At 35.7% G+C, this 288,358-nt stretch overlaps 6 protein-coding genes across 14 annotated transcripts; 2 read left to right on the top strand and 4 right to left on the bottom strand.

Annotated features, from left to right (window-relative positions):
• Window positions 1-14,320: 14,320 nt before the first annotated feature.
• Window positions 14,321-30,789, top strand: PGRMC2 (progesterone receptor membrane component 2). Its single transcript, XM_081075773.1, has 3 exons — window positions 14,321-15,163; window positions 26,944-27,099; window positions 28,472-30,789. Exons 1-3 carry the CDS (start codon window positions 14,746-14,748, stop codon window positions 28,567-28,569), a joined length of 672 nt encoding a protein of 223 aa, XP_080931899.1. The 5' UTR covers window positions 14,321-14,745; the 3' UTR covers window positions 28,570-30,789.
• Window positions 30,790-47,878: 17,089 nt separating this feature from the next.
• LARP1B (La ribonucleoprotein 1B) lies at window positions 47,879-141,405 on the bottom strand. Of its 6 annotated transcripts, XM_081077178.1 has the most exons (19): window positions 140,084-140,795; window positions 131,297-131,355; window positions 130,851-130,910; window positions 128,883-129,057; window positions 125,892-126,032; window positions 123,266-123,412; window positions 122,869-123,034; window positions 114,792-114,936; window positions 108,003-108,177; window positions 103,070-103,242; window positions 100,449-100,811; window positions 77,126-77,249; window positions 63,404-63,573; window positions 62,842-62,948; window positions 57,681-57,841; window positions 57,152-57,296; window positions 52,212-52,321; window positions 51,000-51,127; window positions 47,879-49,435 (listed from the first exon to the last, which is right to left on the bottom strand). In XM_081077178.1, the coding sequence occupies exons 1-19, from the start codon at window positions 140,538-140,540 to the stop codon at window positions 49,190-49,192; spliced, it is 3,252 nt and encodes a 1,083-aa protein (XP_080933304.1). In that variant the 5' UTR covers window positions 140,541-140,795; the 3' UTR covers window positions 47,879-49,189. The 6 variants fall into 6 exon arrangements, 5 of the variants coding, with proteins under 5 accessions (XP_080933304.1, XP_080933305.1, XP_080933306.1 ...); XR_013995175.1 differs by lacking the exons at window positions 47,879-49,435; window positions 51,000-51,127; window positions 52,212-52,321; window positions 77,126-77,249 and having other exon boundaries at window positions 57,214-57,296; window positions 140,084-140,666; XM_081077179.1 differs by lacking the exons at window positions 47,879-49,435; window positions 51,000-51,127; window positions 52,212-52,321; ... (4 more) ...; window positions 77,126-77,249; window positions 140,084-140,795 and adding an exon at window positions 141,311-141,405 and having other exon boundaries at window positions 98,485-100,811.
• Window positions 141,406-148,207: 6,802 nt separating this feature from the next.
• On the bottom strand, window positions 148,208-188,724 carry ABHD18 (abhydrolase domain containing 18). 2 transcript variants are annotated; one of them, XM_081076398.1, is made up of 13 exons: window positions 188,434-188,724; window positions 173,479-173,587; window positions 172,756-172,840; window positions 169,204-169,304; window positions 164,629-164,707; window positions 164,433-164,527; window positions 162,843-162,860; window positions 159,633-159,771; window positions 157,680-157,769; window positions 156,930-157,031; window positions 154,190-154,568; window positions 153,576-153,738; window positions 148,208-150,536 (listed from the first exon to the last, which is right to left on the bottom strand). In XM_081076398.1, exons 2-13 carry the CDS (start codon window positions 173,568-173,570, stop codon window positions 150,485-150,487), a joined length of 1,395 nt encoding a protein of 464 aa, XP_080932524.1. In that variant the 5' UTR covers window positions 173,571-173,587; window positions 188,434-188,724; the 3' UTR covers window positions 148,208-150,484. The 2 variants fall into 2 exon arrangements, with proteins under 2 accessions (XP_080932524.1, XP_080932523.1); XM_081076397.1 differs by lacking the exons at window positions 164,433-164,527; window positions 164,629-164,707; window positions 169,204-169,304; ... (1 more) ...; window positions 173,479-173,587; window positions 188,434-188,724 and adding an exon at window positions 164,020-164,060.
• A 110-nt stretch (window positions 188,725-188,834) lies between these two features.
• MFSD8 (major facilitator superfamily domain containing 8) lies at window positions 188,835-215,500 on the top strand. The gene is made up of 12 exons (XM_081076922.1): window positions 188,835-188,973; window positions 191,696-191,787; window positions 195,888-195,931; window positions 199,118-199,358; window positions 200,190-200,303; window positions 202,122-202,266; window positions 202,965-203,020; window positions 204,246-204,354; window positions 206,449-206,583; window positions 208,913-209,016; window positions 209,104-209,351; window positions 210,523-215,500. The coding sequence occupies exons 1-12, from the start codon at window positions 188,909-188,911 to the stop codon at window positions 210,727-210,729; spliced, it is 1,560 nt and encodes a 519-aa protein (XP_080933048.1). The 5' UTR covers window positions 188,835-188,908; the 3' UTR covers window positions 210,730-215,500.
• A 1,388-nt stretch (window positions 215,501-216,888) lies between these two features.
• Window positions 216,889-233,199, bottom strand: PLK4 (polo like kinase 4). Its single transcript, XM_081076921.1, has 16 exons — window positions 232,928-233,199; window positions 232,199-232,294; window positions 231,608-231,703; window positions 231,412-231,526; window positions 227,889-228,915; window positions 227,087-227,187; window positions 224,846-225,210; window positions 223,909-224,013; window positions 223,414-223,516; window positions 222,285-222,434; window positions 221,585-221,718; window positions 221,403-221,494; window positions 221,108-221,255; window positions 220,139-220,279; window positions 218,807-218,913; window positions 216,889-217,573 (listed from the first exon to the last, which is right to left on the bottom strand). The coding sequence occupies exons 1-16, from the start codon at window positions 232,955-232,957 to the stop codon at window positions 217,471-217,473; spliced, it is 2,913 nt and encodes a 970-aa protein (XP_080933047.1). The 5' UTR covers window positions 232,958-233,199; the 3' UTR covers window positions 216,889-217,470.
• A 10,668-nt stretch (window positions 233,200-243,867) lies between these two features.
• On the bottom strand, window positions 243,868-287,953 carry HSPA4L (heat shock protein family A (Hsp70) member 4 like). Of its 3 annotated transcripts, none has more exons than XM_081076909.1 (20): window positions 287,856-287,953; window positions 286,584-286,781; window positions 280,077-280,134; window positions 278,388-278,528; window positions 275,827-275,949; window positions 272,531-272,630; window positions 272,128-272,261; window positions 269,938-270,182; window positions 269,736-269,812; window positions 268,689-268,840; window positions 268,125-268,231; window positions 265,590-265,723; window positions 263,786-263,985; window positions 260,854-260,952; window positions 259,038-259,175; window positions 256,392-256,517; window positions 255,997-256,104; window positions 254,035-254,154; window positions 247,728-247,889; window positions 243,868-245,189 (listed from the first exon to the last, which is right to left on the bottom strand). In XM_081076909.1, exons 2-20 carry the CDS (start codon window positions 286,688-286,690, stop codon window positions 245,001-245,003), a joined length of 2,520 nt encoding a protein of 839 aa, XP_080933035.1. In that variant the 5' UTR covers window positions 286,691-286,781; window positions 287,856-287,953; the 3' UTR covers window positions 243,868-245,000. The 3 variants fall into 3 exon arrangements, with proteins under 3 accessions (XP_080933035.1, XP_080933034.1, XP_080933036.1); XM_081076908.1 differs by having other exon boundaries at window positions 287,706-287,924; XM_081076910.1 differs by lacking the exon at window positions 287,856-287,953 and adding an exon at window positions 287,620-287,666.
• Between the last annotated feature and the right edge of the window lie 405 nt (window positions 287,954-288,358).

The following is a 288,358-nucleotide window of genomic DNA, read 5'->3' as shown; positions in this document are numbered from 1 at the left end:
TACTCGCAGAATCCTAAATTCTAGCTCCCCTGATAAGTAAGGTACACTGTCTATCACCCAAATGTGTCATATGTCAGAAAGGCACTGCTCTGGCAGCTATCGAGCAGCCTATACAAAATGAGTCGGTGCTCATTCTATTATAGTTCCAGACAACCAATGTCCAGGTTACATATCACCTGTACTGGAGACAGCTCGTGACTCAGAGTGGCCCCATGGGGCTTTGTGGGTGGCAAGACAAGCCAGAACAGGGAAACCTAGAACCCTGCAAACAGACAGAGCCTAGGAACAGACCTGGTGATGGAAAAAAGTCCCAAAATGGGTGACAGGTTTACAGGATTCACAGGAGGCAAAAGGAAGAAGATCTGGGGTCCCAGGCTGCACAGCAAGCCAGGGAGGGGACCAGCTGGGGTTTGGTCAGAGAACATGGCAAAAACCAGTCACCAGTTCCAGTGAAGTGAGCCACCACAGATCCTCTCAAGAATTGGTGATGGGATGGATAACCAAATACACATAAATACACAAAATTACATGTGAGAGAAAAACTAGTTTAGAAATTGTAGGATTAGGTATCTAGCCACATGTTTACCCCTTACAAGCTTTGTGACCTTAGGCAAATCATTTAACCTATTTCAGCAGCTCTAAATGGGGACAATACCTGTCATACCTGTTGCACAAGGTTGTAACAACTTGAAAGGACAGGTGTGAAAACAGTTTATGAACAACTTGACTGAGTGCTACAGCCCTGTGACAGGGCTTCTCTTCTCCTTTGTTGCACCCCCAACGGAAGCTCTGTGACTTTCACCACGGTGGGAAGCAGGGAAGCGCTGGGCCTGGGAGTCTCAGCATATGTGCAGCTTTTAAAAGCCCCCTCCTGCTGGATTCTAAAGCCTCGCCCGCTCTCACCCTGCCCCGCCCCACACACACACAGTGGGAGTCATTCCCCTAGACCCACAGTACTTTCAATTATTCGACTGTCAACAAAGTATTTGATGACTCTATTGTAAGATGAAACTGGGTGCCTGGAGACCCCCGGCCCACAGACGTCCTCCCTGGCCTACACTTTGGCTTACACAGGGTACCTCCAACCACCACCGCCAAAAAGAGTTACATATATTGTCTTCAGTTTTTTATACTTAAAAATCAGTTGATTTCCATACAAATTTAGTTTTCTAGCTTCTCTTGAAAAATCAAAAGATCTAGCAACACTGGGTCCAAATTCCCATAAGGCAACACTCCCTTTAGGGAGCACCAGAATCACAGGGACAGATTGAAACACAGGCTGCAGAACCCCACCCCAGGGTTTCTGATGCAGGAGGTCTGGAATGGGGCTGGAAATCGCATTCTACCCAGTGTCCAGGCCATCTGGGGGCCGCTGGCCCGGGGACCACACTTTGAGAACCACCGGCTAGATCACTGCCTGGGCTGCTCCTGTTCAAAGGGACGACACTCCCATTGGCCACAGCCATACCTCCCATCTCAGTGATAGTCTCCGTGTCACTTGTCACACTCCCTGGATTGTTTCTCCTACACGTGTGAAGCCCCCTGACTAAATGTGCCTGTTCTCCGAGGCATTTCTGAGTTAGCAGCCTCTGCTACTTCAGGGCAAGAACCCTGCCTGACTTTCTCACCCCCTTCTCCACTCTCCCCCACTTCCCTCCCTCCCTCCCTCCCTCCCTCTCTCTCTCTCTCTCTCTCTCTCTCTCTCTCATACATACACACACACCAGCCCATCCAGTATCTTATACATAGCATCCAAATACGTAGCTGAGTTGAATTCCCGCACAAAGTCTGAATCCATGAAGGCCTGAGCTTGACAGACAGCGGCCTTCTGAGCAAGGAGCTGGTGTGATCCTCTTCCCCTCGTTGACTGGGTACAGGTTAGGAGCAGGTCTGTGCTGCCTCATATGTGGAGGTGGGAGGCAGAGGAACGCATATCCTGACCCAGGGTCAGGTGTAAGTTCCCTGAGATCCACTCTCCTGTTTAGTTTCTCAGCCCCACAACTCAGCCCCCGGCCCCCCAGCACTAGTTACCACTTAGGAACACTAACAAATGCCGTCACTAATTGTTACTGTGATCACCAGCATGAAGGCCGGGGACAGGCCTGGTTGGTGACCCTAGGTCCCTTCCAGCTTTCTTTCTTATGAGCCCATTAATGAAGACTTGGACCAAATTCTGTACACATTTTGAAACCCACCAAAATGCAGGCCATACTCTTCTCCCTTGTGTCCACCCCTGCCCACGCAGGCTCTATCTCGGATCCTTGGTCCTAAGCCATGGTTTGAGTAAAATGAACTCAAATTTAATTTCCACTAAGAGTTTAAATGTTTCTCTTTTAAATAATGAAATATGGGCGCTTCATTCCAGAGATTCTAGTCTTTAAAGCCAAAACAAGTTTATCCCTCTTTTATGGGCTGACAGCAAATGATGAGAGTTTGTGTCCCCAAAAGGAGCACCAAAGTAATTCGGGGAGACCTGACCTCATTACAATATTTCTGAAAGGTGACCAAAATGGAAGAAATATCTAAATGAACTGTGAGAGGTCTCTCTGGCACTGTCAAAAAGTGGCCTCAGCGCTGTATTCCTATCACTTCCATCTTATGGAAAAGGGCCCTGAGGCTTGTAACAACCTCTTCAGGATGAGACACCATCAAAGACAGAGTCAAACTCACTTTCAAGCCCACGGCATCCCCAGTGCCAATTTACTTCACTAGCCACAGTTTTCGCATGCAGGGTATATTGTCCCTGTAAACTGCCTCTAAAAAGCTTCAGAACTCAAAGGCTAAAGAGGACCCAAAACTCAAAATATAAAATAGAAGACACCATGGTGAATGTTTCTTAAAACCAGGAGAGAAAAATAGAAAACTAACACATAGCAAATCAGAACAAAGCCATGCAGACAAACTTATAAGTGACAAATGACTCCCAAGCCAGAAGGGCTTTGCTTGCATGTAATAATACACAGAAAGAACAGATCCCTCAGAAGGAGCCTGGGAAGTAGCAGCAAAGGAAAAAGTCTGAGAACAAATTATCAGGTCCCCTTGATTGAGAGCCGTGGTCTGCTGGCCAATCTTTAATGAAGAGAGATGTCTAGAACCTGTCAATTTCAGGAAGCCCAAAAGCCATGAAGGGAAAGAGCAAGAGATTCACCACATAAAAATTAAACATTTCTATAAGGTAAAGGATCCCTTAAAAAAAAACAAAAAGTGAATGAATATTTGAATAGATGTCATAAAAGGGATTAATACTACTACTACTATAAACACCCTCCCCACCCTAAAAAAAAAATGGTCAATGACAACAACCCAACAGAAAAAATGGACAGGAGAGGAAATGCATAGACAAATCATGGAACCGGAAATGCAAATATCTCAAAAACATACAGAAAAATTCTCAATCTCACCTATAGCCAGGAAACATGCAAATTAAATCAAAGGTACACTGTTTTTACCAACCACAGTGCCAAAAGAAAAAAAAATACAACTAAAAATATCAGTTTCATAAGACTGGTGAAGGTATAGGGAAAGAGATACTGTCCCATGTTTCTTGGGGGTGTAAGACTATTACATAATCCTTGGAATATAATTTGGATATATATAATAAAGTGTGCCCTCTGATCTCTAATCCTGTTATGGAGGACTACCTATTGAGGTATTTTAAGAAGTGGCAAACAAAAAACTAACAAACAAAAAAACCCTCAACATTCATCAACAGGAGACTGACTGAATACAGTGTGTATATCCATACAGGTATTGTGCAGTCATTAAAAAGAAAAGAAACAGCATTATTTGGCAGATAGTAAAAGACAGTGGCTAGCACTGTGGACTTGAGAGCCACGTTGCCCAAGTTCAAGCTGCTGCTCCCACAATCACCAGCTGTGTGACCTTGGTCAAATTTTTCACATCTCAATTCGTCATCCACCCACTGGGGCTAACAGACCTACCTTACATGGTAGTTGTGGGATAAATGAGCTAAGCATAGTGCCTGGCATCCAGCAGATACTGAAGTGATGTGCATGATACTGTTGGGGGGTGGGGGAAAAAAGGGGAGAACTGTCCACATTGTATAGCATAGATCTATTTTAGTTAAAAGCATATATATTTTAAAGCACACTGCTGTGTGTATGTGTGGGTGGTGGTGAGAGGAAAAGAGAAAGTTTTAACTTTTTCTTTGTGCCTCTCTGTGCTGTTTGGCTTCTTGCAAAGAACATGGGATTACTTTTGTAGTTTGGAAACACAATGCAATAAATTTTTTTTTCAGCAGTCGGATGGGTGAGGCTGATAGCAAGAGTGGGGGACACACAGGATAATTAAAAACTGGGGAGTGAATCTGGGAACTGAGAACTGTGCTTGGCCTGGAGCACAGAGCACACAATGGAGAGAGGCAGATATGAGGCTGGAGGTGGTAAAGGAAGGGTTGTGTGTTCAAGGGAAAGGAGTGTGGACTTTATCCACATGTCTGTGGAAAATTCTGTGCAGGAAAGGAATGCACAGTCTCGGCTGTACTCTGGCAATCTTAAAGGTGAACTCTGCCTCTCCATCAAAACAAAAGCTTTCATTGGCTCCCTGTTCCACTTTACAGGGATAAAGTCCAAACTTGAGTCCATGAGTCTTATCCGCAGCCTTCTCACCACACCCCACGCTAAACTCAAACCCTTCACTGCAGCCACACTGAACTGCTGGGGGTTCTTGGAAAGCTCTGCTCTGTCCAGCTTCTGGGCTTTGCTCAGGCTGCAGCCTCTGCCAGCAATACCCTGCTCCCATGCCTCTCCTTTTTCTTCCTGCCTAACTCCTCAGAGCTCAGCTAACCTCTCCCCTTCTGCCCCCACCTCCTGGAAAGCTCACTGCAAACCCCCAATGCTCAGTTTCCCTCCTGAGTCTCTCCATATCACCCTGGCATCAACCTAAAAAGAGTACTTTTGACATGGAATTGTAATTGTCAATTTGTGGTCTGCCTCCCCAACTAGACTACCTAAGTACTGGTGCTTAATATCATTCCTTGTTGATTCTTCAGTACCTAACACAGAACACAAAACACAGAGATCTATAAGTATCTGTTAAATGAATGAATCTCCTTAACTACACAAGCCATCTAACTAATTTCCCTTTCTTATATTCCATGTTTTCCCGAAAAGTTTCTGATGTAATTCCCTGCCCTATGTATGTCAGCCCATAGGCAGAAAACCTACAGCAGTGATCATATCAGTAGAAGTGGGGTCCATGTGACAGTTACATTGCTCACTGGAAACTAATAAATTGGCATAGGGATTTTATATGTCAATCTTGTATCTTGGTTAATGTAAGTTCTGCCCTGGAGAAAGAAAACTTCCGTGTGCTGGCAAAAGCACATGTCTGAGCACATGTCTGAAAACTCACAATGAAGGGACACAGCTCTGAACCACGGCAAATGACTACAGGAGACCTTTCCTGGCAACATCTGAACCTTGATTCATTCAGCAAATACTTAATAGCCGCCCACTGAAAGGCAACCTTCCTTCTAACCTTTGAGGATGTAGCGGGGAATAAGACAGATGAGCCCTACCATCATGGAATCACATTCCACTGAGGGTTAGCAGGAGGACAGATAATACACATGTAAAAATAAGGTAATTTCAGGTAGTGCTAAATGCTGAGGAGAAAATTAGGGAGGACAGGGAAAGATTAAAGTTAGGGAAGAGTTTCTGAGAACTCTTTAGACAATGGTCAGGATAAGGCTTCTCTGAGGGGTGGACATTTGAGCTGAGACTTAAATAATGAGAATGAGTCAGCCATGATAAAATCTGGGGGCAGAGAATTCCAGGCCTAGAAAAGACCAAATGGAACATCTCTTAGGTAGAAAGAGCTTGGAGTACTCAAACAAAGATAAAAAATCAATATGGCTGAAGCATGATGAGCGAGGGAGGTGATTTGAGAGTGATCAGAGGTCAGCATAGAATAGATTATACAGGCCATGAGGAGGAGTTTGGATTTCACTCTTGTTGCAAAGGAAAGACATTAGTGAGGTATAGATAGGGAAGTGATAGAGTCTCACTTATATTGTTAAATGGCTAATGACAGAATGAACTCTAGGAAAGCAGCACTGGAAACCGACAGGCCATACAAGAGGCTACTGTCGTAGTCCAAAGCAGAGCCACTGATGGTTTGCACAAGGATGGCAGCCATAGACATTGTGAAAGTGATGGGTCAGACCTGTTATCATATTTTGGAGGTAGGGTCAATAGTAGTTGATGTTAGATTGGATATTGGAGGCAAGAGAAAAAAAAAAATCAAAGTTGTGACCTTTCAGTTCTCACAGGAAATATCCGCACCTGCTTGCTGCTAAATATCAGTGTTTTGTTGGAGAACTCCTTTTCAGTAACCATGACAAAGTCAAAGCCAGTCAAACTTTCTCCTAGTGTGTTACAATACTTGAATTATCCATGCCAACTTCTTGTAGAGGATTCAAGAATAGTTTATTCTGTGTGAAACTAAAGCTTTAAGCTTCAGGGTTTTTTTTTTTGTTGTTGTTGTTGTTGTTTTGGCTATCTAAAAAGCAGTTCATTTTCTAAAGACCCAAGTGCTTACAAAACATAGGTTTGTGTCCCATTAAAAAGTACCATTTCCTTGAACTCTTAGAAATGTATAGGCCTAGAGCTTCTATTACAACTGTCACTTCTTTATTTTGCTTTATATTGTTGACTTATTTTTACATATGATGGCCATATTTTATATTATTGTTTTATGAATGTTAAAACCAAGGCTTAGCAGGCCAGGTAACTTATAGCATAGGAAGAAACAGAATGGCAAGCCTGATTTCCGTAGTCAACCCCTTCTTGTATTCATTCACATTCTGTAAAACTCTGGAGATAGTGTGTCTTGAAGAACTGTTTAAGGATATAGAGCAATTACTTTCTACTCAACTCAACTCTTGCGGTATTTTTTATATATATATTGTCCAGTGATAGTCCCTCAGAAAATAACATTTTGAAAACAAACTGTACTTATTACTATGCATTAATCTACAAAATATATACAAAATATTATTAGGACAAAGCAAGTAGAGTTGAATATAATTTCATGACTTAAAAGAACTTAAGAATATTCACAGTATTTGCTGTGCTAATATGCACAGCACTTGTTAAGGATTAAGAGACTCAATAAACTACACCCCTCTTCCTACCAAGTTGTGAACCAACTGAAAAATAGGCAGAAGAGTAGAGAGCTGAGAGCTCCCACTCTTCCTGATAAAGCTGATGCTGAGACAAGGTGGCACCAAGGGGCATCCCAGCACTGAACTCTGGCATAGGCAGACACACTGAGTGGCTGACTGGCAGAGCAGGACAACCAAGACTCCCTCCACCCACTTCAAACACCTTCCCCTGTCACATCTGCAACATAAAGGAGCAGACCAGAAGGCATGATTCCTTACCAGCAGTCTGGCACCAAGAGCAGGACTGCCCAACGGTGAGTTGTCTTACCCAGTTTCTCACCATCCAGCACTTTACCTGATGGGGAAAAGAAAGGGATGACCCAAGATGCAGGAATGTCAATAGAACCCCTGCAGCTATATCACATTCTCCATCTAATTTTATTCTTTTAACCTTGGAGTCCTCAAACTGGAACAAATCTATTGAGGGAGTCTACAAGTCCTTTCCGAGAAGAACACAGGCACAGATAATTTTAAGGAAATAAATTCCATCTATTCAATTTTCAACTACTCTTTCCTAAAATTGAGCTGCTGAAATATGACTGAGATGTCACAACAATTTCATTTTTCCAACTGCCTTTAAAAATCATTCTTTTCCCATTTAGAAAAGACAGACATCCTCTCAGCCATCCCAGATCTTACTACGGCAGATTGTTCCCATGTGCAACAATCTTCTAAGACACTATACAAAGGAATATTGATATCGATGTTTAATTTAATCAAGGCATGGTAAGCATACAGGATTTCCTGGCTTTCCTTAACATATTTCTGTTAAAAGAAAATCATGGTGCTAGAAAGTAGGTATTTTGGTCTGTGTCGGGGTTCAGAGTGGGGTAGCAGAAGTTATGATCATGTTTATCCAACACCACTTCTTCTTCCATTCCCTGATGATGTCAAAGAATACTGCTGAGATAATGGGAAATGCTGAAGGAGGTTGAACCCTACTTCATCCGGGTAACAAACCCCACAGCAAGGTTTCATCCTCCTTGTATCTATCTCATAATTCAAATATGGAATATTTATAGAAAACATTCTGGGGAATACGAGTCAGCTAGAAGGCACACTAGCTCAGTAATAAAAAAGAATTGTAAAACCTCATTCTCCTGTGTCTCAGTTGCAAATTTCAGAAGATCTCAAGGAAAAGGGAATTTAAAAATTCCAAATTTCCTTCTGACAGATAAATGTTACAAGTAAAAGGAACATACATCAGAGTTTGGTTAGTGTTTTATATTTTCTTGAATAATTATTCAGACTCATGGGAGAAAATATTTTCCTTAATTTTTGCCTAAACATTACTAAATACAGTAAATCTGTATTCATTTTACCCAAACACTTCTGCTCCTTGTCACCTGTTAACCACTTTTTTACCTCATTATTCATCCCTATCTTTTATGTGAAAAACTTAGATTTAGATATATAGTCTTCTACTGTAAATAAAGCATTTAATAATAATCATGTATTCATCTTTTGTAAGCTAGGCACCTAATAGTCCTCCAACTGTTTTACTATTCTGTCGCCTATCAAAAAATTACATTCACCTATAGATTCATGAACTAATTGGGGCGGGGGGAGCTCAATCCATTTAATTCAGAGGCATATTTCCAATAAAATTTTAGTTCTCTTTAAGAATTAATTATAAAAATTTGTAGTGAAGTTATGAGCCACTATGTACTAATAATTGCAATAACTCAATCCAAAAATTTTTGACATTTAGAACCTTTAGCTCATAGGAAATTTTTAAAATTATAAATACATTTTTTTGCAGAAAAGAATGATAAGGTAAGCAGTAAAATACATTTGAGCATAAAACATATTTTTAAAATTTATATGGGAAAGTAGATGAAAATACAAATTCAAAGGGAAAAAAGAATAATGTACAATTTCCATAACAAACAATGATGATGAGTATTCAGTTTCTATGGGATTTAATTTCATTAAATGCATTTTAAGTGACATAGCCCTTTTTATTTGAAAATATTCATATTATACCAGAAATCATATCATTTGCAACTAAGGAAAAGAATTTTACACGTCAACTTACAAATTATTTTAGGGAGGGATGTTAGCAAAATGTATGCAGACCATTACCTTAACCCTTTTGGCTTACTCACTGAGATCAACTTGGGATATGCTTATCCCTCTTGGGTAAGAAATCAACAGTCAGTTAGGGGAGTCCTGCTCCCATCTTCGTAAGGCCATTTCTCCAGTATTGATTTCACTGCTTTTGTGGGATTTCCTGGGGCCACTGGTAAGGTAGATTTTCTTCCCAGAATGCCCTGAATAGGTCAGAACAATACATCAATTAAATCAGCTCCAATGTTATTCTGAACCCAAGGCTATAATTTACAACTTGTCTGACAGCCATCTCAAATTATGTCCCACTACCTTATTCAATATAATCAGAAGTTCTAAAAGAAGATCAAATGAAAACATACTCTAGAAATTAAGATCCAAAAAGATGGCCTCAATTTGATTATGACCCTTCCCAATATAAATTTTCCAGAGAGAAAGAAAAAGTTCAGACAGTAAATTATCATGTTCCTAATTATAGCCCCAAGTAATCAATGCCAACGTCGTGTTAAAGTCCAAAATTGTAATGGCCAACATTGAACTCTCTTGCTCTTGTGAATTAAAGTTCAAACAACAGGTTTTGTCACTCCCTGGCAGTGAACTTAGCTCCTAAAACTGAAACCTTCCCCCAGAGGCCCTGTCTTGTTATGTGTTAAGCTCATCGCAGGCCTCCCGTGGCAGCGGCAGCGGCAGAAAGGGCACTTTCTGTGAGTGGCCTGACTCCCATTAGAAAGGGGAGAGGAAGAAGGTGGGCCGTACACGCCAAGCTAGTTGCTCTGGAATAGAGTATCCAGTATTATGTTACAGGCACACCCTCCATACTTCAAGAAACGTCTGATATGGCAAAGAAGTGTTTTTTTCTAAAATAAAGAAACAAAACAGAATTATAAGAAACGGTCTCTCTTATTGGAGAAATATTTATTACTCTTACATTCCTGAGCAAGATTTGCTGGAAGATTAATAAATGAATCAGAGCCGGTTGCTGCCTAACAACCACTAACATTTTAACATACCCACATATATCAATGCAATGTATTTTATGTTTTTGTTACAGCAGTGCCTTGCATCTGGTACTAATTTTTGTGTGAGTATACATTAGGCTTTATTTACGACCAAACAACCCTAAATATCTCAGTGACTTAGATTGCATAAAAGTATTTCTCATTCATACCATCACATGTGCTAGCCAAAGTCTCTTTCCCACTTTGCTCTGACTCTAAGACCCTAGCTAATGGAAGCAGCCACCACATGAAACACTCTTGGTATGGTAAAGAGGGCCACAAATTCTTCGTCACTCTTCTCCCCAGTTCTCATCAAGAGCTAGAGGTCCCCTCCCCTTGAAAGTGAGCTGGCCCTGTGACTGCTGTAACCAACAGAATGTGTCATTTCCATGCCCAAGACCTGGAAGCTTTTGCTTTTGCACTTTTGAGAGTCCTGAGCCACCGTGTAAGAAGCAGGCTACTGTACAGGAGAATCCATGTGAAGTGAGGCCCTGGGATAACACTAGGAAGAAGGCTCAGCCATTCTAGCATCCTAGTGAAGCCTCCAAGTTACTCCAGCCCCAGGCAATACTGGGCTAGAACCGCACGAGAGACCCCAAAGATGAGGCAACTGCCCAAGAGACCATTCAATGCACAAAAACATTGGAGATAATAAAATGGTTTTAAGTCACTGAGATTTGGAGTGGTTTACTGTACTGCAATAGATAACTAAAACATGCCATCACTGCGCTAAAAGGAAAGTGACCGTGAGAAATTGTGCATGGATTCTTAAAGCTTTTGCTTGGAAGTGACACAGATCACTTCCATTTCATTGACCATGATGAGTTCAGTCAAAGGAGTAGGGAAATATAAGTCTACTGTGTGAGTGGGAAAAGTGATGAAAATATTTGGTGACTAGTACTAGTATCTCCCAGAGAGTGGTCAGGGCTAGAGACATCTACCTTCCATAGACATGACAAGTAAGTCATTCCTAGATAAAATCTAAGGAAAAAAAGAGTAACAAGAGGAGAAAAGAATGTAGATGATGACAGATGTTTGTCCATGACCTCCAGGCAAGGGAGGGATGAATCTGAGGAGGAAAGAGAGTGGAAAAGAGACAGAAATGGAACATCTACAGAGGTAGAAGGAGAAATCTTAGGATCCAACAGAGAGCTTCAAGAACAGAATAGTCAAGAAGAGCATAAAAGGCCAAAATTGGTGGTATACACAAGGAATGCATACACATTCAAAGAAGAAACAGATCAGTTGGGCTGATGTAGTCACAGGTGTGGGACAAAGCTAGAATTAGAGAAGGTAACAGAATTCGGATGGTTGGAAAAGAGAGAGAAAGGTTCTCTTGGTGAGGAAATAGTCTGAGCAAATTCTTAGAGTGGGGAATGAATTCAGCGATTGAGGAGAATAGGACTAGGCATTGTAAAGAGAAATGTGTCACTGTAACGGAGGGTGTGTCAATAAGACAGAAAAAGTGGATTAGGTTTGCTGTGGAAGGAGAGGGCAGGGAAGCCGTTTGTGGATTTATGAGGGCTTTGAGAGCCAACTGAGATTTCTGAGTTCTTTCCTTTAAATAGCTGATCACCACTGGAGATAGGTGTCTGAGTAAAGGAAATCAATATACAGGACTAGTCCCTTCATATAGGAATGAAGGAAGGAAAGACAGAGTAGGCCATCAGTTGGAAAGTTATTGCAACATTGAAAGCAGGACTATCCTATGGGAAAAGATTGCTACTTAGGGGGGAAACAAAGAAAGAAGCACACCCCCTGGCCCCAGACCAGTTCTGGGGGCTGAGAATAAGCTTTTCAGAGGACAAAAAAAAAAAAAAAAAAAAAATTTAAAGGAGAAGGGCTTCAAGTGTGGAAAAGTTGAGATATTTTATCAAGAGTGGAAAAAATTTTTACTTCACAGGGCAACGTTGGTTACCTACCCAACATTCCCCACCCTACTCGCTACCTTGACAACAGAACTTCAATACAATTCAATTCCTCTCTTCCCTCCAAACCAATAAGGGAAAAACCTACACGTACATTATCCAGCTCCAAGGTAAATCCTGATTGGTCTAAACCAGTGGTTCTCAAGCAGTATCATCTCTCCAGGGAGTATGTGTGGGGTGGAGGGGAAGAGGATTGTTTTTTTGGTGTCACAATGCCTGGGGCACACCACTGACATTTAGTGGGAAGGGACCAATGATGGTAAAGGTCGGGCAATGCACAGTCCTACATGAATACCGCCAAGAGCCAGGTCAACACTAACCAATCCTGCTCTTTGTCAGTTACTGCTTTAGGGAACTAGTGACCTAGTTCTAGTCAATAAGGTACAGAGTGGCCTGCTATGAAGCCTCCGGGGTGGTTTCCCTCTGTCAGCTGATGTTGTCCCAACTGTATGGCACCTGGGACTGCTACACCCATCTTCTCCCCCAAACCAGTTTGTTCCCAATCGCCCATCATTGGCACCTCCGTTTCCTGTTACCAAGTCCTAATGCAGTTTTGACTTCTAACCCTTAACCTTCGGATGACCATTCATTCAGATTTGCCTGGGATAACAATGTGATTTTATTCCTGTTCTCCCAGTGTGATTAACACTGCCCCCTTTCATTTCCAAAGTATTCAACATCGGAAGAGGACAGACTATATGGTCACTTACTTATTCTCAATTAAATCCTGTGCACTCTGCCTCCAGAAAGTACCTCTAAAGCAGGGGTCAGCAAACTATGGCCCATGGGCTGTTTTTGTACCTCCAGAGAACAAATAAATTGTTTTTACATGTCAAATCATTGGAAAACAAATCAAAAGAATATTTTGTGATACCTAACATTACGTTAAAATTTCAGTGTCCATAAAGTTTTATTGGAACACACCCATGCTCATTCCTTTATGTGTATAGTTTATGGCTGTTTTCTCATTAGGCAGAAGTAAGCAATTGTGACATGCAACACCTACAATATTCATGTTTGGCCCTTTACAGGAAAGCCTGCAGACCTCTGCTCTCATGACACCATTAGCTCCGATTTTCCCCACTTGCACAACTATGGTACCCTAACTGGTCCCCCATTCTTTCCCCGACTCCATTCCTTCCTACACCGGGTAGATACTCTCTCCAGAAAAGAGTTTTGATCGGTCATCTGCTCCTCCTAACAGGGCAATCAAGACAAGGCCCAAGCCCATCCCTGATGTGCAAGACTGCAACCTAGTTTTCCGGACGTCGCTCCTCTTCACTATTTAAGCCCAAATGAACCACTTGCTGTTTCCCTTATAAGCAAGAACTCTTGAGCTCCTACCATACGCCCCCCATTGCTGGCCCAGGTCTCTTCTCCATCCCGTCTGTTTCTCAGATTACACGAAAACTGTTCCCCCTTTGATATCCTTTCCTTTATTCGTCACACCGGTAGGTAGTTCACAGCAGGTCGTTCTGGGGTGGGGGGTGGGGATGACTCGGCGACACACAGAACACAGACTAGGGCGGGAGACGGTAAGTGAAACGCGTTGATTGCCTGAGGTGAAAGGCCCATCCAGAATGAGGCGTCAAAGGTGACATGAAAGGACTTTTGAAGACGAGAGAGGGACTTCATCCTACCCACTTTCCTATCACCGGAGATATATGATTTAAGAAATAAGGACATCTTTAAAACCTGAAAGAAAATGCTACGAGAGCAGCCTTGGTTAAACCACCAAGGACCGGCTGCTCCGTGCCAGCGCAGACAGCACCAATATTCCTGCTGCCAAACTACCCTGGTGCGGAATCCGTGCACTTTCTCCGCGCCGGGAAGACTCCAGCTCGTCGCCCAAACTTCTGGGGTGTAGCTTTGTCTGCGGGCCCACTTTCCCAGCTTCCGGACAGGCGCAACGGCGCCCAGCGGAGACAGACGCCCCTCACCAGTTAGTGCCAGCAGTTACAACTCTGTCGCGGCCTCCCACAGGCCACCAGCCCGCGCCCTCAGAAGGGCGTTCCGGTCGGGCCCCGCCTCCGCGGCCGCTTTGGCGCACGTGAAGCTCTCGGGCGGGGCGACAGCGAAGAGGCGGGAGTTCGCGGACCGCGAAGCTGGGAAGGGAAGCGATTCCGGGGCGCACGCGCACAGCGAGGGGGACTGGGCGGAGCGTGTCTCCCGGAGGGGTTGCGAAGGAAAGGAGAGCGCGTGGCATTCCCAACCCCGCGCACGCGCTGTAGACTCGCCCCGCCCCTACGCGCGCGCGGCCGGCGCCGTATCTTTTCCTCAGGCCCGCCCCCCTATTCTACTTCGGCGAGTGGAGGCGATGATCGGAGAAGGGAAGTGTGGGGCGAGGTGGGCGGGACGTCGCACGCGAGCGCGGCCAGCCAAAGAAGGGAGGGGGAGGGAGAGATCCTAGACAACGTTACCCCGTCAACACCCAATCGGGAGCCAGCCTGACTCCGCCCCCTATCCTCACGTTATTGGTTGGTGGCCCCAAGGTGGGCGGAGCTGGACGTGGGTTGGGGAGGGCAGGGGGCGGGGAGGAGGAGGAAGGCGCTGGCGGGCAGTGATGGCGGCGGGTGATGGGAACGTGAAGCTAGGCACCTTGGGGAGTGGCAGTGAGAGCAGCAGCGACGGCAGCAGCGAGACTCCGGGCGGCGCGGAAGCGACAGCAGAAGGGGGTGGCTGGGCAGCAGCGGCGTTGACGCTTTTGACGGGGGGCGGGGAGATGCTGCTGAACGTGGCGCTAGTGGCGCTGGTGCTGCTGGGGGCCTACCGGCTGTGGGTTCGCTGGGGGCGACGGGGTCTGGGCGCCGGGGCCGGGGAAGGCGAGGAGAACCCCGCCGGCTCTCTGCCTCGCATGAAGAAGCGGGACTTCAGCCTGGAGCAGCTGCGTCAGTACGACGGGTCCCGCACCCCGCGCATCCTGCTCGCAGTCAATGGGAAAGTATTCGACGTGACCAAAGGCAGCAAGTTCTACGGCCCTGGTGAGGAAGAGCTGGAAGGGGAGGGGGGGAGCAGGACCCCCTGCAGCTCCACGCGACCCCCGTTTTGATGGGGAGGTCCTTGGGCACTGTGCTGGTTGGCTCAGCCCTATTCCAGTCTGGACCCCAGCGCCTTGACCGCCGCACCGGGGATGGCCCGCCCCCCGCACACCCCCAGCGGCGGGCGCCTCCAGCTTTTCCCTTTAAGTCGGGGTCCCAGGTCGCCCCAGGAAGCGTCGCTCAGCTTTCATCTTAATCCCATCCCATTTCTTCTTGTGCGGAATTTTTCAAAATCTGTTGGTTGTAACCAGTCGTGACTGACCCTCAAGCTTTGCTGAGCTTTCTGATTCCTGGGATTGGTGGGGGCAAGCGGGAGGCTTCTAAAGGAGGGACCTCGAGTTTTATGCCCCGTAATTCACAGCTTTTCTTTCTTTACTCCTTTTGCCATTGATCTCGCTTTCCCCACTACTGCTCCCCAATGAGGCCACGTTTAGGTGCACGTAGTCCGAGTCCGAACCCACTAGCCTGTGAAGTCGCGGCGTATAAGCAACACCTCGTACTTTAAAAAAAAAAAAACAGTTTTAGTATAAAGATGCTTCCCAAAATTAACAATGTATGTGGGATGAGGACAGACAAGAATGCAGATCTCAGGAAAGACTGGCACGGGTATTCGCCTTGAGTTTTGGGGGTGGAGCTCATATCCCCAGCTGGCGTGCCTGTCTGTTTGTGCCTGTCTGCTTCTTTTTTTCCTTTTTTTCTTTTTTTCTTTCTCTCTGTTTCTCTCTTTTTCTCTCCTTTCTTTCCTTCCTTCTTTCATCCTTTCTTCTCTCTCTCTCTTCTTTTCTGTCTTTCTTTTGTAGGCAAGTATTCAAATACACATTGGTAAATAATAGTGTTTTCACTGAGAAAAAAACTTTAAAAAGGTATAAATTCATATCCGCATGCACTAGTTCTGCAAGATTTTTAGAACTGCTCTCACAAAACCCTTCTTTTATAATGTAGTTATGGCATACATTTCAGATTATGGTAACACACTTTATAGTTCAGACTCATGGATACTGTTGGTCTACCATAAAATTGAGCAACATTGTACATCCTGGTTGTGTAGTAATGCTAAGTTTTAAAAAAAACTGACTACAATTAGAAATAAGTAATAAAATTAGGGACCTACCATGACTTTTTCAAAGAGTACATCCAAGTCTTCAAGGTAAGGGGTTGGGCAAGTCTTTAAAACAAGTTGGTTTCCTCTTTGATTTAATCTGTTAGTGCATGAGATTTATTGACACTTGCAAACAAATACTTCTGATTTCAGTGCTTGGTAGCTGGAAGATGGTTTAGAAGAGCTTTGTTGTATTTGTTAATTGGAATAGAGATAAGAAATTGGAAATTTTACTTATTGAAGTATTTATTTTAATTGCTTATATTTTTGAATGTCTACATTCAACATAAGTTGTAGGTACCTTATAAAATATTTACTTTGTTATATGAATATGAGAAATAGACGGCTGCCTATTTATATCACCTGAAATGGTTAATACATTTTTTGTGTACTTAAGAGTATGTGAGATGAGAATAGGGCCAAAGTACAGTATTTAAATGTGCAGATGAAATTAAATACAGTAATTTATTTTATTTTTTTTTTTTAGTCAGGATTTGCACAGTATTTTGTACCTAAATTTTTTTCCCCATCGATATTAAAAATGTGTGTTCAGTAATTAGAAATTGTGTGCGGGTTTAAATTTTTCATATAGAGCTACCCAACTAAAAGATCTGTCTTTGTCACCCCTATCAAAACTGACAGTGAAGCAAAGTTTTAGTGTGAAGAGGCATATTTGTCCTCACACATTATGCCTTGCCACTATCTGAAAATAGCTAGGAGAGAGAGTCATAGACACAGTTTGGCAGCCTCCATTGGCAAATGTTCTGCAACAGAAATTAAAAATTAAGATAAGAGTCATAGGTGTAATGTAGATAGCCTTTGTGTGCCTGAGCAGTGAGGGGGCTCCTCAGATAATGAAGAGAAGTCAGTTTTAGGTTAGCTTCCACCAGTTCCCAGGTCCTGATAACAGCCGAAGAGTGACAGTCAGTTATTTTATTCTAGGTAATTATCGATCAACAACCTAATAGAAATATTTGGAATGTTTTATTATTGAAAGGTACCTTAAAGGTAGATGGATCATCTTATGGGCTTGGAATATGTAAAAGATGTAGCTCTTTCCAAAAGTCTTGAATTCAAATTTCTAGCTATGAAACATACATAAATTCATTTTTGGTTTTAATTTTTATTTTCATCCTCAAATCAATTAAGCAGAATAATTCAGAAGCAGTAATCCTTATCTGAGTATCTTAGTAGCTTTGAAGAATAAGCTAAGGGAACCAGAAAACCTAGTTTCTATGCCTAGTCAATATCTAGTCCCATTTTTCAATAATGGTTTTAGAGTTAAAGATTGTTTTCTGAGGTTTCTTCCTATGTTGAAGATACTTTTTTGGTCATTTTTAAAGTTCAGGTTTTTAAAAAAATATTGACAATTTAGTGGATAAACACATGTTGGCAAGCAGTTGGCATTAACTACATTTGTCAATATTAAATTTAGTAACGGTTCAGGCACTTGGCCAGCATGTGAGGAAAGTGGTTCATCTTAAGAAACAATGAATGTGGGAGGAGAAAAGAGACCAGATTTGTTCAGCACCTGCTACATCAGACCCATTAATTGGTCGTCTCCACAGTGCTTCAGTGAGCTAAGTAGGCGGTCCTGTCCTTCAGATAGCGAGTCTAGGTTTTCAGTATTTGGGGGGAAATTGGCTTGGGTCACTCAGAAAGAACACGCAGACCCAGATATATTTGACCACAAAGGCCATCTACACTAGTTCAGTTAACTGCTTTTTGGGTTAAACATGTAGAGAATGTTACTGTTGTTTTTTATACCTTCTGGTTCCTGTAAGGATTTAAAGCCTCAAAGAAACACACTTTCATGGCTTCATGTTGTGCTGTCCAGTGTGGTAGCCACAAGTCACATGTAGCTTTTTAAATTTAATTAAACATAATGATAAATTGAGCTCCTCAGTCACACTAGCCACATACCAGGTGCTCAGTAGCCACGTGGCTACCATATTAGTGCACTCTATAGTGTATTTCCACCTATGAAAGTGTTCCCATTTTACAAATATGGAAATAAACTCAGAGAGGTTTTGCCCAAAGTCACATATCTCATAAGTAGCAAAGCTAGAAATCAAACCCAATGTAACTGGCTTCATAAGCCATCCCTTCCCATTGTATCACAACATAATTTCACATGTTTTCAGAAGTAATAGATTAGGAAGACTCAGAAAGATAGTATCATTTTAAATAATTTGATTTAATACTATTGCAATGGAATTCTACCCAAAACAGTGTTTTTATGTATTTTTTAGGATGGCAAGAAAGTATAGAATTTACTTTTCTAATAGTTTATCCCACGTTTCTGAAATTTAGATAAATTGCTTCCCCCTTATTCCAGGTAGAGTATTTTGATACATACCAAAGCTGTTTTCTCCATCTTACCTTTTAAGTTACACTGGAAAGAAAATAAGTACCCCATGAGATGTCTAATATTTGGGAGGTTGAAGAACACATGTGCCTTTCAAGTGTTTTTTGTTTTTTTTTTTTAACTTTGTCTTCAGTATGTTCACTTTTAGTTTGCAAAATTGCAGTTGAAGCAAGGGTTGCATCATACAGACCAGGTATAACCTGTTCCTTCATGGATGTCTTATTGAAACTACCCAGCTCTCATCCTGGCGTCTTGCTTTGAAGCCAACTGGGTCTGTTGTGAGGTTTAATGCCCATTCACATCCATTACCTACCAGTAAGATACAAGGATCAACTTAGTTTTCTGATGAATTTTGACAGTCTGCTCAAATGTATACTAGTTTTTTCTACAATACCAACTTGGTTGGCTCCTCTGAGTTCAACATCATTCCATTGTTCTTAAAATTTGAGGGATTGTATTTGTGTTACATACTGTCACAAAGTATAAAAGTATATATACGCTTAAAGCATATGAGAATGAGACCAAAAGATGTAATTCAAGCTGGAAGAAAAGAGTAGACTTGGTAACATCTGGAGTTAGCAGCTCACATTCTTTGCATAGTTCCTTCAGCAATCTGTGACAGAGCCCGCCCTCCCCCCACAGCCTGATAGGCATCACTAAATAACTGCTATACTTTTAGAACCTGCGTCCTGTCTCAAGATCTTTAATATAGGATTTCAGCTTCATTTTTAAATACTAAGGAGTTTCTTGGATTTCATTACAGTGTTACTTCAGTAATATGCTGTAAGCAATGAGTTAACAATTTTAAAAAATATGAGTCCCTACCCTCAGAGTTGATGGTTTATTGAGGAAGACAGATAATAAACAAAACATTCAATAATAATCTGTAATTATTCTATGAAAGAAATGACTAGGATACATAATAGAGGGTAACAAAAGACTTAATGTAGAATAGGTGGTTAAGAAACATCTTACTTACATTAGTTTGTCAAGAAAAGGGGGTTGATATTTAAGCAAAAACTGGATCTAGAACTGATCATGTTATTTAGCAGAGAAACATCCTTACCATCTTCATTGATTTTCAGCTTGACTTCAGCCTTTGATTTGTATTACCTCAGTGTTTCTTTTTCCATCCTTTTACTTTCAATCTGTTGTTTTTTCCCTTGTAAATAATCTATAGTTGAATTTGTTTCATGAAATCTATTAATAAACAATCTCTCTTAACATTTTAGTTTAATCAGTTTGTATGTTTTGTCATTACTAGTATATTTAGATTTATTTTCTACCATCTTATTTAGTAATTTCTCTTTGTCATACTTTTCTTTGCCTCTTTTCCCCATCTTTTTTTCCTTCTCAGATTGATTTTTTAAAATCCCTTTCACTTTTCTCCCCTACTGATTTGGATGCATTCTATTTCTATTTTGGTGATTTCCTTAAGTTTTTGCTACGGACACTACCCTGCTGAATAATATAAGAATTTTAGCCAAGCATTTTTGTGTGAATTAGGAAAAACTGTATTTAAGACACTTTAGTGCCATTTGATAGAATATTTCTTAATAAATATACAAAACTACCATGTATGCAAATGGATGGTGTCCTTTGGAGTTAATGTAATACACACAGCCATGGTTAGAAAGCTTTAACTCTTATCCCTCCCCCATCCTATTTTTCTACGTATGTTATTGCTATTAGACTTTTAGTTTCACTGTATTTTTACAAACTCCACCTCCAAATTAGTTAAATTACTATTTCCTTTTTTCAGTAGTTAGTCCTCACTAAAATTTGCCAAAATAGTTACCATTTTTTCTTTATTCACTGCCGTTCCTTACATTCCTTTGTTCAGGGTTTAGTTTTCATTGAGTGAGGTACATCCTACAGTTTTTCCTTTGGTAGAAAGAATTCTGAGACTATCTTCCCTTAGGAATAATAGTATAGTATTAGGATATAAAATTATAGGTTGTTATTGTACCTAAAATGTTCTGTGGTATTATGCTACTATTTCTCTTTAAGTCTACTTTTGGTTTATTTGTCATTCCTTTGATTAATGTGTTTTTTCCTTTTGGTTGTATAGTAGGTCCTTGAATAACTTTTTCATTTAATGTCATTTCATTATAAAGTTGATAAAAAATTTGATTCCTGGCTGAGGCCACTGTCGGTGTGGAGTTCGCACTCTCTCGCGGTGTCCACATGGGTTTTCTCAGGATACTCCGGTTTCCCCCCACATCCCAAAGACTGGCACATTGGTGAACTGGCCTGTCGACATCGTCCCAATCTGAGTGAGTGTGGGCGTGAGTGGCCCTTCAATGGAAGGGTGTTCTGTCCAGGGTGGGTCCCCACCTGGCACCCTGAGCTCTCATGTAGGCTCTGGCCACCCTCGACCCTGAACTGGAGTAAGTGGGTTGAAAAGCAATTCTCTGACTTGTTTGTATTCATCTTTCCTATATGTATGTATAGCTCACATTTATTTCAGTGTTTCACATTGTAAGTGCTTTGGGTCTTTAGAAGTTTGGTGATGTTTTTAGGACCAGAAATATGCCATAAGATGGCCATTTTGTTTCTACTAATTAACATGGTAAAACTGGTTTTGTTATACATCATTTCACTTAAAGTTGCAGTTTCCAAGAACTGTCAAGGACATTAAGTGAGGACTTGCTGTAGTTGAGACTTTTTTCCCTTTGTCTTTGGAGTTCTGCTCTTTTACTGGGATTTGTCCAGGTTGGGATTTGATTTTTTTTTTTTTTTTAAACATAGCCATACTCTACTGGAAATCTACACTTGATCTTAGCCAAAAGACTGAGAAGCGATTCTACTAAAATCTGAGGGTGTGTGTCATTCATTCGTTTATTTTAGAAAATTTGGACCCATTATGTCTTTAATTATTGCCTCCTCCATTCTTCTTATTCCTTCCTTTGGAACTCTTAATAGATAAACATTAGCTTTTCATTCTGCCCTTCATGTCTCTTAATCTTACTTTATATCCCATCTCTTAACTTCTTAATAATTTTAAGCAAACAGTTCTTTAATCTGCTTTTATTATCTTATTCTTGGGGTGCCAGTTCTCATATCTGTTATATGTGCTCACTCTTCCACGATGGTTTGTTTCTTCATATAGTTTATAATTTTCATTGCAAACTTACCTTCAGCAATTACTGACTTTTTGTTTCTTGGGGTATTTTTTGTGATGTTCCAGGAGCTGAGCCCTGTGTTGTGGAAGTCTTCCTGTAGAGTAATTTGGGGTACATTTCAACATAGGGCCTAGTGGAAGATAAAACACTATTTTTTGTTGGGTAATACATGCTCAAGATAGAACATTTAAAAGGACAGGTAGTAAAAAATAAGTCTCCTTCCCACAACCCAGCCATCATATTCCCCTTCCTAGAGGTGAGGAACCAATGTGAGTGTTGTCGTAGAGCTTTCTCTGCAAGTGGAAGCATGTGGATATGTACTTTTCTTCCCCACACTAATTGTAGCATATTAACAATATTTTCATATCTTGAAGGCCTTTCACATCAATATAAAGCTATCTCATTCTTTTCAATATATACATAATCTATTATACGAATGTATCATAACTTAGTAGTCTATTATTCATGATCATTTAAATTCTTCTCAATCTAGTCTTACTGCATGGTGCTACTGTATTCATGTGTATGTCATTTTATGCATGTGAGTAAAGTTACAATTATCTATAAATTCCTACAAGTAAAATTACTGAGTTTTAGGGTATGGCCGTTTTTTATTTGGGTACTTATTTCTAAATTGCCCTCCAGAGAAGTTGGACCATTTACACATACATGAAAATACCTATTTTTCACCTCCTTGCTAAAAATATGATATTAAACTTCTTGGTCTTTGTAAGTCTGAGAAGATCAAATGGTATCTCAATATTTTTTTAATTCAAATTTGTCTTTCTTAGAGAGGTTGGACATCTTGAAAAATTTCAGTCTTTTTTATGTTTTCTTTCCTGCAGATTATCTATTCATATATTCTTTGCCACAGTTTTTCTTTCACAATACTGGTCTTACAGACTTTAGGTGTTCTTTAAAAAGTAAATCAGCCTTTGCTACAAATATTTTTCCTGGTTTGTTTGCCTTTTTACTTATTTTATGGTGTTTTATAAACCACATAAAAATTTTGGGTGTTATTTATTCAAATTTATCTTCTTTTTGTGGCTGCTGAGTTTTGTTTCAGACTTAAGACTTTTTGCACTTAAAGGTAATTTTTTATAATCTATAGTCTCTAATACTTTTATGGTTTCAGCTTTTTAGTTCCATTTGTAATTTATTTTAAGGAATCCAGCTTTTGTGAAATAAGGATCCACCTTTTGTTTTTGTCTTTTTTATAGAAGGTTATCTAGTTATCCCAATACCTTTTATACTTTTTTCCTCGAACACTTGCAGTATTATTACCTTTACTGTTACTAAGTTCCAATAGATAATATTTAAGTCCATGCTATTTTTTTCACCTTAGAATTCTCATTCTACAGGGACTATGTGTAAACTGTTTAGTTACCAAACTGTTGGGATCAGAAACATATAGGTTTGTTACGTAAGGGGGGAGTGGAATGGAGAAATGTACTTTAGATCTCAAACCTTGCTTTCTCTGAGCAACCTATCCAATTCCAGCTCTAGTTCTTAATCTTATGTTTTTTATGGTCTTAAGGACAAAGTAAAGAAAACTTACCAAAACACCTTTTCAAAAGTTAAATGTTTCCTGTGGGAAATAAAACGTGGAGAAGACTTACTAAAGTTTAGACAGTGAGGAAATATGTTAGTCACTGAATCATTATTTTATTTTTAAGAGTTAACAAAACATTTTGTCTAGAATTAGGCTTGGATTATTATTAATAATAATAATCCTACTGACCTTTCACTCTTACTAAGTCAGCCATATAAAACCAAAAAAAGAACGGTTTATGAAGTTTTGTTATTACGTTCATTCAATGTTAAGGCCTCTTTAGGGAAGCTGGCAGAGAATTTTACTAAAGAATGCACTGGTATAGATTAATATATTCAAAGGGGGAGGGTTTTCTAATTGCTATTTTTATAATGCTCATCTTTTCTTCTCTCCTTTTAACCATTTAGATATATTTTATGGTTTATAACCTGAAGTACCCTGAAGTAGATTGATTTGCAGGCCAGAGAGGGAAATATTGTAACAAAATACTATGAAAAGCTGTTGACAGCTTTTTTGTTAATTCTCTTCTATTTTGGTTTAACAACTATTCTTAAATACCCATTGCCATGAAATTTTGTAATTAGTGAAATGCTCCAGTTTTAAGGGTTGTCATTTCATCTTTGGGTTTATGAGTCCTCTCTGTTTTCTCAAGGTGTACTACTGGATTTGGGGTAATTAGAAAAGTGGAAGCAGTACTCCCCAGTTCTGTCATTAATTTTTAGGCAAGCCACTGCCTTTGTTCCTGTTCATCTGCCAGTTGGGAGCGGGGAGGCACTGCAGAACTTGCCCCTTCCACTTTGCAAGATTGTGAGAAAGAAAAATAAGACTGCTAGAAAATTCTTTAAAAAGTTGAAACTATCGTTTTACATTTGTAGGTTTTTATAGCCCTGATCAGTTTCCTTTTCCTTTTGTGTGTTTGACTTGTCACTATTTTAAGTTTTTCAGCATGGATCCCATCACTATTGAGACGCTGTAAAATGTTTATAGACTTTTTGGCTATTGTTTTTTCTCAAGGAAAACGAAACAACAAAAGCTAGCTCAGTATATATATGGCCTCCATGTCCTGAAAACAGCCATTGCTACAAAGCATGTGCAGTTATGCCAAAAACAAAAAGACACAACTACTTTCAGGTGGGCTACTCCTGTTTTGCCCAGAGACTGTTCTTGCTTAGTTTGAAACATCAACATTTCTCTAAAATAATTAACTCCAACTTAATGAATTTGAGATTTTACTCTAAAAATAGAAACAATATTGAATTTCTTCTTCTTAAATGCCTAATATCCTTTTGAATGTCAGTTAAGATAATGGGCAAAGTTTGAAAGTTACAAATATCGGCCAATTGTAAAGTGTTCCATTTTCTTATATAGAAGGTAAATTTAAAAGTATAAAACGGTAGCCTGAGTTTATATTAATAGACTGATTAAATATAGTTCTATCCATTCAATGGGAAAATATATAACCATTAAGTAATTGTGATAATCACCTAATATAAGTAGCAATATGGAAAATATTTAAGAATGGGAAAAGCAGGATAAAAAATACAGTACTTTACTGGAAGTATATTTTCATATTAAAGTATCAATAACTAATAATGCTACTTTTAAAAAATTATTGCTAATGCTACTTATGGTTGCATACAGGAACCTTTTCAGAAAATGAATTTCTTATATTCGATAAACTTGATGGTGCAATGCTTTCTGTAATTCAAGTTAATATTCATAAATGTTTAGATTTTTGTCTAAGTAAAATTTTGAATTCTACTCTTAAAGGTACAGATACTTTACTGACACATAACCTTTAATCTCCTAAATGCTTTAAGTATGAACATGGATATAATCATTCTGCTAACTTAAAAGTCAAGGAAGTTCCAGTTTTTTCTACTTCTTTACTTCTCATTAGAAAGTACTTTATTCTGTTAACTGGACAATAGCTCTCTTACCACTCTATTGCTCAGTTAAGGCAGTAATTCTGGTTTTAAAATTATTTTCTCTAAATTACCTTTATCATGTATGGATAACTTTAAGACTCTGGAAAGAAATGTTTTTTTTTGTAAAATTATATATTTTGGAAATATTATTGGCACATAATTGTTAAAACAACATTTTAAACAGAAAAACCTATGTGCTCTGCAGCCTAAGATGAAGACAGAATTAACTCTTAATTTTTATTATAAAAATCACTTTTTCAATAGCCATACTTTACCAAATATGTGAAGTAAAAATTTCCCCTCCATTTCCCAGAAATACTGCCACTGTTAAGTGTTTGATCTGTTTTCTTCCTGGTGTTTTTCATGCATATTCAGAGTGTAAAATGTACATTTGTATATTCCTTAATTCAGAGTAAATCACACTCTGTGTATATGTGTGTGTACATATATACTCTTGTGAATTGCCTTTTTCAGTTACTGTATCATAGATTCTTTCCATGTCTCTACATAGTTACCTTCTTTAATAGCTGTATATTATCCCATTAATGCACTATAATCAATTTCTTGATATAAAAATAAGGCTGTTTCAGTTTTGTTTATTAGTACATGTTTTAAACAACTGAAGTATCTTTTTAATCTATATTTAGATGGATATTTTGATTACCATAAGTGAAATGTGTTTAAAGTAATGGGTCAAAATCTAGAATTTCTCTTTATTTGGAATTGCAGCTAATTCTTTTGGAAGAAATTCATCATGTTCCTACTTCATGCCAGGCATTGTTAGGCATTGAGGATACAGGGATGAGTAAGACAGTTACTGCTCTCAAGGGCAAGCTTTGGGAATGGCTCATTTCTGTCAGTGTATAAACCATGCCATTCCTCCCTAGAGGGTGGTTTCTAATTCCTTGGACAAAATGCTAATAATTGTGTGTCAGCCAGAAGAACTGAGTAGTTTATACCACTTCTCCTGTTTCCCACATGAAAACCATTATTTTCTTTAATGACTTTTCATAGTTTAATTCTGAGTATGTCATGGTAATCACGTGATACTTATTTTAAAAATGGGTCATATTTCTGATCAGACCATGTATTCAGCAGATTTGCTGCACATTTACATGTGCTGGGCACTGAAGCAATCATGGGGGGACACAGCGAGTCAGTCTCTGCTCTCGGAAACGTGTAGCCTACATTGAGTAGGAGAAAGAAAAATGTTTTAGGTCCATAATTCACTTGTATGTATCTTTGCATCCAGTGGATGTCCTGTTGATTGTTTTTAGGTGCCACAACTGATTAACAGCAATCAGGAAAGCATTCTTTTCCCTCAAGCACACTGGCTTCCAACCCTACCTACTTTAAAATTTCCTATTCTCCCTAATATCTCACAGTCTTCATCTTTGAATATAAGTTTAGGGGTATCTGAAATAATTGAAATTTAAGGTTTAAATTTTCATTGAAAAGGTTTACTTTTGGTCAAAAGGCAGATTTCCAAGAAATTTCTTCTCATTATCCCATCTAGTATCTGTGCATAATTTGAAAATAAGGCTGTGTACCAAATATGAGTCAGTGTGAAGTTACTGTTATTTGACTTTTGCATTTGAGACAATCTAAAATAGTCTTAGATAATCTAAATAATTTCCTTTTTTCCCCCCAGCGGGTCCATACGGAATATTTGCTGGTAGGGATGCCTCCAGAGGACTGGCGACATTTTGCCTAGATAAAGAGGCACTTCGAGATGAATATGATGATCTCTCAGATTTGAATGCTGTACAGATGGAGAGTGTTCGAGAATGGGAAATGCAGTTTAAAGGTACCTTCTTGTTGCTGGGTTCTTTGGAAGTATTAAATTTATGGCCAAAAAGTGTATACAATTTCACATTCTTTAAGAGTCTAAGGATGTTGTATGTTTTCATTGTCATCATTTCATGATAAACATAGCTAAATAGAAATTTGATTATTCCATGTGACTTATACAATCCATATTTAAAAATTGACTTGTTCCAAATATAAGTCTAACAAAAATTTTGACACCTTCAGTCATATAAGGCTTGTTTATTAAGATACAGGGTTTTTTTAATATAGGCTTTTATTTAAAACTGAACTAATTACTGATACTACTGATAATAATAGTATAATGGTAATTCTAAATGATTTTATTGATCTCACCCTTGAACCATAAAGAAAAAATATCATTCCCCTTTATGACACCCTCGTGACATCAGTTATTACCACCTATGTGCCACTCTGGACCTGTGTGACCTATGGACCCCTTAGGACAGTTCTTCTGGCACTTGTACTGGTTCTGCTGTATAAAGCTCTTCCTATCTTATCCCCTTGTCTCGTCAGTTAATTCAGTTAACCTAGGTTCAAATTCCTGACCAAGAAATGACTATAAACAGGTAGTGAACATAGCAGTGTTCTAAATTAAATATCTGGAATATAAAAACAAGCAATGCAACAGAGATGTAAGAAAAGGAATGATAGAAGAAAGAATAATAGGACACAAACTGAGACCTCAAAGAACACAAGATGCTAGGTAACAAATGAATTTTCATCTCATTTGGTTTATTTTCTTGGGGACTACTAGCATATGTCACATTTTCTCCCCAAGAGTATTTCCTGGTTGGATCTACTTACCATGTAGTTTTCCAACTCATGTGCTTTTCTCCCCCTTCCTTAGCCCCAAGAAGGTCACCATTTCCGTTTTTATTCTATTCTCTAGTCCAAACTATTAATGCTACATTTTATTTCATCTTAGTTCTGTATGTCAAAAAAACAACAACAAAACTATTGAGACTCACAGTGCACATCATTTAGACAGTGTCAGACTCTGTGTCCCCAGACCTAACCCAAGAGCCTGGGATTGGCAGCTCTGAGATGGGTCCTGGACATGCACAGTTTTTTTAAAAGATCTCTGATTCTGGTGCAGAGTCCTTGATTAAGAACTGGTAGTATGGAAAACTGTCCTGCAAAGCACAATTCCCAAGCTTTCTAAATTCCCTAACCCTGTTTTCTTTTGTTCAAGCTTTACATGAGTACAAAGACCAGCCAAGATGAGCAGTAGGAAAAATTTAGCTTATTCTATATGATTCTAGAAGAAGAAGCAAGCGCCTTCCCTGCTGTATAACAGAATAGTGAAACAAATTTGAATGCTACTGATTTTCTTTTGATGTATCTTTCAGAAAAATATGATTATGTAGGCAGACTGCTAAAACCAGGCGAAGAACCATCAGAATATACAGATGAAGAAGATACCAAGGACCACAATAAACAGGATTGAACTTTGTAAACAACCAAAGTCAGGGGCCTTCAGAACTGCAATTCTTACTCCCTTTCACAGAATGTCTAGAGTCTTTGGGTTTGGTTCACCTGCTGCAAAAAAATCATTCAACAGATTGTGTACAAGCTAAATGAGTCTGACTATGAAGATTTGAATACTAGACATTCTTTATGCTGCCAAACTCATTTGTTGCAGTTGTTTGTAATGTCTGGTGGGGCTTCATCATCCTGAAAAGAAAGAGACAGGGATTTTTTTTTAAAGAGTAAGAAAGTTACGAGGTTACTTTTTCCTTTTTTCTTTTATTTTTCTTTAAATCAAAGACAACCAGATATGTATTTGCTGCTTGAGTGCACACATCTCAGAAACAGCAAGGGATTCCTATTTCATGTGCTCTGCCTTTGTTTTAGCATTGAGGGAGGGAGGAGACCTGGACAGAAAGGTGGGGTTGCACGTTAATTGGAGTAGTTTAGGCTACTGAAACATTAAAATGTGAATTCCCCAACTTTTCTTTTTGGGTTTTGTCAGGAATTAGGGGAAAAAACCTTTATTTCTAACAAATCTTTGGAAATTAGATGGGATTTCAAGTGGATTTAAGTCAAAGCTAAATCCCCAACAGTAAGATCATTTGAAACTAGTTTGCATTCCTTCCCTTCCCCTAGGTCAAATCAATATTACTTGTGCCTTATTTCACTTACATAGACTTGAATTATTTTTAGGGAAAGCCCATATGTGAATTCAGAAGTCACTACAAGCAGCATTAAGACGGAAGTTGGAATATTCTGTTGACCGCAAAACCTTGATGTCATTCTGTGTATATAGAATGTAAAAGGAATATTCAGTGTTACTGCCATATATGTTAATATACACAAACTTAATTAGCATTGTAATGGCCAAATGCATTCCCCCATGCTTTTCTCTTCAAAAAAATTGAAAAACAAATCAACAACTCTGTCCCCCAACAGCTGCCTAATTTTAGGAGTCAGACCCTCACAGCTCACTGGTGTGGGTGCATGGGGTTGTAGTATGGATGTCGTATGGGTGTGTTTGAATGTGTGAGAGCGCCTTGGAAGGGACTCTGCAGATACTGTAAATACCAGTACCATTTTAATAAAGCATGTACAATAAACCAAAAGAAGCTTGAGTTGGACTTTATATACAAACTGTAAGCCAGTGCATTATGATGTGGTAGTCAAGATTGTGCATTTGATTCAAGATAAGGGAAAATCTTGGAAATGAAAAAGCGGACACTGGTTAACCAAGTTGTACACATTGTACCACATTCACTATAACTTTAGGAAGAAATTCCACTTTGTGGAACATCCTCAAGAGATCTGAGATTATTCAGGTAAGAATTGATATATAAAAATGTACATATTTTATGTTATATTTTGATGCCAACTGATTATACTAGAAGTAATAACACTCCAGGTTGTAGTTATTGGGCACAAAACAATAAAGGATAATATACCATTAGGTATTAAATTCTTATATTGTTAGTTTGAAAAAAGCCCTTATATGTCAAATATTTGATTTCATCATTACTATTTGGTTGGGGACAAGTTACACCAGAAACAACAAATTGTATTTAACAAGTCATCAATTTCAAGAAAAAGTTCTGCTTTATAATACATGCAGAAGCTATCAAAGAAAGGGGAACTTTTAACTGCAATAATAAGCTAAAGTATGTAAAATACAGCAGGTCCTCAAATAACATCCTTTTGTTTGATGTCATTTCATTAGAAAGTTGAGGAGGTGCTGTAGGAACTTAACTCTTGTTTGTATCAATCAGCCCCTGGTATGATGGTTTCGGTTATATGTTGTTTCACTTATAGTTGCAGAATCTGTTGACGATGTTAAGTGAGGACTTACTGTACTACATTCTGTTATATTCAGTCTTGGAATGTTTTGCAGAAAATGATGAACTTCAACCAAATCTTAGCTGAAGACTGGTTGTAAAGAGTGTTAGTAAATGCTTTGTGTTTTTATGTAAAATATTTTAACAAATTTGTTAAAGTACATGTCCTCTGTGTTAAACTGATATATATGTATATATGTAATATATACATATATATGAATCATTTGAGCCTAAAGTTCAGAAATAAATCTACACTTGTGAATAAAGAAACCCTACATATTCATTCAGTAAAAATTATACAATATGTTAAGAAAAATGAGTAATTTTGTGTTTTGGACTTCAAATAAACTGTGTTCTATAGACAATGCCTCAATTTCAGTTGAGTGTTTCTCATTCTCAGGTAGTTTGTTGAGCAAAGCTTGAATAAGGAGACAAGAGCTGTGGTATTACTGTTGTTTTCACCCTTAGGCATTATTTCCTTAACTTGCCTGATTATTAGAACCACTTAAGGTACTAAAAATACAAATTCTTTGTCCCCAGTCCAAACCTACCACCCACTGAGCTAAAATTGAAAGAGAATGGATCTCAGACTCTAAGAAATGCCTTGGGTAATTCTTATGATCAGGCACACGCTAATCTTTTTAAGTTATATTGTCCATCTGTGTCATCCACTTGAAAGAGAAATGGAACTTACTCTTGGATAATTTGGGTTTGATTCCATGTAATGAAAACAGTACAGCAGCACTTGCCTGGGAAGAAATGCTTTACTAGTCCTGGAGACCTTTGTCCTTACAACTGTGCTAAAAGAGAAAAGCAAGATAAAAAGAATCACCTTTCTTACGTGAGAAATGCAACAGCAAACATTTTAATTCCTTCTGTGTTTCAGGTGTATCTGTAGTGGAAAGAGTTTAAGCCTTCAATGGAGTCTGCCGCTTTCTGGTGAACTTGAGCAAGTTTCTGAAATTTGCTGAGCCTATTTTTCCTCATTTGTTGAAGGGAACTAACAATATCTACCTCATTGATATTATAATATAAAGGTCACCAACTACATGACATCACAACACTATTCCTTCCTCTATTTTGCAATGGTAGAAAGACATTTTAATAAGGATCTTTTTAGATGGTGTGTAATTTTCTTCTTATTTAAAATAACAATCTGAATAACCTTTTGTTAATTAAACCGATAGTCCTAAATCTGAAAAATGTTTACTAGCGTTCCTAGTTTATCAGTGACAGTAATGATATATTTACGAACAGCATCAATGCAGTATTAAAGTTCAGCTATAATGCCAGGAGTCGTAGATCACATTTATTAACATTCTCACAGGCGCAACTAATAATTTATTTAGAATACAGACTAGTGGGATGGAGGCCGTCCTGAAATCATTTGTATAATCTGTAAATGAGATGAAGAGATGGATGTGTGATTATATTGCATTGAAAACACTTCATTACTGACCACCTTTGCAAGTTAACTAGCTAGGAGGAAAACTGAAAATGCTATATTGCGGCAATGAGTTACCATGTTTGCCATTTAGTGTCACAGATCTGTGTGCATTGTTTTAAGGAATCTTATTTCAACTGCCATGAATCATCTCACAACCCAACTTGTATTAAGCAAAACTAATGACTAGAATGGCTAACTATATTGTAAATGTACTACTGTTCAAATGTTTTCCTTACATGATTAAGTCTCTTACAGCAAATTAAAACTTCAGTCATCCTAAATGAAAAAATCACTAGACTCATCTCTCTCTCACATATGGTTGACCAGTCAGAATTTAGTTCAAACCGGAATTCACTTAGGACGGTTAACTATATGTTAACTTGGCTAGTCCATGGCGCCCAGTTGTTTGGTCAAATGCTAGTCCAGATGTTGCTGAAGGTATTTGTATATGTGATTAATTTATAATCAGTTGACTTTCAGTAAAGCAGATTACTCTCCATCTGTGGGTGGGTCTCATCCAATCAGTTGAAGACCTGAAGAGCAAAGACTGAGGCTTTCCAAAAAAGCAGCAATTCTGCCTCAAGACTGCAACACAGAAATGCTGCCTAAGTTTTCAGCCTGCTGACATGCCCTGTAGATTTTGGATTTGAGACTGCCACATCAAATCTTACCTGAATTTTCAGCTGGCTAGTCCTACGGACTTGTCAGCCCCACAATTGTGTGATCCAATTCCTTAAAATATTGCCTCATCATCTAACTTACCTATCTATACAAAGATTTAGATCTATCTTCAAAGATTTAAATATATCTGTATATATCTATAGATATAGATACTCAAAGATTTAGGTTATCTATTTATCTATCTAATCTCCTATTGGTCTGTGTCTCTGGAGAACCCTAATACACTACTATTTCCTAATTATTAGTGCATATGAGATGTTTAAAGTTTTGCTTCATTTTTATAATTAAATGACAAATTCCTTCATTTATTCAGTATAATACTTGATCTGAAGCCCAGGGCCACCTGGGCTTCAGTTTCTGAACTCTGAAAGACATTTCTGCAATGAAATGTAATACTTTTAGCAATATGCCTCTCATTGTTTCAGATACAATCTGAGATAACTTTTCATCTAATCTCTGAAATAAGATTTCATCAGAGGTCATGAGACTGCTCAAGAGGAAAGATGAACACAATCCTGCTCTCAATGATACCAAAGTCAGTATGAAATTTAGGAGAACATAATCTAGTAACTGTATTCAAAATCACAAAAATTGACCCCAAGATTTATTTTTTCAACTACTTTTTAAATTATAAATTTAACAGAACTCATTCTCTCTGGGGGGGAAAAACCCTCAAACATTGCAATTAATGCAATATTGAACTGACCCTGCTCCACCTTCAATTCCTGGTTTCTCTCCGACAACCATGATTTTCAGTTTAGTGTGCATCTTTCTGACCTTTTTTCTAAGCATTTATATTTCTATAGCTGTACCTATGGAAATATTGCAAAGTTTAAGTTCCAGAATCTGCAGACAAACTGCCTGGATTTTAAATCCTAGCTGTGACTTCAGGCAAGAGACTCAACTTCTCTATGCCCCAGTTCTGAAACCTTTAAACTAAGAGATAATAATAGTACCCAATGCTTTGGGTTGTTTTGAAGGTCAAATGGGCTCATCTGTGCAAAGTACTCAGAACAGCGCCTGGTACATAGTGAATACTATGAAAGTAAACTATTATCATCCCCTCCCCCTTTAAAACATAAATGCATGTTATTTTCTAAACTTGCTTAACACATTCATGTATTTTGGAAATATTTACATAATATTACAGATAAACTCTACCGTCTTTTAAACTACTTCAAGTCTCATTTTCCATATGATTTCAAAGAGCTCCTTAGTCCTTAGAATATCTACATTTACCCAAATAGTTCATTCCTTTTTCTACACGATTCATTGAACTAAAGGATTGGAGGAAAAAGTGCTTGGTAAGCTAAAAGGCAGGGAAATATGTGTACAGATGTCTTCACTGGACATCAGATGGGGAAGGAGATAAGACCCTTCTTCCAGTAACTGCAGTTGCTGCCTAACTGCCACATTTAAAGAAAAAGGGAGGCAAATGACAAATGACTGGCCTGGCTGAAGGTGATGTTTACATTGAAGATCTGCTGTCTTTGAAGTGCCCTTTCCAGTGCATGTTCTCCTTAGGACATTAAAGGGATTAGGACTGCTGCCCCCTCCTCTCCTGTTATTGGTATCCAACCCCAGGGGTGAAGGGGCAATCGGAGAGGGGCAGAGGGAGAATGAGGGCGGGTGCTTCTCTGACCTCCTGGCATTTCCCCCAGGCTGCTGCTAAAGTGTAGGCCTTGTAGACACAGCACCTGGAAGCGGGCCTGGCAAGAAGCAGGCATGCAGCAAATGTTTGCTGACTAAATACATGAATGGATTAAACCTTTACTTGCCAAACCTATTTCACATTTTAAAAAGGTAGAAGGTGTTCTGTATTTTCAGCATCTATTTATATGTCTCTGTTCCCTCCCTCGCTTACTTAGATCCTCATCCTGTTGCATGACCTCTTGGGAGTAGAAATTAAATCTTATCTTTGTGTCTCTTGCCCTAGGACATTATCTGCTCATAAATATGAATGGATGGATGGATGGATGAATGAATGAATGAATTCAGCTAAACCAGGAGTGTCCTAAGCAACACTTACCCCTTAGGTTAGCTCCAGAAACACAGGCCCTGAGGCTGCCCTGAAAGGCACTCCAGAGGATCTAAGGAGAGGATCACTCCAGCTTCCTCCAGGGCAAACCCACCTTTACAAGGCTGGCTTACAACTGGTCAGCTTGTGAATCCTTTAGGAACTGGAGTCCAAGGCAGATATGCCTGGGGCATTTGGGCATTCTGCCATCCAGCAAGCTGGGAAGTACGCATTCTTAATCAAATGGTCTTTGAGCTGATGCAATTGTGTTCCAGAGGTTAGAAGAGAAAAGTTGCTGGCAATCGTATCTGAAAGAGCCAATGCCGTGTTCCTGTTTATATGGGAAACGTTTTCACAACAAGCCGCCTTCTCCAGAAGTGTACACACAGCTTGCCTGAGCAGGCCCCAGGGGAGACAGCATGAGCTGTGGTCAGGCGGAACACAGTCTGCACTCTGAGAAAAGAACACCAGTCAGCACACTCGCCAGGGTGCTCAGCAGATGACACACACACACTGCACCTTACAAGAGAGAGCAGAAACCTAAGTCCTGGTGAGAGTGGATCCCAAGGCTAAATGAAAGGTGTGTCTCTTCATCCAACTGTAGCTAGCAAAGGAACAGGCCCAGCAAAGACACTGAACTTTTCATTTTTACAAATAGCACTGTAAATGTGTCCGTTACGAGTCAGGACAACAAAAATCATATGAGTATATCAACTGATGCAGAAAAAAGCATTTGATAAGATGCAACATCCATTTATGATTAAAACATTTAATAAAATAGGTATAGAAGGAAAATACCTTAACATAATAAAGGCCATCTATGACAAACCCTCAGCGCATCTCATAATGGTGAAAAACTGAAGCCCTTTGTTCTACGTTCAGGAACATGGCAGGGCTGTCCCCTATCACCTCTGCTTTTCAACATAGTGTTGGAAGTCCTCGCCAGAGCAATCAGGCAAGAGAAAGAAATAAAAGGCATCCAAATTGGGAATGAAGAAGTTAAATTGTCACTCTTTGCAGATGACATGGTGCTATATATAGAAAACCCTAAAGCACCAAAAAGCTGTTAGAAACAATCAACAAATACAATAAAGTTGCCGGCTACAAAATCAACGTACAAAAGTCCACTGCATTCCTATATACTAACAATGAAATCTCAGAAAAAGAAATACGAAAAACAATTCCTTTTGCAATTGCAGCAAAAATAATAAAGTACCTAGGAATAAACTTAACCAAGGATGTGAAAGACCTATATGCTGAAAACTATAAGACATTTTTAAAAGAAACTGAAGAAGACAAAAAGAAATGGAAAGACATTCCATGCTCATGGATTGGAAGAATCAACATAGGTAAAATGGCCATATTACCCAAAGCAATATACAGATTTAATGTGATCCCCATCAAAATCCCAATGGCATTTTTTAAAGAAATACAACAAAAAATCATCAGATTTGTTTAGAACCGCAAAAGACCTGAATAGCCAAAGCTATCTTAAGAAAAAAGAACAACGCTGGAGGTATCACACTCCCTGACTTTAGCTTGTACTACAGGGCTACAATAATCAAAACAGCATGGTAATGGCAGAAAAACAGACACATAGACCAATGGAATAGAATTGAGAACCCAGAAATAAAACCACATAAATATGGACAGATAATTTTTGACAAAGAAGCAAAAAACATACAATGGAGGAAAGACAGCCTCTTTAATAAATGGTGCTGGCAGAATTGGAAAGCCACGTGCAAAAAAATGAAACTGGACTGCTATCTGTCACCATGTACCAAAATTAATTCAAAATGGATCAAAGACTTAAGCATAAGACTTGACACAATAAACTGCATAGAAGAAAACGTAGGTACTAAACTTATGGACCTTGGGTTCAAAGAGCATTTTATGAATTTGACTCCAAAAGCAATGGAAGTAAAAGCTAAAATAAACGAATGGGACTATATGAAACTTAAAAGCTTCTGCACAACAAAAAAAACCATTGACAAAATAAAGAGGCAACCAACTGAATGGGAGAAGATTTTTGAAAACAGTGCCTCCCATAAAAGGCTAATATCCAAAATATACAAGGAAGTCATACACTCAACAACAAAAAAACAAACAACCCAGTTGAAAAATGGGCAGAGAACCTGAAGAGACATTTCTCCAAAGAGGATATACAAATAGCCAACAGACATATGAAAAAATGCTCAACATCACTAATCATCAGAGAAATGCAAATGAAAACCACAATGAGATTATCACCTCACCCCAGTCAGAATGGCCATCATCAACAAGACAAATTAGTAACAAGTGTTGGAGAGGCTGTGGAGAAAAAGGAACCCTCATACATTGTTGGTGGGAATGCAGACTAGTGCAGCCGTTATGGAAGGCAGTGTGGAGGTTCCTCAAAAAATTACGAATAGAATTACCACATGACCCAGCAATCCCTCTCCTGGGTATCTACCCAAAAAATCTGAAAACATTTTTACATAAAGACACATGTGTTCCAATGTTCATTGGCGCTTTGTTTACGGTGGCCAAGACATGGAAACCAAAATGTCCTTCGATAGACGAATGGATAAAGAAGTTGTGGTATGTATACATAATGGAATACTATTCGGCAGTAAGAAAAGATGAAATAGGACCATGTGTGACAACATGGATGGAGATTATAATGCCAAGCAAAATAAGTCAGACAGAAAAAGCAGAGAACCATATGATTTCACTGATATGTGGTATATAAACCAAAAACAACAAAAGAACAAGACGATTAAATGAGAAACAAAAACTCATAGACATAGACAATAGTTTAGTGGATACCAGAGGGTAAGGGGGGGTGGGAGGTGATACATGAGGGTAAAGGGGATCAAATACATGGTGATGGAAGGAGAAATGATTCGGGGTGAACACAATATGGGATTTATAGATGATGTAATACAGAACTGTTCACCCAAAATCTATGTAACTTGACTAACAATTGTCACCCCAATAAACTTTAATTAAAAAAAGTCAGGACAAAAGTTAAAAAAGGTGACTTACTATCAAACAATTGCTTCCTCCGCTTAGATACCTTGCAGTGCTCACATTTGTTAAACTCAGTTGGCAGAGAGGAAGTCAGCTGCAGATTAGGGGACCCGGGTCCATCCCATCCATCAGATCAGAGTCCCTAGGGAATCATGGGCACCACAGGGCTTATCTGTTACGACAGCGGGTGGGGCAACTCCAAGAGAGAAAAATGGGGCCAGAAGAGCATTTTTCAAATGAAGAAGTCTTCTCGGGCCTGCATTCCTAGGAGCAGAGACTCTTACTTTCCCGGTGGGATCACAAAAACTAAGTGTGTGAACTCCAAACTCTCAGGCACTGATGCTTCAGAGGTTACAAACTCCATCCAACTCTCTCCTGCCCCATTTCATTCTGCATGAGGCATTTAGAACAAGGGCATTCAAAATATTCCTCCAAACTGGCTTCGTTTCTGAACCTAACTCTGCAGTCAGCAGGACTTCCCTCACAGTTAAGTTCAGCCGAGGCTTTATCTTGCTGAAACAAATCATGTACCCTGCGCTTCACATAAAGAACGGATGATGTCACAAAAGTCTTACCCATTTAGGACTTAAATTACAGCCCTAAACTATTCAAAAGTCATACTTTTTCTATGTCTCCTTGTACAAAGAAGGGGCTAAGTTTATGGGGCTCTGAAACTGGTTTCTTACCTTCACCAGGAATTTGAAGCAGCTAAGAAATAACTCACTGGAAAGAGTCAGGCAAACACCCTCTCCAGAAGCTCTCAGTCCTTTTGTAACAAGGACATGAAAACTTTGTTCAACACAGCAGTCCCTTTGCCAACACATGGAGCAGGCACATATTCAGACGACAGACTCAAGAATACAATATATGGAACTTCTTCCGGTGCCTTATAAGCCAACTTAATCTCTACTTGGAACCCACATTTCCTTTTGTGATGGATGTTGCTCCTCACATCAAGACATGAAATCCACTTCCCCACCTCTTTGCATCTGGACTGGACCTGTGACTTGCTTTGACCAACAGAATGTACCACAAGTGCCATGTGACTTCTGAATCCAGCCTCAATAGGCCTCACAGCTTTGGTTCTTCTCCTCTTGGAAAGCTTCCACTATCTTGTGAAGAAGACTGGGATGAAAGGCTTGTGGGGAGAGAGGCCCAGCCATACCCTCTGAGGCACCTGACATGAGTGAGGCCATCTTAGATGGTGCAGCCCCAGCAATCCCCAGATAACTGCAGCTGTCGGAGCAACCCCAGACAAGAACCCCAAAGAGCCACTCCAGCTAAGCCCTGGCCACTGCCAACCCAGAGAGACTGTGAGCAAATGGAAGCTAGGCATGGCATATGCCACTATAATTATGGGGCATATGGAAACCCCGTTAGGGTACGGTACTGGAAATAACACTTCCTGAGAAAACCCAAAGCGGGGTTCTCATTCCGGCTGTGCACTTGAAGCAGTGATCCTGAACAAGTATCTTACCTCTCTAGGGCTCCGTTCACTTATTTTCATTGATCTAGAAAATGAAGATTATACCCCTGCCCTGTGTGGATATACTGGGCGCAAGGGACATAAAGTGTGCGGCGGTCCTTGGTCTACACTCCGACATGGAAGCTATTTCATCCGCATGACTACTGGTCAGCCATTTCGCCAGAGCGATGAAACTGAGCATTTGGTCAGGTCCTTGATAACTATTAAGGAAAATTTTCTGGTCATAAAAGTTCACAGGTACTCCAAAAGTTCACAGTAAGCGTTTGTCTAGTTTTGGTTGACAGCTTTTTAACCCATCACATTTCATGTCAAAAACGAGGAGGAAGCTGTTCTCTGTGATACCCTGCTTTAGTCCGTCTATTTCATACAGGCAATGTGAGGACCCTGGTGAAACGTGTAAGCCTGCGGGAAACGAAACTCACAAGCATCTGGGAAAAAGCTCTCATTCTGTCTCCTGACCTGAAAGGAAACATACTATTGCTTATTCATTTATGAGATTGCCTTTGGCTGGTGAAATAGCCAGGGCTAGTCACAACAGGAGGCCTTTAAAAAATGACAAAACAAGCAAAAACAACAAAAGCCCTGCCCATCAGCTGTTGGTTTCACTTAGAAGCAATTGCCAGGACTCTGGAAGCAAGTTGTTTGGGGGCCTTTTTGACAAGATTCACACGCGATCCACAGAAGGTAGAGAGAAATCTCCTCATCTCTGCATGTTAATTAAGGAGGACAGATGGCCCTGTGATTATTCAACCATATGTAGGTCAAGACTAAATGAATTAATAAGCAACTTAATTCTGAGCTGCCTCCCAGAGCTTATGGGGCACCTATGAACAAACAATTGCCATAGTAGCCTGGGAAACAGGAGATGGGAGCGGGGAGGTAGGTCCCATTTCCCTCACTGCGCACGACATTGCACAGCCTGGGGGGGGCGTGTCAGTCCCTCCAGCACACATTGTCTTCTATATTGTGTCAGGGAAATTAAAATGAGTCAAAAGTTGTACATCGTAGTTTCCTACATACCAACTGTATAACTGTAACCTAAAGGGTCTCTCCCGCTTTCTCTTTTGCAGTTAAGCTTTCTTAGTTGATCATGTTAGGACTGAAAAGCAAAGGTAGAAGACCCACAGCCATAAAGAAAAATGTAACAAGACAGGCTGCACATGCTGGGGGTCCAAAGGAGGGGCTGGAGAACAAGGTCTGAAAGGGCTCCCAGGAGCAAGGGCTGCCTGAAGCAGAGCTAGATACGGACCTGAGAAGGCGAGTAGCAGCTGGAGGGAGCGGGAAAACCATGTGCAAAAGGCAGGAAGCTGTGCAAGGCATGCAAGGGAAGGCAATCAAGCCAGTAGGACCAGGTGACACCTGGGAATCAGGAGAGATCCGTGGGGCCCTTACAGGAGAAACCAGTCTTTCTTCTTCCTGCATTCCTGCCAGAGTCCACAAAATAGAAACTGAAAACCCTCCAGGAGTTTACACTCTGCTGGGAAAGCAGTTTGCTCCCTCCTCTCTGCTCTCTACTCTTCCCCGCATGTGACTGGTGAGATCCGCAAAAGAACTGAGCTGCCCTCCCCAGCTCCCCTCTCCTTCCTTCCCAGGCTGAACTCCCTGCAGACCTGACCAGTGTTCCCTCTTCATCTCCTCTTCCTGTGCTACGCAGGAGCTGCTCATCTCTGAGGAGAGCCCTGCATTTGTCCAGGGGTCTCCGGAGGGGCAAGCTTAATTTTCTGAGCAAAGGGGTGAGTATTAAACCCAGTTATCAAACCCAGCATTATTGGTGGTAATGAGCCTTCTGCTCCACTTCTGACTCTGGGGGAATATGTAAGTTGGTTTGGAGCACTGAAGGGGAAGAAAGAAGCATAATTTTTTATCTCCTGCTTAAAATCCCAACACTGAGCTGCTGTATTATTTGTCTTTATAGCAAAACCAAAGGGATGTTAAGATGAGTCACTGGTAATATATCTTGTCAGCCTTATGAAGCTTAGGAACTTTTTTTAAGTCTTTTAAAAAATATACATTAGTACAAAATTCAAAAGGAATAGGGTAGAAAGTCTTCCCACCCAACCCTCCAGTTACCCAGTTCTCCTCCTTATGGAGAACATTATCACTTTCTTAGTTTTCCTTCCAGCGCTATTTTATTCATATACAAGCAGACATGGATATTTTTTAACCCAAAGGTGGAATTCTAGACACAACGCTGTGTGCCTTGCTTTTTCCATTTGACGTATCTTGGAGATTATTCCTTGTTTTATATTCCTTAAAGAATATCCCATTATTCCGTATCAACGGTTAAGTTGCCATTCTTCATGGAATCCCATTTTATGGCCATACTGTAACAGTCAGTCCCTTATGGATGGATATTAAAGTTGTTTCCAATCTTATGCTATTAAAGTGCTTTCCTGATTATACCGGTATGTACATCTCTGCACACTTGTACAAAGATTATATGCGTAGGGTAAATTCCTGGAAGTGGAATTGCTAGGTCGAATGGTAAATTTACTTAAAATTTTCAAAGCTATTACTAAATTTTCAATCATAGAGCTTTTGCACCAGTTTATACTCCTAACAACATGGGCTGTTTTTCAAAATACTGCTCTCTTGTGACTTTCTCCCATCCCTCTAAATGCAAGGACTCTAGTGGTAAATCTGAATTGTAAGGTAAGTAATGAAGTAATAAAAAGGTCAGGTGACCCCAGGGGTACTGTTTAAACTGCATTTGCCCTGTTTACCAGCAACTCCCCAGCCTTCCCCAGCGTCTCTTCCCGGTGTGGTCACTAGCATTCATCTGCTGGTCCACACTGTCATCAGAGGTGTTAGGTAAGGAAGTTGCCACAATTAATGTCCTGAATTCTCTTAGAGATTGAAAAGAATTATAAAGGAAACAAACACAGGTGGCTGTTGACCTAATTAACTCTCTGGTGTCACTTTGGAGCTACTTAAAATAGAAGTCACATGGACTACAAGGGAGGAGATTCATAAAGTACATGCTATTTATGGCACATATAAAATAATTACACCAACTTTAAAGCAATCTTTTGAGTAACTTTAAAATTTGAGAGCTATTTTAATTGCATGGCCGACTAGAACTACTGTGAGTTAAAAGTAAATTGATGCTCCCTTCTCATCTTTCCTTTGCACACAGCCTTGCAGTGCATCCTAGCGTTCTCCCGAAGAAGGTCCCTACTCACACCATTATGCCACGTAACACAGCTTCGTCCCTTGGTCCATGCCACTTGTTCTAAAATTATCCCTTCTCTCCCAAATAAAGTTCTTCCCTCTCTGTACCTAATTTTTCACTCTCAAAAATAAGGGTCTTAATGAATTTTTACCTAAGTGGCTAATTTTTTCCCCCTCCTAGTAGTACTTAAGATTTTTAATAGCAAGAGCAGGTTAATGCCAGATAGTAAATAATTTACATGTATTTGCATTTCAATATTAGAGTGGAATAAAGGCCCATAGCTTGACCTAACTTGCCTAGTGACAGAGCAGAACCAGAATTTGGATGCAGAGCTACTGAACTCAAGTCTGCACTCTCCCCCCTCCCATCAGTCTTCAAATATTTTTGCTTGTAAAGTCCTAAAATAATTTCAATAAACTTATGTATCCCAACATGTTAAGTTGACATTTTCCATTTTAATAGTTGCAAAGGTCATAATTTCCAGCATGTTATAAACACTGATATATAAAATTATAAATATGAACACCATTTTTAAGTGAATCTAGTAAAACCTAAATACAACATTTAAATCCATTATTTAAAATGTATGTGCACACTCTACATTAATATTTAGAAAACTTATACCTTTTTTTTTTTTTCTCCTTGAACTTGTATTTCCATTCCATTTTTTCCAGGTTTTTATCCTAATACATTTTAATGTTTGAAAGTCTTATTGATCACCAGATATGCATCTGCAACAAAAATAAATATATAATTTAAAATTTTATTTATTTTCCTGACCACCGTAAGTGATTCTAATTGATAATTTTTTTTCTTCTGGATTGAGTTATTACAATTATTAATACATAATTGATCAAAATAACATATGCACATTTTGATACTTATTAAATACAGGTAGTAAATTTTTTATAAAGTAATACCAGCTACTGTAACAAACTTCAAATTCTTGATGGCTTAATACAATAAGACTATTTTTTTATAATGAGTCCCAAAAGGAACTAGGTGGTGATTCAGGGACACAGGTCCCTCCCATATTTGGGCTCTGTCTTCAACATGTGGCTTGCACAGAGCCAGAAAAGGAAAGGATGGAGATGGCACGTGGGCATGTGAAGTGGTGGCCCTTATGTCCTCTGCCTTCTAATGCTCAGACTAGCTACACTGGCAAACCTAAGGCAGTGGGAGGACGTGCGTGCAGCTCGGCAGTGAGCACCAATGACGGGGCGGTGTGAACTGGATATACTGCCTGACAGTGCACCGCCAAGTTCTACTGGAAATATGCGTCTTGAGAAGAATCGTGATTCAACTTTTTAAAGAAATCTAATGAAATGGAATGTTTTAGTCTGCTAAAAACATCTGTCTGGCAGCTATTTAAAAAAATAAGATCTCATGTAAATAGGAAATAGAAAATTTTAAACATTTTATCAGATGAAATGAGATTCAGTTACTGCTATCTTTTGTATGATTTGAGAAAAACATATTCTTTCTCATTGAGTAACACACTAAACACCAACCAAAAATACCCAAAGCCTGACCCTTAATAGAAATATTTATAAACAGAAATTCAGCAAGTCTTATGCATTTATGAGAGCTCAATGAATCGTTCAAGTTCTCACCTTCATGTGGCTTTCATTTCTAGAGTGATATTTGAGATGGATAAGGGCAATGCCTTTATTATATGGGAAAAAAGACCGTTAGGAACTCGAGCATATTATAAGATAGATCAATTTTAGGAAAGAATACTTATGGAAGTTGAGAATCTGGAATTGACTCCTTTAAAATGATCTGTGCCTACATAAACTCCTCTGAGCATATGTATTCCGGGCGACCTCCAATCTGAGGAACACTGCATTATGCCACAGCACCTTGACTACCCAAGCAGTTTCCAAAGTGTGGTTTTTTACACACTCGTAGGATATTTTGATGCCTCCCTTGGTCCTTAGACTATATATTCTGGTTCATGGAAGAAGGAAGTGAGTGGCAGTGGGGAAGTCACTGCAGTGCCACTTGAGCCTGGGAGAGGCATTGGGTCCTGGAAAGGCAAATTCTCGTATCATATTTGGGGACTTGACATTTATGATAAGGCAAAAGTAACAGATCCTAGTGCTGCTGGGGAAACGTAATTGTTAACTGAATAGACAAGAGGAAAGAACTAAAAGTGAGACATTAAGATAGGTCAGATCCATGACCTGGTGACTGTTTCATGGAATTCGTACCAGTCAGTGGGTTGGACTCAGTAGAAACAGCAGGATCTAAGTACCCTACTATTTCTCACGTGGAGGTGAGTGAGTCACCACACGGGCAGAAAAGTGTGATTTTATTATCCTAGTACAACGAAACAATTATAAGGAATCTGAATTTTCTTTACAAATTAAAATGTTTTAAGTAGATTAATTTCGCATGAAGATTTAAAATGATATTCATAGCCTGTTGAAGAAAGTATCTTTATGTACCTAAAGATAACTTGTCCAGTGCTTAGTCCGCATAACAGCTGGTGTTTACTGCTTACTGCATGCCAGACATTGTGTTAACCGCTTTACGTGTAATCTTTAGAAAATGGAGAGGGAAGTGCAATTTCATAGATGAAGGACCGTAACTTATGTGAGGGGAGCCTGGATTCAATTCATGTTTCTCACAAATCAGTTGTCTCTAGAGGAATGGTTCTTATCTTAAACTTATTTGGGATCATAAATCCTGGTAGGTATCTGATAAAAGCTAAGGATTAGCTCCCCAAAAGAACCCACACATATATAAAATTCTCATACTAAATTTTGGGGTCTCACAGGTCCTCCCGCTCAAAGCCCTTCTACTGACTCATTAAAAGTCAGCCTTACCTTAAAATTATTATTAATATACTCAAGGGGATTCAACTGGAAACCAGAAAAGTGGAACGTTAAACATCACAGTACTGTGATTAGGTTCACGTTGTGACGAACGTCTCAGGGTACCTTCAAGTACCCTGAGAAAAGTATTCAATTTTGCAGACTTGGAACATTACCTGGAAAAAAACAAAATCAAAACAACAAACAACAAAAATTCTGTCTTTTTTTAACTGAAGCAAATATGTACATTGATAAAAACCATTCCGTTAACCAAATCATGTCTTAACTGGCCTAGGTAAAAACACACTCATTGCAAAGAATTCAGAAAATTGGTAAAACAGTATAAAGCTAGAGTTTCTTCCTGTTAATTAACTCTGTGGCCTATTTTCTTCAAGCTTTTTTAAGACTAGAATTATCATTATTTCTGAACAGTACTATAGTTATTTTCAGTTGACAATAATAATCCTAAAGTAATGCAACACTTCTAAGCATATTTTGAATACAATGTTTAGTTTTTATTTTACCTTATCTAATTGTGGGAAAACATAAGAGTAACATTTAGTTTTAAGTCTCAGACGAGTCATTCACCACTACTGTGTGATGTGGCGGCAAACCTTACCTTAGCCAGACATCCAAACAGATATATCTTACAATTTTCTTGCCTTGTTTACATTTCGAGAGTTCATCACAAATAATGCTAATGAAGTACTTCAAACTTTTAAGTGAAAGGACAAAATACCAAAGCAATAGTATTTTTTTAATCTTTAACCATAACACAAACCTTAATGTTGTTACTGTATTCATTTACTAATAATAACTAAGCACAAGTTAGCATTGCCCTAACAAGGTAATTGTGAATTGTTAGGAATACAAGAGTAATTGATATAATTACATATTACAAGATGGAGTGAGAGTTCTCCAAAACACTCCCTCCCTCCCTCCCTCCCTCCCTCCCTCCCTCCCTCCCTCTCTCCCTCTCTCTCTCTCTCTCTCTCTCTCTCTCCCCCCCCTCCCACCCCCTTTCAAAAGACTAGAGCTAACTTATTTCACTCTGCCATCTAGTGGTGATATAATTAGGTATTACTCTATTGAATCAGTCTTCTAGGCAAGAATAAAATAATGCAGTTCACAAGAGCTAAGAGCTAAGAAATTAGTTAAAAGCAAGATTAAGTACAGAAAGGAAAGTGGTAATATCGTTTAGTATAATGGCAAGGAGAAGCACGAAGGAATGTCAGAGTGGAGTCCCAAAATGGCAAAACAAATTTAAAAACTAAAAATCTATTTGAAAACTAAAATTATATCTATTTTAAAACATAACTTTCATCCTTAGTTCCTTTTAGTATAAAGAATTCCAAAGACAGCTTCAACTATACCTTTAAAAGGACAAGTGGTTTGGATTTAGACATTTTAACATTGCCTTTTGTTATAATAAAATTAATAAAACTACAAAATCATAAGGAAGGAAGCATCTAAGTTCTCTAGGGACACATCTAAATTTGGGGTAAGGCTGCTTAGATTTATAGTCAATAATGTTTTTATTTTCATTAAATAACACTGTTTTTATTTGCTTGAGTTTTACATTTGGAATTTCTTTAAAAGGCATACTTTTTAAAAATTTTACCAAAAATTGTACATACCATGTCAAATATACATAATAAAATTAAAAAACAAAGGGTTAATATTCTTGATAAATAAAAAATCTCTATAAATCAGTCAGAAAAAGATAATCACTCCAAAAGGAAAACATAAAGGATATGATCAAGCCATCTACAAATAATAAAGTTAATAAACAATAAAATTACTCATTAGTAAACTGATGAAAATGACAGTAATAATGACAGTACTTTTTGCTGCTCAATCTATCAAAGAGAAAGATTTCTAATAAACGGTATTGTTGGTGAGAATGTAGGAAAGCAGATGCTGTTGGTAAAAATATAAACTGTGTGACCATGTTAAGAGTCTTTTAAATGAGAATACATTTTTACTTAGTATTTCAACTTCCAAAAATTTATGCCAGACAATAACTCAAAGTGTGCACAAAAATTTATCTGTAGGAATATTATAGATTAAATTGTTCTTTATAAGAGCCCAAACTTGGCCATAATAGATGATTAGCTAAAAAAAACTATTTAACCACAAATATTCATCTATATATTGGAATACTATGTAATTTGTAAAAATCATAGTATAGAAATATTAATGACACCATAAAATTCTCATCTCTATACTGTGAAAAAGCAGGTTATAATGCTATATGTATAGCATGATACCAATTTTGTATTTATCTTTTTTAAAAGGTACTTTATTTTCTTCTTTGTGCTTTTCTAAATTTCCCAATGTACACATATCACTTTTACAATCAAAATACGATGATAAAATTACTAATTTGTTAAACACCACAAAAATCTTGATTACTGTATTTCATATAAAATATACAATTTTCCAATCAAATTTACACTTGCATATGCACGTGAATAGAAATAATTTTAGAATAAATACAGGTTTCAGATATGTATGTGTTCAACACAAAAAGCATATTGAAAAAAACATTTTGGAGCATTTCAAGAGACAACTTAAAGAAAATAAGCACGGTTTGGAAATTTCTCACTGAAAAGACAGAACTACATATCCACTTAAGAAAACATTTTATAATTTGTCATTCTAATGCATTAGCTGTTTTGCATTATCTTTCCAAGATATCTAAGTAAAATTTATTCTCTACATGTTCAAATTTGACTGTTTAAAATTAAAACATGAAAATGACCTCCCCAAGTATTAAATACTATAAAACTGCAAATTATCACTTATGCATGGGAAATAACGTAATAAAAATTTTTTATTAAACAGCCCATTTATCCAGATAACATTATATGTATTTCAATGTTGTCATTCTATAAGAATAAGACACCAAAAAGAAAATAATAAATTAATTTAGTGTATTAAACCAGCTGCTATTGCCAATACAAGAAAATGTATATGCTATAACAAAAATGGATATAAGTTTAAAATTGAAACTTCATTCATAGAATGGAATGGTTTTCTACCAGCAAAATTTAAATATTACAGCTTTTTAACTATATTCTAAGCAAAAATAATTAAAAATCCATTCAAATAATTTAGAATAAACTTTATTTTTTTAATTCCCAGAAAAACTGAAACTATCATTTACACCAGTTTCAACAGCAATAAAAATTAGAAATCAATTTGCTATAACTCTTGAAAACACTTATGAGCACAAAACAAAACTAAAAGAAACAAAAAGGAAAAATTAAGTACATCTTTAAAACTGAAGATAATCTGTGACATACCCACCTATAATGTACAAACAGCAGATGCATTCAAAGCAGTGCAAGATTTAATTAATTTAGGACAATATTCCCACCAATCCCAACCCAATTTTCATCACTTTCAATTACTTGTGCAGGTTTATATACAGTCACAAAAAGTAAATCACTCCTAACATGAAACCAACTGATGCCAATTCAGAACACTCCACACCAACACAACAATAACTATGGAAATCCTGAGGTATAACTAGCGAGGAAAAAACAAAATTCAGCATCCAAAGTGTATATGCTTCAATATAACTGCAATATATTCCTACTGTTGTAAAAAAAAATTTCCTGTAAACTATACATCTAAAAGAAAAGCAAGTGTATCATTTCATATTCATTTTTTGAGTTAAAAATATACATACATAATCTTCCTTTGTTTTTGAGAAGTTCAAATATGAATTGATAGTTGTTGGGTAATTGAATTCTTTAAGAAAGCTCTATAGAAGAGATGAATACAACATACTATATCTTCTTTAAGAAGTATGAGCTGAAATGTTAGGCATTCCTTGTTGTTTTTGTATTTAAGGAATGCTGTTCTTGTACACAATGGCTTTGAAAAAGAAATACTGAGACCAAAATACATTACTTGAGGAGCTCTATAAAAGGTCCATCACCAAAACTATCCTTGTTTGTGAAATCAAGGAAATCGTTTTTAGAATTTATCTTGCTAGAAAAAAAAATGCTACCAGTTTTCTTCCTTTTTCTTTTTTCTGATTATCACAAACATCAGAAGATTTTTCCCAAATAAATACTGATGTAAATGTTGATTTCAAGGGCAAACAACTTTCATAAGCATCTATTTCTCAGACATTTCACCATTTGTGGAGACTGAGGCAGCAATGTTCTGGTGTGAATTGCCACTGGACTCCTGTGCCGTATTCCTTCTGGGATAATTTATTGGGACCTGAAGCTGATTGGCAGATGCAGGCTTAGCAGCATTTAGTGACTTTGTGGAGGAATTAGATGGACCTCGATGACGATTAATCTCCGAACTAGAAGTAGATGAATGTCTTTTTCTTCCAAATTCCTCACAAATAGGGGGCTGCAAATTATGAAAGACATAAAAGACAACATAGTGATGATTATACTATTTTTCCTCCCTTTAAAATCCAAGGCCAGACTTTTCCAACAAAGAGAGAAACTGTTGGCACTTCAGTCGATTTTATTAGTATAACAAAAACTTAAGAGCAATTTAAGGTATTAAACTTAAATGCTCCCTCCAACTAAATCAGCTTACTAGTATTTTTTTCATTCTTTCAATTCAACAAATGGGTTTGAACCACATAGTAGGGTATAAACGTAATGCTGGGTTCCTAACCTCCAAGAAAATGTTTCAAAAAGGCTATTTTCCTTCTTTATTCAACTTCTGTCACCTGCAAAGCATTTATAACTCTAGTCCCTTCCTCAGCCTGGACTCCTATCCTAAGCTTGCTTAATGGGTAATGTTTAACAGATAAATGAAAGCAGCATGGAGGAAAAAGAGACACCAAGTAAAATAACCTTTAGCAAGTTTAAAGGTTGATCTGGGATAAGGAGACTGAAGGGCATTATTGATGGCACTAAATTTAAACACTTTCAAACTTTAAATATCCATAAAGCTCCCAAATCCCCTCAGGCTGCAAGCAAAGAGAGGGGGCAGGCAGTGGAAAGGCATCCTGTATTCAAAAAAGTCAGCTTTTTACTCGTAGGCCTTCCAGTTAGAGAGAGAGCCCAGAACAATGCACCACCAGACTGGTATTTTTATTTAAGGTAAGACTGTAACCTCCCTCTCCAATATTCCTGAATTCTTAGCTTCCACTCAGATAGGGCAAAAGCCACTGGTACAGAGCAGGGACATCTTTGTGACAAAACTGGCTAGGCCACTCTTGAATCATAGTTCTTAACTGCAGAGACACAGGCACTTGTAGTAACTCCATCCCTGGGCCATCAAATCCATTTACATAAAACTTCAGGACAAATTACAGTACTAAGCAGCAATGGACCTAGCCTTCCTTCTGCTCATCTCTCTTCTGCTCTTTTTGACTCTCCTTCTTTCCTTATTTTTCTTTTCTTCCTCCTTTTTCTGTATCTTCTTGTGTTCATCCCATTCTTTTCTCTTAATGCTTTCCTTTTCCTCTTGAAATCAATTGTTCAAAGCCTACTCTGCTGTCTCTACATATGCATGTAACATATGCACGTAACATTCGTGCTCTAATTTTATTTCCAGGGACCCCTAAACCCACGTTACATCAGCGTATCTTACAAAAACTATAGGATAAAAGTACACAGAAGGTGAATAATTATTAAACCGCTAGTGAGAGGTTGGTAACATATCTACATAAAAGTTACTAAATCCATAATATGCTTAACTATAGGGACATGTCAAAATTAAAGTAAACAGACAATTGCACAGTGGTTATGTAATATGTTAACATTTGGGAATTCTAGGTAAAAGAGTATATGGGAAGTCTCTACTATTTTTGGAAATGCTTTAAAGTTTGACTTCAAAACTGGAAAGTTAAATTTTCAAAATAAAAACTGAAAATTGTAAAATTATAGTTAAGGAAGTCACTGATAGCTCAAAATATAAGGGTAATACAAAGAATACAGAGGAAAGAAAAACTTACATCAACGCGGAAGTCTTCTAACCTCTTAAAGCTACAGAGGTATTCCTGAAGTTCTGAGTCAACAGACTGTGTCTTAGATTTAGAATATTTTAGATAAGCCCAAAACTTCTCTAATCCATACAGCTGACCTAATAAACAAAGAACATATATGATAAATTATAGAATTTAAAAAAAATGATTCATATTGAACATGATCCTACCAGCAATAAACCATTTATCTGCCAGTTTACACATTAGATTTTGACAATAAGATATTGTAACGAATAATGGCAGCTAACATTTATTGAGCATTTGTTATGTGACAGGTATTATTTAAGTGGTTTATTATGTATGAAACGAATTTGAAGCATATATACAACCCTGTGCTTTTGTATATATTACTGATGAGTAAACTGAAACTAACAAGGTTAAGTAACCTCCCCAGGGTCACACAGCTACTAAAGGGTAGAAATGGGATTCAACAGTGGCCAAGACATGGAAACAACCAAAATGTCCTTCGATAGATGAATGGATAAAGAAGTTGGGGTATGTATACACAATGGAATACTATTCGGTGCTAAGAAATAGGGCCATTTGTGACAACATGGATGGATCTTGAGAGTATAATGCTAAGCAAAACAAGTCACACAGAAAAAGCAGAGAACCATATGATTTCACTGATATGTGGTATATAAACCAAAAACAACAGAAGAACAAGACAAACAAATGAGAAACAAAAACTCCTAGACACAGACAATAGTTTAGTGGTTACCAGAGGGTAAGGGGGGTTGGGGGGTGGTAGACAAGGGTCAACGGGATCAAATATATGGTGATGGAAGGAGAACTGACTCTGGGTGGTGAACACACAATGGGATTTATTGATGATGTAATACAGAATTGTACACCTGAAATCTATGTAACTTTACTAACAATTATCACCTCAATAAACTTTAATTGAAAAAATAACCAAGAAATGGGATTCAGACCTTGGGAGCTAGTCCAGAGTCTGCACTGTTGTTACCCACAGTGCTACTCCACCATTGCAAGCATACAGACTGATGCTACATAAAATTTTCATGTAAGGGAACATCAAGGGAATAATGACAAAATACAACTCCATAAAGAAGTTTTCTTCAATGGTCTGCCCTGAAGAAAAAAGTTATGAATTCCCTATTTACTGACAGATTCAGATTTACAATTTCCAAATTAAGTTACTGTTTTGTTTTGTTTTACCAGATTCATAATCTTTTTTGGTTTCTTCTTGGAAATCCTTAAAAATTTCTCGTCTGAATTTTTTTTCCAGTCCATAACTGTAAAACCTGAACAGACATTCTAATCCATACCTGTGGAAAATAAAATGTTTATAATAAAATTTTTGCTATGACAATGCCAACATCTCATATTTAGCAGCATCGATACAAGCAAACACGGCATACATAATCCCAAACAAAAACTAAATGTTTAAATGTATGTCATTTTTCATATGCGGAGGTTTAGCTGAGGTGGTGATTAGTAACTCATACTTGGCTTCACTATTTTTGGTGGCTCAGCCATAGCACCTCCTGGAGGCATACTGGGAACCCACAGAACGAGAGGGGGACCTTCGACATACTTCGAGTATGGTTCTTTGGACAGACAGCGGATCTCTTCCTGGTATTTTGACCAGTTGGTCAAAAGATTTAATGACAAATTGGGAATATTTTAGATTTTTCCAAACCAAGGCTTATAATGGTGTATTTGTGCATGGTATTAAATACTCTTAAACATAATCTTTATTCTAGAGAGATGAAGACCAGTCTTGTGCCTTAGACCCTAGGTGTGGTTGACACATTCAACTATAAAGGGTCAAACCGAATTAAATGGTTCCTAAGAGATCCTCCCTGCTTTAGTTATAAAGTACATTTAATAAAACACATTTTGCTAAAAGAATTGTAATCACTACATAAAAAAATTTCCTTGTTTCCTCCTATAACTACTTAGGGAACCTGAGAAAAGTTGGGGACAGTGGATCAGCAAACTACATGGGCTCAGCCTTCAACTAATGGTGGTGAGCAGAAGCCGTGAAAGCGGACAAGGCCAACAGGACAGCAGTAAAAGGACCATGTCCAGCTTCCTCAATTACAACGTGTCACAAGATTCCTCAGAATCCTTAAGGCATTCTGTATGCCTCAGTGGGATAGAGGTTACATGTCTTCATACCATATTGTTGCCTAGCTGTCATTCACAGGAAGGTGTGTGTGTGTGTGCGTGTGTGTGAGTACACCAGCTTATTTAGATGAAGAGTGACAGTCCAGAAAAAGAGCAAGCTGACGAGGGAAATGTAGGACTACCGACTACATATACCCATACACCAGCCAGAGCTCTTTGCTCTGGGAGCTGTAAGCGCTACTGTCCTTTGAGCTTGTATGACTAAGGACTAAAAGAACACCAGCTCAGAATAACAAATCTGCCTTGACACTCCTTTTATGGGACCATATCACATGGGTATCAGTGGTTCTCAACCTTGGCTACATATAAGACTCACCTGGGGAGCTTTTAAAAAATACTGATGCCTAGGCCCCACTGCAAAGCAATGAAATCAGAATCTTTTGAGGGTGAAGCCTAGGCCCCTTTCTTTCTGGAAAGCCTAATTGATAACTTTTGGTTTTATCAAGTTAATGACACGTTAGAGGAATGTTAAAATTCTTAGATTGGTAAAGGCCAACAGACTACTACAACTTTGGGATTTTTACTCTTACTTTTTAGCAAACCAAAGACCAAAAGTATGACATTAACAGGAGCATTTGAGACCTTGCTCCCAAGCATATGTCATCAGTCTGGCTCAAACAAACTCATAAAAATTCTTTACATTTCTACAAAAATTATGACATTAATAACACAACTCAAATATGCAGCATAACTGCTGGAGTGAAGAGAGGAGACAAATGACCAGCCTCTTAGTTGTCATTTACTCACTTCACTGTGAGAAAGATTCAAGGCTGAGAACCAGGAAGAACTATATTTGAATTGTAGGCTTGTAAGTATATCCCTATAAATGGGGATAATAATACCGTTTTCAAGAACAGATGAAATAATACTTGTAAAGCATTTAGACTATAATTGGCACATTGAAGATATGTAATAAATGTTATTTCTTTCCTTCCTTTTGAAACCATCTTACTGCTACTTTCAATCAATGGATATATTTAGTAATGATCTTCTTCCTAATAACAATAACCATTCATTGACGACTTCCTATATATTAGGTAACATGCTACCCCCTTTACATGTTTTGTTTTGTTTAATCTTTACAGTAACCTTATGAGGGTATCTACCATAATTTGTCCCACTCTGTGAAGAACCTAAAATTTACAGAGATTATAATTTGCCAAGATTACAGTAAATTAATGGGCTACAACTCAAATCTAGGTCTGACTTCAAAGCTTTCAGGTGCTTAACCACTGTGCTACATACACTTCCTAGGGGATAGCTAATCCGGTCTAGTCATGAACATTGAAGAAACAGCCCCCAAATTATAAAATGGTATTAAAAAGCTATTAGAAACATACATACAGGAACACAAAAGAGGAACTCCCAACCTAGACTTGGGTAGGAATGGGATCAGAAAAGTTTTTAGAAAGTCCAGAACAACAAACAAATTTTTTGCTTAAATAGCAAAATATGCTGAAATTAATTATAACAACGGCTTTCAAACTTCTCTAAGTTCAATAGTAAGGAAAATATTTTGTGACCAAGTCAACACATTACTCATATATATTATGTGTGTACATAAGAGCATATATAAGCTTTTCAAACTATTCTTAAATTTTTATGTATGTATGAATTGTAAAACAATTTGACCTTACTCTATTCAGTACAGTCTTACTATATTTCCTACTGTATTTTTTAAAGCAAGTCAGAGCCACTAAATTGATTTCACAACTCACCAATGGGTAGCAAACCACAACATGGATGAAAACAAGATCAGAAATGGCAAAGTCTGCCTTTTGTGCCAACTCTGGTAACCTGGCAGTAGTTATTCAAGCTGTGATAAGAAAGACTATAAATCTGAATTTAAGAACAATATTAAACAATGCTGGGATTAGAAATGTCAGTAAGAGACAGAGGAGAGCAAAATAGGGGCACACATGCCATGTGTCTGTCGTTCCTCATCAAGGTAAAGATTCTAGATGAAAATAAAATGGGCTTTATTTTTACACAAATCAGGGCAAATGTATTTTTTCAGAAAAATTTACTTGCAGCATCTTTTTACCTCTTGAAGGTCCCAATATCTGATTAACAATATATTCTTATTTGAGACTTACAAGAGTCAGTCTTGTAAGAACTTGAAGAAGGGATAAAGTTAGGAAATACTGAGAGGGAAATGATTTTTCTTCTTTCTACTGCCTCTCCTTTCTTTCTCCCTTTACCCAGGAATAAACAGCCTGCATAGGTTCACTCTAGGTTCCTCTCACTCTCTTGTTTGGATCTCAGCCTACTGGCACTCTCAAAAATCCCTCTAAACACTCTTCAAGGAGGCAAGGTCTAACCTGGACAAAAAGAATGAGCTAGAGGGAGGAATGGAGAACAAGCAGAGGTAAGAACACGTACAGACGTCTGGAGAGCTCAGTTCACTCAGAGAACACGTAGTCCAGTACCAGCTGCCTAGGGGACTAAGAGTAGGGAACAATGAGATTGGAGAGGTAGGTCAGGGCATAGCATGAGAGGCCTACATTTCCTTGGTTCAAGGAGTCTCAACAACTGGTTTGGCTCCAATCACGTATCAATTTGGGGATGTACATGCACATGCAGGGGAGTCTATGTAATGGAGGGGGCAAGAAAGAGAAAAACCTCTCTTGTAGATTTCATTTGGCCTTTGTGCCAGCCCCTAACACGATCCCAAATGATCCCACTTCCCAGTATTCACCACCTTGTACAGTCCCCTCCTACACTGTACCAGGGTGGGTCTATGAACAATGCAATATGGCAGAAGTCATAGTACATCACTTTCAAATATAGATTATACAAGACACTAAGGCTTCCATCGTAGAAGTTCCCTCTTTCTGAGAATATTAGCTCTGGGTGAAGTCATGCTGTGAGATGCCCTATGTGGTGAGGAATTGCGGACTCCTGTCAATAACTATGTAAATGAGCGTAAAGCGGGTCTTCCAGCCTGAGTCAGGTCTTCCGATACTGCAGCCCTGCCCAACACCTTGACTGAAGTTTCATGAGAGACTGAGCAAGACCCACCCAGCTAAGCTGCTCCTGGAGCCTTGACCCTTTGACACTGTGGACTAATAAATGTCTGTTTTTCTCAAGCTTCTGAGTTTTGGGGTGACTTGGTATGCAGCAACAGAAAACTAGTACAACCTTCCCTCCGGTTATGTTGTCCTACTTTCAAAGTTCAAAATTGGGCTATTTTTCAATACTAGTTTTTAAATTATTTTTTAAAAACTCCCTCCAAGTGAAACAGTTTGGAGGTTCCTTAAAATATTAAAAATAGAACTACCTTATGACCCTGCAATTCCACTTCTGAGTATTTATCCAAAGAAATCCAAAACACTAACTTGAAAAGGTATCTGCACCGCTATGTTCACTGCATTATTTACAACAGCCAAGATATGGAAGCAACCTAAGTGCCCAACAGACGATTAGATAAAAAAAGAGGTGGTACATATATAACGGAATGTCGCTCACCCATAAAAAAGAATGAAATCTTACCATATGTGACATGAATGGACTTAGAGGATATTATCCTAAGTGAAATAAGTCAAACAGAGAAGGATAAATATACCATATGATCTCACTTATATGTGGAATCTAAAGAATAAAAAAAAAAAACCCTAAAACAACAGAAACAGACTCATAGAACAAACTGATGGTTGCCAGATGGATGGGAGGAGGTTGGAGGGCAGAATAAAAAAGATGAAGGGCTCCAGAAGTACAAATTAGTTGTTACAAAATAGTCACAGGGATGTAAATACAGCATAGGGAATACAGTCTGTAATATTGTATTAACTACGTATGGTGCCTGGTGGGTACCAGTCAGAGGGATCACTTCATAAATTATATAAATGTCTAACCAATGTGCTGTATACTTGAAACTAACGTAAAATAGTACTGAATGTCAACTGTAATTAAAAAATAAAAATAAAAAACTCCCTTTAGTGTAAAAATATGAGAAAATATTTGACCTGTAATTTTCTTTTGCATCTTCCCAAGCAAGTTGTTTAAATTCCTCATACATTTTTTTATTGAAGTGATCTCTGAGGAAAAAGGACCAGAAACGAAAGAGGGTATTCATTTCTTGGGACTGGCCAATTCCCAAGCGTTTTCTCTCTGGAAAAAGTTAAAATAATACAACATGCTTTACTAAAGGTATTTATTAAAGTCAAAACAACAGATGTTTTACATAACTTAAAGAAATCTGAAACATATTAATCCTCAAAATGTATTTGGGTCTCTTCTAAACAAAGGACACATATTAATCCATTTTCTGACTCACTGTTTAAATTTAAGCATTTGTCAGTAGTGACAAGTAAACTTTGTTTCCCAATGTGTCGAAGCTACAAAACACACGAGTAAAATAATATATATAAACACATTTACCTGAGGTAATTATAACAAATAAAAGTATTTCTTAACCTGGTTAATGTCACAAATTGAATTTTTGGAATTATATTTTAATATTACATATAGTTACATGAAAGAGAAGCATCTTACCACTGAGGCATCTTCGACGATACTTGTGATACACTTGTTGGGTGAAGCCATTTTCCTTCAAAAGTTCATGAGAAGGGTGCTGGAACTTTGGGAAGGAATGAGGAATACATCCAGAACTTCCTGCTAGTTGTGCACCTTCTGAAGGTGAAGCATTTGAACTGCTGTTTGAGGATGGGGGAAAAAAGGCTTCAGACTGAAATATCAAGAACCAAGTGTTCAAACCAGTTTGCACTATTTGTTCATTATTGAGAGGCTGAGCAGTGGAAAAGACATTAGTCCCCAAAACTCTCCACAACTAATGACATACGGATGTACACATGAATTGCCATTTATGTTCAACACACAGGCAAATTCAAAAGTTAACGAAGAATATGGTCACAAATTATCAAACTAAAACAATAAGTAGAAGCAGATAACCGAATAGCTAGCTTATTCTTCTTCCAGCTCCATTATTAATTTAGTTTAGATCAGTTCATTTTTTTCTTATGGTACTGGAGAAATTTTCAATTTTCATGAGTAACTGGCTAATGATGTAAATTGAATATGTGGAAATAAGGAATAAAATCTGGCACAAAAGCAATAATTTCATTATCCCAAAGAGATAACTGCAATTCTGTAAATCAATTCCACTTCTGAACTATTTCCTAAACCTGTCTCTTCCTTTTCATTTTCATTCCATTATTCAAATTTAGGCTTTCCTCTTCTCTCACTTGAACTAACTGATCTCCTTGTTTTTCCATTTCCCTCCTCTATCTTGCAACCAAAGTTATCTTCCTAAGACACTGATCTAAACTGGTGGTACTCAATGTGTGTTCCATGGATGCTTGAAGGGGTCCTCAAGACCCTTTCAGAAAGTCTGCAAGGTCAAAACTATTTTGAAAATAATACTAAGATACTGCTTATCCTTCCACTAAGTTAACGTTTGTCCTGAAAGTACTAAAGCAATGGTATATAAAATTGCTGATGCAAATTGAGACAGTGGCACCAAACTTTACTCACTAGTGCACCTGTAGTTTTTTTTAAATGCCAGTTTCAACTTAAGATGTCCTTGATGAAGCAAAAAAAATAAACTTAATGAAATCTCAACCCCTGTTCACACGTCTTACTGTGTGTGACAAAATGGGACAAAAGCTTTAGTTTTACAAAAATGAACAAGTTCTAAAGATTTCACAACAATGTGAATACACTTAACACTACTGAACTGTACACTTAAAAGTGGTCAAGGCAGTAAATTTTGTTATGTTTTTTATCACAGAAAAAAAATGGAAGGGAAGCATAAAGCACTTTTGTGGCATATCAAAGTCAATGGCTGTTGTTATGGACTGAATGTTGACTTCGGACTTCCAATGTGATGGTATTAGGAAGTCAGTCATGAGGATAGAGCTCTCATGAGCGTGCCTGCGGGGACAGGGCCAGGAGAGCAGTTTCCAGGCTCTCGGCCTCATGTGGAAAGGTGCTGGCTCAGGTAGTAAATGGCCATCAACTGTGATTGGATGGCCATCAGCTGTGGCTAGTTGGCCGTCAGCTGTAACCAGTGAGCCACTGGCCACTAATACAACTGCGGTGGCTACGCTAGCAAAAAAATGGGGGCTAGCAAGAAGATGGTGGCTGAGCTAGCAAGCACGGATTGCAGTTAGCAAGTCGGTCGGTTGCCAGAGAGAAGTGGACGGCAGGTCGCACGTCCTGTGAATCCAGCCTCCAGTGAGACTATAGTGGTATGACTCCCCTACCTATGGCTCCGTGAGTGTTCCTTTTGGCCTAGCCACATCCTGCGTTCTTATGTGGGGAGCAGGAGCTGAGACCCTGCAGGCCGCCCCGCGTGACAAATGGCGCAGCGGGCAGGATCTCCTGCATGACAATACCCTTCATAAAAGGAGAGACATGAGAAAGCTTGCATTCTCTCTATACTTTCCACCATGTAAAGATATAAGAAGATAGTCATCTGCAAACTTGGAGGTGGGCCTTCACCATACAATGGACCTGTTGGCACCTTGATATTGAAACTGTGAGCAATAAATGTGGTTTAAACAACCCAGGCTATGGCATATTTGTTGTAACAGCTTGAACTAAGACAGCTATCTTCAGCAAAGGATTTCTACGATACACTTGTGAATTGAACTGATTTTTTCAAGGAATACCATTTTTAATTAGAAGAACCATCAATAAATTATGGTTATTCAGATACCATTTTGTGTCAGACGATTCCTTGAAAAGGAGTAAAATGGGTCTGCAATGTCAAGGAAAAATTTGAGTATTCAGGTGAAAATTAGAATTTTTGAAACCTTGTATTTCCCACTAATACCTAGTCTTATTTAATGAAATCAGTGATTTTTTTTTTTTTTAGGAGTTTGTGTGTCCAAGTCTGTATGTGTGGTAAAACATATTAATGTAGTAACTCTGGAAATCAGGTTCTCCCTTTTCCCAGGGTTTGGTGTTTTGGGATTTTTTGTTTTGTTTTCTTGTTGTAGGGTGTTTCTATGCTGGGGATGAGCTAAGGGTAAAAGCTTATAGTCTCCTTAGGTCTTTTCTGAGCTTGAATCTTTCCTTGGAAAGATTCCTTAGAAAACAATAGTTTTCTAAGTTTCCCTTTATAAGTGGTTGTTTCTGTTTTTTTTAAGATAGAATTCTTTTATTTATTTTTTATTGATCAATAATCACTTTTTTAAATGAATTTTTTATTAGTTTCAGGTGTACAAAGCAATGTAATAATTAGACATTTAAACCCCTCTTTAAGTGATAACCCAACCCTCAAGCTACTAATCCTCTGACAACTTATATAGCTGTTACAATACCATCAACTATCTTCCCTATGCTGTTCTCCACATCCTGTGACTATATACATATACCTACTGTGTTTCACTGAAAAATATAAAGATCTAGCCAGACAATCAGCTATAATGTGTCTTTTGGAGCAAAAATTAATATAAGACCCGGTCTTATACTATATAAGACCGGGTCTTATAGTAAAATAAGTCTTATATAATCTTATATTATATAAGACCTGGTCTTATATTAATTTTTGCTCCAGAAGACACATTAGAGCTGATTGTCCGGCTAGGTCTTATTTTCGGGGAAACACAGTATATATATTTCGTTATAGTTGACCTTCAGTATTATTCTACTTCACCTCTTCAGGTATGTAGCGCCGTGGTCAGGCATCTACACAGTCTATGACATGATCCCCCTGATAAGTCCAGTGCCCATCTGGCACCTTACATGATCTTAACATTGTTTATTATATTCCCCATACTGTATTAACTAACAATTATATTACTTAATGCCTTCACCTTTTTCACCCTGACCCCAACCCCATTCCCATCTATCACCCTGATAGATCTAGTACCTATCAGGCACCATACCTAGTTATTACAATATTGTTGACTATATTCTTATGCTATAAGCTACATCCCCATTACTACTGTATAACACCCAATTTTAAAATTTTTATTTTATTGGGGAAGATTGGGGAACAGTGTGTTTCTCCAGGGCACATCACCTCCAAGTCATTGTCCTTCAATTGAGTTGTACAGGGCGCAGCTAAGCTCCAAGTCCAGTCGCCGTTTTCAACCTTTAGTTGCAGGGGGCACAGCCCATCATCCCATGAGGGAATTGCACCATATTGTTCAGAGCTCACGCTCTAACCAACTGGCCATCCGGCTGCCCCTCCGGAATCTCAGTGGCTGCTCGTTGTCTTTAATCTAGTTGTGGAGGGTGCAGCTCCATGTACATATAACTTATTTGCCTTGTGCTACACCATCATATATTTTTTATATTTCTGGTAACTTTGCTATTTCCTCCATCATAAACCCTCTATCTTCCTATTTTCCACTTTGGCCTATTGATATGTTACTCATCCATCAAGGTCAATATTACTTGTCCAAGCCCAGTGAAGTTTCTCATGACACCCCCAGTTCGGATGAATCTTCTTGCCTTTCTCATAATAACTGTTTTGAACATATGTACACTATAATTATATCTCAATCAGAAATATCTCTTGCACTAGACTGTAATCTCACGCAAGGCATAAAGTACATCTCTTACATCTTAATTAACCATTCCACCAAACACAGAGCTTTTCATATAGTAGGTATTCAAAAAATGTTCTGTAGAAACATGAATTAAAGTTTAACCTGCCTAAGAGTTAGCAGTGGTGTACTTAATCACCAAACTGCAGGAAAAACCCCTTTTTCCTATGTGATTAATTATTTTACGTGTATTTTCCTAGGCTAATATCACTTTGCTAACCAAGCAAAGCCAACTGAAATTTATTTGCCAGGAATCTCCTGGTAAAGGATAAGTCTGCTTTGAAATGTTTCCATAAGATTAGAACCATTTAAACCAAATAATCAGTGCATATTCATGCCTCCAACATAAACCAGGGAAAAATTAGAAACATTAAGTTATACAGAGTAGTTCTATACTCAATACCATCTGTTCACACAAGGTTTCATAACAGCGTCCACATGGGGAAGCAGTTTCAGTCATGTGGCCATTTACTGAGTACCAACTATGCCAAGCACTAAAGTTCTGTCATCCGTAAATTTACTTTCTGAAGAAGACATGCACAAAAATTTAAATAATGCATGTAAAACATTTAGCAGAGAGCCTAGAGCATTACTGAAAGAATGTGTTATTAGCTAGCATTAAATAATCTCACCCCGATAACTATACCATCACTGACACACTTACCACAAAGAACCACAAAAATAAAGAACTTTCAATAGAAGGGGCAGTGAGAGGTAAAGAATTCCCTGCAGTGCGATAGAAGCCAAAGTCATCTGCTGAGAAATACGGGGTACAGATAGGGCTCGGGAGCATCCCTCCTGTGAGGAAGTCAATTAGAGATTAGAGAAAAAATCAGGGATGACAAAATATCAAAAATAAAGAACTCCTTGAATGGGCTTATCAGCAGACTGAATGCAGCTGAGGAAAGAATCAGTAAACTTTACTATAGGTCAATCAAAATTATCAGAAAAAGAGGAGAAAAAAAGATCAGATTATCCAAGAGCACTTATTTCCTTTCCTTTGGTTCCTTTTTATTATTTTCATTGTTCTATAATTTGCTTACATATTAATTTTAAATATTTCCAAATATCTAATTAATAACTGTTTTCAACAAACTTAAAATCAAGAACAAAGCAGTGTTTTACAAGTATGGTACCTGCCAGAGGATGTTCTTGGCCTGTGATCTCTGGAATCCATTACCCAGCCTACATGACACTCTACAGGGGGATTTGTACTATGTCTTGTTTTTCTCTTTCTTGGACTCTAAAAGGAGAGAAGTTAAACATTGCAATCACTTCCAGTAGTGTGAACCTCACAAGTAAAGTAAAACCCTCTGACTGTAAACCAACTCAAGTATTTTCTTACTGTGGATGACACATTATGAAATCATATGAAGTCATAAAACTCAAGCATATCACATACAAGCTACAAAACTTACAAACAAGGCCCGTGGCTAGGTTTCAACACAAAGATGAAAGGAACTACAACTTACTGAAATTCTTCATTACACTTCCTAATCATCTTTAATTACACTACTCAATTGTAAAGAAGTTATTCCTTAACCTGAGAAAACATCACGAATGGTAAAACACCATTTTTAAATGAATTCTTACAATTTAAAACATACATTTTTTAAAGTGGCAGAAACTAAAAAATCTCATTTTGTAATGTTAAAGGGTATAAAACGAAGGCTTTATGTTCCTGGTTGTTCTGTGTACCTTAACATCAATGGCTTTTGGTTCTTTGACAACAGGATAAAATCTTGGTGTTTTGTTTGGATCTTGTAATCTGGGCGTTCGAGGTGTTTTGGGTATCCTTGGAGGATAAATTCTAGGAGATTCTGGAACTGCTGTGGGCAATGAACAGGCCATTGTTGCCGAAGATGTTTCTGAAAAACAAACAATTTCTGAATTAATTCATCAGTAAAATCTGAAAAATAAAAAGTTATTAAAAGTGTCTAGATGCCAGGAAAATATGTTACTTAGAAAAGATAATTCTGAAACTCTAGTTTCAAAGGATTTTTTCATTAGAAACATTTCAAATATATAAGAACGAATAAAAAAATAACAAACTCTTGTCTACACATCACCTAGACTTACTAAATTTTAATTTTGCTGATATCTGTTTGCCTTTTTAAAAAGAAACATAGGTTTGAAGCCCACTTTGTAACCTTCCCTAATCACATATCGCCTTTCCTCCTCAGAAATAACTAGGCTCTTAAGCTTGGCATTTTTGTTATTTTTATCTATTACATGTGTAATAATGATTTGCATAATTAACCTTATTACATGGATCATTTTGAAAGCTTTTTCAGTCAATTATTTTGTGACTTGAATATTCAAGTTCTATTTGCATACTTTGCTTTATTCCTATCACTGCAGAATATCATGCCGTTATACAAACATCAAAATGTATCCATTCTCCTAAAGATCCACATTTATGTTATTTCCATTTTTTTATATAATCAACAATGCTGCAATGAATATTGTTGAACATGTCTCTTTGCAGAGGTGTGAGCATTTCTCTAGGACTTATATCTGAAATGGAAATGCTGGCTCAATGGCACATGCATCTTGTGACTTACTGAACACTGACTGCGAAGCTGCTTGCTATAGTGGCTTCACTCACTTATAATCCCACCAGCAGCATGTAAAAATCCCAGCAATCTCACATCTTGGTTAATACTGGGTTTTGTTCAGACTTTTAAATATTTCTCCATCTCACGAGATTTAAATGGTATTTGCGATCCCTTGGTTACTAGTTAAGTTGAGCATATTTTCATATGTATAGTCATCGCTCAGATTTCCCCTTTCGTGAGCTCACCATTCGTATCCTTTGACTATTTTTCTACTAGGTTCTCCTACTTATCAATTAGGTAGTGAAAATCCTATGGTAAGCAAGCATATGACTAGTAGCAGTGTCAAAAATGTAGGCTCCATTTCTATATGGTTTTCCTTAAGACTTATCAACTTTTTTGATTCATACAATAACCTTCTGTTCAATCAGTCAACCATTATGAGTGCTCACTATATTCCAAGCACTACTATAGACACAAGTTTGTATCTCACACACTCAATTACCTAGTCTCTCAATTACCTGCCATCTCTCCTCCCAATCTATTTTCTTTACTGTTAATCAGAATAATTATTCTGAAGAGCAAATTAGGTCATTTCATATTTCTGCATAAAATCTCCCAGTGTTTCCCTTTTGCCTCTAGCAGAAGTCTAGGTTCTTTATCATGAAACAAGACTTTCCTGTTTTTGTATCTCTGCATTTTATCTGTTTATATTGTTTGATTTATTTAATTAAAATTTATTTTTTTACATATCATCCCATTAGATGCCAAGACCAAGTCCCAGTGCTGCAGTGAAAGCAAGGGCCACAACCTTGTATTAGTATGCCAGTGCCTACAATAACACCTAGGAAAAGGTATATCCCGACCAAATGACTGATAAACTTAACTGAATTGTGTTAATGTTGTTTTTCCTTGTACTAAAAAAAAATACAATCTCAAGGATAAAAATATGACCCTACAATAAAACTTATGGAAAATCCAGTGCCTTTGTAAAAGATCTAGGAGCAATCACCACACAGAAACAGTAAGTTTCCTAGCAATCAGACTATGGTCTCTAAATTCCATTTTCTGCTGATCCAGTCTCCACTCAAACATAAAGTCTGGAGCACAAACTATAACATAAGCTTGGGAAATCTTGATCCAGAAAGCAATGAAGTTAATAAAGAAAATATTAGCGTAGGCCATGAGGACACAACAGCAAACTTTAGGGGACCCCACCAGTAAAATAAAGTAATCTGACCACTCAAAATAATAACGGAAATTAATTGAACACATCAAGTAAATAAGCTCCATGAGTTCTTAATAGCTTTTTAAACCTTGTTCATATTTTTAAGTTGCTAGAGTGCCAACTCATTATTCTGAAAACTGATAAACTGAATACAAAGAAAGAAACAAGTATTTATCCTTCTTTTTCTATAAAAATTAAATTTTAGGGTAACCAGAGTCAATACAAGAATATTCTTTAAAGAACTGAAGGTAAGAAATACAAAAGGAATGACAAAATGAGAAAATCACTAGAGTAAGTCCTCAACATCATCTACAGGTTTTGTGACTTCAAGCGAAATAACCTCTAAGGAAACCAATGTTACCACAGACTAATAGATACAAACAAGAGTTAAGTCCCTACTGCATCTCCTAAACATTACAGCAAAAAAATGTTGAATGAAATGACATTCTTTGAGGACTTGCTGTATATATTGCAACTCTAATGAAATCAGGGATATAGGGAATATTCCCCTTCCTGTAAGTGACTGCTTTAAACCATTTGGTAAAATGTTGAAGGGAGACTCGACACCAAAGACATGATCCATGAAAGAAATAACTGATAAGCTGGACTTAGTTAAAATGAAAAAGGTTTGCTCTGCAAATGACACTGTCAAGAGGATTTAAAGACACGACACAGCCTGGGAGAATATATTTGCAAAAGACACATCTGATAAAAGTCTGTTATCCAAAATGAACAAAAAAACTCTTAAAAGTGAATAATAAGAAAACAAGCACCTGCAATTAAAAAAATGAGCCAAAGATCTGAACAGATAAAGAAAATAATACAGATGGCAAATGAGCAAATAGAAAGATGCTCCACACATCACACGTCATCAGGGAAATGTAAATCAAAATGAGGTACCACAACACACCTATTAGGATGGCCAAAATCCAGAACACTGACAATACCAAATGCTGGTGAGGATGTGGAGCAATAGGAACTCTCGTTCACTGGTGGGAATGCAGGATGGTACAGCCACGTTGAAAGACACTTTGGCAGTTTCTTTACAAAACTAAACACACTTTTACCATACGGTCTAGTAATTTTCCTCCTTAGTAGTTACTAAACTGAAAACTTGTGTTCACACAAAAACCTAAACATGGATATTTATAATGGCTTAATTCATAACTGCCAAAACTTGAAAGCAACCAAGATGTCCTTCAGTACGTGAGTGGATAAATAAACTGTGGTACTGCATCTAGACAATGGAATATTATGCAGTGCTAAAAAGAAACAAGCTATCAAGCCATGAAAACACACAGAGGAACCTCAAATGCAATTACTAAAGTAAAGAACCCAATCTGAAAAGGTTACATACTGTATGAACCGACTATTAAACATTGTGGAAATGGAAAACTATGGAGACACTAAAAAGATCAGTGATTGCCAGAGGTTGGGGTTGGGAGGGGATGAATAGGCAGAAGAGAGGACTTTCAGGGCAGTGAAACTATGCTGTACGATAGTAACATAGTGGAGACATGTTATTATACGTACACGTATATCCAAACCCATGGGATGCACACCACTAAGAGTGAAACCTATGTAAACTATAGACTTCAGGTGATGCTTAAAGCAGTGAACAAAAAGCTACGTATGATACTATAATGATGGATATATGTCACTGTACACTTGTCCAAACCCATAGAATGTACACCACCAAGAGTTGACCCTAATGTAACAGTTGACCCTATTGGTCAAATGCATTGTTTGGTCCTGATTCAAACAACCAATGTAGAAAAGATATATTTCATACAATCAGGGACAACCAAACATAAACTGGGTAGTAGATAGTATTAAGAAATTAATGCTAATTTTACATAAAATAGTATTATGAAAATTTGTATATAACAGTTTACAATATACAATGAATATTTACAGAAGAAATGATATGTGTTTGAGATTCAATATAAAATATCTTGTTCGAGATGGGGAACAAGGAACAGATGAAAAAAGAACAGCAAACTATTAACAACTGTTGAAATTAGGTGAGACAGGTAAACGGGGGTTCATTAAACAGTTCTTCGTGCTTTTACTTATACCAAACATTTTCCTATTAAAAAGTTAATTTTTATTTCAGTTTTACATTTATTTTATTCCATGTTTAATTCAGTGTGAATTTTACCCATCAGTAAGAGCAGATATATACATTTTATGAAGACTAAGAGATAACAAAAGTACACAATAGGGGGAACAAGCGCTATTGTATACTTTTGTTATCTCAAAAGAAATATTTTAGAAAATTTTTATAGGATACCATACACTGATTTATAACATTTTGACATAAAATTATCAAAAATAGTTGACAATAGTATATAAAGTATTTATATAGGTAAAAATTTTTATTACTAGAAATACAATTATGGAACAAGAATACGGGATTAGTTTTTAATCAACTACAAGCCTGAAATAATATATGAGTATCATCTAGATATTGTAACTTCTTTTTAATCAAAATCATGGGCCATCTCTTGTACATGAATGTTCAAAACTGCATTTTTCATAATAACCAAAACTAGGAAAAAAATCCAAATATTCATCAACTATCCAATAGATAAACAAAATGTGTTATGTCTGTCTATAGAATATTACTTAGCAATAAAAAGGAACAAGGTACTAATATAAGCCACAACATAGATTAACCTCAAAAATTTTACATTAATTGAAAGAAGCCAGACACACGATTCCATTCATATAAAATTTCTAGAAAGTACAAAAACATAGACAGAAAGCAGATTACTAGTTACTTCAGAATGAAGTTGAGTGTTGAGACTGACTGCAAATAATGACAGGGGAACTTTTTAGCATGATGGAACTGTTCTTAAATTGAATTGTGGTGCTGGTGAACAACTATACAAATTTACAGAAATGCATCAAACTATACATTTAACCTAAAATTAACCTGAGTTAATTTTATGGTATGTAAGTTATACCTCAAATAGCTGTAAAACACACAAAAAAACAAAAGACTAGGTCATCTGCTCTTCAAAGAACCTCAATTGTGATTGTTCAGCACACAGTTTCTGCTAAAAGTTTATTAGAGAAGACTGATATTTCAGAGCACTAGGCTAAAGCACTGATTTTCAAAGTTTATTCCCGACCAGCAGCATCAGCATGACCTGGGAACTTGTTAGAAATGCATATTCTTAGGTCCCACCTCAACTTACCAAACCAGAAATACTGGGTACAGAATCCTCTAACTTTTTTTTAACAATCTCTGGGTGAGTCAGATACTTGCTAAACTTTCAGAACCACTGGACTAAGGGGCGTGCTAACTATTATACTACCTAAGATTTTCCAGATTTTACTGCTACCAAAACAAATCATTCCACAGCTGTATACCTGAGCCGAATGAACCTTGTCCATAGTCTTTATTATTTCTATAGACAGGAATTGCCGTTATAAAAACAGAACTTAATATTATTCTGTTGGTGTTCAGTAAAGGCTGATAATAAAAAACGCTACATGAGAACTGGCACTTTATTTCTTTCTTATAAATCAAATGCCACTGAAGTAGACTCCGGCAATCATTTCCTGTAATTGCTAGGTATTAATACTTCTGGCTTTTCAGGTCGCATAGTCTCTGTTGAAACTACTCAACCCTGACACTGTAGCACAGCCATAGACCATATGTAAATAAACGGTGTGGACACGATGATGTGCCTGTTTTGGACCATGGGTCTTAATTTGCCAACGACTGAACCAGAGTGGTTAGACAGTTATGGATCTAAATACTGAATTTACACTTCACTTGCAAAAAGGAAAGAAGGGAGGGAGGGGAGAGAAGGAGGGAGAAAGGGATTTTAATTATATTTCATGTATTTGATAAGGTGGAAGAAAGTATGAACATATCAAAAAGAGATACAGACAATAAATAGAACCCAATAAAACTTCTAGAGAAGAAAAATACAACAGATGAAATGAAAACCACACCAGATGTGTTTAAAAATAAGATTAGACACTGCAGAAAAAAAGATTAATGAACTTGAAAACACAAGAGTAGAAATTACCCAAACCACAGAGAAAAAGAGACCACCCCCCCAAAAAAATGAAGAGAGTGTTAGTGAGCCATGGGACAACTTTACATAGTCTAAGATACATGTAATTGGAGTGTTAAAGACAGAAAGAAAAAAATGTACAGAAAAACAATATGAATTTTTTAAAAATTTAATGTTAATATAACTGCTGAAAATTTTCCAAATTTGATTTAAAATATATAAACACATACATACAAAACTCAAGAAGTCTCAAGCACAAAAACATGAAGAAAATTACACTGAGTCAAACACAATTAAATTGCTTACAATGGAAATAAAGAGGAACTATTAAAAGCAGCAAGAATTTATAGCATTTATTCAATCTGAACAACAAAGAAAACAATTAGAAAAAGATTAACAGCTTCGGGAACCTGTAGGACAACAGCAAAAGGTCTAGGAGAGGAGAAAGAATGCAGAGATAAAAATTTTTTTGAAGAAATAATAGCTAAAAATTTCCCAAGTTTGCCTAAAGGCACAAACCTATAGAGTTAAGAGAACTCCATCAATGATAAACCCAATTAATATCCATACCCAGATGCATCACATTCTCATGCTGAAAACTTAAAATAAATAAAAATTCCTGAAAATAGCTAGAGAAAAAGAACTTATTACATGTAAAGGAGCAATCTGAATAACTACATTTTTATTTTTTTAAGCAGAAACCACGAAGGCCAGAAATAAGTGGCATGAATTTTAAAGTCCTGAAGAAAAAAATGTCACTCCATAATTCCATATCTAGTGAAAACACCCTTTAGAAACAAAGGTGAAATAAAGACCTCCTCAGAGGAAGGAAAAGATAAATCACAGTAGAATTGCTTTAAAAAATTGCTAAGGAATATACTTCAGACTGAAGGAAATAATAGCAGATAGAAACTTGGAATATCACAAATAGAGGACGAACGAGAAAATGGTAAAAATAGTCTTGATATACATACACACACACACACACACACACACACAGGGGGTGCCAAAAAATGTATACACATGACTTGTATTCATCTTTTGTTATTGGTATATATTATTACAATTTTAATACAGTTTTTTCCTTTCTTAAAATGTGTATACATTGTTTTGGCATCTTCTGTGTATGTATGAGTGTGTGTATGTGTATCAATATTAAACTACTTTTAAGTTCTTTAAAACATACAAGGTAGTTAAAAGTAAAATATGAAACACTGTCTGATAGGGTTTTCAATGTATGAAGAACACATGTATGACTATAGCGCACACACACAAAAAAACCTATATAAAACTAAGGTTTCTACATTCCTACTGAAGTAGTAAAATATTGACTTTAAACAAACTGTGAAAAATTAAATATTTTGCAATCCCTAGAGCACCCACTAAAAAAACTATACAAAAAAGGATACATATGGCTAAAAAACTTAAAATACAAAAAACTTACAAATTACCCAAAGGGAACAGAAAAAGGGAAACAGAAACAAAACACAGAGAATAAACAGAAAATGAATAGTAAATGGTGGCTCTAAATCCAAACATATCCATGATTGATTACCTTATGTGTTCACAGTTTAAATATAATAATTAGAAGACAAACTGTCAGACTGAATAAAAAAAAATGACCCAACTATATGTTCTCTATAACAAACTCACTTCAAATAGTATTAAATGGGTAGGTTACCAGTAAAAGGATGGAGAAACACACACTGCATACTATGCAAAGAGTAAATCAAAAGAAAGCTGGAATGGCTATATCAAAATAAGATAAAACTAGATTTCAGAGCAAAGAAAATGACCAGGGATAAAAAAGAACAATACATACTGATAAAGGTAAACTCACTAAAAGGACACAATAAAACTAAGGGTGTAGTACACCTAACAAAAGAGCTTCAAAATAAATGAAGCAAAAACTGACTGAACTTAAAGGAAAATTAGATAAGTCAGCAATAACATTTGGAGACTTCAACAGTTCTCTCTCAGTAATATAATTAGTGGACAAAAAATCGGCAAGGATATAGAACTCATCAACACCACTAATCAACTGTATCTAATAGACATTCATAGAACACCCTACTTCAAAACAGCATAATAAATATTCTTGTTAAGTGTACACGAAACACTCATCAAGAATGTTCTGAGTCATAAAATAAACCTCAACAAATTTAAGTGAATTGAAATCATACACAGCATGTTCTCTAATAGCAATGAAATTAAACTATATATCATTAAGATTGATAACAAAAAAGAAAATTACAATCACTTGAAAATTAAACAAAACATTCTTAAATAATCCATGGATCAAAGAGGAAGTGTCAAGAAAAATGAGAGAATATTTTAAAGGGAAGGAAAATTAAAATACAACATTAAAATTTGTGGAACAGTTGAAATAAAAATAAAATTTGTGAAGCAGTTGAAACAGTGCTTAAGAGGAAAATATTTACGATTAAATGCCTATATTAGAAGAAAAAGTCTCAAATCAGTAATTTAAATTTCCCTCTTAAAAATAAGATATCAGGAAAATATCCAAGCATGAAGAAAATAAACAAAAACTTCTAAATAATTGATGGGTCAAAGACAAACTACAAAAGAAATTAGAAAATATTTGGAATTGAATGAAAATAAAAGCACAACATATTCAAAATTTGAGATGCATATAAAAGATGCATATAAATTTATAGCTGCAAGTGCTTATAATAGAATAAAGTCCTCAAATCAATTATCTAAGCTTCCACCTTATGAAACTAGAGAAGAGATATCCCTAACAGACCCTAGAAACATTAAAGGAACAAAAAGGGAATATTATATTCAACTTACACAAATTGACAAATTCTTTATATACAAACTACAAAAGCTTATTCAAGAAAATGAAGAGTACTTAAATAGCCTTATATCTACTAAGTAAATTAATCTGTTGTTTAAAACATTCCAACAATTCTAGGCCCAGATGGCTTCACTGGCTAATTCTACCAATTCTATAAGGAATCTGGGTGGTAAACACACAATGCAATATATAGATGATGTATTATAGACATGTACACTTGAAACCTGTATGATTTTACTAACCAATATCACCTCAAATTTAATAAAAATAAACAAACAAATAAATAATAATTGTATACAAACTCTTCAAAAATATACTGTGTTTCCCCGAAAATAAGACCTAGCCAGACAATCAGCTCTAATGTGTGTTTTGAAGCAAAAATTTTATTTTACTATAAAGTAAGTAAAATAAGACCAATTCTTATATCAAATAAGTAAAATAAACCAGGTCTTATTACAATATAATGTAAGACTGGGTCTTATATAAGACCGAGTCTTTTATTAATTTTTGCTCCATAAGACGCATTAGAGCGGATGGTCCGGCTAGGTCTTATTTTCAGGGAAACACGTAGAAAAGGAACAAACACCAACTGATTTTATGAGGCCTGCATTCCACTGATACCAAAACTAGACAAAGACAATCCAAAAAAATACAAACCAATATTCCTAATGAATAAGAAGGAGGATCTATCACAACCAAATGAGGTTTATCCCAGAAATCCTACACTAGTTCAACATTTGAAAACAAATCAATGTAATTTACATCATCAGTAAACTAAGACAAACTATGCAATCATTTCAAAAGATTCAGCAGGACCAAAAAAAAAATCAAAATCCATTCATGGTTAAAAACTCTCAGGACAGTAGAAAACAAAGGAAACTTCCTCAACCTAATAAAGGGCATCTGTGGAGAACCTATAATGAATATAATACTGAATGATGAAAAACTGAATGCTTCCCCCCTAAAATCAGGAACAAGGCAAGGATGTCACATCTTATCACTCCCATTCAACATCATGCTGGAAGTCCTAACTAGAGTAGTAAAAAAAAACTTTTAAAAAGAGAGAAAAAAGAAATACAGATAGAAAAGTAAGAGAACTACATCTATTCATAGACAACATAACTGTTTATGTAGAAAATAATCAAAGAATTTATTAAAAAGCAACTAGAACTACTACTACTAAGTTTAACAACGTCACGGGATGTTAGGTTGTATTAGGATTCTCCAAAGTAAAAGAGCTAAGAGGATATAAAAGGAGATTTACTACGAGAAATTGGTCATGAGCTTCTGGAGGATAAGCAGCCGCAAATTCTGCCATCTGTAAACTGAAGACTCAGGAAAGCCAGTGGCCTGAGTCCAAAGGCCTGAAACTAGGGGAGTTGATGATATGAATACCAGTCGGAGGCCAGAGATGTGATGTCCCAGCTCAAACAATGAAGCAGCAAAAAGGGCAAATTCCTCCTTCTTCTACCTTTTTTGTTCTATGAAATACTACTAGTACCTATTAGAATGGCAAAATTAAAAAACAAAACTAAACTAACAATACCAAGTGCTGGTGAGGATACAGAGAAACTGGAACCCTCATACATTGCTGGTAGAACGCAAAATGTCACAGCCACTTCAGAAAACAGTTTCTTAAACATACACTTACATGATCCAGCAATTCCACTACAAAGTATTTACCCATGTGAAATGAAAACTTACATTCACATAGAAACTAGTAAGCAAATATTTATAGTGGCTTTATTCATAATCACCTCAAATTAAAAACAACCTATATGTCCCTCAACTAACAATAAACTAACCACTTACATCCATGTAATGGAATACTACTTACCAGTGAAAGGGACAACACACAAAAATATAGATGAATCTCAAATGCACTATACTAAACGAAAGAAGCCAGACTCAAAGGCTACATTCTATATGATTCCATTTATATAATATTCTGGTAAAGGCAAAACTACAGGGGTCGAAAATAGAAAACAGCTGCCAAAGCTAGCCATGGGATTGACTACAAAGAGGCATGGGGGAATTCTGAGCTTATGAGTAATTTAATTGTGGTATTTACAAGACTGTATGTATCTGTCAAAATTCCCAAACTGTACATACAAAAAGTATGACATTTACTGAATATAAATACTTTACTTAAGAAAAGGAACTAAAAATGATAACTCAATCCTTATAAGGTGGTTAGAATGAAGGGAGGGAAGCAGGTTAGGAGCTATTATAATGAGAAAATGATGGTGGCTTTTGCCAGGTGACAGAAGTAGAGAAGGTGAGAAGTGGGTAGGTTCTCGGTATCTTTTAAAAGGTAATGGATATAATCTGCCAATAAATAAGGTATGGAGGTTGAAAAAGAAAGGGATAAAGGATGAAACTAAGATTTATTTTTTATTTTTATTTTTTTACCACCTGTACAACTAGAAAGCATCTAAAGCTTGGAGAAATGGGGAAGAACTAGCAACTAAGTCTCCAGGAAATAGAAGAACTAAGTAAACAGGAAGACGGAGAGTGACTGATCTAACGAGGTGGTAGGTAAGATAAGGATTGATATGACCCGTCTTTTTTTTTTTTTTTTTGACCCATCTTAAACATAGAAATCTCTGGAGGCACTAGCAAAGCTGGTGTGGGGTGTAAGGGGCAAAGGTCTGTTTGGATCGCATCTAGGATATAAATAGAAAGATAGATATTAAAAACAGTGAAATAAACACCTTCCTTATGCCTTAAATTTTATTCTGTAATAGCAATACCAGTTCTTTTTATTAGTATCATATTTTACAGAATTTCCCAGCCTTTTACCTTTCAATCTTTCTACTTATGACATCCAAACAGTATAGAGCTGAATTTTCTTTAAATCCAATCCGTAATTCTTTCAAACTTAATCTACTCAACATTTCTTATCATAGGAAAAATTGGGTTTTTTTCTTAATGTTTGTTTAATGTTTTTTCTTAATGTTTGCTTAATGTTATTTGTTTCTGTTGGTATTTTTTAAAATTGAACGTTATAATACATAAAGGAAGATTAATAAATGTATACATAAATGGAAAAATTGCATTGATTTAGCAACTAAGTTGAAAATAAGAAATTAGGTCTGGAAAAAAATTCAAACTTTCCAAAAACACAGTATTCAAAAAAACATTTTGGTAAATATCTGAGACTTTTTACTTGAAGAGCTTAGGAAGGCAAAATTTTAGACACACAGAGTTGATAGCCAAATACCCACCAAACAGACCAATACATACATTCCAGAAACAGGCAAACCCATGTACACTGTCCAAATGGGATTACCTCCTTCTGTCAGGAGTAAACCATTATATTACATTTTTGTAGTAACAATTCCTGCTGCTCTTCATGGTTTCTATGTGCTATGCACGTATCCACGAATTGTGTATTTTATACGATGGCATTACATTGAGTAAACTCCTTTGTGTCTGGTTCATTTCATATATCCTTTATTTTTAAGAGTAACCTTTGTCACATGTAGCTTTAGTTCTTTCATTTTCCACTGCTGTATATTTTTCCTTTGTGTGAATATACATCTTACAATATATTCTACTATAAATCAGCATTTTTTAGTTTTAAATTGCTTTTTCTATCTCAAGCAAGAGACAGAAAAACATTTGTGACAGTATCTCTTGAAGTGAAACTTTGGGTTATAATACGGTATGTCATTGTGGTTTTAATTGCAAATCTCAGCAAACTAAAGAGGATAGCATCTTTTTATATTTATTTGGCTTTCCTCTATGTGAAGCTCCACTTCATGTTTTGTTTCCTACTTTTTCTACTGATGTAAACTTTTTTCTTATTGATTTTTCAGGTTTTAGAATTTTATACTAATTCTTTGTTGCTTTTATGCATTGCAAAATTCATCTTTTAATTTGGGGCTTTCATTCTCTATATGATGTGCTGAAGAGCATAAATTATCAAGGTATTCAAATTAAACAAGACAAAAAAATTTGTGATTAGACTGAACATCCTTAGTGGAATATCCTAAGAATTTAAAAAAATGTTTAAAAGCATCAAGTTTGAAAAAGTTTACAGTTTAAAAATATAAAGAACTTTAAAAGTAACTTTTTTAGTGTTCATAGTAATATTATTATTTAATATTATTGTAATTCTATTAATAAAACTATAATATCACAGGATATATACATAATTCTGTTTGTGGTTAGAAACAAAGATTTTTAAAATGGTGATAATCCTGTTTTTATCATTGCTTTTTAATTTAGAATTTAATTTAGTCCTTTAATTGACTATTTGTTTATTTTGAGATAGAGTTCTCACAGGAAAAGGAATGAAAGCTTAATTCTTTCCCTTTAGTAGTTTTCAAAGTTATGAGCTTTCAAAAGAATGAGCTAGTGGTGAATTTTTAAAAATCAGCAAGTCAGTGAAAATGTTTCTTTATTTAGAGAAACATTCCCACAATCTCAAATCCAATGAGACCCATAAAGAACCAACCAACTTTGCCTATTTTTAAGTAAGCATCTAGGTTTGATAGATGACTCCTAGGTCACCTTTGGGAAGATTACCTGCCTATTCACCAAGACTAAGGTGGGATTCAAACTCTGTCCATTTAGTACAAGGCTTGTGTTTTTAAATCTCTAAAATGTTTTAAAGTACACCAAAAGGTAAATAAGAGTTTTAAAATTCTAGTCTTACCAGATATCTAAATGTTTTCCACAAATTAAAAAAAAAAAAACAAGAAATAGCAAACTTTAAAAACAATTTAGAACTGCTTTAATAGTTCTCAGACACTTACACAATAGCTGTTTACGTACCTTGCCTGGACTGCGAAGGTGCTACAGGAACTTCTTGATTTGGCTCAAAAGGAAGTTCAGGTGTTAGGTTTTCAAACTGCTCTTTACTAATGAGATTTAGCTTCTTAAAGTTCTCAACTTCTTGCTGAAGTAGAATGGAGGAATCTAATTACTAAACTGGCTAACAGAGTAACCAACAGACAATAATTGATATCAACCTCAAAAAATGAATTTTTAAAACAGGGATTAATTGCAACAGAAAAAGATATTCTAGTAAAGAATCAAGTATTCTACTTAACAATTAATATTCAGTCTAAAGAGGCATAGAGAACCCTGCCCTATGATTATTTTATAATTAAAATACATTGTAAGAACTTACATTCTAATCATTAATTATTTGCTCAGCATTTACCCACAAGACCACTATGGTATTATAGAGGTTACTAAGTAATCTAATACATGTTCCCTACTCTTAAGGAATTTACAAGTTAGGACAGAAAGAAGGAAATGTACACATAAAATGTACACATAAAAACTAGCATTAGGCAGTGTATGAAAAGTGGTAATATTTGGTAGAAGAACTGAGATCATCACAGAAGAGATGGAACGAAAGCAGCTCTTGAAGAGAATTTAGAGAAAGGGAAAAGCATTCTAAATTAGGTAATGGGAGCAAAGATGAGAAGCTTGAAATGAGCAACCATTTATTAGAAAATAATCCAGTGAATGAGAAAGTCTGTGTAGAACCAGTGGCAAAAAGGCTACTAGACCTTTAATATCACCAAGAGGTTTCACTTTATTTTCTAGTAATGGGAAACGTGATGAAAGATAAATCTAAGTGGCCCTGGAGGTTCAATTCCAAACCCTTTTATAAAGTTAGTAGCAAGGAGGCTCAGTAGGTCTGAGTCATTAGCTCCAAGGAAGAATCTCTGCCCGTGGGGCTCCAGAAGCTTCCCCTTTCTAACGACTGTTACACGGTCATTTAAATGTTCCCTGCCGTACATATGTGTAGAGCATTAGAGAGGTGGAGGCCATTCTCTACTGGAAGGCCATTTGGCCATGGATTGTGAAGACCGTCCATCCCTGGCCTAAGCTGTGGGACAAAAAAAAAGAGTGAGAAGACTGCTTGCACTCACTATTTTTTTGGAAGTTTTTCCCAATGAACCCTACATCCCATCTACACCACTCAGTGCTAATAGGTACACCACTCTTTACAGAGTAACATCCAAAGGCTAAAGGTTTAAGCAGGTAAAAAACTATAACAAACGTTAGCGGAACCAAATTAAGAATCATCATTACAATAGTTGTAGTACTTTACTCTTAATAGCTTCCCAAACAACCATTTCCTTCTGTCAAACATGAAGAGTTATTTTTCAGCTCATACCATTAATTAGATCCTGTTAGCCTTTAAATGAGGAGCTGTCTTCTTTTCATGAAAATGCCTTAAATGATTACTTCAGTTCTTACTCGATTACCAAACTTGCTTTCCCAAAAGCCTTCAGTAAGCTCTTCAAGCTAATTCAGTCATTACTCCTCCCTGTCCCTCATCTTGCTACAGAGCAGAGCTTGCTATCAGCAGCTCCCAATTCAATAACATTTATTATGTTTATCACATGCCAAAGATGAGTAACCTTAATGGGAACACAAATAGTATGTTTGTTTTGTTTTCAACTTTTAAAACTAATTCATTTATATAACACACACAAACACTAGGGAAGTGCATTAAATTGTAAGTATACATCTCAATGAGTAGTCAAAATTGAACAGACCTGTGTAACCACCACTCAGATAAAGATATTACTAGCATCCTAGAAGTACACTTCACGTCCCTTCCCCTCACTGCTGTCCCTCTCTCCCTAAATATAAGCAATATGCTGACTTCAATACTATAGATTCACTTTGCATGTTTCTGAAATTTATAAAAATGGAACCATGATGTATGGCTTCTTTGATGCAAAATTGTCTTTGTGAGATTCATCTATAGTTTGTAGCTCTACAGTAGAGGTCAGCAAACTACAGCTCCCAAAGGTCAAGGTCTGTTTTTGTAAAAAGTACTGAAACATCTTCACACACATCTGTTTACACACTGCACATGGCTATTCATTACCGTAACTGCAGAGTTGAGTAGTTGCCACAATGTACTGGACAAAATCTGAAAATATTTATCATGTAGTTATTTACAGAAAACATCTGCCCATCCCTGCTCTACGATGTTCTATTGAATGATCACAATTTTTAAGACTCCATTCTGTTGCTGATGAGCATTCAGGTCCTTTCCAGATTACAGCTATTACAAATGATGTTGCCATAAATATGTTTTTACAAAACATTTCTTTTGGTGAACAGAGACCCACACTTTTACTGAGTATTTACTAGGATGGATCAGATAGTACATTTCAACTTTAGTAGAAAGTGCCAGTTTTTCACAGTTCTATTTACATTCCCATTAGCAGCACATTGAAGTACCTATTGCTCAACAATGTCAATCAACAACACTTGGTATTGTGTTTTTAAAAATGTAGCCATTCTGAAAATACCAACTTGGATGGACTTCAAGGGCATTTGATTTAAAAATATAGATGTATCAAAATATGACTCCCTTTATATAACATTCTGAAAATGACAAAATTATAAAGAACAGATTAGTGGTTATCAGGGGTTAAAAATAGTGGAGGCGAGGCAGGTGGGTGGGAGTCTAATAGCACAAGGAAGATGTTTGTGGTGATAAAACAGTTAATCTTCTTGACAGTGATGGTAGTTACATGAATCTACACACATGATAAAATGACACAGAACTATACACACACATTTGTGGTAAGAACTGTCAATTTCCTGGTTTTAATATGGTTTTAGTTATGTGAGAGAATAACCTTTGGAGGAACTGGGTGAAAGGTACACTGGGCTTCTCTGGACTATTTTTCCAACTTCCTGTGAACCTATCTCAAAATAAAAATTCAGAAATTTTAAATATGCAGCCACTCTGGTAGGTGTATGTGTTATCTCATTGTGGTTTTAATTTGTATCTCTTTGAGTAATAATAATTGAGTACTCAAAGTGAGTACTAATTAGTACTCAAGTTGAATACTAATAATTGAGTACTACTAATATATTTTACTTGGATAGTTTCTTTTGTGAGGTAGTTCAATTCCATTGCTCATTTTTCTACAGTTTTATTTTTTCTCTTACTGATTTGTAGGTAAGATCTTCCATTCTGTACTTGCCTTTTCAATCTCTTACTGTGTCTTTTGGTGAAAGAAGTTCTTTTTAATGTAGTACATTTTATACATCAGTTCCTTCATTGTGTTATTTCCTGTTTACTTCCTGCTTACTAATCTTTCCCCTCCCAAAGATCATGGAGATAGTACCTTATTTTCTACTTTTATTAGTTTGCCTTTCACATTTAGAACTACATCTAGAATTGATTTTTCGTGTACGGTATGAGATAAGGGTCAATGTGCACTTGAAAAGAACGTGCACTCTGCAGATGTTGGATGCAGTATTTCACTTATGTCAAGTTAAGCCAAGTTCCTGAACTGTGCTGTTCACATTTTCCACATCCTTGCTGATTTTCTTATCTGCTTGCTACATCTTGCAACTTTGATTAGAAAGGTATATTGAAATCTTCCACTATGATTATAAATTTGTCTATTTGCACCTGTCAATTTTTGTCTTATTTAGTTTGAGGCTGTTATTAGATACATACAAATTTAAAACTGTAATATTTTCTGGGGCAACTAATAAGCCTTTTATGATTATAAAATGTCCTTTATCCTGAATAATTTTTTGCCTTTTAAAATCCACTTTATTAATAGAGTTACACCAGCTATGTTGTGTTTAGTGTCAATGTATTTTAAAATCTACATACGTATTTACCTTTTTCATTGCTCTTCATTCCTTTCTGTATATTCAAGCTTCTTTCTGGAATCATTTTTCTTCTGCCTAAAAAACTATTTTCTTTAAAGCAGATCTGCTGAAAACAAATTTCTGTTTTCATATGTCTGATAATTATTTCACCTTCATCTTTAAACAGCTTCACTGAGATATAATTTACATACCATAAAATTCACCTATTTTAAGTTTACAATTCAACAATTCATTTACCTTTATTCTTGAACACTAACTCCTCTTCTATACTGTGATTATATCACCCAATTGTCTCCTAGCTTCCACTGTTTCTGATGAGAGGTTAGCTGTGAATCTTACTGTTGATGCTTGTAAAGTAATCTGTCCTTTGCCTTTGGCTTTTGTTATTTCTTTTCAGCAGTTTTACAATGATGGCCTGTTCTGGTTGTCTTTGCATTTATATTCTTTAGAGTTCATAGGACTTCCTGACTTTATCCCTTGCTATCTATCTTTCATTAGTGTTGGTAAAATAGCCACAATCTCTTCAAATAGTACTTTTGCCTTATTCTTTCACTCCTCTCTCTTCTATTAATCCAATCAAATACACCTTAGACCTTTTGACTGTATTTCCTATATTGCTTACACTCTTTTCCGTATTTTTTATCTTTTTTTGCTCCATGTTTCATGCTGGATTTTTCTTTTGACTCATCTAGTAGTTTAGTAATTCTGTATCGAGCTGTACTTATCTACTCTTAAGCCAATCCATTCCACTCAGTATTATATTTTTCATTTCTGGAATTTCCATTTGATGTCTTTTTTAAGTTTCTAGTTCTCTGCTGAAATTCTCCATCTGTTTTCTTTTCTTTTTTTTAACATATTAACAATAGTTAATTAAAGTCTGTTTGATAACTCTATTATCTGGATCTCTATGGGTCTGTCTCCATCTTCTGTTGTTTCCTTTTTTTTTTCCCTATCACATCTTCTTGTATGCCTAATTATTTTTTGAGGGCCAGACATTACTATTGAAAAATTGAGGCCTAAGATGATATTTCCTCCAGAAAGGACTTGTGTTTGCTTCAGTCACATGGCTACAGGCACGAGCATGCTGATCTATCTAATAAGGGATTAAAATGATTAGAAGATGGCCCTTTTGAAAGCAAATCTTTTCTAGTTCACTCTAATTTCTAGGATGTGAACCTTTTCTAAGGTTTACTGGAAATCCTCCTCTAGTTTCTGAACTTCGATTTTTGTCACCCTAGTCCCATAAGCTTTTAAAGAAATCTCTTTTCAGCTTCTCAGTTGCTTCTTCTGGAACTGGCAGATACCTATAAGGGAAACCCAGACCCTAATGCCAATCATACTTCTTCAGAGTTCCTTCTTCCAGATTTTGACCACATGATTCTTTAATGTCTGTTAGCTCTACAGGTTTTTTTTGAACCTACTTTTCTAATTGTTCTCAGCAGGAGGGCTGATATGAATTACCTAGTCTACCACAAGTGGATGTACAACCAAAGTCTAATTTGTTGCTGTTTTTATAAATTTACACCTTGCCTTGCTCAAAAACGGGACCAAAGAGGTTTAATTATCTAGTGGATAAGAAACACTTATAAACAATTATGTTTCAGCCTAAGAGTTAAAAATAAGTATGTATGTAGTTCAAAGGTAGAACAAAAGAGGGACTTTTCTGGGAACAGGTAAAAGCTATCAAATAAGTATTTCCTGGTAGAGTAATACCCAAACTGGATTTTTCAATCTAAACAATGAAAAGGAGTTTTGTAAGTAAACAATGTGAAAAGATATTGCAGGCAAAGGAAACAACACATGCAACTAGGTATTTAAGAGTATGAACTTTAAAACTGAAAGCCGTAATACAATGAAGACAGATACATACATAAAAGCCAAATGAGGAATTCTTGTTTGCCAAGGAATTCAAACTTTATCTTCAGTGGGGTAAAGAAGTATTGAGTAATATTGAGAAATAGGAAAATGGTCAGATGTATATTTAGCAAGTTGAGAGATCTGCATATTTTCCTCAGGATCACTTACTTTGAAAATAATGTAAGTCCGAAACTGTCGGTAGCCATCATTGCCATCACATGGAGAAAGTCTTGACTGAAAACGAAGCTAACACAGATGAAAGCAGACCAAGTATAGGATAAAGAAATTAAAATTATTCAACACATGCAACTTAGATAAAGATTTGCCTGAAAGCAAGCACTTATACTTGGACTTCTGGTAGTAAATTCCCTTACTTGCTAGGAAGAAGGAAAGAATAAAGGAAGGAGGACTACTACTCTGACAAGAGGAAAGCTAGAATGAGAATGAACTAGAGCCAAGAACCTAGCATCCAAACCCCATGGAGAGATGATGCAAGCCAGAATTAATGCATGGCAGTAAGAATGCACAGGAAAGGATGAATAGGACCTAGTGAGAAAATGCTTAGAAGTCGATGAGGATTCCTAAGGCATCCAACCAAAATAAAAAATACAAGAGGTTTGGGGTAGATTTCCTTGAATTTTTCTTAATGGAGACAGAATATAATGAGATGCCTGTGGAACACGAGACAGACAGCTGGAAAAATCTAATAGGCTACTGGTTACAGAGTTCTAGAGCCCACAAAGGTACTAGCATACAGTTAATGATTAAAGACCTGGGAATAGATTCTCTCATTTGTGGACAAGACAACAAAGTAGTAAGAGAAGCAGCTCAAGGATTGAACCAGGGAATATCATGCTTCAAAGGCAAACAGAAATTATACACTTACAACATGATTAAAATGAAGAATTTTATGTATCTACATTTTACCATAGTAAAAAAAAGACACACACACACGATGGCAAGCAGACCATCTTGTGTCATGAAGTAAAGTGCTGAACATATAAGGACATATCACTTGTACACACAAGATCATTTCTTAACTGTTACATCGTAAAATTAAAAAGTCTGACTATTAAATCTTTGTGAAGAATGGTGCAACAGAAAGTCACATGGCAATGTTAGTGGCAAATTAAATTGTATGTGTACACACACATGTAGAAATGGAACTGATTTCCTACGATACATAAATGACCAAGTTTAATAATATTAAACTGTTTTAAAAGATGACTGTAACAATTTAAGCAGTGGAATCTGTAAAGCATAGCAACTTGAGTCCTTGACTGAATGCTGAGCTACTTACATGGAGGACAAGACTGCCTGAGACATTTCCAAAAGTGGCTGCTATGGGGTTGAGCTGAATATATTAAAAGTCCAACAGTGTTGGGAGATGGTGAGCATACAGACCCAGAATAAAAGAGACATCACTTGTTAACCACTCATTAACACCCAGATATGCTTTAAAAATCAGGCCATGCTATAGAACAAGGCCCTCACCCTACAATTGAGACCTACTTTAGATTCCCTAGGAGAACGTAACACAAAACCTGATAGGATGTTGAGAGGGACAGAGTTTGAAAGTTAAGTTCTGTCAAGTTAGAAAGACTTTCCACAGATCTGACCAAAGAGTAAAATCAAGCCAACACAATTCCAAATTGGCCAACCAATAGAATAAAAAAGTCAACATTCCTCAGAGGAAGGTGACATAATCTATAATCTCTGCAGTATAATTGCTACAATGTCCAGTACAAAAAAAAATTATACAGAGGGTGCCAAAAAATGTATACACATTTTAAAAAAGGGAAAAAACTGCATTAAAATTATACTGATGGTAATCACTTTGAGCACCTCTTGTAATTGCAGAAGTCAAATGTGACTTGTATTCATCTTTTATTATCGGCATATATTATTACAATTTTAATAGTTTTTTCCTTTCTTAAAATGTGTATACATTTTTTGGCACCCTGTGTGTATATATGTGTGTGTGTGTGTGTGTGTGTGTGTGTGTGTGTGTGTGTGTGTGTGTGTACATACACACACACTTAAGATATTTAGATGTGAAAAGAAACAGAAAAATGTAACCCATAGTCAAGAAAAAAGGCAGTAAATAGAAACTGTCTTCTGGATGTCTCAAATGCTGAATTTTAATACAAGACTTTAAAACAACTGTTATATATTTATGTTTGACAAACTAAATATATATATATACACATATATATATGTGTATATATACATATATACATATATATGTGTGTATATATATATATATATATATATATATATATATATATATGGTCTTCATGAGTGAACAGGTAGGGAACCTCAGCAGTAAAAAGTAATCTACAAAAAACCCCAGAATATTGTAGAACTGAAAAGTTTGCAGTTGGATAAGCTTAAAAGTGGAGTGGAAATTGTAGGCAAAAGTCAGTGAAATTGAAGACAGACCTATAGACATAATCCAATTTATAGAACAGAGAGAAAAAAAAGGTGTAAGAAAACAGAAAAAACCTCAGGGGTCTGTGAAACCACCAAATGGTATAACTGAAATCTAAAAATTTTTAAATGAGTAAGAACAGGAAGAAATAAATGAAATTTTCTCAATTTTGAAGGAAAACATCAAATTATTGTTCCAAGAATTTCAGTTAACTCTGAAATGTAACAATTCAAAGAAAACCAGAGACACAGTACAGTTAAATTGCTGAAAATAAATGATAAATTGGAAAACTTGAAAGGAGCCAGCAGGGAGGAAACAATAAAAATGTTTGACTTCTCTCTGGAAACAGTGAAGACCAGAAGACAATGGAACATCATCTATAAAATGCCAAAATGAAAAACTGCCAATCCAAATTCTGTATCTAGCGAAGATATAATTCAAAAATTAGGGTGAAATAAAGACATTATCTGTAGGGTGCCAGATGAGTACTGGACTTATCAGGGGGATCACTTCATAGATTGTGTGATTGCCTGACCACTGTGCTGTATATCTAATGCTGAAGTAGAATATTGAATGTCAACAGATGTGTACAGCTGTCATTGATTTTCACTACTGTATAGTATCACGTTGTTTATTATACAACCTATCAGTCAACTGCTGATGGACATTTTAGTTATTTACAATTTGTGAATGTAATGAACAATTCTCCTATAATGTTATTATTCCTGACGAACACTTCTAAATTCCTCTAGAGAAAGGACAGTCCAATATAAACATAATAAAAAACACAAGTAATTTAAAATTTTCCAGTAGTTACACTACAAAGGTTAAAAAAGTGAAATTTTAAATATTTTATTTAACCAAATATTTCAATTGCAATAATTATAAAATCATTGAGCTATTTTATATATTTTTTTTCTTACTAACTCTTCAAAACCCAATATTGTACAACAGAGGACATCTCATTTTGGACTAGCCACATTTTGAGGGCTCAATGATGGCTACCATATTTGAAAAATGCAACTCAAGAGCATATTCCTGAGAAGAGATGGTGAGCACAATGTATAGTTTTACATTTTTTTTATTCCCACACGGACTAATGAAGTTCTTGTTCCAATACTCCCACTTTTCTGTCCGATGTTTTAACTTTAGTGGGTTTTATGAAATATTCCATTGAAACTTTAGTTTGTATTTTCTTGATTAATAATGTTGAAAATCTTTTCAAGATTTCAATCATTTTTATTTCTGCTTATGTGAAATGCTTGTTCATGACTTATCACCATGTTTTTTAGTGAATCTTTTATTGATTTATACTTTATACATTAGTTTTACAATACCTATCAAATCATGAATGGAAACCATCTTTTTCTCACTTTGTGGAATATGTATGCATTCTTTTTCATGTTTAATGAAAAATTCTTTGTGATCTTGTCCTTTAAGATGCTTATGTCCACTTAAGAAACCTTTCCCCACTCTAAGGTCATAAAAATCCGTATCCTTTAACAGCTTTATGCTTTTGCTCTTCCCTGGAACAGACCTGAATGACACCACCAGGCAGAGGTCTATAATTTCATTTTTTAACCCCTTTTCCAGCACCACATATTAAAAATCAGATCTTCCCTTTGATCAGTAACCACACCTGTCACTTACCAAGTGTGCATATATATGCACACAAGTGTTTCTGGATTTCTTATTCCATTCCTATGGTCTACCTTATACCTGTTATTGGCTAAAAAAACAAAAAAGAAAGTTGCTATGCCTTTATGAGTGTGATGCGTTTCTTTAGAAATCAGCTGATCAAATTCCTAAAAAGAACCCGTTGAAATTGGAATTTAATTGACTTTTGAATCAACTGGTGAAAATTACCTTATTTACCACATCGGATCTTTCAAACATGAATTTTGGTATGTTTCTCCCTATTTGTCTTCATTAACACCTTTCAATTATTATAATACTTTTTAAAAAGTCTGCCGTGTTCATCCTTTTAAAAATCTACCCTAAGGTAGGCAGAAGAGCCCCCCAAAAATGTCCAGATCCCAATCTTTGTAACGTGATTATGTTAAACATGTGGTATAAAGGACTTTGCAGATGTAAGATTTCTATTAAGTGACCTTAAAATAGGGAACTTACTATGGATTATGCAAAGAACTTTCTCCAACCACAGGCAGAAGAGATGCAGCAGAAGAAAAAGATGCAAAGCAGGGCTCCTTCACCAGTTGTTGACTTGTGACTGACTGCAATTTGACCAAGAATGCAGGTGGCCTAAAGGAGCTGACAGGCTCCAGACAGCCAAGCAGGAAATAAGGAACCTCAGCTCAACCCCGGAGCCACAAAGAACTGAATTCTGCAAACAAACTGAATGAATTTGGAAGTGATTCTTAAAACCTACAAATAAGAGCCCAAGCAGGAACACCTGTATTTCAGTCCTGTACACCTGGAATAGAGAAACCAGCTGGGTTTACCAGGCCTTCTGATGTACAAAATAACAAATTTGTGTTGTTTTAAGTTGCCAAATTTGTGATAATTTCTTATGGCAGCCATAGAAACTACAGAGATTCTTAAGATTGTTTTATATTATTAGAGAATGAAATCTTAAATGTTACTATTCCCAACTACCTACTGTTATGTGGAAATTCTCTGGATTAAAAAATTACCTAGAAAATTTACTAAGCACTTACTAATTCTAATCACTCACCCACAAGATACTTTTGGGTTTTCTATTTACATAATGTTTTCACTTCTGCCTTTCTGGCCCTTATCCTTTTTTATGTTTGCCTTATTGGTCTAAGATAGCCAATACAGTTGATAGATTTGACAGTGACCTTCGTTTTCTTATTCTGATTACAAGAGATTAGCTTCAACGTTTCACCATTCAGAGTGAGATGTTTGTTTTGTATGGGACTTTGCAGAAACCCTTTATTAGGCTGCAGATATTCTTTTATTCCTGTGGCTAAAAATATCTCACATAAGCATGCTGACTTTATCAAATGCATTTCCTGTATTTATTGAAGTGATCACAAACTTTCTTCTATTCATGAGAAGTGATTTTTCTAATGCACAACTTGCATTACTGAAATGAAAACTTGGCTACCTCTTTAAAAAAAAATACTGACCTGGTTGTGAAAAGATCGTTTCAGAATATTTGTACCTAGATTACCTGTAATGTTTGATTCTCATTCATATTCTCAAATTCTCATTCATGTGCTCTTCATGTATCAGTATTAAGGGTATGTTGTTCTCATAAAATTAGTGAAGTATTCCCTCTTTTTTCCCAACTAATTCAACAAATTATTGAGTCCTATTAACTCTATTCACTGAAAATATCCAATATTCCAATTTTAGAAGAATTTGCTAATAAAGCCAAGTTATCTTCAAGTTTAAAGATTAAAAAAAAAAATGGTTTCAGGCAACTTTCTTTTCCAGTCAGTTTTTCTAAGTCATATTTTTCGAGAAAAATGTCCTATCTAAATGTCCAAGTTATTGGCCTAAAATACCTTTTAAATTTTCTTCACAATCAGTAATTACATCCCATTTTTATGTAATTACCTTTCATGTCTTTTGAGAATATACATGCCAACAGGCATAGCCATGTGATTTGCTTTATCCAATGGAGCGTGAGCAAATGTACACAAAGAACAGCTAAGCAGCACCTCTAACTACAACTGTAAACACGTTAGCAGTCTCTTGTTTGTCCCCTTTCTGTGAATGAACCATTGCTGTATACCGGGACTACTCTTTCAGCATGATTCCCCAAATGAAAAGACACTTAGAACAGAAACAGAAACAGAAACACACACACACACACACTGCTCAACAGCCAACCCAGGGCCACTGTCAAGCAACGTGAAACATTTTTACTTTAAGCCTTTAAGATTTGGGGGGAACTTTTTATACAGCAAAGGTAATATTAGGGGTTGGCTTATTAATTTCAAACATTTTTCCTAATATATTTGCATTTAAGCCTATCTCTTCAAGTGCACCTCTTAAATTCAATTATCATTCCACTTAGATTTTCTAATTTCCACTATGGCTTCTTGACGAATTATTTAAAATACATCTTTGTTTCAAAACATACAAGGTTTTATTACTTTGCTTTTTAACTTTTATTATTAAACACTAACTTAATTCCACTAATAATTTGTTTTATGTAATATCAGTACAATGAAATTTGCTTTATAAACCACTGTTGGTCAAAGTACCAACAGGCTCAAAAAGAATGTGTACTATGCAGCTGTTAGATGCAAAGTTGATTCTTAAATTATTCTAATTTTTTGTTTCCTTGGGGGTAAACTAAATCACTCATTACATTTGGATTTGTTCTGGATTCTAGTTCCATATTTGAACATTTAATATTAAGTACATTAAATTTTAAGTTAACTTTTCTGATGGATTTCTTCACTTTTATTCATTATAAAAGGTCACTCTTTAGTACTAGTAATGCTTTTTGTCTTAAAGTCGACTGTGTAAGCGTCTGATATTAACATACAAACAACAGCTTCTTTTTGGTTACTTTTTTATTTGGTAAAAATATACATAACAAAATTCACCACAAGTGCACAGTTCTATAACATTAAGTACATTCATTGCTGTGTAACAGATACCCAAATTTTTTTTCATTCAGCAAAACAAACTTTATTAAACACCCATTTCCTCCTCCAACCATCAACCACCACTCTTCTTTGTTTCCATGAATTTAACTACTTTAGTACCTCATGTAAGTGGAATCATACTATATGTCCTTGTGACTTGCTTATTTCATTGAGCATGCTCTCAAATATCACCACTGACGTATATGACAGATTTCCTTCTTTTTAAGGTTGAATAATATTCCATTATATGTATACGTCAACATCATGTTTTGTTTATCCATTCATCTGATGATGGACATTTGGGCTGTTTCCATTTTTTGGCTGTTGTGAATACTGCTGCTATGAACATGGGTGTACAAACAGCTCTAGTTTTCTGAGGAACTCCCATATTGTTTTCCGTAGCAGCTATACCATTTTATGTTCCCTCCAACAATGCACAAGGGTACCAACTTCTCCACATTTTTTCCAACAACTATTATTTTCTGGTTTTGCCTTTTATTTTTAAAATAACCATCCTAATGAGTGTGAATTAATATCTCATTGCAATTGACTTACATTTCTCTAACGAGCAGTGATGTTGAATGTGCTTTCATGTCCTAAATAGTCATTTTTTTTAATTTGAAAAGTATTAAAAATTAAAGTCATCCTTATATGAAACTTATGTCATTCTTTTTTTTTAATTTATTGGGGTGACAATTGTTAGTAAAATTACATAGATTTCAGGTGTACAACTCTGTATGACATCATCTATAAATCCCATTGTGTGTTCACCACCCAGAGTCAGTTCTCCTTCCATCACCAAATATTTGATCCCCCTTACCCCCCTTACCCTCTGGTAACCACTAAACTATTGTCTGTGTCTGAGTTTTTGTTTCTCATTTGTTTGTCTTGTTCTTTTGTTGTTTTTGGTTTATATACCACATATCAATGAAATTATATAGTTGTCTTTTTCTTTCTGACTTATTTCACTTAGCGTTATACTCTCAAGATCCATCCATGTTGTCACAAATGTTCCTATACCATCTTTTCTTACCGTCAAACAGTATTCCATTGTGTACATATACCACAACTTCTTTATCCATTCACCTATCGAAGGACATTTTGGTTGTTTCCATGTCTTGGCCACTGTAAACAAAGTTACAATGAACACTGGAGCACACGTGTCTTTATGTATAAATGTTTTCAGATTTTTTGGGTAGATACCCAGGAGAGGGATTGCTGGGTTATATGGTAATTCTTAAACAGTCATTTGTATATTATCTCTGAAGAAATGTGTGAATTGTTTGCCCATTTTTTTAAAAAACAGAGTTATTTTTGTTGTTGAGGTGTTGGATTTCTTTACACAATTCAAGAATAGTGACCTCTTATCAGATGATACGCAAATATTTTCTTGTGCTTTATAGGCTGCCTTTTCATTCTGTTGATTGTGTCTATTAATACATACATGTTTTTCATTTTCATGTACTCCATTTTCATTATCCATTTTTGTTTTATGGCATGTGCTTTTGGTGTCAGAGCCAAGAAATAGCTGCCAAATCAGATGTCTTGAATCTTCATCTCTATGATTTCCTCTAGGACTTCTACAGTTTCAGGCCTTAGGTTTAATTTTTTTTTTCTTACATATAGTGTTAAGGGTCCAACTTCATTCTTTTGCATGTAGATGCTAGTTTCCCTATCACCATTTGTTGGTAAGATTGTCCTTTCCCCTTTGAGTGGTCTTGGCTCACATTAAAAATCATTCAACCTTAAAAAAAGTCAACTCAAGGGTTTATTTCTGGGCTCTCTATTCCATTCCCTTTGTCTATGTCTGTCTTTATGCCATGATCACATTGTTTTAATTATATAGTTTTATAATATGTTTTAAAATAAGAAGTATGAGATTTCTGACATTGTTCTTTTTAAAGATCATTTTTGGCTTTTTGGGTTCCCATGAGGCTTCTCATGAATTTTAGTATTGGTTTTCCGATTTCTGCACACAGACAAAAATGCCACTGGTATTTTGATAGAGATTGCACTGAATCTGTAGATCCCATTGGGTAGTATTGACTTCCTATTCACGTATACAGGACGTCTTTCTTTTTACTTTTTTTTTTAAACAGCTTCATTAAGATATAATCCACATATACTACAACGCACCTCAATGTACAATTCAGGTGTTTTTAGCATACACAGTTTTGCAATCATCACAATCAACAGTACAACATTTTCATCACTCCAAAAAGAAACACAGTACCAATTACCAATCACTCTTTCCTCCCTCCCAACCACCCACCCTCAAGCACCTCCCAACCACTACTCCCCCACAGGAAATCACCAATCTATTCTGTCTGAGCTGGATATTTCATATAAACAGAATCATACAATATGTGGTATTTTTTGACTGGCTTCCTTAACATATGAGGTCAGACAGTTATTTTCAAGAATTCATCCTAGAAAAAGTGCTACATACTTCACTGCTGAATATCACTATGGTCACCTTCAAGGTACTCCCCTTGGGAAGCTCTATACTCATACAAGTGCCTAGTCCACCTTTCAAAGCAATGTTGGAACTCTTTTTCTGGAATGGCCATCAGAGCTGTCATCATATTACCCTTAATGTCCTGAATGTCATCAAAATGTTTTCCTTTCAATATTTCTTTTATCTTCAGGTAAAGAAAGAAGTCACTGGAGGCCAGATCAGGTGAGTAGGGAGGGTGTTCCAATAGTTATTTGTTTACTGGCTAAAAACTCCCTCACAGACAGTGCCGTGTCAGCTGGTACATTGTTGTGATACAAGAGCCATGAATTGTTGGCAAAAAGTTCAGGTCATCTTTTTCACACAGCCTTTTTAGTACTTCCAAATAGTAAACTTGGTTACTGTTTGTCCAGTTGGTACAAATTCATAATGAATAATCCCTCTGATATCAAAAAAGGTTGGCAACATAGTTGCAACAAGTTCACGATCTTAATTGCCTAATACTCCATTATATGGTTAAACCACCTTTTATCTATTCAAGGATTACTTTTCTTACAATCAGTGAACCTACACTGACACATCATTATCAATAAAAATGCAGTTTACAGAAATTTCACTTTTGTTTTATGTCCCACAGGTTTTCATATATGTATAATAACCTGTATCCACCACGTTACTATCATACACAATAGTTTCACTGCCCTAAAAATCCTCTCTGTTCTGCCAATTCATCCCCTCCCTCCCGCAACCCATCAATCACTGATCTTTTTACTGTCTCCATAGTTTTCCATTTCCACAACGTTGAATAGTTGGAATCATACAGTCTGTACCCTTTTCAGATTGGATTTTCATTTAATAACATGCATTTAAGGCTTCTCCATGTCTTTTCATGGCTTGACAGCTCGTTTCATTTTAGCACTGTAGAATACTCCATTGTCTAGATGTACTACAGTTTATTTATGCACTCACCTACTGAAGGACATCTTAGTTGCTTCTGAGTTTTGGCAAATATGAATGAAGCCACTATAAACATCCATGTGTAGGTTTCTGTGTGGACACAAGTTTTTAGCTCCTTTGGGTAAGTACTAAGGAGGGCAATTACTAGGTCGTATGGTAGGAGTATGTTTAGTTTTGTAAGAACCTGCCTAAGTGTCTTCCAACATGGCTGTACCATTCTGCATTCCCACCAATGAAGGAAGAGTTCCTGTGTCTCCACATCCTCTCCAGTATTTGGTGTTGTCAGTGTTCTAGATTTTGGCCATTCTAATAGGTGTGTTGTGGTATCTCATTTTGATTTACATTTCCCTGATGACGTATGATGTATGGAGCATCTTTCTATTTGCTCATTTGCCATCTGTATTATCTTCTTTAAACTATCTGTTCAGATCTTTGGCTCATTTTTTTTTTAATTGCAGGTGCTTGTTTTCTTATTGCTGAGTTCTAAGGGTTCTTTGTTCATTTTGGATAACAGACCTTGATTTTATGTGTCTTTTGCAAATATATTCTCCCAGGCTGTGTCGTGTCTTCTCATCCTCTCAACATTGTCATTTGCAGAGCAAGTATTTTTCATTTTAATTAAATCCAGTTATCAGTTATCTCTTTCATGGATCATATCCTTGTTGTTGAATCTCCCTTCAACATTTTACCAAATGGTTTTAAGCAGTCACTGATGAGTATTCCTTATATCCCTGATTTCATTTGAGTTGCAATATACAGCAGGTCCTCAAATACTGTCATTTCATTCAACATAGTTGAATATATCTGCCTTCTGTATATTTTTTTTGGTGAGGTGTTTGTTGAGGTCTTTAGCCCATTTTTTAATGTTTTTCTTTTCTTTTTTATTTTAATTTTATTGGGGAATATTGGGGACCAGTGTGCTTCTCCAGGGCCCATCAGCTCCAAGTCCAGTCACTGTTTTTCAGTCTTTAGTTGCAGAGGGCGCAGCCCACCATCCCATAGTGGGAATCAAACCAGCAACCTTGTTGAGAGCTCACGCTCTAACCAACTGAGCCATCTGGCTGCCCCTAATCAGGTTGTTTTGATACTGTTGACTTTTAAGAGTTCTTTGTATATTTTGGATAACAGTCTCATGTGTCTTTCTGACATTCTGTGGCTTGTCTTCTCCGTTTCAAGTGTCATTTGCAGAGCAAAAATTTTTATTTTAATGAAAGCCAACTTACCAATTTTTTCCTTTATGAATTGTACTTTTGGTGTTGTATCCGAAGTCATCAGCCAACCCATATCCATCTAGATTTTCTCCTGTTATTTTGTAGGAGTTTTAAGTTTTGTGTTTTACCTTTAGTTTTGTGATCCATTTTGAGTAAATTTTTGTGAAAAAATGTAAGGTCTGTGTCTAGATATTTATTTATTTTTTTGGCATGTGGATGTCCAGTTGTTACATTACCCTTTGTTGAAAACATGGTATTTTCTCCATTGTATTACCTTTGATCCTTTGTCAAAGGTCAGTTTACTATATATTCGGCAGTCTATTTCTGGGCTGTTTGTTCCATGGATCTATTTGTCTATTTATTTATTTTTTTACCAATACCATACTGTCTTTGATCACTGTGGTTTTATAGTAACTCTCAAAGTTGGGTAGTATTAGTCCTCTTTTCTTCTCCTTCAATATTGTATTGGCTATTCTGGGTTTTTGTCTTTCCATATAAATTTTAGAATCAGTTGGTTGATATCTCAAAACAAATTCCTGGAATCTTGATTGGGATTGCAGTGAATCTACAGATCAAGTTGGGGAAAATTACAACACTGAGCATTCCTAAGTGAAACAGCTCTTTATTTAGTTCTTTGATTTCTTTCATCAGAATTTTAGTATTCTTCACATAGATCTTGTACATATTTTCTTAGGTTTATACCTCAGTATTTCATTTCTGGGAGAGGTAATGTAAACGGTATTGCTTTTATTGTCCTTTGTCTTTGTGGTGTATTTGAAGTACAAAATTTAAAAGTTTTGATTGTATTTATTTTTTCCTTTTGTTGCTTGTGCTATCACTGTCATCTAAGAAACTACTGTCAAATACAAAGTCATAAAGATTTTCTTCCTTGTTTTCTTGCAGAAATTCTATAGTTTTTGCTCCTATATTTAGGTGTCTGAGTCAATTTTTGTACATTGTAAGTCAGAGGGTCTCTGACTTACACTTTAGCATGTGGATATTTACTTGTGCCATGACTATTCTTTCCCTATTAAAAGGTTTAATGCGTTTCTGCCAAAAGTCAGTTGACCACAGACACAGGGTTTTATTTCTGGACTCTCAATTCTCTTCCATTGATCTGTATGTCTATCCTAAATACTAGGGCTAGTATATAAGTAAAGGTCAGTGCATGACTCCTTCCACTTTGTTCTTTTTCAAGATAGTCTGGTTATTCTGGGTTCCTTCTTGAATTTCCATATGAATTTCAGATCAGCTTGTCAATTTCTGCAAAGATGCCAGTTAGGATATTGACAGGGATTACACTGAACACGCAGATTGATTTTGGTTGGTTACTACTTTATGATACGTACTTTTTCTAATCTTTTCCTTTCAACCTTATTGCTTCTTTTTTTTCCTTTTTTTTGATGTGTTATATATAACAGAACTGGTTGTACTTACATACACTTTGATAATACTCATCTTTGCTATTTCAATATTTGAATTTAAATCTACCACCTTATTTTTGTGCTGGAGACCCCTTTCCCCTTTTTCTTGTCTTATTCCACATTTTCCCTTTCTCCTAGTTTAAGTTACTCCCTCTAATTTTATTTTTAAATAGTTATCTTTCAAACTGCAAAATGAAAACTTTAAAAACTTATTAATCTTCTTTCTAGACTAAAAAGTACCTTTAAATACTATTCATTTATTGTTCTCCTTCTGCATCTTTGGCACCTGGAATCACTTTTATTCTATCTTTGTAATTTCCCTTGATGGAGCTCTCTCACTGTATTTTACTCTCTTACTTGAAAGTATTTTTGCAAAGCAAAATACTTTTGCAAAGCAAAAATACTTGGTATAATAACACTATCATTCCATTGCTGCAGTCATCTGTTACTGGTGGGAAGTCAGCAGTGAGTTAGCTATCTACTCTTCCATCTTTGAAAGGAATATGCCTTTTATCCCTGGCTGCTCTACTCTGATACCTCTCCTCAGTTCAGAAAAGGTCCTACTTATTACCTCTTCACTTACTTTGCCCTTTCTTCTTCAACTCCAATTAAATGTCTACCATAGACCATGCTTATCACTCTATATTTCTCATTCCTCGCTTTTTACCTTTCTTTTTCAGAAAAAAACAAAGCTTTACAATAAAATTCATTAGATGTTACATTTTACAACTTGATTTGAAATGTACCAAATAATAGCAAAGACTATCTAGAATATCATTCCATACTCTTTTTCATATATTCTCTCTCTTTGCCTCTGATCTCTGAATAGTTTCTTGTAAACCATCTTCCAATTCACAGATTCTCTAATTATATCTAATTTGCTGTTGATTTTTTCAGTTAATTGACTTAAGTTTAACTGTTTTTACTTCCGTAAGTTATAGGAAGGTTATTCTTCAAAATTTCTTCTTCTCTGCACATATTTTTCACTTCTTTAGTAAGCATTGTTACTCCACATTCAGTTTAACGATTCTATCTAAATTATTTCATGGTGTGGTTTGGCTGTTACTTTTGCTCATTCTCACATGTGGTACCTTATTTTCTTGTTTGATTATTAATTGTGTGAGTTGCTGGCTTCTCTTATAAAATACTTTGAGTAAATTCTTTGAGATCAAGGATAAAGGTGAGTGTCTTCACAAAAAAGCTTCATTTGTTTCTGCTAGGTTTCTGGGAAATTAACGGGCCACAATCACTTCAAATTTATGACTCGCGGTTATTTTAGTCACTCAGAAAGTGTGAATTTGGGTGCATGATTAAAACTTGTAAGACATTTTTTCCCCCTCCTTATTCTACTCAGCACAACTAGGGAAATATTCTTCGTAGTCCCCTAGAACAGATGAGAAAGTAAGATCTCTTTCACTGAGGGTGTATTTCTTTTGGGTACCAATTTAATGGGAATATGACTTCTTTTGGAATCCCCAAATGTGGTTGTGCCCAATGTTTATGTCTTTTACCCCTATATTTTGGGAGGTTTTCGCAAACGTGAACTCCTCAAACTCCCCAAATTCCAAAATGGTCTCCAGGAAAAAATTGGTTTCAATATTTCACTTCTCTAAGGTTTTATTCTGGTAACAACTTACCTTGCAGATCCTTCACAGATTTTAAGTAGATGTTTCCTCATCTATTAAAGGGTCATTTTAGTTGTCTTCAGCAGTAAGGACATGCCAGAAATAGCCTATACTCAAACTCATTCTTTGGTGCAATTCAACATAGCTTCTGGATCTAGCAAAACTCCTTTACAAAGTCAGAAATGATCACCAAACTATCCTATCAATTTGGCATTCTTTTCGTTTATATCTAACTTGATCTGTTCTGTTTCAGACACATCTGAGTATTCTCTCCTCTTGAAGTCAGTTCTTGATTTCCACAACACCACTTTCCTATACAACTCCAAATGATCATTCCTCAAGGCTCAGATCTAGGTCTTCCCATTCCTGTATTTCCTCTGCTACCTTAAATTACCAATGTCCATCTCCTGGACCACTTTTACAGCCTCCTGATTGGTTTTCTTCTGCCACTCTTCTCCCCATCAAATCCATTCACTGCCATACTAACCAAAGTGATTTTAAAAACAAAAATTAGATCATGTCCCATTGCCTGTGTAAAACCCTTCAAGGTACTGAATTTGGACTTTAGATAAATTCCAAACTATTTAACATGGCCCATAAAACCTTATCATCAGACTCCTGCCTATATATCCATATCTTTCCTTTTATATAATACTGTAAGTTCACTCTTTTTTTCAGTTCCTCAAATATACCAAATTCTTTCCCACATGAGATCCTTGACACTTGCTCTTCCCTATTCCTTGAGTATGATTTATCCGCTCTCTGCATGGTTCAGTCTTACTTACACTTCAGATCTCACTGTATTTGTGACTTTTTCACAGGCATTTCCTGACAACACAATCCAAAAACATCTTGTTCTTTTCCTTTAGAACATTTATCATACTTTGTGATTAAATACTTACTGTGGGTTTATTTTAATGTCTGCCTTGCCAATTATTTGTAAGAACCAGGCATGTAGAGACACTATTGTCATCTTCCAATTCCATGCCCAGGACTTTGCACAGTGTCTGGCACATAGTAGGAGTTTAATAAACATATATTAAATGATTGATTTCTCTCCCTTTAAGCAGACGCACAGGAAAAGTAAAATTCTAATCAGATACATGTTGAGTACAGAATTAGAAATAAGAGGAATAAGTTAGATGGTAGGAATGTACGTAGGGATTACGTTAAATAAGACATACGAATACACCCTAATGCTTACAGTCATACAGCCAAGACTACTTTCTCCTAATATTTAATTGATAAAATAGATGCTGGATTTTAATTAACTCAATTCACAGTTAATTATCGTCTATATTTTTAATTATTGTCTATATTTTTTAATTATCGTCTATATTTTTGTTAAAACAAATAAATAATCACTTACAAATAGCATGTTTCTCAAGGTGGTTTGAAAGTTCATTATTTGTAACTCTAGAAACATTTTCCCACAGAACCAATATTGTACACAGTGGTCAAATTACTTCAGTTAGTTCATAATGTTTAATTCGTAATTCATTTATCCATTTTTAGAAATATGAATTGAGTACTACTTCGTGCCAAGAACTGCTTTAACACTGGAGACACAATCGTGTACAAAGAAGACAAAAATTCCTATCTTCATAGACCTTATATCCATGTGATAAAAACAGAAAAGAAGTGCAATATACTTAATGATAGATGGTAAAGAACAAAGCATGGTAGAGGGATAGGGAATGGAGTGAAATTTTAACCTAGTATTAGTTATATTTAGTTCCATCTTTCTTTCTGTTCCAAAAAGGATTTAAGTTAGATACGATTTATGAAACTCAAGTATCACAAATAAAGTGACAATACTATACAAGGAAAGACTTTCAACCAATAAAACTACAAAAACACTTCCTATCTCACAGCAGGACACAGAACTTAGGTAGCTAAGTCATTGCTAAGCTACCATACCCTGAGGCAAGGTCTCCAAAAAATACTACAGAAGGTAAGAAGGTGAAATCATGATGGAAACTCCAGGAAGGAAAAAAAAAAAATGAAGAGCCAAAAAGGAAAGCATACTTCTTTTATTGATGACATGAACCCCAATGGACAGCCAGTCCCCTCTATTCAACCACTAGGTGCCCAGGTTTTCTTTCTACAACTGTACTACTGACCAAGATCTCTTTTATATGTGGCATATTATAGTTATATAACTTCCCCCTCATTATTCTATCCTCAAAAACAAGTATTTTGGGGGTTTTCTAATCAACTGAATAGCAGAAAAGGATCCCTTTTAATCCCTACTTGTACCATTAAAATTTGATCAAAAGAATGCAGACGGCCAGTAGACTACCCTGGCACTCTCATATTTTACCTTAGTAACTTGTAGGTACCAGGATGTGAGGTAAAATGCAAGAGTAAAAAAAAATTAGAACAAGGTTTCAAATAGCACCCTAACACTATAGTAATTACTGCGCAATGCGAAACAATCAGCCAGTTTAATGTTATACTTGTCCACAACCAGTTCCACTACCATAGAGCATGCACAAGCTTAGTTTATACTAAGGTTAGAAGGCTGGAAGGAGGCAACAAAAGTAACTCCACTCTGAAGCCCCACTCCTATAGCTGAAGTGATTGATTATCGCCAGGTAAGGAATGAGCATATAAACTAAGCCTGTCCATAACTTCAATTTTTATTTCTTCTTATGAGAAAGGACCTTATTATTTTCACCTCAAGAAAGCAAGGGTTATAGTCAGTGAGTGCTATTTTTTTTTGTAATTTAAGTATTTATTTCACTACCATTTTAATAAAATAATTTCTCAGTTTTTGACTATCAGATATGCTTCTGGAAATTTTTAAAATTAAGTGTAATTTATTTATATTAAAAATTTCATAAAATAAAACCTCAAGTTTTGGAAAATATAAGCAACAACATATAATCAAAACAAAGTATCAGCAGAAAGACACTGGCCAGAAACAATTACCTTTACAGCTTTGTGTGTGTTTTCATCTTCTTCCATCCACAGATCCTGTTCATAATAATATAAGCCATCATTGATAACCTTAGCAAGATCAGATGTAATTTTTGCCCGAGTCATGTGGTTTCCTGTTGGATCTCCTCCCGGATGTTTTCTCATATAAGGTGGTGTCTGAGTTACAATCAAAATCTTATTTAAATCCTGGTCATCAATCTCATAATCTGAATCGTTATCAGTCCAATCAATAAATGTGTTTTTTTGTCCTATTTGTTCCATCTCTTCATCAAATAAAAAATCAAGTTCTTCTTGTTCTTGTTCATCTGGTGGATACAGCTCATTTGATGCCTCTTCAGGTAGAGAAGCTGATTCCTAAATGAAAAAATTGGTATTTTACATAAATTTTCTTTCACTTTTAATATAAATGTCACATAACGATGTTACAAGTAATATCAAGTTTGTATTCTCAATGGCTAGTTTAGCAGCCAAATTGTAAAAGAATACAAAGTCACTATTATCCTGAAACAAAAAAGTAAAGTAATTGATAAACACTAAGTTTAACACTAAAGAAAAAAAAAGTTGAGTAACAAAAGAAAGACTACTTTAGAGTTAGAATGGTACTTATATTATAAATATGAAGACAAACCATTATTTTAAAATAGATGTTTAAACATGGAGACTTTATGGAGGAAAAATGTAGCTCTTGAAATAAATGAAATATGGTACAAATTTTTGTGAGTCCAGGACATTGTCCTCCCTAGTTGTCCAGGTTTGCCATGACAAATATAAAAATTAATCACGATCTTTAGAAAATCTTGTCTCAGAAAACTGCTTTAGGTTTTTAAAACGACCACAAGGGGGGAAAGAAAAACTCCTGTAACAATTAAGGATGCTACAGTTAACTACCATTGCTCATTAAAGTTACCTTTGATCAGGGTTTCTTTTTTTTTTTTTTTTTAGAAAACCCTTTTTTTTTTTTTTAAAGATTTTTTTGGGGAAGGGGAACAGGACTTTATTGGGGAACAGTGTGTACTTCCAGGCCTTTTTTCCAAGTCGAGTAGTTGTCCTTTCAGTCTTAGTTGTGGAGGCCGCAGCTCAGCTCCAGGTCCAGTTGTGGTTGCTGGTTGCAGGGGGCTTAGCTCGCCACCCATTCCGGGAGTTGAACTGGCAACCTTGTGGTTGAGAGCCCACTGGCCCATGTGGGAATCGAACCGGCAGCCTTCGGAGTTAGGAGCATGGAGCTCTAACCGTCTGAGCCACCGGGCCAGCCCTGATCAGGGTTTCTTAAACTCAGCACTACTGACATGTGGGGCTTGATAACTGGGGTGTGGGTATGTGTGCATGAGCGCGCATGCACGTCACGTGTGGGGGAAAGGGGTGTTCTCTGCACTGCCGGATGTTCCCTGGGCTCCAATCACAAGACGCAGTAGCACTCTCCTAGTTATAACAACCCAAAATGTCTCCAGACACAGCCAAATGCCCACTTGTGAGGCAAAACATCAGTATCCCTTGTACCCTTAGCGGAAAATAACTCTTAAATCCTCCATGCTTTGATCTTAGGGATAAAGAGCCCTGTTCCTCATAATCCTCATTCTCATAGCCTTCTTCATCTTTCCCACATCTAGGCCCAATTATTTTTAGTGACTTTTTCCTTACAGAACTTATTTCAATATTTGAATCATTTGAGGAGCATTGTTTGTAAGTTTATTTTTAGTAAATTTTATACTTTAAGATAACTGTACATTCATACAGTTGTAAGAAATAATAGAAATCTCATGTATTTTTTTACCCAGCTTCCCCCAATCTTATCTTGCAAAACTATAGTACAGCATCACAAACAAGATACTCTGACATAACCCATAGATCTTACTGACACTCAGATTTCCCCAGCTTTCCTTGTACTCACTTGTGTGTGTACTCTGGATCAGTGCAGTTTTAATCACACTGGAAAGTGAGCATACCCAACAACCAAAAATATAGCAGTTCTACCACAAGGGTATCTCCTATTGTTTCCTAACCACACCCATATCACTCCCTCATGTGCTACCAAGAAATCATTTCTCTATCCCTTTCCTACTGTACATTACTCCACCAAAACATATATAAACCTGGTATGTACCCTTCACAAATAGTTACTTGTATTAGAACTTTACATATAATTAAAAGATTACAAATAACATAGCAGGGTTATAAATTCAAAATTTAGAAAGACTGTCAGCTTTTAAAAAACTGAATTATTCAAATTTAGTCAGAAGTAAAAAGCCCAAGTCAAAAGAGTCTTAAATCAGAGTCCAGAAATAAATAATACAAAAAACTGACACTATATAATTTTCAACTACTGAATAACCCAAAAGCTCTTACTGAAGGCCAATGATTACATTTTTAAAAAACTTTTCCAAATTTAAATATGTATCTGACAAACAGAAAAGACACTGATCTTACCGTGTTTCCCCGAAAATAAGACCTAACAGGAAAATAAGCCCTAGCATGATTTTTCAGGATGACATCCCGAACGTAAGCCCTAATGCGTCTTTTGAAGCAAAAATTAACGTAAGACCCGGTCATATTTTTGGGAAACACGGTATTCTTCAACTAGAATTTATCACTTCACTTGGTTTATAACAGTTTACCTTCAATTTCACTGGGGATGGACGATGTCTCTTTTTTACTTCTATCCAAGGTTCTGAGTCCAAGTCAGGCAAACTGGTAGACAAACCTCTACACATTGCTTGAAGATTACTTGTGTCAGTATTTTCCTTTGGGTGCAGTGGACTTCCAAATCTTGGAGAATTTGGGGCAGACTCTAAAATTTTAAATTAGTTCTATAGTTAAAATAATGGTTGTATTACTTACAAAACACTTTTTCCCCCTTGGGCTTGATTATTTTCCACAAAAACCTAATAAATCAATTTCAATTAGAATCTTTCCAATGATTTTCAAACCTGAAGACCTTACCTTTAAGATGTATTCAAGTGAAACCAAAGAATAAAAACAAGCAATGTCACCAACCCTTACCATAGACCATCCATTCAAACTTCTCAAATACCAAAGTGAGTCACTTACTAATTATGACAATACATGTATTTGGGAGTCAATTCTCTATGAAATCTTAGATTTAAATCTATTATAATGAAATTATGGAATCTCAAATGCTATTAAGCTACAGTTAGATTAAATGCCTATTCTATTCAAAGCAAAAACCGTCCTCCATTGTTCTGCTAGGATTCATACTAAGGCAGATATTGCTCTTACTTTTCACATTCCCTTTGCTTACTTAACAAGGTTTACCTAAATGCAGTGTTCCCACTTAACTTATACTGAATAAAGAATAGAATGTCCTATCATTAAAAAGCACTGCCCTGACAATAACATTTAAAACATTTCAAGACTGTTGGAATTAAAAATGCCTTTCTCCACACTATCTTTTAATCAAAGTAATGATATATTCTATGAGTAAACTCCAAATTGATCCCTTTATAAATTTCCAAAACTCAAAGAATATTTAAGTTATAATGCAATACGGACTCGCTTTGGACAAAAAAGTGTCTTGAAAACAAATGTATACTGTAAAATTCTAAACATCATTATTTGCTCCTCAAAGCCAATTGCTTAGGAATTTTGCAAAGTTCACTATTACATAAGAAAAGCTGAAATAAATGACAAGAATCCTTTAATTTACTAAATGAAAATGTAAAGTCACATTCCAGGAGTTTGGATTTAAGAATATTCCAAGATTTTACTTTTACCTACTATATGCTAGAATCAGATGAATATTTTCTCCATGGAGGTATAATTAGATCCAGGATTCAACCACCAGATTACTATGTTACTTTAAAATAATATAGTTTCATAACAGAAAAAGCCCTAACTATGCTGTACAATACAGCAGCCACTACCCATATGGAGCTACTAAGCACTTGAAATGTAGCTAGTCCTGAAATGTGCTCAGGATGAGTGTAAAATACACATCAGATTTCAAAGACACGGTACAAAAAAAGTAAAACAGATTTATAATTTTTACACTAATGTTACAGTAATATTTAGATATATTAAAATTAATTTCATTTGGTTTTTTATTTTTAAAAATGTATTTTTCAATTACCATTGACATAGAATATTAGTTTCAAGTCATTTTGTAGCTTTTAAAGATATTAAAATTACTAGGACTACAAGTGTAGCAAATATATTCCTACTGAATATTGCTGCTCTACCACTTCCTTAATTAATGGTACAATTACTTGATCCAAAAAGAAGCATGAGTAAAATACTAGGTTGGGCTGTATTATTAGTTATAAACAACCCTATTCCTAATACTTTGAATCATTTATGTTCATGCAGTGAATGAAGCTTTAAAAGTAGACTCAGAACCACCACTCAAGGCACTGAGAGAGTTAAATAAGTTACCATTATGCACAGTGCATGTATAAATGATTAGAACAGCTGGCACATGCTAGGGAAATAAGTTGCTACTATTTTTAACACAGAAATTTAATCTTTAAATACCTACTTAAGTTTATTACATAATCATCTCTAAATGCTCTTTAAGCTAGAATGTTTCTACCATGAAGTGTTTCGCTATATTTACAACACGTGCTTATAAATTAGATGACATAAAAATACCAAAGAATTTCGGTAAGACAAGAAAATTTAGAAGCCTTGGAGGTTTTAAAGGGTTTCATCTTATAATTAGGCTATACATACACTTTATATGATTTTCTATCTTGTTTTACAATAAAAAAATTTCAAACTTTACTAAAGCCCTAACCTTCCAAGACCAAATGAGTTTAAATAGGACTTGGATTACTCCACATTAAACTTATAGACAAAAAAAAAACAAAAAAACTAAGACACATACTTTGACACGGTTTCTAGTTTGTAAGCACATAGAAAAAAAACTCTTTTTGCTGTTTCATTAATTGAAAGTTATCAAAATGACTCCCCAGAGATAAATCACCATATATACATTCCACGATATCTACCTAGTATGACTTTTTCATCCACCCTGAATCACGGCTCTGGGTAATTATGTAGATTGCTTTAAAAGGATTATATACTTTAAGTATGGTACATTCAATAATACTTCACAGATCAACTTTTCAAAGGAAATCCCAAAGCTTATTTAACAATCATTAGGGGTCCTATACATTTTTTAAAGCCCAAAACAAACAAAAGCATTAAGATTATCAGAGATCTGACTTCTCAATTTTGGTGAATGAAATCCTTTTATGATTGATAGTGCAATACTATAACCATAGAATTGCAAAACTTAAATTTCAAAACTAACACCTTACCATTACCATAATCAACCTTTTCTGGTGCATTAAGGTCCTCCGTTCAGCAGAAAGGTCAACTCATGTTAGACAATTCAAGCTCCATAGAAGGAAAAATAGAAATTTTAATTTCTTTGATGAAAAGGACCAAATGTTTAAATATTTTACCACACAAATCCCTCAGAAAGTATACATGAAGGGTTATGATTTGAAATTTAAGGTCTTCTAATTTGAATAAAAAGGATATAGATAAAAATTTCACTACTTTTCTCTACACATAGGTACAGATAAATAATCTCCATTTCCTATGCCTTATTTCTGTTAAAAATATTTGGTGACATACTGTTCTCTGAATTTAGGGAACAGGCTTTCTTATCAGATGGGATTATTAAGATCAGAAATTTGGGGATTCATAGGAAAAGACTTAGTTTACATAATTATTCCTATGATGTAATGTGAATCAGCATAACTCTAAGAACATTCCATCTTTCTATATGCCATTCATTATCCATCTAGTTTCTGATGTGTAAAGAAATCTAAATAATGTAAAATTTTTAACATTAAATATACATTGATTTATTTCAGGCAATATGTATGTGCATGTAAATGAGTGTATATTAAAAAACACAAAAATGTACAAAACATCGTGATTTTATTCCTGTAATTTCATTAATAATGCATAAATGGCTAACGGACAGGCATTACCAATCTGACTGACCTATCTTACATACCTTGTGGAAAAAGTAGTTTCTATTTTATCTAATTCACCTAATGCCTGTTCATAAGCAAGTTAAAAATGTTATACTGGACCCTAAGTGTACACAATAAATTAATCTAATAGATACAATCAAACATAATATATATATATTTAAAAACCTAAAAGTCATTTATTTTCAAATTTTAAAACACGTGCTCAAGTTGCTTTCTAGGCGAAGCACAGTGAGCTGACAATCAAAGAAACGCTAAATAAAAATATCTGCGAGACTGTCCATCAGGGCTTTATTGATGGCAGGTGGCTTATACTAGTGTATCAAAAATACATTTTAAAGAGTGAAGAAAAAATACTCTTGTTCATTTTTTAAATTTCTTATCCCTTAGTGTCCACATTAATAAATCTTATACTCTATGTGAATTATGATGACAACATGTGAGTTATACAATGTACACTAATGGAAATCAAATAGCAAAGGGCCTAACAATCTGGGAAATGCCACTCAAGCCGCTCTATTTCTGCTTTACTTATCTTGACACAAGTTCATACATAAGTCTGGAAGGAAAAGACAGAATCTTTTAATATTTCCCAAATGATAATTAACTTTACCACCGTGAATAAAAGTAGCACAAGCAGCCCAGGCTAATTAATCTAATAGATACAATCAAACATGAGCACATGATACACACAAATGGGCAGCTACTACATAAAAACAGCAGTCCTCTGGTCTGTCTCTCATCATCCTCACAAAGGTGTTTATATCCACGATCACAAAGGCGTTTCTCTCCACGGTAGTGTTGGCCCAACCTCCTCCACAAGGAATTGGGAGTAGACATTCTTGCACAGAAGGAAGTCTGGTTGCTTTCATTTCTGCAGCACGATTTGTTCCAATATTTATAATGATATTTCAGTGAGTCACCTATTCCTCTGCATATTCCGATCAAATGACATCCAAGAGCATCAGAAGATCATCACCCTGACTGAAAAAAGTTTAAGCACACATTTTTTCCCAAGAGGGAATATCTTTAAAATGATCCAGGAAAGAAAATCTAACATTAAAGCAGTTTTTGGAAATTCTAAATACCAATTCTTTAATCTGTAATCGTAACTTCATAAGAGAACCCCAATTAAACATTAGAATATAGGTCATCTCATTTTATTTTTCAAGACAAGCTTGAAGCACATAGGTAACAAAATTAAACGATGTTTACCCCACTCTTATGTATAAGACTTTTAGACTATTCCAATCCTACTAGACTATTCCAAGCTTACAAGGGGAAAACTAGCACAATGTATCTATAATCATTTAGTAAAATTATGAGAAAATAGGTAGAAACTCCACACGATAAAATATACAAACAATTTAAGAATAAACACAGCAGAGCTTCATTCGTAAATCTTAAATCCCTATTTGCTTTATAGCTCTGTGTGGGAGGCAATATAAATAGAATTTAGAGCATCAAAAGTCATTTAATTAGCTTTAATTTTCCTATTGATCTTAATAAACTTAAAAAAAAGAATAGGTAAGTTGTACCAAATAACCCACTGTTATGCTGTTTGCTCTAGAAGAAAAGCTGTTACCTGTATGTGAATAAAAGGCTTGGCCTGGTATGAACTCTGGGCAATCAATCAATTGAGAGAAGTCTGTTTGTGGCACCCTACGCGGAGGAGGGCCGGGAATTGGCCATTTTTCTGGTTCTATCTTTTTTCTCATTTTCTCATCCACAATTTCCACTTCTGTGCTATCTTTCAGTGCCTATAAATAGAAATTTTGAGCTATTAAATAACTTTCATTGAAAAAATTTTAATTGCACATCCTATACTTCCAATAACGTAAAAATTGTAAAAATTACCCATTTCATAGCTGAGGACCCTGAAGCTCAAAAAAATAAAGTACAGCAGTCCCCTCTTTATCTGTGGTTTTGCTTTCCACCAGTTTCAGTTACCTACAGTCAACTGTGATCTGAAAATATTAAATGAAAAATTCCAGAAATAAACAATTCATAAATTTTAAATTGTGCACGCTGTTCCATAGTGTGAAATATCACACTAGCCAGTACTGTGCCATCCAGGACGTAAATCTTCCCTTTGTCCAGCGTATGCACCCTGACCATTAGTTACTTGTTAGCCATCTGGGTTATCAGATCTACTGTCACAGTGTCACAGTGCTTGCTGCAGGTAACCTCTATTTTACTTAATAATGGCCCCAAAGCACAAGAGTAGTGAGGCTGCAATTCAGATATGCCATAGAGAAACTGTAAAGTGCTTCCTTTAAGTGTGAAAAATCATAGTACATACAATATATATGTTTCGGTACTATCCGTAGTTTTGGACATCAACTGGGACCTTGGTCGACATCCCCCAAAGGGGGGACTATGGTAAGTTAATAAAAAGCACTGAGTCAGTATGAGTCAATATCAAAACTCAAATAATTTATTATCTGTCCCCTAATAAAAGTGTTAGTCACTGGCCTATTATGCTTCCCCAAAATACCCGTGTTGTAATTTAAGGATAAAATAAAGCAAAACTAGAACAAAATGTCTTCAAAGTAGAAATTAAAGCCTCACTGATCTGAATTTTAACTAAAATTCAAGGGTACTTACCTTTTAGAAATTAAAAATACGAATATAAAAAATTCTACATAACACTACTTTAAAAAAATTAAAGCTTGTTATATTTTTGTTGGAGAACATATATGTATTTTAAGAATATTACATTGTATGTCCTTAGTATTAGTATAGTACTAATTTCTCAAGTTATATATTCCATAATCAGCCATTACTTTATAATTAGTATTAAAAATTATTTAAAAACAGAATCTTTTGATTTGAATCAGGATATTCACTGAAAGAGAAGAGTCTGAAATACGAAAGTAAATGATGAAGAAGCCTACAGTAAGGGGTTTGAATTGGTGACCTATTTTTCTATTAATAACATATTCTAGTTTTGTCCACTGAACATTCTAGAAGCAATGGCACCCCAGTAACAAACCAGTATACCTAGCATCCAGATCTTGCAACAACATGGACGAATTTGAAAAACTACAACTGAAAGAGCCAGGAAACAGAAGAATTCCATTTACACAAATGTCAACAACAGGCAAAAATCAGTCAATGCTAATAGAATCAGAAAAGTGGTTTGGTTTGGGATGGGGTGAGGTGGGGTGGGGAAGATTGACTGGAAAGGGCCACTAAGAAGATCTTAAGAGTAAAAGACTACGTGTTGTTTTGAGCGGGCTTATACAATTTTCAAAACTCAAAACTGAAAACCTAAGATCTCTTCATTTTAAGTCACATTTATACCTGAATTTTAAAACTCCTTGAAACGTCCTATGAGTTTAAATATTTCAAAATGTGTTGGAAAAAGACTGCCAAGTGTGTTGGACAGAATGTGAGGCAAGTCAAACTCTCAGCAGTGGTAATTTTAACTGGTTCAATACTTTGGAAAAACGTCCAGCAGTGACTACAAAAGCTAAGCATATATACAGATATAGATATACATAGATACATCTATAGATATATCTAGATATATAGATATAGTTACCCATCAATTTCACAGAAAAATAAGTACATGTAGCCATCCAAAAAAATATGTACAATGATGTTCGCAACAGTATCAGAGACTCAAAAGAACCCAAATCAGAAGCATGGAAAAATATATCGTGTTATATTTAGACAATGAAATACTACCCCAAAATGGTAATGAACTGCTATACACCAACAATGGATAAACCTAACAGAAATGGTGATCAAATGTCAGATATGAAAGAACACACATAATTCTCATTATGTAAAGTTTAAAAAAAAACAGGTGAGAGAGCTTTGAAAAGCAATTGAATTTTTTTTTTTTTTTGGGAGACCACCTCAGGGATACTGTGGATGCCTGATCATGGCTCTGTACACCAGAAGCTAAACAATAATGAATGCCAACTATAATTTTATATATATAATGTGATGGCTCGGTGCGAGGTCGGAGGGATAGTAGATGGGGGGAGGAGGGTTCACAGTGTGAGGGATATAAATGATGAACGTCTAAGTATTACCTTGTCTTGTACACCTTTAACTAATAAATTATAAAAATAAAATTTTAAAAAAATGAAAAGCAATTGAATTTGAGGAGAGCAGTGGTACTGACTAGAAGGAGCCACAAGAGACCTTCGTGGGAATTTGAAAATGTCCTATATCTTAATCTAGGTGACACCACCCAGGTATATACACAGAGAAAGTAATCTGTAATTATATGATTTCTAATATACAGTGTATAAATTATGCTTCAATTTAAAAGAAAAAACTGGGGGGTAACTCAAAGTTTTATAGATAGATCGATAGATAGATATACTAGCTAGCTATTGAATGCTCTTTCAATATATGCTGGTTTTTAAAAAGGAAGGGGTATAATAGTGTATGTAGTATAATATGAACTACCCCAGGAAGAATACCCAAAAAAGAAATAACACTGATTGCCACCAAGGATGGTTTAAGTAGTTTACTATTGGTGAAAGATGGAAAGGAAATGTTTCACTATGTATCTTTTGAATCACAGGGTATTTATTCCCTATTGTGGGGGGGAACTAATTCAAGAAGAAAATAAAAAGAACAGAAAGTGAAACAGTCATGATTCAGGACTTAAGAGGATTCTTACACAAACTGTGTGATCCACAAATATAAGGAAAGCATTGAGATAAGAGTTAGATATATTTTAATTAAAACAAAACTTTGGTAATTCTAAACTCCTAAACAATGAGTTATAGTGTATAATCAATATTCTGGGTATCTGAGATTTTTACAGACTAGGTATTAATTTTGGTCCTTTTCTTAACAATATTTATTATGCATAACTACTAATGCTAGACTACATAGATGTATTCCCTGGAACTAAGAGAAAGACTTGCACATGCAAAAGACCTAGATGTGAGAAAAGAGTAGCACAAATTCTAAGGAACCACAAGGTGAGCCAATTTGGAAAATAAGGTCCAAATCAGAGTAGCAGGCAGAGTTCTAAACAATTTACAGGAATTATATTCATTATTCCTCTAAGTTCTCATACTCTATGGTAACTTATTATCTACCCAACTTAAATAAGGAGAAAATTAAAGCATGAAGACATTAAATAATTTGAATAGCTACACAACTAATTAGCTACAGAGCCAGGATAAATTGGATCTAACAAAAAAAGGAAGACTCAAAATAGTACTGGAACAAAAGTCAAGAATGCAGTAAGCAGGATCTACCATACTATCCAGCAATTCCACTTCTGGGTATATACTCAAAGGAGATGAAAATAGGATTTTGAAGAAATATATGTTCTCTCATGTTTACAACAGCCAAGATATGGAGACAACTTAAATGCTCATCAACAGACAGATTTTAAACATGTGGCATATATACACAATGGCATATTATTCAGCCATGATATCCTTCCTGCCATTTGGGACAACATGGATGGACCTTGAGCACATTATGCTCAGATAAAACAGAGAAAGATAAATACTGTATGATAATCATTTATACGTGGAAGTCAAAAAAAGTCAAACTCATAAAGAGCAGAATGGTGATTACCAGGGGACTGAATGTGGGAGAAACAAGATTGATGTTTAACGGTACAAACTTGCAGCAAGTACTAAATAAACCATAGAGCTCTAATGAACAGTGTTAACTATATGCAACTATATGGTACTATGTTTAATGGGAGAGATAAATGTCGCTACAACAGTAATCATATGACAAAATATATGTATCAAAGTAAAATAGAAAAAAAAATAAGCTAAATAGAAGGAAATGGATTCAATAAGTTTGGCTGTATAGACAAATTCAACCAGGGCAGGTGTTAGCTAATGTATATTTGGCTTCTTTTGATATTTTTTAAGTAAAGATTTGAGCATATTCAAATGCATACAGGAAAAAGCTGATTGAAATGAAATAAAGATAAAAGAAAGTGATCAATAGAAGTACATCTTCAAAGACTAACAATAATAGCAAATTCTTATTCAGAGCTTCCAGTGTGTGTACCAGATACTGTCATTACACATTTCATCTGCATGATAACCCTATGAAGTATGTTGTCAAAATTCCCACTTTAGAGAATCCTCTCTGAAGTATGACACTGTCCAAGGTCACAGACCTACAAGGATGAAATGCAGGTTTCAAGTCCACGCTCTAAATCAGTGTCTATATTGCAAAGCCTAATGAAGTCTTACATTCTTAACAGTAAAAGGACCCCTTTCCCAATGTAACAAATGGTAGGTGCATGATGAATGTTAAGTGAATAAAGGCCTATGCTCTTCTAAATCACTATGCTTATGTGTTTCTGTATTTCACAACAGTATTATTTCTTACCGTATCATCACTTACTGTATCAAAAATGCAAACCATATTAGTAACACAAAGTCTTTTAATATTCCTTCTCTATTGCTATTACCGTATTTTTCTGTGTATAACGCATCCTTTTTTGCCCAAATTTGTGAGGGAAAAATAACGATGCGCATTATACATGGGTAGTACTAATTCTGTATCTATATAAATGTTTTTAATTCTTTTATTTATGCTTATGAGTTAAAAGTGTAACTCTAGAAATCAATAATGATATCTGAATGCAAAATAATACTGTGGAATATGATAATCAAGTTTTGTTGAACTTACACCAAAGAGTTCCTGGCCTTCTACAATGTGTAAATATCTTAAATTTGTTACCAGTACATAAAATTTCTTATACCTTGTATCTGTTCTTGTGTTCAATTATTTCTTACGTAAAATTTCTTGTGCCATAATATGAAAAAGTAAATGCTAAAATTCCTTTATAATACAAAAAACAAGTACCTAAATGTAAACAAATGAAAATTTGAATTAAAACAGAAGATTTTTTTCCCCTGAAAGTTTGGGCCAAAAATGTGGGTGCACGTTATACACAGGAGCACATTATACTTGGCAAAATACAGTAAGTTTTTGAAGGCAGTAATCAATGATCTAAAAATTGTGCCTGAGGATTTAATAGGAATAAGAACAGACCAAAAACCATACAATAATGAAATCACAACTGGATTCCTACAGAAGTACAGAGAGAGTGGGAGAAATAGGTATCAATTTCAATGAAAATGACAGCTTAGCTGGATCTTTACTATAGCACAGACAATGGCAGTAGTTAATAAACTCATTCTATTATGAACGTAATGATAATATTTTGCTCTAAAAATAAGCACTGCAGGAAAAAAAAAACCTAACTTTTCTTCAAATTACAGTATACAGAAACTTTATTTAAATAGTATTTATAAACATGCAATGACAGCATTGCTTGAAGTAATTTTTTTCATAAAACAAAAATCATTAATTAAATATGTATCAACAAATAACAAATTACTAGTTTACAGTGTTTTGAAAACCTAGACTTCCCTATAGCCAATTTTTAAAAGCATGGAACACGTGTTCAAAACAATTTGCTAAAGCATGTTAAGAAAAGGAAAAGATGAGCCAAAGATTGGGGGGAAAAGTTCTAAAATACACATAAAGAAATGTGTAGCCAGAATAAAGAACTCCTACAATTCTATTATTAAAAAACATCAAACACTGCAATAAAAATACACAAAAGATTTGAACAGACGTTTCAATAAGGAATACCAATGGCAAATAAACACATGAAAAGATGCTCAACATCATTAGTCATTAGGGAATGCAAATGAAAACCACAATGACAAACCACTACATACCTATTATTCAAAAACTCTGACAATACCTAGTGCTGATGAGGCCATGGTTCAAATGGAACCCTCATACAAAATAGTTGAATGCAAAATGGTCAAATCCACTTTGGACAATAGGTTGGCAATTTCTTATAGTTAAAGATACACTTACGATACATTCAAGCAATCACAATCGCCAATATTTACCCAACAAAAGTAAAAACATATGTCCACACAAAGACCTTTATGTTTTGTTCATAATCTCCAAAACCTGAAAACAATCTAATTGTCTACAACAAGAGAATGGATAAACTCCAATACATCTGTACTGTGGAATACTAGTCAACAATAAGAACAAATTACATGAATGAAATCTCAAAAGCACTATGCTAAGTGAAAGAAATCAGAAACAAAAGGCTAAAAACTATAATTTATTAACATGATATTCTGGAAAAGGCAACACATGGAAATATTATTAGTAATTTTTGAGGGTTTTCGAAGGTTACACATTTTTTGAGTTCTATAAAATGGAAAAAAGCCATGAGATGCAGTCTAAGCCTTAGTCAACTACAAATTCTTTTCAAATTTTTTTTCCTTACATTTTAAAATAGACTTTATTTTATGAAGAAGTTTTAAGATTCACAGCATAAACAAAAAGTTCAGACTGCTTTGTAACTGTTTTGTAAATGAATAATTACCTCTAAAATGAGACTAAGGTTTGTAGTGAGAGCCTGAACACGGTGGAAACCAGCAATCAGGGAAATAGGCAAGAAACCTTGTTCATCCATCTTTCTCCTAAGAAAGAAGTCCCGTTCCAAATTTTCTATACTGAAGTAATATTCACTGAAAAAAGAAATAAGGAAATAAATATAAATTTTATCCATTTTTTCAATAGGAAATAAACATAAATTTTATCCATTTTTTCAATAGGAAATAAACATATCTATTGCTTATGATATCAACAGCTAAAAACTATTTAAATCTGTGAATAACACTAGTATACATATTTAATACAACACTGATAGGGCAAATGTAAGAAACAACAGCAAAATACTACTGAGTTAATTTCTCTCATCCCCAAGTAGAAATAAATTTAGAATAGCGATTATCTTCCAAAAACCAACACTAATTTCTATTTAGGTCACCTTTATCTAAGTATAAAGAAGTAACCAGCATTTTATTTTAAGAGTTCAATAACTGAATTTTTTTAAATGAGTTAATTAAGTGAAAGTTTTCATTACAGTTACTTTTACTTGCTTAATTTAAGAACTAAATAACAAAGTAAACATATGTCAACAAAGTGCCTTCCAACATTTTCCCATCACTGAGAAGAATGGTATATTGGAAGTATTCTGTTAAGTTGATAGAGTAGATTTACAGTTTGTTCTGTTTTCTACTGACACAGTACTGACGTTGTTTGGCACTTCTGATCAGCACAATGCTTAGTAAAACTTTAGTGAATACAGGGACACAGGTGCACACATACAATTATGTATTTGAACAATTCAAGATCTTCCCCCTTTCTTTGATAGAACTATTAAAAACATTAAGAGTTAACAGCCAATAATTAAACAAAGAATATTTACGACACCACAAGGTACATGGGGCGAAAAATACAGAAAAAGCTTAGGCACTTTAATCTTTTCTAGGAAAGTACAGAAAGGAAGTAAATGGACAAAATGTATAACCCATAACTGCAAGTTCCAAGATACAAATATGAAGAATAAATTTAATAATGGCATTTGAGAAACACCTGTTTAAATTATAGCCTCCATATAAAAAATGAGAATAGGATTCCAGAAAGACAGAACAAGATAAATGGAGGAAAATGAATACAAAAGACATACATGACATCAGTTATAGTATATATGTCCTACACTTTAGTAATCCTATACTGTTTCCAAATTACAGAGAAATTTTTCAAAGACGGGGCCAAATTATGAGAAAGCACACCAGCTCATATATTTGGGTGTAAGGCTGGTGACTAAAGATACTCTTAAAGTATTTAAGCCAAATTCTAACTTTGAAGAAATAATCACCTATAAATGAAAACTGGCTTTGACCTACTATACTGGGTCAAAAAATATCTTATTTTAGAAAGGTAAGTACCCAAGTTGTTTCTTTATACTCTGATATTTATCCAATTACCAAAATGCAAAGCTCCCTGAAGTCAGTGAAATACTACTGACATTTCAGTAACACTAGTAAATCATTTACTCTTCTTTAACGCAGAAGAAAAAAATCTAAGTCTTGAAAAAATAAAACATTCTAGTTTTTGTTACACTTGAAACACCCTTTTCAATACCTGATGTGGTGGGCACATAATACATATGCTTAAATTCTAAATTTTCAGACATTAATACATTTCATTTAGTCACAAGTTAAAATTGTTCTTAGAAAAAAACTTCTCTGAATCATTAAGAAGACTTTTAACTTAGTACTTTTTGAAAACCATGATATCTAAATAAATTCATAAATCACTTTATTTCCTATAGTATATATATTTTAAAACTTCTAATGGGCTACAAAGACACTCATCTATAAGTACGAATGCCATGAAAGACGGTCTTACCTAGAAACAATCAAGACCTTAAATTTTTAATATTCTGAAATCACAACAAATTAACATACATTTTCAGTTAAAATGATTTTTTAAACTCAACCATCCATAATCAGCTAAGCATTTTAGTTCAAAATACATTTAACAGAATCACAAGTACAAGGCAGTTTTTTGGTTAACTTCTCAAAGAGAAAAATCTAAACCTTAATCAATGAACCTATCTATGTATTAGAAACCTCAAAGACACAAAGTCAAAAGCAGGACTCCTCAAATCCAGATGTCCACTAATCAAAGAATGGTAACAATAAAAATCCATTCTAAATCTGGTGGTCTAACATCTGCCAAAACCTTACTGCTAAAATAACAACAAAAGGAGCCATGCCCAATACAGTGTCTGACATTTTGTACAGTGTCCTAGGGGACACTATCATGTCCTACCTTAGAAGTTCAGGATTCTATACTGCATGATCAGAAATTTTGTCAACACTGAAGTAGCTCTGCTCCTCCCTCACTTGTTTGAGCACATTTGAGGCCGCTTATCCTGACACAGAGTTGCATGTCCACTGCCAGGTCTCAGAAGGGACCCAGTAGCAAGATTTAAAAAAAAAAAAGAGAGACAGGAATAGTGATTTGAAGTTGATGGCCACGTGCCAGGCACTTTCTGCCCTTAAAAAGGCCCTTTTCTTCAGTGTTTACGTCAACTGTAACAAAAGAAGCAAGAACAAAATAAACAAGGTGCTTCATATTGTAAGCCAATCAAAACTACCATGAAAGCATCCCAGGTGGATGCCTGCTGATGCTGATGAAGAAATTATTTTCTATTAATGGAGTAGAATCCATTTGCTTTCTTAAATAAAAATAAATGTTTAACAATGCTATGCCCTTCCAAAAATAGTCTTCTGCCTTCACACTGTAAGAATAAAAAATATCGACTTGCAGAAAATCAGTTATGCAAATCACTTTGGAAACATTTTTCTCACCACTACATAAACACTACATAAATATGCAAAACACCTATATAATACTAATATACAGAGGGGTTATTCTTTCTTAAAGACAACAGAACAAATAAATATTCTCCTAACTTCAACTTCAGTATTCAGAAAATAACTACTGTGAGAACTAGATGACTAAGGAGTCTGAACTAAAAAATGATTAAGTAACCCATTTAATATGTGTCACGAAGAAAGACAACTTAAAAGTTAAAGAAGAGCTTGGATTTCAGTCAAGATGGCTAAGTAAGTAAACACTGTGCCTGCCTCCTCCCATGACCACCTCAAAATTACAATGAAACTACAGAACAACCATCAGTGAAGTCTAGCTGAACAGAAGTCCTGTAACTAAGGAAATATAGAAGAAGCCATGTTGAGACTAGCAGGAGGGGCAGAGATGCAGAACATGCTGGTTCCACACCCATGTGTGGCAGATAAAAATCAGGAGGGATCTTGGCTGCTGAGGTACTCCCTGAGGAGGGGTCCCATCCCCCCAAGCAGGCTCCCCAGCCCAGGGTTCCAGTGCGAGAGAGAAAAGTCCCTGCAACTTCTGGCTGTGAAAACCAGAGGAGATTGTGGCTGAGTGAAAAGGTGGGGTGATGGGAATCTCAGGTTTTCCTCTTAAAGGGCCGGAGCACAGACTCACTTGCTCTGAGCTCTAGCACTGGGGCAGCAGCTCAAAAGGTGCCAGGGACATACAGGGAGGATATTGTCTGGCTTTAGGATGAGGGCTGAGGGGCAGCTTCCTCCCAGAGAGAAGTGCTGGCAGAAGCCACTGTTCTTTTGTCCAGTTCTCTCCCAATCCAGCACACAGCGGATAACAAACCTGTGTCTCCATCAACCTAGCTAACACCATTTTCCATGCCCTAATAATTCCCTGAGACCTTGCCTCTTCCAACTTGCAGGCTGGGCCTACACAAGCCACTTCTGGTGGCACAAGCCATTTCCAGTGGCTTTTCCATACAAATGGCCTGTCTTGGCTCCTGCTGCAGATTTTCCTACAATCTCTCAAAGCTTCACAAACCCCAGACAAGCAGTATCTGGCCTCGGCATGTCCCTATCTCTTGCTAAGCAGCTCCAAGCCTGGCATTAGTGACAGCCAGCCTCAATTCCCAGCTTGTCCTTTTCTAGGCACTTCCAAGCCCAGCACAAGTGGTAACTATCTGCAAATACAACTCATACCAAGCAGCCCTGAACAGGGCATAGGCAGCAGCTGACCTTGGCCTGCACCAAAGTCCCTCCCAAGAGACCCCAGAACCATCACACGCAGTGGCCAGGTTCAGACCACACCAGAATACCACCCAATGACATCCACAAATGACACACCCAAAGAGCATACTCAGCAAGGCACCAGAGCCCCACTAAAGCGAATCCTGCTCTGTATGGTCAGCTCCTGCTCAATAGTTCCTCCACTATAGTCACAGCCAGTCCTCATAACCAATTATCCAGAGGGTCAACCCCTCTGGATAATTGCAAACAGCAATCAAGGCCCAACTACAGCGAGAGCACACACAACCCACACAAGGGACACACCTGAAACACCCGGTTGAGGTGACCAGGGAGACTGTACCACCGGGCCTCAAAGGACACCTAATACATAAGGCCATTCTACTAAGACTGGGAGACATAGCAGCTATACCTAATACATAAAAACATATACAGGGAGGCAGCCAAGATGAGGAAACAAAGAAACATGTTCCAAATGAAAGATCAGAACAAAGCTCCAAAAAAAAGAACTAAACAGGGCTGGCCCGGTGGCTCAGGTGGTTGGAGCACCATGATCCTAATGCCGAGGTCGCTGGTTCGATTCCCACATGGGTCAGTGAGCTGAGCCCTCTATAGCTAAGATTGTGAACTATGGCTCTCCCATGAACAATGGGTCTCCTATGAGCTGGGCTACCGTGAGTGGCCAGTGGCTGGCAAGAGCCGCTGTGAGCTGCTGTTTACAGCCAACCAATGATGGGCAACCAATTGCCTCAGCTGGGGAGAGCACAAAGCTCATAATACCAGCATGGGCCAAGGAACTGTGTCCTACACAACTAGACTGAGAAACAACGGCTTGAACCGGAGTGGGGAGTAGGGGGGAGTCAGAAGAAGGGGAAAAAAATAAAAAGAACTAAACAAGATGGAGACAAGAAGTCTAGAAGAGTTCAAAACACTGGTTATAAGGATGTTCAATGATTTCAGGTAGAACTTCAACAAAGAGATAGGAAACATAAAAATGGAGATAGAGAACATAAAAAAGAACCAGTCAGAAATGAAGACTACAATAACTGAAATAAAGAACACATTAGAGGGAATCAATAGATTAGATGAAGCACAGGATTAAACCTGTGATTTGGAAGACAAGGTAGAAAACACCCAATCAGAACAGCAAAAACAAAAATAAATCTAAAAAATGAGGAGAGTTTAAAGGGCCTCTGGAACAACATCAAGTATACTAACATTTGCATCATAAGGGTACAATAAGAAGAGAGAGAAAGAGAGTAAGGAATTGAAAACCTACTTGAAGAAATAATGATGGAAAACTTCCTTAACCTGGCAAAAGAAATAGACATACAAGCCCAGGAAGCACAAGATGAACCCAAAGAGACCCACACGAAAATATATCATAATTAAAACGCCAAAGGTTAAAGACAAAGAGAGAATCTTAAAAGCAGCAAGAGAAAAGTAGTTACCTTCAAGGGAGCTCCTATAAGACTGTCAGCTGATTTCTCAACAGAAACTTGAAGGCCAGAAAGGGTTGGTGTGAAATGTTAAAGGTGATGAAAAGGACCTACAACCAAGATTACTCAACCCAGCAATCATTGAGAATCGAAGGACAGATAAAGAGCTTCCCAGACAAGAAAAAGCTAAAGGAGTTCATCATTACCAAACTAGCATTACAGGAAATGTTAGGAGAACTTCTTTAAGAAGAAAAAAAAGACTAAAATATGAGTAATAAAATGGCAATAACTACATATGTATCAAGAACTGCAAATGGATTAAATGCTCCAATCAACAGACTGAATGGATAAGAAAACACGACCCTTACATATGCTGCCTACGACAGAATCAAGTCAAATCTAAAGATACACACACTGCAAGTAAAAGGATGGAAAAAGATATTTCATGAAAATAGAAACAAACAAACAAAAATCTGGGGTAGCAATACTTATACCAGACAAAATAGACTTTGAAACAAAGGCTATAACAAGAGACAAAGAAGGACCCAGTAATCCCACTTTGGGGTATTTATCAGAAGAAACCCAAAACACTACTTCAAAGGGACATGTGCATCCACCATATGTTTTACAATATCCAAGATATGGAAGCAACCTGGATGTCGATCGGTGGATGAATCGATAATGAGGTGTACATATATACAATGAACTATTACTCAACCATAAAAAAGAATGAATGAAATCTTGCTATCGGCAACATCATGGATAGACCTAGAAGGTACTGTGCTGAGTGGAGTAAGACAAATGCCATGATTTGACTTATATGTGGTATCTTAAGAACAAAACAAATGAACAAAATAGAAACAAACTCATAGATACAGAGAACATTTTAAATGTTGCCAGATGTGAAGGGATTTGGGGAGATCAGTGAAAAATGGAAAAGGATTATTAGAAGTACAATTTAGTAGTTACAAAATAACCACAGGGAGGTACAGCATAAGGAATAATATTGTAATAACTATATATCGTGTCAGATGGGTACTAGATTTATCAGGTGATCACTCTGTAAGTTATATACGAGGTGTGATCAAACAATACAGTGAATGTTTAAATAAAAGAAATTTATTACAGTAAAAGACACATTGCCATTATTCCCCCTCAAAATACTCCATCTCGCTTCGAACACACTCATCCCATCATTCTTGTCACTTCCTGAAACAGTTCTGGAAATCCTCTTTCATGAATGTCTTTAATTGCACTGTCGTCCATGCCTTGATGTCCTGAATCGATTCAAAACGTTTACGTTTCATGGTCATTTTAACTTTGCGGAAGAGCCAGAAGTCACACGGTGCCAGATCTGGTGAATAAGGTGGATGAAGACACACTGGAATGTTTTTATTTGACAAAAATTGCTGTACACCGGCAGTGATGTGTGACATGGAGTGTACTCATGACTGAGGATGATTTACGGCACTTTAAAACACACCTTCTCTCAATTGCAGCGCAAATCCAACTGAATGCACCAAACAACTTGAACCTTAGTCACACACTGTTACTAAGGTTCGATGTGCCACCTTCTATATTGAAGATCCCTGCCTTTCCATTGGATGGAACTCAGCAGCAGCATTCACCATATTTTTTGATCCCAACAGAAAGGCTCTATGTCACACATCACTTCTGGTATGGCAATTTCTATCAAATAAAAACATTACGGTGTGTCCTCATCCACCATATTCACCAGATCTGGCACCATGTGACTTCTGACTCTTCCCCAAAATCAAAATGACCATGAAAGGTAAACGTTTTGAATTGATTCAGGACATTGAGGCAGCTATGACAGCGCAACTAAAGACACTCACAAAAGAGGATTTCCAGAACTGCTTCAGAAAGTGGCAAGAATGGTGGAATAAGTGTGTTCTAGGCAAGGGGGAGTATTTTGAAGGGGATTAATACCAATGTGTCTTTTACTGTAATAATTATTTTTAATTTAAACATTCACTATATTGTTACACCTCATAAATGTCCAATCACTATGTTGTATATCTGAAACTAATATAGTGTAAGCAACTATAATCAAAAACAATTTTTTTAAATAACAAAGGTATCAAAAAAGTTAAAGAAAACTTAGAATTTTCAAATCAACTGCTAGCAAAGTCAGAAGATACTCCTTTTTTGCCATTTTATATTTATTCGCAAATTTTAATAGACACATTTATTTGCAAATAAGCCGTTTCTTTTCCTCAAGTTCAAATATATATAATGCAGTTCTATATTCTTATATTTAATCACTCATTATGCCATGACATTATAACTAATATTCTTTAAGCAGAGAAATACCTAAACAGTAGAGAAAGCAGTAGTCATATAATAAATTTTTAAATACTTTACACACTTTACTAACATTTCCTAGAAAAAAATGTAATACAAAATACTATTAAGATCCTCCAAGTTTACTAAAAAACTTCAAAAATGTATTAGAACATATTCACTATCAGTGATGTTAAAGTTTGACATTGCAATAGATTTTACTATCCCATCTGCTTATATCTGATCCACTTACATTTGGCGCTTAATATACTCTTTAAGCAATGCTTCTTCCACAGGATACACCTGTACTCCTGTTCCATCATCATAGTAATACATCATACTGGTAGTGAGTTCTGTTTGAAATGGTTGATCAGTCCTTTCACCATGTTCTCGATAACCATATGAATAATCAAAGTTCACTTGATGTAAATAAGAAAAAGAAAAGTGATCACAGATTTAATAAAAAACAGAAAAAATCATTACTATAAAGAAAAATCCAAAGTAAAACATTTCAAGGAATGACAAATATAAAACTATATTATCAAACAAATTAATTGAATCATTTTATGAGACAGTGGGAAAAACTAACAGAGGGCTTGCACACTTTTTTCAAAGTTCATCTAATTTAACAAAATAAAAAAACGTCATACATCGAAGATTTCCTCCTCTGCCTCTTCCTCTGCCCCGTCCTCGGCCTCTTCCTCGGCCTCTAAAGGAACCTCGTATGTTACCACCCTCACTTCTCACACTGGAAACTTCATCTTGATCATCTCTCTTTTCTCTCTCACGCCTCCAACCTATTTAAAATAAAAATATTCGCAGCTATGAATAATATATGAAAAAATGGTAACCACACCTCCCCACTTTGTAACTAGTTGTTAGTACCCAGGCATTCTTCAGATAGATGCAAATTTAACAGAGCTCACAGAAATTTGTCAAAATGTCTCGAGCCCACAAAAGTACTGCATATAGAGACATTCTAATAAGTAAAAATAACATAATGAAATGATAAAGAAGTACTTTGCTAAGATTGTACTGTTAAATATAGAAGAAATTCCAAGACAGCTAAGTTTGCACTAGATATAAAACTCCTACAAAATACTTATTTTCATGAAACGTTTAAGGGAAGGATATTTCTACTTAAGTAAAAGACATTTCTTCTAAAGAAGAAATGAAAACATTACAAAGTATTTTGATTACAGTAACATACACGTTTTTAAAAGCATAGGGGTTATATATTGAATTAATGTAAATGTCAATTATCTGGTTTTAATTTTGAGTAAATTAGAGATGCAGCACAACAAAATGTTGTATTAGATAGAAATAGTACTTATTCATTTGGAGGTAACCTCTAATAGATGTTTCAAGAATGTTTCATTATCATTTCCTGCTGTTAAAACCTGTAATAGAAACACCACCAGAAACAGAAAATGGAACAAAGCATCAACTGCTTTTTTCAGTATGACTGCTAAATATAAATGACTTCTTATTTTCATGGACAGCAGTTTGTTAAAATCAGGTATTCTGTTTCACCCTTCACACAGTTACTGACTTAGAAAAAAATAAAATAATACATTTGAAAAATAAATGTAAGAAGGTATCTGGGAAAAGATATCTGCAACACAATATAGGAATTATATCCAGAATTCATATACAACTTATACAATTTCTTACAAACCCACTAAAGCACATATGTGCGTACATGGTGACTCAATAGCAAATGTCTACGAGACAGGTAGGGCAAACCAGGAAATGCAAATAAACAATAAATACAGAAAATGGTGCTCAGCTTTAGTGGCCATGAGAAATACGAACTAAGATAATGAAAGAGCATTTCATCTGCCCCACTCTGACAAACATTTTAAGGTCCTGCAATATGAAATGTGGACCAAGACAGAAAAGGTAGAACACTTGTATACTGCTACTAAGAGCCAAAACAGGCACATCCACTTTCAAAAAAACAAACTGGAATAATTAATATATTTAAAGGTTATTATACCCTAAAGACCAGGGTTTTTCAACCTCGACACTACTGACAGATAACTCTTGAGTGTGTGTGGAAGGGCTGTCCTGTGTACTATAAGTTGTGAAGCATCCTCCATGACCTCTACTTACTAGATGCCAGTAGCACTCACTCACCATTCCCTGCTCAGATTGTTGAAAACCAGTATTATCGCCAGACAATGCCAAATGTCCACTTGGGAGGAAAAACAAAAACACTCTCATTGATCATCACTGACCTCGACACTGCAATTCCTCCCAGTAATCAGTTTTTTCCAATATTTCTGCCTGAACCCACAGTAATCTTTTTTTTACGTTACACTAATATACAAGAAAAAAAAATTTGTAATTTAAACACAATTGTCATAAAATATTTACATAATACATATTGTACAGTTCAAGTCATATGAAATTCTAGAAAGGGTAAATCTAACCTGACAGAAAGATTCATGGTTGGGGGAAGTGACAGTAATATAAGTGTATTTTAATATATATAATTTATAACTCAGTAAAAGTTGACTTTTTAAAAAAGGACTCAGAAATCTGGGTCCAAATTTGAGGTAATTTGAGCATCAAATTAAATAATCATGGTAACAAATCACAACCCATTGAAAAAAATAAGAGGCCGGAAGAAGTCCACACTGATAATGATGGGAAGTTGCTTTTTACAGTGGAATGCCAAATAATAAATATAGAAGGAATGACACAGTAAGAAAAATCAGTATTTGCAGCCATCATGGTAATAATTGAATCAGGTAAGAATCACCAATGGCAACTAAAGCTCACGTGAAAAGTCTTATGAGAAACTGGGGATTCACACATCTCACAGTCTCTCCCCACAAATTACATATTAATTAGAAGAAGAGAGTATCTTTACAATAAAAAAAACCTGGAGTACAGCAACTTAACCAAGTGCCCAAAGTTAATACCACCAACAGTGAGATAAAACAAGATTATGTGTACTTCCATGTGATGCTCTAAGACAGAAGCAAAAGAACTGTTCAAGACTAATGGAAACAAAAGAGAAAAAACAACTAAAAGCAATGTGTGATCCAAGATTAGCTCCTGGAAAGGGGGGAGGGGGGGACTGAAGAACGTTATTGGGAAAATCTGCCGTGGATAGTCATACAGTATTACTGTTCTTACAATATATACTCTGAAAGTATTTAGGGTTAAAGGGGCACAATGTCTACAACTTACTCTCAGATAGTTTACACTATACATGGTTATTAAAACAAAGTTCTTTAGTTCTTTTTCTCATAGAATGTAACTTACTTCGTGTATCATTTCTCCTATTGTTATGTGATGCTTTATTTGCCTCAGGTTGACATCTTGAGCTGTTCCGGGATCCTGGTCTTTCTTGACTGTCTGGTCTTACATCATCTAAGTAGAGTGGTACCCACTTGTGCTTATTAGCTTGAAGAAAACAAAATACAACCATTTAATAACAATGCATAATTTTCATTAAAGCTTTGCAATTTTGAAAGGACTCTAAATTTTAATTAAATGAGAGATTTAGTTTGTCCTTAAAGGGATTATTTGTATAGCATCAAAATAATTTTCTTCTCACACAGCTCCTTAATAAACTTTTTTGTGCAAATAATATTTCTAAAAATCAAGTGAAAAGTGATAAAATATCATAGGAATTCTTTGCTTTTAAGTGAAATGTTCGCTCTTCATTTTAATTCTGATGGATAAGTTTTTCAAAAAAAGTATGTGTAGACACTACTGCTGTCTAATACCTGATTCTTAGGCCCTAGAATAGAGTATACGTGATAAGACATTATAATGCATACATTAGAGAGCTTGGCTAATGATTCAAAACACTTTCAGATTCAAATCACTGTCTAAAATATTAATTTATCCATGTTTCTTAAAAGAAGTTTCTCCAAATTAAGTTTAAGTGTAAAATCCGTCTAACTGCATTTGATAAATCTTTTTATACCTACTATACATTTCCTAACTTAAGAGATACAAGCAATTTAATTTTTCTTGTTGACTAACAGACAGTGTAATTAATTATTATAGTGTAATTCTAAAGATTACCTATTCATGGATTCCACAGTTAAGGTTTCAAATTGTTCAGTCTTCTGCCCAATATATTTTTTTAAACTAAAACAAAAAGACTCATGAGCAAGGGAAACATTACTAAGGTAACTAATGGAAAGGGAATATTAGTTTGCAACTATAGTAATGAGTTCCTACAAATCCTGCAAACTATGGACAGATGAGAAAAAGACAACAGGAAAAGATCTAAAAACTCTTTAAAGTCTATGCAATAAATTCTATCAAGAGATTCTTTGGCACAAATAAGCCTCTCATTTGAAGATAAAGATGTGTGCTCTGATGAGAGTCAATTCATGACATGATTATATGAATTACTCTATATAAACACCTGGATTTTAGTGCTGACTAGTTTTAATTGAAGCAATTAACAAAGAAGACAAACTTTAGAGGACAACAGGTCTGTTATCTGTATGAATTCTAGACAATCAGAAAGACTACTGTGTGTCTAAGAAGTATAAAAAAGCTAAGTGATGATAAAGTGTTTAAGAAATGGGGAATTTTTTTCCCCTCTAATAACCACATGGTTGTTCTGTTGACACTACTTTTGCGCAATTAACCTTGACTCATTACACCAAGTGAGCTGAATGCTCACCCTGCACCTAAGGATTAGATACACATTAAAAAAAAAATCAAGCAAGTGCTCAATACACGGTAGACTGTTACTTCCATTGCTGAAGTTGTCTGGCAACTACTGCTTCATGAAATGTCCCCTTCTCATGCTGTATCAACTCCATGAATTGAAAAGCTTCAATGCCTCCCAGGACACTCGAAATAAAATGTGAATTCCAAGTTTGGACCCCGAATGACGTGGACCTCGCCTACCTCTCTAACAGCATTTCCTGCCACTCTCCCAATGTTCACCTCACCTCAGCTACTGACTTTCTGACAGTTTAAAGAATGTTTCTGCCTAAAGGCCCCTAAGACACTTTTACTTAGGCTCAGAACACTGATGAATATATGTTTTTACAAAGCAGTTAAATCGTAACCTGTCCCTAGACACATGAAAAGTTCCAAAAAGACAATGGAAAAGAACGCAGAGACAATATTTTTTTCTTCAAAGTGTAATTTAACGGGGGAATGCTATGAGGAAAAACATTGACCAAAATTGTTCTCACTTTTCTCTTAGAAAAATATTTTCTCAGAACTCCCTGAAAGATAAGGAGCAGTTCCAACGCAGATTTAAAAAACAATAGTTATCACACAACTTTCCAATCACGTATCTACACCCATCTCTGTAAGTGCAACTTCATTCCATTCTGACATAAAAAAACAAGTCAAACGCAAAAAGGAAAGCCTAATAGTTAGAAATGTTACAAAAGTAGATCAGTTACCATTGAAAGTGGTTTTCTGAAGAAATCCAAAAATACTTATTGGTGACTATCAGAAATCAATTGATTAAATACAATTCTTCATCACTACAGCTTTCTTCCAAAAAACAATATCAAAATAAAGATACAGATAAACTAACCTGTCTTTCGTTGATTACCTTTGACTGAGCCTCATCCTCACTGACCTTTTCACTAGGGCCATCTAATGTACAATAGGCAAGACATGGAAACAATCAATCTAAGTGGCCACCGACAGATAAATGGATAACAAAAATATGGGGTGTGTGTTATGTACATATACACACACACACACACACACACACACACACATACATACACACAAAATGGAATATTATTCAGCTATGAGAAAGAAGGAAATCCTGCCATTTGCAACAACATAGACCTCAAGGGCATTACATACTATGAAATAAGTCAGACAGAGAAAGACAAATACTGTATGAACTCCCTTATACGTGAAATCTGAAAAAAACAAACTCAAAGAAAAAAACAGATTGTTGGTTGCCAGAGGTGGGGGTTGGGGAGATGGCAGAAATGAACGAAGGTGGTCAAAAGGTACAAACTTACAAGACAAATACGTCCTGGGGGTATAATGTACAGCATAGTGACAACAGTTAAAAAATATTGTAGTATATATTTGAAAGTTGCTGAGAATAGATCTTAAAAGTTCTCATCACAAGAAAAAAATTGTGACTGGGAGGTGCTGGATGTCAACTAAACATTGTGGTAATCATTTTGCAATATATACAACATACATCAAATCACTGAGTTCTATACCTTAAACTCATACCATGTTATATGTCAATTATAATGCAATGAAACTGGGGGAGAATGAAGTTATAGATGAACAAACCTCTCTTTCGCTGATTACTTGAGTGAGCCTCATCCTCGCTGACATTTTCACCAGGACCATCTAATTTTGTTTCCCGGCTTTCTTTGCTCTCACTGTTACTTCTCTTTTCAACTTTGTCTTCTCTTTCTTTTTTATTTTGTGGCTTCTTATTTCCTTGGTTGATGACACTCTGATACTGCAAAAAGTATTTCTGAATGAAATAGTTTTCATTAACATATCTAAAAATCTGTGGTAATACACCTTAAGCATTGCAAAACGAAGGACAACGTCTTAAAAAAAAACAAAAAACACTTAAGCCAGACTGGGAGAAAATATTTCCTAAGTATTTTGATAAAGGACTTGTACCCCCCCCAAAAAAATGTATATAATGAATTATATATATCCAATATATATAAAATGAACTCTCAAAATGCAGTAACAGGGAAACAACTCAATTTTTAAAAAAATTAAAAAAACACTTCATTAAAAAGATAAACTGATGGCAAATGTATATGAAAAGGTGTTTGCTATCTTTAGTCAGAGAAATGCAAATTAAAATTACAATGTGATACCACCACATACCTATGAGGATGTGGAATAACTAGAATTCTCATGCACTGCTGGTGAGAATGAAAATTTTGTTTTTTAAAAAGCTAAACGCACAGCTACCACATGACCTAGCCATTCTGCTCCCAGGTATTTACCCAAGAAAAACGAAAGCATATATCCATGCAAAATTTAGTACACATAAGTTTATATAACAGTTTTATTTCTAACAGCCAAAAAGTAAGTAGAATCAACACAAATGTAGATCAGTAGGTAAATGGACAAATAGCCTTACATCCATACATGGAATACTATTCAGCAATAAGAAATGAACTACAGATACACATAACACAAATCTCCAAATAACTAAGCTGAGTGAAAGAAAAAGAGAGCATATACTGTGTGTCTCCAATTACATAAAAATGTAGAAAAAGCAAATTAACTCTAAGTGGCAGAAAGTTGCCTGGGATGATGGGGGGAATATGACAGGGAGACCTACAAAGGAGTGTGAGGAAACTTTTGGGGTAATAGTTAAGTCTATTTCCTTGACTGTGGTGATGATTTCAAAAGTCAAAATTTTCAAATTTCACACTTTACATATTTGCAGTTTATTATATGTCATTTATACACCAATTAAGCTGTTTAAATTAATATATATTGTCTACAACTATACTTTGATAATATTGCACAAATTACAAATAGCAAAGTGTACATACAGTGCCAAATGAAAACATGTAACCAGAAAGCCACATATGCTACTCCTCTAAACAGTCCCATAATAGAATCTCAACCATCTTTTAGAGCTTCTTTCATAGTTAAAATTAAATAAAAAATTCATTCATTGAACACTTCTTAATATGATATGTATACATAATAAATACGTATGTGTGTGTACACACTGCGGATGCCAAAAAAAATGTATACACATGACTTGCATTCCTCTTTTGTATTGGTCGGTATATATTGAGTATTACAATTTTAATACAGTTTTTTCCTTTCTTAAAATGTGTATACATTTTTTGGCACCATCTGTATATAGTTAACACTTCAACACACTGAAAAGATTTTAAATCAGAAAAACAGTATAAATTCTGAAACATAAAATGGCCTTCAATTGAACACAATACATTAAAAATTATTCTCTTTATTTGTAGGCATTACATGCAATAGCATGGTACCCACCCCTTACAAATATAACTTTACCTCCTAAGAATACAACCAGATGGTAGTGTGATGAATGAAATCAGGTACCTGAAAAATGGGTAAAACTATATAAAGGGTAACTGCTGAGTTTTCAGCACCTCTTTATTAATGTAATTCTCTAAAATTTAAAGTAAATTCTGCATACTAAAATGAGACTATTAAATTTCTGCATATTAAAATAAATTCTACATATTAAAATTTTCCCTACATATATATAAAAAGCCTTAAAACAGTACTCACTCCAGTGTTCACTAATTCACTTGGTGTTGGCCAATTCGCCATATCGCTGAAATCACTAGCCTAAGAAGTAATAAATAAGTGTTATGTCTGCAAATTAGAAACTTTAAATAGAAGAAATTTTCTGAAAGTGAAAGCAATTTTAAAAAATCACCTACATTCAATTATATGCAGGCATTTGCCAAATTAAAAGTTTCTCCAAACAACGGAACATTGAAATTAGAATGCTTTGGTTTTATAATCCAACTTCTAGCGCTATTTAACGACACTGATAGAATTGATACAGAGAGATGGAGGCATATGGGGATTTGCATGAAGGCTACAATTCTCTAGTATATTGACTTTAACATCAATGATACAACTACAAGAAAAATACACAATAACCTAGGAACACATGATTTTCAAAATGAATATACAGTAATTAAGAACTACTTCATGTAAAGACATACCTTGTCGGATTTATTTGTCTTGAGTTTTCCTGCTTTTATAATTTTGGGGGAACTAAGCTCTTAAAAAAAAAAAAAAGAAAAAATTGTTGTTACAACCACTTCATTCAATATTATTTAACAAAATCACTATTATAATACCAATTTTAGTAAGTCAGTGTAGTCATCATTACCAAAAAAATTCAAAGTTCTAATACTCAAATTCCTAACAAGAAATCAACTACATTTCAAAGGTAGATTCAAACTGGTTTTCAGTGTTCAAATCAAGAAGTGGTAAATATTAACAGTTTACTTACACTGATAGAGCAATCCTTTCACTAACAGAACATGAAAAATTAGAAGTATGTTTCCATATACTAAAGTTAGAAACATAATTCCCAATGGGATACATTTTTCTATACAATGTACACTCATCAAGGAGCATTCAGAAAACAAGTCAGAAGACTTCAAACTATTTGTCCTTGAAAACAAACAAGTTTGGCAACCGTAAGTTGTAACTAGGTTCAAGCCATAAAAAACAGATCTCTGTAAAAGTTTATATAAGACTGTCATGGAATCACCACTTGTCCCTATCTTAAATAATAGTGGCTGAAATAAATAAATAAATAAATAAATAAATACATAAAAAAATAAAAATGTTATACTGTCTCCAAATGAAGCTTTACATTGTCTTTCAGTTTGGTTTATCACCTAGCAAGATAACCAAACGGTTTATCATCTAACTAAACAAGACCTAAAATAAATATTAAAGAGTAGAATATACTTGGGATCTACATCTACAGAAAACACAATAATCCAGCAAAATATGAATCCCAAAAATTATGGTAATGACCAATTCATAGAATAAAATAATATGAGTTAAAATCCAGACGCAAATTTAAATAAAATACAAATAGTGAGTACACAGGTATTTATTTATTCTCCTTCATACTTAGGCACACATATATGTGTATGTGCATACATGTTTAAATATGCATAAGAATAAAATATTTCATTAAGAAAAAATAGAGACGGTAGTTAAAATATATAGACAAATAGGACAAAAAATGGGGACAGGAAAAAGAAAACCTAAAGAACAATATTTGCCATAGACACAGACAATAGTTTAGTGGTTACCAGACAGTAAGGGGAGTGGGGGATGGGAAATAAGGGTAAAGGGGATCAAATATATGGTGATGGAAGGAGAACTGACTCTGGGTGGTGAACACACAATGGGATTTATAGATGATGTAATACAGAATTGTATACCTGAAATCTATGTAAATTTACTAACAATTGTCACCCCAATAAATTTAATTAAAAAAAAGAATATTTGCCTGATCATTATCTAGAATTTGACTGTGAAATATGTCCTGTGAATACCATGTATATTTTATGAAAGTTATGCAGTACAAAACTGTATAACTTTTCTCTCAACAAAATGCAAACATGCCCCCAACTATTGCTAAGCTAAGTAAATTAAGTTACAAAATACATCCTTAAACAAAATATTTGATATAATGGAAAGTAATAAGGGATAGGCCACACAAGCAAGTTTTACACAGCTTTATGACAAATGAATTAGACAAATAATCACAAAATTAAGGTCAGAAATGAAAGATAAAAATTATTCTGACCATATATAAATGAAAGCAAACTTTTAACTTCAATACTGCATGACACAATTAAGTTATTAATAAACTAGAAGAAAAAAATTTGAATGTGACTGAATTAATAATTGTTCTATTGATTTAAAAATTAATGCAGCTTTAAACTCTATCCAGACAATGATTACAACCTCTAGGTAGAAGTCAGCAAAGAAGTTGAGGAAGAATGTTGAACTTTATTTCTTCACACGTTTAAAAATACAAGGAAGAAATTCTGATTTCAGTCAATTATTTTGGACTCAAAATTTTTGGATTTTTTAAAAATTTTACTTCCTCAGCAAATATAATGTGAAAAAGTTTACATTTAATTCTGTGTTTTCTATAATGCTGACATTTTATTAATGGACTAGCTTTATGTATACACTGTAGTTGGGATGTTTATGTATATTTTATCCTTACATAATTTAATTTCACCACAGAGGATTTTGATAAACTATTTCGGCCAATGTGGTAAGATACTCTGAGATAGGAAATAAGAGTGATTTGTTACCATTGGTTACTAAAAGGACATTCGAGTTAATTTACTTTTCCAAAAGGAAGACTTTCCTGAAAGCATTCCTGTTCCAAGGTCCAATTCCTTCCACAGAAACAGTAAGTTTCCTGATTAATGAGTTTAGGAAAATTGAACTTGGAAAGCCAGCACTTTTTCTTTTTCTTGGGGAGCTAGTCCACAAAAAACAAGCATTCTGATCTGCTCCTTTGTGCTCTCAACATCACAGGGGCCGGCTCCCCAGCAGAGGTAGAAGGGGCATCTACTGTTGTGCGATGACAACTGTGTGAACATGTTTGTCTAATTCCAAGTTCAACATAAAGAAGATCACCTCATCAACTCAGCCTTTTTCCGTTAAAAGGATGATGAGCTTTTATAAATACATTAATAAATCTGAGTAAAAGATTAACGTGATTCAAAAAAGAAATACAAATGGTCAAACATGAAATGATACTCAATTGAACTAATAAAGAAATGCAAGGTAAAACAAAACATTTTTCACCTATCACATTGAGGAAAGAAAGGGAATGCCCTGTGTTCGCCATCCAGCCTATAAAAAAATGGACATTTCTCTCATGTACAGTAATGTAATCTTTCAAGGATAATCTATCATTTAAAATGTATATACTTTTTAATAAAGCAATTTCATTCCTGGGAAATTATTTGGGAATCAAGACAAGGTAGGTACAAAGATGTCTATATAAGATGTTCACTGCAGCTTTGCTGGTAACTATATTTAAATAACTTCTACATTCATTAATATGGGAAAGTTATATTATGGCACATCTATACAAAATAATGTAAAACTTTTATAAGTAAGATAACTCTGTTACGTATTGATATGGAAAGGTGTCCACCAGGTTTTAAACATAACTTTATATTCACACTGAAAACAGGGAAAACAAGCCTAATAAAGAAATTTTTTCACTTTTCCATGTTTTAACTAACATGGAGGTATTTGCCCCGCATGTCATTAGAGAAAACCTAAGACTGAAAAAGCCAACCTATAAAATTTTTAAAATTAAAAAATATGTGTATCTTTTCAGAGGAAACCTAAGAAACAAATTTAAGCTACTAGCGGCTTCAAGTATATATAAATATACATAAATGAGTGTGTGATCTTCCTATCTCCATTTGTATAACATCACTAGTGAAAAACTGTACTAGCACAACTTTTTTGAGTAATATTCCAATATTTACTCCAATAATATTCCAGTATTTACTATTTAAAATACTACTCTTTAACCCTAAGAATCTATAAGGAAATAATTCTAAATAGATCAGGAAAACAATTCATTTCAGGAACTTGAATAATAAAAACAACAACTGCAACATACCGAGCGATTTTACTCACTTTAATTTTCATGACCATAACCTTTAACAAAGTATTAAATAATAAAATTCATTGACAGCAATCAGAATTTCACATTTTATTATATTTAAGAGAGAAATCTATGTTTAAGAGAAAAATGTTATGTTTCTACAGCAAATCAGTGCTTTAAAAAAGTAAAAAAAATAATTCTCATACTTTAAAAGTGGGAGAATCCATTTGCACAATCACTTTAGAGAGCAGCTTGCCAACTAACAAATACCCGTGACTTAACAATTCCACTTATCATCTATCCTAGAGAAAGTCAGACAAACAAGAGGTACGCATAAAAATTTTTGAAACAACCAAGATGCTGACCAACAGATAAATGGCTAAATTAACTACCGTGTTTCCCCGAAAATAAGACCTACCCAGACAATCAACTCTAATGCGTCTTTTGAAGCAAAAATTAATATAAGATTTGGTCTTATTTTACTATAATGTAAGACTGGGTCTATAATATAATATTATAACATAATATATAAATATAACATAATATAAAATATACTATAATATATTAATATAATATAAAATATACTATACTATACTATATAAATAAATCTAATCTAATATAATCTAATATAATAAATATAATACCGGGTCTTATATTAGTTTTTGCTCCAAAAGACACATTAGAGCTGACTTTCTGGCTAGGTCCTATTTTCAGGAAACACGGTATGTCAGTTATATTTATGGACTACTTCTCAGCAACTTTTTAAAGGGGTTTAAAAAGGCCCAACCTTATCACAAGAAAAAACTAAAAGTAACTACGTATGTATGGGGAAAGATGTTAACTAGCTTTATTGTGGTGATCATTTTGAAATATATACAAATATTGAATCATATGTTGTATACCTAAAATTAGTGTTGTGTCAATTATACCTCAACAAAAATAATTTTTAAAAACCGCATTAATGATAATAAGAATAAAGGATCAACCACTACTCTAAATGAAATACAGAGGATGCTGAGAAAAGACAAATACCATATGGTCTCACTTATATATGTCTAATCTAAACAGAACAAATGAGCAAGCAAAACATGGTTGCTAGATGGCAGGGTGTGGGAGGATGGGTGAGAAAGGTGAAGAAATTAGGAAATATAAATTGGCAGTCACAAGATTGTCATGGGGATGTGAAACATAGTATGGAAAATATAATCAATAATGTTGTAGAGACTATTTAGGGTGTCAGATGGGTACTGGACTTATCAGGGGGAATCACTTCATGGATTATATAAATGCCTAACCACTGCGCTGTACACCTGAAACTAGTAAAATACAGAATGTCATATACATATATATATATATACATACACACACACACATATATGTATACATATATATATATATCTCGTCACAAGATGTAAAGTACAGCATAGGTAATATAGTCAAAGGTATTTTAATAGTTTTATGGAGGATGTCAGATGGATAGTAGATTTGGCGGGGTTATCACTTTGTTGTTGTGTAAATGTCTAATCATTATTTTGTTTTGCACACCTGAAACTAATAATTAAAAACGGAGGATGGCATGTTCTAAAGGCATATACAAAACACTATATTAGTAAATAATGGCACAGATCTAGAAGGATATTCAGTAAACTGGTAAAATGATTATCTCTTTTTTTGAAAGGGACATCAAGAGCTCAGTTTTTACAAGGAGAAAATATTTAGGTATCATTTATAGAACTAACTTAAAATGTTACCAGGGTAATAACAGCTGTAGAGCAGACCCTGGGAGAAAGGATTGATGGAGTCAGAGATAGACTAAGGATAAAAAAGGCGGGGCGAAATAATCAGTATTTTTATACACCACGTTTCTATAAAAGAATTAAAATATTAGAAAGCTAATTTTAATATGTAAAATGTAACCATGGCTACAGGTAAGCAATTAATAAATCTCATTTTGTGATTTTAATAAAGGTCCCCCCAAATAAATAAAACTACTTTAAACAAGGTTAGGACAGATTGAGGAACAATATTTCTGGATTCCTTACAATTAAAAACTGCAGTGAAACTATTTTAGGCCTCTTGGGTGGGCCAGGCTTTGGTTGAAAAGGTAGGCAGTTATCTGGATTACCAAAAACAGCCATGCATAAGCCAGAACCATCCCAAAAGCATCTCACAAGGGCTGAAGAAGCAAGAATGCCTCACCTGAAAACGCGTGATTACAGATCCTGAAATACTCCTCTACATTTCCTATAATGTTTCTGTGGTAATAAACTCTCTGGAGAAGTTTGGTGGAGGGAATCCTTGTACCTCATTAAGAGAGTCACAATAAAACCAAGTTTGGCCTGGATAGACAGGGTTTAAGTGTATTATACTAGCATAATTAATAAACTTCTCTTGCCCTCAAGAATATGCTCGTCTATAGGATAAATTATACAGGCCTCCTACTAGCAGATAATTGTATTAATTTTACATTCCCTAGTGTCACGCGGGGGACCCTGCTCGCTGCGCCATTTGTCGTGCAGGGTCTCAGCTCCCACTCCCCGCCCAAGAACGCAGGACACGGTAAGGCCAAAAAGGAACACCCACGGAGCCATAAGTAGGGGAGTCAAACCAATATATTCTCGCTGGTGGCTGGGCTGGAGACACAGGAAGCAGGATCTACATAATCTGCCTAACAGCAGTCCGCGCTTGCCAGCCACCATCTTCTTGCTAGCCCCCATTCCTTTCTGCTAGCGGAGCCACAGCCGTTATATTAGTGGCCAATGGCCTACGGGTTACAGCTGACGGCCAACTAGCCACAGCTGATGGCCATCTGATCACAGTTGATGGCCATTTACTACCCGAGCCAGCACCTTTCTATGTGAGGCCGAGAGCCTGGAAACTGCTTTTTGGGGCTTTGTCCCCACACTTAGTTTTTACCTACTCTGGACCCTAAAGGTCCTCTGTTCCTATTTCATTATTCTAGAAGTTGTAAATTCACTTAGGAAAATAGGAAGCCAAGGCACCTAGTTATATATGGCACTCTGGTATTAAGAATTGGAAGAGATGAATTCATCCACTTCGTTCATTTACAGGGCTCAAAAATCTTGCCAGAAGTCAACTAGCTAGTTATTAAAAATGTCTGGACTAGAACCCCAAGTGTCTTGGACAATGCATTTAAACAGCACAATCCCTTACTTATAGTACCTAAGTTATTCATCAACTGCAAATAGAAGTTGTAGTAGACAGTGTAGAGTCAGTACAGAAGAGAGACTTTAAGTTACTATACAACTCCAAGTCTGAAGAACAGAATACCTGCGGGAACAGAACGGATGCCAAGAACAGAAGGGTTGCCTACAGAGAGACATCAGCAAAACTAAAATTCCCATGAACCACACCATAAATACATCCAGCATCAGCTTGTTCTTATTTTCCAACAAAGATTAAGATCCTCAATGAAGGCACCTGGAGGTTAACTATATTAAACTTAAATATTTTTCACAAGGTCATTTGCAATTAAAATGGTTTTACCTTAATGATTAAAAAACCTGTCAAATTGATTTTACAATCTACAGAGTTCAGTGTTTTTGGTAGTTCACTGAATATAATGTATATTGTGCAGGTGTAGAAGTAAGGAGGTGAGACAGCCATTAAGATCACCAGGGCTGGCCCAGTCAGTGACTCAGGTGGTTAGAGCTCCATGCTCCTAACTCCGAAGGCTGCAGGTTTGATTCCCACATGGGCCAGTAGGCTCTCAGCCACAAAGTTGCCAGTTCAACTCCTCAAGTCCCACAAGAGATGGTGGGCAGCGCCTCCTGCAACTAAGATTGAACAAGGCACTTTGAGCTGAGCTGCCTCCCAGATGGGTCAGTTGGTTGGAGCGCGTCCTCTCAACCACAAGGTTGCCGGGATGGTGGGCTGCGTCCCCTGCAACTAGCAAAGGTAACTGGACCTGGAGCTGAGCTGCGCCCTCCACAACTAAGATTGAAAGGACAACAACCTGACCTGAGTCCTGGAAGTACACACTGTTCCCCAATAAAGTCCTGTTAAAAAAGATCACCTCGACTTTCCTTCTCTTCTCTAAATTTTATGGAGATTTTGCTTTAAGATTTTTGTTGTCTTCAGTTAGTAACAGTAGTAGCAATGGTAGTAAACAAACATCTCTGCAAAAGAGAATGCTTGTAACATTAAATGTTGAACAAATTCTTCAGTTGTTTTTTTTTCTGCCAAGTGTCAAAATTTATAAAAAACGACGAGTATTAACTGTGCAAATGCTATCACCTTACATTTATACCACACCCTTCATCTCAAGTATCTTCACCATCCTGTATATATGCTCAAATTTTCTTATCCCACTGGTAACATTTAATTTTAAGACAAAGTCAAGAATTACAAGTAAACAGCCGTAATGTCTGTATGAAAAAGTTCAATGAATTTACCACAACCTAATTTTAGAAAGAAACGAGGGAAAGAATGATCGTGGGACAGGACTCCACCATCATCACAGAATGCTGGCCTTCTGAATGAACCTGCTTTTCTTTCCACAAAAAAAAAAAAAAAAAAAAAAAAAAAAAAAAAAAACTAGAGGAGATATTACTTTTTTGTCTTGCTTCTATTTACTATTTCCATGTTAACTTAAAAAAAAAAAAAAAAAAAGACCAAACCACACGCGGTCGCTACCACCAAAAGCAGGCAGCAAGGGCTACCCGGTGTTGGTCAGCGCGCAAAGGCAGTGACACAACCTAACCTTTAAAGGGAAGGAGGGCTCACGGAATGTGACAAGACGACCACTTACCTACGGCGCCATCCACCCCCACGTCAACTATCCTACTTCACTTATCTTCCACCACAGTCGTTACTCCAGGCATGTTGGTAGCAAGTACGACATAGTCTCATTTTTAATGACTACTTAGTGTTTTGAAAACAGTGAAATGCTAACCCTATCAATTATTTCACAAGTGACAGAAAATCACTACTGCGCTTCCACACACAGCTAAATCCCTTGCTTCACACCTGCTGGAAAAGCCCTCCTACAGGGTGCACTGCAACAGCCAGCGCCCTCGGGTCAGCTTTCCCACGGCGCTCAACACGTGGGGGCAAAGCGCGATCAGGCGGCGCCCGCCGAGCCCGAGTTGCGTCCACCCCCCCGTCAAGAGGTCCCACCTCTTCCTGCCGCTCCCGTCCCAGACGCCCATTTATGTAAATTGGCAGAGCGAATGACACCTGGGGACAAAATACCTCTGACTGACAGGGAAGGGAGACCGCCCCTCCCCCCGCCCCGCGGCAGCCTCGGCGCCACGCGCGTCGCCCGCGCACACCCGGCCCCCCCGGTGCCCACCCCAGAGGAGCCACAGACCTGATTCAAGCGGGGACGGCGGCAGCCCCGGCGCGGCGGGGGACAGGTGCTGAGGAGGCTTTCTGGTCCAGGGGTTCTCCTTAGGGGGCAGCGGCGGCCGCGGCTTCTCCTCCGGGGCGTCCTCCGCTGGCGGGTCCCGCGGCGGCAGCGGCTCCCCGCCGAAGGGGCCCCCGGGCCCGCGCGCCTTGTGCGCCAGGTGCAGCGCCAGAGGCCTCACGGGCACCGCCGCCTGGGGCACACTGTGTCCCAGGACGGGCGCGGGCGACGGCTCTCCCCGCGCCCCCGCGCTCGTAGCGGTCGCCGCCCTGTCGTCCCTCGCCGCCTCTGTGCCTTCCCGTGCGGGCGGGGGCAGCTGCCCGGCCTGCCTGCTCGCCGCGGGCGACAGCGAGTCCTCAGCCGCCGCCGCGGGCGGCTCGTCCCGAGAGTGAGCGGCGGGCACCGGGGCGCGAGCAGACATCGTGCCCTGGCCCCAGCCGCCACAGCCGGGGGAAACCCGGGGCCAGGAAGCCCGGCTGCCCGTCTCTCCGCCCGGGCACCGACCGGCTCCGGCCTGAGGCAGCGAGCCCGAGAGCCCGGCCGCCGTCGCCACCGCCGCCCGCGTCGGCCGAGGCCGTGCAGCGCCCGGCGTGCCGCCCCTCCCCGCGTCGAACGGAGCGCTAACCGCCCGCCAGCGCCGCCCGCCGCAGCGGCACACGCCGCGCGCCAGCCAAGCCGTGCCGGGCGCCGCGAGCCCTCAGCAGCGCGGGCCGCGACGGAGGGGCGGCGCGGCGGGCCGGGGGACCTCTAGCGGAGTGCGAGCGGCGCGCGCCCCTACAGCCGGTAACTGCGCGCGGGGGCGTGGAGGGAGGGCCGCGGGGCCGGCCTGGCGGCGGGGCGGGGCCTCGGGAGAGCGTGACGTGGCTACTCCGCGGCCTCCGCGCTCGCCGGGCCGCCGCCCGCGCGGGCCGACTGCGGATCCCGTCCGGGTGCCCCCGCCCCCGCGGCCCGCCGAGGGGAAGGAGCTTCCCGGCTCTCGGGCGACGGCAGCCCCGGCGCAGGGGCGGGACGCGCCTCGGCCTCTGTGACTCGCTGCGGGCTCGCGCAGCTCTGGGACGACGGCGGGCGAGAGCCCGAGCGGGCCACGCACTTGGCGCCCGGGGCTCTGGGTGGCTCCACGACAGTCCCCCAGCGTCTGTAGCCTCGCCGGGCGAACGCGTCCCCCCCGGCGCGCTGGAGCACCGCAGTCACCTGTAATGTTGAACCAAGTCCAAAATGAAACAAGTGCGCTCTGTAGGTAACGGTGTGTTAAACCTTTGCCCAGGCACTTAGGCTGGTGTTCTTCCCCACCCGTTACTACCCACGAACTGAAATATTTTTGAAGTGCTCTTGAGTCAAAAAAAAAAAAAGTTAATATTTCGCCAGCTTTAAAAAAAAAAAAAATTACCCGTTTCTTTAATTTGTAGAGAGAACACTTGTTTACAAATTAACCATGTCCCAAATATTTTTTTTCCTGGAGTGGATATGCTAGAAAGGTACAAATAGGTTTTGATTTTAAAAATCTGGTAAGAGCTTTCTATGATACTTGGCACTCAGATTCAACAAGTGATTAAATTGGTTTCATGTGCGTGCATTTATGAGCTAATAGGTTTATGTTCAGGTGCAAGGTTGCTGAAAATGGGTTCAGTTTTACAACTGTCAAACTAGGCAGGCAATTTGTACAGGACTCCACTCCCATGAGTCTCACCTCCATCACATTAAACTCAAAAATATTCTTATGTATTCAAAATTTGTACTAGGCACAAATTATTGAATTTCATAAGGCCAGGAAACTATTCATACAACAGCTGTAAACAATAAGGCCTTTCTTGTTTTCCAATTTACTAGTTTCCAATTTACCTGACCCTAAGCAACCTAAACCCATTCCGAGTTAAATAGGGCGTATTTCCACCTGTATTCCCAGAGAGGCACCATCTTGACTGGCTCCTTTATTGGTGAAGCCTTGGGTTTCAACTAATTACTTTTGCACCAACCTAATAGCTTCTCTTCCTGTTGTAATCAGCCTTTGGAGTCCTGCCAGGTAATCCTGACTCTTACAAATGCCTATCAACAAATAAGACTCAGAGAGACATTCTATTTTACCGGCTATTTAACCATACATTGCTTACCAATGGGGATGTGTTCTGAGAAATGTATCAATAGGCAATTGCTTTGTTGTGCAGATACCATGCAGTGTACTTATACTCTTGGGATATGGTATAGCCTACTCCACACCTAGGATATATATATAGCATACACACACACACACACACACACACACACACACACATATATATATACATATATGTATATATATACATATATGTATATATATATTTGTATGCTACATATATATAGCCTGTTGCTTCTAAACTACTATAGTAACACACAACTATAGTGTGTTACTATACAAAACAATAGAGGATTAAACTAAGCACAAGAGAAGATGATGCAATCAAGAAACGAGGTAAACGTAAGGGTGTGAAGCTGCTGCTGGAGTAACGGCATACTGTTTTTCAGGAAACTTTTATAAGTAGAAAGTACACTAAAATAATGATTAAAAGTATAGTAAATACATAAATAAGTCATTTATTACCAAGTATTGTATTGCACCTAATTGTAATGTGCTATACTATTACACCACTGGCAGCACAGTAGGTTTACACTAGCATCACCACAAAACACCTGAGTAATGTGTTGCGCTGTGACACTACGATGGTTATGACATCAGGGGGTGACAGAAATTTTTTAGTTCCATTATAATCTCATGGGAACACTTTCTCATATGGTCAATCATTGACAAACATTGTTATGCAGAGTACATGTGGATTGAAGACTGATTCAGTTGAGAAAAAGGTTATGTGGAATAGTTCTCCAAAGTTAGATTCATATGGGCTACCTAACCATGGTTGGTAGAGGCACAAAACAAAATTCGGCCAAGTAAATTTGAAGATCTAATGGGCTTTACTGAGCAATTCATGAATCGGGTAGCATCCTAGGAACAACCAGAAGGGCTCTCTGAAGAGTTGTACAAAATGAAAGTTTTCATAGGAAGAAGGGTGGGGCAAGGAAAAAAACAGTTCCAAGGCATCTGTTTTTCGGAGCGGGAATGATCTTTATCATGCAGATTGCCTCTTTCTATGGAGATTACCTCACTGGTGTTAACCAGAAAATTCCGGACTGGTTGATTAAGATTACGTTTCTATAGTTTGAAATTGCAATTAGATAGTGAATCTAGGTTTAGTATCATGGGATTTTAGCACAAGTGACACCATTTTGGGCCTGTGCTTTTCTCTGTGATCTGGTTTTGTTTGTTGCTTTTTTTAATAAGGTGAAAAATCATAAAAGTACTTTATTGAAAAAACACAGGAGGACTTTCTTGAAAATAGGTTGTGCTTGCAGGAAGAACAATTGGAGGGTAAATGTGTGTTCAAAAGGTCTCTAAAGAACTCAACAGTAGGTGTTTGGGATTGCCACTGTAGTGCAATGCCTATGTCAGTGAAGGGTGTTAGCTGTCTTTTAAATACATATTAATAACTTCTGTTTCCGCATAACTGCTTCTTGGAAACAACTTCACTTGCCTTCTGTTTGCCCCTACATATCTGCTCTCCACCCTTTTACTGCTCTTGTGCCTGGGACGGCTGACCTGTCCAGAGTGTATCAATAGATTCCCTCACCCTCCTTTGTAAGAGGTGTGATCAAGCAATACGAGGTGTGATCAAGCAATACGGTGAATGTTTAAATTAAAAAAAAATTACAGTGTTAATGTGCACACATTTGTCTGTCTTGTTTTGTGTAAAGGCTGGTTCTGTATAACCTCTGGAATGTAGAACTTTTTATTTCAGGCTAGGAGACTTACCAAATGTGCTGGAAACCTAACTGACCTCTGGTTTAAACACGCGAATGGAACAATCCTGTGAATGAATCCGTTAATACTGCCACCTTGGTGGAAGTGGTTTGTGCCCTAACAGGATTTATCTTTGTGGTGATTATTATTCACCTTGGGCCTATGAATGCCTAAATGGTTGGCACATAACTGGGTGATGCCTCTTAGGTTAGCTAACTGTGCCCTTAACTTTTCACAAAGGAAATGAGACACCTCATTTGTCAACTTTTTTGGATTTACATCCTCACGTTAGAAAGGTGCTACCAGGAGGCATTCAGATTCAGAATTCACTTCCTTTGGCAGACCCTACTTCCCTGGTTAGGAATAAATGTAAATGAGGCTATCTGTGATCAGGAACCTCTTCTTAACTCTTGAAGATATTGATCCTTAGACTCTCTGGCCAAAGTTGTTCTTGATAATAGGATAGCCCTTGATTATGTTTTAGCCGAGGAAGGAGAGATCTGAGTTGTGGCCAGTCCCATCTGTGGCACTTGGATTAATACTTCTGGGACTCAATTACATAAGATTACTGATCAAGCCATTTGGCTTAAAAAGGTGACTCCTTCAGTGGGGTCTTTGACTTATTTGATTTTGATTGGTTTGGGTCTTGAATATGACTCTGAAATACATTCTAAACATTTGAAATTATGTTTATGGTTATCATACCACAGTAATCTCCCAGATGCATTGTATCCTGTCAAAAGCTTTAAATGCATATTCACGGACATTGACGATCAGGCAAATGATCTTAAAACTGGAATATCAAAAGGGAACTAAGAATGACCAACTAGAGTGTGAGCCTGAAGCTGTGACCTGATTTTTTTTAAATTTAATAACGGAAAACTGGAATCTAGAGCACAGGAATAGGGTTCTTTTCAGAGGGAGAATGGTTCTCTAGGCCCTCAGAAGTTATGAAACACCTAATTATCCTTATACAAACTTGATCACATTGTTCCATGAGCCTTGCTTTTTGTTTGTAGTATGCTAATGTATCATCAGATGATGGAACCCACTCCTTCTCCTGCTCCTCCTCCCCCTACTGTCTCAGGAAAGTAAAGTCCCACAAGAACAACAACAACATCTTTGTTTTTGTTACCAGTGCAATTTAGGTTCAAGCTGTCAAAAACCCAATGTGCAAACAGCTATACTTAATGCTAGAGAGATTTCAGAGACGATATTAGATACAATCTTGTTTCAAAGTCTTTCTCCAAAGAAGATAAAACTGAACTCAGAGATTTTTATTTTTTAACTTCATATAAAATGACTTTAAAAGACCAATTTTTCAACAAGATTCACACCATTACCTCCAAGTCACAGAGCACGGGCCCTGTTTATCATAAGCATGAGCTAAATACTTGGATACTAAGTACTTTCAGTGATCTCTAACCTTCAAGGCAAGGCCAACATTAATGTCTGTTTGAAAAGCGTTACATGCATCTTCCCTTTAATAAATACAACTGACATATTCAATCTTATATACAGTGAGAGTAAAAGCAACTTCAGAAAATTTTGCTTTTTTCACTTATCTGTACTATACAGATTGGTAAAAAGAAACAGTGCTTGCTATGCAAACAGTTTCAAAACAAATCTAGGTTACCTTTTCCACAATACTGCTGTTCCTAGTTAGGTAGCTCTGTTTACTTGTAAGTGGGGTGGATTTTAAAAGGCCAGTTTAACAGAAATAGGAACTCTCAAATGTTTAAGTGTCTTGCCTAAGAACTGCCAATAATAGCTAGGATTGATAGTCAAAGCTCTCTGCCTTTCCTGCCACCCTATTTAGTCTTTTTTTTCTTTTACAATGTGGACAAAAAAAAGGGGGTCCTACGGAAAATAACCTTACAGGGTGATCTGATCACAAATTCCTAACTGGGCAGGTCCTGGTGGGGAGTCCCACCCCAGGCCTGTAACTGCTTTAGTGAAAGGTGTTAAGCCAGCCCTGTCCATTGTGCTTGTGCATGTAGGTTAGCACACCTTTGAAATACCAGAAGTAATACTCCTGGAAGGGGTATTAACCCTCAAGAGAACCCATAATCTTGTTAACTATACTGTAATCCAATCCCCACCTTGCTTTTCTGACCTCCATGTAATTTTCCTTATGTTCCCTCCGTAATTCCAAATGCATAAAACAAGCTGCAAAACTGTTACTCTGGGAGCATTTGAGATCTTGCTCCCCGGAATATGTCATAAGTTTGGCTCACATCAATGCTTATAAAAATTTTCTATAGGTTTGGACGTTTCTTACGTTGACAAATTCATAAAGGTTACTAACCCCTTCTATACCCTATTCTTTGAAAGTCATTGTTCTTTAAAACCTGGAAAAGGTTATGCTTGTTTGTACTTAACACTTTATTTTTTGTTGTTTTTTTCCCCTTCTAATTGTATTAGTCTTTTATTCTTTTGGTCATGTCTTCTAGCGTTTATTTCCATTTGTAGGTAATGAAATGTCTAAGGAATCCACTTCAAATGTTGGATGACCTGTGAGCATGGTCTTTCCCTTCACTTCAACTCCGAATTAAGGTTTTTTGATCCTTGCTTTTTATATTCCAGTTCCAGAAGTAGTTTTCACTGTAGATGTTATCTGAAGACAGTCTTACGCTTTATAGCAGTGGCCTACAAGCAGGCTGTAGCTTCTCCAGAAATGCTACACAGGATGGATTTAAATATGTATTAAACTAAGAGGCATTCTCTCAAATGAGTTTAAATGCATTTTATTTTTAGGCAACCTAACATGACATGTTTTTTCTTAAAAACAATGCCTCCACTCCAAATAAATCAAGGTCAAAATAAACGAAAAGTTAGTCCTGGTGTATGGATGAACAGCAGCCGCCAGTTATGACGACAGGTGATGAATCCAAACGGCCAACTTTGTAAGCATTCTTCCATTTCTAAATCATCCTTAAAGAAAAATTATATATGGGGTCACCCCAAACTCACAGCAGTCCAGCAGAGCAACCATGCCATCTGTATTCATGTTTTCACCAATAAAGAACTGGTAGTTTTGGAAATTAGCAAGGATGTGCTTGATTTGTTCTGCAGCCCGTCATAAAAAGGGTTTCCTCCTGATTTCCTGCAAATGATGGTTCATGACAATATCAACACCAGTGCCTGTGCTTTCAGCACCTTCGCCCTTGGGGCCTTCAGAGAAGGCATTTCCACCAATGTCACCCTGTGTCCTACTGACCATCTTCCCCTCCACCTCTGGGCACAGCCCATCAGCGATCTCCCGGATCTCATAGATTCCAGAAATTACATCACGGCTGATGAGGTCCCCGTAGGTGATCACGATGGCAGCTGAAAGGAGCCAGCAGCGCTGGTTTAGCAGGAGCAGTGCTGGCGGGCCGGGGGGTGAGGGAAGCGGGGGAAGAGGGAAGCGGGGGGAAAAAGCTATTTTTAGTGTATTTTAAAAAGCAATTATTACTATTATTTGTGTTATTGTAAGTTATTGTTGATGCTGCCAATATACTGGCCAAACTGAGCAACAAACTGCTAGGGTACTTCTTCCTTTGTGGAATATACTCAGGTACTATATATAGGAAAGTTGTTTTACATCCATCACAGATTAGACTTTTTACAGTTGTTTACATTTTCTTTTAATTAGCACAGTCTGGTGAATCTGCACATTTGCTCTTTTGGTCCTGAAGAAAATGTTTCTGGGTTTTTTGGTTCAACATTTTCTAATTAAAACTATTTTCAAAGTCCTTTATACAATCATTGATTTCCTAGGATTCTGCCTATGTGAATATTCCTGTAATTAAGTTATTCTACTCTTGCAAAATGTACCTTTTCCTTTTGTCTCAGCTGCTATAATCTTTCCTTTTACTTCCAAAGCCAGTTTCTATAGCAGCCTCTGCCCAAGACCCCCATTCCCAGTCTAACTGCATCCTATAGGTAAGTTCTTATTTTTAGATTTTGTTTGTGGTATATTTACTAGTGTAAATGCAATCATATCCAATAGTGAGTTATACAACATTCAGATAACAGTGGTCTGTCAGAATGCTGGTTTCCCTGGGATCACACATACTTGGAGGGAAAATCTGGCTTTTGTTGTAGATACTGAACACTAATTATTCTGCTGGAGCCTCCCTAGCTTATTTCTGCCTTACCTTGTTTGAGTCATAATATTACTAAGGAGGAACACATACTCAGTTCAAGTTTAGATACATTAATCAAACATGACACATATTTTCTATATTTAGAATAATACCTCTTGAACATAAATAATTAACTTTTTAAATAAGCTTTTATTGTGAAGTATAAAACATTTGGAAATGATTTTAAAAATTTCAGTTACAGTATTAACAATTCAATAGTCTTTACAAGAGAAAGCACCACATTAAAAATACATTCATAAGAAACAATCTAAAATGTATATGCTACAATTATTTAATAGTAATTACATTAGTAAATCATTAAATGCAGAAAATTTTTCTAATTATAAATCTAAATCGGGTGTCAAACTCAGATGTCTTCAGGGATACGTAGGAACCTCGAAGAAGCGCACTAGTCTAGTATAGGAGGGAGTCCAGGGGTGTGTGGCAAACTGGGAACACATGCCAATCTAAGCATGTTTCAAATTTTGAAATGTTATGCACACAGGATGAAACAGCTGTGGGCCACGCTGGCCTATATCAACTGTCAGTTTGCAACCCTGGCCTAAATAATTTCTAGCAGTTTATGTCCCCAGATGACAGATAGCACATGGGTGTGTGTATGTGATGAAGCTGGTCACTATTTTGGCGGGAGTGGATAAAAACTTCAAGAAAAGGTATTTTGTACTTTCAATCATGTTAGGTAGCTGCATGGATATATTCTTAAAAACGGTTAATAAATAAAAATTTTAAAATACCTTCTTTCACATTTATTTGGGAAAAATTAGTTATGCCTAAGAGTTAATTAAAATGAAATAAAATTTCAGCCACACACCATAGTACATTATTTCTTAGTGAGAAATACTTATGTGAAAAATAAAGTATTGGTTTTACTGAAGCCATTGTTCAGAAAGCATTCAATCATACTACCTCACAATATACAAAAGAAAATACTTGTAATTCATGTTGACAATAAGTTTTACTTTATCTTTAACAAGTATATTATAGAAGAACTTTAGATTTTTATAGTTTCAGTTAAAAGTAAAGATTCTAGTCTGAACATGTAAAATTGCTATAGCTTAAATGGCTGTAACCATGTGGGTTCGTTACACCAAAGCAGTTTTACAAAACTTCTAACTCCAAAAAAAGAAAGAGAAGGAAAAAAGGAAAAGAAGAATTGACATCTCTTGCCATCGATGACTTTAATAATTTTTAAAGGTTTTAAAAATTAAGGTGATGAAGGCATTAGAGTGACAAAATCACCTTTAAAAAATGCTACAAAGGCACATTATAATTTAAATATCCTTACTAGAGTAAGACTACAATTTAAAAATATAGACATCACAGATTTCAAACAAATAAAACTCAAATACATTTATTCCAAGCCTTGATACAATACACAAATATATTTTCTACGTTTTAAGACTATTTTAACTCTTAGCTTGAGAAGTTTATCATGAAAAGCACCAAATCTAGCCATGAAATCTTCTAATTTAAAAAAGTTAGTAGTTATATCTTTTCTGTAAAGTTCACTTGGAACAAATCGATTTCATTGTAACCATTAATTTTTGAAATTAAAAAATCAAAGTTGTTAAGTACTTGGTTGGCCTAAAGTAAAGTTAGATGTTTAGCAAACCCAGAGTAGGTATATAAGAAAATGTGAAGACACGATATCTATCAATTAATGCAACACATTATTTCCATTTTTCATGAATTGAAAGTTTTTAAGTAGGAGACATGTTTGGCTTTTTTTCCTAACCTAATATTTGTCAGTTTTAAAGTTTGGCGACGTCTTACACATCTTATCTGCATTTTCACATTCATTTTAATTATTAAATCACTTAAATATGAAACACTCAGGATTTTTTTAGAATTCAAAGTTAACACTGATTTACACATCATAAATATTTCCATGGCAGAAAATTAAAGGTGAAAATAAGATTATAAATTCACTATGGTTCCATAAAAAAAGTACACGTTTCTCAAAGTAAGTCAATAGTAGAAACATATAAGGGTATACAATACAGGCTGATGTATTATATACTTTGTTTGATTTGGCAGTTCTATAAAAACCAATGGTTTCTATGAATAAATTTATTTTAATTAATAACTTATTAATAAATTATAATTTAAAATGTAAAGTTTTCATAAATAGTAAAAACAAATTATACATTGAGCGTATGGGATTCCCATAAACAATAACAAAATACTTCAACATAATTTCATCCAAATACTGGTTTAAAGTTATTCAAATGCATTTAAAGGTTATAGTTGACTGATCTGTAACACTGGATTCCAGACTAAATTGGTAGTAGTTAGATATATCCTGGTGTCTGCTTGTTCTTCACATCATCAAAGGATGAAACTCCTTTTGTAAGAAACATGATGGCTATGCTGATTACAGTGATCCAATTAGTTAGCATATTTATGGAGAAAGCGTTCAAACGCATCATAGATGGCTCGTCTAAAATTAAAAAGGAAAGAAAAACTACAAGTAATTAGCAAAAAGGGTGGGGGAACGACAGAGAGTGCTTTTACAGTAAGTTATTTCCGAAACTACCTTTGACTTGCAACCTGACCTCCTCTCCAAATAGCTGTGAAAGAGGCAGATTCCTGAGAGTGGGTATTTGGATCCATGTAACTGCACCACAACTGGAAAACCTGATGATGGGTTCCAAAGTACCATTTTTTCTGTGAAGCACTTTTTGTGCCTTAGGATTTACATAATATGTTTGTATATAGACAGAGGGTGCCAAAAAAATGTATACACATTTTAAGAAAGGAAAGAATTATATTAAAATTGTAATACAATGAATGTCGCTAGCATTCATTTGACTGATGCCATCTTTTGAGTGAACGTCACACTATGTTCATTTGACGTTCATTTAAACGTCACTGCTATGTAATTCAATTAAACTTGAAAAAGTAATACATAGATAACATCTCCTGAAATGTGTACTTTTCCTTTTTTGGCACCCCTGGTATATATGTATAATACATAAAATGATAAAAAGGGAAAAGCTGGTTTTTATTTTGTCGTTTGTTGAATATTAACTGGCTATATAACTTTTCAGAATGTAATAGTCAATTTATTTCATAGACTATAATATAGATGCTTTCTGTTTATTAAAAAAACATGTCCCTAGCAACTGAATTTAAAATTAAAACCCTTAGTTTCCTACATTAACTTTACTGGGTATTTTAATTAGAAAGGAATAGTCAAATTGATCTGGCCCAGGGGATAATATTTTTAAAGCTTGTTTTTTTCATATTGTGAAATTCTACATTTTCATAGTAGAATGTTCAGAAAATCCAAAAATACAGAACAGGAAAAAAGTCAAAATCCAATTACTCTATCTATTTTAATATTTTCATGTATTTCCTCTATACTTTTAAAAATGCATACATACCTCTATATTTTCACCCAGCTTAAATAACTGTGACATCATATTAATTCTGTATCCTAAGCATTTCCCCACATCTTTAAAAAGATATTAAGGTATCTTTAAAACCAGCAGCCTACTGAAAGATTATGATTTCCAATGTGTTGGGAAGACACGGCTTTCCATCACAATTGTATTTGTTTGGCTCGAAAATTTATTCCTAGTAAAATGTGACAAACAATGAGAAGGGAAACAAATTAAAAATGGACATTGGCATGTTGGTATAAACACATAAAGAGATTTTGTTTTAGGGCAGTTGTAAGAGTAATAGTTGACTGCAGGTGAGAGAGAAAGAGAGGGCCCTGAGATGTTTGTCCACTGGACAGTTTTTCCCCCAGAGTTAGTCCTGGGCAGTTCCTCTTCTAGAATACATATCTTTTACTTCCTGGTGCCTAAGCTTTGCAGCGTAGGCTTGTGTACATGGTATGAGGAGGGTTAGGAGAGGCATACTAACATATGCCTTTTAAATCATTCGAATAGTCTCATATTCAATTGTATTATCAATCAGTTCTAGATAACACAAAATAGATATTGTATCACATAAAGGAGTGGCTTGTTTTACATCTGGTGAGTGAAAAGAATGAAGTTTTAAAAATTCAATTCCAATGTCATCTGAACTTCGTTAGGTTTTGAAGTGACTGACGCCACCTGAGCAAGTTGTTTAATTTTTTGGCCCCTGTATTTCTTTGTAATGGGGTTAATAACTTATGAAGCAATAGCTTTAATACCTGGCACATGGGAACAGCTAACATCTTTCTCAAATGAAGCCTTTAAATGAGCACTTTTGAGTTTTTACAGCTGACTTTGATTATATCCATAGCTATTCTTCCTGCATAGCTGAGAAGCTATTCTTCTCAGCCACACTCCGACTTAGACACATAAAAGAGAAAAATTAATATGATACTGATTTACTAAAGCAAGCATGTGGGTTTTCTGTATTCACAAATACAACAGAACTTTAGACTCTGCTTGAGCAACCCTAGCAACCCTAAGTAGTCACAATTTTTGTTTTGTTTTGTTTTTGTTGTGTTAGTTTTGCTGTGCCAGAGGTCACATTGGGTAGGTAGTCTGCTCACTTACTAACAGGGACTCAAATGCTAAACAAATTTTTTTTAAAAGGTTATACAATAAAAGGAAGGTTTATTATATGCTTCAAGACATTACAGACTTAAAGAATTAGTCTGTATTCTGTACTCAAAAAGGCAATATCTAGAAGTTGAACTAAATAAGTAACAACATACAAATAACTATTTCTTAGATTAAAAAGAATTAAAACATGTCAAACATATAGTACACATTATTTTCGTATTATATATTTCGTATTATATATTTCGTATTATTTTCGTATTATATCCAGCTGGAAGTTTGGGAATACTTATTACACACAGGGTACTGATCTAGGCACTTTATGTGAATTAATTTAACCATTAATGATAAATATATTTCAATGATACCCTTTACATCAAATTTGAATACAAGTAGAAATAATGTAGAATACCAAAAAACTAGAGTTATAACATAAAAGTTCTAACAAATACTGAAGTTCTAACAATTTATAAGTTCTAACAAATTTTATAAGTTCTAACAAATACTGAAGTCACAAAAGGTTATTAACATTAAAACCAACATTTCACTTCTCATTTAAGGTACAATATTCAGTTGCTCCTGAAAAACATTGCTAGATTTTCCACAGATACTCAGGCCATTGTGAGAGCAGAGTATCCAAATGGAGTAGAAAACTCATGAACCAAAGCAAGTTTTATAAACCCTGTTGTTCCTCCCTACCCTCTAAAACACCTGGCTGTTAACATCTGAAGAGGGTAAAACCACACAATAAAACATGCCTATCATATGCTACTTCCTAGTTCTCTAGGAAAAAAAAAGAAAAGAACAGGACAAGAAAGGAGAGTACCACAATGTGAGAATTGGGGGAGGTAGGGAGGAAACAAGCTGACTAAAACATACAATAAAAATACCCAATCTTTTATATTTGTTGAGACAAAAAAAAATCTAGAAACACAAATAAATAGACACCTGTTTAGACCAATCAATCATCTTACCTGAAGAGTCCTTGTTTAAAAAGATAAGCACTGATATGACCTCCTTCTAGATAACGGATTTCACAGCCAGGCCAAATTTCTTGTAGACTTCGAACTCCTGTTCGGGGAATGTAGGCATCTTCTTTGGCTTGAACCACTATAATGAGGCTTGGGTCAACTGGAACTAGGTATAGGATTTTAAAAAATGCAACATATACACTTTTACAAGTCTCTAAGATTTTTATATAAGTACTGTAATTGTATTAGAAAATAAAACACATCATACAGTAAGTGAAACAGTTGTCAAACTGGAACTATATTTGATTAGGTTAAATATCAACTATAATATACCATATCATAATATCGTCTAAATATCGTTTCACTCTAATACAGTGAAATGAATATTCTAAAGACATAAAAATCCAATGTTTTTAAGGAACTAATAAGATGGTCTTATAGATTATCATGGATAAAATAATGGTATTTAAAGAATCAACTTATCTTGGAAAACATTCTGGAGCCAACAATAAAGATACTCTTGAAAATACAAAATTATCTCATAAAACATCCTTAAAAATATTTCACAAATATTTACACATCAGCAAATATTCTCAATTTCATATAAAAATTCGTACCTGAGAAATTTGCTACATGAGTACATTCATCCATGACTCCTTTCATAAATATTAAAGATTCTTTCTGAAGATTCTTTCTTCTTTGTTCTTCACTGAGTAGGTGGTATGACTGAGGATTACAACTTGTGTAACTACTTCTGTTGTTTGAAAGTGTTTGATTGAAGCACTCCATCTTAGAGGTATCTTGCAACAAAAGTTCTTCTGATGTGGCACTGAAAGATGTTTTACTAGATTTATGGCACTCAGCAGGTTTTGGGGACACAATTTGGTCTGTCATATCTAAATTTAAAGTTCTAGAAACTAGATTAAGGTTAGTGAGCTTGTCTGTACTGCTAGGGAAGCGTTTCACGAACTCTTGTCCCATTTTGAAAGAATCTGTCTGAATATATGAAAGAAAAGAAAATATCATTTAATACAAAATAGGATTTTATTAAACAGCCTTGTTAAAACAAAAGAGATATCACAAATGCCCTTAAACGAATAAATGGAAAAACAAAATGTGGAACACACGTACAATGGATTATTATTAGGTCTTAAAAGGGAAGGAAATTCCGACACATGCTAAAACATGGATGAATTCTGAAAACATTATACTAAATGAATAAGCCAGGTACAAAAGGACAAGTACTGTGTGACTCCACTTTTACGAAAACCTAGAGTAGTCAGAGTCTAGAGACAGAAGGAAGAATGGTGGTTGCCAGAGGCTGGGAGGATGAGGGAATGGAGAATTATTGTTTAATGGGGACAGAGGTTCAGTTTAGAAAGATGAAAAGTTCTGCAATTGGCTGGTGGTGATGGAGGAGATGATGGTCACACAACAATGTGAATCTACTTAATCACACTGAACTGTGTATGTAAAAATGGTTAAAATGATATATTTAATGTCGTGCATATTTTACCACAAAAAAAAAGGAAAAGAGATGTCAAAATTTAACTGAGTACTAAGATAAATGACTTGTATACTTTATGGCTAAATGTTTCCTACTGAACAATAAATCATTTCGTCTGCCTCACGTGTTTATTGCCAAAGTTTGGAAATAGATGAATTACCAAAAGTCTTACGAGTGTATCTTGGTAGTAATACACCAGCCACTCCAAATCCCTGTCTCAGATTGAACTAAGAATTAAAAATTATCACAAAAAATATTACCTATTAAAATCTCAGAAGCATGTACTAAATTTAAGGACTTATAAATATAACATAATTTCAACTGAAAAACTGTCAAATGTATGAACCTCCCTTAAAAAAATGCATGATAAGTTTTCTCATAAGCTCTCCAATACAAGTATCTCTGATTGTATGTATAGTGGATCACAAAGAACTAACTAGCAGGTAGAGCTATTAGGCAAGTAATTAACTAGACTTACTTTGTAAGAGTGAGGTTTGTAAGTGATGAAATTATAAATAAGAACTCCTCACTGATACCGTGTTTCCCCGAAAATAAGACCTAAACGGAAAATAAGCCCTAGCATGATTTTTCAGGATGACATCCCCTGAACAAAAGCCCTAATGCGTCTTTTGGAGCAAAAATTAATATAAGACCTGGTCTTATTTTCGGGGAAACACGGTAGTAGAAAGATCCCTTTTCTTCCCTTTCTCTTTCTTCCGCCCCCCCAACTCCGGTTCAAGCCATTGTTTCTCAGTCTAGTTGTGTCCCCATGCTGGTATGAGCCTTGTGCTCCCCTCGCCCCCAGCGGAGGCAGTCAGTCGCCAGTCGTCGGTGGGCCACTCACAGCAGTTCACAGCAGCCCACACCAACCTCCGGCTGCTCATGGCACCCCAGTTTCAGGGAAAGCTGTCCTTCACAATCTTAGCTGTAGAGGGCGCAGCTCACTGGCCCATGTGGGAATCAAACCAATGACCTTGGCATTATGAGCATGTACTCCAACCACCTGAGCCACCGGGCCAGCCCAAAAAAGCCCTTTTCTTTCTGAGATTTTTTTGTTGTCATTCTTAGTAACTTTTAAAGTGATTGTGTGAAAATTTTAAATTTATGAAAAGAAAAAAATTCATAAATAGAATTGGTCACTTAGGGGTGTAATAGGGAACAAATTCATTATCCTGAAAAGTGGCAAATTAAGGGAAAGAATCAAACATTTTTCCTGCCTTTACTATATGAACTACTAGGTAACCAAATAATAGATAAGAGAAGTACTGTTTTATGAAAGTACTCAAATAAATGAAAAAGAAATGAAAGGATTAGAATATCAGGATTTTGCAACCTTCAAAAAATTAACTGCAGGCAGTTAAGCATGAATGGAGGCTTATACCACAAAAAAGAGACAACCAGATATTATATGCTTCCCATACTCTTATCAAAGGAATAAAAACTGAGTTTAATCAAGCCTCCAGACCCAGTTGCCAATTTTCAGGCATCACAGAGCATGGAGGAACACGCTAAACTGGACCATGAGAATGCAATCAGAAAAATCTAGACTGTGAAGAACTCTACAAGTAAATAGCCCAAGTTTCTCAATAGACAAATTTTAAGGGAAAGAAAGTTATGGAAGGGAACTTACAGATTAAAAGACACTTAAAAGAAATATGTAGTAAGCCATACATTTGCTTAGCATAATTTTCTGTATCTGTATTTTATTTCATTATTTTTTAAATTTGTATTTTATTTTAAAAAGTAAAAAATAGGACTGCTTTTTAAGAAATTACAATTCTTCTTAAAAATTTGAGTCATTAAACACAATCAACTTCCCCCCATGTTATACAGAAATTAAAAATACTTACTCCACAATATTCAAGCATGTGAATAATTTCTTCCTCATAAACTGTCTCTGTACAATACTGCTTTTCCAACTCCTTCCAATTAATTGATTTACTCAGCACGCCCTGAAATAACAAACTAAATTAAGAACAAATCACACCATTGAGCATTTTGTCCCAAATTTTTATTATTACTGTGCAGATAAGAGAACAGCAAGCTCAAGATTTCCTATCTTTAGAAAGGCCTGCTTGTAAGGTTGGACCTTGACTGGAGTCTGGGAACCTGACTAATAAATAGTTCTTTACCCTGATATAAAACTTCTTAAAGGATAAAGTGGGTCTCTGGGCCCAAGGTGCCTGTACAAACAATGTAGTTTCTGCTGAACACCTGCTTTCCTTCTGGAATTTTGGCACATGCTAGGCAGAGGGTGTGACTGACTGACGCCCGAGGAAAACCCTGGACTCCTAGGCCCCAAGCAAGCTGCACTAATGGACTGTCACAGCTCACTGCTGGAGGAATCACACACATCCTGGGAGAGTCCACTGGAAGCTTGGGCCTGGCGTCCCCTGGACTTTGCCCTGTGCACCTTTTCCCTTTGCTGATTCTGTACTGTATCCTTTTGCTGTAAAAAGTCTTAGTCATGCGTACGACCACATGCTGAGTCCTGTGATTCCTTTTAGTGAATGACCAAACCTGGGGATGATTTTGGGAGCCCCCAAACAATTACCTTTAATCATATGTAGCTATCTAAATATTAATTACAATTCAATTACCGTAGTGAAGACCCCAGAAGCTGTGGACCAAGAGAGACATGGAATCAATGGCATGGGCTTAGGCCAATTGGATACGGCTAAGGAAGCCATCTGTAATACGTTAACAGAATCAGTTAGAGAGCTTTTGTTTAAACTTTCTAGTCATTAAAATAAAAAATATTTAATATTAACAAGAACACTGTGTAATAGTTGGTGAGATAAGACATGAACACAAAGTCTCTAAACACTGCTGAGAATGTCTAGCAACCTCTTTAAACTTCCCAAATTATAAATTCAACAATGACCTATAACTTCCCCCTTAGAAAGCAATAAAGTATATTACAAAATTTTAAGTAACCTCAAGACCCTTCGCAGAGAGCTACTTTATAGTGGTAAATATAGAGCAAACATGCAGAGATGCAGAGGCTGGGCAGCAGGCAAAGCACACATTACCTGAGTGACTTGCTCAGGTACAGCAAAATGACAACTATAAAATTTCAGATCCTTGAAGTTGATGGAAAGGTGCCAAGAATGTGGTAAACTACAAAGCAGAATATATAACTGATATAAAATATGTAATGTGTGTGTTTAGAGAAGGGAAAATGAAAGATGGGGTGTTGTTTTCCACATAAAGACGACAGTATGATCAAAGGCAAGATGGTGAGAAAGCAGAGTCTGCTACGGGAACAGCCAGTAGACTTCAGCTTGGCTGGTCGCTGGGGCACAGGAGGCCAGTGGGCCAGGGAGACAGGTAGGGCTGGAAAGATGATCAGGGTCAGATGACAGGTCCCTTTTTCTGTAGATAACGGGGAACTAGTAGAGGCCTGAGCAAACAAGTGGCATTTTCAAGAAGTGATTCAAGGAAGCTAAAAGTCGTTTATGGGATTGGTTAGGGAGCATGAGATCTGAGGTGGGAAAACCAGCTAAGAGATAGTAAGCAGTTCAGGTGCAATTGTAAAGCCCCAACCTATATTATAACAATGGAAACACTCGTAGATAGGAAAATAAATCGTTTTTCACCCTTCAGTTTCACTGTCTGGTAGTAGTAGTTTTGAATTTGAGTAAGTTTTTGAAGCTAATATTATCAGGTTCACTCTTTGGTAATTGCTTTAAATTTGAGTAAATTTTTGAACTTAAATTTATAATTGAAATGACTTACAACAAACTATGTTTTTCTAACGTACTCAGTGACTAATATGTGCAGGTAATGAACCAGAGCATATTCCTGGCTCTCACTGGAGCAAACAGACTGCTCAAAAAGTACTAATCACAGTACAGTGAAGTACAGTAAGGAGAGGTGAAGTACAGTCAGGAGTAAGGAGGGCTAGGACTCAGGCAGAGCTTCTCACAGGAAGCAAGCTCTAAATTAGAACCAGAGGAGCAAGCTGTCATTCAGCTGGGTGAAGGGATGTGGACCGGGCACTGGAAGGACGCTAGCACCGGCCTAGCTAGAGCCGGGGGCAACAACAAGCCTGCGGCCGGTTTTAAGCAGAAGAGCAGAGATCAGATGTAGGAAGATCACTACGGGGTGGAGAACAACTGTTAAGAAACAGATGAATAAGAGAAAAGACTAGAGACAAGAAACCAATTAGGAGGCTGTTTGAGTACACTCTGGAAGACGAAAGTAAAATAGGCTGGTGGTACTGGGGATAGAGATAAGAGATAAATGAAAAGTATTTTCCAAATTAGCCATTTTTACCAAAAACGAGACATTTATATGTGAACCTTGTGTTAAGTTTATAATCAACTTTTAATAAAACATTGAATACCTGAGATAGAACTGTGGAGTAAGGACAATCAATGTTTAATCACACAAAAAAATAATATTACTTCATAACTGGAATGAAATTTTAGAATCTGTTTCTGTTTTCACCAAAACTAATTCTATACCTAAAATGAAATTTTAAAATAACTAGATTCCCTAGATCTTATAAACATAATCACAATTAAAAATCAGTTGAATGAAAGGCTTACGTGTCCTCCCATGGATATTCCGGTCATTCCTAGAGGTCCGTAACCCTCCCTCTCTAGCCAGTGCAAGAGAGCTGCAGATTCTAAAACAAGAGCTCCTCCCATCACAAATAGGTCAGACACGTTTTTTAAGCTGGACCTCCTAGCCTCACAAAACAAAAAAGAAAATTATTTTATGTATTTACATTTTATTAACATATGCAAATTTATAGCAGGCAGCCAGACTTCAAGTTTTTCTGTTTTTGAATTTTTATGAATTTATTTGAGGCAAACGACTACATGAAACGGGGAGCAAGATCTCAAATGCTCCCCAAGTTTTTGTTTTAAAGGACCAAATGGCTAAGTAAAGCAATGGACTAAGTTGATGGAATTAAGAATGCTACTAATACTGTTTGACATAGTATTAGTCACCTAAAACTTAGTTTTACAAGTTATATCTGCTCAAAAGCATATAATCTTTATTGAATTTCAACTATTTAACTATTTTGAAGTTCAGAAAAAATCTTATTTATTCGATGGCACTTTTAAAAAGCTGTTAAAATATTTGTGGGAAAATAATATTTCTATACTGCAAATTTTTAGTTAAGTTACCACTATTGATCTAAGTCCTTAGAAAGGACTTAATACAATATAACTTAAAGCATAACATTTTTAAAAAAGGAATGTGAAAGAATTTAACCTAATACTAGGCTCATGTATTACCATAATCTTAAGTACGTTGCTTGTTTTCACAAAATACTTAAGTTATAAATATAATACAATATTGGAAAAATAAATTTTTATAAAAATACATGTTTTAATTTAAAGAAAGACCAATTCAACTGGAAATTTTTATTTCTAGAAACTGCTTTTACATGAAAGTACTTTTCCTTATAGGAAGTACTTAAATACATCTTTTTAGATTCCAGAACCATTGTTATATGTTAGTAAGAAACAATATTATTTTATTACTAAAGTGACCAAGTTAGAAACTAGTTTTCAAAATTTAATTCATATAAAAACATACATAATTGGCTACTGGATAAAATCTTGTTACACTGTACAAAACTTCATTTTATCAATGGTTATGTATGTCTACGTAGAATAATTATATGCAAAGATCCAGGTGGCACCTGAATGCCATGTTAACAACAGAATTCTCAAACACTGTCCTACCGCATTCTCTCAGAGCTCTAAGCCCGTAGGCAGGGCTTCTCCTTATGGAAACTATGCTATCTTATGTCAAAATAGATCACGCTCATGCTTCATCTAAGCATGATGAAGCTTCATGCTTCATTCAGCCCTTTTACCCTTATGTTTGTTTCCTGTCCTCATTCCAATTTTCTCTTTATGATCACATAATTCCCGATTATTTATTTTGACCTGGAATGGAAGTTTGAATTCTCAGGTCCACTTCAGTTTGTTCTTTTATACAGAAGTTACTGATGTGAGGTCCATACAACTATGGACCCAGTCTCAAATTATTTAACCACTTTTGATGAAAATAGGGTTAAGATGACATTAAAAGAGAGAATTGTTTATTATTATTATTTAAATTGCAAGCCATTTCTTTCTTATGATGAATTATTTTAGAAAAATCAAATACATTGGAGCATTATTATATTTCTTGGGTGCATAATATGTGACAGGATATTTTATAAACATTAAAATTCTCACAATAATTCTGCAATGGAGACATTATATAGTATTCCCACTTTGTAAATGAGGTAACTCATACTTTGGCCAAGGTCCTACAATTAGCAAATGACAAGTTACAATTCTAACTTGCATATGTATGAAGCCAAAGTCAAGAGTGTTTCCATTAAATAATTTTTCTCCTTCTCACTATAACACAATAAACTCTTTTTGGTTTTTAAACACCTGTAGACGGTAAAAATGACACACCTAGTTCTGAATTCAGAGTTTGATTCCAGAGTAAGAATTCTTGAACTATTTAGCCTGGACTTTAATTTCTCACAAGGTTTTACAAAATTTTTGTTCTAAATCTACCTAATCACAGGATACAGATTTGCCTCCGCCCCACCCCACTTTCATCTATATACCTGTTTTATGACATGACCACACAGACACTAACTCTACCTCCATCCCTTTCCAAACTCCTTACGTGACTTCTCCACTTGCAGGCCTAACAAACATCACAGATATGTCCAAGTCAGAACTTCTGATTTCCTACCAACAATATCCAATTTATCAACAAGTCTTATCTTTCACCTTCTAAATTATATCTCAAATCCATTAGAACTTTGTTGCATCTACACTGCCACCCCCTTAAAGTTGCTCTTTCTTCCCCCAGCATTATTGCACTAACTTCCTATTTGATTTCTCTCATCCCCTTTTGGGGGTGAGAATTCTGCTACTCTTGCCCCAATAAGCTATAACAAGCCCTTGAAAACATAAATAAGATCACTCCTCTTCTTAAAATCCTCCAGAGATTCCCCACTGCACTTAAAGTTTGAATCATGGTGGCTCTTCCTAATCTAGTCCTTGCCTACCTTTCTCATCTCACTTGGCACGACTCTCTCACCTGGTGCTTCCATTGGGCTCATCATTTACTCTTCCTTCTCTGGGCTGACCTTCTCATTATATCATGTCCTCATACCTAAGATTGCTCCAACCCTGTACCCACTCCAATCTCTATACTCTTTATCCCACTTTATTTTCTTCACTGCATTAATAAATATCTGAAATTATCTTATTTATTTTTATCTATCTCCCACACTAGAAAAGAAGCTCTAATGAAGTCTTTTTGTTGCTGTCTTCCCAGTGTTTGGGGTCAGATATTTATTGAATGAATCAAAATTAAACACAATGTAGATTACAGAAATGCAAAAAAAAATGCCTTCAAAGTTCAGCATTTTATAAGACCAGGAAGAAAAAGTTTACCTTCAGATTACCTACATTATGCATTGCAAGAATAAAAAGAGTGTTTAATTTCACAAGTAAATGTACTTTAAAAAGGAAAATGTTTTATCATTTCTTCAGTTAAAGTTTTATAAATAAAATATATTGTCAGCCTATTAAGATATTTGTATGTGTCAGATATTTAAAATGAAAAAAGCTTAAAATAAAAATTTAAGTTAACATTCCTAATATTGTATCCCAATAACACATGGAGATTAAACTTACAAATGGTTAACCAAAGACTACCAAAAATTTTAATATTGCTTAAAATTCAGTATAAAGACTGCAAAAACAAAGGTGACATATACTTACATTTGGTCCTTGGGTTTCCTGCAGCCATTTAAGAATGTGGGTCAAAGAGAAAGTTTTAAAATAATTAAATATACTTTGTATTTCAAAACACATTAAACAAAAAAACTGAAGTTGAAGACAATTTAATACTAAAATAACTGTTTCCTAGTTATCTCAAATGTGCTATTTAGAAGTTCTCAGACTTTTCAACTTAATTGTTATTTTTCTTTTTAAATGGCTTTAACTGAGATATAATTACATACCACACAATTTACCCATTTAAAGTGTACAATTTGATGTTTTTAGCATATTCATAGCTGTTCAATCTTCAACTTAATTTTAAAATGAAGTTGTTTTTTTATATTTATATGTTTATTATAGAAAACCTGGAGAATACAGAAAGGCTTATTAGAAGTAAAACTACTTTATCTACAGACTATATTAATATCTTGGTGTATTTCCAGTATTTTTCCTTTTGCAGCTTTTTGAATAAATTTTCCGTTTTCAGTTTTTTTGCATACCTAGGTCATACCATAGTTTTATATCCTGTTTTTGCATTATAAATAGTTTTCATATATTACTGTAAACTTTCTAATAACTAATTGTTACAATTTACTAAATGCTTATTATTTACCAGGTACTGTTCTAGACAGTATTAACTATTTAATACTCTGAATAACCTAAGGGATTGTTCACATTACCATTAGGTACTAAAGATTAAGTAACAGGTCCAAGGCCATACAGGTAGTAAGTGGTACTAAAGGTTAAGTAACAAGTCCAAGGTCATATAGGTAGTGCGTGGTAAAGCAATAAACGTAACAAAATCAGTTGCATAATATTCCAATATTATGAACCAGTTTTCTCAACCATTTTTCTATTATTGGACATTTAAGCTATTTCTAATGTTTTACTATTATTACAAATAAAACTAAATAATTTTTCTCTTTTCTATCATTTTCTCTTTCCTTAGTAATTTATCCTTAGAATAAATTTCCCAGAATGAAAATCACTGTCAAGGGATGTCAGTTTTTTTTTTAAGGGTCTTGATGAATATGGTAAAAATGCTTTCCCAATGGGTTGAACTGATATTCAGTCATCAGTAATGAGAGTGCCCATTTCTCAACAGCCTTATGGTTACTGTTTCATTTTTTTTTAATCTTTGGTAATTGTTGCTTTAACTTTACATTTCTCTCATTACCAGCAATGTTGAACATTTCTTTATATCTGCGCATCAGTTTCATTTCTTCTTCTGCGTATAGTCTGACGTCATCTTGAAAATTAAGTTAAGAACTGTTCTAAACCTCAACTGATACTTAAAATGTAAATGCATTTAAAACATGAGGGTTTCCTTAATAGCAAACATTTACCTTATTAATATTGAAATCCAGCATAAGTCTGACAGAAAACAGAAGTATAATTTATCTTTATTAGACAATAGAAGAAGCACAATCCTTTGTTTTTTTAAGGCACGAAACAATTTTTTACTTCATTCTTGCTTCTTAAGTATTTTCTGAACTGATTACTAAATTTAACTAATTTAGAAAAATTGGCTACTATCTATCATTCCTTTTGATGATTTGTATAAATAAATAAAAGATTTCTAGGTATCACAAAAGGATATAATAAGGGTTTTCTAACAACAAAGAAGCCATCCGGGCTTCTTTAATCATAGGACGAGCCATCAGTGTTCGTCGTCTCCAGTAATGCTAAGGAAAGAAAAGATGACAGACATAAAAAATGTAATAACCACATCTGTTAATGGGGAGTATGCTGTCAAATCAGAGATTAAATGTTACAATAGTCTTACATGATCTCCTGTTCCAGCAAGATGAATGCATACAGGTCTATATTTGCTGTTCCATTCTTTAGGCACAATAAATTGGAACCTGTTTAAAATAAAACACATCAGTGAATTCTCTTTAAAAAACTTTTAATGCAAACTTTCAATTCTTAGAAGTTTCATAATTAAATTATGTAGGAGAAAAATCATTCATAATTTTGACATTCAAATTGTAATTGACTAATTAATGTTTGCCTAAAGGTACCAGAGATATTGCAAATTTGCTTTATGTAGGATAGTAAAATATTCAATTACAATATAAACACAGAATTTATTGTAATTATTTTTCACCTTGTTCAATACCACAACTTTCAAAATGCATAATGAAATTTTCTTATTTTATTAAAACATGAATGTATATGGTTAAGTTTTAGAAAACAACTGTAGCTGCATTCTCAGGCAACATAAACTGCAATTCTGAGCTTACTTTGGGCAAGGGACAATATCACTAGTTATCTATTGCCAATAAACTGTTGAATAGAACATAGATAAATACATTTAGTATGGTTTCGATGATTATTTCTACTTTGTGCTCATGGGAACCAACTCTTAATTTTCAATCTCCTAATGAAAACTATCAATGTCAACACTCTCCCTTCGTCTTGCACTCTCAACATTGTCCTGCTTCTTGATATTTTGAAGATTTGGGGGAAATGGAAACATTAAAAAAAGGTTTTCTGCAGAAAGCTGGACATCTCTGTGATTATTTGTGCTTTCCTTTTGTCCCATGGCAATGGACTTAGAGATTTTATTATTGGAGAATAGCTTTAAATTAATAGGAATCTTTTATGACAGTACTAACTGATCACACATGTAGTAGAGGCTCATTAAAAAGTTTGCTCAAATTACAGTGTCTTCTCACAATCGTTTCCAGAGCCCCATGATGAATGAGTATAGGCCACGTGAGCTCCTCTACACAAATGACCAGGCCAGGTGTCGTAGGCTAAATTAGGGCAATGAGATTTGCTCTTTTCATAATCTGGAATTAAGACAGACTCTAGTTAAGCGTCTGTTGGGCTTTTGAAAATGGAAGCTCTGTGGGGCTGTGGTAGCTGTATTTTTGTCTGCTGTATGAGAAACACAGAGAGAGCTAGCTGAGCCACAGAGAAATGACATGGATATGGGTCATAAAGCAGAGATAAGAGACCATGAAGCACACAGGAAAGGGAAGTATCTACATAGATCTTGATGGCTTTCCATTTCCAGCTTCCAAAGTCTCTTTAAAAAAAAAGACGTACAATGGAGAAAAGACAGCCTCTTCAATAAATGGTGCTGGCAGAATTGGATAGCTACGTGCAAAAGAATGAAACTGGACTGCTATCTGTCACCATGTACCAAAATTAATTCAAAATGGATCAAAGACTTAAGCATAAGACTTGACACAATAAACTGCATTGAAGAAAACATAGGTACTAAACTTATGGACCTTGGGTTCAAAGAGCATTTTATGAATTTGACTCCAAAGGCAATGGAAGTAAAAACTAAAATAAACAAATGGGATTATATGAAACTGAAAAGCTTCTGCACAGCAAAAGAAACTATTGACAAAATAATGAGGCAACCAACTGAATGGGAGAAGATTTTCGCAAACAGTTCCTCTGATAAGGGGCTAATATCCAAAATATACAAGGAACTCATGAAACTCAACAACAAAAAAACAAACAACCCAATTGAAAAATGGACAGAGGACCTGAAGAGACATTTCTCCAAAGAGGATATACAAATGGCAAATAGACATATGAAAAAATGCTCAACATCGCTAATCATCAGAGAAATGCAAATGAAAACCACAATGAGATATCACCTCACCCCAGTCAGAATGGCTTTCATCAACAAAACAAATAGTAACAAGTGTTGGAGAGGCTGTGGAGAAAAAGGAACTCTCATACACTGTTGGTGGGAATGCAGACTGGTGCAGCCGCTATGGAAGGCAGTGTGGAGGTTCCTCAAGAAATTACGAATAGAATTACCATATGACCCAGCAATCGCTCTCCTGGGTATCTACCCCAAAAATATAAAAGCATTTCTCTATAGAGACACGTGTACGCCAATGTTCATTGCAGTTTTGTTTACGGTGGCCAAGACATGGAAACAACCAAAATGTCCTTCGATAGATGAATGGATAAAGAAGTTGTGGTACATATACACAATGGAATACTATTCGGCGTTAAGGAAAGATGATATAGGAGCATTTGTGACAACATGGATGGATCTCGAGAGAATAATGCTAAGTGAAATAAGTCAGACAGAAAAAGCAGAGAACCCTATGATTTCACTGATATGTGGTATATAAACCAAAAAGAACAAGACAAACAAATGAGAAACAAAAACTCATAGACACAGACAATAATTTAGTGGTTACCAGAGGGTAAGGGGGTGGGGGGTGGGTGATGAGGGTAAAGGGGATCAAATATATGGTGATGGAAGGAGAACTGACTCTGGGTGGTGAACACACAATGGGATTTATAGACGATGTAATACAGAATTGTACACCTGAAATCTATGTAAATTTACTAACAATTGTCACCCCAATAAAATTAATTAAAAAAAAAAGACGTAATTGACATTTAACATATTAGTTTCAAGAGTACAACATAATGATTCTCTCTCTCTCTCCCTCCCTCTCTCTCTCTCCCTCCCTCGCTCTCTCTCTCTCTATATATATACATACATATATATATAGTGATATGATCACCACAATAAATCTAGTTAATATCTATCACCACACAGTTACAAAATTCTTTTGTGTGTGTGTGTGACAAGAACTTTGAAGATCTACTCACTTAGCAACATTCAAATATACAATACAGTATTATTAACTATAGCCACCATGCTGTACATTATATCCCCATGACTTATTGTATAACTGGAAGTCTGTACCTTTTGGCCACCTTCACCCATTTCATCCACCTCGTCATCCCTCACATCTGGCAACTACCAATGTATTCTATCTATCTATCTTTATTATTATTATTATTTTTAGATTCCACATGTAAGATCATATGTTACTTGTCTTTTTCTCTTTTTTTCTTGGTGAGTCTACTAATGTTTATTTATCTACTTTGTTTATATTTTTAAAAAACCAGCTTTTAGTTTCATTGATCTTTTCTATTATATTTATAGTCCCCATTTCATTTATTTCTGCTCTGATCTATGCTATTTCGTTCCTTGTACTGACTTTGGGCTTAATTTGTTCTTCTTTTTCTAGTTCCTTGAGGTGTAAAGTTAGGTTGTTTGAGATCTTTCTTTTTTCCTTAGTGTAGGTATTTATCCCTATGATTTTTGACCTTAGAACTGCTTTTGCTGTATCCCATAACTTTTGGTACATTTCATTTCCATTTTCATTTGTCTCAAGGTGTTTTTCTGATTTTCTTCTTTGACTCAGTGGTTGTTTAGTATTATGTTGTTTAATCGCCACATATTCGTGAATTTTCCAGTTTTCTTCATGTAACTGATTTCTAGTTTCATACCAATGTGGTCAGAAAAGATGCTTGATATGATTTCAGTCTTCTTAAATTTATTGACTTGTTTGTGGCCTAACATATGATCTATCCTGGAGAGTGTTCCTTGTGAACTTGAAAAGAATGTGTATTCTGCTGCTGCAGGATATAATATTCTATAAATGTCTGTTAAATCCACCTAATTTAACATGTAGTTGAAGTCCAATTTCCTTATTGATTTTCTGTCTGGATGATGTAGCCATCATTGAAAGTGAGGTACTGAAGTTCCCTGTTATTGTATTGCTGTCAATTTCTTCATTCAGGTCGGTTAATATTTGCTTTATATATTTCATTCCTATGTCGGGTGCATATATATTTACAAATGTTGTATCACTGTAAACATGGATTGACCACTTTATCATTATATAACGACCTCCTTTGTCTCATATCCCAATCTTAAAGTATATTTTGTATGATATAAGTCTAGCAACCTCTGCTTTCTTCTGTTTCCATTGTATGGAATATATTTTTCTATCCCGTCACTTTCACTCTGTTTATGTTCTTACATCTGAAATGAGTCTCTTATAGCCAGCATAGAGTTAGGTCTTCTTCTTTTTTATCCCAGCCATTCCGTGTCTTTTGACTGGAGATTTTAGTCCATTTACATTTTAAGTTATTACTGATAACTATGGAGTTACTACAGACATTTCGTTAATTATTTTCTGGCTGTTTTATAAGTCTTTTGTTTCTTCCTTCTCACCTTTTTCTCTTTGTGATTTGATGGCATTATGTAATGATATGCTTATTTTCTTTCTTTTTTTGTTCATATATTATAGATTTTAGTTTTGTGGTTACCAGTAGACTTACACAAAACACCTTATATTTATAACAATATATTTTAAGCTGGTAACAACTTAAGTTCAGATGCATACTAAAGCTCTTTAATTTTACTCTACTCTCACGCCATGTGTAATGGGAATAATGCTAAGTAACTATTGTAATTAATGCTAAGTAATTTCAAATAACATGGTATTGATATTATTATAATTTTAAATGAACACAATCAATTTACTACTTTAACTTTCTGGATAAAAGTGCTTACCTTGCAATAACAGATTCAATGGGCATGATATCAGGCACATAGTGAGCCATAGGAGAAACAAAGTGTCCATCTAGTATCTTACAGTCAGACTGTTCTTCAATCTAAAAGAAAAGCAAAACCAAGACGAATACATGTAGACTAAGATATCTTGATCTATCACAGATGTTTTTCTATACCACCATTCAATTAAAAACTTTTTTTCAGTGCCTATTATGTATCCTTTTTCCCCAACTCTGCTTTCTAAAGGCCTGGTTCCCATTCATACAGATTCCTTTTCCTTCAGTATCCTTTAATACAGCCTAGTTGGCAAAGTAAACTATAAATAAACCTCATTTATACAATGATATGCAGTAACTCCAAATATTATAAAATGCTAGCTACAAAAATTTAACAATAGGAAACATAAGAACAATTTACAAATTGTAAAAAATAATTTACTGCAATCACATATGGGTTGATATCAAATATTTAGAATGGCTCATTTTCAAGCAATCTATTGATATAATAAATCATGTCAATACATTAAGTGAGGAGAAATGTGACATTTACATATATAGCAAAGGCATTTGTTAATATTCAATACCTAAACTATTTTCCCCTCAGTTTTTTCTTTTCTTTTAAGTAAAGAAAAATCTGTCTCGCCAATAGTCAAAATTAAATGAGCAGTAAACCACCACATATTTTCATTAAAATCAGAAACAAAAAACCATGTCTGTCGATGCTATATACACCCAGCTTTACCTGAACACAAATTCTAGCCAGTTGTGTCAATATCATTTATTAAATAATCCACATTTTTTGCAAATGATATAAAATGCTACTTTATTACGAAGTAAATTTTCATAATTTTGACATATTTTTAATAGTTTATTAGGTTTTATTAGCCTATCTTTTATTTCTGAATCAATATCATGCTATGTTGATCATGCTGCAGCTTTATAAGACCCATTGATATATGACTGAACTAGTTTTTACTTATCACGCTTCCTTTTCAGGTATTCCTGATCTGATTGTATGCTCATGGCTCTTCCCAAAATAATCTTAGGATACTTTCATGGACCTAAGTCCTTTTTTTGTTTGTTTTAAACCCAGCAAGAAGATTTCTTAGAAAACGATAATATACTAATGTGAAAGGGAAAAATAATTCAACACATAGTGTTGGGATAATAGGCAATTTGGTAAGAAAAAAACAATTTTGGAGCCATACATAATATAGATTTAAAAATTAAGCAAGCTACAATTCAACAACAAAAAGACAACCCAATTAAAAACGGGCAAGTAATATTTCATAGCTATTTCTCCAAAGATGACATATAAATGGCCAATGAGCCCATAAAAATGTTCAGTATCGTAGTCTTTAGGGAAAGGCATATCAAACTCACTACAAAATACATTTCACACCCATAGGACAAATTGTAATGAGAACATAGTGAAATTGAAACCTTTGTACGCTGCTAGTGGGAATGTAAATGATACATTTTTGAAAACAGATGCAGTTTGTCAAAAAGTTAAACATGGCATAACTATATCAGCCTGCAATTTCACTCCTAGATATATACCCAAAATAACTGTAAACATATATCCATAAAAATACTTGTAAGTTAATGTTCACAGCATATTATTCACAATAGTTAAAAAAGTAGAAACAACTCAAATATCCATAAACTGATAAATGGATAAATAAAATGTCATATATCCAAACAATGGCATATTATTTAGCCATAGAGAAATAAAGTGCTGTACATGTTACAACGTGGATGAACCCTGAATATTTGCTAAGTGAAATAAGCCAGACACAAAAGGCCACGTATATGATTCCAGTTATATGAAATGTCCAGAATACGTGAATCCACAGAGAAAGCAGATTAGTGACTGCCAGCAGGTGGGAGGCTGGGGAAATGAGAAGAGACAACTAATGGGTACAGAGTTTCTTTCTGGAGCAATAAAAATGTTCTGGAATGTGACAGTGATGGTGGTGATTGTTGCACGTTTTGGGAATAATAAAAAACAAAAACACTGAATTGTACGCTTTTAAAGCATGAATTTTATGATATGTGAATTATATTTTGATTTTTGAAAACAGAGAGAGTGAGATAGAGAGGTGGTGGGGAGAGGAAGAAAATCTGTAAGAATGCATTCCAAAATCTTAACAATAACACTTTCTTGGGAGGGAAATGGATATATGGTTGGTGGTGGAAAGTGGCAGAAATTAAGATTGTTTTGATTTTTACTTGGTATACTTTAAATTTGTTTATTTTAAAGCCTATGATTTTTTTTACAGAAAAAAATAGAGAAAATAGAAATAGTAAAATTTGAGGGAGAAATTTTCTAAATCCAGAAGATACAGAAGGAACCATTCATTAGATGGTGGTGGGATTTCCAGTTAAAATTGTTTTTAGTGGTGGAACACTTTTCTTTTTTTTTTTTTTTTTCTTTTTTTTTTTTTTCTTTTTTTTTTTTATTAAATTTACTGGGGTGACAATTGTTAGTAAATTTACATAGATTTCAGGTGTACAATTCTGTATTACATCGTCTATAAATCCCATTGTGTGTTCACCACCCAGAGTCAGTTCTCCTTCCATCACCATATATTTGATCCCCTTTACCCTCATCACCCACCCCCCACCCCCTTACCCTCTGGTAACCACTAAATTATTGTCTGTGTCTATGAGTTTTTGTTTCTCATTTGTTTGTCTTGTTCTTTTTGGTTTATATACCACATATCAGTGAAATCATAGGGTTCTCTGCTTTTTCTGTCTGACTTATTTCACTTAGCATTATACTCTCAAGATCCATCCATGTTGTCACAAATGCTCCTATATCATCTTTCCTTAACGCCGAATAGTATTCCATTGTGTATATATACCATAACTTCTTTATCCATTCATCTATTGAAGGACATTTTGGTTGTTTGGTGGAACACTTTTCAAAAATGCAATCTTCTAAAGATATCCAATATATAAAAGAGATGAAAGTAGAGATACTTTGGTTGAGGACAGTGAGGGATGTGAAGGCCACCTATTTGTACTCCCTCCCCCAAAATACCCCTAGTATCCAATGACATAAACCTAGAAGTATTTTACAGAAAAACATATGGTTGCTTAAAAACAAACCTATTTCAAATACATTAATACGTTAACAATAGGTTCTGTGGCCTTAAGCGAAAGTGTGTATAAGGAAACCCCTTTCACCACAGGCTAATTGATGTAAACAAGTACTGACTCTCCAACTAGAGTGCTTCCTATGTTACTTACAATTCACCCGAAATATTGAACAATATAACCCTCCTGAGTCTAAAGATTAAAAAATGAGCGTCAAAAAGATCCAGCCCTAAATATTTTCTTATCTTTTACTCAAGTACTAAATATATGCTCCCAAATATACATGAATATAATTATTATAAACATGCAGTTAGGATACACATAGCATTTAAAAGTAATAGATGAAAAGTCTATACTGTACCCATGTTTTAGTGTTTATAGTTATGGTACTCTTAACATTCAACCTTTTCTTGCCACATATTTATGTCAAATTAGAATTTAATCTGAATACCTTATCAATGTATACTGGATAATCACTTGAAACCAGATTCTGACATCTTTCTCGATTTCCAATCATCTTTCTAAATTCAAAGAGTCTGTTAGGGGGGAACAAAAGGAAAAAATTCAGTATAACTATTATATTGAGACTGATGAATAGTGATTAAAAATTAGCAAGTCCAGTTAATAAGACATGTTAAAATTTAATTTTAATCATCAGAGAAAAAGATTAGACTGTTGGTTTTTGGCAAGCTGGCCTTTTATCTCAGGTGAAAATTAGAAATATCGTTTAGAAAGTAATTAACATATATAGGACCAAAATTAAAAGAACCAATCTTGAAATTTTATTTTCTTAAATCCTTATATTCCCATGAGCTAAATGGTAGTATGTTCCAGCTTTATAGTCATTACAAATTCAATTTACCCAAGAATGCTCAGTCCCTGGAAATTCTAATCAACTTAAAAATTATTAAAGGTAAAAAAATCTTGTTTATATTTTTGGAGAACTCTTTATTTTTACAACTGAATTACTTTTAAAACAGTTCAAATTATAAGACTTAAAACGAGAGAAATAATTAAAAAGAGAAAATGAAATCATTTCATTTTTATATAGTTTAATACTTAATTTTCCAATCATTTTACATTTATAGTAGAGGGCTTTAAAACCGAAATAAAATTTTAAATGTTTACTAAAATAATAAACTAAGAACAAACATTTAGAAAAAAAAATGCTTACTTTTTGAGATCCTCTGGCCTTCCCCATCCTCTGATAAAAAGTTTTGTGAGGAGAAGTCTCCGGTATAGAACATCTAACTTGCTCACACCCATTAGTAGTAAACCAACATCTGTGAAACAAAATTTTAAATTATTTTATTTTAGGCAGGTCAATTTTCTAACCATCTCTTTAAATATCAGGTAAAAATTAAAAACTGATCTACTGTCTTAGCAACTTTCAAATATATAATATAGTTAACTAGAGTTACCATGCTATATATTACATCCCCAGCACTTATTTACCTTATAGACCTTAAAAGTACTCATCATAAGAAAACAAAAATGTAACTATGTGAGGTGATGGATGGTAACCAAACTTACTGTGGTAATCATTTCACAATATATACATATATCAAATCATTATTTTATACACTTGAAACTAATGCAATGTTATATATCAATCATATCTCAGAGAAACTGGGAAGAAAAATTAAATATTGAGATTAAATTATGAACCTTGAATTTATTCTTTTGGTAATAAGATACAAGACAAAGGAAAAAAAAAAAGGAACTGGGATGAAAGAAAAAGATTAAAGAGAACCCTGAGCATCACTAAGCTATGAATTCTACTAGGGCACAATCTTCCCATGCTCAGCACAGTGACTGACAGAAAACACTCAGTATTTGCTGGATAACTATATTAGTAGCTAAAAGAAAAAAAGAGAAACAAACAAAAATAGTAGTGCCAAATACACAATACTGTACACTATTTGCCAGGCACCATTCTGAAAACTACACACACACACAAGTTCACATTTAAGCCCCCCAAAAACTGTATGAAGAAGGATCTATTATCCAAGATGAAGAAACTGAGGCACAGAGAGGGTAGATGATTTACCTAAGGTCACACAGCAAGTGGGAGACAGAACTACGACTGAACCCAGGCACATAGCTCAAGGTCTGACTACTACACTACACTGCCTACTACTGTGCATGAAAGGTAATAATTAATACTACTACTTGTGTATCTCTTATATTTCCCAAATATTTCTAAGGTCTTCCCCTTCTCTTTCACGCCCCCCCCACCAATATATCTACCTCTGTCTTTTCAAACTGAATGGTGTAGTTTTGATTAGGCAAACCCTGATTCAGCTTCAGAGTTTATTCTATTTAGAAAAATGAGAAATGAAAATATGTATTTCCATCAATGGGACTTAATAATACTTATCTATTACTTTGAATGTTTTTTTGGAACCAGCACTTATATTTTTGCTCTGATTTGTAACAAACTACAAGGTTAACTTAATGCTTTTCTTTGTTTGCATAGGTGTACAATCTAACTCCATCAATTAGGCTGACACTTCACTGTTTTTATATCTGGAGCGGCAAAACCACATTATACTGTCTCTCACAAATATCAGGACCAAGAACAAACATTTACTAGAAATGTACTTGTTAGGCAATACACTTTAGCCAAAGTATGGCATTTAGTGTTTTGTTTTTTTTTTTTACTACCAACCATCCACCTCTCTTTTTTCCCAATTTCCATGTGTTACTCAATTTTACTCTACATAAAAATTTGGTTTTGGCATAATAATGCTAGGGAAAAAAACCATAATGCATACCCAGCTTATTATAATATATATATCTACCACTATATATAAACTGGTATCCTGATTAGTAGACTCCTATGAATTATCATTAATCAGTTCACCATATCTAAACCATTCTTGGACGGCCTAATAGAAACTTAAGTTTCTGAACTTTGAAGAATGAATATCGCTTTTTTTCATTCATGCAACAAGTATTCAGTGCTTACTATAAGCCAAGCCCCATGCTACAAGATGATTAGGAAACATTTTTTTCTCTCATGGATTTTAGTGGAGGAAAACAAATTATTAAAAAAAAATAAGCAAGTACAGATGACGTTATGATGAAATTATAATATAACAAGCCAATGTGATGAAGAACAGAGGGCTCCTTTGATAGTCAAAAACAAAAGCCTCACTTAACCGAAGAGGTACCGTTTAAACCAAGACCTACATGACAAGAAGAGCAGCCAAGTCTTTTAATTGCAAATCTCATTAAAACCACACACCTCCTGAAATCTACTCATGTACTACATACGTTCCAATGAATCTTTTAAAAAATTATCTAGTCAATGGGTAAAGCATAGGTACAGATAACATATTAGTCTCTTCTTTGTGATTCAGAAATGCTCACTGCAACATTTTCAAATTTGAACAATATAGAAATATATATATGTAGATATATATTAAAATAGGAAAAAATAATCTTATTACCGCTAATTGTATTTTTCAGAGCTATTTCGTAATAATAGCTTGGGTTCTCTTCTTTCTGACCTTTTTCTTATTGATGTTACTTATTTACCTTCACACACTTTAAAAAATTTATGAGTTATGTAACACATTTTTGGCAGAATTCAGACAGTATAAAAATATAGAATAAACATGAGAAGTCGAAGCTTCCTCTCCTCCAAAAAGGTAACCTTTGTGAATGCTGTATACCTGTCAGCCCTTGTTCTATCCATTTACACATGTGCACATATTCTAAAGTTTTTTGATGTTTTTAAACCCAGAAGAGATCTACTATGTTATTTGTATTTTGCCATTGCTTTTCCTCATCTTTCTTATTTATAACTATTGGCAAAGCTCTTTCAATTTCATTTTTTTCTATTAATAGGTGTTTAGCCCCTTTATATTCATTATTATGATAATCTTTTGGCTTTAGTGCTTTTTTGGTTTTATTGATTCTTTAGTTTTTAATTTTTTTACATTTGAATGTATATAAATTTGAAATAGTTATATTTAAGGTGTGCTGTATCATAATGGCTAAGAACATACACATTAGGGGCAAACTCCCTGGGTTGAATCCTTTACTATATGACTCTGCACAACTCACTTATCCTTTCTGTAACTCATTTGTAAAATGGGTTAATGACAGCACTTACCTGTTAGGATTGGTATGAGAATTAAATGAGTTATTATATATGAAGCTTTTAAACCGCGCTTTGTAAATTTAAGTGCTGTACCTACTAATAATAGCAACACTATTACTAATTAGCCTTATAACTTTAATACCTAAACTTGTATTTCCATGTTCTACAGTCTTATTAACTCCTGCTGATAAATAATGACAGATATTTGTTCCCTTTTCCCTACCACCCAATTTTTTTTTAATTTCCCCCGCTTCTTTTGCTTCCCCCCCACCTCACTCCAGTTCAAGCCATTGTTTCTCAGTCTTAGCTGTGGAGGGCGCAGCTCACTGGCCCATGTGGGAATCGAACCAGTTACCTCGACATTAGGAGCACGATCCTCCAACCACCTGAGCCACCGGGCTGGCCCCCCCACCACCCAATTTTAGTTGACATTTTTTACAGCTTATCTTTATATACCTTTAAATATGCCTATATCTTTAGTCTCTGATTTATCACCTTTAAATGGTATTTCTGACACTGACTGTGAAAGATGAGGAAATCTGTATATTTCAGTACTTTCCACGTTCTCTCTTTTATGCTTCTAACTCTTGTAAATTTTATCAATTCTGTGTTGTTAGAGGTTATATTTATATTCTTAGTCTTAGAGATGGTTATATGCAGTGATCATTACCAATCCTTTTGCAGTAAATGGAAAATAAACAACAAAAACATCAACAGGAACCAAAAAGAATTCTTAAGAACATGAATATATATACTTCAGAGGGGTTTGCGGTAAGAATATTTTAGATTAATTTACTGTATTAACTAACTAAACAGAAAAGACATAGCTTAAAGATATAAAGAAAATAAAAACTCCCAGCATTTGATAAAATTCAGCCTACAGAAATAATAATAAAATCCAAGAGAGGCAAAAAGTATTAGAACTTAATTATACAATAAATGGTGCCAGGGCAATTGGTTATCCACATGGAAATAATTTAAATTGAATCCCTACACCTTATAGTAAATACACACAAAAAATTCCATGTGGATTAGGCTTAGAGAGCTAAACCTCAAAAGCAAAACTATAAACATTTAGAAGACTACACGAGAGGCTATAATCAGAGGACAAAAGCAAAAATCAATTGTAAAAAATCTGTATGTATTCATTTATTTGCTATTTCTAACAAAAAATATTTTTAAGATTCCCTTACAATAGTCTAAAAATTTCAACAGGCTTCAAACCTCAAGGTACTTTAAAAGTTAATCCAGAAATTACAATAGCATAAGCTTCAAAATAGCTTATACTTACAAATGATGATAAAATACATTTTTTGATTTACTTTAACCATTTCACAAGAGTATAGTCAATTTTTAATTATAGTCAAAATTTAGTGTTAACAATGGAGAAACGTAGATATTCTTTAAAAATTGATTTCCATAATTTTTTTCTATTTAGTTGATTTGCATTGCTAATCATAGAGGGGAAATCTTGTTCTTAGTTTTTATGGCAATGGTTAAAAATCTTTATGTGTTCTTACTTACACCTATCAACTCTCATTTTCAGTTTATTGTATGGGGGGCGGGGTGCAGAACTAAGAATCCCTTCACCTTAATGTACCAACCTCTTAAATGACTCTCCCTCACTGAACAATTTTTACAGATTTTTAATGAAATTATATGCTATTTTAAGTTTTCCTCAATTACACATTTCTACATATTTTGCAACAAAGTGATATTCTGACACATTAATACATAGTTTGCTGAACAATGTTCGGCTGTTGCCTAATGAAGTCCAATTACTTTACGCATTACCTATGAAATATGAACACCCAGACCCGGACTACCAGGAAATGGCTATCATGAAACGCTACATCACTTGAACTTGTGGAGAGGTTTAAAGATGGCATAGAAAGGGAAAGCTTGGAATGTTTTCCCAAGTGAAGATTTAGGTGTTCACTACAGTTTGTAGTAGTTGTTGCTGTTCATGTAAATTTTTTAAAAACTTAAGTAAAACTTAAAAATGTACAAGTCGTAAGTATAACTTGGTTCATTTTCAAAAAATGAACAACCTGTGTTTTATATAATGTGATTATTATAGTTAAAGGTGCTAGTAAGGAGCAGGAAAAGCTGTATAAAAAAATTAAAATTTTAACAGTCTTCAGAGATTAATCAGGCAGATATTAATGGAAGATACACAAACACAATAAGGGAGATATGAAAAAAATGTGACATACTCAAATAATGTAGGGGGTCAAATTACAGGAAAGATGTCATACTTTGTGTGTATGATTAACTTATCCAGTACAGACTTTAAAGATTCATAGTTATTTTCTATAGAGTTAGGATTTTCAGCCTTTATCTATCAAATTAACAGCAAAAAGGTTTTACTATTGCATTAATTTTTAAAATTGGTTTGACAATTTTTCTGAAATGTTTATATAATCAAACCAATCCATCTTACCACATCCAATACTACTCCCTAACACACTGCAGTAAGTGTACAATTCCTTTTTTTCCCGAATGTTAAATTCCTTTTTCTCATTGGAGGTCACAATAAAATAGAGTATTTTTCTTCTGTTTACTAACCAGATTTCCAGAAAATTATTTTTTCTCTGTTCTCTAATTCACATTTTTAAATCTAGAAATATTTTATAAACTTAGATTTAGTTCTAAAAACCCATATTTTATTTTTAAAACCTCTTTTAAACAGCTCTTGCAACTGTTGAGTGTTTAAAAGTCTACAATTAGTTTTCCATATATATCCCATTTGTGTTTGTCATGACTTATATAATATCCTATTTGCAACGTAACTGATCGGGTGTTCAAACCTTATAACGTAGTAGCACTGTTATTATATTTTTTAGTCTTTCCATTCAGAGTTTGATTTATTTCTTCTGTTAATATTTTCATCCTACCCTTTAAATTTTATTCTATCCTTAAAGTGAGTATCTTTATTAAATACGTTACACGACTAACAAATTACTTAGTATTTGTAGTAACTACTAGGCATGGGATGCCTTTTTCTTTATATTTTTTCTTTAGTTGAATATTACTAACTCATAAAAGAAGAGTTTATTTTAGATTATTTTCTTCCATCCTACAACTTTTGTATTAGAATTGCATTCTGGGAATGAATGTATCAAATATTTAGGAGAGACTTATTCCCCTCTGGTGGAATATGCATCTCCTGACCATACCGTGCTATTCCCCGAATTTATTATTAGCTAAACCACATCAGAAACCCATGATCACAAGTCATAAAGTGAAAAAGTTCCACACATGTTATCACCTTACAAAATTAAAGTTCTCAATCTATTATTCTAAACATTTTTACAAGCCTACATTTAAAACAGATTTCTGATTATATTTGAATAAATTTTTTCAAAACCTAATTGGGAAAGAATATTGACTTTAAAGTAAACAAAAAAAAACAACTAAAGAATATTTGAAAAAATGATTTTTACTTAACATATCCAATTACTAACGGGAACTACAAAAAGATACCTTGTAAAATTCTGCATGGAAAAATATTAAATAGATGAAATGAACATAAAATTTTAGTTTCTGTTGTAATGTTATTTACAAATAGTGTCTCAAATGAGCAATGCTAGAAATCGACTAGAGGAGAGATCGTGCAAAGTTTTTCTATGAAGGGCTTTATGGTAAATATTAAAGGCTTTGCAGGCTAAGAGGCAAAATCAAGGATGTTATATGAGGTTATTTAAGATAGCAAGAAAGAAAACTAATATTCACATATTTTTTTATTGAGGACATTCAACATATAATAATGTGTAAATTTTTGTAACACGGTTAAATTTTTGTAATAAGAGCAGTGAAATTTTTTTCTTGGGATTTTGCTTAATGGGGGTTCAAAGTTGGTGCCTCTATCATCAGAGCAGCAATGTTCATCTCTAAAAACTATTCTTAGCTTTAGGCTATATGAAAATAGACAGGTTGGCCCATAGGCTAGACCCAGTTTGCTGACCCCTAGGCTAGAAAATCAAATAAATCATAGGTATGTCATAAATGGCACAATGTAACAAAGACAGAACTACAAAACACTATATTTATTAAAATTATAAATTATCCCAATCCTATCAAATAGCATAAATAAAATACAAATATTGACTTTAAGAGAATTCAGTATGTCACGGGATAGACCTAAAATTAGTATTCTATCTAAAATAAACACTAGTTATTTAATTAGCCATGTCTTCTCTGCCTTCTTAAAATTTAGAATTTGGTAACTAAAAGGTGGAAGCAATCCAAGTGCCCATAAATGAAGAGATAAGCAAAATGTGGTATGTACATACAATGGAATATTATTCAGCCTTAAAAAAGAATGAAATTCTAACATGCTACAGTGAACTCTGAGGACATTATGTTTAGCAAAAAATGTCTGTCATAAAAAGACAAAGAGTGTATAGTTCTACTTATATGTGGTAGCTAAAGCAGCTTGATTCATACACAGAAAGCACCATAGTGGTTACCAGAGCTGAGAGGAAGGGGAAATGAGGAAGGTTATTATTTACTGGGTATAGAATTTCAGTTTCACAGGTGAAGAGAGTTCTGTAGATGAATGGTGGTGATGGCTGCACAACAGTATGATTTCAACTTAATATCACTGAACTATAAACTTTAAAATGGTTAATTAAGATGGTAAATTTTATGTGCTATGTACTTCACCACAATAAAACAACTGGAAAAAAAATTAGAAATTGAAGTTAATTTGATAAGCCTCTTTACACAATAGTTCAGAGGAAGTAAACTGATACTTTCCTTCTCCACAGCATACTCAGTAAGCAGAAGTAGTTCACTATTCTATTGCTCTTAGAACAGAACTGTCTATTATTCTCTTCAAAAATGACCACTGTATAATTTATCTGAAGGCTTGTTAAGGTCTTTAAAAGACTTGAAGAACAAATCTCTTGAACCTGGTTGGTCTCACCCCACATCTTCTCACTTGCCCTTTCTTGAGAATTAGTTTCTAAGAACCCAGCCTACCTGGGTTTTCTGCTTCAGGGTCTCATCTAGCCTCCATTGAGGTGTCAGTTGGATTGTGTTCTCAGGTGGAAGCTTGGATGGAGAAGCACCTGCTTCCAAGCTCACTCAGGTTGTTAGCAGAAATCATTTCCTTGTAGCTATAGGATTGATCACTTCCAATATTTTGTTGTCAGCCAGAGGACCAGCCTCTGCTCCTAGGGGCTTTCCATGGTTCCCTATCACATGGCTCTCTTCACGGAAAGTTCACAACATGGCAGCTTACTTCTTCAAAGCCAATAGGAGAATGAGAGTTAGTATGCTAGCAAGACAGTCTTACATAACTTAATGTAACCACGGGGGGTGTCATACCATCAACTGTGCCAAGTAACATAACACAATCATGGGAGTGACATCCAATCACCTTTGCCGTATAATATTTGTTAGAAGGCAAATCACAGGTCCTGCCCACACTCAAAGGGAGGGGATTACACAAAGGCTTGACTATCAGGCGTTGGGATCCTGAGGGTCATGTCAGAGTCCTCCTTAGATTTGAGTAGAATGTCCGGGCTGACACCCTCAGGACTTTCAATATCAGAGGTGACAATTACCTCCTTCCCATTTTCCTAATAGGAAAACAAATTCCATAGACTTGACTAACATTTGTTTAAAAGTGAGCTCTTAAAAGTTTGTCTAAATCATGCACATATAATTCCATTCACTTAAAATTTTTGCCCACAAAAACAAAAAATCCCCCAAAACAGAAACCCTTTCCTCTTAGTAATTTGTTTATTAAACAAATGGTAAAAGGGAAATGGCTTTTGAAATGCTGCCCTCGTTATATACATTTTCTACTTTCGTGTAATTATTAAAATCAAGGAAATATGGGTAGTTTATGTTTAAATTGCTTGACTAGCTTTTTCTTGAAGGGTAAATATCACTGTGTTATAATAAAGAATCTATCTGGTCTTTAACCCCAGTTCCTGGCCTGGAACTCCTAAAACCCTTGGAATTTCCTGAGAGGAGTGAGTTTGTTTTGCTAAGGAGGGGACTCCCAGTGAGCCCCTAGATAGTCTCAGGATTCTTTCTGGCTGGTCACCAGAAAAGACCAACCATTTGATTAGAAGGTTGACTTTGGGGCACTGACCTCCAACAAGGGAAGGGAGCTAGAGACTGAGTTAGATCACATGACCAATGAGCCAATCAATCATTAGCGGCCCAGTAAGAACTCTGGGCATTACTTGGTATTGTTTCTTGGTTAATGAACATGAAGTGTGGGAGGGTGATGCCCTCCCCTTGGAGAGGGCATGGAAGCTCTACATTCCCTCCTATACCTTGCCTCATTCCTCTCTTCATTTGGCTGTTCCTACATTGTATCCTTTATAATAAAGCTGTAATCATAAGTATAGTGGTTTCCTGAGTTCGAGTTGTTCTAGCAAATTACTAATCCACAGAGGTCACAGGAACCCCCAGATTGGTAGCTAAATCAGTTACAGTGTGGCTGGAATCTGAAATAATAGCATCTGGAGGATTGAGCCCTTGACTTGTGTGATCTGCGCTAACTCCTGTGGTGTAAATCTGAGTGATTAATGTCAAATTGAATTGAAGTATACCTACCTGGGGTGAAAAATCGAACAGTTTATTTTTTACTCAATTACCAAAACTGAATTAGTGCTCCATATTCCAAACAAGAGGCCAGCCCTTTTTATATGTTTAGATATGCAACTCTATTCAGTAGGGTTCTATAGCATATGGAAAGAAAATTCTGTGAGATGATGATTTTAATTATGGTATTCATTGGGTCATTCAGGAATTGTTCAAAAAATAGCATGGATACATTTTTGTGTAAATTTATGGAACTGCAGTAGAACACTGCCACATCATTATAATGCAGCACTTCATTGTCTGTTGGAAGTATTACAGGCCACTTATTTTCTCCATAGTGGCAGGAAAAGGAAGGCGGTCAATGTCTTCCTTTGCAATACCCATGGCATCAACAGCAAGAAGTAGATTCCGTGTTATTGTAAACACATATAATATATATATATATATTATATATATATATACACATATCAAAATTTCAACACTCATATTTGACAGTAAGAAGTACTAAACTGATGTGGAGACATCCCATTTTTTATGCAATATTCTTCTATGTTGGTAACAGATAAAAACAAAGTAAGACAACTACAAAAGTAGAAAGTTGCAAGGGAAACAAGCACGAACCTGAGAACAATGAACTCTTCAAATATTTTAAAAAGTTCAGTCATTTCTGATTTTCAACCCTTTATTAGAAAAACTTTCCAAATCCTTTAATTCCATGTAATGTAGGTCGTAAGAGTCAGTGCTCCAAATCTAGAGCCAGCATATCCCTTGCTATATTTACATGTCAGTGAACAACGGACCAATGAGGAACAGAAAGCAAATCAAACACACACATAAGTTACTATCATTTGGTTCTGGAGTTTGGGGTTTCACAGATGTTCTTAAATCCCATGTCAATCCTAAGAACAGTGCAGACCAGAGTTTCTGGGACATCCTAAACCTGTAGATTTTTCTAGCAGGACTAACTTCTATCCAATGCCACCATAAAAAGATAATAATGCATGCCCAGGGGAAAGATACCTTCAATTTACCAAAAGTAGGCACCATCTGGAGCCCCCACATCAGGCTGGTCTGACACTAGTGAGTTTCTGCAGAAACATGACCCACTTTTGAAGCATGTACCAAGCCAAAATGACACAACTGTCATCTACTTTTACATAGCCAATGAGAAAAAGAAAAACAAAGTGAAACAAAAATAGAAGTTCTTGTATACTGCCAAGGAATGAAAAGTCTTTCCTAAAAATGAGCTCCACTGCCAAAGTGGCACTCAACATCTGTTATGCCATCTAGTACTTTTATCTCCTATTACTCTAGTGCTTAAGCATTTAAATGATGAAACCCTAACCATTTCTGGACTTTTATTCTCATATAGTTGATACATATCTCAAAGGCACAAATTAAATTTTTTAAAAATTATACCATTAACTTTACTCCACAAAAATACAGAACTAATTATCTTATAACTTCACTTTTAAATCACTTATTTTCAATACAAGCTTAAGTAGCAAAAAAAAAAAAAAGAAAAAAAAAAAAGCGGTTTAGATACCTCAGACGTCCACTATTAAAATCTATTACCGGGAGTAGCCGGATGGCTCAGTTGGTTAGAGCGCAAGCTCTCAACAACAAGGCTGCCGGTTCAATTTCCACATGGAATGGTGGGCTGTGCCCCCTGCAACTAAAGATTGAAAATGGCAACTGGACTCTTGGCTGAGCTGTGCCTTCCACAATTAGATTGAAGGACAACAACTTCAAGCTGATGGGCCCTTAGGAAACACACTGTCCCCCAATATTCCCCAATAAAAATTATAAAATAAAAAAAATCTACTACTCTCCCTCAACAAATTTAATTATTTTAAATCTTATACTGGAGTAGGAAAATTGCAGGTTTATTTGTTCATTCATTTGGAGGGGTGGATATGTATTTTACGCAGTCATCTGAGGAAATCCATCAGCTGGACTGTCTCATATTCTTATGTGAAACATTCGGTAAATAACCTAATCTCTTTTTCAACTTAGTTTTTCTGTTCCATGGGTTTATTAAAAAAATAATTCTAAAGGTTTTTAAAAGTGTTTACTTTGTTTGGATGCTGTGTGTTCCTAAGAAATAATTTTTTCTTTTTTCTTTTTTTAATCGGTACAATACACAGAGCTTAGGTGTCACCAGGTTTACACGTGATATGGGAGAGCCCCTAACTATAAAAAAAAATTTTGGGGGGAAGGGGAACAGGACTTTATTGGGGAACAGTGTATACTTCCAGGACTTTTTCCAAGTCAAGTTGTTGTCCCCTCAATCTTAGTTGTGGAGGGCGCAGCTCAGCTCCAGGTCCAGTTGCCACTATTAGTCACAGGGGGGGCAGCCCACCATCCCTTGCGGGAGTCAAGGAATGGAACCAGCAACCTTGTGGTTGAGAGCCTGCACTCCAACCAACTGAGCCATCTGGCCACCAGGGAGCTGAGCTGCAGCCTGGGAGCTGAGCGGCCGCCCATTGACCCCACTCTAGTTGTGGAGGGCACAGCTCACTGGCCCATGTGGGAATCAAACCAGCAGCCCCGTTGCCCAGAGCATGCGTTCTAACCAACTGAGACACCCATCCGCCCCAATATAATAATTTTAAGTCTCCTTTTCCCTCATTTCTTAGCTCCTTAGCCCCTGACTTTGAATATTCTTCTAATCAGTTTCTGAATCCTAAAGATTGCTCCTAGCCTGAATCACAGAATGTCTCTCACCCCTGCTTCAGGTAACTACTTAAAAGCCTGTGACTTCCCAACATCTCCCAAGCCATTCCGGAACCCCCAGGCCAGTGTATTTGTTGATTGTAATCACTGAAGTCTCATGTTCTTTCCGACCCATTCTGGGCCCAGCTACTGGACAACTGAGGCCACCTAAATGACTTGGTTGAATGGCCACAGGCTCTATAGAGCTAATGGATTTAATTAAAACCTTTTTTTCCTCATTCACGGGGATACAGAGGATACCCCAGCAAGGTTGCCAGTAGCTACCAAAGAAGCCAGTGCAGTCTTCCAGGAGGATCTCGAGACCCATTCCTCTCATCTAAGATCATATAGGGCAAGAGTTCCATGAATCCCCCAATAGGTAGGGACAGCTCTAGCCCTTGCCAGCAGGAAGCAGATACAGGAGAAAAGACCTTCTGTCCCTCAACTTTCCATAAAGATTTTATGGGGATCACGTCTCTCAAGGGAAAAACAAGGCAGGCAGTTAGACATCAGTGTATAACCTACAGAATGCAACCGCCCAAAAGACTTCCCCTTTTCATTGTAATTATCTACCCCTATGAGGAACAAATGGGTACAAAATACCCAACTAGATTAAACCGGCCACTCACACCTGCACAGTAAAAGCCACAACTACCTTCATTTCACCTGGGCCTCATTATACCATCATTATAATAGCATCCATATGCCCAGACGTTCATTAATATCATTTTAACAGACTAAATTCTGGGAAGGAACATGCACAGTCTAAAAATATGAGGTAATAACCTCTTGTCAATCACAGATATCAATCAAGTGATCCCACAAGGAACAATCCTTTTTTTTTCTAGATAAAAAAAGATAAAAACTCCTAAGTTTTCGCCAGTCAGGTCCTTCTTTGAGCCTTGAGCCTCTTCTGTTACTCGGCCCACTCCAAATACTTTTTCTCCTAATAATGCCAGCTTGGGCCCTTGAGCCATTCTCTTCTAATAAACTGCTTTTTCACTACTTTACCTCAGTATCTCGTTCAATTCTTTGCTCGAGATGTCAAGAACCTGGACACACCGCTGAGGAGGGCCCACCCTCCGGTAACACTGGCACTCCATCCCACGTACTATTTGTGCTCTAAAGTCATCGCTTGGAGGCAGCAATGGAAAAACAGCAGTGTCAGAAGACCTGGGTTCCTCCACTAGCTGTGTGACCTTGAGTAAGCCACCTTAACCTACAAAAGTGGAATAATCCCTGGCCTAATACAAAATTATTTCACTTCTACAAAAATTGGTTACCTGTTATGATATATTTTAAGAGATATAGGAAAAGATTCGTCTTCACATTTTTTTCACAGAAAGGCTAGTGGTGAAAAGCACAGGTTTTATAGTTAGGAATCCCATGTTTCTTGGATTCTACCTGTGTTGCTTATTTATTTCATCTCCATTCTTTGAATTTCCTTGCATGCTCGAGACAATCCCACCTCAGAGGGCTGTTGTACGGATGAAATGAGGTAATTCAATAAGCATTCATTCAACATACATTTATTTAGCAACCATTCTGCTTGGTACAATATGGGTTAAAAGTCTCTTTTAAAGTATGTATATAATAGTAAAATGTATTATATATTATATATATATGTGTATATATATATATATTCTCACACACACACATGCACCATACACTGTGCTAGACGACTCCGTGGATTAAAAAAGAAGCTGACAATACAGTAAAGCAACATTATGGCAAAATATTCTTGTTTTTTTAACCATGTACCTTCTTGGAATCAATCATAGGAATCTGATATGTTTGTGTGAGTTGCTAACAAATTTGCAAGACTGAATCCAAGTACAAAATGTCAGTTCTGGATTCAGAAGATAACTCTGAAGTAATGGAAAACACATTTCAAGTTTAGCTGTTTACCAGTGGAATGTGTCTGATAGGATACACCCAAGAAGGTCACAAACAAGACCAAGGTCAGAAATGATGGCATATAGTACACATCATGTAACTAGTACAGGGCCCAGTATAGGGTAACTGCTCATGAATATTAGCTGAAAATAACTGAATTTGGATCCAACTCTGCCACTCTCACACGGAGTGACTCTGGGTAAGGTATTAGGACTAAGGTCCTTCTCTGGACCTTCGTTCCATGTACAATAAAAATGTGTCAGCTTTACCTATTTCCTAGGACAGCTGTGATCAAATGAAATTGCCTGAGAATGTATCAGTACTAAGAAAAGAGTTATTATGTATGATATGATACATATGACTACTGCCCCCGATTAGTTTACAAGCCTACTTGTAGGAGTACGATGTTAATATGCGAGCACCAGGAAAGACACAGCATCAAGATCTACTGGGACAAAACCCGTAGTTTCTAAAACTGTCATCTTCCTTATGATGAAAGGAGCTAGTCCTTGCTAACCCCGAGGTTACAGCAGCAGGCTCTGCCGAGTGGCATTTCGCCAGGCTGATGACCCCAGTGGGCGCGAGCGGCTGTGGAGGTGGGCATCGGGAAATTAAGAGGGGCTGGACCCCATCTTCAGGCCCCATGCAGGCCCTAACGAGGCACCACGGGTACGGTGCCTGTGTCGTTAGTCGAGCGAGAAAAAGCGCGCAGCCACTTCCACCCTCCTTGGAGAGAAAGGACCGCGCGCCAGCGGGGCTCCAGCCGAGCCCGGCGCCCCCCGTCCCTGCCTGCGCCCCGCACGCACGCCGCGCGCCGAGCGGCCTGACCCCGCGACTTACTGGACGCGGGGCGGGCGCCTGCTCTCCAGGTGGCCGAGTCTCCCACACCGCCGTTCCCTGGCTCCCGACACTCGCCTTCCGGCCGAGCCCCAAACGCAGCAACAGCAGCCTTTCCAAGAACGCAGGGGTCAGGAGCCTCAGACAGCCAAGCACCCGGAGTCCGAAGAGCCGGGGCGCGGCGGCCGTTTGGACACGCCCCCGAAGCCGCCTCCGCGCGCCTCCTCACCGTCCCGGGAGACCCGAGGCGCGGCCCCGAGGAGCAGGACGAGGACACAGGGCCCCGCCCCTGACTCCTCCCCCCGGCCCCGAGGCCCGCGTGATCCCACCTCCCACCTGGGGCGCTCCGCCCACTCTTGGCCGCCGGGTGCGCACGCGCATTCGCTGGCCTGTTTTGACAGCTTGGGTCGTGTAGGATGTGAGGGAGCAAGAGGTGTCGCGAGAGTTAGCATCACCCCTCCCTGTAGGCGTTGTAACTATGGCGAGCTTGGGGATCCAGGCTGAGCAGGAGCCGCTCTTAGGCGACCGCACACCCGGAAGCAGGTGAGCGGATGCTGGGGGAAGGCGCTCTCACTCTCCGCTCCGTTGGGACTGGCCCCTTTCCTGGCGTCCGCCGCGCGGCGTCAGCGGAGTAGGGGTGCCCGGGCGGCGGGAGCGGGGCCGGTCGCGCGAGACCAGGAGGCGCTCCCCCCGCTGAGAGAGGGCGGCCGCGGGTGAGCCGGCGGGTTCTGCAGAAGGTGTTTGGCTTTCAGAAACGCAAACTGCCTCTTGGACTTTCACTTCAAAGGCGCAGGCGCCAACCTGTTCTGCATTTGGCCCTTTACAAAGCTGAGCACTGTACAAAGTTCACAAAAATTCAGAAATTGTGGTTTTAATTCATACTCGAAGATACAAATAAACCTGTCTAAAATGGGTTCACTTTTGTCCTATGCCAAATACATAAAGACTACTTTTTTTTTAGCATTTAAGGGATGAAGTGGATTTTGACCCTTATAATTCCGGTTATTTTGATCCTACTTTATGGACAGTAATTCAGAATTGTTCCAGTTTGTCTCTTACTGAAACAGGGCCCGGTTGGGACCCCCAGCAAGGAGGCCTTGCCCTGTCCCTGGCCTTGCCTTTCCCTGCCCTAGTGCTTAACCATTCATCAACCCCCTCCCTGTGGTTTGAGCTTGGAATGTTCCCTGTCCCAGTGAGCTTAGGGTGTCCCCTGTCCCAGTTCTCTGCTTTAGATAATTACCCGGAAACTCATGCTTGTTTAATAGTCACAATGCCCCCCATGCTTGCCGATTACAATCTCTATGGCCTAGCATTCTTTCCAGGTTACTGTCATCACTGCTCCTGGGTTGATGACCACACCTGCAAGCGACGTTGCCAGAGTGAAGGCTCCATGCAGACCCCCCAACCATTAAGTAGTCTCTGGAGGAATGCCCAGATTTTCCCTTAAATATCCCAGGCTGGTCTGAGAATGTTAAGGCAGTTTTTGGAGGTGTTAACCCGCTGCCTTCTCAGACCACCGTGCTCTGATAATAAACGCTAATTCTGTGACCCAACTCCTGGGCTGGCCTATTGGCTGAGTGGCTCAGGCAGCAGGAGCCCCAGACTCGTTTCCCCTCCGGTTTCATTACTATGTAATTAAGTATGCACTTTTGCCTTTAGGGAGTCAGAATTAAGTATCATTTTTGAAACACAGTAATTGTGTAAAGTAATTTAAAAAATACACAGTTCAATTTAAGCTATGACCACGTTAATTTTTGCTCATTTGTCCCACTTAATCCCTAAACCTTTATTTCTACCACTTTGAAAATCTTTGGAAAATGTATATCTCTGGTTCCTGATTTACTAAACAATATATGTAGTGCAATTATATCTATATTTTATCTTGAGATCATTAATATCAATGCTGAAATAATGTAATAGAGTGATGTCCTCAGCCTATTGATGCATTATTGCTTCTATACTAATTTATGATACACTGCTGTACTTTTTAAGTTTTATGTTTGTTTTTTAGCTTTTCTGCCTATTCTGTTCCTGGCAGACTATCCGTCATCATGTTTTTGTTATCTGTTGGCAACCTGTTTTTGTTGCCAGCAGCCTCTCTTCTCCCTACTTTATTGTGGGGATTTTAGTTTGCTGTTGGGTTGAAAACCATGTATAAACTTCATAGAATTGTGTGTATTTAGAACATGGAAGTTTGATTCAGGACTCTCCTATTTTGAAGGAATGGCATGCATAGTGTTAAGTATGTCAGGAACTAATTTAATATAGTACTTGGCACATACTAGTAGATCTAATAAATGTTCTCTCTCTCCTTCCTTTCCTCTCTACCACTCCCGATCACATTTGGAAAAAAAAAAACCACCTACCGTTTTGAAGACTAATTTGATTCTAAGGACTATTTTAGAAAATAATCTTGAAACCGAAGAAGGCATTTTATTTGTTTTGCGTGTCTTAATTATTTGAAAATATAATTCTTACGTTAAGGTAACTTTAACTGTGTATGCCTATGTGAAAATGTAATGACTACACACACTCATCTCTACCACCTGACAGAGGTAGGATGTCTGGTTAATATACTTGCCCTTAGTCCAGGTCACAGGCCTGTGTGAAAGATCAATCAATTCAGTCTGGAGGGGCCTGGGTCTCTCTTGGTCCACTAGTAGAACACATGCTGGATGAAAGGCAAGTATTCCAGGAGTTTTCAGACTAGGAATGTCTTATGTCACATCAAACCTTCCTGGTGTCACTTCTTCATTAACTCTGCTGAAATTACCCAACCAAAATAGCTTCCTGCAGCAAAGGAAGCTGTCATCAAGTAGCGCATGCCCTAATGATGACAGTAATTACTTTTAATACCTAGTAGCTGTACATATCCCCCCTATGGGAGATCTAATTGTTATAACTAGTTTGATTTTTTTAGATACACTTTTATTCATTTTGTCAGTTTAACAAATTTCAACACTCTTGAATAATAAATTTGTAACATGCCAACAATAGCAAAATATTTGGTTTGCAAAATGTTTTGCCTTTTTAAGCTATCTCGTGTCTCCCAAGTTTCTATGTACAGTGATGCATAAATACAACCCATGGAAATTCAAAGAAATAATGCTTATTCATAGATTAATCAGTACAGCAAAACCAATATTAGTAAATCATACCTGTATCATATCATTTTCATGACTTCGGCAGAGAGAAAATAAAACTGTGTCACAGATTTGCGTGTAATGAGATAACTCCATGCTACTTTTTTCTTCTTTACACCTAGGGAATGGGAGATTATAGAAACCGAGGAGCATTATAAGAGCCGATGGAGATCTATTAGGATTCTGTATCTTACTATGTTTCTCAGCAGTGTAGGTAAGTATTAGAAATTACATAATTAGAAAAATTCGTATAAAATATCATTTAAATTTTTAAAATTATTTATTATGGTAAAAACCATATAACTTAAAATTTACCATTTCTTAGACCATTTCTAAGACCAAAAGTGTTAAGTATATCTACATGATTGTGTAACCAATCTCCAGAATTTTTTCATCTTGCAAAACTGAAACTCTTAACCCATTAAACAACTCATTTCCCAGTCCCTTGGCAACTCCCATTATACTTTCTGTTTCTATGAATTTGAGTACTCTAGATACTACATATAAATGTAATCATACAGTATTTTTCTTTTTATGACTAGTTTGTTTCATTTAGCATAATGTTCTCAAGGTTTAGCCATGTTGTAGCATGTGTCAGAATTACCCTCCTTTTTAAGGCTGAGTAATATTCTGTTGTATATATTATAGGGGAGGAAAAACTTTCCTCTACCTTCTTAGGTTGTGTAGCTGGGGCCTGCAAATTAAACTGACAAAGGACAGATCAATAGGAGAAAAGGGTACAGATTTATTTGATGTTAATATTTTTACATAACACTGGGGCCTTTATAGAAAAGTGAAAACCCCAAAGAAATGTTTATACTTGGGAGCTTATATGCCATTTTAACAAAGGGCAGTGATTGTGAAGAACTAGATAAAGGAAACGGGTTTGGGCTTCTAGGGATAGTAAATTGTGGGAAAGTAACTAGGAACTATATGGGAGAAACTAGGTGAAGATAAAGGTTATTTTAGCAAGGTTTGTTTGTGTAGATTCGTCTCAGCATGGATTCTCCATCTCCAGGGATAAGAATGTTCTTGTCTTTCTGGTACAAGGAGAGCACTTTTCTCAGGGGAACTTTATGCCCTGATTTTAGGCAGAAAGGGGGAAGGCAGATAGCCCTTCCTGCATCTGTTGATTGTTAGTTGCCTTCAGCTTCTCAATATGCCAATGTAGTGTATTTGGGGGTGATTCTGCTCCCCTTCAGTTTATACCTCATTCTGTTTATCCCTTCATCCACTGATGAACACGGGTTGCTTCCACCTCTCATGTCTCATGAATAGCTGCTGTGAACATGGGTGTGCAAATATCTCTTCAACATTCTGCTTTTAGTTCTTTTGGGTATAGACTCAGAAGTGGAATTGCTGGATCATATGATAATTCTATTTTTAATTTTTTGAGGAACTGCTTTATGGTTTTCCAGAGTTGCTACACTATTTATATATCCCACCAACAGGCAGGGTTCAAATTTTCCCATATCCTCACCAATTCTTATTTTATGTTTATCTAACAGTAGTTATCCTAATGGGCGTGAGGTGGTATCTCCTGGTTTTGATTTGCATTTCCCTGGAGGCATCTTTTCATGTGCCTATAAGCCATTTGTGTATCTTTGGAGAAATGTCTACTCAAGTCCTTTGCCCCCTTTTTAGTAAGGTTGCTACTGAGTTGTAGAAGTTCTTTGTATATTCTGGATATTAAAACCCTTTACCAGATACATGATTTGCAAATATTTTCTACCATTCTGGGACTCTTCTTTTCTGTGCTGATTGTGTCCTTTGATTCAGATAAGTTTTAAATTTTGATCTCTTTTTTTCCTTTTGTTGCCTATGAATCTCATTTAATTTTTATCTTGACACATACCATACAAATTGTAAAGTGCAAGAATCTTAATTTGTATAGCTCGATGTAATCTATTTTAATCTATTAACAGTATCTGAAAATATAGTTACTACAAAGTAAAACTTCATGAGGAAATTTTTTTAAATATTAAGAACTGTAATTATGTTAAAATGAAAAGGAATGAAAATATATGGGAATTATTGATATGATAGTTTTTAAAAGAACGTTTTAGGGAATCAATTTTTTTTCAAGTCTAGACTCTCTAAGTCTGTAGACAATAACTTTACAAGTTTCCTGAGATAGACTCAGTGAAGGTCATTTTACTAAATTGTTTTTCAAATCTTTTCTGTTTATCCAGTGACCCTCTTGTTCTCTTTCACTTACCAGTGTTGTTCATGATTCAACACTGAGTAAAAACAAATTTTAAATAAAGCTAAAGAAAAGGACAAAATAAAGAATATTTTCAACAATTCTTTGTAATACAATTTCATATCAGATTTTGTGTCTATTAGGATGCCTTCTACAAATACCAGGAATAAAATATTAATTCAAATTGACTGGGGCTTTGGCTCTGCTTCCCAGTAACTTTGGTTTTAACCCTCTTCTACGTATTGGCTTCAGTTCTTAGACTGTGGCATGATTGTAGCAGCAGTTTCAGGTGTCACATCTATTCATACAAATTTTTATTCATCAGAATTGAGGAGTTCTTTCCCAGAGGTCTCCAAATAATCCTCCCCTTATGCCTCCCTGGTCAGAGCTGGGCTACTTGTCAATTTCTAAACCCATCATCTGCTAGGACAGCGGGGTTACTCTGAATTTTTTTAGATCAGTCAGGATTTACCCTCTGGAAATTGTGTGGAAACAGTTTCCCCTAAAGCCTGTGGCTTTGTGGAGAAGTGATAGATACTGGAATACAATTGGGATTCTATCAGGAAGGAGGAAAGGAGCAAATAACTGTTGTTTAGGTAGCAATATCTTCAATAGACTGTTTTTTCACTTTAAATACTTCTAATTTTTAGTATACTCAATAATCTAAAATTATAAGTAATAATTTCAAATTTAACAGTAAAAAAATGAAAAGTATTTTAACTTCAGATTTTAATTGGCATGTTAAAGATTTTGCTTGTTTACAAATTTGATTGTGAAACTGTAGCCTTGAATTTAAATATTAGTTGACTCTTTCAATCCTCTTTTCATAAAAGTTAATGTGCAAATTCAAAATACACTAAAATGAAACTAATACTTTTTAAAGAAGGCTTTATAAAAGGGATGAACATGCTATAACATGGATGAATCTTGAAAACCTTATGCTAATAAAGAAGCCAGACACAAAAGACCACATATTATATGATTCTGTTCAGGTGAAATTTCCAAGATACGAAAACTAATAAAGACAGAAGGTAGATTAGTGATTGCTTAGGACTGTTATGGGATTGGATGGAGGGTGGCAGAGTAATAGCTAAAGGACCCAGGGTTTCTTTTTGAGTCACTAAAATGTTCTAAAATTGACTTTGGTGATGGTTGTACATAATTGTGATTATACTAAAAACCACTGAATTGTATACTTTAAATGGTTAAATTGTATGGTATGTAAATTATATCTTAATAAAGCAGTTTCTTAAAAAAAATAACCTTTATACAATTTTGAGTGGATGCGCCTAACATTTAAAATTGACAAATAACATTGGAGTTTATCATTACAGTTCTCCAGCAATAAAGACTTAGCAAAAATAATGAATTTTCCTTTATGGTATGGCCATCTTGAAGTATCCTGCTTCTTCACAGCCACTGCACCCTTTAGATAATCATTTCTTTGTCCTAGTCTTCCCTACAGTCAATTCTGCTTCCCAAACAACACAGATTAGAGATCTAGCACTTCCTCTCTAAAAACGTGGCCTTTCCTCTATTCATTTCTGCTATTAATATAATATAAAAACTTAAAGCTTTCAATAAGTTCTATTTAGAGTAAAGTATATGAGTAAGGACAAAAGCTCCCCTGATTTTCTTACATTAATTATGGCTGAAGACTATAATTATACCGTGTTTCCCTGAAATTAAGACCTAGCCGGCAATCAGCTCTAATGCATCTTTTGGAGCAAAAATCAATGTAAGATTCGGTCTTATTTTACTATAAGACCAGGTATAATATATAATATAATAAATATAATATATAATTAATGTAATTAGTATAATATAAAATATAATTATACTACCGGGTCTTACATGAATTTTTGCTCCAAAAGATGCATTAGAGCTGACTGTCCAGGTAGGTCTTATTTTCAGGGAAACAGGGTACATTCTTTTCAAGCCTTAATATATCTCTTCCTTCTGATAAAACCCCATTGCTTAATAAATTAGACATTTTGGGGGCATAAATTTGTAATTCAGAATGATATTTTAAAACCCACACTATAGTTAAAAAATTGTTATCTATAGAGTGAAGTAATTATAGGTATAAATAACAGTTTGTCTCTTTACAGGATTTTCCATTGTGATAATGTCAATATGGCCTTATCTCCAAAAGGTTTGTACACGTCAACTATTCTTCTTTGAAGCAGCTGTTGTAGCAGTAACTCTTATGTAGTTAAGAGTTTTCTAGAGTCTCTTTGGTATTCTCTGATTTAATTTTTACTAGTACTATATAACTTGAGATAATTCCTCAAAAAAGGCTTATGAGTAAGGTGATCATATGCTTTCTTGTGCAAACCAGAACACTCATGAAGTGAGAGGAGTGCTGTTCCAGAATAATAGGATTATACCCGGACAGTCCAGGCAAATGCACGTGTAGAGTCACCTACTTGTTAGTCCCTTTAGCGTCCCATCAATGCCCTCTCCCTAATAAAAAGAAATTCAACTACATTTAGTGCCACATTTGCATTGCTATTTTAAAAATTAATTTAAAAAATTATATTACATGAAATTATTACCATGACCATGACACTAAAAATTCTTTCCATACTGGCAGTTACTGGAATTGAAACAGAATATTTAACAATTGTGGATCACTATCTTCTTTGCTAAAAATACATTTCCATGTATCACAGCTCTTTTGATTTCTATAGTCCCTGTACCTAGTCTATTTAACCTCAAAATTCTCAAAAGAAAGGTGTTCACATTTAAGTCTGCTCAGCACAATATGTTGAATTATGAAAAGGTACACAGATACTTGAAAAACTCACCAAAGGTAAATTTATTGAGTATATGAACATATAACTAGTTCTTTGATAAAACAAATTTAACATTTTCACCAAAAAAGTTGTCAATTATTTTTCTCAAGTTATTTCACAATAATATTGAGAGATCAGTGTGTGTCAGGCACAGTACTGAAGCTTTCACAACAACCCTGTAAGGTGCTTATTGTCACTCCTGCTTGACAGGTAAAGAAACTCAGACTCAGACAAGTTAGGTAGGTTGCCCAAGGTGTCACAGCTAGAAAATGGCAGAGCCACACCTATCTGAAACCAAAATTTGACTTTTAACCACACTGCTATGTTCCTACGACCTTAAAAGTTTTAATTCTTAGTTTAAGAATATTATCTCTTTGATGGGATAGTATGTTACCAAATATTACTTAGCTTAAAAGCCATCTGTGAGAAAGATAAAAAGCTATGCCGAAAAACCAGAAAAAACAATTACTACTAAATTGTCTGAAGGAATTTGGCATTACTTCGAATCTCTGAATTGGACTGCTGCCCCTACCTGATAGCCATCAGCCGAGTGATTCTTTAGGCCCTATTGTTCACAGATGGGGTTGATTTCCAGGAAGACTCATATTCTTAAACCCAGATTTTGAATTGGAATGATAGATTATAGGCCTAGGGAAATAGTGGGAGTACTCATGCATTGAGTTACAATAAAACATAATAAAACTGACATGTTAGTAAAAACAATATACTGAGAAATACTCATTTTATATTGTATAGGTAACATTCATTGAGTGCATAGAATGTGCTGACATGGCCCTAAGCATTATACATGTGTTGGCTCAAATAATTCTAACAGCTCTGTCAAGTTATCCTCATTTGACAGATAAAAATAAAGCATGCTGTTTTTCTTCCCACACCCTGGCTACTCAAATACAGGATTTTTCAGAACCCAATAAGTAGAACCTGGTTTGGAAACATCTTGATACCTGCAACTGTGTTTATTCATCTTTGTATCCCTATTGCCTAGGTTTTGTCATAGCAAAAGCCTCAATGACTGTTAATTATATGAATAAGCAATAATCTATAAGTAAATAGTTGAGGTTTGGGACACACATATTCATATCTTACCTCACATAGCAAAGCATTAAGATTTCTAGAACTTGGACTTTGTCAATATTAACATGTTTAGAGAATGTTTTGAAATACAGTGCCACACACTTTGGGTTTTATTGGTTTTTTTTAGAGAGGATATAGAACCAACTTTCAGTGAAGTGTGTAAAACCAAACCAGTTTACAGATAATAACCTTACAATATAAGTGGGTAAAGGTCTGAAAGCATGTGTGTGTATGTGTGTGAGGCACACAGAGACAGAGACATACAGATATACATACACACAGACCCAGGTAGACAGACATGGGCAGTTAGGGGGGTGTTGCTTGTCCAGACTAAAGAGATCCTGGAAGACTTTCCAAAATCAATTACACCTGAGCAGAGTTTTGAAGGCCTGCAGAAGGAAGTTGGTCACCTGAAGGAAAGGTGGGGGTCCAGGAGCAGGAGGTAGGAAGGCATTGCTGGTGAAGGGACAGTAGAGGGACCTGTGCAGAGGCATGGAGGCAAGAATTTGGTGCATTTTGGGAACTTCAAACAGTTCTATCAGGCTAGAAGTTAGAACTGGGAGGAGGGAGCATGCAGAGAGATGCAGTTTGAGAGGAGAGACAGTGGCCAGCTTGTGAGTTAGTTTTTCCTGATAATCAGTGTAGATTTTATCCTGAAAACCACCATAACATAGAAACTTTTTTTAAGTGCTAGAATCCTGAATTATCTGTGTTGAAAGTAAGCATTAGTTATCAGTTTAATGAGAAAACTGTCTTTCAGCTTTTGTGTTTTGTCTTCTTTATTTGACCATTGTGCACAGTTTAAAAGAAAAAAACATGCTAATGGCTGTTTAGCTTATGGAGTAGCATTAAGTCTAAATAATTTACTTTATAAAAATAAAGAATGGCATATTATTTTTGTTTTATATATACATATGTACACATATCAGGGGTGCCAAAAAAATGTCTACAAGTGGACACCTTGGTCAGTGTTGCTCAAGCAGCAGTTCACCGTCATCAGAAGTGTCTGGACGCTGATGGGAACCGCTTTGAGCACTGCTCGTAAGTGCAGAAGTCAGATGTGACTTGTATTCATCTTTGTTATCGGTATATATCGAGGATTACAATTTTAGTAGTTTTTTCCGTTCCTAAAATGTGTATACATTTTTTTGGCACCCTCTGTATATGATAATCTTTTTAACAAGATTTTTATGAACCAGATAGTTCCATAATCATTCCAAAAGATAAAGCTTCCCAAGCATTTTTTCCTTGTATATAGTGAATTATTAGCACATTTAATTGAAATGTCATAAGGTTGAACCCCATATTATAGTGTTATAAAACTTATGCTAGAATTATTGGTTTTATTTTTTTAAATACAAAATGTTACATAGTCAAAAATGTATTTAGGTTTTATACTTTACTTTTCTTAGATAACAATTCTTAAAGCATTGTACTTTTTTCTGCAGATTGATCAGACAGCTGATTCAAGTTTTTTGGGCTGGGTTATTGCTTCGTTTAGTCTTGGCCAAATGGTAGCTTCACCAGTATTTGGTGTGTGGTCTAATTATAGACCAAGAAAAGAACCTCTTATTGTCTCCATCCTCATTTCGGTGGCAGCCAACTGCCTCTATGCTTATGTCCACGTCCCAGCTTCTCATAATAAATACTACATGTTGGTTGCTCGTGGATTGGTGGGATTTGGATCAGGTAATATGTATATATGTATGTATGTATGTATGTATGTATGTATGTATATGTTTGCTTGTGTCAGTCACATTCATCCTGACATTTAGGGCCCAGTCTCACCTGGTATCACCTCCTCTCAGACTCATATCCCATGGTTCTATATAGATCTGTGATTGCAAACAGACAAGTATCTTCCTATCATTTTGCCTCTGCTCATGATATTCCCATTACCTATAGTTTCTTTCTTCTATTCCTATCATTCTTCATCCTTCAAGATTTAGTTCAAATTCCACATTGTCCACGAAGCTTTCTTAGGCTACCCTGCCCCTTGCTTATATATTGTTTTGCACTGTGTTCATCCTGTATCACCAACCGGACAGTAAACTTTGTAATCAGAGACATTTATGACTTTTTAAAAATATTCTATGGCCCCTAGCACAGTCTCTTGCACATAATAAGTGCTCAATAAATTTTTTGGAGTTAAATTTTTAGTGGATTTCTTTTTCTGTTTCTTCTATTACAGATCCAAACAGATTGTGGCATCTTTCTTTTATAGTTGTAGCAATCAGTAGTATGCCATTCACTCAGTGCTTTCTCAGTATTTAATGATGAAAAATAGTTATCATTCTTGTCATGCTGCTTTTTCAATTCATTCCACTGTTTTCGTATTTAACTGTTTTCGTATTTCTAAAATTAACATTTTCTGTTAATTGATGCATTTGCTCAATATACATGTAAGATCATAAAGAGGAAGCAGTGACTATACTATAGATTAGTATTTCTTCTTTCGTATAATGCCAAATTAAGTTGAATTTTTATTTTGTTACTTTGGATTATTGTGTTTTTTCTTAGGCAATGTAGCAGTTGTTAGATCATATATTGCCGGTGCTACTTCCCTTCAGGAAAGAACGAATTCCATGGCAAACACAAGTGCATGTCAAGCATTAGGTTTTATTCTCGGTCCAGGTATGTACTTTTCACTTGTCATTACTTAAATTTGATTTGGGAAAACTTTTGAGGTTGAAATATTAAGTGAAATCCAAGAATAAAACCTCATAGGTGAAGAGGAAGGGAGGGAAACTAATCTTTTTTGATCCAGCGGTGAGTCTAGGCTCTTTATATATATGTTAACTTCTAAATTAAGTGCTGTTTGTCCATTTTTTACAGATTAAGGCACCAAAGCATAGAGAATATAAGTAAATTACCTAAGGTCAGCCAGATAAGTGGGAAATCTGAGGTTCAAACCTATACTCCAAAGTATATGTTCTGTAAAATAATCATTTAGCTTGATGTCTCTGCAAAGGTTTGCTTTTTCCATTTATTAGAAACAAAATTCTTTCAGCTGAAGGATTTAAGCAACGTTATAGGAGATTCTTTATCCTTTTGCCCTTGGCCCGTACCTTTAAGATGTATTAAAGGTTGAAGAAAATGAAAGTTTTAAAAACACCATTTTCTTCCTCTTCCAAAGCTTCTATCCTTCAGCTGAGTATAAACAAATCGTACTGAGATTTAATACTTCCCCAAGGCTAATTTTTTGCTGAATAGAGAAATTAGTAATTCCTTATGCCTAGAGTAACAGTGAAAAGCCATAGAGTTGGCTCATGCATTGAATACTGAAGTTTTGAATATCATCAGTGTGAATCCAACCCACTTTACTTCATTAAACCTCATCCTCACCCCCGTTTCCATTGCTTCCTCCTATTTAAGCCAAGAAAAAGCTCCACAGAGAGAATCTAATTCATCATTCACCAATAACTAATATTTCATTTTAGTATTCTGGAGTGAAATGTAAGCACAGATATAGAATAATTGGATCTACTGCCATATTATATAAAATACATGAGGACATAGTCTGGCCTTATTTATTTACCACTCTACCCTCAGGGTCTAGGACAGTACCTGGTACAGACTTAGGTGCTCACTCAGTAAATATGTTGACCACCTAAAAAAGTATTTTAGATGACTCATTAAATATTTTGTATTATAGATGAGTAAATGTGGGCCTGAAAGCATTAGGTGACTTTTCCTGTAATGGTAGTGACCACGCCAACAAGCACTGAGTGTTCACTGTGTGCTCGATGCTGTTCCAAGTGCTGCCGGGCCACCGGGCCACGCAATGTCTTACTTAATCCTCACCCTAAGGTTACCTGGGACTTCCTGGAAGAGGCAGATACATGCGTAGGATCTAAATCAGGAGAGCAAACCAGAACTCTTCCGATCTTGTTTGTTGCTGCAAATCCAATTTTAAAATATTCAGTATACATATAATTTAAATACTATATACACAGTAATATTTAAAAATATTTACTTGAAATGTGACATTTTCTATTTTATAATGAAATTGATGAAACTTTTATAATTTATTTATGGAAGAAATTGTATAATTTAAATTTCCTATGGAGATTTTTTTTAAAAAACAGAAGTTACTGACAAATTACTTTAGATACAATCCCTTGTGAATTCATGTACATCAGTGTTACTCAAACTTTTTTTCATTATTGACCTGCTAAGGAGCCTTTTTAGATATTATTTTTTCTAATCACTCCATTCCATGACATTTTAATACCACAGAGCTATTTCATATCTTTTAGTACTCTTTGCATGTTTGTGCATTATATAGAGAAAGAGTAAATTTTTGCCCCCCAAATTTTCTTCCCTTTGTTGAGATGCTGTAGATGGATGATTCCATCATGTTACTTCCAATTTTGTGATAAATGTCTTTCACAATTTTTTAGCTTGTGCCTCCCATATAGTAATTCATCTGTATATATTTTTTTAAATAAGTTTTTCAGACCTGTTTTGCACTCATTGGAGAAAAGGGCGTGACATGGGAGACTATAAAGCTGCAGATAAACATGTATACAGCACCAGTTTTACTTGGCGCCTTCCTGGGAGTTTTAAATATTCTTCTGATCCTTACTGTATTAAGGTAATTAGAAATCATAAAACTGCATTTGTAGATTGTGAAATTAAATAAACATTATCGTTGGGAGATAATTATTCCTATGAAATCTTTATTTCATATTTGATATCTATAGTTGTGTTCATATTTTTTGATCAGCTAATGCACGTAGTACTCGTACCTAAATAACAGACAATCTGATAAATGAGAAGATTATAAGTTCTGAAGATTCAAGGTTTAGATTTGATTTACTAACTATAGGTTTCTAAGTATGGAAATGCAATGAAAGCAACATTTTAAGTAGATTAATGATTAGTATCAACCTTAAATACAAAAGTTACTTCAAATATATCTCCCATCTTTTATATATTAGAAGAAATTTTATAAAACTATGGAAATTTTGTTACTGTATATTTCTTTGGAGTGCTTTAACCAAGTCCAAAAGTATTTGTAACTAGTATTTAAAGTCACTGCAAAACTTCAAACACTGATTAATATAGATGACATATACTTTTGGATGAATTTTTTTAATATGGTAGCATAAGAATCATGACTTGTATCTTTTAAATTTTATTGGTTATATCTCATGGTAATAATTTCATTACTCAAGCTAGTAAAAGAAACTATATCAGAATTTATAAAGATAGAAGGCTAGTAAAATTTAAACCATCTATCTATTATATTAAGCCTTTCATGGATACAATATTTATGTTTTTCTTTTTAAGAGAACATCGTGTGGATGACTCAGGACGACAGTGTAAAACTATTAATTTTGAAGAAGGTACTATTAACCTGTGTGACTAAATTATTATAACATTATCAAAGTATTTCTTATGATTCTGTCTGTTTGGTATGTACTTTTGCTTCTGAGGATAATACAAGGGGTGATTGGGGGGAAGATCCTCAAAATTGAAAGTTACCTAACTTGCTTTTTTTAAAAAGGACATACTGATATCAGTTATTTGGTGTTCATGACTGGCAGGGTTAAAATCAATGCTAAAAAACTTTGTATTGTTTTTGAAGAACCAATATCCTAAAACCAGTTTTTTGTGTGTGATTATAAAGGGAGGTCATAACCCTATGTTTTGTATCCAACGTACTTAATTGCCAAGTATAGCAGCCTACTTCCAAACCTCATTTATCAGTGGAGAAGGAACTCCTTTTCAGAAATCCTGAGATATAAAGGCAGGCGCTATTATGAAAAAAATTATAGAAACTTACTGTGTCTTAAAAATGTCACTGCCTGATTCCTGCTACTACACATACACTACAAACAGCATAAATGAACACATATGTGCACTACTTACTTGGTTTACTCTGAATAAGTGGGTAAATTATAAAATAGCATGGTAGCTGTATATAAGTAGATCTATAGGCTTCACATTTCTCAGTTATAACAGGAATAGCTTATACTGAGTGTGTAGCTTAACTACGTAGTTCAAAATAATTCCATATACTCACTCGGTCCTCCTAATTTTTAAAAAAATATCATAACTTGGTGGTTCTCTGTAAAATATATTTCTTGCAGAAACATAAATGATAACATAAGGGCTTCAAAAAAACTTGTAATGACATAAGGATATTTACTACTTTCACGTAGCAATGTAAATTCAAAATATATATTGAAGTAAATCAGGACTGAGAACTGATTTAAACTATTTAAGGTCTTCATGAAATCCTCATGAATTTAGATTTAGGTAAGGTAGAAAAAAAACCTGCAACTGAAATTTAAAGCAAGTATATTCAGTATGAGATCATTTTATAGAATTCTGTACATTCCTATTTTAGATTTGGAGACACCAAATAGATAATCAGAGTATTTCCTATAGAATTGAAGTGTATCTCCTGGGAAGAAAAGTTACTTTACTTTTACATGCCATTTAAAAGTTATTTCTGTCATATAAATTCTGTTACTTTTCAGTTGTTTTGAAATACTTAGTCATAGAATTTGCTACATATGATTTCTACACATGTAGGTAATATAACTTTTCTTCTGTTCACTGTAGCAAGTGCCGATGAAGTTCAGGTTCCCCAGGGAAATGTTGATCAAGTTGCTGTGGTGACCACCAATGTTCTGTTTTTTGTGGTCCTGTTTATCTTTGCACTTTTTGAAACGTAAGTTTTATTCTGTCTTTATCTGAATCAGATTATGTAAAAAACTTGTATTTCTTAATGCAGCATTAAACAGGGATATAGATGTTCTCAAAAACTTGATGTAAGACATTTTTCTTGTCATGATGTAAACAGTGTATATAAATTTTATGATTTTTAACTTGAATGTAGTTAATTCTGTCTGTAATCTTATTAGCCTTATCTTACTTATAAAAAAATCTGTTTCCCTCATCTTTCTCCCTTTTCTCTGAGTTGTATATGTATAATTATAAAACCAATTTGTCATGATTAAGTTATATCAGTCCCTACATGGGTTTTACTGATCCTGAAAAAACAAAGAAACCTAGTATGACATATTACAAAATCTCTGCTTTGTGTAAGCTTTGTTGACCTTTGGTTATCATATGGCTTCTTTATTTTTAAAATGCCTTTTCATTAGGAGGAGAAGGTCCAAGATGGCAGAATAGGAAAAAAAATCATTATGGAAAAAAAAGCCTTTCCATTATAAAAATAGTACATACTTGTAAATATTCCAAGCACAATAACTGTATTTTCACACCCATTCTTTTCCTTGGAGGTAACCACTGCCAACAACTGCTAATTCTTCCATGTGTATTTTTTTCAAACATTTATTCTATACCATTATTTGTGTGTGTGTGTGTGTGTGTGTGTGCGCGCGCGCGTACTAAATACACATAAAATATGTGATATTACCATTGGATAACTTGGTTCATTCCCTTATCAACACATTGTAACATTTTTTATGCCAGTACATATGGATTTGCTTGTTTTTTTTTAATTTTTAAAATTATTGAAATATATGAAAGTTTCAGTTCATCTGATTTTGGGGGCATTTTAAAAAATTGTAAAGTATAGATAACATACAATTTACCACCTTAACTATTCTTAATTGTACAAGTCAGTGGCATAAAGTACATTTACAATGTTGTGCCACCATCACCGTTACGCATCTTCAGAACCTTTTCATCATTCCAAACAGAAGCTCTGTACTCAAACAGTAAGTCTCCACTTACCCTCAGCTGTATCCTGGTAACCTCTGTTCTACTTTCTCTTTATGAATTTGACTATTCTAGGTACCTCATATAAGTGGAATTACAAAACATTTGTCCTTTCATGTCTTGCTTATTTCTCTTAGCATAATGTTTTCAGGGTTCATCGATGTTGTAGCATGTGTCAGAATTTCATAACTTTTTATGGCTGAATAATAGTCCATTGTGTGTATATATTTTGTTTATCCGTGCATCCATCAATGGACATTGAGGCTATTCACATCTCTTGGCCACTATGAATGACGCTGTGATGAGCACTGGGCTACATGTATCTGTTTGGTCCCTGCTGTCGGTTGTTTTGGGTTTGTACCCAGAAGTGGAATTGCTGTATTACATGGTAACTCTATGTTTAACTTATTGAGAAACCACCAAACTATTTTCCACATCAGCTCATCTGATTTAAAAATTTAAAAATGGTAATGTTCTTTTTTTTAAAAGAATGACTACTTTAAATATATTTCAATTCCATCTTGTAGCCAGTTAACAGAAGGAAATAAAAAGTAGGAAAAGAAGCTTGGCAAGGAAGGAGACAGTCATATAAAAGAAGAGAGACATTCGGAGGTGGGGAGAAAAATATATACTTAAAAAGGTAGAGATGAAGAGACTGAGAAAGAGAACAAAAATCCCAGAAGATTCTAATAATTTAATAATAGTAACATTATTTTATTGAAAAGAGACCAATTTAAACCAAAATATAACCATGACTATTTAGTTATATTAGAGTGGTAGGAGTTTGGGTTGGTTTAATTTTCCTGTTTTTCATGCTTTTTGCAATGTGGATGTATTATTACTTTTATAATTAAAATAAATATTAAAAAATGAAAACACAAACAGCTAAAAGCACATACTCGTATGTAACAATATCTGCTTAAAATGTGTTAAAATTTCTGTTTATGTAGATCAGGTGTTTGTGTTAAAAGGGATGCAAATTCTTGAATGTGTCTGCATCATTGTTAAAGCCTCTATTTCAAACTTAAGTAACAATGACTAGGATTTAAATAAAATAACTTCTTTTTTGTTTTTCTAGTATCATTACTCCATTAACAATGGATATGTATGCCTGGACTCGAGAACAAGCTGTATTATATGGTGGAATAATACTTGCTGCTCTTGGAGTTGAGGCAGTTATTATTTTCATGGGGATTAAACTACTTTCCAAAAAGTAAGTTATCTGTCGTTGGTTTTGTTTCAAGTCTGTTTTTCCAAAGTGAGACATGAAACAGAGTTAACAATGTAAATGAATGTGTTAGTAAAATAATTTAAAGCTTTTCTCTCACGTGTTAGTTTTAGTCCTTCAACATTAGCAGACAGATATAAAATTTATTAAGGGAGTATGATATTTCTATACCATTTGGCAAATTCTTTAGTAAAGCATGATATTTTACAAAGTAAATAATTATCTTCTATAATATGTTTTTATTTAAAGTATTTCTGAAATTATTTCATAAAACATTGTTCTGCTGCATGGTGGTGATATGCTGTGCAACAAAAAGATTCAACAGTTAGGTCTGGAAAACTGTGGTTAAAATTATGGAACTTCTTTACTCTAAAATGTCTAAATCTTTAGTACATACATATTATGTCAGCATCATGACGACTATAGCATGTAACATTTCTGAAAGTTATTTGTAACTCTGACCACAGAACATTTTTTTAAAGAAGCATTTTGGAAAAGTACAACCGTAAAGAACACACTTTGGGATTATTGCTTGTATAAAATTTAAATTCATTCATATAGTCTGGGGTGGGACATTAGATTTAGACAGTTCTAACAGTTTAATTATTCCTAAGATACTTTAATAGTATTTTAAAACCTTAATAAAGTTAATCAATTAGCAAATAGTGAGTCAGTGTGTAGTGTTAGGTGCTGTGATGGATACTATGAAGATTCCTGTTCTTATAGAGCCAAGTAGGGGGCCAAGATATAGATGTAAACACAGACATAGATCTGTATTCAAAGTTAAGTAAGAGGAAACGCATTACATCTTGCTACAGAAGTAGAGCAGCCCTGCTGAGAGGCATTCCTACAGACTGTCCTATTCCATCCCTTCAAAGAGCCTGTATTCTACTGGGGGGAAGCCAATAAACACAAATATGAAGTCAGGTTGGGATCTAAGTAATAATATTACGAAGGAGAAAAGAACAGAGTGGCAAGGCAGGGTTGGGAGCGAGGGGAAGTGTTACTTTGACAGAGTGCTTGAGGAAGGCATGCTTGAGGAAGTTAGATCCCAGCGGGGACCTCAGCGAAATCAGAGAACAGCCTAGCAGTAGCCTGGAACTCTCCTCCCCAGAAGACTGAGCTTTGCCAGTTTAAGGACAAGTAGGAAGGCCAGTTCAATCAAAGCAGAATGAGAACAGCAAATGGGAGATGAGGTTAGAAAGATATGAAGCCTTGTGGGTATTCTGAGGGTCATGGGAAACGTTTGGGGTTGTCTGTTTTGTTTCAGGAAGCCCTGGGTCTTGTTTGTATGCTACACTTTTGATTCTGGGAAATTTCTAACATATACAAAGACGTTGAGAGCATCATATACTGAATCTCTAATATCCACTACCTAGCTCCAACAATGAGAAACTCCTGTTAATCTTGGTTCATCTACACCTCTACCTGCTCCACACTCCCTATCCTTTACACATCTGCTTTATTTTGAAGTCGATTCCAGACACCATTTCACGTCTTCCATAAATATTTCAGTATGTATCTCTAAAAGTTAATGATGACATTATCCCATCTAAAACAAAAAATTTAAGTGATTTATAAATATAATCAAATATCCAGGCAGTATTCAGGTTTTTCTCTACTGTTTCACGTGTTTTTTTGTTTGTTTGTTTGTATTTAATTTTGTTCCAGGGCTTAATCACGTGACTCAGATTCTTAAGTTTCTTAAGTCTCTTTTAATATGTTTTTTTTTTTTTCCCATCTCTCTCTCTTTCTCTCTCTCTTTGCAAAATGCTGGTATTTTAATTCTATCGTTCCTTTATTTATTTGCTGGAATACTTTATTTTGTGAAGGAAAGCCAGGGTGATTCTTTCCTTTTATTTTATTAGCTGATTTTTAAAATAGGGTTGGTTCCCTACCATCCTCTAAAAGTGACCAAGTGTATTTTATTTTAATACGTGAATTCATAGATTGTAACATTTTTTATGTGTTTTAGTCCACTATCTTTACTGTTGTTTTGGTGTTCACATTGTCATGCTTGGGGCCATAGTGGCTCTGAGCCCTTTTATCATGGTCACTGACAGCTTCTGTACTCTCTCGTATGACGAGATGCCCAGACTTATCTTACACATTTTCTGTTCCAGACCTGAAATCAACCAGTTTTTAGAGGAATCCTGGTTCCTTTTAGTGGGAAATAATATTTAGCATTAATATTAACTGGTATATCACCAAAAGTGTCAATATATTATTTTATTTATAGTTTTTAAAATTATAAAAGTAATGAAACTATGTTACAATGTTTCATTTTTAAATTAGAGTTTCTGTTCTTTAACAGGATTGGCGAGCGTGCTATTCTACTGGGAGGACTCATCGTTGCATGGGTTGGCTTCTTTATCTTGTTACCTTGGGGGAATCAATTTCCCAAAATACAGTGGGAAGGTATAGCCATACAGAATTCTATAATGTTAGCCCTGTTGTTCATCTAAAATGAACAAGTAATGCACTGTACTAATTTTGTTGTTACAGATTTACATAATAATTCAATCCCTAACACCACATTTGGGGAGATTATTATCACTCTCTGGAGGTTCCCGAGAGCAGATCACAGCGAAGAACCAATTGGCTGCCCAGCTGAACAAGCCTGGTGCCTCTACACCCCCATGATCCATCTGGCCCAGTTCCTCACGTCAGTTGTGCTAATCGGGATTGGCTACCCCTCCTGCAATGTCATGTCCTATACATTATATTCAAAAATTCTGGGACCGCAGCCTCAGGTGAGTCAGTTACCCTGGTATTGCAATTATGTAAAATATACTGGAAAGCACTCACATTTTGTGCTACCATTCTCTATTTCCACACAAGGTGATTTGAGGGATTTTTATCATTCAGCATTTTGTATTTTTGAAAAACCCACAACTTTTGTATTCTAGAATTTAACAAATATACTCTTAAGAACTCAAAGATCTCCTGAACTTCAAGAGTTTATGAGTTCAAAATCATTTTCATAGGAAAAATATCTGCAGCATAAAATTCTGAAACTCAAGTTAGGCAACAGTTAGAAAATCAAAACTGATAAGCACATTGGAATCTAGAATTGATTTCTTCTGGTCGTAGGAACAATTACTGAAAAATGAAAACAACAGTTTTAAAGTATACAACAGCTATGTATACTTTAAAATTAGTTTATATCATAAGAATTTCCATAATCATTATATAAAAATTAGAAAACATATAGAAGCAAAATAGATAAAAGTGTCAGAGATAATTACTACTCATTCTTTTAAGCAATTGCTGAGCATTCCATTCATAAATATAGCGTAATTTATTTACTCAATCTATCAGTGATGGACAGTTAAGTTGTTTTCAATCTGGGGATATTAAAAGCAATGTTGCACTGCACATTCTTGGGTGGATTGCATGGGCTGTAGTTTTGGACAGTACTTGGAGGAGTGAAATGCTGTCTGGTCACTGCAAGGTCACTGGAGTGAGCCAAGCATGTCTTCATATCTCTTGGACTAGTGACTTGAATTTTCTGAGATTCAGTGTTCACATTTGTTAAACAGAGATAACACCAATCAGAAATTTGTGAATACTGGAAACAATGTATATAAAGCACCTAACACAGTGTTTGGAAGATAGCAAATAGAAAATAAATGTTAGCCTTAAAAGATAAATTGAAAACTCATATTGTTCCCAGGGCGTCAGCAGACATTAAGTTTGTCCCTTTCATCTACTTTTATTTTTCCTAAGCTGACTCTATCAAGGAAGTTTATTGTTCGTTATTTGCTGTATTTCTAGAGAGGCATTTTACATTTAATTCACAAATAAAAGATGGAGAAAGTGATTCCTGTGAGTTTCTCATAGTTTGGTAATAATAGCATCATCTTTGTTTCTAAAATAACTAAACCTGAGTATCAATCTGCTTCTCCCCTCCCCACCCCACAGGGTGTGTACATGGGCTGGTTAACAGCTTCTGGAAGTGCAGCACGGATTCTTGGACCTGTGTTCATCAGCCAAGTATACACCTTCTGGGGCCCACGATGGGCATTCAGCCTCGTGTGTGGAATAGTGGTGCTCACCATCACACTCCTGGGAGTGGTCTACAAAAGACTCATTGCTTTTTCTATAAGGCATGGAAGGATTCAAGAGTAACCTAGTTAAGACGGTGATGGAAACTACTTGCTGTGTGGGCCTTCCTTTACTAAAGCCTCTGCTAGACAACTGGTATGAGTCAGTTTCCAAAAGTCAGGCTTCAGATACTGTATATTTTGAATAACAAGAACATATATTTAATAACACAGGGAATTCTATGTGTAATTGTGAGCAGTTACATTCTAGATCATAATTTATCTCAGAAAAGAAATAATCTTCATATAACACCTTTTTGGGGTTGTATGAACTCATGAGTGAATGGACAATGGTCTATAACTGTGAAATTGTACTCTTCTTTAAGTTATTATTTTTAATACTACACCTTGTGTCTTATCTCACTAAGTAACCCCTAAGTTAATAGATCAGTAGAAATAAGGCTAATATATTTGAACAGTAAAGAAGATTAAGAGATCAAGATGGCTTTCACTACCTTTAGTAGGCCTAACTACTTTTTTCTTTCAAGTGCTAATAAGTAACTCACTTTAGAAGCACAAGCCAAGTATGTGTTATTATTGTACACACATAATGAACAGCAAACTATTTATTATAATTATTGGCATTTTCAACTTCCATAAATTCTGGAGAAAAACTATCACTTTAATTATTTACTTTTCCCATCTCTTAATAGTAGCAGGGTAGACACAACAGGTTTCAGTCTAAGTCTGCACAGCTATTCAGAACTGCAGACTTACATTTGGGTGGCCACGATGGCCCCAATCTAGTTAGGCTCATACATACTTGAAGCAAAATGGCTTTAATGTAACAGTTCGCTGAGCTTACTTGAATATATGGTCTCTGCGTATACATCTCTACCTCTACCTATGTTGAATGCTGATAAAAGGACCTAGTACAAAACTATGTATATGGATAATCAGTATTACCAAAAAAGTAAAAATATTTCTAAATACTTTTCCAAATGTTTTCTACTCTAAGTTATATTTTCAAACCTGAGAGTAAACACTATAATCAGCACTTTATACTAGGTTTGTTGTACTTTGTTTTTTAGACTTGAACAATAGAAATTTATTTCTCACAGTTCTGGAGGCTAGACATCCAAGGTCAAGATGTTGGCGGGATGGTTTCTTCTGAGGCCTTTCTCCTTGGCTTGTTGATGCCTATCTTCTCCCTATGTCTTTTGTTTCTTCCAGCTTTACTGAGCTATAATTGACAAGTAACATTGTGTAAATTTAAGGTATACAACTTGTTCTGATACACTTATATACTGCAAAATGATTGCCACCATAGTTAGCCAACACCTCCATCACATCACATAATTACCATTTCACCTTTGTGGTAACAACATTTAAGATCTACTCTCTTAGCAAGTTTTAATTATATAATACAGTATTATTAGCTATAACCACCATGCTGATTATAATCACCTTAGATCCCCAGAATTTATTCATCTGATGTCAGTAAGTTTGTACCCTTTCACCAATATATCCACATTTCCTCCATCCCCCAGACCATGACAACTGTCATTCCGCTCTCTGCCTTTAATAATTCAGCTCTTTTAAATTCCACATACAGGTGATATCAGACCTAGCATAATGCCCTCAGGGTCCATCCATGTTGCCACAAATGGCAGGATCTTTCTTGTGGCTGAATAATATTCCATTTTATATATACAGAGAGTGCCAAAAAAATGCACATTTTAAGAGGTGTTATCTTAAGAGATATTGTCTTAAAATGTGTATACATTTTTTTTGCATCCCCATTTTTTTGGGCACACCCGGTATACTTAAGACAGGTGTGAGGTGGTATCTCACTGTAGTTTTGATTTGCATTTCCCTGAGGATGTGACGTGGAGCACCTTTTTACATACCTGTTGACCATTTGTATGTCTTCTCTGGACAAATGTCCATTCAGATCCTCTGCCCATTTTTTAATTGATGTTTTTGCTACTGAAATTTGCTGTACTTTTAAATCCAACCTCTTCAGCTGTAATAGAAGCAAGCCTTAATCTGATAGAAATTATCCTATGATTCCATTTTGGAGATTGTTTTCACTCTTCTCCACCTCCCATAGCAAGCCTGTGTTTCAGTTAGATTTATCAGTTTTCTGGCTCTTTGATCAAGTCCTGGAATCCCTCTTCCCTGATGTTGTACAGCTCCTTCCTGTCTTTCCTTTTTGAGACACTCTAGTTCTAAAGATTAAATTTCTCTTTTGGTTTAGATACTAATAAAAATAACATAATAAAATAGCATAATAAAAATAACAGGAATGGTAACAATGAAAATGATAGTAGTGACCATTTATAGAGGTCTTTTCATATCCCAGGGAATGTGTACCGTTTAATTCTGAGTTTTATAGAGTGAAGTTACTATTATGATTCCCATTTTGCAGGTGAGGAAACAGAGGCACAGATAAGTTAAGGTACTTGCCTAAATAACAGTCTTTATAGTCCACACTCTTAACCACTACATTTTTTTTTCTTTTTTTTATTAAAGTTTATTGGGGTGACAATTGTTAGTAAAGTTACATAGGTTTCAGGTGTACAATTCTGTATTACATCATCTATAAATCCCATTGTGTGTTCACCAACCAGAGTCAGTTCTCCTTCCATCACCATATATTTGTTCCCCTTTACGCTCATCTACTACCCCTTTTCCCCCTTACCCTCTGGTAACCACTAAACTATTGTCTGTGTCTGTTTTTCTCATTTGTCTTGTTCTTTTGTTGTTTTTGGTTTATGTATCACATATCAGTGAAATCATATAGTTCTCTGCTTTTTCTGTCTTATTTCACTTAATATTATAATCTCAAGATCCATCCATGTTGTCACAAAGGGTCCTATATCATCTTTTCTTACCGCCAAATAGTATTCCATTGTGTATACATACCCCAACTTCTTTATCCATTCATCTATCGAAGGACATTTTGGTTGTTTCCATGTCTTGGCCACTATAGATACATCTGCAATGAACATTGGAACTCATGTGTCTTTATGTATAAATGTTTTCAGATTTTTTGGATAGATACCTAGTAGAGGGATTGCTGGGTCATGTGGTAATTCTATTCATAATTTTTTGACGAACCTCCACACTGCCTTCCATAGCGGCTGCACCAGTCTGCATTCCCACCAACAGAGTATGAGGGTTCCTTTTTTCTCCACAGCCTCTTCAACACTTGTTACTATTTGTCTTGTTGATGATAGCCATTCTGACTGGGGTGAGGTGATATCTCATTGTGGTTTTCATTTGCATTCCTCTGATGATTAGTGATGTTAAGCATTTTTTCATGTCTATTTGCCATTTGTATGTCCTCTTTGGAGAAATGTCTCTTTAGGTCCTCTGCCCATTTTTCAATTGGGTTGTTTTTTTGTTGTTGAGCTTCATGAGTTCCTTGTATAGTTTGGATATTAGCCCCTTACGAGGCACTGTTTGCAAAAATTTTCTCCCATTCAGTTGGTTGCCTCTTTATTTTGTCGATGGTTTTTTTTGCTGTGCAGAAGCTTTTAAGTTTCATATAGTCCCATTTGTTTATTTTAGCTTTTACTTCCATTGCTTTTGGAGTCAAATTCATAAAATGCTCTTTGAACCCAAGGTCCATAAGTTTAGTACCTACGTTTTCTTCTATGCAGTTTATTGTGTCAGGTCTTATGCTTAAGTTTTTGATCCATTTTGAATTAATTTTGGTACATGGTGACAGATAGCAGTCCAGTTTCATTGTTTTGCACGTGGCTTTCCAATTCTGCCAGCACCATTTATTGAAGAGGCTGTCTTTTCTCCATTGTATGTTTTCTGCTTCTTTGTCAAAAATTATCTGTCCATATTTATGTGGTTTTATTTCTGGGTCCTCAATTTTATTCTGTTGGTCTACATGTCTGTTTTTCTGCCATTACCATGCTGTTGTGATTATTGTTGCCCTGTAGTACAAGCTAAAGTCAAGGAGTGCGATACCTCCAGCATTGTTCTTTTTTCTTAAGATTGTTTTGGCTGTTCGGGATCTTTTGTGGTTCCAAACCACTGTATTTTTCACAGTGGGGAAAATAGCCCAGAAAGTTTCAGTAGCAGTTAATCAATCGCTAATTGTAGGGTAAATTAAATAACCAATAATGGTGACTACTATTAGTAGAAGTATTTGAGAAACATAATTTGAAGCCTGCTGACTGGGCTTTTATGTTAGCTTAATGGTTAACCATGTAAGAATATGACATAGAGAAGTTTCCAAACTTCTAAAAATCTGTAATACTGAATAAAATTCAGATAAAATGACGACCACCTTCCTTTTTATTGAGAGCATGTTCTTCTTAGGGGATTATATCCGTGCACATCCTGGCAGAAAAAATAAGGAAGTGACCTGAGGTTAAGGGGAGAGCAGGGAGGTAAAGTTTAAGGAAAAAAATCACCTAGTTGAGGTCATGAGTGGGACAAGTTGAGTATAAATTGAAAAAGATGATAGGAGAACCTGAGGTATGAAAAACTGCTAAAAATAGTATGTATTTAAGAAGTTTTTGAAAACCTAAACTTAAACTTGATTGTCTTATTTTGTAGGGATTTATAATTTCACAAAGCTTCTTCATGCTACGTTTGGCTACATTTAAAATAAACTCTTCCAGTTCATATAAAACTTTTCTCTTTCATGAAGTAAAATAAATCTGTAATTTATCGTTTTGGAAAGGATAAACTACTTAAATGCATCTATTCAACTATTTTGAGAGGAAATTTGGGGTACCATTTTTGACCACTGTGGACTTATTTGTAATTCAATGTATTCAACATTGTGAATGTACATTTTTTAATAAACAAGATTATTATCTATGTACCTTAAGCCTTAAAATTTTCCTTATTCATACTTTCAGTACATATTATAGGGGTACCCACCATGTACCAATCACCATGGCACTGTTGGGAATACAGCAGTAAACGCAATACAAGCCCCTGCCCTCACGGACTGACATACTGGCAGGAAAGTCAGACATTAGCCAAACATGACACAGATGATTATCCTCAATGTAAGAGAAGCACAGGGAGCTAGAAGGGTGAATGTTAGGAAGCATTATATAACAGGTATTATATAATAGGTCAAGTATTTTGGACTTTAAGAGAAATGGGAAGGCATTTAAGGTAACACATTCTCTAAAAAGAAACCTGGCTTCTTGTAGAAATGGATGGTTCCAGTGCGAGGGAAGATGAGTCTGAGATATATTGTGCCAGAAAGCAAGAGCTATCGAAGACTACACACGTCTTGCCAACAAGACAGAATGAAATAAAGGGACTCCTACTGGCCAAAAATAGAGCAATTAAAGCATTGAAAAGAGTAGTATTTGCAGTTGATTTAAACACATCAAAAGTATGAAAATCTATGAGTTCATAATACTAAAAAAACAACAAACAAACAAACAAAAAAAACGAAATTCATTGGTTACCTTTGGAGGTTGCTGGGGATTTAACTCTTGACTCTAAAAACCAGAAAATAAAGACTCAAGTGTCTGTTCTTCCTTTCCTGTACCTAAACTTCAGGGTAATCAAATATTGATGAGGGAAAGTTATTTTCTGTAGAAGAATCCAAGCTAATAAATACAAAGGGAGTAACAGAATTTGACAACACCTGAGCCCCCTGGGCATTCTTCACTAACAATGGTGTTATGTGATACAGCAGGAAGCACAGGGCAATAGTCAGCTGTGAATGTTTGTCACAGTCATAATGCTGTAAACACTGCATACTGATACACCACCACCGTACCACTCTCCCGAAGCAAATCAGTAGAGAGAAGCAGAGAGATTAAAGGAAACTCAACCCGAAAGAAGGCAGGAAAGGAAAAAATAAAATAAGATGTATGGAAAGTAGAAAGCACAAAATAAGTTGGGAGACAAAAATGCAATAGAACTGTAATAAATTAAGTAAAAAATTAAGTAACATTAAGTAAAATAAATCAGAAATGACAATAAATGTAAACAACGCAGATAGACTACAGAGGTTATTAGATTGGATTACAAAACAAAAATCAGCTATGTGCTATGTATAAAAAAATACCTGAAATATAAAGACACATTAAGATTGAAAGAGATTATTAAAAAATACACCTAAGTTCTATCAAAGCCAAATGTATTTGAGGTATTAGCCTTCAAAATTTGGCTAGGAATTTTTACTTACTTTCTTTTTTAAAAGGAAACTCTTAATTGGTTCCTCCTAAACAAACAGGCAGCAAAATTTAAAAACAAGTTTACTAGTAATTTATTTTACAATAAGTATTTAAATAAATCAAAAGATAAAGTAGCTTATCACTGTATTTATTTTTTTATAAAATGCATTTGCAGATATGCTTCATCAGAAACTGGTGCTACAAAAATAAATATAAAACAAATATACATGTTTACATATGTCACTTACAACATAAATACACATTATTTACATGTTCAAAAACTCTAGCATGTTTTGTCCATGATTCTCGAAATGCCTGAGAAGGAAAACAATAAAAGCACAAATATACCACTTATATTTTTGCTTTTAAAAGATTGTTCAATACAAATGAATAAACACAGTAAAATCCGCGTGTGTATGTTCTAAGAGCAAAGTAAGGTATCCTATTTTAATCTATGACTACTACATTTTGTAAATGACTCAACTTTCATTCTGGTTTATTCTCTCATTAGAATACATCCATCATGGTATAGATTAAAATTCTTTTATAGAAAGGCTTTCTGAAGAAGTTATCTTAAATAATAAAAAGTCACTTTTCCTTGAAAGCCAACAGAAACATTATTTATTAAACTTATATACTCAAAGGAGCTTTAATCAATGAAAACTAGGAGTTGGATTAGAAAACATCAAAAGGATGGAAGAAAGACACTGTAATTTCTGTTTGATGTATTCTGGTAATTTTTCATTTTCTCCATATCTAAGTGAAGCAAAAGAAAAAAAGACAAAAACATTACTTAATTACTTGTTTCACATGAGAGTATCAAAAGGCATATATTTTTCAGTAATTCTTCAATGGCAAGAGGTATCTCAGAAAAATTATACAAAGTTATTCATTAGAGTAGATACCTAAATTAAGTATAAAGATTAAATAGATACCTAAATTAAGCATACCCAATTTGTTTCCTGTCAAAACAGACCATATTCTAAATGTATTTAAATATTAAAAAGAAAATTAGATCAAAAAGATTGAACAGGCTTTATAATTTCTAAAGCAACCTGAAGATCTGGATTCCTCATTACACTGAAGGCCCTAATCTAAGGAAAATACAAGCTAAACATATTATAGATACATTTCTATGTAAATGTTAACAATTTCCAAATGACCACACCAAGTAAATCTGAACTTTTATCTTCTAAGTATGAGTGCCACCCATTCTATAATTGTATCCTTGCATTTTCTGGAGCATTTAAAAGAGCTTTTTAACAAAGCCTGTCACTTCATAAGTAGTTCTTTAAAGGATGACACTGCATATGTGCACATTTAACAAAAAAAGCAATTGGTAGATATCCACAAATTATATTTTTCTCAAGTAATTGCTATACAATAAGCACTTCTCACAAAGGATCATGTTGGTGGTGGCATCATCAGCACCCCACCTCTTTTTAGTAAGTTTTGGTTCGAAATATGGAAACCCCCCTAATGCTTATTCTTGCTATTGCCAGATTCCTCATTTTTAGCATTTTTAGGTGACTGCCTGGTATACATTCTCATACAGAATGAACATATACACTCAAAAACATCTTTCAAACATTAATTACATTAGATCAGATACAGCCTTTCATTTGAGAAAAAAATCTGGTTATCTCTTAAAGGATTCCTTGTTTCTATGTTCTTTCATATAAATTGCTTAGGTATATCATTTTGAACTTAAAAATCTGTTACTTCTAAAAAGGGCCATCCTAGTTAAGCCACAAGGAATCTAACCACTTGCAGTGGATTATCCATCCATAACAATTAGCCTGCATTCACGTAGATAACCATAAAACATGCATTAGAAAGGCTATATGAACTGCTAAGAATAATTAACAGTTTAAATAATATGAACACTGTCCAAATGAAAACAGGAATTTTATTATAATCATCTATTTCAACATGTAGAGAAAACTTATAGCAAAGGACTGAATCACAACCAGTGTTTTAGGAACTTACCTCGTGGTCTGACCACTTGGTGATGTGTAACTGATAGAAGACACGCCTGCTTGCACGAGCAGCTGGGACCCATCATTGAACTGAACCCACACAGCTCCACTAGTTAACTAGAAAAATAGTAAGCATGGAAATTATTATAGAGATGATCTGAGGTCCTTAGAAGATACTCATGTTTAACAGGTTTTTCCACATAGTTAAAGAAAAACACCTCTCAGGTAACTATAAATTTGGAACTCTGATGGTAGTAGCATTGAAAAAACTCATGTCTTCTTCAGACTATTCCTTCAATAGCTAAGACATTAGATTATTCCAATTATTCTAAATTAATCCCATTTCCCATTCATTTCCATTAGGATATCTGAGTTTTGTTTTGTTTTCAAATAGTATTTCTAACCAAGAAGAGATTCAGGAAATAACAAAAGCAACACTTTCTTAAATTAGGATTTCCCTCTATTCTTCATCCTTAAGCCACAAGAATTTCTCTTCTGCCTGAGAACGTTATATCTCAGCTTTTGAAACTTGTTCCTTTAGCCACTGATGTTTACAATGTGCCACTCCAAACAGAGTACAGAGAAGACATGTACTCTGGAAACAAAGAGACTCTCCCTACTAATGAGTAGGAACTGTGCAAGTCCCTTAACCATTGTGAGCCATACTTTTCCTGTCTATACTAGGAGATGATATCAACTTTAGGTTTTACTTGGGGGAATAACAAGACAATATACATGAAAAACATGGCACCACATTGCAGGTACTCAACAATGCTGAGTTCCCTTTCCTTTATTTCCTACTCCCTCCCACAAAGGACAAGGCTGCATGCTACTTCACCGGTAAGTAAAAATTACATGTGCATGCTCAAGTCTCTATGCTTCAATCTTTTAGATAATATACACATATAGGTTCACACCTACATCAACTTCTGTAAGTTTGAAACTCAATGTGGACTAAACTTTCAAAGGCAAAAATGCTTTTCTACCAAATGAAAATTAGTAATATAGATTACACATAGTTTCTAAAATTTAAAATGCCCTGGACATCACTTCTCAACTCCTAACAATCAGTCGTTACGATAATCTAAACTTTAAAAACAAAAGGCAAAAACAGGTCAGTCAGGCCCTAGCAGGCAATTTATTACCAATAATACCTAGAGTTTTCCAACTGTATACAAATAAAAAATGTTTAATTAATGATATAACCAAAGTAAAAAAGGTACAAAAACTTTCTTGCAAGAGAAATCTTTAAAATAATTTAAATTTCTGCATAACTGTCTAATCACTACAGAAACCAAAGAAATTCATACTGAGAAAATTCACTTTCCAAAAAACCTCTCACCTGTGTAGCCCAACCAACATTTTTCACAAAAACAGACTTCAAAAGTTGTGCTGCTGCAGGAAGACAATCTGTTAGAAGACTAGGAGGGGTGTTTGTTCCAGAAGCTGCTGCAGTAAGGCCAAGTCCTTCCTCTGTGACCATCTACAAACAGTAAAGCAACGAGATTAACCCTCAGCATTTCCATGAGCCAACTTCAGCAAAAGAAGAAACTGACTGGTTTTTCATGAGCCTAAAGTAACTTTTTAAAAAGAAAATTTTAAAACTAAAATATGACCATATTATGGAAAATTGGAAAAATACAGGAAAGAAAAACCAAAGCACACAATTGCTGTTTTCATTTTAATAGGTGTCTTTCCCTTTTCCCCCAGGTTTACTTTTTCATAGCAGCAATTATAGCACGTACGTGCGTGCATGTGAGTACACACGTACACGTATGTAAGCACACGCAGATCTATATCTTTAACGTTGCATTTTACACTACATCGTCATGTGTAGTCTTCGTTGGCATGATAGTTTACTGAGTCAAAATATAATCAGTTTACTTAAGCCTATCATGGATATAAAGGCAGTTAGTGATATTTGACAAGTAAAAACAAAACAACGTATCATTTAATATATGTAGCTTTTTCCAGAGAGATCAGGTTAGGCCTGTCTGAGGTAACTTATACGGAGACCTGATGGTGAGAAAGAATTAGCCACTGAGGGGCTGGGGAAAGGAGTTCCAGGTCAAGTAAACAGCATGTGAAAAGGCCTCAAGAGTTTGATTTATTCAAAGAATTAAAAGAAAGCTTCTGAGGCTCAAGCACAGAAAGTGTGGGGTAAAGTAGCCCAGCATGAGGCTGGAAAAGTACAGAGGTGATAGTAAGGGCACACCTCAAGGTGTGTAAGGAAGGTGGGAGTAAGGAGTTTTAATTTTCTATAAAGGGCACTGAAGGATTTTAGGTACAGAAGTGACATATATTTACTTACAGAAGGATTAGGTAGCGGTGCCTGTTTTGGAGAAGCAGCACTATTTATGATCATTCTACTCAAAGGTGGCCTCTCTCTCATCGGGGAGTTTGGATCCACAGAGGGAGGAGGTGACAAGGCCTGCGGCAAGCTGGTATTACTAGGTTTTCTGAAGGAGAAAGAGTGTCCAAATGCATTCCCTTAAGCTTTCAGTTTACGGAAAGGTAAAGAATGTTCATAATGTAAATACCAAACTGCTTTTTAAAAACATTTCCCATACATTTCAGCCATGTTTAAAAAGCTTGCAAACAATTACCTTCCTACGATTATTGGGAAAAAGGAAGCACTTCCACTTTTCTTTTCCTCTTCTGCAATTATGGATTCCAGTGCTAAACAAACACGATGGCCCTGTTCCAAAAGAAGAGTGCTTTCTGTCATTACTTCACCTGTCATTTGCAGTCATTAACTGGTATGGAAAACCTATAAATAGGTACATACCTCATTAGCATGGTCCATATACATTTTTATTTCCTCTTTCAAGCTATTAACTTCACTTTGACCTTTTAAGGTATAAGATTTCCCAGTCTTTTCAATCACATGAATTAAAGCTTCTGTTTTATGTATCTTTGCTCCTTAAAAAATAAGAAAACTATTCTGATATCATTTCTTTAACTACTCCTAGATTTATATTCATTATCATACCAGTACATAATGGCTACTAGATCATGGTATCATTTATATTCACTTGCTGACCATTAATAAAATGAGGTTCTCTAAGTATTTAGTAAAGACAGTTCATCCATTTTTTTTCTGAATATACATAGTTTAAGTCTGAAACAGTTATGATATTTTAAAAAGCCACTGCTCTCAAACAAAAACGCAACTGAAAGACAGGTAGAAGGATATGTGTACTGTGTGAGTTTATGTGCTAAGTGTCCCTTCAAGGACAGAGCTTTTTACAGATTAAGACGTCAATCATCATTATAAAATAGATTTAGAAAACAAGATTCTCTGGTTCACTCTATCCTTCTGCACATTTATAATTCTCATAATTTGGTATATGTCCATTTGGTATATATTTCCTTGTATGTGCATGTGTATATATGTATCTTAAAAATCTGCTGTGTGATTAAAAAAAAAAAAAACTACCAAATTACAAACTAAAGGGGAAAAAATTACTATTTTAAAAGGTACTTACCATCATAAAACCAAACCTCAAAATCAGCACCAGGGGAATTCTCCATCAAGACGCATTTAGCATATCTTGTAAAATAAGTGATTTTGGGAGATTTAGATCTTACAAGCTGTACAAATCTGGAAGCATATTGGTATTTTCGCCAGTACTTTTCTGGTGCGGGGGTTAGGGGAAAGAAAAAACATTACCTATTATAAGAGAATAAAGTGTTGACTTGACATAAATCTCATGAAAATTTATTTATTTCTTCTCTTCCTCAAAAATTCAAGATGATAGGTTAGTAATCCCATTACCAAAATAAACATATTTTACAGATGTAAGTTTATTATTTTAATGAAAACTAAAGACAGTATAATAACATTCCCAAGAAATATAAATATATAACAAAATCTGATGACTAATATTATGATTATTTTAAAAATCTCTTTCTTGAATCATCTCCTTATTCTAAGGTAGTAATTCCAGGAAAGTTTTTACAAGTGAAATAAAAAGATTTCTACCTGAGATATCAGAACCCAGTTACTTTCAGATAAAGGACTGCTCTTTTTATGTTAGTAGTGTTCTGTGTTCCTAACTTATACAAGTAAACTTTGCAGTTCCCTGTAACTATGGTCATTTGTGGTATTTAAGTCTTGTCTACCTATTTTGATTTCTAATAGGGTTAAATTTACATAGGTTTTCTTTTTTTGTTTCTATCTGTCACCTCAGCGAAATCTTACTATTCAGTACTTAATTCCACAATCTATAATATCTAGAAGCTGAACTGGGAGTCAAATTTGCTTAACTACAATTGTAAATAATCATTTAGATAGCATGGTAATAACCTCAAAAAGTCAAAGACTAGATACTTCATGTTGAATTTTCAATATGATTCTAGACAAATTAGTAACTAAACAATTGTACAAACTAATTTGTGGAATATATGATTCACATCCCAGAGTTAGTTTTACCATAACACAGAATATGAATAAACATTGTAGTAGTAACATACACCCCATCTCACATGATATTAGAGAACATGACCTGCTGCCAGACTGAAGGTAAGTATGTACAACCCATGACAACCACATACATATAGTTTATACATATATAAGTCAATTATCTAAATTTATCCCCTGGCAAATGGACCTACCTGGTAAACCGTCAAAGCTGTACCTACTGATGTTGTCAGTAGGTGATGGTGGTCTATCAGCAAGGGGAAAACCTCTTCCATCATTTGGATAATAAATAGTGATCTGCCAAAATATGTTTAAGAATTCTAATATGCCATTAAATTAGAGCACTACAGTTTGTTACTAAAATTCTGAAAAGAGCTCACATGTAATACTAAATATTATTTTACTGAAAATGCTAAATATACTATAAAAGTAAGACATTTTTTGGTCTTAATAACCTTAAACCTAAAGTTTAGATTGTGTTACTAAATTATTTTGAAACCCACACTAATTTATTTACATATGTGTAGTATGCACATAGTATCACTTTGTAATATCACTTTTTGAATTCCAGAGACACTATCATTATCAGGAAAACTGATTTAAAAAAATTTTGAAATATCATTATAAAATAAACTGGAAGGCTAATCAGCTTAAGTAATAAAGTTACTAGATAAATAAAAGAATATTACCATATTTCCATCACTAGATATTTGAAGCACTTCTTTCACATATTCTTGAGATGCATGCTCCTTTAGAAGCTCCACACATACCTCCTCTGAATCAAGTATGCTCACCTAAAAAACAAAAACAACTAAAATCAATAATAATTCTCCTTACTAAAAGAGCTCTGACATATATTATACTAAAGAGAAAAGTACTTAACCATGGCAGAAATAAAAATTAAAGTCAAAATAAAACAGCTGCTTCACTGCAACAGTCTGGACAAGAGGTGTATTTGAGCACAATTATGAAACATAGGAAGCAAAGGTATAATGAAGTGTGAAATGATATAACCAGTGAGTAGAAAGAAAGCAGAAGGTAGGGTGGAGAAAAAGGACTTTGAAAAGACAATGGTTTGCCAAACAAAGGCAAGACTGGGTGAAGTGGAAAACAGGTTAAAGATGGAATTAAAAAATAAAAATCACCATTCCCTATTCACACAACATCTTTTTAAAACACTAAACTTAATTTTGTGCATACTTTTTCTTTAAACAGTTTCAGATGTTAAAAAACAAATTATTTTCTAGTTTATGTTTTTGATTTGAGACTGGATTACATGTAAAAGCAAAAGGTATTATTAAATATTAATTTAGTAATTGAAACTGTGAATAAAATAACATTTAACACAGTATTTGCCAGTATTATTTTTAAATGTTGTTCATTATCAATAACTTAAAATTCAAAACTTAGCAGTATCAAGTTACCATTTTTAAAGTAGCTGTAAGGAAGTAAGAGCCCTTTTTCTATAAACACCCAGTCTCTTTTCTTTTAAATGAGCTTAACATGCACATATCAAAAGTATAGGGACATTACGGGGAACTAAAAAAAAAAAAAAAATCATATTTGATACCAGAAACCATTTTACCCAGGAAATATCACAGTAATTTTGAAAAATAACGGACATACCACAGCCTTTTTGGTTTTCTGTCTGATCGGTTTTAACCTGTAAGCTGTCAAAGGAGCCGTAATGCTTCGCAATGTACGTTTCTGATAACCCAGTGGTGGCTCCATACCCCTCGTCTTGCTTTGTTCTGAAAAAGGTTCTAAGCCAAAAATACATTCTTGTTGAATTATCTCAGGTTTACTAGGAAACGCAGTCATATATTTCATGGTATTTGGCTGTTTTACAGAATGCGTGTGATCAGAAGCATCAGGGCTCTTTTTGGCTTTATCAGTCCAGGCATTTCCAGACATGTCCTGCAGATCTGGACGGCCCTGAAAATCTCTGTTTGGGCTCATGCTGGTGTGCTCAGGAGTTTCTCTTAAATGAGCTGTAATATACACAAAACAAAGCAATTGCATGGAATAATTAAAAAGCCATGTCTACACAAAACAATGTCATGTTGCTTATAATAGCTTTTTTTTCTTTGAGGAACAAAAGAAATCTGGGGGGGGGGAGTCATAATTTTTCTAATAAGCTCATTAAGATATGCCATAATAAAAGTGACTTTAAAGGACATTTTAAGCCAGATTGCAAAGGAGTATCTTCAGTATTCTTACGACTAAGAAAGAGAAGATATTAATATTAAATTAATTTTTCAATCAAGGCAAAAACTAGTCACCTAGGATCATCTACACTAATTCTAAAAGAAATAACTGCCAATGCTGCAACAAATATAGAAATGTCAGGATTTCCCAGGTAATCATTCTACATAATAAGTAAATTTATTCTTCTTAAGCTAAGGTCTATTCCATCTTTACTTATAAAATATGTGACCCAAAGCAAAAAAACACTACAATATATGAAATAGCTTTAATACTATATTAACATTTAATATTATAAATGTATTTGCATACACATTTTTAAAAATGTTATTATTGAACTTTACTCATTTATATTTTACAGTTTTAATGTTCATATGGGAACATTGTATTTTTTAAGTCTTTAAAATGATTAGACTATGTAAAATGCAGTAAGACAGTATTTCAAACGCAAAACTCTAAAAATTTCTTATTGCAATTTTTCCCTTATATGACTTCTTAGTGTTTTTTCCTCTACTCCCATTATGACAGAAGTATTTCAGATCAAATATTACACTTTAAAATTGCAGCAGCACTACGAGGTTATTATAAATAAGGTTCTTTCTCTATCTCAGATATGTCCATGCTACCAAGTAAAAGTATCTGTAAACACAATAGAAGGTTAATTGCAAGCATAAGTACATGGCACTTTTATAGTTTTAAAAAACATAAGCTTGAATTATCATCCTCAACAAGTACACATGAAAGTTAATTCTCTTGGGCTTTTGAAACAATATACGTTTTTAAAAAGAAAAAAAAAAGAATAGACTATTGAGGTGACATAACAACTCTCTGCTTAAATTACAGCCATATTATTCACTCTTTGTGTGAGGTAATATAATACTTAATAAAAAATGATCTCCTCCTCTCCATATGTTTCTTTTTTATACTCTCTTTTTTGCATCATTATTTTCCAACCCACCTTCTGTGGATCTGTCATGTTCATTAATGAGAAACGTTCAACTTTCAAACTCTCTATATAACTAAAATAATGACTTGGATGACAGCTATTTTAAAATGTTTAGGGTTTTGGTTGCTGTGTACTTTAGTACATATGAGATCCCACTGGTAAACCATAATGTCCACATCAGTTTCTACATAAAAATAAGGTCACTGTCTCTTGATTATTTTAAAGTCACTGGTAGCAGATACTTATTACAGAGATGCCTCAAGAACAGACGGTTTAAGAGTAAAGTCTGCTTGGGTTGGAATCCTGGCTCCTATCTCCCCTATGGGCAGTGTAGCTTGGCAAATTAAGCCATGTGCACCATAATCTTATCATCCTTCCTAAAATATCGCTAATAATAGTATTGTCCTTATACTTTTTTTGTAATAAGTTAATAAGGTAAACATTAAGAACAGTGGCTGACATAGTAAACACTCAAAAAGTGTTAATAGTTATCACTATTATTGTAACATAGTTTATTGAAAATGCATTATTTTTTATTAGTTTCAGGTATACAAAACAACACAATGATTTAGACACCCTTCACAAAGTGATAACCCCACTGAGTCTACTGAAAATGCATTATTTTTTAAAGAAAACCAAATAGAAAAGGGTAATGCTTGCTTGCTAAGTGTCCAAGTCATTAATTTTTTTTATTAAACAGTACATTAAAAACTCACCATTTACTTGCAATTTCCCAAACCACTGTTGTACCATTTCAGTCTGAGATGTCTGGTCTGCAAATGGAAAAGGAGCCTTTCCTGGACAAAGATGATTGGAGCTAAACAAAAAATATTTCCATAAATTTAATAAAAAATTGTTAGGTAATAAATTTTTAAGATAAAAATACTTAGAAAATGAAATCTTACTTGAATATCTGAAAATTTTAGAGTACCTGTAGAAACCAGTATCTGCATAACTAAATTGTTTCTAAGAAGCTAAACTCCCATGCCAAAATGTCAATGGCACTGTTACAATGTTTCTATATGGCTTCTGCCATCTTGCAATTTAAGCATACAAATCAAAGATCAGAAAAACAAAATAAACACTATAGTCACTAAAAAACTAGTCTTCATGTGAGAAGCAGCCAATATGACTACTTGTCACTTAGGCTCAGCTTCTCTCTTTCCCTGCAAAATATGTTTATAGCTACTATGAGAGTACTTTAGAGACAAAACGTGTTTAATACGATACTTCACACTAGAGACTTTATATAAAAAAAAGAAACTAAAAATTCCCAAGTATTCTACATTCATGAGTACGTACACTCATATTTGAGTACGTACACTCATATTAAGAGATTAACCACAATTCAAAATCATCATCCTGATTCTCTTCCTAATAAGAGAAATCATAATTAATAAGTGCCCCAAGAATATCTGATAATGTTAGAAAAAGGTAAACCCTCTTAGTAAGAGGCAGCTTCATATTTCTGCTAACAATGTTTATCGAAAAAGTAAAATGTGTTTGAATTATTCTTACAGTGCTTGATTGTTATCAGGTCTCCCAACAGATCCAGAACTATTGGATGTCTTTTCTTGAAAGAAGCGAAAAATATTGACATTGCTGTTTGTGGGTGAGTACCTTTCTTCATTTTCAGCTACTCCTGACCTTTTGTATTTTGAAAGCATTTCTGCTGAGTAACATCGTTCCATTGTACATGCGTTTTCTCGAGACTGACTATTCGAAGTGCTGGACCTATCAGAGGAATGGGTTCTACGAAGGTATCGAGAATGTGGCCTTTCTTCTGCATCTTGGATTACTCTTCCCCTTCTACTATTACTGGTTTCTTGTTCTTGATTTCCCCACTGAGTATAAAAACTGCTTCCATCTCCTGAAGAAGTAAAATCACTTGTATTTTTATTCTTTGGAAATACAGTCATTTTATTTGGGAGTGGCTGACCAATCAAAAGTCTTCTTCTGTCAAATAAACTACCACTTATACTGGTACTGGAAGAAGCTGTAATTGCAGTAGAAATAGTGGCATGTCCACTATCAATTGAGTCTTCTACAGTTCCTAAATCCTTACTTTTTGTTGAAGAATTTTGGGACATAAAAGGATGGTCTAATATTGAAGACAGACTTAAACGATCTGCTGGATTTCTACGAAGTAACTGGTGAATAAGGTCCTTGGCCTCTCTTGACAAAAAAGTTGGCATTTCATAATCTGCCAGTACTACTTTATTTAATGTGTTCTTGACTGTGTCAGTGTCAAAAGGCGGTCTTCCAATAAGTAATGTATAAAACATACAGCCCAAGGACCAAATATCAGATTCGAGTCCATGTGCACTTCGAGTTGCAATTTCTGGTGAAATGTAATTAGGAGTCCCACATAACGTATAGTGCTTTTCATGTGGCATTTTCAATTGAGTTGCCAGCCCAAAATCGGCAATCTTGATGTTCATATTACGAGTAAGTAAGAGGTTAGAAAGTGTGAGGTCCCGGTGTAATATACCATGAGAATGAAGGTACAACATTCCTGTGATGATCTGGTGCATGAACTGTCGAGCTGTTAAAATGCAAAAAGATAAAACTTCAAATTTAGAAAATCTGGAAGATTCAGTATTTAGAATCCATTATGAAACCCAACTACCCATAACAAAGTATTAAAATTAGAATATTGGCTTGCAGCTTAGTTTTATCAACTAAAATATCACGCTGATAATTTCATAACATTCTTTTCCTTTACGACAACTTGGCACACCTATTATCTAATCTTTGTCCTTTCCAACTGATGTGTTTTCCATACAGAATTAAGGGAAGCTTAATTTTATTAGCAACTGGAAGTGACTAGAGTAACTAGGATAACCAGAAGTCCCCAGCTATCAAAGAAAATATTTATAATTGAACAAATAATTCATATATACATTCTAATTGTAAAAAAAGTCAAGCTAAAGTTCCTCTGATGGCCCCCCAAACAAATCCTCCCAAAAAAGTAACCACTATTAACAGTTTGTATATATTCTTTGATACTTTTCTTCTGTGGGCCCACATACATTTAAATCTACAGAAATATTTTGTAGTAAATGCTTTATAAATATAAAAATGGTATAACAACATATAGTTTCATTATTTCCCTCCCTACTTCACAATATTTCTTGGAGATATTTCTATGTCAGTACATACAGTTCTTCATTGTATGTAATTCCTACTGATGAAAATTTGGGTCATTTCTGATATATTTCAAGATTACAAAAAATAAACCAATAAACATTCTTGTACATGCTTGTTTTCTAATGCATACTACGGGGTGTTTCTCTATGGTAAATTCAAGTAGAATCAATGGGCTGAAGGATAAAATTTAGTATTTTAATACCTTGCCAAATTGCCCTCTAAAAGGCTATATTTTCATGCACATCCTTGTTAATATTAGGTAATCTCGCTCCACTGAGGAAAAAAATGGTATTTATTATTTTTCGTGGCATTCTTATGATTACTATTGAGTTTGAGCATCTTTTCATGGTTATTGGCCATTTGTACTTTCTCTTCTATGAACAGTCTGCTTATATCTCATCCATTTTCCTATTCAGTTATCTTTTTCTTTTTAGGCATGTCTTATATTTTTAATATTAACTCACCAGCCATCGATTTTACAAATATTTTCTTCCTATCTTTGTCTTAAATTTCTTGACAGTACCTTTTGTCATACACAGTCTTAATTTTAATTAACTTAATACTTTTCTTTTATGGTTTTGCAGGTTTTGTTTTATTTAAGGCCTTACTATTATATATAGTATTATGAAAAATGCAGTAATCACCATTAATATTTGAATGTATTTATTTACAATTTGTATTGTGTCCTTTTAAGTCAAAGGACATGAACAGTTCTACAACTCTTAATACATATGACAAAATTGTTTTCCTAATGGTTTATATAGATTCAAGTGTACAAAAAATCTATCAGCAACCAACTTTCCTAGCTTACCTACAATCTCAGTTAGCAGAGTAAATAAGATAAATTTGAAAACAATCATTTGTGAGATGATGAATGGACCTTGCACTTGGGCCTGATCTGAACTACAGTTAATTATAAAAAACTGGGGAAGTTGAAACTGACTATGTATTTGATAGTAAGGAATTATTAGGTGTGATGATGACTTTGTGGTTATGTGTTTTTTTTAAAGTCTGTATCTTTTAAAGATATATGCCAAAATATCTATCTATATATTAAAAATACCTATGATTTCCTTCAAAATACCCTGGGAAACTGGGGAAATAGGATACAAATGAAACAATTTGACCATGCATTGACAGTTTTGAAAGCTGAGTGGTTTAAATTCATAGGGGCTCATTATACTAGTCTATATTTGACATTTTCTATTACAAATGGTTTCAGTAGCTGTGCTTGACTTAGAAACTATTTTATAGTCATCAATAGCATTCTAAAAAGATTTTTCTACATTTGAAAGGATACACACTAAATTGGTACCAATGATTTAATTTAAAATGTGGTTTTGGGGAAAGATGGATAAAAAATTTCTGCTTTTATTTTTTTATTATTTTTTTCTTATCGTCTTCTTTTTTTTTTTTTTTATTAGTTTCAGGTGTACAAGACAAGGTAATACTTAGACGTTCATCATTTATATCCCTCACACTGTGAACCCCCCTCCCCCCATCCACTATCCCTCCGACCTCACACTGAACCATCACATTATATATATATAAAATTATAGTTGGCATTCATTAATGTTTAGCTTCTGGTGTACAATGCCATGATCAGGTATCCACAGTATCCCTGAGGTGGTCTCCCAAATAGGACACATGTCCATCGGATACCCAACAAAATCTTTACAACATTATTGAATACCTTCCCCAAATTAAAAAATTTCTGCTTTTAATTTGCTTGCATTATTTACAGAAGTTAATCGTTCTTATGATTTGGGGGATCTCCTTTTGTCACCCCAAGTTATTTAATTACTAAACACTGCAAAATAGAATTAGTTTTTTTAAAACTATAAAAAGTAAAATTTACATCTACCGAAAAAGAAAAAAAGCAGTAGCCTACCTTCATTTTCTGAGAATGGTTTCCTTCTGTTCTTTAGGAACCTGTTCATTTCTCCATTATGGCACATTTCTAATACTAGGTACACATAATTGTTATCTTCAAAATAGTTATACAGCTGAAATATAAAAGAACACAATAAATTATAATACACAAAAGTTCACTGTCCTTATCCATTTTTATAAACTTTGTATCTTACCTCCAAGATTGATGGATGTTTCAATTGGCAATGTATTTTCACCTCATTTTGGACTCTCTGTACCATTCCAGCTTTGTACATAGCTTTCTTATCTATCTAAAAATCATAACAAAAATTTAGCCAAGTTTCAAAATAAAACTTCCCTTCCCTTTCCCTAGTTGTTTAGATAAGTGATTCTTAATTACTTCTGTTATTCCTGTTAGACTGTCTTCTAACAATAAAGGATAGTATTTTAGACTTTTATAGTGTTAATATAGAACTCAGCACAAGTGTGTTCTTATTATAAACAAATCATTATTTGCTCTTTGATTTCTACCAATTACTCCAAATATGTATAATTAGAATAGATACCAGATCTACTTACTGAACATTAATAAAGATAAAACACTTTTTTAACCATGATCAAGGATATCCTAAGATACCCATTAAGTTCAATTGCTAGACTTGGAACTATTGTGTTCTGCCTAAGCAATGGGTTTTTTACACCATAATCAAAGAAAAAATTGGTAGGTAAGGAGTTTCTGACACCTGCAGTAGCATACCTCTGGAGTTACTTGCAAAGGAGAGGTGAGTTGATTAATATATTCTTACCATTTTGATTGCAACTTCCAAACCAGTGTGAATGGACTCAGCTCTGTAGACACCAGCAAATGATCCTTTACCAAGCAGATTTCCAACTTTAAAATCCTTAAAAGTTAAAATTAAAAAACATGTGTCATGACTCACAGGAGTAGAAAGAACGGTAAGAAGGGACTGGAACAAGAAGATAAAATGAATCGAGAGGGGAATTTGCATTCAAAATTCAAGCAGGTATTACACCTCGACACAGCAGGTGTCTGTGGTGGAAAGCATGCTGACGCCTTGCGGGGCTCCCTGAGCTTCCAGGTTGGGCTGCAAATGCAGCACCCTAATGATGCGGTACCTCATTCTCAGTGCAGCCTCAGCCCCCTCTCCCACCTCCAGCCGACCCGTGGGAGTCAGGGGCCTGGCCGGGATCCCGCCGAGGTTCCCGCCGGAAGTAACCGCCATCCCCTAGGAGATGCCAGGCCCAGAGCGGCAGCTCCGGCGGGATCGCCGCAGTGTCTAGTGACAGAGGGAGAGGGAGGGGCCGCGAGGGTCTCACCTGTCCGGCCACCCCCAGTCTCAGAGGGGCGGGCCGCTCCGCCCCCAAACAGCCGGGCCGGCGGTTGCGACCCTCCCACAGTAGCTCGGCCCCCGCCCTACAGCCGTTGGCGTGGCCAGGTCCCCTTCCAGCGGGGGTCTCGAGTGCCGCCACTCCGACTGCCACCCGCCCCTCTCAGGACTGCCGAGGGTTTTCACCTCGATCTTCTCCCCGATGCAGGTCGCCATATTTCCAGGCCCCGGCTTGGGCTCCCCGGGTCGGCTCCCTTCACGCAGTCCCTTCGAGGCAGCGCTCCAAGCAGCCAGCCGTTCTTGGCGTCCATCAGGCTCGGCTCTCTAGGCCGCCGCTCCCGGCGACGACGGCACAGCCACCGAAAGGTCTCCCGGGAGCCTTCCGAGGCTTGGGCGGCGCCTCCGCGCTCCCATTTTGAAAAACTCGCGCCGATCGCGGTCCTCGCTAGGCCGGCCGTGACGTCACGAGAGGGGCGGTGCCGGAGAGGCTGCGCCGGGGCGCGCATGCGTGTCAGGTCCTCCGCCGCTCGCCGGGGGTTCCAGGCCGCAGGACCGGAAGTGCCCCGGCTGCTTGCAGCTTGGGTGGGAAGTGTCCGCCCTCCCGCTCTGGGGAGACCCACGCGCCACGGATGGAAGAGCTGGCCCGAAATGTGAGATATCGTCACCTGATCCGTTACTTACTTGACGGTCTGAAAAACTGTTTCCAATTCTGTAAGGCGTTTAAAACGATTTTAAAGTTTCAGATGTTTAAACTTGACAGAATAGCACGGGGCGGGGGGGGGGGGCATTACCCGGCTTAAATGCCTCCATAGTTTTCGTAACTGTAAGGCATGTGTACTGTGCTTTAAGAAAATGTACCCCAATTCTTTGTGTTGGTAAATTCCTCTCAAGTAAATGTGTTTTGTGTAAGAACTTACATTAAAGAGATGTCACACATTAATGAGATGTATTGATCAAAAGACACTTCCATGCGGCTGGGCTGGCCCACTTTTTGCAGGTGAGAAGTGTGATGCTCTGTAAGGACACATAACAAACTGAGAACTACTACTCAAATTTAGGTCTTCTGTGTCTAAACTGAAGGCACTTTTCCTCGATTTTAATGGGTATATCAAGTTTACTTAAGATTGTCCACCTACAAGGGTGGCAGGGAACTCTGTTAAGAGAAAGTCGACTTTCCCCCTTAATTTCTGAAATCATTCCTTAAAGGTTATACGTTACGACGTTTGAGCAGTCGGTTCCAGAGTCCAGGCTTCCAATTAGACTTGCTTTTGCTATTGACTTTTCAGAAGTACCTATCATTCACTGTCATTGTGGGTTTGGGGGAAGTACTGTTTGTGCTTTATTCCGTTAATATCAGCCCACTAGTTCTGCATCTGTGTAACCTTATCCTATGTGAAGAGGAAGGGACTCGGGGAGAACATGTTACACTAGTATTGCTGCCTGCAATCAAGACCAGCACAGTGGCCTAACCGAATGTCCCTTCCAAAGGTGGAAAAATTTGGAGAGAAGAGTAGTAGCTGAGGATAAAGGAATGAATAAATGGGTTACATAATGAGAGAAATCCAGTATTACATTAACACCGAGAAAGAGACTCAGAGCAAGAGGTGGTATTAGTTCTTAGCTGAATTATACCAGATGCCTGAAAGGGTGAAACTATATATTGCTGACATTACTCCTCTTTCCCCCGCCCCCCTCAATCTCTCTGAACCTTTGTTTTTCTCCAAATTTTTTTTGTTGGGGAATAGGGGAACAGTGTGTTTTTCCAGGGCCCATCAGCCCCAAGTTGTCCTTCAATTTAGTTATGGAGGGCGCAGCTCAGCTCCAAGTCCAGCTGCCGTTTTCAATCTTAGTTGCAGGGGGCGCAGCCCACCATCCCATGCGGGAATTGAACCTGCAACCTTGAGAAGTCACGCTCTAAGCAGCTGTGCCATCCGGCTGCCCCTACTCCTGCTTTTGGAACCTGACAAGATCAAGTGGAAGCCTGCAAACCTGAGTGGCCTCACTCTGGGAGACATTTTCAGAAGATGACAGACTAAAATAGTTACTGAAGACTGAGATTCTAGTAATGTACTAGTTTCTTTTGACTTACATGATTGTTTTTCTGTAAGGGATCTGTGTTTGAAAACCAGAGTGTGGACGTCGATATTGTGATTTCTAAGCAATATGTATTTGGTCATTCTGATGAACAAAATATATTCAAATTTCTCATATATTTGGTCTTCATCCACAGTTCCTGGCTTACTACAGCTCCTCAAATCCTTGGAATTTCCTACGTGATGAGAACTGAAAGGTGTCTCTTACATTATGTTTATAAGGTGACTTTTTGGAGGGCACCTAAGGATGGGGCTTGGTTGCCAGGAGCACTAACCATATGATTAGAGCGGAGGAACTCAGCCCCACCCCCAGAACTCCTGAGAGGGGTGAGGGGCTGGAGATGGAATCAATTGACAATGGCTAATAATTTAATCAACCGTATCTATGTAATGAAGCCTCCATAAAAACTCAGAAGAGTGGGGTTCAGAGCTTCTGGGTTGGTGAACACATTTGGGGAAAGTGGCATGAAAGCTTCACACCCTTTCTCCATACCTTGCCCTGTGCATCTCTTCCATCTGGCTGTTCATGAGTTATATCTTTTATAATAAACTGGTAATCTAGTAAAATGTTTCTTAGTTCTATGAGCCGCTCTAGCAAGTTATTTGAAACAAAGGAGGGAGTCGTGGGGAGCTCTGATTTATAGCCAGTCGGTTAGAAGTGAATGTAAAACCCTGAACATTCTAGTCAAGTCCAAGGAGGGGGTCCTTGGAACCTCCAGTCTATTCTATAGCCAGTCTGTCAGTACAGGTTACAACCTGGGTTTTCAGCTAGCATCTGAAGTACTGGGGGACAGTCTTGTGGGACTGAGCCTTCACCTTTGGAATCTGATGCTGTCTCCAGGTAGGTATCAGAATTGAGGTGAATTTTAGGACACCCACTTGGTATGAGATCATTGCTTGGATATGCAAAGAAGCCTCCTTGCCCTCCACCCCCCAGGCCCCCCCCACACACACACTGAAAATTAGGGTCAGAGACCCAAAATTCTTGCATACTTGGGATAAATCTCAGGTTGGCCATGGTGTGTAATTTTTATATATTGTTTGATTTGCTAATATTTTATTGAGGATTTTTGCATCTATGTTCATGAGAGATATTGGTCTGCAGTTTTCTTTTAACATCTTTGGTTTTAATATTAGGGTAATACTGACCTAATGAAGTTAGGAAATATTGCCTTTGCTTCTGTCTTCTGAAGATTATAGAGAATTGGTATAATTTCTTAAATATTTGGGAGAATTCATCAGTGAACTCACCTGGTCTTGACACTATTTTGAAAGGTAACTCATTGATTCTATTTCTTTTAACAGATACAGGCCTATTCAGATTGTCTGTTTCATTCTGGCCACTGTGTTGGAGCTTTGTGATCAAGGGGAACATAGTAAAACATTAGGTAAAAGAGTTAATGACACAGGCTATGGTAGGACCGTGCAGACTATGGTAAGGGCTTTGGGTTTTTCTTTACATGGATACTGGAGATTCATGGAGTGTTCCAATCAGAAAGGTGACATATGACCTAATGCAACTTTTAAAAGGAACAATTTGAGTTCTGTGTTGGCAATAGATGTCAGGAAGACCAGTTAGTACACTATTGCAATAATGTAGGTGAGAGATGGTGGTGGCTTGGACTAAGGAGTAATGTTAAGATTATTTTTTAAAATCATAAATGAGCCAAGCTTTTTAGCATGTTAAGGTAATCATGTATTTTTTTTCTTCCTTTATCTGTTAATTTGGGGAATGAGACTTTCTAACATTAAATCACTCTTGCATTCTTGGGATAAAACTAATCTGATAAATATATTCTTAATATATTTATGAATTCAGTTTGCTAGTATTTAGAAATTTCATAATTCATTGTATTTATTACTATTGAGTTTGGAAAAGGAATTATGTTCCTAACGTTTTTTTCTGGTATAGTATCATGAGTACACTATGAAAACTGGCTTTATAAGAGGATTTAGGACATGTTCTTTTCCTAATTTCTGAAACACTGAAGTCAAAAAGGACATTTATTCCTGGAATGTTTATAAAACTGCCTGGACTTGATGTAGTTCTTATGGATAGATTTTTAACTCAAAATCAATTTCTTTAATGCTTATGTGTTTGGTTTCCTTTATCAACTTTGCTAGAGAAATGTTTTTTTGTTTTTAAATATTTTAAGATAAGCGTGTTGATATATTCATTTACTATTCATTTCTGCTTTTTTTCTTCCTTCCAATTTCTTTTTATTTTGCTGTTGTCTCTTTACTGGGATGATTAGGTCTTTAAATCTTTAATCTTCACTTTAAGTATATGTATTAAAGCATATAAACTTCTAAAGTAGTGCTTCATTTGCATGTTACCAAGTCCTATATTCAGCTTTCATTTAAAGATTGCTGAGCATTTACCCCTGTGTGCCGTCCTATGACTGCATTGAGAAAAAGAGTAGATCCAAAAGGGATTAAGACTTAAGGGGTATAGTTGCTATTTAAAATAAGTTTATATTGTCTTTCGATCAGTAGTATTTTCTAGTTTTTAGCACGATTTGACATTTCTAGAAGTTACATTTTCTTTTAAAATTCTTTTTTCAGTAACACTTGACATAAAATATTGTATTAATTTTTAACACTTGACAAAATATTAACATAGTGGTTAGATATTTATATAACTTATAAAGTCACCCCAGTAAGTCTAGTACCCATCTGATACTATACTGGAAGTTAATTTTTTCAATTCAAGCATATGAGCATAAGGAATTTCTTTTGGGCTCTCTTCATAGGTGATATCTTATTGCACTGTTGTCTGAAAATCTATATGATGGTTTGGTATTTATTGAAATTTGCTTTGTGGTCTGTGTGTAATGTATCAGTTATTGTAAATATTCCATGTGTACTTAAAAAAGTTTTACTTGAGTGTGTTTATGTAAGTCTATTACAGTAGCTTTTAAAATTGTATTCAATTACTTTATATATTAGGTTGGTGCAAAAGTAATTACAGGTTTTGCAATTGTTTTTATTAAACTGCAATTACTTTTGCATTGCAAATACTTACTGCTTACTATCAGTTATCACTGTTATTGTGGACCTAAGCTTCTCTTTGTAATTGTCAATAGCTTCATATATAGCAGCTGTTGTTTCAGAATTGTTATATTCCTAAATTTATCATTATTAAAACTAATTTATCCCAACACTCTTATTTTTTTACCACCTTCAAGTAATTTATCTTAATAGTTTCACAATTTCTCTTTTGATTGGCATTTTTAGTATATTTTCCCCGATTTAAACTATTACATCATGTTTAAAAAGAATCTTCGTAGACACCACATAAACAGGAGACCAAATGTAATCATGCAATAAGTGAAGCAATGTTGCTGGACACAAATGGTTCGACTTGCCTTCTGGCATTTGCAGGCTACGTGAACCCTCTTGAACCTGTAAGGGGAGGGGTGAGGATAAAGTCTTGGGAGGTACTTACAATCAACAAACATTCCTTCTTTACATCTGGAAGGTTTTCATCTCTTTCCTATTTAATTATTAGAGACTTGAGATTTAAAAACAACAACAACGAAAAACACATGCAAAATCCTCTCCAGTTCTCCCAAACTCAGGATAAGATGAATAGGAATGAACTGCCAATAGTTCAGCCTTTAGACTTTTTAGAAGTATTTAATTGCATTTCATTGCAAAGTTTAATATACATGGGGGTATCAGCATTTTTCTGGATTGAGGGTCCCTTATTCCAGTTTACACACCTAGAAGATTAAGCCCTAAATGCTCTAACCTAGACCAGGGGACCTCAGTCATTTTCTTATTCCCCACATGTAAGCTATTTGACACATTTTTGTGAGAGGAGCTGTTCTGATTCTCTGGGGCAGGGAGCTCCTCTTTGCCTACTTAAAATTTCTAGTCTACAAATTCATTTATACCTAGATCGCTTCCAATATGAAGCTAAGTTATTCTCTGATAACACTTCCAAAATTAGCAAATTACTAAAAATCCCTTAAACAACGGTTTTTTTCCCAATAAATATGCAGTTGGCCATCCATATCCACGGGTTTTGCATCCTCATGTTCAACCAAATGCAGATTAAAAACAGTACTTGCAATCCACGATCATGGCTGGGAATCCTCAGGTGCAGAGGCTGACCGCATGCTTTATTTTGCACCATTTTACATAAGGGACTCATGCATCTGCGGACTGGAGTATCCGCAAGGGTCCTGGAACCAATCCCCCAAGGACAGAGGGACCACTGTAGTTAAGTTTATGCAGATTTCTAAATGCGCCAGGGGGGTCGGTGCCCCTAAATCTCACGATGTTTTAAGAGTCAACTGTATTTCAGTTTTCAGAATCAGTAGCATGTGAGGGTTTGAAAAACTTGCCAGTTTATGCAATTAAAAAAAAACCATCATTGCCAAGCAAATTTCTGTAAATGGCTGATGACCTGTCCACATACCATCGTCAAGTCAATTAAGTTCAATGTGAAAATTAAACTTCAAATGTGCAAAACTCATGGTTCAAGGAGTAAGTATATATTTATTATTACATGACTTCTTGACAATGTGGGTGGCCATCCAAAATGAATTGCATTTATTCACAGCTGCCATGTTTGTGTCCTAGTGAGAAGATGCCAAATTACATGTATAGAAAATGTTTTATATTCTTTGATACTGCCATATGTCAGCATTTTTATGGATGTTTGTGAACCAAAATTGTATGCCAAAATATATACATACATGTATATGTATTAGAATGTTGCCAACAGAACATCACAAACCATTCTCATGTCCACTCATCAAAGCTAGGGTCTATTACATGCAAAATTCTGTTAATGTTTTTATAGACACATCACACTTGATTATGATTTTCTGCATTGCACTAGTCACTCTTTGTATTTAAAACAAACTGGGAAAATGAGAAATCAAATGTAGTAGTTTTCTTAAAAATAAAAAAAAATAGCTAGTAGGAACTAAACTACCAGAAGTAATTATACACTAATGACTAGGGTCAGGGTCAGAGTCACTATGTATGTAAATTATTTTAATAATGGTTGAGAAAAAGAAAAATGACTTGGATGCCATATTGTTAGTACTAAACAATTTAGTAACTTCATTAAAATATTGCTTCTATAAACTGTGGTATTAAACAACAATGGCTTCATCCTACCAAATATAAATCGTAAACACTTTTAATGTTTGAGTCTCCTTCTGAGACACTGAGCCATAATAGTTTATTTCAGGGAAACACACACACAAACACACACACACACACACACACAGAGCCTCCCCCACCCCCTTAAAGCTTCCATTACCTAGATTTCCATTTCTAATTACATTTTAACATCTACATTCTGGATGGGTCCTTATGATTTCAAGAGCATTGTATTTTAACTTAAAGTCCTGGAACCAAAAAATTTAGGAAATTCTGAAAAAACAAGGAAGATGCATAACACATGTATGTAATCAGAAAGCAGCAGAGAATTTAAGGTGTCTATCGTTAACATCCATTATTAAATTTTTGACCCTTGTTATTTTGTCAGTGATATTTGTATTAAAAAATGAGGGATGTTGGATACTTAATACTTATAAAATTGACCTCTTTTTGTCCAGAACTGCGTAAAAGTATTCTAAGGTCAGATATGAAAAATCTACTTGAGCAAGCCACTTAAATTTTAAGAGATATTACATATGCAAATTTATAATATGGCTTTTCAAGTATGAATTTTTAAAAAATTCTTAGTAAGATTTGGTAGTAAAATAAAAAGGAGACAAAGGTAATAAAATTAGCTATCAAAGTGATATGCTAGCATGAAATAAAATATCTAAAGAATTATCCAAAAAAAAAGGAAAATCTACTTGAGAAGAATGATTATTTAAGAGTCTAAAACTGAATGAGAGGATAAATAAAACAAGATAACAGGTAAGATTAAAGATCATTTCCATTTATAATTTATACACTATAATGCAATTAAACTAAAACATATTGAATTTCACTCATCTCTTTATAGAATGGGTCATTTTTAGGTATCAATTTCCCTAATAATCATCCTGTGACTTAGAACATGACAGAGATTCCAAAGCAAAGATCATAGTATTAATTTATATTGTTGTTACAGATTTTGACCTATTTGACAGAATCAATGTTCATAATTAAATCAGTTTTTTTCTTTGACTTTGAAATGTTCATAATTAAATTAGTTTTTTTCTTTGACTTGAAAGCTGCAGTCATTTAATAATATATTTTGACAACTGTGCTTTTTCCTTTAATGCTTAACTCTAACAATATGCTACAGGTATCCTTAGGGATCTAGAAGGTGAAAGAACCATTACCACCTATAGATACTGACCACTGCCATAGACATTTATGTAGGTTTTCTTTTCTTCTAAGCAGTTTAACATTCTAAAAATTCCAGGTGCCCTTTTATTATTTGAAACAATTACCCTTTATTAAGGAAAAAAAAAAAAACTTAGAAAGACATCTGCTCATATTATAAACCCAAAGCTGCTTTCTTAGGAAACATATGAGTTCATGGAAGAATATTAATTTTAGTGCATTTTAAATTAAAAGATGTGAAAGTAATATAGCTAAAGTTTCTTTTTTTTGTTTTGGTTCAAAGTCTTGGTCTTTGAGCTGCACTTAATTTTTGTGGCTTTTTATCAAAAGAAAAGATTATGTGCTTCTTGGGAATTATTTTAAAATTACACTTTGGATTAAATTAGATCTTGACAAAAAAAAGGTAATTTTAAACCTGTTTCTTTTTTGATCAAAAATTCTTTATTTTCTGAAATTGAGTGCTCTTTAAGGATATTTTAAAACACTGTAGTAAGAGGATAATAAAATAGTAGAATCCAACTTTATAAGTATCCTTACCTATGTCATTTGAAAAGTTATCGGTGGCTAACTATTTAATCAGTGTCATCAGATTTTTAATATTGTTAGATTAACACAATTAGATATGCCTCTAAGTTTTACAGAATCATATATCACAAAATCAAATTCGACTTAATACTCAAGACTTCCACAGTTTAACCACAATATAACACTTACTTTAGAATTGAAGTTTTTTTTTTTGTAAAATCTAAAAGTTAAGAAAGATGAAGCTCTATTTCTCTAGTCATTTAAGAATCACTTCTAAGTCTCTGACATTTAAAATTAATGCTAAGGTCTTAATTGTTGTGGACTACCAAATACCAACCATTAAAACCGAAAATCTTAATGGGAATGTTTATAGGCTTATTAATACAATTCAAATGTATGAAAACGGAGGGATGGTTATATCTATTTGGGGTCAAACTGAAGTCAGTTAATTTGATCACTATATTCAAATGTCTGTTGTCTTTAAATACAAATAATTTTTCAAAATAGTAATGTGCTAATTTGGATAAAATCGTCTGACACTATCACTTTATTATTTTGATAATTGAGCCCCCAAATTTACTTTACATAAAGACTTCTATCTGGGAAATAAACATATTAATAATTGACCCCCAAAATGTCTAATAAATCTTTATTTCTTCTTAAAAAAACAACATCTATTTACCCATTTAAAACTGAGATTATTTGTTATTCCAGTATTCTTTGGTGTGCTGTTTCTAGTTGTTTTAAATCTTAAGAATTCTTACATTGCTAAGGAATTAAAACATCATAAACTTTCTTTTGTTATATTATTTAGCAATTTTTGTTTTTATAATTACTGTGTAATTGGCTATCAGGAGCTGGTTTCTCAAAGCAATAAATTATACTTTTTCATAGAGTCAACGTGTACTAATATTTATTAATTATCCTAGATATTTTCTACATCCTTAGTTTTTATTTGCTTACTATAGGAAGATATTCTATTTTGCTATGTATCTTTTAAAATAACTTCTAAAATAAGAGGCTTTTTATTTTGAAAAAAATTTTAATTCTTTGTCTAGCACAGCATATTTCAGTGTAGATTAAAATTAAACTAAACCATATCGTCTACCCAAAACTGTATTAAGAACATTTTCTTTTATTAATAAATAAAACGTATTCAATAAATAACTACATTAGAAGGTTAAAGGGCTTCTGAAATTATTTAAGTTGAATAAATGGGTAGAAAAAGTATACATATTATCTTTGCATGTACTTAACTTATTATGTGTTGTATAACTGAATTGGAATGTTATATATCTGACCAAAACACACAATCTCATAAACTGATTTAAGAGAAAGAATGGAAAATGTCAGGATCTACTAGGAAATTCAGATGAAGAAAGGGTTGTTCCCACATTTATTCCGAAGAAGTTTTTGAGGTATAGCTCTTAATAAAGTGAGTGGAGGTGTTATTATTAACTCAAGAAAAGCTATAAACTCCCTACTTGTACTGTTATGTATTCCGTTTTGTAACTTTGATGTTCTTCCTGAAATTAACCTATATATTCAACATACAAGTGAAAAGTAACTAGTACGTGCTTTAAAAAAACGTACTTTATCAATTACTAATAATGGATATAAGTATTTCATTTTAAGAGTATTAAAACAAGGACAGTTTAAAGATTAGAAGACATTAAAAATATATTAGGACTCTCTGATTTTTTTTTTTAATGCAAAAAAGGGACATCTCCCTCAAAAAGGATGAATAAAAATTCCCGCAAAATGCACTCCTCCCTACTCTCTCTTCAGTGCAGACTACATTGTAGAAACGAAATCTCTCTTAGAGAACTAGTTGTGAGAAATAATGACTATCCCTAAAGATATTAAACTCTCAATTTTTACTACTTAAGAAAAGTCAGTATTAATTCTCCTTAATATAAAGATTTAGCTTTGGGGAAAAGTGAGCCTCTCAAAATTTCAAAACAAGGTCAATCTAGTCGATTGGCATTAAAACCCAAGAGCCCCATGCATTGTCTGTGCTTTTTCTAACAGGTTTAAAAATAATTTCAGTCTGCTCCCATAGTTAGTTTCAAGCCTGTGGACAGAACTGGACAATGTGGACAAGTCTGGTGATGAGCCACATCTGAAGTCCTGCAAATGTCTTAAACTCCCGGTTCTTCGTCCCATGTGATTTATATAAGAAGCACCGAAACTGGAGCCAAGGTCTCAACAGGTAACGTAACAGCAGGAACTATAATTTAATCACATCACATCATATTACACTATGTAACATTCTGTCTTTTGCCTGTTGATATGTAATATAGTTTATTACAAGCATTATTTCCTAAGACTTACAGTATAAGTGCTTCTTTTCAAGTATTACGGCTTATTAATAGTGTTTATACCTTAACATTAAGTACTTCAGTGATAAATGTATATAATGCAATGCACTGTGCCATTTTTCCCTACTCTGTGTTAATATGTTAACAGACTCAATTAAGAAAACTAAAACAACTATTAAAATTGCAGAAGACTATCAACATCATAGATGCATGTCTGAGTAGGTCAATCAACAGCATTTCCATGAAGATGTTTTCATCGTAAATGCCGCTTTTTCTTTAAGCTACTTTTACTTTTGCAGCAGCACGTCTTCAGGACAAGTAGATCAGAAGTTTCAAGTGAAAATGATACTGAATTACTCTGAGAAAACATCAATCCACATTATTAAGAAATGAAGAAAACTGCTGGTGTCACCTTAACATAAAATTGTGCGTTTTCCCTTTCAAAGTGTGATTTGATTCATTTATGTGATGACAACACGGCTTTGGAGTTCTCATGGCACACCAAAGATAAGGACTAACTTGTCAAGGAACCTCTTGTTTAATATTTAATTTGAACAATACAATAACTAGAAAAAGGTCAGTGCCTCAGTGGCCTTTAAACCACATCAATTTCAATATTTGTTTTTCAAAATAATGATGCAGTTAAATCTATGCTTCTGCGACAACAGTGCAATGCAGTACCCTTTCCTGGATAGGGAGCTGAAGTTTATCCAAGTAGAAGCTTTAAATAAGGTAGATTGTTGCCAACTACATACCAATCTTGCATGTTTGATATAAATATATAATGAAAGCTTACACTGACTTGTAAATCTATATTCAGCTAACGCTTCACATAAGCAGCAATGGAATGAAAAGAGGTGTACTCAATATAAAAGTTTTCAAAACTACTCCAAAAAACAAATGACAACAAGTGGTTAAGAACACTGAACATCTGTTGTGTGTACCAGATGTAAAAGAAGAAGGATGGACCCTGTGGTTACTTGCACTGTTTGAATTACGTGAAGGTGAAATTAGGACTTAGTCCTCTTCCATCTCTCCAGAAGACTTAGTATGCTGTGAGCTTTCTTTTGTATCTGCGTTTGTTTCAGTCCCACTCTGTCCATCCATTGGTCCATTGTGTTCACTATTAGCTTTTGCTTTGTCTTCTGCAGCCTCTACTTTCGGTTTGGGTTTGTAAATAATGGGGTTACAGAAATTATCCAGTTCCTAAAGACATGAAGAAATTGATTATATTAAAAATGTCACAGTTAAATTCCACATTAACTTTCTAAATTTCCACCTAATTCCACTTTCCTGAATTTGTTAGTGCAGTTAGATAACCAACCGTTTCTTCAAGTACCTCAATGAAGGATTTATCTTATAGGATAGTGCATGTCTGTGGTGATAGGAAACTACTCAATCTTTGACAATAGTTTTTGTATCTAATCTTCCTAAAAATTGGTTCTTCATAATTTAAAATATAGTTTACTTAGGCAGGAATAATTTTTAAACATTTAAAACAATTATTTTTATTATAGTTGACATACAATACTATATTAGTTTCAGGTGAACAATACATTGATTCGGCATATATGATGTGATCACCACAATAAGTCTATTAACCATCTGTCGCCATACAAAGTTATCGTGAAATCCTTGACTATTTTCTTTATGCTGTGCATTACATCCCTGTGACTTCTTTATTTTATAACTGTAAGTTTATACTTCTTATTCCCCTTCACCTTTTGCACCTATCCCGTTACCCCTTCCCCTCTGGCAACCATGTTTGTTTCTGTATCTACGAATCTGTTTCTGTTTTGTCTTATTTGTTTTTCAGACTCCACACATAAGTGAAATCTCTGTCTGACTTATTTCACTTAGCATTAATACCCTCTAGGTCTATCAATGTTGTCGCAAATGGCAATTTTCATATTTTTTTATGGCGAGTAATATTCCATTGTGCATATACACATCTTTATCCATTCATCTATCAATGGGCACTTAAGCTGCTTCCATATTGTGGCTATTGCAAATAATGCTGCAATGAACATGGGGATGCAGGTATTTTTTCGAATTAGTGTTGAGAAAAATTCTTAATTCTTTCCCTAAAATTATGCCTAATGCTGTTATGAGCATTTTGTCAAATAACACCTATTTCATTAACTGATATTTCTCAACATTTACATGAAAACTTTTAATAAGTGAAATTATATAAATATACACACTAACTTGACTTTCTGAAAACAACTGAGTAGCACTTGCTGTTGAAGGAAAATAAGCCATGAAAGTAAATTCAACTTAATAATTTAGAAGAAATACAATGTATTTTCCATATGCTTGCTTTTTTTTTTTCCATAGAAATAAAAAAACTATTAAAATCTTTCAAGATCTGTATCACTGATTGGGGTTGGGATGGAAAGATAGTAACATCCTGAGAGATGTTTTAATGACAAACTGCTCTTATACTTTGTATTTCATCTAATTAGGAGTAAATTATCACAGCTTCTTTGCAAAACTTTCTCAAAAGGAAAATAGTGCTTTTAGTACTCTATTTGATTTAAAAAAAACTGCTTCTGTTTTTAAAAATCATATACCTAAAAACATACTGAACTAGATTAAAAAAAAAAAATCACCTGAAATTCCAATTCCTACAAATACTAACATTTGGGTGAAGATCCTTCTAAATATAGGTCCAGTCATACACATATATACAAACCTATGAACACAGTAATTTTTATAGTGAGATAACTTTATTCTTTAATTTTTCCTTTTTCACTCAATATAGTGTATGCATCTTTGTATCTGAACAGATAGATCTCTATATTTAAACTAATGTATTTAATGGCTACAGTGTATTGTGTGGGTGCAGCAGTTTATTCATCTAGTTGCTTACTGATAGGTATTTAGGTTGTTTCCAATTTTTTGCTATTATAAACAAAGGTATTTAATCTGCATATATCTGTGCAACAATCACGTTAGGATGGATTCCTAGAAATGTGATTTCTGGGTTAAGGGGTCTACTCTAAATTTCTATACATATTCTGATACAATGTCCCCAAAAAAGTTGTAACAAATTTAACCACGTTGCTCAGGAAGAGCATCCATTTCTCATATCCTTTAACCACACAACCAAATCAGACGGGTGAAAAGAGAGATTTGCATTTTGTACATTAGTGATGAGGATGAACACCATTTCATGTTTTTATTGAACATGTATTTATTCTTTTGTCAGTTACTTATCAAATGTCTTCACTCATTTTCTACTTAGATGCTCTTTATTAAAAAGTTTGTCCCCGTGTTTTTCATAATGTTTTCTATGATAATATTTGGCATTTTCATTAGTAATGTTTGTTTGGACTGGAAGTTTATCTCAGAAATAAGATTTTACCCAGAAATAAACACATTTCAATTTATGTCAAACAGAGACCTACATTGCCAAGTTTTACCATGGAGACTTAGAAGTCATATCCAATCCAGAAAAATATGACATATTTGACAGTCAAAAGTTGTCTAATTGATTTATTTCATTTTGCATTACACTTCAAATGTAAAAAAAAAAAAAAATAGCCTTGTGTATGTGACTAATTAAATCAAGGAATGGAGATGTTCCACCTAGAATCTTTTTTTTTTTTTCTAAATAAAAAATTAGTCTTAAATTTCTCTTTTTCTAAGTTCTTTTCCAAGTTTATTATTTCTCAAAGTATAGTTCCCATTAAAAATTTTAGTGCTTGAACCCATTAAAAAGAGAATTTTATAGTTTCTTACCTTTGACTTTGCAACTATTTCTGAAACTTTCACCACAGGATCTTGAGTGAGACTTAGTTTGTTCTGTGCATTCATCTTACTGTTAAGCCAACTCATGGCTTCACTGATATATTTTTCAACTTTTTCCATTTCAGCAGTATCCAAATGATCATATCTTTCATCCTATTAAAAAATTTAATGTAACAGATTTTTCAGTAACAATTTATCAGTAACTTCTACTTCAAAGATTTAGATTCTTACTGAGTGTACACCTCACACATACGCATGTGAAGAAGCCACATAAAAAGTACACAGAACTGAAGAGACTGAGAGAAAGAAAAAAATCAGTGTGGGTTCCTAAAAGGAAAGGCTTTCTGAAGAAGTCAGGTTTGGAATGACTAGTGCTGAATATTCAAGGGAAAATTACTTATTAGCCAAGAAAAGAAGCCACATGGAATTGAATTTGTTAGAGAATAAAGAGAAATAAGGGAAACAGGCATAATGCAAAACTATACAGAAAATTCTGAATATACAAGAAAACAATATGGTATGTTGTTAGTGAGAATTATATAATAAAGTTCTGTCTGAAAAAGAGAACTGAAGGTGCCATGCATAGAAGAAAATCTAAGAAGCTATGGTTTAGATTATTAACCACAGAACCTGAAAGAAATGGCAATGCAACATATGAAAAGAGGATCTTTTGATGCATTATAGATTGGACATGGAAAATAAAGGGAAAGAGAATGGAAGAATACTCCAAAGCCAAAAAACTGAGAGGATGGTGATGCTATCTTTTAAAACCATAAATCTTCAACAGATAGTGAACTCTTCTTTCTGCTTGTATGATTACAATTTATGCATCCATCATCTTAGACTCAAGTTTCTGGGCCCCCACTTTTTCTTGAATTCCTTCCAACTTCACGGGTCACTTCTTCAGTTCTTCCCTATTCACCCCTCTATTTATATGCTTTAAAAAAAATCTCTAGCCTTGACCCTCTTCCCTGAAATCCCAACTCTATATCCAGCTTCCAACTTGAATTTCTACTTGTAATGTTTGAAATGACTACCTGTGTTTCAAACACCTGATTACTTCCCTATCTACTCTTCCCAGTTTTCCCCATCTCAGTAAACTTCATCTTGGAGTCATTTTGGACTCCTCTTTGTTATATTTACGTAAACTCTATCAGTCAATCTTATTAGCTCTGCCTTCAAAATATATGCAGCAAAAAAGTCTTCCCTCCCACTTCTCTCCCATCCACCGTCTGGGTTCAAGACTCCCATCATTTCTTGCCTGTATTATTTCTAATGACTGCACTAGTCTCTCTGTTTCCAGAACCTTTAAAAATAAGTCAAATCATATGTCTATGCAGAAAACCCTCCAATGAATTCCTATCATCAGAGCGAAAGCCAAACTTTTCTAATGGCCTGCTAGGCCCCTTATGATCTGCTCACTGCTAACCCACCCCCACTGCTTTAAGCCATACTGGCTTCCTTGCTGTTCCTCCAACACATTCTCCTCTGGAGGTTTTGCAACTGCTATTCCCTTTTTCTAGAACTTTCTTCTTATAATTATCATACATCTTGAACCCTCACCTCCTTCAGTTTTCCCCTCACATGTATTAGTCTGCCGGTCTGACAAATCTCCTCTACCTCTGGCAGTCTCCTTGCTTTTTCCAAAGCCTTTTATCATCCTCTGACTATTTTACAATAACTTCTTATTTACCTTTCCCCACTGAAGCATATTAGAAACAGGTTCAATGTTCTGTTTGATGCTGTAGTTCTAGCACCTTGAAGGGAGCCTGGCACATAATAAAAACTCAAAAGTCCTTGAACGTAAGTCTCACCTTGCTCTGGATAGTATCTTAAACCTGCATACTCAAGAAAACTAAAATCAGACAACCAAGACAGCGCAGTAGGTAAATGCTGTGCTTACCTTCTCTCACAACCACATCAAAATTACAACTAAAATACAAAACAACCATTATTGAGAATCACCTAAAATTAAGCTGAACTGAAGCCTTTCAACTAAGGACACACAGAAACCACCTCCAGACTGGTAGGAAGGGCAGAGATGCTGAATGGGTTGGTCCCATACCTGTGTGTGACCATTAAAGATCGGGAGAGATATTTTGACTGTGGAGGTTCCCCCAGCCTCCAGAGGAGTGAGAGATCCCAGTCCGACCCCAGCCCAGGGTTCCAGTGCCATGGAGAGAAGTCCCCATAATTTCTGGTTGTTGAAAACCAGCGGACATTGTGACTGAGTGAGATGGAGGGCAGCTGCACTCCCAGGCGTTCCTCTTAAAGGGACTGTGTGTGGACTTACCCACTAATGGAATCACTCGCTCTGAGCTCCAGAGCTAGGGCAGCAGCTGAAAAGGTGGCAGGGACATATGGTGGGGAACTGAGTTGTCTGGCTTGGAATGGGGGCTGAAGAGGCAGCTTTCTCCTGGCTGGAGGAGCTGCCGGAGGCCATTGTTTCTTTGTTGAGCCCTCCCCCTTCCTGGTGTGTGAACACAGGTGGCCACCATTTCTGAGTCTCTGCCTTTAGTTAGCCGCACCCTTGTGATTAGAGATCTGGCCCCGCCCAACTTTTAGGCACACCCAAGCCGCTTCCAGTGGCTTTTTCAAGTAGACTGCCTGTCTTGGTTTAAGCGGCAGACTTTCCTAGGGTCTCTCAAAGGTTCGTGGAACCCAGACAAACAGCATCTGGCTTGAGCGTGTCCTGTGCCTCTGGCTGAGCAGCCCTAAGCCAGCATTAGCAGCAGCCGGCTTTGGTTTGTGGCTTGGCCTCTCAAGGTGCTTCCAAGCACAGCACGGGCGGCAGCCATCTGTAGATTTCTTTGTGGGTTCTGCTGGGTGGTCTCGGGTGGCACACAGGCTTTGGCTGAATTTGACCTACAGCAGATCCCCTCCCAGGTAGTCCTTGGGCTGGCGCCCCCAGTGGCCAGCTTCAAAATGAGCTGGAGCATCACCCAGCTCCAACTATGACACACCCAAGGGGCAGGCACCCCACCCTGGGTAGGCACCAGGGCCCTGCTGAGGCTGATCCTACACAAGAACCCTTCCCCTGTAGTCAAGGCCAGTCCCAGTGAGCCCAAGGATCATTGCCTCACAATGATGTGCAATTATCAACCACGGCTCAACTACAAGAAGAAAGAGGGCACACACAACCCACACAAGGGACGCACCTGGAGTGCGTGGCTTAGGTGACCAGAAAGACTGCGCCACTGAATCCAATAGCACACCTACTTCATAAGGCCACTCTAAGACCAGAAGACATAGCAGCCCTTCCTAATACATAGAAACACAGGGAGGCAGCCAAAATCGGGAGACAAAGAAACATGTCCCAAATAAAAGAAGAGAACAAAGCTACAGAAAAAGAACAAAGCAAAATGGAGATAAGCAATCTATCACACTCAGAGTTCCAAACACTGGTTATAAGAATGCTCAATGATCTCAGGGAGAGCTTCAACAGAGATAGGAAGCATAAAACACAGATGGAAACCATGAAAAAGAACCAGTCAGAAATAAAGGAGATACAGTAACAGAAATGAAGAATATATTACAGGGAATCAACAGATTAGATGAAGCAGGAGATCCAACAAGTGATGGAGAAGGTAGCAGAAACCACCCAACCAGAACAGAAAAAAAAAAAAAAAAAAAAGAATCCAAAAATTTGAGGAGAATTTGAGGGGCCTCCAGGACAATACCACACATACCAACATTTGCATCATAGGGGTACCAGAGAGAGAAGAGAGAGAGCAAGGAATTGAAAATCTATTTGAAGAAATAATGACAGAAAACTTCCCTAACCTTGTGAAGGAAATAGACACAGAAGCCCAGGAAGTGCATAAAGAGTCCCAAACAAGATAAACCAAAAAAGGCCAACACCAAGACACATCATAAATAAAATGCCAAAGGTTAAAGACAAAGAAAGAACCTTAAAAGCAGCAAGAGAAAAGCAGTTAGTTACTGACAAGGGAGCCCCTATAAGATTGGCAGCTGATTTCTCAACAGAAACTTTGCAGGTCAGAAGGGATTGGCAGGAAATGTTCCAAGTGATGAAAAGCAAGGACATATAACCAAGATTGCTCTACCCAGCAAAGCTATCATTTAGAATTGAAGGACAGATAAGGAGTTTCCCAGACAAGAAAAACTGAAGGAGTTCATCACCACCAATCCCTATTACAAGGAATCTTAGAGGGACTTCTTTAAGATGGGAGGGGGTTAAAGACAGGTGAAAGGGGAAGGGATTAAGAAGTATAAATTGGTTGTTACACGGTAATCTTGGGGAATGTAAAGTACAGCATAGTGAATATAGTCAATAACATTGTAATAACTAGGTATGGTGCCAGATAGGTACTAGATCTATTAGGGTAATAGAAGAAAATGGGGTTGGGGGCAGGGTGAAAAAGGAGAAGGCATTAAGAAATACAAATTGGTAGTTAATACAGTATGGGGAATTTAATAACGTTGTAAAGATCATGTAAGATGCTAGATGGGCACTGGACTTATCAGGGGGATCACTTCATAGACTGTGTAGATGCCTGGTCAACGCACTCATTATACACCTGAAGCTGAAGTAGAATAATACTGCATGTCAACTATAACTAAATATATAGGTATACATAGTCACAGGATGTGGAGTACAACCTAGGAAAGATAGTTGATGGTATTGTAACAGCTATATAAGACGTCAGAGGGGTAGTGGCTTGGGGGTGGGTTATCACTTAAAGAGGGGTTTAAATGTCTAACTATTACGTTGCTTTATACTCCTGAAACTAATTAAAAAGAAAAAAAGACTGCTAAAGCCTGGGAACACTGGACCTTATTAATTGTATGGGAATCTCCAATACCAGATTTGAAATAGTTTTGGCGTTTTCATTTGTCTGCTTGCTCCTTCTTACCTTTCCATTAGCCTTACATTTGATTTGTACCTGTATGAACAATTTGGGCACTGGCAGGCACACCCACAATCAGTACCTGGACTCTTCTTCCAGGTTGCCTGGCCTGCAACCTTATTTTACAAAATTCACAAATCTTTTTCTAAAATAAGTAACTGCTTTCCACACTGTGTAGTAAAAAACACTGTAGTTATTAAGAGTTTATGCATTAACTTTGGAATGCTTAGGTTTTAATCCTAACCCCACCATTTACTGCCTGTATAACCCCTGACAAATTGCTAAAGTGTGGCAGTTTTAATATATATACCTGTGAGAATGAAGTGAGATAATCCATGTAAAAGTGCTTAAAATTCATTAGTGCTTGATCCGTATATGCTATTTTTATGATACTCCGCCTGAATTATTTCTGGTGCTAGCCTCTCTGCCCATTGATGCAGTTTTCACGGCAATTTAAATGTAATTTAATGGCAATGATAAAAATTGGGGGAATTACAGTGACTATTTATATAGTTAAAGCAGGAGTCAGTGAACTTGTCCTGCAGATCACCTGTTTTCTCAAGGGTTACTTTGGAACACAGCCTTCGTTTACATATCATAGATGGTCGTTTTTGCACTACAATGCAGAATTGAATAGTTGTAGAGATAAGTTCTACAAAGCCTAAATATTTATTATTTGTTCATTTAAATAAAAAGTCCGCTAACCTCTGGTTTAGAAGAAAAAAAATGATAAGGTTAATTTTGTCAAATTTTACTGCTATATCCAAATGTAGATATCGTTTATAGAGGGTTCAAAAAAAAAATGTATACGCATTTTAAGAAAGGAAAAAACTATTAAAATTGCAATAATATATACTGATAACAAAAGATGAATAGAAGTCATGTGTATACATTTTCTTTGGCATCCCCGGTATAACTAAATATTTAAGGCTTAAAATCACTGAAAAGGTCAAGGGTGTGATACAGACTTGTGCACACATGTATAAAAGAATAATGGGTATACTGGATTATAAATGACTAATGGACTCGAACACAAAGAGCAACCAAAAGAAAAAGAGGCCGAAGGACAAAATAAAGGCTAGCAGAGTCCAGCTTCAAACAAATCTGTAACAAAAAAGGCCCAAGAAAACCTCTTTCTCACTATGTCAATAATGAAATCCCTAAGAAGAAAACAACAGATTTGGTCATTGGATTAATTTACAATGTGGTTTTAGGGAATTTAAAAGGATGCACTCTATTTTAAATTCATTAGTATCCTTTACTTACAATTCTCAAAAAAAATAAGTTTCAAGTTTGGTGCACAACGTCTCTGGAATTTAGTAGCAACTGCTCCAGCTTTGTAGCTGAGAACATTTACATTTACCCCACACTCATCATGTCTACACACGTGTCGTCATTAACAGTTGGATTTATAATAAATTCAATACCTTGTTTCTGTATGCTTCTATCACTTTCATGACAAGTTGGATCTTTTTTCCCAAGTCATTTAAAGCTTTTGGTCTCTCTTCATGTTCCATGTATCTCATTTGAATAGGCTGGCCATATTTCTGTTAACATAAGAAATTTATTTTTAGAAGAAAAGTAACAAAGAAACTCTTAACAGAAGACATTGCATATTGTGTACACTAACTTTATTAATTAGATTAAAATGTGTGCTGTATTAAGAGGGTAATGCTTTTAAAAAACCAAAACAGAAAACCTTTGCCCCCTTGGCCCAGGTGCCTGGAATGGGGAGTTTCTAAATGTCTCTGTAACTTTGAGGAGGGGGATTCATTAGAAGAATGAATAACTCCTTTCAATTCTTTATATACTTAAGTAAAAACCAGTTTATTTAAGGGTAATTTTAGATTTTCAGAAAAGTTACAAAGATAAAAACAGAGCCAAGCATCTTTCATAGCTTTCCTCTAATGTTAACCTCATAGCACATGGTACATTTGTCCGTACGAAACCAGCACTGGTGCATTACTCTGAACTAACTCCAGACTTAATTTGGATTTCATTTTCTTCTGTTCCAGGATACTATACTGCATTTAGTGTATTTATACCATACTTTTTATTGCAAATGTTTTTGAAAGGGAAGCAAACATTTCATTTTTAATTTCTAAAAGCCATCTCAAAAATAGTAAAGCTTATGAAAACTACTGTAACATTTTCCTTTTTATGGTTACTAATACACCTGAGGCAAAATAATCCGTTTTGGATACTTCTGGGCTTTTCCAGTTATTTCTATTGGCTTCAGCTGCCTTGCTGTTCCTATAGCTCCAAATATATATTCTCCTAAGGAGCTGGGGAATAAAACTACCAAGAATATAAACAATGTGAAGTTTAGTAATGCTCTCATAAACTTAAATTTTCTACTTGATTTCTAATTATTCCCTTTGGTAGTAATTTATTGACATGAAAGTAATTATTGCAAGATAATAACTTCCTTTGCTTTTAAGTAACTTCTTTTGCACTCCTCTTCCCCAGCTAAAGGGTTGCTTTCCCCTATATTCTAGAAATCTTTATTAATGTCATCATTTTGCACCTGTATATTCCTTTGCTACTCAAAGAGTGGTTCAGGGACCAGCAGCATCAGAATCTTTTTGAAGCTTGTTAAACTGGAGAATTGTGGGCCCACCTCGCTATACTGAATAATCTGCATTTCAGTAAGAGCCCCAGGGAATTCATGTGCATGTTAAAGCACTGCTATGATCCTCACCAAGGAGGAGAGACTAAACTTTCCTGTCACACTTCCAATCTGAACTTCTTGTAACCAAATTATTTTTTTTAAGGTTGGTGGAGGGTCCCTGGGTAGCAAGCAAGAAAAAAAGAGTTAATAGTGGTCTTTTCTTAAAAATCACACATTGTCCTAGAAAAAGGGAACCTGGTGGCCATGTCTCCTTATTTCTTTATTAAAGGACATTCAAGAGTTGGGGTGCTGTTTTTGAAGTTCTTTGCTGGCCAAGCGTCCCCATCAGTTGCAATGCGAAAACATAAAAGGGCAGCGTTGTTACTCCTCAAAATCAGAGCAGTAAAGGGGGAGTGAAGCAGAGGAAGGGTGATTCCTCTGATGGATAAGAAGAGGTCAGGTTGAAAAATCACTAATAATGACATCTCAGAAATACATAGATTGTTAAAGCAATACTAACACTCTGGTCATTTTCTAAATGTTTATATCTGAGTATCATGATAGACAAACATGATTATACATTATTTGATTTCAATTATCATGTATCAGTACTCACTTCTCAAAATGCTTTTAAAATGAGAACATTTCCTCTTATACATATCTGCCTCAGTAATTTCTTAACATATTTATTTTGAAAATACACTGTGGCATTAACACCATAGTTTCTAGGCATACCCAACGTTCTATTTAACACTCATATATAACTTTAAAAAGTTACCTTTAATTCTTGAAGTTTATCCACATAAATTTGTTTAGGTTGGTCTTCACCTTCTTCATAAAGCCAATTTTCTGTGTCTTCCAATATTGCTGACAGTTTATTCAAGTCCTAAGTATACATTTAAGAGACAGCAATGTAAAATGCTCTTCTTAGAAATAAAAGTCATCAAAGGACACAATGTTTTCAAGTGTAAAGAATTAAATTTTCTATTTTTCTTCCTTTTTATTCTTAAACATTGTTCACCATACTTCCGCAAACTGGAAAAATACCTAAGAACCATTCCTAAATGCACTTCACAAGACTGACAGTAACACATTTAATACATTTATTTACATAATCGGTATTAGCATTCTCAAGAAAAAGTTTTTGTAAAAAATTGCAAAATCTAGACTTACTTCTTGAGTGATGAACTTTTCATAGACAGTACCCAGCTTGTCTCTAAAATCATATACATATTCTTCAACAGCATTCTTAGCATCATTTCTTTCTTTCTCTAACTTATCTTGCATTATCATCTTCCCCTATTCAAAAAGTTTCACATTAATTGCCATTAAGAATATTAAGAAATTAGGGAAAAAAGAAACCAAAATCACAATGAAATACCACTTCATACCTCCTAGGATGACTAAATCAAAGAAATAAAAAATAAGTGTTGGTGAGGATGTGGAGAATTAGAAACCTTTGTAACATTGCTGTTGGGAATGTAAAATGCTGCAGCTGTGACAGAAAAGTTTGATGGTTTCTTGAAAAGCTAAACAAAGAATTACAATATAACCTGGCAATTTTACTACTAGGTATATAACCAAAGGAATTGAAAGCAGGAACTCAAACAGCTTTTGTATGCTAGCTTTTGTATGCCACTGCAGCACTGTTCTTAACAGCCAAAAGGTGGAAACAACTCAATTGTTCATTAACAGATGAATGGATAAATAAAATATATGTCCACAATGGAGTATTATTCTACTATAATAGGAATGAGTTCTGATACATTAGAACATAACCTTGAAAACATTTTGCTGAGTGCGATAAGTCAGATACAAAAGGACAAGTATTTTATGAATTCATTTAAATGAGTAATCTACAATAGGCAAATTCATAGAGACAGAAAGTGGACTAATTTACTGTGGGGTGGAGAAAGGGAGAAATGTTGAGTTATTACTTGATTGTTACATACTTTCTGTTTGGGGTGATGAAAAAGTTTTGGAGATAGTGGTGATGGTTGCACAACATTGTGAATATATAATGCACTGAATCGTCATACACTTAAAAAGTGATCAAAATACCAAATTTTGTTATATATATATTATCACAATTAGAAATTGATAATATACCAAAATCCATTGACTTTAACATTTTAAATGGGTGAATTGTATGGTATGTGAGTTATATCTCAATAAGCTATTTAGGAAACCCACACAGACTATGTCACTGTACATACCGTGTTTTCCTGAAAATAACATCTAGCTAGACCATCAGCTCTAATGAATCTTTTGGAGCAAAAATTAATATAAGACTCAGTTTTATATGATACTATATACCAGGTCTTATAGTAAAATATAATACTTACATTAATTCTTATGTTAATTTTTGCTCCAAAAGACGCATTAGAGCTGATGGTCCAGCTAGGTCTTATTTTCAGGGAAACATGGTACTTGGGTTCAAATCCTAGGTTCCCCATTTACTAGCTTTGAGATCTCAGAAGAGACACCTAACCTCTCAACCTCAGTTTTCTTATCCTAAAATAGACAGCATATTCCTGTTTAGCTCATAGACTACTGATAAAATTGACATAATTCACATAAAATATTTAGTACAGTGCCTGGCATGTAACTGGCGCTGATTAAACATTAGCCCTGGGACAGACTATAGTAGAGTGGTTGTGATTTTGAGCCTTGGAAACAGACTATCTGGATCCAAATTAAAGGTTACTCTCTGACCTTGGGTAAGTCTACCTGTACCTGTTTCCTCATCAGTATAATGTAGATCCCTAGTAATCTCTACATGTCAGAGTTGTTGTGAGGATTAAATAAGACATCAAAATGTTTAAAAATTACTACTGTTATAATCAAAAGCAAAAAAAATCTGAGGATTGTAATACTTAAACAAAATTTTCACTTTAACAAAAACATAGTATTTTAAACACAAGACTGCAGTGTACTGACATTTGTGAATTTAGAATAGTGAGACGTTTAAAAATATAAGAAATATTTTATACCCCAAATTTGCCATAGTTACACTTCCCCACAATTCATTCCTTTGGGAAAACTAGTCTCAAAACATACCAATTCTAAATTATTCAGGGTCTCCAGGAATGCTTGCTTCATATAAAATGCAATCTTGACTAATTAATGACATAGGCAGGTACTAAGAAGAGCAAGCACTATAAAGTCAAACTCTCTTGTAGAAATTCCTAGACTAAAGTCAACAGAAGGAAGAATACTAGGGCACTTCAAACAGAAGTGCCCTAGTATTTACTGCCAGCCACGCCTGTGGAAATTAGGAACCACCACTGAAATGTGAATTTATAAAATAAAAATAAACTACTTATTATATAACTACTGGTAAAGAAACTAAACTCTTTAAGAGACTAAAATTAAACATTTAGCCACGTAAAGAAAATTTCAAGAATGACAACAGATTTTGAAAAGCATTAAATGGAAATCAGAAAACATTGTGAATAGAGCCTCAATCTTTAAGAACAACACATTAGAAGAGGTGAACTGCTAATACTTCCTCATATGATGATGTCTGCTGAGTGTTAAAGGTAGAATAAAAGGGGCTAAGAATCATTACTGTTGGAATGGTCTTTCTTTATAGTGGAAACAATCCATGTATTTCATAGAACTAAGTTGAAAACCACCCTGTACATGACATTAAAACAGCTCAATATCTCATCCCAAATAAAGTAGTTGAATGATTACATTTACTAATTCCTTAAGAATTACAGACTAGTTCCCCAAATTTGGGGGATAATCATTGATTCCTACAAAAATTTCAGAATACGCTACCACCTATTTCAACATCAACTCAGATTTATATACCTCATTTTCAATGTAGCTGTTGATAAGATCTTGGCCCAATTGTCTACACAGGCTACTCTGGATAGGTAGGTCAATACTCTTGATTTTTCCTTTTTTAATGGTCTGGTTTAATCGGTCTTGTTTGTCTGAGGGAGCTGACTGCAAAAGAAATGCAAGAAAATCATAGTGCAAATTTCGAAAACTACCTTATAAAAACAGATTTAAGAGAGTAATTTCAGATGAAACAAAGCAAAAATCAAACAAAACTATTATCATCTACTATACTTTATTTAAAAACACTACTTTAATGCTAATAATATTTTATACTTTGTGTACACTAAACCTTTCCACATGAAAAACATTGGGCTGGAAATTCAAAACAAAACCACAATGAGATGCCACTTCACACCCACTAGGATGGCTATAATATAAAAAATGGAAAATGACAAGAGTTGGTGAGGATGTGGAGAAATTGGAACCCTCACATACTACAGGCAAGATTGTAAAATATGCTGCCATTTTAGAAACAGTTCAGCAATCGCTCAAAATACCAAACACAGAGATACCATGTGACCCAGCAATTCCAGTCCTAGGTACGTGCCAAAGAAAAATGAAAACATACAGCCATACAAAAACTTGTACATGATTGTTTATAATAGCATTATTCCTAATAGTCAAACAGTACGTAGAAGCAATCTACATGTCCATTAGCTGATGAATAAACAAAATGTGGTACGAATCTATAAAATGCAATATTATTCAGCCATAAAAAGGAATGAAGTACCAATACATCCTACAACCTGGATGAACCTTGAAGACATTAATGAAAGAAGTCAGTCACAAAGGACCACATATGGTATGGCCATATTTATATGAAATGTCCAGAATAGGCAAATCTAGAAAAACAGAAAGATTAATGGTTGTCTCGAGCTGGCAGGGAAAGGGTTAGGGAAGAACAGGAGTTACTGCTAAGGGTACAGGGCTTCTTTCTGGGGGGATGAAAATGTTATAAAATTGATTGTGATAATGGCCACAAAACTCCAAGTATATTAAAATAGCATTAAATTGTACACTTAAATGGGCAAATTGTATGGTATGTAAACTATATACTAATAAAGGTGTTAAAAACAATTATAAGCAAAAAATACTGGGTAAAAAAAAAATTTAGAAAAATAGGTTTCAGGTTTTAAATTACTTAAGAGCCTAGGATTTAAAACTGGATTGTCATAACCTGAGCAAAAATCTATACAGCCAACCAACAGATTAAATTCTGTTCAGGTTAGAAAAATCTGTGGAAGATGAAAGTTTAGAGCCATAGCAACATTCATCTGGGTGTTTTGGGACAGTGTCTCTGCCGTCTTTTGTGGGCAATGATTGACTGTCTCAGTAAAACAATGCCTCTCAATAACAGAGTCATTTATCCTTTAAATTTTCACTTTCAAAAATATTTGCTTTTGCACGAAGAAAATATACTATTATGCAGTCAAATGCTTACAGTGGTTAACTTTGAAATGCAGGGCTACTGCTAACTTAAGTTTTAGTCATTTGGCTTATTTCATTTTCTACTTTTAATGAGAAAAAAACTTACCAAAAAACACATTTTTTTCCTACCAAGAAGTTAATTTTACGTATACTATTGTCAGAGTTAATTCTTTAAAAAAAATCCTCTAATATAAATCTCTGAAATGTATTTATTCTGGTTATATGCTTTCAATACAATTCCACAGTACTAAGATTAAAAATATCAAGTGTATTAAAAGCATGCATTCTAAAGTAAATATATTAACTCAAATTATCAATCTCAAAAAGACACAACTATAGAAATAGTAAAACGAACCTTTGTTTTGGTTCCTGTATGATCAATTTCCTCTTCTGGGGTGTGTTCAGCGTGACATTTTTGATGACTTCCTTCTTCTTGGTCAACCTGCATTTTATCCTGGAAAGAAAATATGTAATTTATAGTATTTGTAGAATTTTTGTTTTTCTTTGTTTTTTTAAATAAACAGTATCTTAGAGTTCAAGACTGTTTTGAACTGTGTGAACACAGTAAAGTAAAAGTTCACTGTTTTTCAAATGAGAATAACTACAAATAAGAGGTAAGTAAAATGAAACGATCTATTTGATGCTATGAATAAATCTTGTTTCATTCACCTGTGGCCAAAACACTGCAAAATAAATGGAAAATTTTCAGGTCAAATTTATAAACCTAGATTCACAAAAGCAAGCTTTAACAAAATTAAACTTGACATGAGAAATGTTAATAAAGAACTTAATGAAGGAAAACTAACGTGAAAAACACACAAAATTTATGTATTACATAAATTCAATTATTTTTTAAAATGTAGTAAAATACTCAATACATCAAAATTGTCAAAGTAGATGTCTCTGAATTATTACAACACAAACATAAAAAACATTTTTAATGTAAAAAAGACAAACTTTCAACTGCCAAAATAGACTCTCTAGTTGGCACAGAATTGTTAAGTATTAGATTTTTCTGGTTTTCTTAATCTTATTCCATGACCATCAACCCAAAAAGATAGCTTGGACTTCAGGAATCAATGTAATTTAAGTCTTCTATTACATCTGGAATTATGCAAATACATAATACCCAGAAGGCTACCCTGAATAAATGCTTACTTGTACCAAGGAGAAAAACAAGTTAGAAGTGTTCTTAGTAGTTACAAGGTCAATTATTTTTGATAGTCCAACTCCCCCTGACCCTTCCCTTCCAACTGTACAATTTCTCCAACCCTGAAATTGAGGAGTAGTGAAAGAAGTGACAGTGGTGACTTGGGATAATGTAGGAAGAGATAAATATATTAACTCCATTTCATGTAATACCATGAAAAAATGCTGCCAATTAAATTGCCAAAATGTTTTATCACTTAGCCTTTTTATTTTATACTTAAAGAGCTGTTCTATTGTGTATATATATCTTTAAAGGAGAATTAAACAAATAAAGTGGTTAATATAAGTTTTAAAACTTCACATTCAGAATCCAATGCTTCTAAATCATTCAATTCAATTGTCAATGTCTGTATTCTTCCACACAGCACTGTCCTTTGTGCCATTGAGACCATTAATGACATACCATTTGTTTAAAAATTGCTCCAGTATGAGTCTCTAATATCTTCTTATAAGCCACTGACACCTATTTTGCAAGTTTTATGATGGTGTTTTCTTTATCTTACCAGGTGGAGTCAGTCAGTAGATTTTCAGACAACAACCAGAACTTGTGTTCCTTCTTTGAACTTGTTAACTGAAAAGTCAAGGGTTGCAATTGCATACTCCTGCCACTAAGAATAACAACTAAGTTCACACTGTACAGGTGATGAGAACTATGGCATTATTACTGCCATCGGCAACTATGAATAAAAAATATAATTTGCAAGACGCATGCCAGTTTCAGATACATTAAAACACAGCAGCAAATCAGAAATGCTAGGGAGGTAGGAAATGGGTGCCACACTCTGGTTTTTAGTGTCCAGGATTAACTAATATTATATAAAAACAACTAAAAGTCTCAGGAGACACTTTTAAGAAAAAGAAGGTGAAATGGTTATGAAGAACTCATCATAGAAGGCATACAGAGTTCTCTCAATGTGAGTAAAAATTAATATCAATGGATTAAATTTATCTCTGCTACAAGTTATTAAGAACTACAATTAAGAAAATTACTTTTCACCTATTATTCTTAGTGATAACTTATGAAAAATTGATTGTATCTTCACAACACATTAAGACATTTTCTTCTCCTCAGTTCAAGTAAACAAGACTAGCAAAATAATACATGAGTAGAATGAAAGAAAATGCCATGGTCCTTAAATGAAGTATTTTAAAGAGTAGTGGTAGAATTCTGATCAAATATGGACGATTTTACAATCCTTACGAATAAAAACAAACAAAAAGATAACCTTCACAAGGAAGAAATTATCTTGAAACTTATCAAAAAAAATCCATTCCTTTTTTTTATAAATAAGTACTGTATTAGTTTCAGGTGTAGAACAGTGATTAGACATTTATATAACTTACAAAGTGATACTGAAAGTTTTGGTACACCAAAAATCCATTCAAAATATGCACAAATACATGAAAAAAATCTAGGCATCTCTAATTATGACTGGGAAAAAGAAATCTAACACATGCCATTAAAAATATTGTACATAAAAAGATGAAAACTTTGTGCAAGGGAATAGAACCATGTTCTCTTAAGATACCTTCTACAGCACACCAAGAGTAAATACAGTTAGGGTCCCAAACTTTTTCATAAAATAAACAGTCAAAAATATGTCTTTTAGGATTACGGAACGTACAGCACATTTTTCTGCTCAACAGCATCCCCTAACAGCCCTGAAAAATTCTTCATCAAGCATGTATTTTCAATCTAAAATATGTGTACAGTTCAAAATTTATCAATCTGAATTGACTTTATTTGTAAGCGAAAAAGCTAGCCATAATACATGATTTTAATGGAAATAAAGACGAATTTAGAAAAGAAGACTCCCAACATACATATGCGCATGCTCCATATAATGCTGTGAAAGGTGCAGTCTCTGAAAACTATGTTACAATGTGAAAGATATACAGAATTTAATACAGAATTATTCTTTATTGCTTTTATTTAAAAAGTTTGTACTGATTTCTGCAGCAGAACTTCAGAGCAAAATCTTGGAAATTAATGTCTTCCACTATTAAATTACCAGTTGTGATTCAGATACTAGTATCTATTTTTTATCAGAGGAACTTGAGAACGAATTCTTACATACCACATCATCTTTGCTTTCATTCTTAAACGAAGTTTCTGTCTCCATAGGAATATCACTGTGATCCCCTTCTACATTTTGCTTCTCAATTACTGATGCACTAGCCACACTGAAGATTCCGTGGATATTAATGCGAACTTTAACCTTTACTTTGGAACTATCACCATCAGACTGTGGAAAAACATTCTGAATAGTGAAGCTCCCTTAAGGAAAAAAGAGCTTTGATCAGTACATGGGCTTCAGAGTAACTCATTCAATTCATTAATTCAATAATCTGACTATCATCTTTCTGATGCTGGCAAATAACTGTAAAATTATTATCACATCCAGATTTATTACTGTGGGATAGACATTATCCCCAGATCACCGTTTTTACACCTTAATAAACCTGGTATTAAAACTCAGAAAGGTTAAGTAACCTGCCCCAAATCATCCAGGCTAGGAAAAAAGAGTTGGGATTTAACCAAGCACAATCTGACTCAAGGGAATATAACCTTTAAGAATAGTTTATAATATTGCTATTCTAAAACCAAAATAACGAAATTCAATTTCTGACCTTGAAAACCAAATAGATATTACCCCTTTTTGCTACAAGCTTTGCAAATCATAATCATCTTGGTAACTCATAAATAAAGCAATTTAAACATTTCCTGGATTTTTCCTATAGCAAAATTGCTAAAGTTACTTGGTCACTAATACCTACAGAGGTCTTATTAATTTTTCACTTTCAGAAAGCTGTTTTATTTTTCCAAAAAAAAAACACCTCAAATATATAATGATATCCATAGTAGAGAGAGAATACTAGACAGAAAAACTGAGTAGTAAAAACTCTGGTTGACCAGTACTGAGGGTTGAATTGTGTCCCCCCGCCCCTAAATTCAAGTGGAAATTCTACTGGCCAGTACTTCGGAAGGTGACCTTATTTGAAGACAGGGTCTTAACAGAAGTTAATCAAGTTAAAATGAGGTCATACGAGTGGGCTCTAATCCAATAACTGGTATCCATATTTGGAGACATACACATACAGAGAGAATGTTATGTGAACATGAAGATGGCCATCCACAAACCAAGAAGAGAGGTCTGGAATGGATCCTTCCCTCACAGCCCTCAAAGGAAGCAATCCAGCCAACAGCTTGATTCTGGACTTCTAGCCTGCAGAACTGTGAGCCAAATTTCTATTGTTTAAGCCACCATGTTTGTGGTACTTTGTTACAAAAGCCCTGGAAAACTAATACTACCTTCAATAATTTATGTCTACTACTTTAAATAATGTACTTGAAATATTTATGTCGTCCCCTTTCTAGCCTATCAGTAAAAGCAGCATATATGGAGAATTTTAAAACTTAAAAACTATTCCTTCATACTGTTTTGTATCTTCAAAAATATTACTCAACTAAAATGAATACTACAGTCTCCTGTTCTTACTTTCATATTAATCCAATAATAGTCTATTTGTTGCCACTGAACATAAGTTTCAAACAAGAATACATAGTCTGGCAGCACAACTACAGTTTACTGATTGAGTTTTTCCATTAAAAAATAACCCTCACCCAAACCTTTCAACCAATTACAAAGCATTTCAAATACAGTTGTCAAAATGAATTAAAAATACTCAAACCTGCTGTTATTCCAGAAATAACCTTTGAGCACTAAATAGTGAGTGCATGTTTAGAAAAAGGTAAAAATATCTTTGTTTAAAAAATCCAGTGTTAGATTAGCTTAAATATCAATTTGTTTCACTGATTCAAGTATTAACATATTTATAAAAGGCCAAAAAATTTACGAAATTTTTTTTGAATTCTCTCACCAATTCTTGGATCAGGATATGGCACATCATGTAAATTAGTATAAAATGCTTCTAATTCAAATGGTTCCTTTTTGTGGAAAGTAATGACTTTTGAGAATGGGGCAGGATGGTTCTTACAGAATACTTCACATTCCCTAAAATGGAATGAGAAAACACTCAGTTAAAAACAAACAGAAGTTGCTTATGAAGCTGGTTACAGAATCTGTCTCATTTTTAATCTATAAGCAGCAATTACAAAGACCTCTACGGATAAATGTAAAAAAAGGAATTTGTTTTTGATATAAACCTGCATTTTCATAGGCTTATGGTTCCAAGTTTTTAGACTGTCTGTCATAGTAATAGACAATTCTATCCTACTAAAAAGAAAAAAATTACCCGAAAATAGTTATATCTTAAGGCCAATACATAGGGATTACTTTTTTGTTCACATATGAAGTCCAAATCTTATTCATTAGTTCCCCAAAATACATGTCATTTGTAACTATTTTTATTCTAGTTCTTTTTAAAAAGAACTTTTCTTTGGAAGTAATTTCTAACTTACAGAAAGGTGCAAAAAGGACAAAGAACACCTGTATATAACTTCTACCTAGATTTGCTACTGTGAACATTTTTACTCCCATTTATTTTATCATTTGAGTGAACACACAGTATCGGTGCATGTGTATATTTTTTTCTGAACTAATTGAGGGTGCTACATACATTTATAGCTCTTTACTCCTTACTACTTCAATGTGTATTTTCTAATAGAGATATTCTCTAAAACCGTATTTCCCCGAAAACAAGACCTAGCCGGAAAATCAGCTCTAATGCATCTGTTGGAGCAAAAATTAATATAAGACCCGGTCTTATTTAACTATAATATAAGATGGGGGTTTATATAAGACTGTGTCTGATATAATATAATATAATGTAAGACCCGGTCTTACATTAATTTTTGCTCCAAAAGACGCATTAGAGCTGACTGTCTGGCTAGGTCTTATTTTTGGGGAAACACGGTATAACCACAACCTTACAAATTTACACAGCTGTCAACCTCATAAATTTACACTGACACTTTGATCTAAACTCCATATTCCATTTTTTTCAGTTAATATTAGTAACGTCCTTAACAGTATCTTCTTTCCATCACAGTGAATTTTAAAACCTACAAAGTAATTCCTATTACTTAGTGTAACAGAAATGATTTATAACTATTGTTTATAAACTCATTGCTTTAATACTATAGCATCATCCTATTAATCCTATTAATTATGCAAGGTTTGAAAATTTCACATTCATGGACTTTTACCTCTATTCTACTATTCAAGAACCTACCATCATTTCCTTCACAAGGATATATTTACTTTTCAATTTAATTCCTCATACACTTCCTTACAATTTTTTTCCTGAGTCACTTACACCTGTTAATAAAAATAGCTTTAAAGAATATTTCTGGCCTCGAAACTGACATTAACACATGTGATTTAAATGCTCTGCCAAACGTTCAGATGAGATTGATAATCCATATTTTTGAAATCTGTGCAAAATTTCAATTTCTTAATGTGGATGTATAGTACACAGAACAAAAGATTTAAAAGCAACTTCAAAAATTAAATACAGCTTTATTTTATTACACAAGGTTCTGAAAAATAGTCAAATATAGTATTTGAAACACAAATTTTTATTTTGGTAGGAAAGCAAGGTATTTAAATTCTGGGCAATTCATGGAAATGAAAATGTAAACGTCAATACAAGTTTAAAAGGCTGTAGCTCACAATAATTAGAAACAAAAATTTAGTGACAATGTACTGTATTTTTACTGTTAAGATTAAAAGTATAGGAGAAAATGAGCTAGAACAGATAATCTAACACAATGTTAACAGGAATATAAATTGATAATTTGGCAGTGTTAGTTAAAATAAATGTACATACTCTTTGGCTCAATTTCACTCCTACAGTTATCTTACAGATAACCAAACACAACTAAACAAGGAAATGTGTACAAGGATGTTCCCAATGGCACTGCTCAACACAGGAAAAATGTGACTTTCAAGTGTATTGGTTAAATGAACTATGGCATAAACAATTGTTGAAAAAAGTTACTGTCTATTGGCATGGAAGGGCAATATATAACATATTTAAAAAAGCAAGTTGCACTGGAAGTATACAGATGACCGATGTATGCATTAAAAAGGGCATGCTTTTATTCTTGGGTGTTTCTTCTAAATGACTGGATAGACAGATACACACTTAGCTGTTAACAATGGTTACCTCTGTGAAATGGGCAAAGGAGGAGATAGGATATGGCAAATGCAGGTTGTTAAATACCTATCCTACAATTTTTGTTTGAAAATAAGATTTCACTTTTATAATAAAATATTAATTAAAAATGTTTTCATGATTTACAGATTATATATCGTTTGTATATTCTTCTTCATAACATTTTATTTAAATGTGTTTGAGAATTTTAAGAAGTGTAAGTTCCTTTCATTCACAAAAGTATGTTCAATTGGTTATTTATGACAGGCTCTAACCAAAGCTTTAGAAGTCACTTACCCAGTTCCATCTTCAAAAGAGGTCTTCCATCTTAATGTGATTGAATAGGGAACAACGTCTGTTATGGAAAATTCACGCACTTTAAATGCTGGTGAGAGAATTGCACACTGCAAATAAGAGGTACACCATGTTTAAATTAACAAACACAAAACATACCCTATGTTACTCTTGATTAAATTGCTTAATAAAGTTCTTGTAATAAAATTGTTACATTATAAAAATTACGTTTAAAGTAACTAGCTAAAATTTAAAAGTGTCAGAGTACTCTTTCTGTGACCTTACAAAAATGTAATATAAAATACTTTTAAATCTCAAAAAAGAATTTAAATGTAAATAATTACAAGAATTCATAAAATAAATGTTCTTTAAGTACAATTAGAGACATATTATGACAGTCTAAATATGTAAGAGGGAAAGACACAAGACCTACTTTTCAAGGAACAATTTCAATTTACTGTAGCCTTCTGAAAAGTGGTCAGAACAGATTATATTAAAATTCCCTTTAGGCTTACCACCATATTTCTGGAAAAACACATTCTTAAAAAAAAAGACTAATAATCATACCTGTAATGCACATCCTCTTGCAACAGCTTCATCAGCATTTAACGTGGTACTTATGTCTTTAAGAAAGAATTTAGTGATTTGTTCCTTCACTGCAGGAATTCGCGTTGCTCCCCCTACAATTTCTATACTACTTATGTCTTCACGTTGTAAGTCTAGAAAGGAGAATGTTTTTATTTACACTGACACTTTGATCTAAACTCCATATTCCATTTTTTTCAGTTAATTATTAGTAACATCCTTAACAGTATCTTCTTTCCACCACAGTGAATTTTAAAACCTACAAAGTAATTGCTATTACTTAGTGTAACAGAAATGATTTATAACTATTGTTTATAAACTCATTGCTTTAATACTATAGCATCATTCTATTAATCCTATTAATAATGCAAGGTTTGAAAATTTTATTTGTGAAAAATAAGACAGTCTTTAGAAAATGTGAAAAGTAGACTTTGGAAAGTACTTTTTAAAAAAAGTACATTTTTTAATTTTTTCAAACAAGAATAAGTGGAAAGAACATAAAAACAAATTTTGGAAAAAGGCAAAATTTAATAAATATTAATTATGTGTCAGGTACTGCACATGGAGTGACGACAATAAGATGACAGAGTGACAATAAGAACAGAAAAGCACCTCCTGAGCTCTAAAGGGACTCTTCAGAGTCCTTCAGTTTTCTAACTTCCATCTCACAAATTCCCATAGAATGTTTTTAATTGATTACTAAAACCTTAACAAGAGACAATCATGTCCGCATTTCTACTGTACTTTCATCTTAGAATCTTCTATATACCTATATAAAAACACCTCCAAACATAACCAGCGGTAGTTTTAAGATATAAACCATAAAATGGACCAGGAGGAGTTCTCATAAACCCAGATTTCTAGTGCCTTACTCTTACGAATTAAGAATGAGTTATAATCTTCTCTAAAATAAAAAATACAAATCTTTAAAAAACACATGAAGTTTTTACTGCTTTTACCATTCTGTATCCCATTTAAGAGAGTAACAACATGACAGTTTTGATGATTAGCCTAGTTATTTCCACTTACTAGCTTGTTCCATTACTGCTTTTAAAGGTGGTTCAACCCTGGCCAAGAGGGAAGCACATAATTGTTCAAATTGAGCCCTGTGGGAAAAAGAAATAAAATTCACGATTTTGAGATCTAAAAAATGAGTATGTCTTCTAAAATAACAGAATCTAAACATTATAAAATAAGCAAAGACTTTTCCAAATAAAAACATACATAGTACCTGTTCATTTTACTAGAAACATCAAGGTCATTCATGAAACACTCAATGTTCAGTGGAAGGTCTGATGCATTTGCACTCATTAGCTTCTTTAGTTTTTCACATTCCTGATATAAACGCAACAAGGCCCGAGAGTTTTCTTTCACATTTATCTTATATTTGGTCTTGAATTCTTCACAGAAGTAGTCTACTAAAGCCTCATCAAAGTTCCTGCCACCCAAATATGGATCAAAGGTGGTAGCCAAGACCTGTTTAATTGAAAAAATAGAACTGCATTTTCATAAATATAGATGCTTTCAAAATAACAATAACAAAAACCTTTTAAAATTAAAATCAAAGCCAAAAAACCTTGTCAAAAACCACAGGGGTACAAAATTTGGAATCACTTATATTAATTATCATTTATATTTAGCCAATATATTTATCTACTCTGAATTATCTGCTTTAGATTACAGACCCACATATCATAATTTAAACGTAATTTGAAATCACTGAGTTACAACAACTAAAACTTCATTTCACATCCTCTGGTTCTACAACAGCACTGAACAGGTAGGCCAAAAACTAAGTTTAGGAAAACAAAGAAACGGTCCTAAGCACATAACCAAAGACAAAGCAGCTAAGAAAAGCTTATCTAATGATTAAATCTAAAATACTGTAATTGATCATTTATAGATCAAGAATTAAGCCTTCAATTATTAACAAAAAACTGAAACAAAAGAATATGAGACCAAAAAAATAAATAACAGTGAAGAGAGACAAAAATTTAATATAGTAAGCCTGCTGAGCAATAAGCCCCAGCCAATAGACAGAATAGACAAGGAGAGGAATATAGGAGAGGAATAGACAAGTCACAAAACTTCAACACTAGAGCTCTTGAAGACACAGAAGATACTTAGTCTCTCTCCCCAGGGTAGAGAGTACAAATGGCTACTTACAATAGTGACTACTGAAAAAAACAGAATGCTACTGTCTGTATGGGTCGTCAGTTTTGTTTCACAAGGTTGGGTGGTGGAACAGTGGTAAACATGACAGTAGTATGTGAGTGTAATCTCACTGGTATGTCATCCCACAGACTAGCACGAAAATCCATGGATAGATTTTTCATGATGTCCAGCATTACTCAAAATTAAATGAAAAATTGTGTTGGTATGTGACAAGTGTGAATGTGCATCCTTCTGGAGAAAAGGCCATAGCTTTTATCAGACTTTCAAAGGGGTCTATGATCTACTCTAACTAAGGTGCCGTGTTTCCCCGAAAATAAGACCTAGCCGGACCATCGACTCTAATGTGTCTTTTGGAGCAAAAATTAGTATAAGACCCAGTCTTATACTAATTTAATACAATATAATATAAGACTGGGTCTTATATTAATTTTTGCTCCAAAAGACCCATTAGAACTGATGGTCTGGCTAGGTCTTATTTTCGGGGAAACAGGGTATCTACTAAAAAGAAAGGAAAATGTTTTTTAATTAAGTTAAAATTCAAAACTAAATACCAAGGTTTACATTAATTTACAGAAAAATACCCTATAATCAGTATTAGTCATTTTCCTTTAATTTTCTGATTATAAGGATGTTATTATAGTAATATAAACTATAAGACAAAAAGCTCTAAAGGTGTTCGATAACCCAAAGCATTTCATCTTCTATGTAAGTTCTGCACGTGTGCATAATGGAGAGAATGTGTAAATCTGGGTAAGATAATCAACGTACAAATGAATCTAAAACCAAATACAGACTATAAGAAGATAAGCACATAGAAGTAATGCCACATGGTAGAAAATTTTGAGTAGGACTTCTTGATAGAAAGGCTTCTAAAAACTGGAATAATTTTATAATAGAAAATGTTTCCTAAGTATATTCATGGATCAACATGTCATTTATTTATGCTCCCTGATAGTTGACTTAACTCCTCAACAATAACACATATAGTTAATGCGTATTCTAGTATCTACTATGTGGCATTCCAAGAATTTTACACAAATTAACTCATTTTGCCCTCAAAAATTCTATGAAATAGTTATTGCTATTATCCTCAGGTGACAAATCTGAGTTTTAGGGAGGTGAAGTAATTCGCTCACAGTTTTTATGTGGCAGAGCCAGGATTTAAACCCAATCATTAAGGTTCTCTGTATAGTCTTATATGCTCTTTACCATTCAAGTTAAGTATTGCAAGTCATTATTTACTTACTTTAAGTTTTCCTTTGTTAAAAGCACAAATTGAGACTTGGTAGGCAGAATGTCCCATATCAATAAATATTACATTTCTTGGTTTCTCATCTAGTGGGGGAAGATCCTGTTTATAAATCCCATATGCTAATGCAACTGTGTTAAGAAGAACAAATTAGGTTAACTTCAGCATAGAAATCACATGGAAAACAGGTAAATCACTTAGCTAATACACACTTTAAAACACAGTAGAGCAATACAAATTACTGATTTCAAAGTAACTTTTCATAATTTGCTGAATTAATGTTTTTGATTTTATTTTTTCTTTACCCATTTATAACTCTATTATATAGATGCTTTGTATTAGTCAGAAAAAAAAACAACAGGATTTTTCTGACGGTGATTTCAAACTGCACAGTGCTCACCTGCAGTAGTTTCATTCATCAATCTTAAACAATTTAAACCTGCAACCTGGGCTGCGGCCATCACAGATCTTCTCTCAGCATCAGTGAAAAAGCTAGGAATCTGGTATTTAAAAGCAATAATTAAGTATATTAATTTGATGTAATAGATTTTACTTAAACATTTCATCAGCTGAAAAAGGTAAGATAATTGCACTAAAACTTGTGTACAGCTTAAGGAAAACAATGGTATTCTAATTAAATAAATGAGAAAATATACTAGTTTATTTTTTAAGTTTGGCAATTCTATACCATAAAATGTTGACCTATAAAATACTGACCTAAAGTACAAACACAAATTTAAAGCAATTAATAAGATGGAGTAATATTGCAGGATTTCCAAAATATGTTACTTTAAATCCTTCTTGTGTTGGTCTGGCCTATGAAAAAACACTTTTGTTCATCTTTAATGATGAAAAGTTAAAAACCAAACAGTCTGTTAAAATGAAATTGGTTAAATATACTATGGTATATCCATATATAATGGAATCCTATGTAGCTGTTAGAAAGAATCAGGGAGATCTGAACTGTCATGGAATAGTTTCGTTAGTACGTTAAAAAATGCATGCATAACATGATTTTCTTTTTGTGTATGTATATGCTACCAGAAGAATATTATTCCAAATGTTTACAATGGTCATATTTCAAAGGGAAAGGGGAACTCGACTGCAGGGGACTTATGAACATGTATTTCTGTTAAGATCACCAAAAAAACATTAAATATATTTTTATTAAAAAATAAATTCAGGCTTAAACTTATAATTAAGATGTACTTATACTTCATTCTATCAAACTAAGAAGCACTTTGATTTGGTTGACAAACAGATTTCTAAAAATCTAGTTAAGTATATCGACGTACAAAATGACCTGGGATTCTTCCAATTTTAAGTTGTAACTTGTCTCCTCCAATTTTATTGCTTTTTGAATTTAGAAATTTCAGTTAACAGACTAACTAAACACAGGAAAAGAACTTGAATTTTGATAAGGCGTGTTTATCTTGATTTTGGTATTATCCTTCTGACAAAAATGTAAATTATATGCAGGGTTCATTTAATATTCATTGAGCACTTCAGTATCAGGTACCTTCCTGGTTGCTAGGAATATAGCAGTGCATAACACTGCAAGAAAACTTCCCCTTGTATAGCTCACATTGTGTTATTGCAAAGTTATTAACCTACAAAGTTAATAATGGCCAAGAAGTTCATAATTCTCTGTTCTAGAAATAATTTCTGACACCAAAGTAAAATCAAGTACAGCTAAATAAAGAGGGGTGGATATGAATTTAAGATGGGTTTTAAAATCTGCACCATTCTGACATATACTTTCAAGTGCAGTATGACGGAAGAGTTATGAGTACAGACCTGGGAATGAACTGTCTGGGTTTGATTTCTGGCTTGACTGCTTATTAGCTGTATTGATTTTGGACAAGTCATTTAACTTCTCTGTGCATCAGTCTTTTCATCTTTAAAACTAGGGTTAACAATATCCTACCTCCTAGACTCATCCTGAGGATTAAGTGGGTCAATATATATTAAATGCCTATAGCAGCGCCTGGCCAATGGTAAACTACTATTATGCCCTATTACTAAGCAGCTGGAAAACAAAATATTAAGCTCTAATATTTTTCTCTCAGTTAAAGAATTCCAAGTATCTATGAAAAAAACCAATTACTAAATTCACTAAAGACTTAATCTGATTCTATTTTTCTGATGACATGAGACTCTTGAACTTAGGTTGTCAAGTTTGATAGTATTAGAAATATATTCAAATTTAGGTGATAATATAACTTAAAAACTAGTTATCAATATATAATGGGATCTCAAGAGATAAGGTAAATTATTAAATGTTTTGTTAAGTAATCCTTAAAGAAATTTCTTTCTGAAAAATACTGCATGATCTCACCCCTATGTGGAATCTGAATTCATAGAAGTAGAGAGTAGAATGGTGGTTACCAGGGGCAAGGAGGTGAGGAAATGGAGACATGTTGGCCAAAGGGTTTAAAGTTTCAGTTATATAGGATGAATATGTTTTAGAAATCTAATGTACAGCATGGCATCTATAGTTAGTACTACTGTATTGTATCCTGATTTTCTACAAAGTAGGTATCAGGGGCTCTCATCACAAAAACAAAACAAAAAAAGTAATTATATGAGGAGATGTTAGCTTGACTGCAGTAATCATTTCACTATGTATATGTATATTAAAGCATCACACTGTACATCTTATATACAAATAATTTTTATTAAAGGCACAAGGGAATTTTGAGGGTGATAGATATGTTAATTATTGATAGTGATGATGGTTCTTTGGGTGCATGCATATGTCAAAACTTCTGAAAGTATACATGTTAAATATATGCAATTTATCATTTATCATTTTAAAAAAAGATCTTTTCTTTCTAATATATAATTTACACAATCTCAAAGTTCCAACCTGGAATTTTCAACCTTCGCCATAAAATTTTAAGTCCTTAGAGGTGGTTAAGTGCTACCTGAAAAGATGCTTAAGGATAACTGGCAATTACATCAGTCACGAACTAATCACATACATTAGTTTTTAAGATTCACTGATTATAACAAATGAAACTCAATCCTGAATTTTACCAAATAAAATCATCTCTTTTAAATGTAAAAGTAAAAATAGGTTTAGGTTATTTAGTGGATATGGGCAGAAAGAGCAGAGAAGTGAAGAATAATACTTAATACAATACTTATTCATGGCTTCACTTTCCATGGTTTCAGTTCCCGTGGTCAACTGAAGTCTGAAGATTGTAAATGGAAAATTCCAGAAATAAACAATTCATATGTTTTAAATTGTGTGCTGTTCTGAGTAGTGTGATGAAATCTTGAGCCATACCACTAGGTCCTGCCTGGGATGTGACTCATCCCTTTGTTCAGAGTATCCCCGTTCTACTCATATACCCTACCAGCCCATCAACCACTCTGTAACAATCTCTGTTATAAAATCAACTATCGTGGTATCACAGTGCTTGTGTTGAAGTACACCCTTATTTTACTTAATAATGGCCCCAAAGTAGTGCCAGAGTAGTGATGCTGGTGATTTGGATATGCCAAAAAGCCGCCGCAAAGTGCTTTTAAGTGAAAAGGTATATATGTATAGAAAAAAAACATAGTATATGTAGAGTTTGTTACTATCCGTGGCTTTATGCATCCACTGAGAGTCTTGTAACATAACCTCCGTAGATAAGAGACTAATGGAAAACACGATTCAAGAATATTCATTACTGAAGTAAAGCTTACTGAAATCACACAGTCAGCCACTGGTTTCTTCAAAGCATTTTCTGAAGTCTCTTTAAGCTTGGCCAACAGCATTCCAGTAACTTGCTCAATTGCAAAAGGTCTCTCTTCATCTAGATACCGCACCTAAAACCAAAAGTTGAGATATTTATTGACTCATCAAATATTGTGAAAGTCTACTCCATACATGATGGACGTACAACAGTGAAAGAGGCGAAGTCCTGGCTCAAGGAAGTTATATTTCAAAAAGAGTATTCTAGTATCACAACCTCTCGTTTCTGAAGTTGCAGTGCCTAACACATAGTATCATGACCAAATTATTTTCAAAAGTGTCTTTACCTGCTCCAGACCCCCACCACCCACAAAAGCAATTTTTATCATTCTATTTCCTACCTAACAATGAAGAAGAAAAAGATAATCTTTCTTTTGAAAGTTAGAACTTTTCCTGGTTTTAAAATGAAAGATTTAGGCATCCAGTTTTGGGGAAAGGAAAATAGAGCATTAAGGGGAAAAACAATATCCTTATTTGAAAAAGTATGTATTACCCCAAGCTTTCTGGGGATAATTATGAATTAAATTTTAGAAATGTGTATATGAAATTTATAAATTATTTTTTAGATCAAATATCCAATTCATCTTTTACACAGGTTTAAGACCAGGTTGCATTTAAGCACATAAAATGAAACTTTACAATGCTTCTTGACCAAAAAATACTGGAGGACCTGTGATTACTCAAGTAATCAAACCCTTTTATAGTGACAATTACAAAATTAATAAGCAGTACTAAGTTATCTTAGAACCCGTACAATGACTATATTTAACTGAGGAAAAAGCATTATATGAAATTAATAAAAGTGGGAAAATGTCAAATACACTAAAATAAGGGAAAATGAATCAAATACCATAGTGTCAGTCTGATTACAGGAGGCACAACAATACAATATTCTTTTGCACAAGACTATCAAGTTAGATGAAATACACATCAAAGTATATACAAACCAATGTCAAAAAATGGATAAAATGCTTAAGAAGTCAAATCCTAAAGAGCTTCAATTTTTGAAAGATGAGGAAACTTAGTTCTAACACAGGACTGAATGATGTTTTCAAAGCCTTTTACATGCAACCACTATGACTGCATAAAAATTGTATCACTCCAGAATTAGGTTTGGCTTTCTTTAAAATTTTTTATCCAGTTAGTCTCAAACTTATTTACAAAGCATGATTTTTAATTTTTAAAGATTAATAGCACAAGAATTTAAGTAGTTTAGAATAAAAGTGCTTCCCATGGTCATTAACCAGAACTTATCATATCTCAAGGATATGTGAATATTATCCTTTACCTCTTCTATTGCTGTCATACCCATCTAGCTTCCTAGTCAGCAACCCTTGACCCACAAATTTCACCTAAACTATGGCTTCACAATTTGTCTAGTCTTAACCTCTCATGGTGTCCTCTTTGAATTATTTTAACAGCCTCATGTCGTCTTCTTAAAATTTTCATCCATTCTGTAGTCAGAACCCTCTTCTAAAAATGGAAATATCCACATAGCCTTAAAACATATATGTTAAGTTTAAAATAAGTTATTAAAATAGTTTTGAGACATAATTCACATAACAAAGTTCATCCTTGTGGTGTACAGTACAGTTCACCACTAATTGTAGTATATTTTCATTACCCTGAAAAATCATGTGCCCATTAGCAGTGACTCCCCATTCCCCCAATCCCTAGCAACCACTTACCTACTTTGTACGATGTACTATTTTTACCATCTACTATTTGTCTGATTATGGACATCCATATAAATGGAATCCTACCATATGTGGTCTTTTGTATTTGGCTTCTTTAGCATGTTTTTAAGGTTCATCCATGTTGTAGTACGTATCAGGATTTCACTTTTTTTTTCAAATAAAATTCCATTCTATAAGTTTCCCACATTTTGTTTATCCCCTCATCAATTGATGGACACCTGGGTTGCTTCTCTTTTTGGACTATTATAAACAAGGCTACCATGAACATTTGTGTACAAGGTTTTGTGTGCACATATGGTTCAAATCTCTGTGTATATACCTAGGTGTGGAACTGCTGAGTCATATGGTAACTATGTGTTTTGAGGCTTTTCCGTTAGTTTTTGGAAAAAAAAAACCAACCCCAAAAACAGAAAACATGTTTTTATTAACTAATCTATAACTTTCCATCTTAGGATGTAGAATTAAAAATCCAGAATCCATCTCTTACTTGGAAGAAGGGTTTGCTTTACTACTTCTAGTATGTTGTAAGAATATTCTAAATTAGAGAAAACTCATTATGGCAATTCATACTTTATGGGCCTATCTTTTGAAATCATAAATGCCACCTCTGACTTTATTCATTAAAAACGGTTTACCTCTAAAAGTTCTCCCAATAATAATGATTTTTCCTTGATAATAAAACTACTGTTTGGATTAAGAAGATTATCTACATTAGAATTTTTTTGCACTCACTAAAGCTCACAAGTAGGTGATATTATTGTATTTCATTCCTTTAATTTAATCCTATATGTACACTCTGGGAACACAAAGCTTACCTTAACTCCTGCACTTCCATTAGGCATCTTCTGCAGCTCATAGGGAAGCTTGATCCTTTCAGTCTGCACAATAGGGTCATCAAATGATCGTCCGTGAAGCTTTTTGAAGCCATGAATTGTGTTTCTTACATTTGTGACTATCTGTTGAAGTACACACTTTAATGTATCAATTGCTTAATGAATGCAAAATAAGCACGACATTAATACTTGAGAACCACCAAGTCTCTTTAACCTACACATCCGAGTTCAGAATTACACACAATCATTCAATTTTATGGTTTCCAATTAATAATAAAATTATACAAAGAGAATGTATGCATCTTACCTATTGCCACTCCCCCCATTCTCTTCCTATTCTAGGAATGTTAGATTCAAAATTAATGTCTTCAAAAAAGAAAGAATAAAACTTTAAAATCTATCCACAACTCCTCTTTGGTTTTCCTCAACACTTTTGCTCTAGTAAATTGGTATCTTTGATTTAATTTTTTCCACTTTCATTTCTGTGTTTTTATTTAAAATATTTTTTATTGTCCCATTTTTCTTTTCTTCTGAATATCTGTGCAAATTTCTCATACTTACTATGTTGCTTCTATTGCTAAAAATTGCTCCTAGAATAGTAGATTAAATCTCCTTCCATGTAGTGTGGTACTAAGTATCTTAATTTGTAAATGGCTTGTATTTTGGCAAAGTAATTTTTCCTTTAACTAGAACATGTAGTTCTAACTATAGACTATTACTCAGATCCAGTTGTTGCCCTCGTAGTGACCTTTAAAAGCCAAATAGATCATAATCTTCAATTATGAGATGAAAACCAAAAGGATGCTGAATTACCATGTTGGTTTTTAGCTCTTCAGGAGAATTAACTTTATATAGTTTGCTTTCTTCAGAGACTCTGTTATCTATGATACACTGATAAGATCAGCCAAAATATCTGATGTAAACTTTAGTAAAGGGGTCATTTCGGCATTAAACTCAACATTCGTTTATGTACAATATGAAAATAGAAGATAAGAAACATGTTCATACAGATCAATTACAACACAACCTTGATAAAAATTGTAAGCAAAAACTCCCGGATAAATGAGTCAATTACTCCAACAAAGTCATTAAGAAAAAGCCCCATTAAATAAAGTTATTTTATAATGAAGAAAAGACATTAAGTATATATTAAAATGCCCAAAGTAATTGTTAAGGGCTTTTGGTTCAGGGCAATAAATAGCGTCCAAGGAAAATGAACCTACAGCAGAACAGTAAAACTGAGTGTGCTACCACAAGCATTTCAGAAGCCTAGAAATATGAATACTTAAACAGATTCCATGTCAAGTAGTGGCAGGCACATTGAATTACTCTGGAAAGTAGTTCCTGCATTTTCCCCACCTTATTTTACCAAGACATTGCTCACCTGTTGTTGAAGTGTATAATCTGGAGAGGATAGCCCCTCATAGAAAGTGACCACACAGGGAAAAACTGATGTCATATGACAGCACAGCCTAACTTCACAAGATTTTTAATAAAAAAAATTCAAAAAGTATTTTACAACCCAAAACATATCTAGTAAAATACAAAAATTTAGGATGTCAGATTGTCCCCATTCTCTTTCTTCACTTTTAATTACGGAAAACGAGAGCTTTGTTACCAAGATTCAGTTAATTCTTCCTAGAAATCAAAACGTCTACATTAACAATTTACCTGGCTCTTAGCTGCATTTCCAATGGCTCGAGTTCTCGATCCCAACGATATACAGGCCCTAAATAGGGAAAAACCACAAAGTTTGTTCCCATGGTACTTTTATATCAATGTACTATTATTCTGCTTCTCCTTACACAAAAATAAATTAAAAGGATTAATATAATCATGTATCATTTTAAAAATAGGTTACAAAATATCAGAATTTTACATATTTTTAAACATTTATAAGTAATGAAATAGTGGTTGGAATAAATGATATAATTTTTTTAAATGTGCTAATAGGTGGCAAAACGATATCGGTCTCCAAACCTACTTTTCAAATTCTGTTAGCCTGTGACCTGCTAATAAAGTTATGGTATTCAGTAAGAACAGGCTGCCTCGATCGAAATCCTGGCTCTGCTACTTAATAGCCAAATAACCTCGTAGAGAGTACCTAATCATTCTTTGCTTCACTTTCCCATCTGGAAGATACGGATGGTAATATTTACAGGTTTGTATGAAGATTGAATAACTAAATATAGGTAAATGCTTTGAACAATATGATTGCTGCTCTTATTACTACATTTATATTAATACTGCTTACAAAAACATGTATAGAGTAACATTATCATCAAAATACCATTTCATGTTATGATTCAAGAAAATATTTCCATGATCTTAGTTATAACTACAGGTAACTATTCATTCCATCAACAAATAGTTACAGGCATTGTGTATATACCACCTACAATCACTGTCTTTGGAGAGTTTATAGTCTATTGAAAAAACCAACATAGAACAGATTAACCAACCAACATAGATTATGAACGATACTAGCAAAAAAACAGAATAATCACTTCTAGATATTAAGGCTCAGGAAAAGCCAATATAAGGGTTACTTCTGAATTAAGACTTGAAAGAAGTGGAAGCATTTTAATCTGTAATGCTTTGTTGAGAAGCACATTCCCGGAGTGTAGGTATACGTCTATTCTCAATAATGATAGCCAGAGTGATCCTCTTAAAGACCAGGGTCATGAAACTCCTGGGCTGAAAACCCTGCAGTAGTGTTCCGTTTCACAAAGTAAAAGCTTAAGTCTCTCAGCAGCCAACAAGGCCCTTCAGGGTCTGGTCCTTGGCTGCTCCACCCTATAAACTTCAACCTAGGCACACTGGTCTTGCTACTTCTAGAATCAGGAAAGCACGTTTGTGCTTCACGGCCTTTGTACCTGCCAGGCTCTCTTTCTGGTATGCGTCTAAATATACCCACATGGTTTGTGCTCTCACTTCTTTCATGTCTCTGCTCAAATGTCAGCTTCTCAGAGATACCTTTTCTGACTGTCTTATGTAAACCACACTCCTGCTTCTTCCTAACACATACATCTCCTACTGTTTACCCAATTTTATTTTTCCCCACAATGTATCACCATCTGATACAATTTATTTACCGACTGTATCAACATACAGTGGTGCGAGCCCCGACTATATCAACATACAGTGCTGCCAGCGCCATGAGGGTAGACAATGTAGGCCTCACTGCCTTGATATGCACTGTCCAGTATGGAAGTCATCAGATACATGTGCTAGCAAAATTTAAATGAACTAAAACAAAAAATTCAGTTCCTCACCATTAGTCACATTTCCAGGGCTCAACAGCCAACTTTCAAGTACTTAACAGTCACATGTGGCCAGTAGGTGTACAGAGAACAGAACACACATAGAACAGAACAAATACAAAAGAATACAAAGTTCTGCTTGATAGAATTAGCTTAGATCATAATCTGGTACACAGTAAAATACTTACTGAATGAATGGAAACATGACTCCTAAGGGTAATGCTTATTCCTAGACCAGGAAGAATAACTTGGCTAGTTTCACCGGACATTTTGATAGTTTCAGGGCCAGATTACACAGGGTCTCAAATGACAGATTATAAATTTGAAATTTGTTTCAGTAGGTAATGGGAACTCATTAAAGGCTTTTAAATAATGAAGAGAACACTCTATGCTTATATGTAATACAAAGTGAAGAGGAAAGATCTCAACACTGCTTTTCAAGGACTGAACAAGACGTCGTCATATTGGGGAACAAAGGATTTTCCAGGGACATCAAAGCAGGTTAAGTTCATTTAGTCAATTTAACAGATGTTTACTGAGTACTTACTATATGACTGGCACTCTGTTACTAGAAATTTAACAATGAGGGGAAAAAGACATGGTTTTTGGCTCGCTTGGAACTTACAGTGCTACAGACTCACACAAATGAAAGTAAACTAGGTGCCGCAAGAGAGGGTACAAATAGTGCTGTGAGAACAGAAAATAGCCAGAATTAATCTAGAGGAGGATCAGGACAGGCCTAGCAGACGAAGTGATGAGATTAAAGTGTACATGAAGATGAGATGCAAATAGGCAAGAGTTTGCTGGAGATGGTTTTGACTCCAATGTGAACTGATGGGAGGAGAGCTAGAAGTTACAAGTAATCTATATCAGGATGGTAGAGGCTGAGACAGAAGGAGAAGGAATTAAGAGATATTCAGGAGGACTTGGTGATGAACTAGATCTTCACCATCAAAACGAGTAGCCACCAGATACATGTGGCTATTAAGCACATGAAATTTGGCTAGTCTGAATTGAGATACACTTATTGTAAGTGTGAAATATACTCTGGACTTTGAAGATTTAATATTTAAAAAGTAATGTAAAATATCTCATTAATTTAAAAACATTGATTACATGTTGAAGTAAGATTTTGGATATACTGAATTAAATCAAATATCTTAAAAATAATTTAACCTCTTTTCTTTTTAATGTGGCCACTAGAACATTTAAAATCAAGTATGTGGCTCACATCATATGCTAGAATAGATAATAGAAGAGGTACGTGTCAAGAATAATGTCCAGGTTTTCAGTTTGCGTAAGAGGATAGATAATGACGCCACTCAACGACACAGAAAAACATTCGAAGAGGGACAGGTTTGGGGGAGGGACCATCACAAGTTTTATTTTGGACATGTTGAGATTGAGGAACCTCTGATATATCCATGATACATAATTAGAAGTGAAATGTTAAAAGGGATGGACAGACAGATGTAGGATACAACGGAGTAACTGTTCTCTAATTATGATCTAGTGAAAACAGGATAATAAGGACATAGCAGGAATCAGTAGTTCAGGTGACACCTTCACATCTCTTGGAAAGAACTCCCAAAATAACTCTTCGACATTGTCTCTGCCAGCATAGACATTTCCATACCCAATATGACAATCCATGTGGATTGTTGACATTCCATCCTAAAATTCATCAGAGAAAATATGGATTTGCCATCTCTTAGCCTATTTATAATCTTTCTCTCTAACTCCATTATTTGGATACTCTACTATTAATTTTTCAACACTGGACTACCATCACTTGAGTGCACAGAAAATCTTATTCTCAGGTTGATTCTCAAGAGTTTAACTTCTGTTAGAACACTAGATCCAAGTAAGACTGATTCAGCTATCACTTATTAAGTGCTAGATTCTTTGAAATATGCTTCACACATTATCATTTCACAGATAAAGCTGAACAGTTATCATTATTAATCTCTTTAGTTACATTTAAAATTAAGAAGACATTTAAAGTTTAAAACATTTAATGTTGTAGCTTGGAAATACCCAATTTCAATACAAAGAAAATCTTTCTCTCATAGCTAAAGGTCTTCAAATGCCTTTCTTCCTTCAATTTTCTGTCAAAAAGATTCTAGAACACAATCATTAAATAAATATCTGCGAAGGATTTTTAGAAAAATCAAAATAAATACCTATTCTTTCTCAAAACTTTTACCCAACTTTAATAATACCAAGGCAAAAGGCACATTATAGCATGTTAGGCATATATAAAAGTTTTTATAAGAAAGGATATTCAACTGTTTATCTAAATGTGTACCATATAATCCATCTATATTATACTTTTAGAGGTTATGTCAACTACTACTTAGAAAAGGAGTGTTTACAAAGCAGTTTACAATATCCAATTTGATGTTGCCACCATAGTGGCAGAGATTCTCAGAGAATACCACAGAACTCTAAACAAACAAGCAAAACTTCTAAATGTCCTATCTCACTTTTAGTAGAGGAGGAGCAGCATAAAAATCAAGCATGTTAAAAAATGACACAAATGTGAAAATGTATGGATGGTGAAAACTAATTTAATCGAACATTTCCTTCCAGGATCCTTTCATAATGCATTTGCATCTTAGAAATACCTGTGTTATATCACCTTGATGTCAGCGACTGGAATATGGAAAACAATTTTTTGAAAAACTATGTTTATGTGTATTATTAAATACTGTAGTGCATTAGAAAAGTTACGGTTCCTTTCATAGTTATAATGCTTTTTGCAAGATAGGCATTCGATAAGTAAGTATCCAGGGATCAGGAATGGTGTGTTTTCACTCAACAATTTAAGCCCCACAAAGTAAATATACAGTGTAAGAGCACTGGACTACAATGAAGTTTTAGTTCAGGAACAATACAAGATATATTCCTGAGGTAAATGACAGTACACAGCCAGGGAAAGGAGGGCAGGGTTGCTGATGCAAGTTAATGAAGAATGTGATCATTGCACCTTAGGAAATTTCTACTTTGTTAGGCTCATTCAATCTAGATATTAGCAGTGGTTCGCTTACACACAAATCAGAAACATATTAAATCTCAGCTGCATAGAGCTAGCCAATGTGCCTAAGAACAGGAACAAAGAGAACTCTAGAAGACTCAAATGAGCAGCCTAATTTTTAAAGAACACTCTTTGTAAGTCTAGCCAGGCTCTTTAAAGAATCATGGACTCACGAGTAAGATTTCGAAGCCTGGAAATGCAGTATCTGTCTTACAGTTCTGGTTTCTGATCTTTTAGGATAAAGCTTTCAGGATCAGGGAACGTCCATCCTATCTCTCATTTTTCCTCCATAGGTTAAGTCCCTAAAGCCTAAGGCTGCCCCCATTAACCTCTAGTCTGCTAAAAGAGGAGAGTGGAATTTCCTGGTCCTTTTCTGGCAGAAGCTCATATATGTTGTGGCTTAAAACAAAATCTTGTAGAGATGAAGTCATAAATAGTCCACAATTACGGTTTAGCCTCTCACTGTGCAGAAAAACCTTTAAAAAGGTTTTAAAAAGGAGAAGAGCTCTAACAGTACTATGAAGATTAACTGACCTGTGCTCATATTGGAGAATATAAAGATCCAAAATTTCAATAGAAATATAATGCACACATCTGAAAGAGGTAACATAAAAATTTTCTAGAATATTTTTTCAAAGAAACCAAAGTACAGACTGCATCAAGCAAGCTACTCTTCAATATCTCCTTGAAGTATTTAAAATTATTCATAGAATTTTAGTAATTTAATCATTTAAAGGCTTAACTTAACAGTGATCTTAGTTGAAATTTGTCTTATATTTAAACTATTATATTTTGGACTATTCCAAAGGGTCAAATTAATGTGTTTAGTTACCTTTCAATAAAAAGGCAGGGACAGTTGGCTTCCTCATAAAAACACCAGTAACAGGAGCCTGCCTACAAGAAGAAGCTGATTTTTAACATCCCTGTCTTAACTATATTCTTTGCCAACAAACTTCCCAGACCAGAGAAACAATGGAACTTGTGGAAACATGTTTCCATGACATAATGCCGTGCCTTTTAAGTCTTTCATGGAATGTTCATAATAGAATCACTCCACAGTCATGTTTATACAGGACAGCCGCCTCCGACTCTCCAACAATTGATCCTGTACAAGTACGCTTTTGATAGGTTCTAACTCCACCACTTTCTACTAAAGGGCTTACACGACCAATAAGAGAGGCCCAACACTGCCGTCCCTTACTTTCTCGCTATTAATGCACCATTAACATACGCTCCGGGAAACCGGTCCCAGTATCTAGAATTCTCAAGGACATTATGGTAAATTAAAACCCTGCACAACTCAACCGCTTTTCGTAAAAAACAAAAGGGGGGGGTCTATCTGGGCCAGATGAACCTACACTAGTCTTCTGATGTGTGCACTCCAAGCTTTCACTTATTACTTTTCTGCGAGAGCAGTCACGCAGAGAGATATGGGGACAGGAGGAAGGGCGGAATTAATCCAGAATTCTTTTTTCGGCTGGCGGGGGATGCCCGCCCGCGTCCGATAATCCCCCAAAAGCTCCACCAGAAGTAACGACAGATCTCTCTCCAATGTTCGGTATGTCGAGGCGGTGCCACACCAACCCCTTTACGGAAATTCAAGCAGGGCCGGTGGGGAGCCAGGCAGGGGTTGCGGGTACCGAAAGGACAGATGCGCAAACTATCAGAGTAAGTCCCTGGACCTGAAGGAAAGACAGCTTTGCGGAGTCCGACTCCCCCTGGGCCCGCCGACCCCCGGCTCCCGGAATTGCAGCTGGGGGGCTGCACCTGTCATCTCAAGAGTTCGGCGCGCGTCCCAAGAAGCCAGCAGGCGGGATCAACATAGGGGGGTAGAAAATGTTTCTTAGGCGCGGGGTTAGCCCCAGACAAGGTACTTACGGGGTACATCTGTCGCTGTACTCATTCGCGATGGTCTCGATGCCGCCACTCCTCGCTACAGCGATGTAGCAGTTGAGAAAGCCGAGGTCAACGCCAACCACAGACATCCCGCCGCCTAAAGGTCGGGGTGCTGGTGCTGAAGCCTCCTGTGCGGGGACCGCGTCCTCTTCTGGGCTGTTTCTCCTGGGAATGCGACTCCTACGAGAAGCAAAGAGGAGGTGACCCGAAGTTGCTACGTATTAAATCTGGGGCAGCGCGTCGAGCAGCCGCGAAGGAGATGGAAGCCGCCGCGCCGCAGCCTCCGCAGCCCGGGTCTCTCTCCACTGCGGTTCCACCGCCGCCAACCGGCAGTTACCGAGGTGTGCGCCTGCGCGCACGGCCGCCCGGGAGGCGCACGAGCCGCCTCTCCGCGCCCGAGGCGGCGCCGGGTCTCAGCTTCGGCTGCTTCCGTCAGCGCTCGGCAACGGCTGCTCGAGGAGCTGCGGGTTCGAGAAAGATCTGGAAAATGGAGGCGGCTGAGCCGCGGGTGGGCGGGGAAGCGGGAGCGCGGAGGGCCAGGGAGGAGGGGAACCGGCGTTGGCTCACGCGCCCTCGCGCGGCTGCTGGGTGCAGTGCGGCGCGCTCGCGGGAGGCGGCGGCCGGTGCTCCGCGGGCGTCGGAGGCGCCCTTGGACTGTTGTTGGCAACGGAGGCCGCGCCCGTTACAGCGGCCGGGTGCTGCGCGGCCTGCCCGGTGGCGGGCGCGCAGGCGGGTACCTCCTCCCGGGGGCCGCCGCAGCCGAAGCACCCACCGGCGTCCTTGCCGCCCACCGCCTCGCCGGGCGCTGTGAGGTGGCGCCCATTGTGCGGCGCAGCGCTGACAGCCTAGCCTGGGCCTCGCCCCAAAGAGCGCGCCGCGGAGGTGTCCGTTTCGCTTCAAAAGCGTCTTGTGTAAAAATGGCTGAACACATGTTAGGGGTTTTTTATCCTTCCCAGGGCTTTCAGTACCCAAAACCAGACTGCCAAGGAAGCACACTGACAACCTGCCCTCCGTGTACCTTCCTTCCCATCGCCCTAGCGATGCAGTCCCCTCCTCTACCCCTCGCCTCTGAAAACCGGTTTTACAGGAAGTGACCTTACTCACGTGTGTGTCTGTGTCCCTGCGACACCTGGCAATCCTGGGCAGCGCCGCCAGCCTCTGCCCTGGAGAAGCGGGGTCCGGCTGGCTGCCCCTTTTATTTGATCAGCATCTGATGTCGGTGTGACATTTAACCAAGTTGTAGTTTGCACTTACGGAGGTGGGCTGTGCTGTTCCTTCTGGTTCAGTTCTTCATGTGTTTCCGGTTCGCTCTCTTGCAAGTCCTCCTGAATTTCGTGTTCCTTCTCGCCCAATCCTGTGGGTGTTTCCTGTTCCTTGTCATCCAATTCTTCATGTGTTTCCGGTTTCCTATTTGTTGCCATCTTGAAATACAATTTTTTACCAGACTTTTTAGTCCTCTTACTGTTCCACGTTGTCAACTTCTTAAAAGAATGTATGCCTGTTACTACTATTAATGCTGCAACAGCAGCCGCCGCCATTGAGGCTATAGCTGCTGCTACTGTTGCTATGAGAATCATGAAATCCATTTTCAAGGGCAAACCTGAGGATACTGGGATGTACAGTATCGTTTTGACTCTCGTCCTTCTACATGAAAGACTCACACCTCTCCTCCATTTTACAAGCACACAGGAGAATCAGCAGCTCCCCGCGACACCCTCCTCAGGGCCTCCGCAGGCCGGGCAGGGGCCTCCCGGCAG

Source organism: Rhinolophus hipposideros (genome assembly GCF_964194185.1).
Source record: "Rhinolophus hipposideros genome assembly, chromosome: 16".
Lineage (NCBI taxonomy): Eukaryota > Metazoa > Chordata > Mammalia > Chiroptera > Rhinolophidae > Rhinolophus > Rhinolophus hipposideros.
This window is presented reverse-complemented; position numbering and strand designations above follow the sequence as displayed.

Excerpts from the sequence above, each read along its gene's own strand:
- LARP1B (XM_081077178.1), bottom strand. The coding sequence starts at position 140,540 with ATGTCTGCTCGCGCCCCGGTGCCCGCCGCTCACTCTCGGGACGAGCCG. Across the intron at positions 131,356-140,083 it reads GCCGTCCCCGCTTGAATCAG|AGCTTAGTTCCCCCAAAATT; the intron begins GTCTGTGGCTCC and ends TTTTTTTTTAAG. Across the intron at positions 129,058-130,850 it reads GTGAATTAGTGAACACTGGA|TATCAGAGTGTCATCAACCA; the intron begins GTGAGTACTGTT and ends TACTTTTTGCAG.
- ABHD18 (XM_081076398.1), bottom strand. The coding sequence starts at position 173,570 with ATGGGTGTGAGCAAGTTAGATGTTCTATACCGGAGACTTCTCCTCACA. Across the intron at positions 164,528-164,628 it reads TTGCTGGAACAGGAGATCAT|CATTACTGGAGACGACGAAC; the intron begins GTAAGACTATTG and ends TTCTTTCCTTAG. Across the intron at positions 150,537-153,575 it reads TTTAAACAAGGACTCTTCAG|ACGAGCCATCTATGATGCGT; the intron begins GTAAGATGATTG and ends TTTTAATTTTAG.
- PGRMC2 (XM_081075773.1), top strand. The coding sequence starts at position 14,746 with ATGGCGGCGGGTGATGGGAACGTGAAGCTAGGCACCTTGGGGAGTGGC. Across the intron at positions 15,164-26,943 it reads CAGCAAGTTCTACGGCCCTG|CGGGTCCATACGGAATATTT; the intron begins GTGAGGAAGAGC and ends TTTTCCCCCCAG. Across the intron at positions 27,100-28,471 it reads ATGGGAAATGCAGTTTAAAG|AAAAATATGATTATGTAGGC; the intron begins GTACCTTCTTGT and ends TGTATCTTTCAG.
- PLK4 (XM_081076921.1), bottom strand. The coding sequence starts at position 232,957 with ATGGCGACCTGCATCGGGGAGAAGATCGAG. Across the intron at positions 224,014-224,845 it reads AGAAAACCAAAAAGGCTGTG|GTGAGCATACTTGATTCAGA; the intron begins GTATGTCCGTTA and ends TTTGTTTTTTAG. Across the intron at positions 222,435-223,413 it reads CAGCTTTGACGGTTTACCAG|AAAAGTACTGGCGAAAATAC; the intron begins GTAGGTCCATTT and ends CCCCCGCACCAG.
- HSPA4L (XM_081076909.1), bottom strand. The coding sequence starts at position 286,690 with ATGTCTGTGGTTGGCGTTGACCTCGGCTTTCTCAACTGCTACATCGCT. Across the intron at positions 275,950-278,387 it reads ATGGAAGTGCAGGAGTTAAG|GTGCGGTATCTAGATGAAGA; the intron begins GTAAGCTTTGTG and ends TTTTGGTTTTAG. Across the intron at positions 268,841-269,735 it reads AGCAGTAATGGAACAAGCTA|ACTTACAACGTGAAGACATA; the intron begins GTAAGTGGAAAT and ends TCTCCTTTCTAG.
- MFSD8 (XM_081076922.1), top strand. The coding sequence starts at position 188,909 with ATGGCGAGCTTGGGGATCCAGGCTGAGCAGGAGCCGCTCTTAGGCGAC. Across the intron at positions 200,304-202,121 it reads AGGTTTTATTCTCGGTCCAG|TTTTTCAGACCTGTTTTGCA; the intron begins GTATGTACTTTT and ends TTTTTAAATAAG. Across the intron at positions 203,021-204,245 it reads AACTATTAATTTTGAAGAAG|CAAGTGCCGATGAAGTTCAG; the intron begins GTACTATTAACC and ends TGTTCACTGTAG.